General features: G+C 46.7%; 2 protein-coding genes and 3 non-coding genes across 11 annotated transcripts in view; 1 reads left to right on the forward strand and 4 right to left on the reverse strand.

Moving 5' to 3' along the window:
• Positions 1 to 9,792: 9,792 nt before the first annotated feature.
• On the reverse strand, positions 9,793 to 200,684 carry LOC142563541 (spondin-1-like). 4 transcript variants are annotated; one of them, XM_075674089.1, is made up of 16 exons: positions 199,955 to 200,684; positions 54,211 to 54,332; positions 52,269 to 52,402; positions 49,512 to 49,585; positions 48,313 to 48,438; positions 42,339 to 42,490; positions 41,393 to 41,650; positions 39,268 to 39,490; positions 33,193 to 33,358; positions 29,990 to 30,176; positions 28,419 to 28,620; positions 26,316 to 26,489; positions 20,763 to 20,855; positions 18,283 to 18,528; positions 14,938 to 15,177; positions 9,793 to 14,173 (listed from the first exon to the last, which is right to left on the reverse strand). In XM_075674089.1, the coding sequence occupies exons 1-15, from the start codon at positions 200,667 to 200,669 to the stop codon at positions 14,993 to 14,995; spliced, it is 3,057 nt and encodes a 1,018-aa protein (XP_075530204.1). In that variant the 5' UTR covers positions 200,670 to 200,684; the 3' UTR covers positions 9,793 to 14,173; positions 14,938 to 14,992. The 4 variants fall into 4 exon arrangements, with proteins under 4 accessions (XP_075530204.1, XP_075530207.1, XP_075530205.1 ...); XM_075674093.1 differs by lacking the exons at positions 9,793 to 14,173; positions 14,938 to 15,177 and adding exons at positions 16,392 to 16,441; positions 16,517 to 16,540; XM_075674092.1 differs by lacking the exon at positions 20,763 to 20,855.
• A 77,619-nt stretch (positions 200,685 to 278,303) lies between these two features.
• TRNAV-CAC (transfer RNA valine (anticodon CAC)) lies at positions 278,304 to 278,376 on the reverse strand. Its single transcript has one exon. It is a non-coding gene; the product is annotated as a tRNA-Val (tRNA).
• Positions 278,377 to 279,819: 1,443 nt separating this feature from the next.
• On the reverse strand, positions 279,820 to 279,892 carry TRNAV-CAC (transfer RNA valine (anticodon CAC)). Its single transcript has one exon. It is a non-coding gene; the product is annotated as a tRNA-Val (tRNA).
• A 1,587-nt stretch (positions 279,893 to 281,479) lies between these two features.
• TRNAV-CAC (transfer RNA valine (anticodon CAC)) lies at positions 281,480 to 281,552 on the reverse strand. The gene has a single exon. It is a non-coding gene; the product is annotated as a tRNA-Val (tRNA).
• Positions 281,553 to 282,447: 895 nt separating this feature from the next.
• The window catches only part of LOC142564035 (glutamate [NMDA] receptor subunit 1-like), a 142,122-nt gene continuing 136,211 nt past the window's right edge, over positions 282,448 to 288,358 (forward strand). For all 4 annotated transcript variants that reach the window (XR_012824470.1, XM_075674853.1, XM_075674850.1 and 1 more), the window contains exon 1: positions 282,448 to 282,534. The gene's annotated coding sequence lies outside the window, so the exon portion shown is untranslated. The remainder of the gene's footprint in view (positions 282,535 to 288,358) is intronic.

Genomic DNA, 288,358 nt, shown 5'->3' on the forward strand with positions numbered 1-288,358 from the left:
ACATATCGAATTTGTCCGCTTTGAATGATCTAATGGAGGCCGTTTACCGAACCGCGCTATCTGTTTTTGATGCCGAGCTATTAATTTGTAAACTTCGTGCTTCTATTGTTTTCAAACTTTTGAATTTTTGAATATCTCTTTAACAAAACTCAGGCATTAAATTGAAATTCCGCTTAACACAGTCACTAGAATTTAACTTTCTCTCTCAAATGCAACAAATTTCATTAAAATCAGTTCAGGGATTATCTCAGAAAAACGTTTTTGCGTTTTACATGTATTTGAATAGGCCGCGTCGGAGTTGGGCCTGAGCTCAAGCTTCCTCTTAACGTTGATTGTTAGAAGCGTGAAGGAAGGTCAACGCTCCATTTTTGAAAAATTTTACGCCGAAACTCCTGTGCTGGTAGGTCTGTGGGAGGTCATGGATTTTGAAACATTTTCTCGTATTTTAGCCGTTGTTCCTTAGTAAGATTTCTTAAACCTTGCAAAGTTAGGTCTTGGGCTTTTTTGAGAATGCAGCATAGTTCATATTTGTTTATATAAAAGAATAACTACGCCGAGCAGACGCGATCGAAATTCGTGTCGTGACAAGCTGGCGCGGGAGCTTCAAGATGGCGCCGCCGTATGTTTTTTATTTTGCATTTTTTCTAAAACCAAGAAACATCGCAAGGACTATCTTTCTGATGTTCGAATATATGGTCACATGACTGATAATAATTATCAATAATAAGCCTCTTCTCACGGTAAGAGCAGTTATTTTTTTTTAAACAAGGTCTTCTTTACCTAGTACACACGAGTTTTGCGTACCTTCGACCTGGGTATCTTGTAACCACATTCAGAAAAGGATAAGTAGCCTTATCCCGCCTCCAGAGCGTCGTAGCAGTCGCAAAATATACCAAAATGTAGGTCTCATTGACGCAAAAAGCTGAGAATTAGTCTGAGTTCGTAATATTAACGGTATTAAGGCCAATACAGTCGACAATTAACTGCATTGCACCATACACTTCGCCATCTCCGGGATTGGCACACCTGGCATCTTGGTCTAAAAAAAAGAAAAGGTCAACCAAGTATCTACGCTAAAGTGAAGGTCAGCGTAATTGCAACGAAACACGATACAAATAAGATACGAAATCTCTGCTTCGATTATAGCCTATCTCACTCTCTCTCTTTCGACATATCACATCTCTATTCGTGACCGCGTACGTTACACAGGCTCGATGGGAAAATGCGGAAATGGCTCGTTCTTCTGCGCCACGTCCGGGATTTGCATCTGGGAAGGCTTCATATGCGACCGAGTCGCCAACTGTCTGGACCACGACGACGAGCACTGGTTCTACGGAAGCACATGCGGTATAAGCGGAGAGAGCAACTCACTCTAGTGGCATATTCGAGTGGTCGTTCTTGAGCGCTCCTGCAGCGCTCCGGAGTTTGTGTGAGACGTCAACTGAAGCTTCAATGCAAGCATACAAAGTGGATTTATACGGTGATAATGTGGCCTGAATGCTAATGCTTATACTTATGTAGCTTTTATTGTTTGTTTAAATGTTGCTTTTTGTTTACTTTGTGTAACTTTTTCCTTTTTATTACTATGTATACTGTCGTTTGGTGCGCCTAGTATCCGAACGCCCGAATGAACTGACATTTACCTATTGGATCCCATCTAGCCTATGACTAGGGATCTAGATACACTAAAGGTAATTTTGTCCTTGGTAATAATATAAATAAATATGATGACGATGAATAACGCTGTTGGACCGGCTTAATATCAAAATGGAACTTTAAACCTACTTTGCATCCTTAGTAACAATGCCATAGCGATCCAAAACTGCCACTAGAATATGTTGCAAGAGCTGTTAGCACCCTTTGGGGTTCATATTGCCCCCCCCCCCCCTACAAAACTGTGATTCATGTATCTTTCCCGCTTTTCTCTTCTTTAACGATGCCTGCCCTGCAGCAATCTCAGTTCACGGACGGTATGCGTATATGTTCGTGACATTGCGTTTTTTGGTAGAAAGTGAGCGCCGAGTGTTAAAGAAAACCGCTTATGTAACACCCCCAACCCCAGGGGCCTTTAAGGTAATGAAGTGAAGTGAAGTGAAAAGAAACGCGCGCAAGCAGATGATTATTGTCGGGGCCCACACTTCAGAATGTTGTTAAACTGGAGTTATACGTATAATGGCAAATAATAAAGGTGTGGATTATACAGCGAACGACGCATACAGGATCGCATGATTTGTGTTTACGTCTTAAGACACGAGTTCATTTTGTCTACGTCTCTCCGAAGTTTTTGAGCGACCATAGCTTTTTTTTATATCTTCATGATCGATAGTTTTGTTCCTTTGCGTAGTTTTTGAGTGGTTTCAGAATATAACATTATTTCTCAGTCAACTTGGTAAAGTGCTTGTCTTCCCTCTACATTGGATAGCATGTGCTCCTTTTAAAGATGTTGTCTATCAATATTGCTCACCCCTAAATAATTGACCTAACTGAAATGAATGAATGAATGAATTAATGAAAGCCCCATATTTTATCATAACTGCGCAGTAATGCCAATGCTGGCGCTCGAGCTCATCATCTTCGGCCTGGGAATGCTTTTCGTGACCATGCTGGCGTTTTGCGCGCTTCTTCGGGACATCATGAAGGACTACAAGCTGGTAAATTCCCTCCGTTCTATTCGTTTCCTCTTATGTCCGCTGTGGCCTAGTTTCATAGCGAGCTTTACATTCAGCAGTGGCGCCAACTACTGGTGACTAGTATCGCTGGCCACCAGCTCCACGCATGCCACAATCTACGTATGCCGCAGAACATTTGCCATCGCGTTTCATGCTGCTCGTGTAATGCTACTGATTCGGAGATGTTTTCTTTTCGAAAATTGTGCAAAAGCCATCGGCGTTGATTTTCAATGTAATAAATGCAAATAGCCCGAACGAACGGACGAACGAGCGAATGAGTGAGCGAAAGTTTTCCTTGCCGAGTGCTTCACTTACCGCATCTAAACGTTCAGGCGGGCGCATCGAAACTCGTGCGCAATAGCATGTGCGCATGAAAAAAGCCATAAAGTTGGCGTTCCGCGTGGAACGTGCCCAGCAACTTGGTTGCGCAAGAGGATGCACCCTTTCCACCGGCGCCTGATCGCAAGTCCGACCACCGACTGTAGACCACAAACCACCGACCGTAGACCACAAACCACCGACCGTAGACCACAAACCATCGACCGTAGGCCACAAACCACCGACCGTAGACCACAAACCACCTACCGTAGACCACAAACCACCTACCGTCGACCTCAAACCACCTACCGTAGACCACAAACCACCGACCGTAGACCACAAACCACCGACCGTAGACCACAAACCATCGACCGTAGGCCACAAACCACCGACCGTAGACCACAAACCACCTACCGTAGACCACAAACCACCTACCGTAGACCACAAACCACCGACCGTAGACCTCAAACCACCTACCGTAGACCACAAACCACCTACCGTAGACCACAAACCACCCGCCGTAGACCTCAAACCACCCACCGTAGACCACAAACCACCGACCGTAGACCACAAACCACCGACCGTAGGCCACAAACCACCGACCGTAGACCACAAACCACCGACCGTAGACCACAAACCATCGACCGTAGGCCACAAACCACCGACCGTAGACCACAAACCACCTACCGTAGACCACAAACCACCTACCGTAGACCTCAAACCACCTACCGTAGACCACAAACCACCGACCGTAGACCACAAACCACCGACCGTAGACCACAAACCATCGACCGTAGGCCACAAACCACCGACCGTAGACCACAAACCACCTACCGTAGACCACAAACCACCTACCGTAGACCTCAAACCACCTACCGTAGATCACAAACCACCGACCGTAGACCACAAGCCACCGACCGTAGGCCACAAACCACCGACCGTAGGCCACGAACCACCGACCGTAGACCACAAACCACCGACCGTAGTCCACAAACCACCGACCAACGACCACCGGCCACCGCAAATCACGAGAACGAGCGAAAGATGCAAAGAAAGCTATTCGCTTTAGAACGATTCGGCAATAGCCCATGATGCTGCCAGCTTGGTGGCTGTGAGGAGTCTAAATGAATTTGAGAGGGTGGCATGCAACAATGCGATAGTCGCAGCACTCGCCGAAGCCGCCTGTAAGGTTGCCTTTGACAACCACAAAGCGTACGGCAACGTCAACCATACGAGCTGCGAACGTCAGTACTTCAAAGGCAGGAGAAGAAGAAAGGTGATGGTATGGTGCGGCGTAAGGGTTGTCGTCGTTTTACTGTAGTTTACCGAAGAAATCAATTTTATAGGCAAAACAATTTCAAGAAAAAAAAACACCTCTTACGTCGCCTTGATGCACATGAGTGACTTTAAGGCCATAGCGCTGTAGCCACCGGTCATTAAGTGACTGAATAATTAAGTTATTACTAAGTAGCGAAAAAATGAAATCAACGCGCTTTTTGCGTAATACGAGCGAGTGCAATCGTAACCATGAGTTGTCACTGCGAATCTAATTGTGGAAATTCAGAATAAATAAAACTGAACCGCTGTGTCTGTATTCTTTGAAGTTTTTTTTAAACGTTTGGTTTAGTATAGGGACTCCAGACTACACATGAATAATAAACTTAAGGCCGAATACATGACGCGTAGCGGAAACGTTTGACACTAGGTGAGGCGTTTCGTATATTGTGTCTGAGTAAGCAGAGTTTAAGAAAGGCGGGTAAGTTATCAATGCGAATGTTCCAAGATAGATTATTAGTAATTGTAACTCTCATATATTTATATTTTGTAACATTTTGCAACGGCGACGATCCTAGCTTATAAGCGTTATTTACAGTTAGCGATCCTAGTTACAGTAGACAAAGCACCCTATTGGGGATATTATTATATTTGTTTTTAGGTTAATATCATTACTCCTCAACAACATTTGGCGAAGCTGTGCAGACCCTTTTATCCCCCCTGTGGCAGCAGCGTCTTCATCAACCCGGAAAATTTCAGGTCGTGCATATTTTAGTCAAACTTAAGCTAGCCAAAGAAAGAAGAGCATTTTGACCCATGAGATGCTGTATGCACAGGTCCTTGATGTGTTCAAATACAAGGAACGTATCCCATGCGTCGAACTGTACGCAGCTTTCTTGTGGTGCCTAATGCTCAGCAAAATTCACTTGTCAATCATTATAACTGTCTAGCAGAACTAGTGCGATCTGGAGTATTATATATATTCGTAGGCTGCTGTAACTTGCGTTGTTCCAGAAGGCTTAACCAGAAGTCTCTCGGGAGCTGTTTGTAAACGTAAAAAAGCAATCATTTCGTGCAGGCCTCTGTGCACATGGAACGGGACCCCGTGTCTAAGCGCGACCTCATGCAAGCCAAGCGACTCGAGGCGGCCCAATTCGACCTGTTGGCGTCAGACGAAGTGGACCGCGCGTCCTCTGCGACGACAACACTGAAACCCAGAGGTCCATCAAGCGCTGCCTCTTCGATGGGGACGCCCAGTCCCGCTCGTGCCAACGTCAGCTTTGCCGGAGGCGGCGATAAGTGCCCGGGCGAAGACACCGAGCTCGACAGGCGCTCGCTGTCTAAGTGCAAGCGTAGATTCTCCGTTGTCGCCAGGTTGTCGCACGCGTCCGTCGCCGATGATTAACGGAATTGAGGGATAGAAAACTGCGTAGTAGGTGTACGGACGACCTCAGTGGGTCAAGAGAACTCGTCGGTGGGATGTGGAATATGCTACGGTTTTGTTTGGTGATGGAGAAAGAATACAGTTCGCAGGTGCAAAGTTCTAAGCAGTGACAGGCTCGGGAAACACTGTGGAGGTTCGCCCCCCTGTGAGTTTTGTTTTTCGAAACAGCTCAAGCAAGCGACACTAAGTTTGTGCTTATCTTTCGCGATGTTTTATCCTGTCACCATGCTAACTAGCCCGGATGTTCATACTCGTCGTGCGTTTCGATAAAGCGAGTGCTTGGGCGAGTGTGCATGAGTAGGGTCCTTGTACCTGTATGTCCTTGACATGCCAGGACACAGTCTACAAACACTCACACTGAATGAAAAAGAGAGAGAAAGAAAACGATGCTTGGCGTCCTTCACACTTGTGCGAAAACGTGAATGCGGTACTTGTGTGTCCTTTACAGAAGGATGTCCTTGTGTGAAGGACGCACCAGGACCGTATTCACACCTTGACAGCGTTCACACAAGTGTGAAGGTCACACAAGCGGCGGGCCATTTATTCTGTCCTTAAGTCTTCCTGGGTCTTTGTGCGCTGGCTGGATGTGTTGTGAACATCGCCTTCATACACTGCGTTCATTTTTTGGCCTCCACAAAGCTTAGTTCACTTCTTGTTTATGTTATAGCTATAGGGTTTGTGCGAACTAATATTTCAATTTCGAGTATAAATAAAATAGGGCTTGGTTTTCGTTTCGATAATTCTTCATTCGATATTCCGAAATATTGGCGTCTGTGGACTTAACGGATAACAAAACACTTACTCGAGTGCATAGGCAGAAAGAACTACACAAGTGGCGACTGCTGGAGGAAAGCTGCACTTGTTGAGCTAAGGCAGCACTTCCTGAGCAAACGAACGACGCAGCAAACCCTTTTTTTTTCTTTCAACAATGCCCAATCATACAGGAAGAACGTCTCGCCCTTAGGCAGCCTACAAATTTGTTTTCTAAATTCAGGCATAGTTATTTTAGAGCGCAGCACTTAGGCGCCCGTTTTGCATTGAGCGCTGACGTCCCTCGGCGTGACCGAGCGAACGCGAGAGCGCGAGGAGGAAACTGGAAGAACAGCGAAAGCGTGAGAAGAAAAGCGTAGTGCCGCGCCAGACATGTTGCGCGCCGTCGTCCCTTCACCGATGGCATGCGGCAGGTGCGTCCACCGATACCATATATGGAAACAAAGCGCTGCATGAAGCGGAAGTCTGTGTGCGGCGACTGATGTGAATCGCGCCCACGCGTCACCCACGCGCTGCCTCTCGCGGTCTCCCGATTAGGGCCGATTTACGGTCGAGCCGCCCATCGCCGCAAGCCGCACCGCACGCGTGCGGTCGCGCGAAAGGTTGCGCGTATCAAACACTTGTGCACAAATTTCGGTTTACAATGTGTAAGGTATACAATGTGCACACAGTGTAAATGGTAATTTCTGCACAAGTGCTGGATACGTGCAATTTTTCGCGCGACCGCAAGCGTGCGGTGGGGCTTGCGGCGATGGTAGCGAGGCAGTGGCGCCGCATTTCCCTCCGTTCGCAACGTGCCACACGAGATGATTGTGCGCGCCAGTCAATATATCGCGATATGAAAACACGTATAGAGCTGGGCTCGAATTTCGCGTTAGGAGTGTCATAATCGTCGATGAATTTTCGTTTTCTTTTCCCAATTAACAAGTTTGTAACCTCTTTAACCAGAGTGCGGTGCTGTAGTTATCACACATAGCTCGTTCAACCAATACAACACACTACGTGCTGTTGCTTTGACATATCGCTGTTATTTCCACGCTGCACCAGATAAGGCCACTTTCAGTTCATAATTTATAAGCTTCTCAGCGGTGGGAACGTACGGTTGTCGTAATACTTTTTAACCAAACGGACCACAAGCAACTTTTGTATCCTACTTCCATTTGGAACTAAAAAGAAATACGCGATATTGAATTCGCTTTCGAAGTGGATTTTTCTATATATTCGTCTCAGACTGGAGTCGGGAAACTCACAGACTTCGGGATGGGTCCACACACACACACAAAGAGAGAGAGAGAGTTCATGGCACATCGCTCCTGCCGACATCATGTCGCCGCATGCGCGTTTCGTTTGGTTGATAGAGTATAATGACTCAAAACAACCCGGCGATTACAAAGAAGGCCGTCGTGAAGGGCTACGGATTAATTTTAACAACGTGAGCGTGTTTACCGAGCACTCAAACCGTAACAAATGTGCATTTAATTTTTTTGATCAGCCTCCGCTGGAACGCGGCCGCTGTGGGCGGGAGTCGAACCATCGACCTCGTTCTCAGGAGCCGAACGCCAAGGTCACTTAGCTATTGCGACGGGTGGTGCGCTGGCCCGTCTGATACTTAACGCTCGCAAGGCTCAGCAAAGTCGACAGCTGGGCGAGATGGTGAACAATCATCTTAGAATGTGGGAATCGGTGCACTAATTTGTTTAAGAGGCGTTGACGGTACACGACACAAAAGGAGAAGAAACTGGCACGACAGGCACAGCGGTGTGCCATGTCCGTTTGTCCTCCCTTTGCGTAGTCTACTGTGAGCTGCCTGCCACGCTCCAAGATGGTTGGCAAGGATTCCTGTCTTTATTGGTGGTGTGGTTTTGCCCCAGTGCCGGTGACGACAAATATCGCCTGAGCGGTGGCGAGGAAGACGTTTAGAGGGTGCGTGAGGGGGAGGATAAAGATAAGGTTCCTATAGATAAAACATGTATTTTTATATCTAGTGTAATGAAGAGAGAAACGGCACTTGGGCGTAGTCGCTCGCACGGCGGGCGCAAGAAGACGTGAGAAGAAAGCAGGCGATCGCAGGGACACCCTCTTGTCTGCTTCTCTCGCTTACAATGGCGCATTCGACAGGATTCGGAGCAGTGTGGGGATGTATGGGCCGCAGGGGATGTAAAGTCTATATCTAGAGACCTTAAAGAAGGACAGTCTCCGGTTCCTTTACATATCTCTATCGCGTCGTTTTCGCTACGTCGTGGTTTCACGCGGCGAAAAGACTTTCACGCTACATATTAAAGAGCAATGACGATGTCGCGTCCGTCGACTGTTTGAAAGATGCTTTCCTGGAAACTATACCACCACAAGCCGGATATCTGCCTGCTGCGTTTAGTCCATTTCTTCCTCTTTACATTATTGTGTGCTGCTTCATCTGATCTTAGACTCGAGTTATACAGGCAGAGAGGGCGAGAGAGATAAAGAGAGAGAAACAAAAGAGGGAAAGGTAAGGAGGTTAACCAAGGACGTGCCATCTCCCCCTGCCTGTTCAACTCAGTCCTATAGGAGCAGATGAAGCCGTTGCGTTTCCAACGGCACCCTTCGCCAGCGTCTTGAAAACGCGTCCAATGGTAAGACTCCGTCTTTATAGGCAGAGTACCTGTGGTGGCGCCACAGTGCTATTGATGACCAGTACTGTCTGAGCGCTGGCGAGGATGAAGTTTAGAGAGTGTGCGCGCGCGCGCGCGGTGAGGAGAATAACGACAGTCACTCTGCCTTGCACATCGCGTGGTTCTCACTGCAGTTCCGAACGCCTACTCTTCGTATCCGTCGTAAGTCACGTGCTACCACTACTAATGCACCCTAATGACTCCTTGGTAATTAACTCCTAATGGAGTGGAAGGTGTAGGTAAATGCACATTGCTTACCGTGATGGTGGTTCTCCAGTACATCCGCTACACTTACCGCCATGCAAACTGCAGACACGCATTAGAAAGAAATCCCTTTTAAGGGTTGTGAATGCATAAAATGACTTGATTTTATTTGAGGATGATATGTTGATTGTGGAACGCCAGGACATTAAGGCATATAAGCATCGGTATTGAGGCTCGGTGTTGGAGATCGGTGGCAGGAGACCCAGAAATGTGGACTTAAAGGCGATATATCGCGGTGCGTGCTGTGTGGGTGATACGGTTGCAAAAAAAAATTATCGAGTGCTACACGTAGTATCCGCAACTCTTCAATAAATAAGCAAACGAAGCAAGTCTCACGAGTTGGAACGCTAGTGAGCGTTACAAACTCGCTTTCCAGACCAGCGGTGCAAAAAAGTCATCACACTTTCTTTCCTCGAGAGAAATTTTATTTTATGAAATATTGCATCTGATTAACAATGATCTAACTGTACAGTCGCTCTGGCTAGGCATAGACAGGACGACAAGAAACAACGTAAGAAAAAAATTGGCACAACCACCAGTGTCAAGCGCTTGTGGCAACAGAAACTTCGGCATACTCGCAGTGTAACCCTGAGGTGATTTTTTTTTTCGAGTGACAAGTTAGTCATTATTTCTTTTGTGGGGCTGGTGCTTGTTTTTCTTCGAAAGTTTTTGCTAACGTAAGAAAGATGACATCGAGAGGAGGATTACTTCAGTTGAACGTATTGAATCACAATTTCTGAAATTTTGTTCTGTGAATGACAAATCGCGTCTGAGTTCCCGAAAATGTGATCTTGCAATGAACACAAGTTGAGTGGAGACATGGCATCTCAACAAAAAAATTGCACATATGTAAGTATGCATCGTAAACCACGCTAGTCGGCGGTGTTATTTTTATGTTATTTTGTCACTCACCTCTCCTAGATCATGTTTGCAGGCAAATTTTACGCTGTGCCTCAATTCTACGCATGCTTCTGTGTTTCGGGCACCGTCTCGAGAAAACCGTTAGGACTCGGAAAAAAATAACAAGACAAGAAGTTGCGCCTCATAGCGTCCGATGTCGTCGACAGTTGTGCGACAGGATATACAAGCTTCGAGCGCTGGGCAAACAGACAGGAAAATAATCATTTTGCTTCACAACAGGAGAACAGTGACACCACTTCGAAAGCTATGCGAAACGACGACACTCACCTGCTACAATCGTTCTGACTAAAGTTATTAAACACCACACACAGAAAAAACAAGGCCTTCGCAGCAACCACAAGAACCTCGGGAGATCGATTTGAAGGAACGTGAGAGGCTACTGGAGTGGAGGCAATGTTCAACTTTGCCGATAAAGAATGCGCTTCAGCGTCGACATAAGATGTCGAAGAACATGAAACATAGTGTTAACAAAACTATACATAAGATATTTTCAACCTAAATAAGTGCTCTCAATTTTTGACACATATCCATAAAGCGTAATGCATTGAAAGCCTCGGAGGAACGAAGTAAAGTCGTTGTATCCCGATTTAACGAAGTTTCCTGGGAAAATATGGCTTATATGGTCATAAGTGACCTGTTCTGTCAAATACCTCAAGATTTTGTTCACGTATTGTTACAGTAAGCACATCATCTTGACAGCATGAGGCGGATTGCTTTTCTTTCACGATACCAGAAAGCCTGTTGATGTGTCTTAGCACGGCAAGATTAACGCCGGCTCCACCGGATGGCGCCAGCTGCTCTGCCGAAGTTTAGCTGAAAAGTGATTTACCTTCCCAGTGCAGCCTTAGTCTGCACTTAGTCCCACAAAGCTCACGCAGTCGAAAATTACATCTCCTTCTCACTCTTCAATAAACTATCTTATTCTTACGAATGTTTCAAGTGTTGCCAATTTAACGATACAGTTCTGGCGTTTCGTCCACTTCGTTATCTTGAACGCGGGCTGGGTGTAGCGCAGACGAAGCTGACATTTGCCGTTGATAAAAGCTTTTTGTTTTTGTCAACTACTCCGCAAACGAAAGACACTTGCGCGTGCAAAATAATTATCTTAATTTCGAGGATTCTTTTTTTTTTCTGGCTGTGTCAAGCGATCTCCGTTGATTCTTTGCTTGATGCGAAGCACCTTAGTGTATGCAGTTCGCTGTGCCCTCAGCTTGGAGGCCAAGTTGCACGATAGCTTTTCGCGCAGCATAGCATCCCTGAGCGTCAAAAATCTGTCCAACCTTCATAGTTCTGAGACGCAATTGCGCGCAACTTCGACAACCCCTCAAAAGGGAAGAGAAAAGAAATTGAGGAACTGAAACGGGGCAACGAGGATGCGAATGATATTTTTTTTTTTCTCGTTTTCATAAAGGCACCACCTATGTTTAGTTCAGTTGCGTTTACAGGATAAACATGTATACACACAGAAAGAGATAGATAAATGCTGAGATGCGAAAGCCGCTTGAAAAAGAAGCCTTCTTTTCTTAGCTGCCTCTGACCAACTCGAAAACAGCCGTGGTCACCTTCGAAGGCGCGTTCGGAAGACGTGGAAATGGCAATGACCGGGCAAAGCGGCCGATGTTCTTTTGGCTTGAGACATCCCAGGGTCATGCCATGAACGACGGGACTTAGAATACAGAGAACACCGGGATACAGTGGGAGGACCTTTGCAGTGCTGCAAGTTCTACGACGCGTACGTCAGAGACAAAGGCTACTGGCACGAAGCTTAGATGTGGTCTGCGAAGCGTCCGACAGCGTCTCGTGAATTACGAATGAGCCGCAGGACGCATGTTTTTGAAAGTAATGCGGCACACCGACGGATAACCATGCGGCAATTAAGTTCTTGCTTTCAGCCTCGTCGTTTTTGAATTGAGGCGCACGATACAAGCTTTCGATGAAAACGTTTCCGCTGGAGCTCTTGGGAAGTCACGCACAAGCGTGTTATCCCGTACGGGTCGTCAATTTTTTCCCCCTTCGCATTCTTTTCATGGCGAAAAGTTGAACACTGAGAAAATCGTTAATGATGTCCCATGTCCCAGTGTGCTACAATTTGTTGAGAGGTCCTATAGTAAGACGTCGACCGAAACGTAAATATTTTTTCGGAAGGCAGTAGTGGGATCCCAAGATTTGAATTCATTCATAATTTGCAATATAAAATGTATAGAATCGATTTGTCTAATGGCCGGTAACACCAGATCATGAGCTCCAAGTAAGATAAGGATGTGAACCCGTATCTCGCGCCTCCGGAGATTTGCTACACGTGTCTCCAGAAACCGCAAAAAAAAAAAAAAATCATTTTGACTACTGGCTCATTGAAGCCCAGTTGTTATTAGATGATCGCAAAGTACTTTGACTTCAGCACGCCTGTATATTCCGCAGAGGCCTTCTCGTAGGAAGCGGGAAAACCTAAAGTCCTGAGCGCAGTGGCTAACAGGTTTGTGAAATGATCTTAGTCTTTCTTAACCATTCACCAGCGTGAGAATTCTCATGAAACATGAACAGTTGTGACGCGACCGGAGAGAATTTCTCCAGAAAAAGCTGGACGCGCGAACCTCGTGCGAAAGAGCATATGTAGTTTTGTGTCGAAGGCGCTTATAATAGCTGAATATAGTGAAAATTTGCATGTACAAAGGGTTCCTGCTTTATTTAGATGCTTCAAGAAGTAAGCCGTAAATATGTGCTGTCATGTCGACAGTGCTAACGACCAGATATCTATGTGACCAGTCCATCATAAACACTGAGCCTTGCGGTACCGCAACATGCCGAGGTCATTCTTCTTTCTCGAAGCATTGGTGCAGTAGTTTAGGAAATATGCAGAAATTAGGGTAGACGTTTCTTCGCGCCTTACTTTCTTCAACGGGAAGCTCACGTGACATACGCTTGTCGAGGAACTTATATCGGCCGTCAGCTTGTAACGATCTCGTTTTCAGACCAGCAAATTGGTGCAAGAAATATTTACAACGCACGCTCGAAGAGCTCAGAAAGCCTAACGACATAACGCATGAGCTATTAGTAATCACACGAGTAGGTTTCTTAATGATCATAACACGTAACTTCACCGGGGCTCTCTTTGTACAACTGCGTACACTCTTTTATACGAACACTGGATTATTACTAACAATTACTTCGAACAAGAGCGAGCAGCGGCAGCAGTACTGCTCGCTTACTATTGTTCTGGCCTCAGTTTTTGAGGCAACTGCCGGGCTTTCGCTGAGCCTCGCATGTACATGGAAGCTCGTCGTTCTGTTCACACGTACACTCGACGTCGTTCTTTGGTAGACGCATTCCACGATCAGTGAAACGCGATTGTGCCCTAAAAAGCAGCCTTACGTCTATCTACAGCGTCGCGCCGACCTTGGCATAAAGATAAAAGGAACAGCAAAATCAGCGAACGCGCGGAGCAGGAGTCACGTGGTGCGGTGACCTTGTGCAACGTAGATGAGTAGCAGCAGCAGTAGTGTAGTAGTGTTAAGTCGGCGAGAAGGAGCTTGATGCCATGGAGCAGGTTTCTTTGTTTTTCTCAGCACCGTTTTCTTCTTCGTTAGCTATCTTAGAAACAGCAAAACAGCGCTAACCAGCGTTGAGAGATGCATCTTCAAGGGAACAACTGAATTCGAGTAAGCCTACAGAGCTCTGCGGTCTAAGAGCAGCGTTCTATAGCAGCACTACGCAGCAGCGTGACAGCAGAAGCGGTAGTCGATTCGTGAAGTGTGCGTGGTGGTCGAAAGAGAGACTGGATAGAGGTCGAAGGCCCGGGCGATATGTGTGCAGTCGTGTCGGGTGGCGTCTTGAAGTACTCGTACCAGGTAACTTTCGGTTTGGCACTGCGGACAAAGACAAAGACACCGATGACAGAGGGTCCAATCAACCGCTTTCACAGATTCCTCAACGTTCAACTTTGACGTAAATGGGCCTAATAAAACGTCACCCTGAAAACTACACATGTCTTCATGCTACTCATGAACGACTCTTATTGGGGGAACCGGTGGATACGGTAACTGTGTATACAATGCTATGACAGTATTTAAAACAGTATACATGTTAAGCGATGCAAAGGACGACACCCAACCCGACAATTCAGGATGGCCGGGGGATCAAGCATCCTCCTTTGATTCTTACGTTGCCTCTCCGCGCTCTGTACATGTGCATACGCAGAGCACAACAACTAACGCCCTCTGAACGCAACGAAGGGAAACCGCCATCTGCTGCTCAAGCTGTCGAAGACGCGGCGATTTTCATGGCCTAATTCCAAGGCTTAGTCGTGTCTCATGACACCATTTGTGTGCATAAACCGTTTTCAGATACATTAGGACTGTTTACTTTCCTTCTGTGTATATTTGGAGTTGCGGTCCTTTTGTAAGACACATGGTGCTTGCGAGTTGCGACATGATTGCATAGAACAACAGAAAGCTGAGCTAGTTGGTAAGAATTCATAATGCAAAGAAGGGTTCAAGCGTGCAGACACGGACACAAGAGGAGAGAAGTAGTGGACAGCACGAACGCCAAATATCAACTGAAGACTATCTCTTGTGTCCGTGTCTAGCACGCCTTACCCCTTCTTCGCACTATGGGACATGATTGCACTGACCATGTTAGTGCGCCGTCCCGCTGCGGGGGGGAAGGCCCAGCGGCCTTCCCGGTGGCTAGCGTTGGCGGTAGTCGCACGGTGGGAGCGTGCAGTAGCGCCGTTCGAAAGTGGCGTCACAGCTGGATCCGCCGTTCTTCGGGTGCCGCTTGATGGTGCGATGTCGCTCCTGCACTGCACCTGGCCCACAAGTCTTAGAGCAGGGACGCCACTCGCTCCACGGCGTCAGCATGCAGTCCACCGCTGGAAGTTGTGAACAGAAAGTGGGGCCAAGAGTCAGTTCACGAACGAGTCAGTTCCTCAACGCAGCGAAAAAAGAAATGTCGCAGTTTCGCCCGAAATGCGAAGCATCGGTTACGATAGCAAGTTAGTGGACAGCTATACGAAGTAGTTATGGTAGCTTTATCGACCGTATCGGTGTCAACATAGGCATGCTAACTGAATTAACAAGCATGGTGCCATGTCCGCACAAGCCAACATGAGCACATCTCACTCGATAACCGCGGAACCTCGCTGTCAAAACGCTGAAGTGAGGTAACGCGGCAGCAGCAGCGAGCGAATTGACCTTCGTGCTGCCGCTCGCATCAACGCGAACTAAGCCGCGAAAACACAACGCAGCGTGAACTCTGTACCCGTCGCAGACCACTTTCAAGATATACAGCGGTCCGGCCGAATGCACCTGGGCGCACGGGCTGCCCGGAGTAGAAGGCGCCCTCCCCTCCCTTCGCACCCTCCCACCGAAGCCTTGCGCGCGACGGAAGGCGGCGCGCTTCCTCCCCGCTTTTCTCCGTTGCGTGCGTGAGATTAAGCCGCGATCGCCGGCTCATCCTCGCACGCTTTCACTCGCACGTACAGCATACGGCGCGCGGCGACGATTTTATTGCCCTTGGACTTTATACGAAACCTGACGGCGACGCCGATGGCATAAATGCGCCTGGAGTGTCCATATAATTGTTATCGCAATGAAAAGGCATTGCGAAGGTAACTGTTTCTCACGGTCGGATAAAATCCAAATAAATTTAAGCGATTCAGAAGAATGATCAATGATTAGAGATGTACCACACATAGTTGAGAAAGTGACTAAATGTCGCACCTTAGAGATTATAGTCTCTTTTTCTTTCCTGTTAGAGAGAGTGCCGAGACGTAATGGTTGTATGTATTCTTGAAAATGGCCAATAGATTTCGTGTTGGAGAATTCTGCTCATAGAACTTTCTGTTTCAATGCGTGACCAAATGTAATTACCAACTGAATAACGCGCATCCCGCGTTCTTTCTTATCTGAACACCTTTTGCGCTCGTCACTTTCAATGCATTCCGGTGGCGACGAATAAAAGCAGGACATCCAAATACGGACCAACCGTAATTGCAACCCTTGTGTGACACCGTTATAAGCAACGCTTAGGCGAGCGCAACTTAGCAGTGAAACGCGACAAAAGTAGTCTGTGCAACAGGGATCTGTGGAAGGGCAGCTTCTAAAGGGGCTCACCTTTGTTGCGGTCTTTCTTCCCTGAAGGCATGTCGGATAAATCGGCATTATAACAGAGAATAAGCTCTGGACACCACATCGACCACACAGGCATACCTTTTCTCGGTTCCTTTGTTTCCGCTGAGGCAGCGATGGAATTGAAATAAAAAGAGCATTCACTCAGTTATGTTTTCGAGAATGCAGAAAGAAAAGTCAGTCTTACTTTGATTTTCGGATCGTTAAGCTAGAAAACGGGCATAAAAATTAGAGAGGGATGACAACGCCACATTCAATTTCTTGCACTAAAATGACGACATGGAGTATTCAACTGTGCCTCGGTTGCACTGGAAAATAACCAGGCAATCGACGTAGGAAATTTCGAAGAAATTTCGCGCACCTAAACTTCCCCAAGAGAGCGAACAGATTTGGAAGTTTGTGAAGTCCGTACCAACGCTGCGTTTCTGGCAAGACATTGAAGACGGACACACTTTGGCCTTTGTTTCCTGCGCTATAGCAAGCAAGTTCTTCAGGTTTAATAAGTGAAAAAGGAGGTACTTGAGCTGCTCTTTGAAGAAAATTGATTAAGAAGGGCGTAGGATTGGGCTTGTTGGTAAAGCATGCTTTAAAGTTTGTATAACAGCTCAAGGAAATCAGAAGGGATACAAGAGAGAACAGAGCGCCCTGTTCTCTCTCCTGTCCGCTCTGCTGCCCTTGAGCTGTTATTCAAACTTTAAAGTGTGTCCTTGAAATTGTTCTTGAAAGAATGGCCCACTACTAATCTTTGCCTAAGGGGCTGTACAGTGTTTGCACACAATTTGTATTAACTTTCCTGAAGTAAGTTTCACCACCAAGGTATGATGAATAAACTTGAAACTGAAAAAAAAAATATTTGGTGCCACTTTGTATTGTCCCTTTAGGAATCCCGGTAAGAACGAGTTTATAGGCGTGTTAACGGAAACGAAAGGCAACGGTGTACAATATTGCTGCAGACCATAATTAACTGAAAACATCAATGGATGCAACTAAAAAAAAATGTGTCGACCAATGTCGACGCGAAAGAAGGGCTGGTATAACGTCAAACTATTCCAATCAGTTTTTATTTGAAATCGGCCATTAGCCTTCTATGATAGGTCAGAATGGTTCGAGTCCAGCCCATATGGGCGGGCGCTACGCCCAAATGGAGAGTACGAGCAATACGTTATACCGGCCAAGGTTAACGTACATGGTATATGTAGGTACTTAAATAGGGGCAACAAAGGCGATGCAATTCTGCACAATTGCGCGATAATTTGGAATTATTCACATTAATTTCTCCGTTCTATTGTCAGATCTCCCATTTAAAATGTTTTCCCCCGGAACCTCTATTTCCGTTACTCATGTCGGGTTTGTTTCATTCGGTTTCTTCATCTTTTTTAGGAGCATGTACGTCGAAATTGTCTTCTTCTGCGTCGACTTTGGTCGACACACCTTTCTTTTTTTTTACCAATAGATGCGACGGGTTGATCGCGGAGATAGCGCAGCCTACGATGTAACGTGGGTAATTTTTCACTGTAGTGACGCTAACTACGGCCGTGCGGTTAATTTCACCTTCTTCGCTATAATTGTCGCTTGTTGTCTCATTGAGACCTACATTTTGATATATTTTTCAGGTTTGTACGGCACGCTACATTAACGAAATCGACCGCTTTGTTAACAGGTCACAAGATAGCCAGATCCCAGATACGCCAAATTCACGTGAAGTCAGCAAAGAAGACCCTGCCTTCAGAAAGAAAGCTCCACGTCAGCGTTGAGTCTCCCTAGGGGTAGCTCAACTCATTTGTGTCGAGAAAAGCGTCTTTCGGCGGTGAATAATCGGGCGAGCAATTAACGAACGCAGTGCTTACGGCACGGCGGGTTCTCCTTGCACTTTCGTCTCTGGACCAGTCGCTTGGGACACGCCTTGCCCCCGTTCTGCGGGTTCAGCTTGATCATGCGCCGTCGCTCCCTACGGCCGTTGCCGCACGTCTTGGAGCAGGGCCCCCACTGAGACCACGGCGTCAGCACGCAGTCGATGACCGGCGACGTCGGCTCGTCGCTCGTCGTCGGCAGCACGTTGACCGGCGCCATGCCGTTGAGCTTGCCGATGGGTGCTGCGTTGGCCGCGGGGGCAAAATGGCGACCAGTGAGCATGACAGTGCCGGACGGTGGCGGCAGTGAGAGAGAGAGAGACAGAAAGCGAGCGATAGGCGGAGATATCAGATGTGTAGAGGTATACGAAGGAAGGCTTGGGCAAAGCGAGATATAGTTAGATAGGGCAGATAGATATATAGATGTATGACGTTGGCCGCAGGGGCAAATGGGCGACCAGTGAGCATGACAGTGCCGGACGGTGGCGGTGGTGACAGGGAGAGAGAGGAAGAAAGCGAGAAATAGGCAGAGATATCAGATGTGTAGAGATATAAGAAGGAAGGCTCTTATATATATATATATATATATATATATATATATATATATATATATATATATATATATATATATATATATATATATAGTGGCGTTTCACTCTTTCTTGCTTAGCACCCAGTCCCTGTATATATGTTTCATATATTTTAAAGGTGACCGTTATTGCCTGTTGGTTAAGGTACTCCCGACCCTTTGTAATAACTAGTTACTTAATGCTCTAGGCTATTTTAGGCTGACAATGCAACCCAACGCTACTAAGTGCCTACCTGCGTAGCTTTCTTGTCATAAATTGTGCAACCGTTGACATCCTACCCCTTGCTGTATGTAATACAGAGTTATCTGAGGGTTTTCATGGGTATACTTGAATAATTGAATAGCTGATTTAAGCTGCGACGAGAACAAAGAAAGGAAGGGTCTTTAAGAGCATCGCAACATGGAGTGGTTGGTGCAGGCATTTTGGAAACAGAACAAGCAGAGCGCAAAAGCACAAAACACAGTAGCGAAAGCGATACAAATCGCTGATGCACGCACGTGTCCCTTAACTCTTTCCTGCGTTTTTCCGCTGCATCATGAAGTAGCTAACGACAAAACTATTTTTAGAAATTTGAATGTGAGCAACAATAACTGCGTAATTTGTCGACACCGTGCCGCAGATAAATGCGACTCTCCCTGATATTTCACAAAATGTCCATGCGTCGCATCCCGCTGAGGTTAGGCCTTTGTGCTGTAGCTTTTGTATAGCCTGCTGCCTAATGCATGTAACCTACCTTGAGTGACACGAAAATATTTTTTCAAATCTTCTGGGGCCACATTTCGCACCATTATGATCGTGCATTTCGAAGTCTTAAGAACCACATGCTGCTTACAACACCTTGAGTTGTTGGCAGTTCACGAGAAAAAACATTCGATTCATTGCCAAAACCTCCAGGAATAATTTTATTTTTCCTTTATTTTTTTCCTGTAGAAATTATATATTATGCGCACTTGATCGACAAAGTTCAGATTCCCATACAAAATTTTTCGGTCATTAGGTAATAAACTTATACCAGAAAGGATTAATAAGCAATCTTTCTCCGTAAAATAAATGAAAGAATACGTAGAAGAATACTACGCCAGAGCAACCTGTTTTGGTGCTGCTATTTAGTACTCATTTAAGTATCTCCTTGTGTCTGCCTTCCGTGCGTTTGAGCACGTGCTCAAGCGTCAAGCGCGCGCCCAAGCGTCAAGCGTGCTCTAAGCACGATGTGCAAAAAAAAAAAAATGTGTCAGTCACTTTAGTATCCTTACGTGATTTGAATGCGAAAGCATTATGACTTCTCTAATTAGTTGGTTACGTCTACGATACGTGACGTCGTACAATGCCACGTGTCGTTCACAGCTCCACCTGAATCCATCTTGCTCTATTTTGTACAAACCTTAATCCACCTTAATCCACTTTAATGCACCTTAGCCCGCCTTAACCCACCTTAATTCACTTTGGTCTAATTTGTTCCAACCTTAATCCGCTTCAATCCATCTTGCTGTAATCTGTATTACCCTTAACCTACCTTGATCCACCTTCATTCACTTTACTTCACCTTAATTCACTGAACTCCACCTCAAGTCCACCTTGCTCTAACTTGTTCTCACTTTAATTCTGTATTACTACTGACGTCATACAAGACGCTGATGTCGTCCCTGACGATGACTCTGTAGTACCACTCATTGCCTACAACGCCGGCTTTTCTGCTCTAACTTGTTCTCACTTTAATTCTGTATTACTACTGACGTCATACAAGACGCTGATGTCGTCCCTGACGACGACTCTTTAGTACCACTCGTTGCCTGCAACGCCGGCTTTTCTGCCTCGCGGGGTCGTATAATGCTTTCGCATGAAAAGCAACAAGCGGCGGCCGCGAGCGACATAGGCGAGCAGACAGACCACAGACAAGGCCCTTTTCCACGTGCAGCGTAGTGTCTTTCATGGCGTAGCTTTGGCCCAGTGCCGAAGGCGACAGGAGTCCTTGCGTTATCTCTGCGACAGAGGCAGACGCGCACAAGAGGCAAGCGACAGACAATGAAAACAGCACGCGACAGGGCACAAAGGAGGTGGCGACAGAGCGAGAAGCAACAGGTGGCAAACAACGTTGACAAGAGATAAGATAAAAAATATGATAAGCAGCGCAGCAGGCGGCGGAGCGCATTAACTGCAAGCCGTGTATAAGAAACGGGCGAGCACATTGAAAACGCTTTGTGAGCGAAAAAGAAAAATAGAGCACGTGAAACTGCGGTCGAGATAAGTTTCTACTTTGTAGCGACCCATTTCATTTTATATTAATTTTTACCATTCGCTATGGGCCCGGACTGTATCATTGAAGTCGTTTAATATAATCGTTCATTTCCTCTATTATTTGGCCTTTGTCATCGGCTTGGGCGCCCCCAGTGATTCGGAGCAGTATTTTGTAGCCATTAACTTTATTTATTATTATTGTCACCCATTCTCCACTAGCTTAATCGAGTGCCACCGTTATCGCTAGCGTCGGTCGCTCAGCGCAACGGATGGCCATGAGAGAGGAAAATGAGATGGATCGCTACAAATGGAGGCCCCGGAGCGCTATACACGCATTCGGAGTAGAGAACTGGTCAAGCTGGCGAAACGGCCGGTTTTTCTCCTCGTTTTCTCTTGATGTATACTTTCAAACGAGCATGAAATTTTCCTATTCACTCAATGAAAACTCAACACTTCCTATAGCCTCTGCAAGAAACCACGTGTTTAGATAGCTATAGGAATTGGGCAGCGACTATACCTTCAGAATGCAGAGCGCATTGTACGAAGTGGAACCGGCGCAGCACACAGGAGCATGCATCCGATAGAGGAGAGTATACAGAAGTGCTAAGCTATGATGTAGTAAAGCGTCTGAAAGTAGCTCGGCTATACAGTGAAGCACTTGCATAAGATACGATTAAGTGTTTGCAAAACCTTAGAAGGACGTGCGCTTCATGAGATCAATTTTTGTTCATAATGAAGCTAACTGGATGAACCTTGAACAGAATGTAGAGTTCAATCCCATGTTTTAAATATGTTTCTCGCCTATCACTATCTTATCGGGACAGCGGTAAAAGTTCGGTCACTTGTGCAAGCCTGGGGCTTCACGTTAGGCCTAAGAAAGTGTTATAAACAAAACCGAAATCGCTCCTTATAAATGATTCCAATGCAAGCAAGATAAAAAATATTCTCTTCTTGCTTGATTAGTTGAAAAAATATGGGTGATCTCGGTTTATTTATTGAGGACATTTACGAATAGTTTATTATTCGTGGTAGCCACGTCGTGTTTCCTGCTCCCATAGATTCTAGCGCTTCAGCGTCGTCGTCGCGGATGACGACGTGAATGACGGCCCTTCCGTATCCGACGCGGCCGGTGTGTTGACCGTCATGAGGGCGTTCGAACAGATGTGGGGCCTGATGGAGACATTGGCTCGCGGCTTTGCTGAGTTTGAGGGTGCCGTCATCGCTTGCTGCGGCAAGTGAATGTCCCAGATATTTTTTTTTTTTTGCTGCCTGCTGGCAAATGAAATGCGTCTGCGTGTGAGTTTAACTGAGAATTAACAGGTTACTTTCTTTTTTTCTCGACTGGTAAGTCTATAGCCGCTCATCTGCCATTGCCCGTTATATATACTACATCGCTCGGCGCGTACACTTGATCCACGTACCCCGCCAACAACGTTATAGCGAGGTTTCGCTGTAGCGGGGGTGCTGTTTCTGCCGCGTAGCCGCGGTAGCCTCGCGTGCCGACTGCTTCACGCCATCTTGTCGCTCCGAGGAACTGTTAGAGCGCCGTCCAATGAGATTCAGCGAGTGTTAAGCCCTTGCTTTCGCTTTTAATGGTTTGGCGGTGAAACGTACGTATTTGCTGTTGGTTCAGTGGGAGCACATGTAGATCCTTGGAAGTACCGGCACCTACCCACTCCGGTCATTGGCCAAGAACCGGCTAGGTAAATGCAAAGTGCAAAATAACAGGACAAAGTTTTATAATAGGTAACTTGGAACCGAAAGCTAGAGCACCCTGCGTGTTAATTTTCCGCTCTACCACCTTTGTAACAGCCACGGCGGAGCCGAGAGTACTAATAAATGAAAATGTGTGGAATGTGAATTCTCTGTGGCAGAGTGTGAGTGAGAGATGGCGCTTGTGATGAGAGATGGCGCTTCTGTGTACGGCACTAAGCAGTGTTTTACATAAACGGTGGACATTTGAGTCCATTCAACTCACAGAGGCAGGCCTTTGTGAGTGAACTTTCGAAAGCTATCTTAAACACGACGTTCGACAAATGTTCTGCGCACCGTTTCACCTGATGCTTCTGGAAGCGATGGCGCATGGCAAATGTAACACTGGCGCTTCGTCCGGCAGCACAACTAAGCAGGGTGCAGTTCGTGATTTGACATTTTAACGCCGGCGTTGGAATGATCATTTTGAAGTTTCGTACGTGCGCGGGAAGGACGCTGAAGTACATTGATTACTAACGCGCAGAGAAGCCCGTTTATGTGAAAAAAAAAGTTTCGGTTCGCGGTGTGAGTTTTTTTTTTACGCAAATAGATTTACGCGGCCACATCATACGATATTAGTTGTGGCACAAGAGCATTCTTGAAAGCCCGCACAGAGAGTGCCACAGTCTGCTTCACTTACATGCATGTTCTGTTTATTACTTTGCCCTTAAGTGCGTACTGTGTCATGTTATAAACCTGTATGCTCGCGTGGTTTGACATTTTTTATGCATATTTTCTCATATTTTTGTACTTTGTCGTTATCGGCGAGATACTGTTTGTTTACTAGAGGATTTCTTTGTTCTGTCTCTTTATCTGAACAACTGCGTCGAAGAATGTAACGTATTTTTGCGGTAGACACGCCACTACGGTTCTTGGTTATGGGTTCTAACAGATTCTTGCACATTTGTGAGAAAAATTGTATTATTAAAGCAAATAAACTTGAAACTTGAATCTTGGTGCCTTGACCACTGCGTCACAGTCGAAAATATTTAAATAAACAAAGAAGAGAAAAGAGTATCTGCTTTACGCCGCATAAGTAATGATGGAACAATACGTCGACTAGAGAATATGAAAAGAACGTACAGAATAGGAGAAAAAAGTGGAATTGCTTTGGTTAATGCTACGTGACCAGATCTCAAGAGCTGCGAGCGAGATTTTTCGGCTAAATCACCGCTAGTGTATTCTTGTTGCGCCTGCTCTCCGAAATATTCTTTGTGACGTCGCCCAATGCCCTCCCGCTTGGGGGTGTTCGTCTGTCACGCAGACGGCGCGCCTTCTGCCGGCGCTCTGAATGAAGGCGACTGTCGCATGAAAAAAGAGCAGACGACTGTCGCATGAATTAAGAGCAGACGAAAAAAAAAAGGAGAAGAAACAGAAAAAAAAATTAAGTGAGAGGACAGGAGCAACGGCAAGAAAACAAAACAAAAAAGGGATATCTGGGTCACGTGACCATAGACTTACGAGCATGAGCTTTGTCCGAAGAGATTGTAGTCATGCACAAAGGCACCTGCGTGAACACTTAGAACGCTATGCTTCTCACATTTTCCCCATCTTTTTAACACACCGAGCAGAAAGACCTCCCTTTCTTCTGCAGCAACAAAGCCCAAAATGGATCTTTAAAACGCCGCTGGGTGCATCGTACGAGTCTTTTTCTTGAGATACATTTCATTTCTTACCCCAAATCTTTGCTTCAAGTGTTCCTTAATGTTAACACCTTACGGGCATCGCCACTGTATGGAGGCTTATAAAATTACACACACTGCACATGGCCTTGAGACATATCGCGTTAGACTGGCGCTTTTAGAGCTCTGAACAACAGGAGACTAAATGGAGCAGCTTGCGCAGAGTCGGTGCGGCGTTGGCTGAGAAAAGGTTTTCAGCGAGTTAACAATGTAGCTTTTTCTATGTGTTAGCTGATATCTGACAGCTGGACTAGTGTCGCAATCTTAGCCATCAAAACCAAACATAGAGAACAGGTGGAATGTAGGTGTATATCGTAAATGAAGCTGCGAAGGGATTTATGAACTTTCCCAATGCTACAAGCTCCATTATATATAGGGTGTCCTATAACACAGTGCGGGATACGATTTCAAGACCTTAGGTGTTCAATTGTCGTAACGCTGACGACCGAGCATCGTAGCTCTCATAATTGTATCTTGCACCGTGTGTTCTAAATCTTCTTTTGTTCGTTGAGCAGCTCGGCTGTAAGGTTAGCTGGGACACACGGTAAAGTATTATTGATTCCCCTATACGCCCGCTCGGCTAAGTCAGGGTGTACTTAAACTAAGCTGTGTTGACATTTGGAAATGTCAGTTCAGGTTGCGCGTTCACTGTCGTTAGTAAGAGTTTATTTTGGCACACAGATAAAGCAAACTGATATAGCTAACCCTGATACGGTGCTTGATTTCTTTTGCACACTTGTAGCCACATATAGCAGTAGATGCGTTTTTGTTCGTATTGAAACACTGGAAACTATAGTATCTCGAGTCAATGGCAGACGACGAAGTGCTGTCATTTGTTGCTATACTATTGCCTTCTTAAACGCAGTAAGCGAGTGCTTCTGGTTCCTTCGTAATTAGTCGGTTTTTTTTTTTGCAAGTGTGACTAGTAATACCTACTGTAGACAGCAGAGGCAAGCAGAAAAAAATAATTATCTAGGATGACAGATTACCACGAACTTCGCAACGTTTGCTTTCGGCCAAGAGATGGCTTACCTGCAGATAAGATGGAGGCTCAAGGGGCCGCACGTACTTTTGACAATTCAAACCACTCGCGATCGACCAGTATCTGACGTAGCGGCGCTGTTGGTATCGGAGGCCATATCTGCGATACTCCGATATCTGATAATATCTGCAGAGCGTTACACTGCTTGCCCCGAGTCAGAAGTGACCACGAACGGGGCGCTCCCATCGGTTTGAACGTGTTCTTTGAAGATGCTGTCTGAACACACCTTGTCAACATCCAGTGTACAGTGTCCGTGATGGGGAACGAGCACCGCAACATTTGTTGACTCAAGATGTTAAAATACTTCAAATACTACACAGTTCTTTAAAATTATTTGTTTAGGTGGCGCCTGTCACAGGGAAGCGCACTTTTTCATGCAGTTGATCCTTGTTCACAATCAGTGAAAGAGAATGCTACGAGAAAGGCGTGATATATGGGAAAACACGTACGGTCCGTGGACATGAATCGAGTTGTGCTAAAACGTAGTATTAAATTCGCGCTGTTAAAACGTGTGAAACTAGACGGGGGGGAGGGGTATAAACAGAGAACGTACGAAGCAGGATTTGCTAATTATTAGCAAAATGTACATGCCGGTGAACACATTAAACTTATCAGCTGCTAAACTGTAATCCAAAAGGAGGCAGAGACACAGAAAGAGAGAGAGAGCGAAGGGAGAGAAAAAAGCGAACGACAGAGTGGCGAAAAGGTGTTGTGCATGTGAGCGCTCACGTGATATTGTGACCTCGCACATTTTGTTGCACTCAGCATATCGCTCGAATCGGTTCCTGTTGCCGCGGCATCCTCCGTATACAAACTGCAGGCACATCCGCTTGGTGGAGTCGTAGTACCAGCGCGGAAAGTAGCCCCTGCACGGTCCGATGTCCTTGGGCAGCAGGCAGATTTCTGCGAGGGACATGGCCAGCTTTACAGCAGCAGTAATGTAGTAGACAAAGGCTCACAGGCACTCCGCAGAGAACGTACCACCTCACGTTTGAAGTAGCAAAGGCAAGGCGCAGAAGACCAGGACTCAGGAAGAAGAGCACAAACGACAGGACCGGCGCCAGTCTGGTCTTCTGCGCCTTGCCTTTACTACTTCAAGCATGAACCAACTAGCCCAAGCAAGAGTTTTACTTGAGCATAACACCTCACAGCCACCCTACAGCGTGTCGCCATTGTGAAACGTTTGCCAGCGTAGTTGAGCGTATAGTATCTGTATACCGAAAAAAGAAGGGCCTCAGCTGGGACGGGTCGTCTACTGAGGCCGAAGGTGTACTACACGTGTCTGAGGTCTACGGCCTTGTGTCCGGTTAAGCAGTGCTAGTAACATGTTTCACAGCAAAATATCAACCAACAAGAAAAAAAACAAGTAAAGGCTCCAAGCACAGAAAAAAAGTCTGTTCTGTTGTTTATTAGATGTGGCAGTATGAGAAGTTTGGCTTCAGAAATGCCCGCTCTACCAGAATCGTAGTTAAAGGCAAACAAAAAGCACTAAACGAAAGAACAATTTACATGGAAAAGTGTAGAAATAATTAAAACATTTCAGAATTGCTTAGAGCAAAGGAAACCCGAACTGCAAAGGTGGTAAGGGATTGACAAAGTTGCAGACAGTTTTACGTAATTGCAGGTAATTCAGAGACAGCGAAACGCGGTTCTGTTATCCTTTGGCGCCCTTACGTTTATGTTGCTACTGGAAACTAGTTGCTTACTATGCACCAACTATAGAAACAACACCCGTTACTAAACATTCTTCACATTTAGAACAACCAACTAGCCCATCTAAGCATGGCCGAAGAAGAACGCAACTTTACAAGGATGATCAAAATAAAACGAGCATTCGCATATGGTTGCAAGACGCAAAACATTTAATTTAGACTCTGCAGGCGTAAGCACGACAAAGAAGCGCCTGTCTTCAAGTCTTCTCTTTGTGTTATTATGTATCCAGCCGACAACATGCGCGATAATCGGGAAGTGGGGTAATCTTTCCCGGGATATACAAACCCGAACTCAGCGCAACCATACACCTAACCCATAATTAGTCTGACCCTCTCGCGTTGCTCTTCACTCTGAACTAGGGACCCGTAGCAGCTCCAAAGCGCCAATGATATGTTTTGATTCCGTAAACCTTAGGCTGCTGCTCTTGCCATGTTCGTCATGCACCGCCTTCGCCAGACTGGCTTACTGTAGAACGTTAGAAATATTTACAAATACTAAGGAAGAACATCATCTTCGGTGCGTGCTTACTTCTTTCTTCGTATTTGTCACACAGGGCACATTCGATCGCGATCGAGCCCGAGCTGGATTGAATTCCTTATCGCGATTGACTCCCTTCCTCAGCCTGCGCAGAGGAGTCAATCAGGCTCTATCGCGATCGAAAGTGCACCCTATGACACCGGTGTAAAGTTGACGCTGCTCTTGCTTATACGCATCTGTGCCAGTTCGTGCAAACCTCAGTTCTCTCATGCCTGTCTGAGGGCAGTGATCCTAGCCCGACACAACTCGTGTTAAAATCCCTTTAACTTCGTAAAGTAGCGACACTCTCCTCCTCCGCCTTCACTCCTCCTCGTTTCTCCTTTCTTTCACGCTCCCTCCTCGGCCGTGGCGCCACCTACAATGCTCGAGCGTAGCAAAGGCGCCTACATTCGCTACTCGCCGCTCCGTGGACGCTTCTCGAGCAAAAATGGCCCTGAAGCAAGGCGCGAGGGGCCACGTGATGCCATTAGGCCAATAGCGACGCGGCGTCGGCCTCGGCCAGAGTGCGCGAGGAGGAGCCGACATTCTTCAAATCGTGGCGCTACTTTACGACGTTTAAGGGGCTTTAACTCTTACACGTACCGTGCGCCTCCTGGCTGTCGATCTTGCAGTCAGCGTTCTCGGCCATGCAGGGGGCCTTCTGAATCTGCTCCACGTTGCACATGGCCATGGCGGCCGCCATGGCGTTCAGGTAGGCCCGCGTGCGAACCTTGATTCCCTTGCCGCAGGTGGCCGTGCACGGAGACCACTCCGCCCACTGGGTCACCGCGCAGTTTGGGTCCAGCTGCGAGTGTTGGTGCGCGGACAGAAAAGGAACAAGTTGGGGAGTTGCACCTCAGCGGGAACGTGTTGGCGTCACCGATTCCTGCGTATTCGGGCTGAGCTCCGAGAGCATCATCTGTCGTCAACGATATATACGCAGCAGCGCGGTATACCATAGATGAATGGCGATTTATCGTTGTTGACTGGTGAACGTGGCAATGCTCTGCTCACATGAATTAGAGGTTAAGAATCGTTTGAAAAGAACCCTGCATGACCTTACGAGTGACGAAGTGATGTACTTCTTATGTTTCCCTAGCTTGAAGTGAGATACATATATATTGAATTATAACGTGGGACATACAGCCATGTTTGTACGCAAGTTTTGCGTACTTTGGGAGGAGGGATGTGCCACCGCAGGAAGATATTGAGGCTGTTCATTCTGTGTTCGTAGAATGTGATTCCTGAGCGTTATCTGTCTTCAAACGATTTATACACATCAATAGTCATCTGTGGATAAATTGTGACTTCGTAATCTCTCCATTTAGTAGAGTGATCGTGACAATGGTCTGGCTCGCACGAGGTGGGGATAGTATTGGTTTGAAGTATCCCGGGTCATCTTGTGAACATCGAAATGTAACAGTTAATTCTCCGATCGATTCAAATTCGTAGGTATCTATGATAAAGTAGTATATACGGGCTGTGTTAGGACTCCTTCTGCCCGTTCAAGCTGCGTTTGTAAAGTGTTAAACTAGGGTTGTACAGTAAATTTTTGTTATTGCACACAGGTGGGTGCCTCTGCGCATTGAAGTTTGGCGTAGCAAAATGGACGTGATTCATTAAATTTTTTCAGGCAGAACATGTGTTTTCACAAGGTATAAGCAGCAGAACAGACATCGCACAGTTTCACTCCGTCCGTCTCATTCTGAAAGAGAACGCTTGGCTAGCGTCTCAGGCTATAGTAAGATAATCTGACTCTGTCCTAAACCCAAAAGAAAAATTATAAACCCCATGTCTAATGATCCTACATAAAAATTTTACCGTCTCATATGTTCGCTACCCGGACGAAGGACAAAAGGAAGTGGACATCCACTTCCTTTTGTCCTTCATCCGGGTTGTGCTGCCCACCGCTGGAAACATGTTCAGTCACCAACTCGCCCAGCTTGCTGTGTTAATACGAGGTAAGTTACATATGACCTCCATAAGAACATTATGGAGGTCCCATTAAACGAAAAATACGTATACGTATTTTTAATCGAATAGAAAAAACATGTTCTTATGCGGGGCCCAGCATGTTCACTTGCAGTGAATATATACGGGGACCATGTTTGCTATTTCTTTCCGATACGGTGTGAACGTGCTGCGACAGCAGCGAGCGGCCAAGACACACGCACCACTTCGGGCGCGTCCTTGCAGGTTGGCATGTCGGCGACGCACATCTCCTTCTCCATGAGATCGAGCGTGCAGCGCTTCCTGGCCATGTGCTGCTTGTACTTTCGCTGCCGGATGCGCACGCCTTTGCCGCAGGTGACGCTGCACTCGCTCCACTCACTCCACGGCGTCGTCTCGCAGCTCACGCCCCTGGCAAGTCACGTGAGAGTGTGCACCGGTCACGTGAGAGTGTGCGCTCGCCGCACGAAAGGGGGTGCTCCCCGTCTATGCACGCCCATGTATTTATTTATTTAGTTTCAAAAAGGCCCCGAAAGGCATTACATAGGGGGGGGGGGGCATACAATTCACACATGATATGTCAACGCAGTAAAAACGACTGAAGACAACAATCAAGCACAGATTTCGGTAAAAGGTACAGTTTGTAAAAAGAAAGAAGAAAAAGAACGGGAAGAATTTAGGGTGAGAGTACAGGGTACAATTCACATTTGCTATACATGGCACGCTGACCACTCTCCACATCCACTCTGACCACGATTATCTTTGTAAAGCTTCAGTGTCACATTCATCATCATCATCATCATCATCATGCTATTCGTATGCCTACTGGCAGGACGAAGACCTCGCCCTGCGATCTCTAATTAACCCTGTCTTCCGCTAGCTGATTCCAGCTTGAGCCTGCAAATGTCCTAATTTCATCACCCAACCTTTCTTCCTGGGGTCCTCGAATGCGCTTTCCTTCCCTTGGTTCCCATTCTGTAAATCTAATGGTCCGCCGGTTATCTACCCTACGCGGTAGATGGCCTGCCCAGCTCCACTTTTTTTCTTCTTAATTTCAAATGGAATATCGGCTATTCCCGTTTGTTCCATGATCCACACCGCTCTCTTCCTGTCTCTTAACGTTACCCCTAATATTTTTCGTTCCATCGCTCTTTGCGCGATAGTAAACTTCTCGAGCTTCTTTGTCAGTCTCCAAGTTTGTGTCTCATATGTTAGCACGAGGAGAGTGCAATGAATGTGCGCTTTTCAACCACAGTGGTGCGCTCCCAGTGAGAGTTTGGTAAGGCCTGCCGTATGAATTCCAATCCGCTTTTATGCTCATGTAAGGGTCCCCTCTGAGTAATCGTGGCAGATTACTGGACAGTAACTTTAAGTAGAAGTTACTTGCACGTTAAAATAATTTCTACATTAAGTAACTCTTTGGTCCTAAATGAAAATCATTTTTAATTAGAGTGAATGCTATATAGAAGCTGCTTTTATGTAAAAAGCGGCAGTTTCGAATATCGCATTTTTTTTCTTCTTCTTTTGCCCTGTCAAATGGTTGCATCGCAGTTGGAGCGAGTCCCTCACGTAACTCTAAATTTTAGACGCACAGAAACGTGGAACTAGCTTGTAAATAACAAATTTTGTAATAAAACATTTGGCAAATAATACAATGCTGGGAGGCATAGAGGGCCGTGCAAATGACACGAAGCCAGCGCATGCCATTTGTGACGTCACATGCAACTTGTCAAAGCCCGCATAACGGTAAACCACGGAACAACGCAAGCTTAATTCAGCACATGTGGCGTTCGGACCTTCCAGCTAGCTATTTGTCACACTGACAGTCATGTGGGGCGATGAGCGAAACGAGAACAAGGTAAAAACGGCAGCCAACGTTTCGACAAGTGGACTGTCAACTGGGCCTTGAAAAAGACAAATCTACTTCTCGAAACGTTGGCTCCCGCTTTTACCTTGTTCTCGTTTTGCTCCCCGTCTTGAATTTCCATCTCCCGCCTTCCCCGTGGTTTCCCCGACAGTCATGTAACACACTTATGCACCCCTGATTGTTTTGGCCAAGCCTTCTGCTCGCTGCTGTGCCAAGCGTTTCTTTTCACTGACATACTTCGAGTTTTTGACTGCAACGATGTGTTTCCACTGGCGGAACAGTATTTCGGTGAACACTACCATTGGACAGTGTCTTACTTCTTGTTTCGTGGAAGCTTAGAATCGTGGAATAATCAAGTCAATGTTGTTCTATCAGCACATATTGACGGAATGCAGAGGCTCGAAAAAAAAAAGAGAAAAAGTGAGTCTATCCTCTTGAGAAACTTCGAGCTGCCATTTATGTGGCAGACAGTGAATTCAGGGAATCAGGGACCATATTCACGAAATGTTCTTACGCTAGTAAAGCTCGTAAGAACAAAAATAATCGAATACGGACAGCCAATATATTCTTAGTGACGGCTGCCGACCAATCAGAAAAAGTTCTCACAAACAAAAGTCTTTGTGAATACGGCCCCAGACTACTACATTTTCACACACGTCTGCAATAATAAAACATATGCGTCCACAATAAAATGATACCGTGTTTCTATATATACATTTGCAGTAATAAGCCCAACTCTTATGTACAATTAGTATCATGTGACATTGTAGCGTAGTTCTTTCGCGCGTGAAAAGCAACATTATCTCTCGCCACAGTCACAATTTCAGTTTGCCAGAATTTTCAGAATAAGAAGAAAAAGACAAAGCTTGCTAATTAGAGAGCAATGCTACTTTTCGAGAGCGTCACTGTACGAGAACTCGGGTGTACGTTATTTCAGTGGGTGGCTGTATAGTCACGTTAGATTAGCCCGCGTGGTTACGAGGAAGCCAACAGACTCACCAGGAATGTGCGGAACAGAGAAACTCATTATGCCATGCCACATTTAAGGTTATATATTGGCAAGGTTTTAGAACAATTACGCATTTCACACTTTACTATGGACAAGTTCTTCAATAGGGAAGCAATCCTTGCGGTATAGAGCCGATCACGTTTAAGTAATTCCTGCCGAAATGAAAGCAAGGCAGTAGCCGAAACATTTCGTGCCTCAATCTCTGCACATGAACTAGTTTATGACAGAACAGAACAGTGGCATGTTTGGGACGTTGCGAAGGGACGCGAACAACGTAATTTTTAGAAGTCTTGATGGAGCAAGGTTATAACAGTGCGTTTTGAGGACAGGACACAGAAAGAATACACACAGGACAGTCGCCGGCGACTGTCCGGCGAATGTCCCGCGTGCATTCTTTCTGCGTCCTGACCACAAAACGCGCCGTTATACAACAATGTTCCATCAAGCCAGCAACCAAATATCCCGTCTAAGTCTGTTAATCGCTTTGGGAAGTCGCGGTGCGAAGGGGCGTACGTCCGATAACGTCCGATAACGCAGGCCACTATACTCACCCGGCGCAGTCCATCTCGCACACCTCCCGGTCGACCAGTTGCGTCTTGCAGTTGAACATGAACGCCTTGTCGCGCATGATGAAGTTGCGCGTCCGCGTCCTGACGCCCTGTCCGCAAGTCACGCTGCAAGGCCCGAAGCTGGACCACTCGGTGACGGCACACTCGGCTGTGCACCGTGACAATAGAAAAACAAAGAAATGAGAGCGTGCACGCCTGCTCGCTGGTTGTCTGGGTGGCCACTGTTGAGCTCATCCTTATCGCACCGCAAATTGCGCCCCGTATACGTCTATACTGAGAAAGTGCGCTACGCACTGGGCGGAGGATACAGCTAGCTCTGGCACTCACAAACGTGCACGTTCTTCCTCGACGTCTTAGTGATGATTATTATTATAGTGGTAATGATATCACCGTGCTATCGCGCGGATACCATGGATTGGAAAGGGTTCCTGCTACATGCTCCTCACAGGCATAGTGCCTATGAGGCAGAGAATTTCCTACTATAGTAACTCTATAGTATAGTAAGTATAGTACTATAGTAACTCTATAGTATAGTTCCCTCTATAGTAACTCTATAGAGTTACTATAGAGGGAACTCTGGCGCGGCGATCGTTCCGCTAACCGTGGCAATTGTGGCTAGGACACGGATTTGCCTGATCTTCGTGCTTGTGGCTTCGGACGTTCTTGCGGCTTTGTTATTTTTGCTTTATCTGCCGTTACGTAGCAATCCGATCCAATTTCGAAGCAATCCCATCTTCAAGACTAAACGCAAAAGGCAGTGAGGCGCCGCGCACATGCGTAATCGCTGCCAAATCGTAGCTTTTATAACGCAACATTTTGCCGAAACAAAGCCAGTTTTCAAAGTCACAAAGCCCTTTGAAGCCCGAAGGACTAAGTTTAGACAAATCCACGTACTATAACCATCATTCCCACGCCGGCCGAGCCGCCAAGCTTCCAGATCCCGTAGACAGTGGCCACCAGAGTTCCATCTAGTGATTTGTCTAGGAAACTCTACGCCCACAGGAGCGTATACAGGAACGCCGGCTGATCCATGCTAAAGCCCCTTAAACTTCGTAAAGCAGTGACACTCTCCGCCTCCGCCTTCACTCCCCCTCGTTTCTCCTCTCTTTCACGCTCCCTTCTCGACAATGGCGACGCCTACACTGCTCGAGCGTAGCAACGGCGCCAACACGAGCTCCTCGCCACTCCGTAGACCCCGTAGACGCTTCGCGAGCAATAATGGCGTTGATGCACGGCGCGAGGGCCCACGTGATGCCACAGGCCAATAGCGACGCGGCGTCGGCCTCGGCCAGAGCGCACGAGGAGGAGGCGGCATTCTTCAAAGCGTGGCACTACTTTACGAAGTTTAAAGGGCTTTAATTCATGCTGTCACGCAGCGCGATCTGGCGGTGGCCGCATGCGAACATGCGCGACAGCAAGGGTAGCCGGCAGCAGGTACTCGGAAGCAGGGTGCCTGTAACCCAGTGATGGCCGACACGTATCGAGCTTGTGGCTTCATCTAAAATGTGCATGTCACCGCGAGTTTGTCAGGCATTGATTGTCAGCGGCGATTGGCCATATTTGTCGCCTGGTAACTAAACCGAAGAACGCCGCTTCCGATAAGCGACTGACTAAATATTAGGCCCTGCAGTATCGAGCATGCTGTGAGGTGAGCAACTGCTATGGAGAGGTCACGGCATACGCGCGCAGCTATGATGACCACAGGCTGCGATTCACTCATAGTGCTTCTGCCTGCGCAAATATGGGCCGCGAATGTGCCTCCTCGCCGGCCAATTGGGCCGCATTCATAGCTTTTCCTTCGTTGATATGCAGTCTAATAAAATTAGCATCATTGGCAAACTGTCTAATAACATTAGCATCATTAGTATATTGTATAACAACATTACCATAATTAGCACGCTGTTTAGTAACATGCTAATGACATCAGCATCATCACAATTGGCCATGACATTCGCTCGTAACCTTTTTGTGAGTACGGTTCCCGAATGGGGGGGGGGGGGGGCTATGTATAGCTCTTTCGCAAGCGCAGTGCAAAAAACAAAAACAAAGATATCTCACATAACAGTGAAAAGTTGCCCGGTCATTCTGTCAGGTCCTACAGGAGTAATGATAACACTTGACTCAAGCACATTCAGAAAAGCTGACGGGATATCGTCATGCTAATCGCTGAACCCTCGTTCGGCCGCGTACAATGTTACAAAAGTGTCAAGGAAAAGCCCTAATCGCAAGGTTGGAGCTGACAGCAGAGTATTGAGGGGATCATAACAAGACCGAGAAAAATACTGTGCTCGTAAACGGTATAAAGAAAGGACGGGGAGAAAAAAGAAAAGGAAGGTGGATTCTTTTACAATTTGCTATGCTTGCTCGCAATTACGATATTACCACCTATCCGGGCATGCTCGCCGACGTATATAGGCTCTGCGATGAATGGCGCGAAGCGTTCGCGGTACGCACTGCGTCTTTCTCTGCCGGGAGCGCAAAATTTATGCGCGAGAATTAATCAACTCGAGGGAAAGAGATCAGGTACCCTACAATCCACGTCAGCCAAGAAGAAAAAAAAATGTCAGACTAATGATATTCGTCGCTGTGCATCGAGAGGGACGTTCTGGATTGCGCTGTATAGGGGCGCTTGAACGCAAGCAATTATCCGGGGGATTACGGCAGGGATTAAGGGGACGTGTTCGCGCACCTGAGGCGACAGCTGTGTTCCTCCCTAATCCCGTCTTTGTTGCGGTAGCCTAGAGACAACTCGCCGGCCCCCCGTGTATAATATAACGCGAGTCCCAACTTTCGGTGATTGGGGAACGCTGTAAGCTGAGCCTAAGCCAAGTGTTTCGTTTATTCGTTTGTTCGTTTCGTATGTCGCTCTGTTAGCGAATGTGGGAATGAGACGAAAGGCATTACTCTGTTTCTTTTTTTCTTCCATCTCTGTGATTGGGTCGAAATGTGTTACAATCTTTCGTCCCGTTCCATTATAGACCTCTTTAAATCTGCGGTATACATTATTTGCGCAGTACGAAAGAAAGGGAGAACTTAAGCGTTTGCCTGCTATTGCCTGCTGTTAATGATCAAACAGTGACGCTTGTTAGCACTGCTATTTGTTTGGTAGTATGACTTTCTAATTTCGATCAAACTGCTGGTAAAAGGGTTGATCAGGGGAAGACGCGAAGCCATGTGAACGTATTAAAGCAATGAGGTAGGTTACATAACACGTGCGGTGTACTTAAACGAATAAATAATACAAACAAAGGACCATAAAACACATAAGCACCATGCTGCAGCGCGGCTGAGAGAAAAAGTCACCAACGGCATCACCAAAGGTTTTTGAGCCGTACTGTTCACAACCGTTATAGAGGAGTGCTTTACTGTCGGAATGCTCTCATGTCGTCTTTGATTATCACCGTTTGATCACGGCACAGTTCTGCGCAAGCGGGTTATCCGGTGACACCATGATTGCCAACATTTGGTATTTCATACGAATAAACGATTCGAAGAACTTTAGCTTCCAAACGCCCAATTATATCAGTATATGTGCTTGAAGAATTCGTACGCCGAATATTCTTAGAGAAAACTTAATCCGTGTTTCGCATACTAACGACCAGGCTAAATATACCGGTGTCGGCTGTGATATGGTCAAGTCTGTGTGGTCGCTTAGTTCTTTCGGGCAGGTTATCTCAGAACCTCGGCATGCCTTGCTACATACACGCAAGCGTATACTTAGCAAACACTAATTCAGTCAGCTGTTTAGTTTTTTTTTATTTTGCTTTCTGGCGTGGAATATCGACCTACGGTAACATTATCCCCCCCCCTTCCTCCCCCATTAAAGAAATGTATATAGAGCGATACACGCAAGTTTATTTTTCAAGTGTTTCCATTCAAGAAACTTTTTTGAAACACGTCTTTAAACGTCCGCTACACACACCGATGTATTTTTTTCCTAAAAAGTGTTGACCGATGAATACCAGCTCGATTCGAGCTTTACGTTATCCATGATGTCAACATTGCTCAGTTTATTGCCAAAGTTTTCACAAAAGAAAATACACAGGCCAGCACTCAGTAATGCAGAAATTAAAAAAGTGGTCAGAAATTCGTTGTCTTTTTCTTACCAGATATATTTTCCAAGGTAGCTTGAAAGAACACACATAGAGGAAAGTCAACACCAGAATGCACATTTTATAAACAAAACAACACAGACAACGCTTCTGTACATACTCTATATTGCGATTCAGTGGAGCACAATAGATCGATATGATTGATGCGGCGCTCAGTACTACAATGGTCCATAATAGGGCCAACGGTAGCGCGACTTGTTCTTCTTTTTCCATCGCAGTTTTTGGGTTTTAATTTTTTTTCTTCAGGTCGAACACGTAGCTAGCCTTTAACAGTGACAACCTTTTTAATGAACTAAGTCGAAGTTTACCGCAATTATTTTGTTTTAATTTTTTGGGCACGTTTCTCGTTGTTGGACGGAATCACCATAGCAGTAAGCATGGCGCAATCGCGTTCTCTGTACACAGTGGCCGAGGCCGGGAATGTGAGGAAACTTATACTGGGGTCACGTGTGAGCGAAGGTCACTTCTTTCCGTCCCAAAAATGCTCTTACCTCGCTTCGAGATGCGAGCCCAGCTCGGCGCCGCGCATTACTGGAATATATTCCTTTAAAAGGGAAAAATCATCCCTAGAACACTCAACGGAGTAGAACTGCCACAGTATTCCTCCACAACTCTCACTGTGCCCATTTCGCACCCCGTGAAAGGCTTGATGATTACTTATTACACTACAGCGCGCACAAATGACTAAGGGGGCAGGCAAGTTAGCAAGCAAGCTGTAATATAGTACATTAAAATGAATTATGCTCTTAAAAGTGAATAAAGGTGCAAATCTGTCTATAACTGACACTCTTACACCCAAAAATGTGCAACGGGGTTACTTATAACATGAGTTACACCCTTATTCACATTTAAGGGTGCAAATTATTTTGCACTGTCGCGGAGAAAATAAAGGGCGGATAATTATCCGTTCACCTTTGAATTGTTAGCCAAGAGCTCAACACCGCCGTAGATGTCCCTTTGACGTCATGGATCACAAGGCATCTTTCTCGTGCCTGTTTTAGTTTTTAGTTCTTTTTTTAAATTCAGCGTAGTCCTTCTTTGTCAACAAACGAGCAGAACTAAACCCATGTAGACGCTCTCGAACTACGTGACGTCACGGAAATCGCCTGCGAGAACTTCATATCTCGCACGCATCGAGAGAATGCAACGACATTCACAGGCGTAAAAAAAGGGGGAAAAGAAAGAAAGCCAGCGAGAATCACGCGTATGGCCACAAATGGCCGCACTACTAATGCTAGGTTTATAGTACACAAAAGAGAAGACCTAAAAAAAGTTAACAAGGATGTCGTGAGCGGCGCTGCCTAACAGACCCAGGGCTCCAATCAAGTACATAGATTTTCTCCACAGGGGCTATGCACTGACGTCATCGAAGCCGCCATAATGTTGCACAGCCAGCCCGGCGCAAAGCTGAGCTTTGGCTCCATGCGCTTGTTTCCAGCAGCACGGTGAAGGCTGTGAATAGGACAACAAAATGGCATTCGGTGACGTCACGTGCCTACTGCCTGTTATTTGCTTGGCATCACTGCTGGCTTCGTGTGGTTTGTTACAAAAAAAAAAAGGAGTAATTCGATTGGCTGTTCTCGCCTAAGTGTGACTTTGATTAGTCATCAAACCCATCTTGACAGTTTTTTAAAGCGCAGCGAAAGGGCGAGACCCAGAGAAACGACAGACAGCACCAGGCGCCTATACGTGTTGCACAATATTGTTATGGAAGGATGAAAAAAGAGAGAGGAAGAAGAAGGATTACGGGACGCCGGCTGCTGCGTGTTGTTGTTAGTCAGCCATCTTAACCCCATTGACTCTGCTTGTATATACATTTTGAATGCAGTCTGTCTATACTCCCAACATCCCCGTCACAACATATACGAAACCCTGTCAAGGGAGGCTTTCCGTGGCCGCATAGCAGTTGGAGCCTATTGCGCGCGACAGCGCTGATATCACTCACGCCTCAGGTCGACGGGAGAGGGCGTCTCAAGCGGCGCTGGCGTGTTTGGCTCGACGTCTTCGTCGCACGACTTCTCGTAGATACGCTGCCTCGTGACCGTCAATCGGGCCACGGGCTTCATCGGGGCCCCGGTGGGGTCGTAGAAAGGTGAGTCCGGGTGGTGCGGGTGGCTCGACGAGATCTTCTGGATCCGCTGCTGGGGTGATGTGGCTTCGCGCTGACCCTGGAAGGCGCGTGGGTATACAGTCAAGGAGCGTTACCGCGTCGAATCGGACGAGCAAGAACTATCCGCGAATTATCTACCGCCGCCAACTTTGATTGTACTTGGTAAAGGAAAGGTATGTTCTACTGTGATGAAATGTATACACGGTAGTTACGCCTGACCTGTCAGCTTCTCTCGCGCAATAAATCTCTCTCTCTCTCTCTCTCTCTCTCTCTCTCTCTCTCTCTCTGTGTGTGTGTGTGTGTGTGGAGCTGACGAAGCAGTAGGGCTTTGTGTTGGGCGTGTGGGTAAAAGCGAGCTTGGACAGCATCTTATCGCCAGCATCTGCACATCGCAACTATTTATTTATTTATTATACGTAATTCCGGCCCGTCGTCACTACAGAAAGGAGTGGTAAGAAGGCAAGAAATGTGCACAAAAGCAAATTAAAATTTGTGTGTTTTTTTTTTAGGAGATAGCGCAGTATGTTGCGTGCGCAGCTCTACCTGCTACTCCCAACATCAACTAGGAATACATAACGCTGTCTTGCAGGTTCGCAATTGACCTGGTGTGCTGCATAAGCCTAAATGTCGCGAGAGTGTCCCCCCGTAAAGGCCAAACTACATGTGCGCCTTCCGGCACGCGAAAGCTCGCGTCCGCGCGCCTTGCGTTTGCCGCGCCTCGCGAGCAATGGCGGATTCAACCTACAAGACGCGCGCCAGCGCGCGCCCACTTCACTCACTGCCTTTGCGTTGGTAGACAACGTTCCGTACTTTTTGTGCGGCAGCCGGAACACCGATATTTGTCAGGAGAAGTTGTCCGTGCTCGCGACGCGCTTCGACGCGTACGGTCTGTCCCGCTCCATCTGCGTATGCATAGGTAGGGGTGCTGGCCCGAGCTTTCCCGCGTCGACAGGCGGACGTGTAGTTTGGCCGTAAGAGTGTAATGAGGAAGAGGCTCGACTGGGATGGTTAGACAGGCTTGGGACTTCGTATCAAAGTGATCCCGTCACAAGTGATCTCCCGAATTACCGAATCTGTCATTTGGGTCATGTTACGATTTAGTGCCGCGTTGGAAAGCATAAGTCCTGCTCACTTTAGGTAGAAACCAGTTCAACTGACAGTTCCACAAACGGTTCGACAAAACAGTTCAACTGGCAGTCAACCCGGGTATTATTAGTATTTCGAACTGTCGCTCATTGTATCATTCGTGCTTGAGCCACTACTGCCAACGATACTACTACAGCTACCACCATAGCGCTAGATCTGTCACCACGACTACAATAACAACTGCTATAGTACCACCAGTATTGTTATACAGCCAGTTAGATACTTAAATTCATGAATTTCTTGTTTTCTGTCGTTCCCTGCCATCTGTTTAACCTCCTTATTCCGCTCTCTTGCAGGGCAGCAAACCGGAAATTACCGTCTGTTTATCCAACTCCACCTAAATATCACAAGACCTGTGCAATCTGCTTTATGACGTCATGCAACTAGGACCAAAATTTCCGTTGCTAGGCCCGGCGTGACGAAATAGGTGACTTCAAAAACACCACGGCTTATCCGACAGCATTCTCAGTAGATTCTATGGCAGTCGGCCCTAGTAGCATGGCGTCACAAAGCAGAGTCGACAGACGTCGTGCCACGTAAGTGATATTGATTTACCTCATTTATTTTATTTCTCTCTCTCTTCAACTTCTATAATAGAGGCGGCGGCGACTACGACCGCAATACTAAGCATCAACACTGCTGACTTTCACTTGTTAGCATTCTCGCAACTATATTATTGCTAACAGTGCTATACTAAACAGTCACAAGAGAGCGCGGCGACCGCTGAGTTCGGTTAAGTAGGGTAACTTCCGGTAACGGGACATGCAATGATACTCGCGACTGCAGATAGCACTGCAGCGCCACCTATACTCACAATGACGTATGTGACGCCCTCGCTGGTCCCTGCGTCCCATGGGTAGAGGTTCATGGTCTTCTCGGTGATCCAGGAGCAGTTCTTGAGGCATAGCTCGAGCGAGCTGACGCCCACGATCCAGTCCGGGCTCGGGCCCAGCATGGAGAGTACGGACATCACGTGGTGCTTCTTGTCCACGCGGAACACGGCGAACGTCTTCCCGTTCACGTTGGGGTACCACAGACCGCGGGCCTTGACGATGGTCCTGATCTTGCCCGACTGCGTGACGTCATGAAGCGACGGAACGAGGCAGATTAAAGCTTGCAAAGGACACTTGGCTCGAATGATTGGTTGATTGATTACGTTGTTCGAGATGTTGGGAATGAATATACATGTGGCTGGTTTCAACGACGTTAAATTGTTGTATGAGTAAATGATGATAGTTAAGTTAAACCCGTGGAAGTATTTAGCAGGTTGCAAGAACAAATGCGAGGCAGTCATCCGTGATAAAAAAAGTGGCACAGAAGATCAAATATAGCACTTTTCACATTGCCAGAAACAGTTACAGAAGAAAGTCTTCTAGCGTTTACAAATGCTTTCACAGGCATTTCACGGACAGTCACTTTCAAGAAGTCTTTCGATACTGCGGGAAGAATCCATTTAAGTGCTAACTAGCACAATACTTTATGCAGTCAAGTTCCTCTACAACGAAATGACATGCATAACGAATGATTTCGGAGGTCCCAAGCATTTCGTTATAAAGGCGTTGGACTGTATCTTTATTTTTTTTTGTTTAGTGTTGTTTGAATCTTACCGTAGGCGTCACTAAACATACAACGAACACACGACGAGAAATACTTTTCTGTGTTTTATCCCAATGAAGAAAGAAACACAAAGCAATCACGCCATCGGCAATACGCTTAGGTGAGACTACAAAGGACCCCCTCTCGTCCCGGCTGCGCCTCACCTCGGCCTTGAGCTCCGACTCGAGCTTCTTGGTGGCGCCGTGCTCGGCGACGCTCTTGACTCCCTCCGAGGCGAATCCCTCGTACTCCCACATCTTGAAGTCAGCCGCGTGCGAGGCACCGATTATGTCCGAAAAATGGGTCAGCCACTCGTCTGTAAGGACGCGAGGGGAACAGGAGAGAGAGAGAGAGAAGGAAAGATACAACACATGCCAGGAGTGACAGCCTATAGCTCCCCCCCATCGCTGGCGAGGTGGTGGCTTCGTTATTAATGACGCGCACGTGGCCTAGAGACAGACCGAGGGATACAGGCGCAGACATCGACGCACTCACAGAGCGCATTTGCGAAACCATGTCGCTCTCCTGCGCAGCTCATTAAACACCGAGTGACGGATGGTTTTTAGAGCATCGTCCCCCCTTCTTCCCCTGCACCCTCCCTCGAACCCTTTGACGAAACCTCGAATAGCTCGAGAAGGAGTGGAAGTGGACTGGCGGTGGGCGGGAGTAGGCGGAGGAGGGAGAGGGGTGGAAGCATTTGGAACCTGGCGTGTGTGCTCCCGGGAGCAACGCGGGGATGGCACGGTGTTTTCCCTACCGACTCGCACGCAATGGCCGCTCTCGTTACTGGATAGATAACTACGGGCTCCAGGCGGCGCCGCCAGCCTAGGGACTGCATCTGGCGTCAGTATATTACGCTCGCCGCTCGTGGACTGCTGCGGCAGAGTAGGGAGCGGGTGCTACGGCAGGCCGGATCGAGCTTTCGCAATTAAACCCGATTGCCAGCGAACTTTTGCGGCGAGAATATGAGAAAATATAACAGCGCACGTAGGTTGGCGCGCGCGAATGAAATGCGGTTGAATGGGAACACAACACTTCGCCGTCCCGATAGTCGTGCTTTGATCTGTTCTTATTGTGGCTGCAGTAAGAAAGCTTTTTAGGAAATGAAGGAGCATACTGAAAGGATCAGCGAATGGATTAATGAAGGAATACGGAAACGACTCCTGCGGAAATAATCTGGGTGGAGCGAGTTTATTGAAAGTTAAAAGTAGGCATCTAATTATAGAGCAGCACGAAGATAGAGAGGAAGACCGTACGAGTTCTATTACCAGAAACCTTCGCCGTTGAAGAAAAGTTCGTAAGAAAAATTATTCGACAATTTGCGTACACTTATATTTTCATGTATTGCAATCTTATGGCCCTCTGATGTACCATGCCACAAAACAACCTTGTATATACAAAGAACTAGGCTACCCGGAATGCACTATACTAGTCGGCAATACCTTTGTGTCGGCGAGGACTGAATTCTAGAACTTGCTGCAATCTTCTGTTGGCGCACCTACCGTGTATTTCCCGAAATTTGTTCTAAGTTTCTTAAATAGAGAAGCTGAGGTAATTAGATGAGTTTCTCGGGGTTAAGTTTGCTCCAGATGAACACAATAGAAACTAATTCGACGTACTAATTAGGCAAGCAATTATACAAGTTCAATTAATTTCTGAAGAACAATAGGTCATGCAATTGACCCTATTGAAAGACCTGAAGTGTGCCATCCGAGCTCACACCCGTTTCCAGAAATGAAAGAAGGAAAAGTTGACGCTGTACAGCGTAATCTTTTTCGGCCAATTTCAAGCAGGAAAACGAAACTGAACAGCAGAAGATCGCTTGAATTGAAGGACGCTCGCTTTATGCTCGCCCGAGGGTGAGGCCAGGCGATCACGTGAGCGAACGTCCACAAAGGGCGTGACAGTTTCGCTCTTTTGGTTGTCCACTTCGCCTTTTCTGTGCTGAACTAGCCGGAATTAATTACGCTGCAATAATTACCAATGTCATTTTTTTTTAATTTCTGGAAACAGTTCTGAGCTCCTCGGATGGCGCGCTTCAAGTTTTCCAGTGCGACAATTGCACGGCTCATTTGTTTAGAATGTTAATTAATCTAGTTGGTATACTCACTACATCGTATAATTCTCACTGCGCGATAAATGTAATTCAGCGGAAATTGTTTAGTTATTTCAGCGTCTCTAACATTATGAAATTTAGAACGAATTTTGTGAGAAACACGATTCACTCTAGTAAATGACGGGTCTGGCTTACTGAATATATATATATATATATATATATCCGGACAGGCCGCCATTGGAATCTGAACCTGGCAACGTTTAACGTTAGAACGCTATCTAGTGAGGCGAGTCTAGCAGTGTTATTGGAGGAATTAGAGGGTAGTAAATGGGATATAATAGGGCTCAGTGAGGTTAGGAGGACAAAAGAAGCATATACAGTGCTAAAAAGCGGGCATGTACTGTGTTACAGGGGCTTAGCGGAGAGACGAGAACTAGGAGTCGGATTCCTGATTAATAAGGAAATAGCTGGTAACATACAGGAATTCTATAGCATTAACGAGAGGGTGGCAGGTCTTGTTGTGAAACTTAATAAGAGGTACAAATTGAAGGTGGTACAAGTCTATGCCCCTACATGCAGTCATGATGACCAGGAAGTCGAAAGCTTTTATGAAGACGTGGAATCGGCGATGGGTAAAGTCAAAACCAAATACACTATACTGATGGGCGACTTCAATGCCAGGGTAGGCAAGAAGCAGGCTGGAGACAAGTCAGTGGGGGAATATGGCATAGGCTCTAGGAATAGCAGAGGAGAATTATTAGTAGAGTTTGCAGAACAGAATAATATGCGGATAATGAACACCTTTTTCCGCAAGCGGGTTAGTCGAAAGTGGACGTGGAGGAGCCCGAATGGTGAGACTAGAAATGAAATCGACTTCATACTCTGCGCGAACCCTGGCATCATACAAGATGTAGACGTACTCGGCAAGGTACGCTGCAGTGACCATAGGATGGTAAGAACTCGAATTAGCCTAGACTTGAGGAGGGAACGGAAGAAACTGGTACACAAGAAGCCAATCAATGAGTTAGCGGTAAGAGGGAAACTAGAGGAATTCCGGATCACGCTACAGAACAGGTATTCGGCTTTAACTCAGGAAGAGGACCTTAGTGTTGAAGCAATGAACGACTATCTCATGGGAACCATTAAGGAGTGCGCAATAGAAGTCGGTGGTAACTCCGTTAGACAGGAAACCAGTAAGCTATCGCAGGAGACGAAAGATCTGATCAAGAAACGCCAATGTATGAAAGCCTCTAACCCTACAGCTAGAATAGAACTGGCAGAACTTTCTAAGTTAATCAACAAGCGTAAGACAGCGGACATCAGGAACTATAATATGCATAGAATTGAACAGGCTCTCAGGAACGGAGGAAGCCTAAAAACAGTGAAGAAGAAACTAGGAATAGGCAAGAATCAGATGTGTGCGTTAAGAGACAAAGCCGGCAATATCGTTACTAATATGGATGAGATAGTTCAAGTGGCTGAGGAGTTCTATAGAGATTTATACAGTACCAGTGGCACCCACGACGATAGTGGAAGAGAGAATAGCCTAGAGGAATTCGAAATCCCACAGGTAACGCCAGAAGAAGTAAAGAAAGCCTTAGGAGCTATGCAAAGGGGGAAGGCAGCTGGGGAGGATCAGGTAACAGCAGATTTGTTGAAGGATGGTGGTCAGATTGTTCTAGAGAAACTGGCCACCCTGTATACGCAATGCCTCATAACCTCGAGCGTACCGGAATCTTGGAAGAACGCTAACATAATCCTAATCCATAAGAAAGGGGACGCCAAAGACTTGAAAAACTATAGACCGATCAGCTTACTGTCCGTTGCCTACAAAGTATTTACTAAGGTAATCGCAAATAGGATCAGGAACGCCTTAGACTTCTGTCAACCAAAGGACCAGGCAGGATTCCGTAAAGGCTACTCAACAATAGACCATATTCACACTATCAATCAAGTGATAGAGAAATGTGCAGAATATAACCAACCCTTATATATAGCTTTCATTGATTACGAGAAAGCGTTTGATTCAGTCGAAACCTCAGCAGTCATGGAGGCATTACGGAATCAGGGTGTAGATGAGCCATATGTAAAGATACTGGAAGATATCTATAGCGGCTCCACAGCCACCGTAGTCCTCCACAAAGAAAGCAACAAAATCCCTATAAAGAAAGGCGTCAGACAGGGAGATACGATATCTCCAATGCTATTCACAGCATGTTTACAGGAGGTATTCAGAGGCCTGGAGTGGGAAGAATTGGGGATAAAAGTTGATGGAGAATACCTTAGCAACTTGCGATTCGCTGATGATATTGCCTTGCTTAGTAACTCAGGAGACCAATTGCAATGCATGCTCACTGACCTGGAGAGGCAAAGCAGAAGGGTGGGTCTGAAAATTAATCTGCAGAAAACTAAAGTAATGTTTAACAGGCTCGGAAGAGAACAGCAGTTTACGATAGGTAGCGAAGCACTGGAAGGGGTAAGGGACTACATCTACTTAGGGCAGGTAGTGACCACGGATCCGGATCATGAGACTGAAATAACCAGAAGAATAAGAATGGGCTGGGGTGCGTTTGGCAGGCATTCTCAAATCATGAACAGCAGGATGCCACTATCCCTCAAAAGGAAAGTGTATAACAGCTGTGTGTTACCAGTACTCACATATGGGGCAGAAACCTGGAGACTTACGAAAAGGGTTCTGCTGAAATTGAGGACGACGCAACGAGCTTTGGAAAGAAGAATGATGGGTGTGACATTAAGGGATAAGAAAAGAGCAGATTGGGTGAGGCAACAAACGCGGGTAAACGACATCTTAGTTGAAATCAAGAAAAAGAAATGGGCATGGGCCGGACATGTACTGCGGAGGGAAGATAACCGATGGTCACTAAGGGTTACGGACTGGATTCCAAAGGAAGGGATGCGTAGCAGGGGGCGGCAGAAAGTTAGGTGGGCGGATGACATTAAGACGTTTGCAGGGACAACATGGCCACAATTAGTACATGACCGGGGTAGTTGGAGAAGTATGGGAGAGGCCTTTGCCCTGCAGTGGGCGTAAATAGGCTGATGATGATGATGATGATGATATATGTGCGTGCGTGTGTGTGTGTGTGTGTGTGTGTGTGTGTGTGTGTGTGTGTGTGTGTGTGTGTGTGTGTGTGTGCGTGTGTGTGATCAAGACTACAGACAACCAACAAACTACCTGTGGACTGATGGTCTTATACTTCATGTCGACTTATCTGAGTGCAGTATATCGAAACAAACCGCCCGGTAATCTATGGACCCCTATATATAGTATTGCGGAAAAAAAACATTCTTCTTGACGACTCTTGAAGTCTAACCATACACTGAAGGAAGAAGACCTGCTAGGTCCTGTCGCCAAATTGCTTATATACATTAAAAAACCCAGAGGTCAAGTCTGCAAGAAGCCAGTTTCACGTCATTTATCTTATATTTTAAAAGCTTTCATTACTTGCTGGGCAAACTGTACCTGTTGCGCTCAACACACTAACACGAACTTTCTCTTAAGCACGCTCCTACTTTACTTTAATTGTTTCGTTAAGGTTATTTTGGCAGGCCTGTCTTTGAATTTGTATTAGTCGGCTAAACGTGAAGCAGCCGAAATCACTACAGTTTCTCCTACACACACAATAATAGCAGAAATCACCCGCCGTGGTTGCTCAGTGGCTATGGTGTTAGGCTGCTGAGCACGAGGTCGCGGGATCGAATCCCGGCCCCGGCGGCCGCATTTCGATGGGGGCGAAATGCGAAAAAACCCGTGTACTTAGATTTAGGTGCACGTTTACGAACCCCAGGTGGTGTAAAGTTCCGGAGTCCTCCACTACGGCGTGCCTCATAATCAGACAGTGGTTTTGGCTCGTAAAACACCATAACTAAAGAAAAAACAGAAATCGATCTGCAAGAAAACTAAAACGAGAGAAAATCTGTAGGTACTCATACTATTAAAAATTATTTTTCTTGAAGTTTGTGTGACTTATTTCTACATTTAGGTTGGTGCCAACTCCACCCCCTTTCGATAGTGAACGGATAGGTCAAACGGTGGACCTCGTCGAGGCCCGTGCACTTACTGTCCGGGAATCCCTTGGGGTGCGTGTATCTCGACCAGAGTCCCTCGAAGGTCATCTCGTACTTGGCTTCGTCGCAGGCGCAACATTCGTCAAGCACTTCTGGTTGCTCGTCGTCGTTCTGCTGCTCTGTGCAGAGGCCCCGCGAAACAGACAGGGGTCCCCTTTCACTCTGGCCGTCCGTTGACGGCTCACTATATGCATTTTGAACCTCAGCCTTTGCCAAAAGTTTCCAAGCCATTCTATGTACGAACGACGACACCTGCCGCAATCTGTCGTCTGTGACGTGATACCATCATTTCACGTCACAAGGATCTCGTGATCGTTTAGTGTCTCAAGATGTCACGTGATGTCATGCTATGTGCGATGATGACATATGTCATCACGACTTGCACACCTGAGGTGCGAGGAGCAATTTCCGAGGCTTTGGAGCAAGTTTTTAAGCTGCGAGGAGCAATCTCAAAGGCTTTGAAGATAGGTTTTAAGCTGTGCGGAGCAATCTCCCAGAATTCGGGGCAAGTTATTAAGCTGTGTGGCGCAATCATCGAGGCTTCGAAGCAAGTTTTTTAAGCTGTGAGGCGCAATCCTGAGAAGCCACCTGACCAATCTCGAAGGCTATATAGCCACGAAACTTCGATAGGGACAATTTTTCGGGTGCCGATTGCAGGCCCGGTCACGAAGACAGTGGCTCTAAAACTTTTTGGCAAAGCAGGTTATCGCATGTACACTCTGCGCCAGTATGAAAGGGGCCAGCTTAAGCTGCATTAAGGTATTTCTGAAACTTGCTTTCTCGTTCGCCTTGAAAAACACAGTTGTTTCAGTTTCAAAGGAGTATTGAGCGTTGGAAGATGTGTTAAGCCGCAGTGCACTGTGCCTTCTTCGTGCTTTGTGCTTAACGCTGTTTAACGATATTAAATCACGCTAACTAAGCCTGCACTTCATGTCACTATGCCTCTAATATGCATTCAGGATGATGGTGTATCCGGCAATTGGTGTCAAAGCTTGCGAGACGTCAAGCTGAGTGTAAGACTTCTTGACGCGACTAATGCTTGACTAAGCCACCTGAAACTTCGGGAGCTCTACTAGGTGAAGCTTATCACCTCTCTTCCCTATCGTAAATGAACTTCAAAATACTGTAAAGATACAATATCAGCCCAAAACAACATCGGACAGAAAAAGAAAGAAGCACAACTGGACCTTACCTTCTTGGCATAGCTCCTTAGTTAATTCTCCTTCGTCCATATACCATGCGTCGCGATTTTCCACTACTGTAGCTCTGAAAACGTCAACGTAATTAGTACAGCACACTTCATGAACAGAGATCTCGGAAACCGCGGTACAGTCAAATGATTTGGGCTAAATGTGTAGTACTTCGTTACTGCCCGGCTTGGATTGCACAATAGCTATACGTGTGCACCTACGTGAATAATGGGAGATGAAAGGTAGTGTAATTCTGTTAATTATGGAAATGAATAATTCGACTTGATATGCTAGGAATCTCCGGAATCTAAAGCAATGTAATTTGCTTAGACAGGCTGATTGAACATCTTGAAGGGGCAGCGCACGATGACGAAGACAAAAGGCAGGAAACGCACAGGACAGCGCTGAACTCACAACTAAATTTATTAAAAGGTATACACAAACTTATGTACTACAAACCATACTCACGTGATCTCCCATCGATGGCGTCATTATCAGTGCACAGGAAAAAACGCAAAACCCTGTTATATAATGTTACACTATGAGGCGGTTTAAAAATTCAAATCCACTGTCATAGTAATTTAGTGATGACATACTTACACAACGCGATCCTTTTTTCCTAATATAGTGGGTCTCAATAATCTCTCTCGTAGTCCGATTGTTTTGCGCGGAAAGGATTGTGGTGTCTTCATAAATTGGAGTGTACCCATAACGGGCAATACCTACTCACATGTCGCGCGGCATTGCTCTGAGCATGGGTGCACTCCATTCTATGAAGACGCTACATTACTTTCCGGGCATAGCAATCAGACTACGAGGAGAGATCATTGAGGCCTACTATATCGGGAAAAAAGGATCACGTTGTGTAAGCATGTCTTCATTAAATTTTTGTGACAGTGAATTTGAATTTTCAAACCGCCTCATAGTGTAGCGTTAGATTACAGGGTTGTGCGTTTTTGTCTGTGCACTGATAATGACGCCATCGATGGGAGAGCACATGGGTGTGGGTTGTAGTACAGGCGCCCAAATCTTTAACTGGCGTGCGCGAGCGGCGACTTTTCCATGCGTCAGCGCCGTATGACGGGGCGAGGCTGGAAACAGCTTAGCAGACGATGGGCCCAGCTGAGCGCGCTTTGTACGTATGCACTTAGCCTCAGACTCTTTGCAGCCGCGCCCCGTCATACGGCGCTGACGCACGGAAAAGTCGCCGCTCGCGCGCGCCAGTTAAAGATTTGGGCGCCTGTACATAAGTTTGTGTATGGGCCTTCTAATAAAGTTAGTTGTGAGTTCAGCGCTGTCCTGTGTGTTTCCTGCCTTTTGCCTTCGTCATCTTGCGCTCCTCCTTCAAGATGTTCAACCAGCACTAACTCGCCCAAGTGTCGATTCTTGTATAGACAGGCTGGATTGCACAGTTTATCAAAGGGGAAATTGAAAGAAAGTGTTCTTAATGTCAAGAGAGAGAGAGAGAGAGACATGTGATATATATATATATATATATCGAAAGAGGGAGAGGGGTGGGGGTGGGGGGGGGCGTGTGCTTCAGGCGCGTCATCAACGCCTCGCTCCAGAACAGAGCTCGCACTCGGCACCTGACACTCGATCAACAGACCTGCCTGTGTATCGTTCTGGCTTGTTAGTTAAACCGCGTTACAATATAACTGTTTCAGAGAAAGGCTTTTTGAAAGACCTACTACACTGAATAAGTCTTTTAGGTTATATCAATTACGAAAAGAAGAGTGGTACGACAACCAGCTGTTACAAAACATAACTGAACAAACGATAGCCATAGGAAACGTCCAGCTGCTGAAATAATCACTTCCTACACGAAGGATAAATGCTACTAGTAACGAGTGTTTCAAAACACGGCTACAATGAATAACTCTTACATAGAATAGCAATTACGGTAAAAAGTTAACTGATGCAAAGGACTGTTACACAGAAATGTCAAAACAGCTTTATGAGAATCTAGTTGTGCACATGGAAGTAGATAGTAATTCTTTCTTTCATTCTTTGTTGCTTTGTATTTGTGATTTGCTTATTGTCGTGCTTTTCGCAGACGTGATTATACGTTCGTGCTCACTTTAGCTGCGAAATTTTCTTTGTTAGTTATACGTAGCTGCGTAGACATGCCTAAAGCCATTAGGGTCGGTACAACTTTATACTTCAGTAGGACTGACTTTCAGGTTACTCATACGCGTTACACAATGAGAACCTCTTCATTATGGCATTCTGAGAATTTGACATCTTCCTCACACAAATTATTCCTTTTTCTTATTTTTTTTTAGTGATCACCATGTTCTGTGCTGCCGTGCATATGCAAGAGTGGCGTAGCCAGAAATGTTTTTCGGGAGGGGCATGCACTTGACAGCTGACAAGGAGAGAGAGAGAGAGAGAGAGAGAGAGAGAGAGAGAGAGAGAGAGAGAGAGGTGGGGGGAGGGTGAAGGGGCTTTGCAAGCCGCATACCAACACAGAAATTTCAGGAGGGGCACGAGCCGGGGAGGGAGAGAGAGAGAGGGGTGTGGGAGGAGAGGGAACGGGCTTTGCAGGCCGCATTCAAACAGAAATTTTGGGAGGGGCACGAGCCCGTGTGCCATCACTTTCGCTACGCTATACTGCTGTGCTCATGCCCCTCCTGCCTGAAGGTCTCGCAATAAGCTGAGCAGTATCGTTATAAATAAATGAACAAATAAAGTGCTACAATAGACCCGTCGGCCGGGCGCGTTTATTATGTGCATATATATACACATATAATACGTACTTGAATAGCACGCATCCTGAGCCCGCCGGCGGTGCGACCCAGAGCACGCTGACCTCGGCCTTGTGCACGAGGGAAGTCTGCACCACCGCGTGCGGGCAGTCTTCTGAAAATTTAGACAACGCATCGCCGAATAACTAGAAGGGAAAAAAAAGAAGAAGAGAAAAGGGAACGAAGGGTCAATCACAGTTCTGCGCACCGTCGCTGTACACTACGGCGTGCACAAACACACACACAACCCGCGAAGTTAAAGCGTACTCTGTGATCGGCGGCAACTTATAAGAATGCAGTACTAGTTTCCCCGGCGAAATCCGCTGTGCGTGCTTCAAAAAGATAGTTCCCAAGAGAGGCCCGATATGCAAAGGAGCCGCGCCTCCGTCATGACGTCACGGAAATGAGCGAACGTAAATGGCTGGTGCCAATTACGAAGTGCCTTTTCGTGAGACAGCAGCGTGTTTGTTTTCTAAACTTGTCACCGACAATCCAACACATTACACTACAACATCCGCCCTTACACAAAAAAAGAATCTACAGTTCATGGATTGTCTACGGACTTCTTATTCAAATTGCATTCCCCCTTCCTATTTTTTTTACCAACGTGTATCTTATACCTTATAAAGTCCTTGTGAATATACAGTGCTCGCGTTGTTTCTTTTTTATATTATGAAGTGATTAATTAAACATCGCATAGAGCACATAGAGCCGGATTCGGTCTGCTCTGGTGGGTTACCTGAACTTACTTGCACAAGTAGCGATGCCCAACTAACTAACCAAACTGATTCAATAATCGACATTCTTATTTTTCCACATTAGGATACACGGTGAAGTAGCGATAATGAATCTGAGTGATTGTGAAGTCGCGCATATTAAGAAGATATTCTATATATCACCGCTGTCGAGATGTGCCCCTAAAATCTGCTAAAAGATGCGTAATAAAATTCCAGTTAACAGTGCCCTAAAAAGGCCTGCCTCTACAGTTTGAGATGTTGCTAACTGCACCGCCTATGACATTTGATAAATTTTGGGGACGGATATCTTAACAGTAGTGCTATAGTCTCAGTATATCTGCTCATGATGTCTCCCTTTACTACTGCCTGGCTTCAATTTCACAAGGTGAACATGTCTGCCAAAATGAAAATTATACGGTAATTAGAGAATCTTCTCAAGTGGCCGCACGTTGCAATTTCTCGTGCAGGTAATTTCTGCCGCTACCAGTAGTTCATCTGAAATGTACTAACAGCGCTATATCTCACATGTCCCATTTCTAAACACCGGTTCGAATTACAAAGAACAAGAATATGCATGGTTTATAGACAAATGCCATCAACAGCTCTTTCTTTTCAGCCCTATTGTTCTCACAGACTCCTGATGTGAATGTTATCGCAAAATTTATTGACCTTACTCGACCAAAAAAGTAAGGCCACAAGTTCACAGTTTTAGATTTTTTTTCGGAGAGGTGGTACCGAGGGACCTCCCTCGCACTGACCACCAATATATTTAATAGTTTGGGCAACTTCAACACATTTTTCTTCTTTGATGCTCAGACCGCAGAGCTCGGCTATAATCACTTACGATATCTATTCCATAGCATTTAGCATTTTCTTCCTCGGAAAGAGCTTGTCACTACAGCCACTTCGCACTGCCTCAAGAGACATTCAATAACCGATCAAGTTGCGCTGCGCAGGAAGTTTGTATATCGAGACTGTTCTTCGACTCTAACACCATTTTCCTTTCTTTCTTTCTTTCTTTCTTTCTTTCTTTCTTTCTTTCTTTCTTTCTTTCTTTCTTTCTTTCTTTCTTTCTTTCTTTCTTTCTTTCTTTCTTTCTTTCTTTCTTTTCTCTTTCTTTCTTTCTTTCTTTTCAAGAAGGGTGCCACATCAGCATAGTGCCAGACAACGGAATACTGCTTGACAGTGTTTCTGTCGGGAAAGGGAGTAGTACTCACCTGAAAACTTCCCACGTCTTGGGTGATTCTATTTTGATCCTGGGATTCAACTACTAGCATGAATCCTATAAACTTCTGCGACGTGGCTCCTCCAAGCGCCTCTTTGCGCCCTTGTATAGACACTGAAAACAGAGAGAGGGAGAGGAAAAGAAAAAGCAAGATAAACAGCTGATTATGGACAGAGAAGATTGAAGGACATCGAGAAAAGAAGAAACCTCATATCGGCTAAGTTATGGCAGAAGTACAGCGCATTCTTTAAGTGCCGCAGCCTAGACCGATAAAAATGTTGTTATTCAGTGATCGTCGCTTCTGATAATCTTTTCCTCAGTTGTATCGCTTGCGGGGCTTTTTTTTTTTTAGAACGTACAACGCATGCCAACGCTCTGTTTTCACTTCTACTCAATCAAAAAGTCACCCGGGCCGTACAACGTGAACTTAGCGCCGATTTACACTGATCAAAAAGTTCACCAACGGTGCCCAAGACTGTACGATAAACACTTTAGGCGGCCCTCTCAGACTTCATGACCACAAATTCTGGCACATACACGTTGCTGGCGACTTGAGCAACCGTATCGCAACACTCTGTCATGTCAAAACAAATAATAAAACTGTGTTGCGCAACACCCTCGATGCCGGAATGCACAACTGTAACAACATTTTAAACGTCGAAAAAAAAAGAAGGTTTCGAATTAAAACGTTCGTTGAGAACAGCATGAACATTGCAACCTCTATTCAATTAATTATCGAAATCCATCGGAAATCCATCGAAATATGAGCAACCTGCGTACTCAAGCCCAACTTCAGAGAAAAGCCACAAATTACGTTACGAGACACTTTGAGAATTGGTTATACCAACAACGCGTTCAAACTATGGGAAACAATGCCTTAAATACAAAATACTACACTGTTAAATTACTGTAATTAGCTCCGATTTGATCTTTTTACGTCATCATCCAAGGAACTGAAACTAATGTATACGGCTTCGTTGTAATATCTGTTAGCGTTATGTATCTGTGTTTTTGCATTTGTTTCTTGACATGAAGCAAAGCGTGAGTGAGAAACATGTCAGTGAAGTTATGTATACAGCTATATATATGTATGTATATGTATGTGCGCATGCGTTATGCAGCCTCCCTGCGGAAACAGGGATTGTAGACACGTCAAGCTGTTGAAGGATAGCTTTCTTTTTCTACATAGTCCCTCCATCTGTAAATGTACGGGATGGCGAACAAAAAATTTCAAATTTCAAATACAAAATCGATCAGTGCTTTCAAAAGCAAGATTCGAGTGATGCGCAGCTCTCCGTTGCGAAGCGATCCGCCGTTCCGCTTCCAACGTCAGTCAGTCCACGCTATGGGTGCTATCCAAGAATACGGCAACATTTGCGTCGCATGTCGCTTCTTTGGCACGGAGAACGCCAAGAACATGGCCTTCGGGACGGCGAGGCGCAGCGTTAGTGTGATAACGGAATACATGAACTTACGAGGTCATGCAAAGATTCACGCGTTTTCAGAACTTTGTCCCAGTATTATGAATTAAGACAACACTTCATAAAAAGGTATAATGATTAGCTGTCACTTGATTTATACAACCGCGAGGAAATCATGGCGCGAGCGCACGGCCGTTGCCGCGTTTGCTTTGATTATTGCGATAGCTATTGCGCGGAAATTCCAAGCGCATTTGTGCCGTCGCCGTGAGGTTTCGCATAAAGTTCAAGGGCGATGAAATCGTCGCCGCGCACCGTATGCTCTATGCGAAAGTGAAAGCGTGTGAAGGTGAGCCTGCGATCGCGGCTCAATCTGCGCGCGAGGCTCCGGGAGGAGGGTATGGAGGGGGAGGGCGTTCTACTGCGGGCGGCCCGGGCGGCCACGCCCGCACGCCCATGCCGCTGTATCTTGCAAGCCATCTGCGACGCGAACACACTCCGCGGCGCGCTGTTTTCGCGGCTTCGCGCTGATGCGAGACTCAGCACGAAGGTCACTTCGCTCGCTGCTGCTGCCGCGCTTCCTCACCCCAGCGTTTTGAGAGCGAGTTTCCGCGGTCATCGAGTGAAATGTGGTCGTGTTTGGTCGTGCGCGCGTGACGCCATGCTTGTTAATTTAGTCAGTACGCCTATGTTTACAAGTTTGTACGGCCGATAAAACTGCTATCCTTACTTCGTAGAGCTGTCCACTAATTTGCTATCGCAATCGATCCTTCGCATTTCGCGTGAAACTGCACCTTTTTTATTTCACGATTGCTCCTTTCGATCTTACGCGGCATTAGTTTCGGTTGCCCCGAGACAGTCACCCACAGTGACCAATAAAACTCTTGTTTGGGCTAATTGGTTCGTGCTAGAATTAGAAAAGGCAAGGCGCAGAAGACCAGGACGCAATATGAAACACAAACACGCCGGTCCTGTCGTTTGTGTTTCATCTGGAGTCCTGGTCTTCTGCGCCTTGCCTTTTCTAATTCCACCCACAGTGGTAGGGGGGGGGGGGGAGGGCGAATGTAGTAAGAGGTGCGATGCGCACGCCTCCTTTACTATACTAGCATATCAGTTCGCGCCTGAGCCCGAGCGACGTTTCAAAGCGCTGTCGTGAGAACGTCGAAGCCGCAGGACGCAGCCGTCATAACGGGGTGACCGGCGGGTAAAACTCCTTGGTTTTCAATTCCGAGTAAAATAGAAGAGAAAGAGAGGGAGAGTGGAGAGGGGGGGGGGGCACGGAGCTGTCCAAGTCTTCACGCAGAAACCGCGTTTGAATGCGAGGTCGGGTTTGCGCGACGTTAGCCACACGAGAGACCCAGAGGATCGAGATCGTCGCATCACGTGAGCGGAGGTTCAAGGTAGCGTGGGCAAACGCGCAGGAGACATTCCACACTCGAATGGCACCCCCTGTGCATACGTTATATAGCACTGCTCACTCTAACGGCATTTTTTTTTCTCTACGTTATGCCATTTTGGCGCGAGAAAGTGCGCATAGGCGTTTCCCGGCACCGGCCGCGCAGTGGTGGCGCGGGCGGGCACCGAAAGCCTGCCTAAGATATTCCGCCGCGCCGCCTAGTCGAGGCGCTAGCGGACTGGAAGTATAGGGCTAAGCCGAGCGAGCGAATACGAATTCCATCCCGAGTTGGCCGAGCGCGACTCCGGAGACACCTCTTCTTCCGCCAGCAGGTCGGCGCAGGGTTCAGGAGCGGTGCTTGTTCGGGTGCCTGCGTGCGTGCGTGCGTGCGTGCGTGCGTGCGTGCGCGTGCGTGCGCGTGCGTGTGTGTGAGCTCGCCTGTTTTTACGTGCGGGCTCCCGCACTTGTATGTGCGTGAATGCGTGCGTGCGTGCGTGCGTGCGGAAGGGTACAACGGGGGCATGCGACGGTACCGCTGCAACGGGGCTCTCTCTATGGCTGCTCGGGGAGGCGAGATCCGTGGTGTCCACGTTATACCTCTTTTTTCCAGTCCCCCCATTTCGCCGAGCCTTCTATTGCATCGATTGGCACGCTCACTCGAGCGCACGAACACACGCACGCACGCACTGGCAGGGTGGGGCGGGGGGGCAGCAGTGGCTGCAGAAGTGGGAAGCGTACGGCGGGGCGAAATATTCAATAGTGATATGCAAATAACCGAGGCCTCCGCAGCGGCTCGTGGCTCTGGAGCTGTAGTCTGGAGGCAGCGATCCCTTACCGTTTCTCCGGACGAGAGCCGCCTTATATATATATATGGACGCGCGCGGTTCTTCGATAGCCTCGTACGTTCGTCGTATAGGTGGCGGCGGCGTTTATGCATGCGTCGTCCCGGATCTCTGTTTCGCGCCGATTTTCTACCGCCGCAGTATGGGTATTCCATGCGGGGCGGGGGTCTTCGGGCAGCGGTGCTGTTCTGGTTAGTTTAGTCGCGGGGCGCAGGCTGGCATTTGTATACGTTGATTATTCTCACGGAGAAACGCGAACGGTCCTCCTTCACGGTAACTTTTTCGAACAGAGTCGGACTTCTCAAAAGTAAACGAAATTATGGGATCTTTCAGTAACGTGGAAAGTTGGGCTAGTTGGTGAGTGATCATAGTACCTTGCTGGTGAAGCAGCGCACAAACACGGACACAGTGGAGACAAGTGGACACAGTGGACACAGTGGAGTCTCCACTGTGTCAGTGTTTGTGCGCTGCTTCACCAGCAAGGTACTATGATTATGGGATCTTACGTGCCAGAACCGCGTTCTGGACCCGAGGCACGCCGTTGTGGAGGGCATCGGAATAATTCCCACCATGTGGCGTTCTGCAGTGTGCGCGAGCGTTTTTGCGTTTCGCCGTGTATCGGGATGCAGCCGCCGCGACCGGGTTCCAACCCATGACCTTGCGTGCTCAGCATCGCATTTCTCCGTATAACCACTGAGCGACCGCGCGCGCAGGTATAAGTAACAGCGCTGTACCAGTGTTTTTGCAACTCGTTCGCGAAGCGTTTTGTCTGAAGCCTGTTATGGTGTCATATGTAGCTCCGAGATGGGTAGTCGCGCAATGCCTTGCTCCTGGTAGCCATCTATGGACCAGAATCTTCAGTGCTCATAGGCAGGAGCATTTTTTGACGGGGACTACCGGTACTGGCAAAAAATAAAGCCGCGGTAGCGGTGCGATCTTGCTTTTTTTTTGTGCAAGCTCGTCATGGATCTGGCGTCAGCTACCCCTTTATCAAATCCTAATTCTCTGGACAGGCTGCGCCCACAGACAGCCATAGGCGTCGACATTATCGGGGCACAAAGAGGAAAAATATTTTAACCGTATTAATATACCGGAATACTAAAAAGCCATTTTTTTTTCGTGAGAGAAGGCTTGGTGACATCCCCGAAAAGACGTAAACACGAAAGGTGGGCGGCGAAGCTGCTCTGAATGCCACACGGCTCCGCATGACGTCACGAATTTCGACAGCGTTTGCTCGGGTTAGGTAACTTATCGATAAATGTGCATGGAGCGCGCTGTATTCTGAAAGAGCCGAGGACTGACACTAGCAAGTTTCAACAACATTTACTGACGCACAGAGGCCAAATTACACACACACACCCCCAAAAAAACAAAGGAAAAAATAAAAATTTAAAATCGCTTACGTGCTGGCGCTGGGGTTTAGGCGAGAAGTGTATTTGTCAGAAAGATGTATATCTATTTGTGAAAAAATGAGCTAGATAAGCTTGTTCTTTAACTTTCGTTCCTTGCCTGTCCATCATATTAGAATGAAAATAAATATTTCATTATTGCAAAATAAAATATTGGAATCTTCACCTCGTAGTTCTCTTCTAATATTCAAAATATTCCCACAAAAGCTCGCGTAAACGAAGTTTGGAAAGAATAGTTTAAACTGGTTCAGTGTTTCTCTTTAGCGTCAATTTAAGTGCGCTTGCTGTAAAGGCGGCTGTTCAATTAAAATATTCTGGTCTGCACCTATTACTGCACCAGTGCCGGTCCAGGTTGTCTCTGAGCTCTCTTGTGTGCACTCGCGCGCCTAATAATAATAAAAGAAGAATTACGTAAATGAAAGAAAGCGTACAAAACGCAGGAAAACACACAGCGGTTCGCGCGTGAAGCATTCCAATCTGTCAATCGCCGAGTTCATCGTACAGATGGCGCCCCACTAGCCACCCGAGAACATTTAGCCGGGCTCCCCACCCGCTATCAGGAAACATCTAATAACCATCACAATCATCAGCTATACAACACCAACGGCGCTATGAAGGGTAGTAAGTTTTTTTTAAATGTTTTCTCGAATTTTTCTCTTTCTTTGTCCTTTACGTTAGTTTTATCTAGTTTCGCAATATTGCTTACTGCTGACATATTGTTGTCTATTAATTACTTTATTTACTTATATCTGTGTTTCATTATTTATCATTACTGTAATTGTACCGATTCAACTACTGTTTGTTGCCGACGCGCTTATATGTTAACCATGAACAAGAGGCCCCAATTCATGTTTTGGGACCTCCTTCTGTATACCTCTGTCTGCACAGTATTTATATGTAATAATAAAAATTGATCGCTTTATTGAATACAAAAGCAGGAGGGGTGGCAAACGCAATGTAGAAACCCGATCGTGATGATTACAACGCGTACAGAAATACGGGCAAGTAAAAGGGTATTTTACGAAACAGCACGCAATAAAAAAAGTACACTACGTTTTTTTGTTTTTTTTTTTTTACAAACGCCTATAACTCTCTGTGGGAGCAGGACGCCTCTTTCCGTGAGTGGCTGCACACGCGGTGGCCCGGTAATCGCCGCTTATGCAATAAAAAATAACTATGGGGTCTTACGTGCCAAAACCACTATCTGATTATGAGGCACGCCGTTGTGGAGGACTCCAGAAATTTCGACCACCTGGGGATCTTTATCTTGCACCTAAATCTAAGCACACGAGTGTTTTCGCATTTCGCTCCCATCGAAATGCGGCCGCCATGGCCGGGATTCGATCCCACGACGTCGTGCTCAGCAGCCCAACACCATAGCCACTGAGCAACCATGGCGGGTCACCGTTTGTGTGTGTGTGTGTATATATATATATATATATATATATATAAGAGAACAAATGCTGCAGGCACTCGCTTTCTGCTCGCCACGAAAACCTTCGAGTCAAACGAAAAGCCCCTTTATTTTAGGGCAAAAACGATTCCATAACCAAATCGCGCTCTTAGACGAAGCACTGAAGTCGTATACCCGAGTACACGATTTGCATAATCATCACTGACGTCGCCCACGCACTCGCCGTGCCTTCTCCTTCAGCGAGCGGCGGCGCAGGAAGACATTGCCGCTCGCACTACGGGGAGCAATCGGGCCGGCGACACAACCGTGAGCGCATTTGCGGAGCAGCGTCGGAGACGTCTCCTGGTGGCACGCGGCCCCTAGGGTGTACACATGTAGAGTTGCTTGCAGACGCCCAGAGGCGATCAAAGCGGCTGAGCAGTGAGGTACCCGAAGGTTTTCCCGACCTTAATGGAACGTGGGATGGCTATGTGCCGCTCCATTAGTTTGGCTCGGTGCAACTACCACCACGACGAACTCGACGAATACGCGCTCAGAGACGGCAACAGAGAGTTTTAGGATGTCTGGTATTTTACTTATTTTTATTTATTTATTTTTTAATACTGCAGGCCAGAAGGCCCACGCAGGAGGGGCTAGAATTCAGAAGTACGGTAGCGGGTTCAACATTTCGAAGTGCCGGAAATACAAAAAGAAAGCGCAAAACACAAATTAAGAAAGTAAAAAGATAGAAAGACGATGTACAACCACACACAAAGCTGTCAGATAAACAACAGTCAGGTGACATAGGTGCTGATTTATTCTCAAGACATTACGCTACGTCCGGGCAAGATGTCTCACACGGATTTTGCGCGGGCATAGAATCATTGCTTGAGCAAGTTTGCCCTAGAGAAATATGACGTTAAGGAACGAAAATGTGTGTGACGGGTTTTTGGAGATACAAGGTTCGGTTACGGTTTGGGTTCGAGGGTACGGTTTGGGTCCGAGGGTTTGGGTACGGGCTCGAGTTGGCATTCCATTGGAAACTTCACTTACAGCGCGTGCACAGACAAAGGGACCGAAAGAACGACGAAGACAAGCGCTGACTTCCAACTGAATTTTTATTTTGAATAATAAGCATATACACGACGACAAAAGCACCACTTCCAAAGCACGAAGCCGAAGCATGACTCCGCATTCAAAACTCAAACGAACCACGACCGCCTCCTTAAGACGAACGAACGCTCATGTGCGATCTCAAAAAACAACTTCTTTATCTCTTAATGCAGTCGACGGCTTACTAACCCAGTCACCCTCACCGATCGCCGCTGCTTGAATGATAAGCCTAGTGTTTTCATTAGGATACCTAGCAAGATGCTGGTCATTTCAAATAACGGAATGGACACCTAGAAACCCTTCTCGCCCTTTTCGCGCTTTATTTCTATGTCCTTACAGCCTAACATTTAGGTATCTACCTGTCTGCTCCATATAAGAATGACCGCATTCCAGGGGTATCTTGTAAACTACAGATTTGGAACAATATGTATACTTTGTTTTTCTGTGATTGATGCTGCAAGAACTACGTTCCTCAGCAACATGATTAGTTCTAACGGAAAGCTGTGCAAGTTTTCTAGGAGCACGGAAAACCACATCGACACTTGTTCTTTCTCCTATTTTCTTAAGTTTGTGAGAGGTGCCATGAATGTACGGGAAATTTTCTAGGCGCACTGAAAACTGCATCGACACTTGCTCTTTGTCCCATTTTCTTAAGTTTGTGAGAGATCCCACGAATGTACGGGAGAACAGCTGTGTTGTTACTTCGATCATGCACCTGAGGCTCAATGCTTAACCTACTATGCAACTTCTCCGAGACTGAGACAAGAAGGTTGCTAGGCTGCCTAGCCACCCGTAGCCGTGCAGCCTGCAAACTTAAACTATAGGGTGGTGTCAAATGATATCAGGACTTTGTAAGAGCATTATGCAAGCCAGCATGAACGATACCTCTCTTAATCGGTTTTGAATGGGCGGAAGCATAGGATAATAGAGGCTTACTGGCAGGCGGCTCATACATGCAACATACATGCTGCCGAGCGAAGGATAGCTTCAGATCTAAAAACCTAAGGGATCCATTCTTCGAAAGTTCATGTGTGCGTGAGAGCGGAGATAGGCATTCTTCAAACAGAACCAACGTCTGCCGAGCAGAGGCCGCGACAGAGCTGTCCCCACATTTAAACAAAGTCAAAATATCATTCACAAAATGAAAGGCTTTGGCTATTTTTGTATCGTCCAACCGTGGCTGGACGTTCCTGTCTAGGTAAGCCAAAAATATATCGCTCAACAAGGGAGTGATACAAGACCTTATACATATCCCGATTTTTGAAGGAAAAAGGTCCCTTTCTTCTACAAGCGAAGGTCGAAGAAAGGTAAAGCTGAAGCAATTTCATAAATTCTGAAACAGACACGCCACATTCATTTTGAAACGCAACAGCACCAAAACTAAAAAAAAAACTAATAATGGCTTCTTCGATCCCAACCAAGAATCCCTTATGCGGAATAGAATAAAACAAGTCTTTATATCTATTGACTATTATCTATTGACTATTATCTATTATATCTATTTATATCTATTGTGTGAGGGGAGAGTGCATTGCCGCGACTCCACGTCACCATGGATGTCGCTTTCACAAGCCTGTGTTATGCGCACGTTCCCTGTCCGCGCCAGCTCTCGCCTGCGTTCTAGCTACGCCTCGGTAAGGCCCGATGAAAACGCGCCAAGCGTCTCAACCTGCTGGCCTGCCCGCAAGGAGTTGATAACTGGAAGGACGCTCAGCAGCGTTCAAATGGATAATTGTGCCACCTCAAATATAAAGTTCGCGCACACCCAAAGTAGATCCACCCCCAAATTTACAGTTCGCCCAAGTCTACATTTCAGTTGTGCCAACCAAAATTTCAAGTTGGCCTACCCCCAAACTTAAGTTGCCCCCCCCCCCCACTATGTTCAAGTGCACCCACCCCGAAGTTTAAGTTGTCTTACATGCAATTTTCAGGTCATTTCGCCCTCAAATTTCATGTTGGTCCACTCCCAAATTGAACTTTGCCCACTTGCGCATTCCAACTTCGCCCACCCCCAAGTTTCATTCTGCCCACCTCCAAAGTTTCATTTGCCTGCCCCAAATGTATGTTTGCCCACGTGAAAATTTCGAGTTGACCCGCCCTCAAATTTAACTTGGCTCACGGCTAAATTTAAATTACGATCGTCCTGTCTGGTGTTTCTTTGCTCTGCCCGCGCGTTTTCTGCGCTGCATGCCCACCGCCAAATTTCAAGTTGGCCTACCCCCAAATTTCATTTGGCCTACCCCTACTACAACCTTCCCAACGTATTTTCAATGGAACCCTATGTATCTCTATGGGTATACTCTTTCTCGTTTTTAGTTGTTTAACATATTCCTTATCGCTTATAAAGCAACCAATCATCTAAGTTTACGTTATTATAACGATTAAATGTCTTAACTGTGTAAAATACGTATTTTTGTGCAGAAAAGAGGCATTACACCTGTCGCGTGAGAGGCGTAGGGATCTGGCCAAAGAATGCTTACGCATTATAAAGCATCGCCTGGCCTAGTCACCCACGGCCACACAGCTCGTTCTCACTCACACCTATTTTCCGGTGAGCGTGATTTGACGTGAGTGTCAAGGGGGGGGAGGGGGGGCGCCAATGACCAGGACAAAGAATTTTGGTGCGGGGGTGCGTCTAATTACATCGCCGACCAATGTAATTGAAATGTATACATCTGAAATCATCCCCCTTTCTCAGCAGAACAGCGGCAGCTGTCCATTAGAAGACACTGCGCGCAACTCCTTCCACGAGGCGCGCCTCTCCCACGAGAGTTCGCTATAGCTGCAGGGACGCTAAATGCGTGCACACAGTCTCCCTCTTTTCTCCGCTTTGAGCGCCCAGCCTATAGCTGCCGCCTCTATCGAAGGGTAAGCACCATAGCCCGCGGGGAGGCAACCAAGTCGAGTGCTCTCGTATACAGTCGACCGCCCGCTCAATGCCCCGCCGTCTAGAGACTCCCAACCCATCGTCGACAGCCCTTTTGCAAGCGTTTGCTTGCGCATGGATTCGCCGGAGGTGTACATGGGCGGCGTCATTGATGTCGGCGCGTCTGGGAGCCTGTACTAAGCACCGAGAAAGGACGTCGCGACGTCGCATGGGGTCGTTAACCCCGGGTACGTGCTTTATTCTTTTCGCCACTCGTCTACACTTGTACGCTTGAACAAAGCTCTAAAGAGTCGGACGATATATACGCACGGACGGTTAGAATTTGCCAGCTTCTTCTGTGTGGCTTGTCCACAACTTGGTCTCACTAGATCGATGCAGTGCAATCAATACTAAGGTTCGTGGTAGTCAATCAGTAAACGAGAACCGACTGCGTGTTGCTGAGAAAGGGATGAGGAATCAGCCCATTGTACGCTGCTAAGCCTTTTTTGTTGTTAATTTTGATGTGAAGTTAAAGAGAGGTTGGCACGTTTAGTGTATCCGGCAACTCTACGTTGCAGGGTAAGCAACTAAGAATAAGTGAATAAAATAAAATCACTGAGACGCACTGAATCTCCTCTAAGACACGAACACTTGCATTAATAACAAACTATAAAGGAAGACACAGAACTGGTCCGGCTACAAGAACACTCCGAAGCTTGGTTTACATGAAGTTGACGCGAACGGGTCTAGTCGGAAATGGAGCTGACCAAGGCCAACCGGACTGCGTTTGCATGCATCCTGCCATGTGGTTTCAACGAGTCAACCCACGCGTTGCAGGCAGGTTGACAGAGCATCGCCCCGACGTTCGCTCAACGCGACCAGCTAGCGTTTACACGAACCTGCGACGGCAGGATTTCGGCCCTACGAACCGACTAGATCCGACTTCATGGGGTTCACGTAAACGTAAGTCGTCAAACAAAATTTCGTGAATAAGAGAAAGTACGTAAAAGAGTCCTAGAACACCAATAGACGGTCGCATTTTCGCACACGCTAAGCATAACGTATCCACGTTTAACTGCATAACACAGCACGTAACTGCGTATCTTCGTACAACAAAATCCAATTGTACACGACACATATATCAATGAGGCTTCGATTCAGTCGGGGTCGCACAACATGTGCGACCAAAAGGTGGCGATGGAAGTAACACTTATTTTTTTTCTATTCGGCTGACCCAACCCCTATAGCTTTTGCTTCACTGCACGTATTCGGTCATACGCAGTACAGTAGTTACATGTGGCTCCGGCGTTGTTCGCCAAATTATAGACGCTGCCTCATCGAAGCTCCGAATAAATGAGCTGTGGGCTTGAGCGCCAAGTTACCTTCTGAAAGTAGAAATGTGAAGTACGCAAGGTAAAACGTCCGTTTCACCGGGGACGTTGGCGGCAGCGTGCATGATCAAGTATGCGAAGCTCCGCGGCAGCTTCAAAGAAGAGAGGCCCCCTTGTAATTCGGCCGTACAGCGCGTCCGTCGCTTATGTTAACCCAAGCTCTTCTGCGAGCGCGGACTAAGAAGTGCATCTTTTCTTGTAACTAAGTTGAAGAGTCCGCGGAGGGTGAGTATTGCTTAGCAAGTGTGTCCTCCAGGATGTTTAATTAAACACGAAAGAGTCAAGGGTAAAAAAAAGAGAAATGAAAAAAAATTGACAGTCTAGTAAGGAACAAAACGAACGAACAAAGGAACAAGCAAACGATGTAATTAGTTTTGGGAAGTTCTGCGCGCAAAGTGGCAAGCGCAAGTGTTCCCACTTTTCTTGTGTGCGTCGGGTGAAATGCTGGTAGCAGCAGATCATAGCGGAATTATTGGAAGGACATAACAGTAATAAGTTCCGCAGAAACCATCTCACGATGTCTGTCGACGACAAAGAATTCAGCACTGAATCAATATTGCGAAGCAACGTATTGCGACCGTCGAGTTATACACGAGGCATGCACTGTAGCGGCACTCCTCTTTCGCGCTTCGGTAGAACACTCGGCGCCATCTAGCGACGCCGCATCGAAGCCTGCACGTTGCCTCCGAAATGCACGGTGCGCCGGGGCGGGCAAGCGCCGAGAAATTCGTCACGCGGCAACCGGGCTCTTTTCTCACGCTTCTTTCTGGACGGGCTGCGCTATCTAGTGGCGCTGCCTAGGAGTTCTAGCGTGGCCTCCGAGATGAGAAGCGTGGCGCGCCGGTGCCTCCAAACGCTGATGATTGTTCTCTCGATTGCCTCTTATTCAGTGGAACATACTGAGTGACCCTTCTTGGTGAGAGGTCCTTTGAAGAGCGGCACAGAATCCGTCCATTCATGGCGCAGCTCGCTAAAGCGTTAGCCTGAAAGGCGTTCATTGAAAAGTGGCACATAGCCAGTGAAATTGTGGTGCAGCCTGCTAAAAGGTCGGGCTGCTGCATGTCCTTCAGGAACCTCAGTGACGTGAGTTTCATTCCGCTAAGCATGGAATAGATTTAACGGATCGTTTTCGTCACTGTAGAGCTGCACTTTCCCAGAGGCACGTATACCTAGTCACCTAAGTTGGCTTCAAATATGTTCATTGAAGAGCTGCACACAACTACTGGCCCTAGTGGTTAATTGAAGACCAGCACCGACCGAGTGCCAGAAACCAGGTGCTCCAAGTCGGTGTGCATTATAAATTATGCGGTTCGGATACTTGTTTTGAGCTTCTTCTTTATTGAAACGTATGCAGTTCTGTATGTTAGTACATCTATGTAGTACAACGTCTAGCTTGTACATACGGCATAGATAAATGTATAAAATACACACACATAAATATATGCGGAACATCACGGTAACGGCGAAACTTTGCTTGGAGTGTCCATATAATTGCTTGCGCAAAAAAAAACAAAAAAAAAAACAGGGCCGCTACATTAAGAAAGTTCGCAAGCGCGACTGTATAGGTAGGGCTCAATACATTTTTCCCACCTTGAGCATAACGCAACACTCATTTCTACAGTGACCGCAGCATTTAGCAATTAAATGTCGAATGGTTCCCGAAGGGATACAACAACAACAAAAAATCGCATTCTTCGTAGCCTCGGAAGAGAACGGAGGTGCATGGGGGGGGGGGGGGGAGGGGGGAGTGTGCTTTAATATACTCCAACTTCACGGGCACCTAAACGTCTAGAGTTTGCAATGTTATCTTGGCGAAGCATTTTCCGCCAGAGTTCGCTTTCAGAGCGGCCGCCGAGATAACAATGGGCGCCAAGGCATGCGAGGGAAGAATGCCATTCTTCGAGGCACTTTCGCGAGCACCGCGTTGCAGTGTTGCTACTCCTTTCTCTCTCTCTCTCTATCTCTCTCTCTCTCATTCTCCTACTTGTTCTATTTCGTTCGAGCCTTTGTGCGAGCCTCCTGCATTCAACGGAACTGTAAGTTTGTCGAGTAACGTAAAGAAATGCAGACGCACGGAATTAAAAAGAAAAAAAGAAGACGAGTGCGCGAAGGGCTGCTCTTCAGGGCGAGCCCAACTTTGTCTGCAAGCAGGATTCCACTGCGGCTGCAGTCCCCTGCTACGTTTACATCGGGGCAGCTGTGAAAGTCCCCTTTCACAGTTCGTGTGTATTCGTCGCTTTGTCTGAGTCCCTCACAATTTTTTTTTTTCTTGAGCTTCCCGGGAAACTGACGAAGAGAAGAGCGGTGAAGGATATCGCCCGCCCCCACCCCTCCCCATCCCATCACTGTTTTGATGGAGCCTCCAGCAAGTCCAGCTTTCCCGTTCTTGCATTAATTTCTTACTGTGGTGACCTTTATTGATTATTGCGTTCTCCTTTCCTTTCTATCTTTCCTTATTTTCGTAGAATATTCAATCCAAATCTATTTCTTCTCTTCTTGGTCCTACTTCGTAAGTATATTCAACTTTACCTATATTTTCTGAACTGCATTATGTCATTGTCATTTACATTATTTATACCGCTTCGCGCATTGTCTCATTCCATTTTCCTTCGTTTTAAATTCAGTTGTTTCTTATCGTTTATTTCCTTCTAAGGGCTCGTGTGTCTCGATTCCTTGTCTCCCTGCCTCCCGTCGATTCACGTTGCCAGTCTTACGTCACGAACAAACACCAGCTAGGCCTTCCTTTGTCTTCCTTGTTTCGTTCTGTATTGTTCCACTGTCCCTATTCGTTATCGCCCAATCAATAGACTTAATTGTTAACATTTCTTTCTCTTTTTCTTTCTTTCCGTCTTTCTTTACTTCATCATTTACATTTCTATTTCAGGTACTTCTTTTTTCCATTCTTTTCCTATCCCAAGTTTACCTAATAATCTTTTACTATAATTATCGTTCACACGGCATCATCCTACATTCTTCCCCCGTTTTTTTTGAAAAACTCTAGTCGTTCTTATCGTTCCAACGCAATCTTCGAACCAATGGTACAGGGCATGAAGGTCTCGGTCTTCTTGCGTTTATATGAAGACATTCTTTTTTTTTTTTCAGCAAGCAACCTTGTTGCGTGTGGTCGTCTGCCAAGAGGCATTCACGGTCCGTTAACCCGTTACGAGTGGTGATAAGCAAGGGTATAGCATTAACGAAAGTAGAGAACGTGTGAGTGCACCGACGAAAAAAAGAAAAGGTAACCTGCCGAGGCGTCAAGAACGCGACGCGTCGACGCTGTTGATCCAACTGAAACTCTTCCTTGCACTTTCGCTTGCTTACATTAGGAACAGGTGGGGCGGGGGGGGGGGGGGGGGGTTGCGTACGTGGGTACATGCCAGCCCGAACACTGCGGTACAGCGATAAGTGCTCATTAGATGTGAGAAGCGAAGTATCATTTTTCTCAAGCGCTTATTCTGCGTACTTATTTCGTAAGTGTTCAATGTTTCCTTTCCTTTATTTTTCTTTTTGTGTATGTTTCACAGATGCGCGTATACACGCCTCGTTAACGCACCATGGAGAAGAGAATCGGGGGCCGTATTCACAAAGCTTCTCTTTCGTAAGTTCTTTTTTTTTTGCCATTGACCAACCGCCTTCGCTAATGATAGGTCCAGCATTAAGACTAGTTATAATTTGCTCTTAGTAACAATTATAGCTCAGCACCTCATTGTGAATGCGGCTCCAGAGGCTGAATTCACGAAGGTTTTTTTTTTTTTTTTCGTGAGAACTTTTTCTCATTTGTAGGCGGCCTTAGTTAATATGTTCGCTTACACTAGAATATGTATTTTTTTTTTGTTTCTACGAACTTTACTAGCGTAAGAACGTTTTTCGAACACTGGCCCACGGGGAATCGAGGGATCTCCGATTGTTCTCATTCGTCGCATAACGACAATCTATAAACTTTAAAAGAGCATGCATGCAAGGGCTTATTGACTACGGTTCCCGCTCCCGAGTTCACGTACTGCATGATGCGCGTGTTTAAATTCGGACGTGGCCTCCGAGATTGCGACGGCGTGCGCCTTGCAATCTCGGAGGCCGTGAACGGATGTTCCACATCCGCCGCGGCGTCCACGTGTGGCGCTGGCTAACATTCCCACCTCTAATCTATTACGCATACACAAATATACGCAAGGAAATGGACGGGGGGACAGCCGCCACCATCGGTCCATTGGTCGAGCATCGCGCGTGTAAGGTGAAGGACCTGGGCTTGGCACTCAATTGCGGGAATTTTCCTTTTCTGCCACATTTAAACTACCTTTCCTTAATTACAGTTGCTGATTTCAAATCAGAATGGTACCCTGTAATTTCCCTGTCTGCGTTTTGTGAAGCCCTCTAAACCTCGTTTTAGTTACGAAAGAAGTAAGAGATTCGAAGGCCAACTTACGTGGTCCCTATACTTTCTGACAAAGACTACCGCCCAAAGAAAGGATAGTAAATAATCTTTCGTCATACATGACGACGATATCGCCACCAATAGTATGTAACAAGCTCTTGAATACTTCACTCTTCAGCTTCCAGATTAGACACTATTTGCTTTTTCTGGCATCATCCTTCCTGCCCCCCCCTCCCCTCATACATTTCTCTCTGTAGAATCATTAGTAGACCTTTTCTTCATTGCCAGCTTTATTTAGATGTTATTTATTTTTTTATATATCAACCTTATTCAAAAACACTTGCTATGATGGGTAAATGTCAGATGCACAGATTGCATAAAGCGGCTAAGGAGAAGGGGTGCAAAACAGCACGAGCAGAAGGAATGCCAGAATTCCGTATAAACATATAAACTACACGATATAAAGAGCCTGAGGAAAACAGACGCATGCGAGAAGCAAATGACGTGTAATAGAATCGCAGTATTTAAGCTCCGTAAAAGAAAAAGAAGAAGAAAAAGATAGAAGCATCAGTACCTGAAAGGCTTCGTATTTATTAATTTTAATAAGTTCAATTGCAAAACTAGAAAGTAAACTCTTATTTCCTGCTTGGTAGTGTGTCATTCTCGGTGCGAAGCAAAGAGACTTTGAATATGGGCGTGTTCACATGCATACATATATGGTTAAGAAATTGATACCGATGGTTATATCCGCTAACAGCACTTCCAAAGTCGGACTTTGCAAGCGTAAGGATTCTACACTTCAAGGACACGCTATACCTTATGCGCAAGTACCTCTCCCTCGAGTGGCAGACGAAAATTTTTAACGTCAGACCAGGTGAAAAATCCACAGCTGCAGATTTGATCGAAATGATGCATCGTCTGCAATTTTACGCCCTCAAAGGCGCACACACACTTTATTCTTCCCCGCTTCTTTTCACGCTCTAATATTCACAAACTCTTCGAGACATGGAAATCGACGACGAAAAAAAAAAGTCGGCAAAGAAACTTAAGCCGAACTTTAGCTGCGTTGGCATGAAAGCGTCGACGAAACGAGCTGCGATATCGATTGGAAACATTTTCTTACTTTTTGTTAAGAATCTGCAAAGCCGGAAGGAAACGTTTCCTCCTCCCCATCACCTCCATTCCGCCTTCACATGGCCAACTCCTTTTTTTTTTTCATTCCCGTTCGAAAAATCCCATCGTTCACATATAATTCATCTCCCAACGGGTATTGCAGCCACCGGCTTGCACGTTTCTCAGCGTATCGCTCTGTGGATTCGAACTCCGAGCTCCGAGAAATAGGGCCAGCAGGCGTACCTTCGACATATTTCGTATCAATTCACCGTCGCCGTGCGGGTGGCCCACCCTTACCCCGAAACTTCGCCCCAGGGCTATCGTCCTTTTATCTCTCTCTTTCGCGCTGCGGCAATGGTTCTTGCATGACTGAACATGTATTCACGGTTCGCGTTCTGCCTCCTGGCAATCTTTTTTCATTTCGTTCTTCAACGTCCTAGATCGCTCATCTTTACGCCGAAAAGTGTGTACGGAATTCAGCATTCCGTTTGAGCGCCTAGAACCATACACGTGTGTGTGTCCGCAGGGTATAATAGCGCGAGCATGTGCTTGCTGTACCTGAATAATTCCAGTTCCGTAATTATGGGTCTCTTGCTTTGTGGGTATAATTCACCATTCCGTCTAAATGCTTGGGAACGGTGTACGCATGACTGCGTGGCAGTGGGAAATCCAAAAGCAACGTAAATGGCAAGAATGCAACGCCTTGAAGAAAAATGTGGAGCACGCTTAAGCTTCGCCTTTAAGAGTGGAACGCGACAGCATTCAAAGATCCCGAGCGCTTCTCACGCTTCCCGGCAACTACAGCTTATGTAAGCGTAATGTTTAACGGGAAGCGCTGGAGGCGAACGCTATGCACGAGGGCGAGCTTTCTAGTAGAAACGCGGCTTCTGCGTCGGAGGCGAGCGCCATCTGAAGGTGTTGCAAGGAACTAGGCGCGCCGCTTTATGGCCTTTGAGATTTGCGCGCGCAAACTTGGGAGGCAATGGCCGCTCTATGTATGGTATTAAAGCCGCAAAAATGGTTAGTGTCATTTTTTCTTAGTTTTCGCGTAACAGAATTGTGTTTTCTCGCATATTGAAAATACAATCTGATGCCATCATATCTGTAGGTTGTGTGTGAGTCGTACTTTACCATTTTGAACGGATTTTACAATGAGAAATTCGATGAGTTCAATAAGTTCCTTGCACCACATGGAGGGCTTGCGTGGTTGGGTGAGCGTGATTCCAAATTATTTTTGCCGAAGCGATGTCCAACGCTGGACGCGGGTATTAGTTTGTCTTAGTTCCTTCTTCTGGTCGGGCAGTACAGAACTGGCCTGTCGAGTGGCACTTGGGGCAACCACGCTCTCGTGGTGGGTTCGCGTTCCCATCTGTGTCTGTCCGCTGCTGGCTGCTTGCTCTGCGATTTATGCTCCGCCTGTTACAGCGTGATCAGTGTCCCGCATGTGTACTCGCCTGCTATTTCCTTGGCACAAAAAATTGTTACATGCTACCGGGCAAACCCTTCAATCGTAGACCACAAGTGTTAAAGGCACATGTATTTTACTCTACGGCCGTTATCGCCACGTACAACAGGTATGTCCTGATCTAGACGTTCTCGAAAACCGTGCTGCGAGCACAACGTCAGCCTTATCCTACTTCCTCTAGTTGCCCCAGCGTGCCGCGCACGCTCCAATAATGTGTCGTGGGGTCCGACAACTGCGTCATTTCTGCCTGGCCACCTAGTCGACTTCATGTGGTGTCTATGGCAAGTGCTCCCAACGCGTGACAGACTATAGAGCGACGGGGTACAGTCCCATCTTCGCTGATGGGACTGTGTTGATGATGAAGACGATTACGATTTTTTATATTGCCCCCCCCCCCTCTTCGAAATGGACTGGTAGCAAATGGGCCCTTACTTGAGCCAATAAGGTTTTGCTACACCTATTACAGTCTAGCATTTCGTCTATCATTTCCTTTTTTCCCCTCGTTATTACTTTAAAAATATATCTGATGATCCTGTTTATTGGCATCCCCTTTGAAAGGGGACGGCGACAAATATTCCCGTACTCTGCTTGATTTAATAATGTTTTACAACAGCCATCGCTATCTAGTCTATTATTTATCCCGTCTCGATCTTGACTTTCGTATTTCAAAACTCTACACTATGTTTAGCACTACCTACGATTGCAATGACTCCAGTTCTATTAATATCTTATCTGCTGTCTTTACACCAATACCGTAATCGTTTTCTACTTACCTCGACCGCTGCAACTTCTCGAGAGTACTAAAGCGCCATCGGTCAATGACAAATATAACTATTATGGCGATAAAATTCACGTTATAGAAAACAAGAAGCTTCTTTTTGAGCATCTCGTGAAAACCATTCGTGTTATTTCTTATATTGTTTCAAATTGTGTGTGCGTTTTTTTTCTTTTACTTGTGTATGGTCCGGTATGTAAAGACTATTCTATATTCACACATTGAAGCGAGCATATTTGCAACAACAGCAAACATGTGTATGGGCCTCTGCTGAACCTCCACCTCAGCCAAAAAAAGAAGAGAGTGAGAAGATTTACCTGGAGCAATTATAAACGTTCTTATTGTTTCCATGTAGATGAAAATGCACACTTACAGAGGACCTACCTATACGCTCTAGCGAGTGCAAATTTTAGTGGACAGCTCATGGGCGACGCGGGTGGTCTCGTGACGCTTTTGTGCTTAAAGATGAAACACATGCGTGCACTTCGATCAGTCTCATTCGATGTCTGTAAGCACTATCCTGTGCGGCTATACCGGGTGACCGTTTCTTTTTAATGTGGGAGCAACTTCAAAAATCAACACACAAGCACTCTGTACAGATGGTTAACCAGGGAAACTGAAACGTGTGAGCCCGGTGTTTATCACTGGCTAAATTGCTACGGTCCACTAAGCAACGGCTCGGTAGGCTGCTGGGTCCTCGGTACAGTTGCTGCTTGCGCTCGAATCGACGAGCCTGTTCTTGTGCCCGGGCTGCAACATCGGCACAGCGTAGACGAGCTCGTTCCCGGTTCTGCTCGCGGCGTTGCTGATCGAAAGCTGCCTGCTCCTCAGGAGTACGTATGACGCGTGACCTGCCCATTTAAGAGCCGGAGAGAAACTGCTGCGTGCGCGTTCGGCTGCAACGGAGAGCAACGACGTCACTACTGGTGCAGCTAATCCAACACCGCCTATATGGCGCAACGCCTTTTCACTCCGATCCATGACGTCACGTTACCTGGCCCGACTGCCGTAGAATCTAATGGGGATGCTCCCGAGTAGACAGCAGTGATTTTGACGTCACCGCTTTCATCACGCGAGCCTTTTCAATGAAAATTTCGGACCAGGTAGCGTGACATCGTGGATTGGAGTAAACAGGCCTTCGGCTAAGTGGGGTTGGCTAATCGCGCGCCTCTCTTTCTCTCTCTCTCTCTTTTTTTGCGCATGCGCATGGGGTTGCGCCGTAGGAGTTTTCGGCGTACAGGTGACCGACAGACGGACACACGGATGGACGGACGAATCGACTAGCCACATACAGCTTCGCTGTTATGAGAATCTGCGGCACGCTTGTAAAGACGTGGAGGGAGAACAAGTGTAGAACGTCCCAAGTCTCGAGCGCCTTGTCGTACCTTATATGTGTATCGGTTGTCCGGTATATTGAAACTGTTTGCGCCTGATACGACGCCAGTGTCGCTTTTTTTTCTTTTCTTCCCCGCGCAAGTTTTCTGCCGTCTGCACGCGTACTCGCAGCGGGGTTGAGGGTGCAGTCGTTACGGTAACCTGCACGGTCAGATACAAGTCTCCATTCGTGCCACGTACGACACGCACGTAACGAGCGTCATTTTTTTGTTACTGTTTAAGACTATGGAGAATCCTTGAAATAAATGTCGGTGACAGCACCATACGAGCGGTAACGTGGCAAAACCATTGAGCTAGTTAACTCAAAAAGACGAGCACAGCTTGCACGGGAAATCACTCGCGTTAGGCTAATGACGAAAATTGAGAACACCGATGCAGAAAAAAAAAAGGAGAGAACTTTTTCGTAAGAAATTATAAGACGTTTCGGTTCCCGCATGGGAATCCTGTTCGCAATCCTTTGTGAACGTCCTTTAAGTTCCCACTACAACTTTTCTTCTTGGGCGGTGTTCTCTTTTTTTGGTCAGCCTTTTCCCGACCAGACGGGATTACGTCAAATCCTCGATTTCATAATAGACTAATGAACAAAAGTTTTTTAACTAGGTGTTGAACCAACTTCTTTTCGGCGCGTACTGCAAATTACAAATAGTAGCGGGCGATCTGCATGGTAAGGTGTAATCAGTCGGAACTACGTAGTTCTCAGGATGATAGCAATAGTGACAGCAAGCCGGTTTCGTGTAACCAGAGAATTGAAAAGCTCGCGGGCTCCTTGGCAGCGTGCCCGACAACTCCTTCCATTTCTATTTCGTTTTATTCTTTCGTATTATCTTCTGTCGTTGAATACGCAGAAAACGATTACTAGACCGATAACTTTCACTACATTCAGAAAATATAGGCAAGGCATACAAAGAATGCCACAAGCTAGAATTGTGCATACTATCTCTGAGTAAAACGAAAAAGAAGTGAAACTTCGTAAACATTATTTCCATGTGCGACAAGCGTTCTTTTAATTACAATGAATCGCTAATCTGCACAACGTGAGCGAATCCCAGTCTCTGGTGGTACGAAATAAAACTGAACGAATAATGAACTAAATTATGAGTACTCACGTGGCAAAATCATGACCTGATTATGAGGCATGCCGTAGTGGGACACTTAGGACTAATTTTGACCACCTAGGTATCCCACGCGTCTCTGGTTCCGTGCCACGACCTCGCGCTTAGCATCGCAACACCATAGCCGCTAAGCCACCACTGCGGGTAATCGAGCAAATATGACACTACACATAATTATTACATTACGAAACTTACGGCGCATTCACAATGCGATGAGAAAAGTGGATGCCTCTATTCAGTCGTCGACGCTAGCACGAGGACCAATCAGAGGTGGATAATGAAGGAACCATACTTCTTGTTTGTCTCTTCTGATTGGCTGGCGGGCGCGACCAATAGCTCTCGCTGTACTGCACGGACTGAGTGAGACCCGAGTGAGAGGCCTAAGCCTCGGTTTTAAAATCCCCGGCTGCAAAGCCTGCTTGGACTATTCCGGAACCGAATGCATTAGGGCTGCAGCTGTTTGTCAGAACACCGCAGACACACACCGGCGGGTTAAGTAAGCGAGCAGTTAAGTGGCATCCGCGGATTCTTGAGCCCAAGCAAAGTCCAAGTGCCAGGCGGAGAACCCGTAATGAGCGTGTGTGCGTGAAGCGGGGGCGGGGAGGGGGGGAAATCTCTGCGGACCCGTGAAAAAAATTGGATGGAGCTCGCATGCACTTCTGAAGTCGAGCGCGCTGCCGGGATGTCAGCGAAAAAATGCATATATATGTACGTGCACCAGTTAGCTTCAGAAGCGAGCGAAGCTAATTGGCCAATTTCGGGAATGACCTTGGAAGATGCAGTGCGTTAGGCCTAGCGCCAAGCTGCGCGTGGGCGTCGTAAGCTTACCGCGTCTGCACCGGTACAGGCGCGCTTCCTGCGTCGTGTGAGTTGCGTTGCACTTTTGGCAGACGGCTATTCTTACCAATTACGCACTTGAATTAAAACGGCTTCTTTAGGCCATTAGGCCTAAAGAAGTAGAAATAAGTTCAGCAGATAGGGGGGGTGGGGTGAAAGTCTGTCGATAAAGAAGAGCACGTCTGCGGTCGGCCGTCTGCAGTCTCCTGCGTATACATTCCGAGCTTCCTCAAAAGTAAGACCATACTCTATTTTTTTTTTCGTCAATCAAAGTGCCTGCAAAAGAGCACGGTAGGAATGACTTAAGAAATACGAAGTATGGCCGCGTTGGTTTTTGAGAGCTTCTTCTTTTATGTGCAATAGAAATGTCTTAGCGTTTTAGCCTTTAAAGGTGCTATGATGTAACAATATAGTTATCGTTGATGTGTTAATTATCTAACTGTAGTTAGCAATAGCCTAAACAGCTATTTCGGGCCACGTGAGGAAACCATACAGCGGGAAAGTGAAGCAGTTGCACTGCACGACTACGTCAACATGTATTAATATTGGGTTTCTGCCGCGTCTCAGAGAGACTTATTATTATTATTATTATTATTATTATTATTATTATTATTATTATTATTATTATTGCTTGTGTTGTTTTGTATATTGTGTGGCAATAAACATTATTATTATTATTTTTATTATTATTATTATTTACGACGGGGACTTGTTTCGGCCCCTGTAACTGAGTCCTGACTCGCGGGCTAAATCTACTTTTCGGGAGTTAATCTAAGTGAGTTGTGTTTGTTGATATATTTCTTTGTAAAAAACCATGCAAGAGTGAACATTTAAAATGTATTTATTAGCAAAGAACAGTGCCGCATGGCATACATGAATCACAGCAGTGCCTGTGTTTGGCTTAATAGGATAAGATGACCTCACGGAAGTGATTTTTAACGTGAAAGGTATTGCGGCAAAGTAGGAAGATGGGACGCCCAACAAATGTGTCACCACTTTATTCTTCTGGCGGCCATATGAAAGACAAAACCCTTAAACCATACTCATTTCACTTTCGATAAGAATAGCTCTCCAGCAATAGGACAACAAACGTAGCCCGAATGAGCGTCAACTCTAAGTGACTTGTCTACTACAAAAGTGATGCGAAAGTGGCGCCATTATAGTCTTCCTTCTGTTGCCGGTCACAAATGGCATGTCTCCCGTGTGGTAAAGCGCAGTCGAATTGACGTGGATTTTGAATTTTCAAATTTCTTTGCGAATGGCTGCAGCTTTCGGTAATAATAAGTCCATCGTCATGACTGGTTGATGCCTTCTATTTTGAACAGCCTTAGCGTAAGAAGCCTTTTTTAACGCGGTAGTCGAGAGTCTACCCCATGTCGCAGAACCGGCGTCGTCGTCCGCAGCCGTCGGCGTTATCCGTCACAAAATATCACCCCGAACCACAACCACGCAGGCCCTCAGCGTGGCGCAGAAGCGTTGCTGAGTTAATTGAATTTCTCAAAGTAAAATGCCTAAGAAAATTCCTTGAGTCCGAATTAAACACAACCTAGAGACATGACGACGTCGGATTGTAATTTGAATACACGAGAAAGTAATTTGAATATACGAGAAAAACATAATTCTGTAACGCGGAAACTCAAGCCCAAACCCCTTTTTCCTTGCTTACGGAGGTAGGAACCATTGATGACTCACTTCTTGTAGCCTCTTCCTAATGGGGGCACGAGCAGTCACTCTGCCCTGCACTGGCGCCGGGATCGGCGCACCATTGTTTTTTATTGGGCGCTGTGTCGCAGAAAATCTGTTGCTGGCGTCGGCGTCAACGGCGCCCGATAACGCTGTCGCGTTCCATTCTTATAGGCGAAAGCTTAAGCGTTTTCTATATTGTTTTATCATGGAGCGTGACCTGGTGTGCGTGAGAATTTGTGTTATCGTCGCCGTCCTTTCTTTTTTTGCTTTTGCACTCATTCTATTAACGGATAGCGCGATCCAAACTATATATATAGTCTCATCTTGCTGTAATACTACAATCACCTCGTACAACGCTATCTGCTACGCAGCATAGAACAGTGCGCGCACTTTGCGAATCGCATCGACGTGCACCGTGTGCGCTTCGATGCGCAGTGGTTCGACAACATACCTCACTGAGGCCGGACACTGCGAGCATTTCCCCAAAGAGACCGCGGTCCCCTTTGTGAGCAGTATAGTAGGTCGAGAAACTCTCGGTCGTCTGGGCTCTCATACAAAGCGGCTGCGGCCAACACGACCCTTCAAACTTCGTACTAAAGCATCCTCCAAAAACCATCAACGAAGGAATGAAAAACAAACAAACAAAGAAAGACTTTGGAACTCTCGGAACTGCTGGTCTGCGCGGCACGGCAAGGTTTGCCTCTCGCTTCACTGAAACCGTGCCGTCGCATGCGTGTGCTTGCGCGGGAGCGATAAGAGCCTGGCCAACCCTATGAAAGGTAGCCGCGTCGCTCTAATTGGCTGAGTTGACACCGCGCTGGTGGCGGCGCCTTGCGGCGGCGCTCCGCGCCTGGAAAGGGGTCCTCCGGGGATCAAGTACGGGATCGGGTCTCGAATAGCGGCAGCCATGCGTGCGAAAGCCGGTGTGCAGCGAGCTCGCGACCTCGCGCCGCCGAAGTTGCAGCGCGTTGGCGCTTGACGCGCTTTCACCGCTCGGTTAAGTTAGTGGTCCCGGCGGGAGAAGATGAAAGACGGCATGCTCTTTGATGGCCGCCTTCCCTTTTCCTGTAGCGCTGGCGTTGGTCCTCGCGCTCTCGACACATTTTGAAGCCTTTATCGCATGCTACTCAGTAGACGATGCGTTTAGTAACGACTGTCATTCACAAATAGCGAAAGGGAGAGGAAACCTGCAGAGAGACGCGTGGCACTGTGATATAACACAGTGGGGGTAACGTACCTCCGGTTTTTTTTTTCAGTACGTATTGGTTTTATTTCATGGTGAGACAAAAGAAATATTGTCGTTTGACGACCCGGTTTTGCCGCTTGTGTGTAGATGTGTCTCGAGCAGGGCAACATACACACGCGCACACACGCGAACGCACGTAACAACTAAAAGCGTTAGTCGCTATGCTCACGTAACCATCACACCACAGGCGTGCATTTTAACCTCTCAAGTAGCGAAGGGGCGCTAAGAGAAAAGTTACGGAAATTCTTTTAAATACCGGTCCAGAAAGCACGTGAACCTGCAGAGACCTTCGCGGACAGAAATAACGAGATCAGAACAAAAAAAGAAATAACGATTTCATACATAATTGATGTGTACATAGGTCATAAGTGATAAGTGATGCAGGTAATAGAAAAGCCTCTTTTTTTCTCACCTCCCCCTCTCCTCACTGCGCGATAATATGCTCGAAGACCCGGCGTTGCCACCACTCTTAAGCCGCTCGGCGCTAGTCCCTGCGAAAATTTCGTTTCCATTGTGCCTAATTTATCACACGCCTGCGTAGATTGCATCTTCTTTCCCTTTGTTGTCGGCGCCACGAACGCCCACGAACGGAACCGTGCGCAGGCGCTCCGAAGTAAAGAAAGGAACGGTCGGGCCTAGGGCGATAAATAATTAGCCGCACTGAGCGGCCTGTCATTTGCCCGTACTTTGTTGCCCGTTAGACACGTGGCTTGCATTATTATCAGCGCCATACTCGCATTTTTGTCTTCTGTTCATGTACGGCGAAGACAGTGGCGAGGCACAGCAATTTCCCCTCGCCACTGCTCCTTATGAACCCTATGCACGGGGGCCGTGGAAATTTGAGGAAACTCACTTAGCAACTCCGTGATGGTGGCGACATTGCGCGGAGGCGTCCTAGTCTTCTGATTTCTCCGTAGAAGGTTGCATTCGTAGAGTTACAACGCCGCAGCCTGCCCCGCTCTGGCAGCTCCCTTATAAAAATTTCTAGCAACATTTTTTAGACAGTCTATAGACTTTTGTTACTAGAACCTACCAACAGTCAATTGAAATCCTACCAGCTGTCTTTATACATCTTAACAACACTCTAGTAACACCCTAGAAACAATTGGCCACCAACTTTCAATAGAAACATGTTCATAGGATGTCTTTAAACTTCCTACCAATTTCCTATGAACATTTGTCTTTATACACCCTAGTAACATTCTTTCAAAAGAGAAATGTTCATATATTTTCTGTTAACTTCCTACCAACACCCTATTAACAAGCTTTCTTTATACACCGTATTAACATTCTTTCAAAAGAAAAATGTTCATATATTTTCTGTTGACTTCCTACCAATCCCCTATTAACAAGCTTTCTTTATACACCGTATTAACATTCTTTCAAAAGAAAAATGTTCATATATTTTCTGTTGACTTTCTACCAATCCCCTATTAACATTTGTCTTTATACACCCTAGTAAGATCCTATCAAGAATTGGATCCTATCAAGAATTGGCTACCGTACTTCAACTGAAGCATGTTCATAGATTGTCTGTAAACATTCTACTAACCGTCAACCAACAGAAGTCTTTAGGCTCTTTAGTAACACTCTGGCAAAATTTTACTTACATGTGCTTATGTACTTGCTATTGACGTCTTACTATTCCCCTAGTAACATTTGTCCCACATACGACCTAGTAGCATAGTGTAAACATTTGTCAGTATGTGTGAACATGTTGGTAAACGGCAGTATGCAACCTAGAAGGTGCACGAAAATGGAAAACAAATGCAAGTTTGCACTGAAAGAAGTTTATTCACACGAAAATATTTACACAGAATTGTGAGAGAAGTAGTAGAGAAATGAACAAAAATGAATAATGACTTAGTTGATTACGGCATGGCAGCTGTCGCATAATCTCTAGCAAGCATCGATTATGCAAGCTGATGTCTCAGAATGCTTGCAGAATGAACCAACCCTGCACAGAAACAAGATGGTCAGTGTTAACATCATGTTCAGGTTAGCATATCACATACATAGAACAGCTTTTTAAGGTTCACATGAATGCAAAAATTGAGACCGTCATCCCTGTTTACTTGCAGAGGAGATGGCAATGATGGGGCACATTATTCAATGCATATCCTTTGCTGCGTTGTATTTACTACGTGTTATTAAAATTAGGAAAGTCTACAAAATGGGTTTCTCTACCAATTACCTGCATAAATGAGTTACTCACTAAAAAGTTAATTACATGGTTTATTCATGGTGAAATTTGTAGCACGCACAATAGACACGGACGCGAAGAAGGTGGACACGCGAGCGCTTACTCAAAGCTGGTTATTTTTGGAAGGAATGAACGTAACAGCGCCAGCTAGCTAGCTGCACCGAGCATGTGCAAAACGTGTCATCCATTTTTATATAAACAGATGACAGAGCTTGAAGCAGTATTCAAGAATACAAATGCTTTGTCAGTGATAGCAACCAATGGCTGACTGATGCATTTTTAAGCACACATTATATGGAACGCTTGTGTAATTTGACGTGTTCGTTTATTTTTACTCGAAAACAAAATATCAGTGTCAAAAAATATCGGTTCACAATGACATAGGTTGCAGTGGTTAAACAGGTGCGAATGATTTCTTTCACATTCGCACTTGTCTATCCAGTGCAACCTATGTCATTGTGAACCGGTTCGCTCAAAAATATATAATTGTGAACCGTGAAGCTATACGCTCAATATTTTACTGTTTCTCATCCTGTGCACCCAGAGTAGGAAAGAGCAAAGAATGAGTTCATGATCAGACAATATTTGCCAGACCTTAGGTCATTACGAACGCTGTGAAAACGAAGTATTTGTACGCTTCGTGTTTATAGCAACTTCAAGCGAACCCCATGACGCGGGGCAGCTGAAAAAGGTAAGAAAATCGTTCTTAGAACATTTCACGTCGTTACAGTTCGCGCTATAATAACCTGCCAAAATGCAGCATTAGAAACTGACATAAAATAACATCAAAATAATATGTTTATGAAAAATGATGGAAAAGAACATACCTTTTATTATAATTTGGAGATAGAGAAAACTTCGGCGCATAGCAGTCTTGAGGAACAGCTGTTCGCTATTTGTGCAGTTTAAAACACGGACAGTGCCAATATTAAATCACTTCACACGACACTGCATCGCAGCTGGCAGAGAAGTTCCAGAAACGCTCACATCACGGAACGAAGAAAGCACCGTGGGCTTCGCAAACACCTTGCTGGTTGGCTTGCATCGATGATTCATGGTTATATTGCGCTCAGTTTTACACAGACGATATTAAGGAAGGACAGGACGTGGACGGACGTAGCGCGAACTACCAACTGTTTAATACTGTTAAAGAACGCGCGTATATACAAGGAGATATGGCGCGGGGGGGGGGGGGTATAAAAGATATGACAAGTTCGCGAAATGTGATCATAGTTCGGGTCAGGAACGTTCACCAACTAGCCCCCTTCATTGCTTTACTAAATTGCATCGATGAATTAGCCACAACACAGCATAAGCATAAATAGCAGCAAAAATAGCTAGATTGCTGCTACAATACGCCACGAAACACCTACATCGCTCCGACCGTACCATGCCGGCGTCGCAAAGGAACTGATGGCGATTGCGATGGTCTTCCTCTTTGCCTCGACTCGGCCAACTGTCAAATTTGTGCGCATGCGCGGGAGAGGCATGTGACATTCTTTCCATCCACCTGCTTCGCCTTGACCGCCGCGGAACTAAAGCCCCTCTTTAAGCCGAAACATGCACCCCCCCCTCCCCCGCTACCTTGCGATGGTTGACTCACACCTAGACATTCCTCGCCTCTTGGTGAAAGCTGTGGCCGGCCTTTGTGTACGCACCCCTTTCTGGGAACTGCACTTAGAGGGAGGAATGTACCTCATGGCCGAGGTTGAAAAAAAAAAAAACTGAGAAGGCAGCCGGCTCAATTTTGTTGGGCATTTAGGGGCTGTATAGTTTTATCTTTCGAGACAATTATTCTTCTGAAAACCGAGTATTTTCTCGAAATGTAATAAACATAGAACAATAAAATCATATTCGGTAAATTATGCGGTTATTCTATTTTGCTGCTTTCAAAGACAAAACTTTGCTCCCTGGCGCCCAGCGGTGAAGCACATTGTAGTACTATTTTTATAGTCAAATATATGTCCGAAGCATGGCGGCTATGACGTTAGCAGTTTTCAGACCCCCGAAGCACGGCAAAAGCATGGCCTTTGATATCCTGGCTGTTGGTATACGGAATGCCATTATTACGGATGTCATGACCCCTTGTCGGAGCTCAAAATTTTGTCGTCGTGTTGTGAAGCAAGATCACTGAATGTTAAGAGTGCATAATTATTTCTTTTCGATCTGTTTTCACACACAGCAAGCTACCATCGCCATAAAGCACATCAGTTGACATAGTTACTTTGCCTTCACTTTGATGCAAGGTCCTATTTCCTTTAATATGCAGAAGCCGTCGGTAGGAGGCAGGGACGAAAGCGTGCGAATATGAACGCGTAGAAAGCTACATTTTTTTATACTGTAAGGGTAATTTAATTATTTTTTCACAGAAAAGTGTTGCTTGCACAGAGTTCAGCTTTTCTTTCTATTCGACCTGTGCGCTTCTCAGGTCAATACACGCTCTCACTCAGCAGTAGTTGTATTTTGCAGCCTTTTGGACATTTGAGCGGCAACGTTCCAGCGCCGTGTTACCCTGAGTTTCGGTTCTTTTTCTTCTTTTTAACAAATATCGTGACGCTACTATGCTGACACGTTCCAGCTTAGGGCGTACTATTTATATCGCAGAATGCACTGACCTAATTATCTCGTTGCAAAGCTAATTGGTGGCATTGCAATAGCAGTGCGTGGTAAGGGCAAATTTACGCTCGAGCCTTACACCACACCACCCGCCTGCCCGCACGCATGTGGTCGGGTGAAAATTTGCACATTTTGTAGACTGGTACACACATCTCGGTTTATACACTGCATGTGCGAGCCCAGTGTATGCCAAAATTTGTGAACCAGTGGGCGAAATGTACAGTTTTCTGCACGACCGCATGCGTCACGGCTCAAGCGTAAATCGGCCTTAAATTAACCAGCCCCAAGGTCGGGATAAAGCTCTGCAACTGGTGCGCGGCCTACACAGTAGTCCGCTATCACACCGGTCAGGTGGTGTAGCGCAAGCAAATTTTCTCGGAGTGTGCTGACGTCACCGCACTCTCACGTAGTCCAGTAGATCCTCTAAAAGATTAGTTCTAAGAATTTACGAACATATTTCTTTAAACATTTTAAGAGCACTCCGTCAACAATTGGCTACCGACTTGGACTGGGACTATGATTTAAAACAATGAGCTTGACTCCTGAGTATGTCATATATCGGCATTGATGTGTGTTAGAAAAATTTATCAGAAACTCTCAGGTTACTTCCCATTCTAAATATTTTTTGGCAAACAGTACGAGCTGTGGACGTACTGAGGATACATGTCCTTCAAACAAAAAAATATAGTTCGATGATGTATAGTACAACACTCTTTACACAAAAGTAACTAGCCTTCTGACGCAGTACTGAAGTGGTTATAGAGATAAAAGTTAGAAAAATACATGTTGATGGGGACCTTAAAATATTCTGTGTGCAAAAGTAAGAAGGAAGTAAGAAGTAAGAAGGCCACACTTGGCCCTTGCGCCAATAAACACTACATATCATCATCAGTCTTCACGGTGTATTAAATATATTCTTTATACAAAAGTAAGAAGGAAGTCTATTAACGGTGTATTGAAAATATTCTTTATACAAAAGTAAGAAGAAAGTCTGTTAACAGTGTATTGAAAATATTCTTTATACAAAAGTAAGAAGGAAGTCTTTTAACGGTGTATTTAAAACATTCTTTATACAAAAGTAATAAGAAAGTCTGTTAACAGTGTATTGAAAATATTCTTTATACAAAAGTAAGAAGGAAGTCTTTTAACGGTGTATTTAAAACATTCTTTATACAAAAGTAATAAGAAAGTCTGTTAACAGTGTATTGAAAATATTCTTTATAGAAAAGTAAGAAGAAAGTCTGTTAACGGTGTATTGAAAATATTCTTTACACAAAAGTAAGAAGGAAGTCTTTTGACTGTGTATGAACAAATGTTACTAGAATGTAAATGTTAATAGACTGTCAATAAAGTAAATAGAAAGTTGGTAGGAGTTCTAAAGAATGTTAACGTTCATTTTTATAAGGGCTGTAGGCGCTGTCGTAGGCGAACTTTGAGCCCAGTTCACTGCTGCTTGATTGCCGCAAAAGTATAGCGCTTTTCCCTTTCTTTCCTTTCTGTCCTTCCTCCTTTGTGACGCTAGTGCTGCACTGTACTTAACTAAATGTGCCGCTACTCCAAATAGCCAAAACATATGTTTCGTTAAAGCACACGTCTTCGCTGCACTGAAAAAAAAAACTATGACGTAATAGCAATCTTTCCGGAACTGAACTCGCTTTGGCGGCATTCACACTGGCGAGACGCAAAGGTCGCGCGACCAAGCATAGCTCGAAGGGACCAATTTTGTCGAGTCGCTCGTTGTACGATAAAACAGCGGCGCGACTGGCAACGCAATGTCGGTGAACCAATAGGCGCAGCGTTGCGAGAGCACGCGCGAAAGGCACCAATCGAGAGACGTTTTGGTGTCGCGACGCGCAGGTCGTCTTCGCCGGTGTGAAAGCCAATCGACGATGTGAACGCCGCCTTACCAACACTATGATGATGATGATGATGGTGGTGGTGGTGGTTCTCTGTTTAATGGCACAGACCCATTGCGGAAGTTAAAGCAAGAACTAAGGGCACCAGGTTCCACCAGCTTCTGAATACCTTACTATTCCCCATGGGCAACAAGTCGTCATCATCTACTATAATATTACGTTCTAAGGCCTGCGAAATGCGCGAACGTGCACCGCCACTCTCGGAGGCTGCGTGTTGCACAACACCCTGAACAATTCGTCAAATCAGAGAAACATTGTTGGTGCGTCTGGTTCGAAAGTGCCCATTGCTGCAAGGTCATTAGTCCGAACGCCACGAGGAAGGCCCGGTGTGGTGAAATGCAGCAAAAGAAACAAAAACAACAAAAAAGATTGGCTTACTCTTCCGAAGTGTGAGCGTGGAAGGTATTACTTTGCGCAAAGATCTTTTAACAAGAGCCTTGTTTGAGCAAGGAAAACTAGCGTCTGGACCGGACATTGCGAAAAGAAAGAAGCCAATATTTTAAGTTAACTGTGTTCGTGGAAGCTGTATACGTCCGGCGTCGGCAGTAGGCTTTCGTTACTGTGTAACTCAGAATAGCGAACGAGCGGCTATAGCGTTCAACTGCTGTATTTCGCGTTGATCCTCATTTGTCCGACAGTCAGAGACGTTAACAGCCATGTTTCTTTTTACAATTTTCTATCTGGGACGCCGCGCTCTATATTATGCCTGCAGAGGTCATCAACAGTGGCTGTAGCAAATGTTTATATTCATTGTTGGTTGCATAGGGTGACGTACTTAACCCTAACTAGCATATTCATTCATTCTGCAAAAAGAAAAGCAAAATGAAGAAAGCTAGGACGGAAAGATGAAAGAACCCAACTGCGGCGCAAGCTCACATAAACAAGAGTAACTCGTTTTTCTGGGTTTCATTCCTCTTGCACATTGTGCAGTGTCCGGCGCAAAACCGACGTGGTAATACAGTTTGCATCTTGCCCATAGTTCGCCATGGCTTCTATAAACATTCAGATTGGACCCTCATTTATTTTGTGCATTTGGCGTTTATTTCCGTATTCGAGCATGCGCAGGCCAGTCGAGCTTAACGAGACTGACGCCTGCTGGCGGCGTGCTACATCCGGGCTAGCCGGGCTTCCGGTCAATGAGCGAACTAATTTGGAGAGCCGTTATTCGAAACCAGCGTTCAAAGCAAACCCGGTGAAATATTACACTGAAAATAGGCAAGCGGTAATTGGTTGAAGGACGAACGAACGGGGTCCCTCGTTCGCAGGAAGCCAGTAAGATTTTTGTTACTCGCCACCCTTCGTGAAAATCACGCATATTGTTCCGTTGAATCTCAAGGAGGTGTCTATTGAAGCCAATGGAAAAGCAACACGAAAGCTATTTTCTGCAGCGCCTTTTTTCTATCGGTCTGCCTCTTATTGAAATGAAACTAAACGAAAGGGAATTGTGCCACCGTCTAATTGCAGCGGCTATTCCTTTTCACGTAAAATGAACGATACGAATAGAATGCTGCAAGGTGGGAAAAAGACGTCACAGGTTCGGATAATCGGAAGCGGAGTTAGTTAAAAGGTGTAAATAAAGACCGCATATATAGTCCTGGGAGCACTGATACATACACAGGCAAAAGGCGAAGACCAGTTGTACCGTACGTTGTACTGACTTACGAACACTTAAATGAGGCCGTGGCGCGGTCCAAGATGAACAGGCTTACGCAGATAAAGAAAATGCAGAGATAACATAACACCCGCACAAAGACGCAAGTAAAAAAGTGGACTTCGTAACAAAATTCGCACAAAGGGAGTTATGACACACACACAGCGGGCAACAAGCGCGCACATATAAAATGGTAGAGCTGGGTGTCTAGTTTCGTCGATCAGATTTCACTAATTCTGCGAGCGGAAGTAGTTCGGCATCGCAGCGTATTACTCGGTGACGTTGATGGGAATGTGAAGGTAATGTTAATAAATAAGGAAAACAGTCCGACTGTACTCAACACCGGCGGAATATTATGCGGAAGAAGGCAAAACAAGCTCAACAATTGAAAGATGCATAAAATCTTGCAGAAAAGTAAATGGCAGTGCCGCGTGGAAGCGTTCTTTGGGGCCTGCTAGCATAAGCCATGGCGTTGTATTGCAAAAATAAATAATAAAGGAAATATACGATGAGTTTTAATACTACAAAGCAAAGTCACTGCACATTAGGGACGCAGGAAATAATAGGAAGTGAAATCTCTAATCCATGCCTGATAAGTAACCAGATATATAAGGTTGGAATGCAAGCTATCTGATGTCATCCCTATATAGTCGCAAAACTTTCCAAATACGAAGTAATCATTCTGCGTCCATTGTTATGTTCTCTCTGAGCCTTTTGTATGGGTAGGTATAATACGCCAGGCCGCGACATTCATTGGTGTAGTAGGTGTAATAGATAACCCGCACTCGTCGGGTCCCGGTAAAGTTTCACTTTCCGCTTGCGATTCGCACCAAACTTTTCACGGCCTCATTAACCCATGCCAGAAAGACTGAATGTTGCTTGCAAACATAACCATCGCTCCTCTTTGAACACGTGCGCAGTTTAATTACCCGCATCTAACTTTCTGGTCGCGCTTTTCCCCAAAACAGCTCGCGTGCGAGTTCCATTTGTTTTTAATTTTAACCGACGGAAACGCATATCATTTTCCAGCCACACTCATTTCGTATAGCGGACTCAGGGCAGACGAAGCCACTGGAAAAAATAATATTACAGGATCAGACAATATACAACAGAAACGCAACAAAGTGTGTGCTTTTTGAGTTCAGACGTAACGCGCGAACAAGTTCCTCTTTGCAAACTTTATTTAAAGCCGTGGCTGCAGGAGTAAGGGGTACGCAATGGCTTTGGGTCAGGTCATTACAGGAAGACCGGCGCGACAGGCTATATAGCCCCGGGTGCCATACTTCATGCTGGAAAGAAGATAGGGCATCGTCGTCACATCCGGTGTGGTGTAGCAGACGGCGTATACTGGGGGAAAGCGATCGGCCACTACGGAGAGTAAACAAAAAAAAAGAAGGTGCAGACGAAAAGTCTGCGCTATAGAGAAATGTGAGAGGTGGCATCATGGGGCTGCAATGAATGCCCGACAGTTTTGATTTTATATACGTTCTTGCTGGAATGTGCTAGCGTACTGTGTGGTGCCAGAGATGTCGCGACCGGCAGGCATTCCAATGGCCTTATCGACACAGTCGCAAGTATTGCGTTGCATGTAATGTGTACAGTTGGAAAGAGAGGCGCTTAAATGTTGCGTGGATAGCTCCTACTGCAATGGCGCAGTGTGTATGAAACAGTTTTACTTGCGTAATGCATCCTAAAGTACGGCAGAAAAGGATCGTTTGCAGCATATGCACGATGACCTTGCGATAGGATTTCAAAGCCAGCTTTGGCTTATCCAGTGGAAGAAAAAAGCGTGTGGCTTCAGTAAGCCTTTTTGCAATTTTTGCGAAGGAGGCAATTAGCTCTCCACATTCTTCATAGCCTAAAGTTTTTGGTGCCGGATACGCACGTCACAGCAGTCATCGTTTTGTATGCTGTGCATACAAAACGATGACCTTAGCCTCCTCAACTTAGCCTAACTAAGTTAGGCTAAGTTGAGAAATTATTATTTCCCTAGACTCAGTGTCTGATGGGAGAAATGAGATTATAGAATCTACTAGAAAATGTAGATAGAGCATTTCTCTAATAAAAGACGCTACTGCAGAACCCAAAAAGAGAATGCAGGCAAAGACGTATACGTAGAATATATATAAAAAAATTACGTACAATTTCCATTAGGCGGAAACTTGTAGACTCTGCACAGTGCCACAAACAACCTCTTCGGATGCGTACGGGTGACAAACACAGCAAAAGGGAAAAATTTCCGCACATTTTTTGTAAGCCGACATTTTTGTAAATACTATTGTGATCATTGCTAATAATATCATTATAAAAGACAAAATACACGTGGCAACGTAATTACGCGTACGCGAGGCCTTAATCAGACAGTAAAATAAATGTTTATATGCACTTCCACAACTATGCGTCTCCACAGCGACTCTGATGTCGTAAGAGTGAGTACGTTTCCCTGTGGTGTAGAAAGGGAGTTAGAAATAACAAGCTGATACTCCCACCAAAAGGAATTTGCAGCACTCTACTTGAAAGTGAGTAGACTTCATCGCGGAGTAAAAATATAAGAGTTAAGGAGGGCTGGTGCAGATACTGCCAACAAAGCAGTTTGGAACATTTCCTTTATTAGCAAATACCCTTCATCGCGGAGTAAAAAGGGAGTTAAGAGAAGGGGCATGCAGATGATTTTCTCGCAAGGAGTTTGCAATGCTCTTTTTCAGAGTAAATAGACTTCATCGCACAGTAAAAATAGAATAAAAGGTGGTGCATGGAAATACAGCCTCCAAAATGAGCTGTCAGCACTCCCTTTGAGAGTGACCACACTCCGTCATGGGGCCAAAGATGGCGTTATAGACGACGCGAACGCTTACTCTCGTCCAAAGGAGTTGTCAGCATCGCGTTCAAGTGTGAGTGCAATTCATCGCGCACTAAGAACATCTCATGAAAAATTTCGCTTTAATAGCATTAAAAATTACGTGAGGGCAGCGACATTTTGGGCGTTATTAACGTGTGCAAAAGACATAGTTTATAAGATCGTTCTTCATTTTTAACTGTCGGTGTGTACGATATGTTATAATATTGTGATTTACGTTGTTGCTTCGCTTGTTTCCAATGCCGCTGTGTTAAGTGAGGTTGTTGTTCACATTGATCACATGACAGTTTATTTGTAATCTCACGGTGCTGCTTCGACTGCAATGTGATGACGTCGCTGTGTTTACATTAACTGTTTCGCTTTCGCCTGCGAAACGACGCCGAAAAAAACGAAAATCTGTACATATAATTCTAGCAGGTGTTCAAGAGCCAAGGAGTAGCCGGTGCCGTATTGGCGCGATAACATCTCCTTCTGTCATTGCGATGGGGAGACAAAGATGCCAAATACAATTACCACAGCTGGAAAAAAACTCTCAACACTCCCATTGAGAGTGGATACACCCAATAGACCTCTCCTGGGGTGCCTCACATTGCTCCGGCGACGTAACAGCGTGACGTCACTGGCGCCCGTACAGTGATCCTGGCTGGCAAAACACAGCCACCACCGGCTTTCTGCGTGGTACAGTCGCACAGTGCTCGGTGTAGGTGGGCGCCATGTGGACGCGTTTTCCTTTTTTTTTAGGTGAACCTGCACAACTTTTAGTCAGTCAGAATAGCAGTTTTGCTTGCCGGAGAACATCGGTGTGTGGTAAGCAGTGCAATGAAAATATAGTGACGCTCACTTTTTCTTACTTGGGAGCGTGATGGATTGTGCATTGAGGAATATCGCCTTCTACATGGAAGTGTGCCACGTTTGTTGTGATGAGGTTAGGTGTGCGGCAAAAAGCGGTGACGTTTTGCGTTCCTGTGTGTGTATGTGTGTGTGCTTGTGTGTGTCAGGCGCTGACAGAACTTCACAACCCGTAATTCTTGAGCAGGTGAGAATGAATGTGACGCGATCATTAATGGAGGCATGCATCTCAGTGCTATGTGCGTGTGTGCAGCAAAAAATAAATAAATAAAAGAAATAAACTCTCGTTTGAGCATACTCTACCGACCGGGAGGTATGACTATAAATGAGCTGTTAGCATGTTTTGACCACTCCTGAAGCTGCGTCTATACATTTCACCACGGCGAATGCACAAAAGGCAAATCACTGTAATTATCGCGTTTTAACGCAGATTTCGGATGTCTTAAGCAAACCTGAACTTTCCTTTTTCTTTGTTGTTATACTTATTTTACGACACCAACTTCATGCTGTGATGGTGCAAATGTCGAGAGCAGTAAAGAAAGGCAGCAGACACTTTGGAGGTATCAGGTACAGCGAAGTTACCGCGCAACGGAACATGTATCTATCTAAGCTTTTCCTTTGTACGTTCACATGACCATGACTAATAAGTAAAATAAATTATAGTGTTTAACACTCCTGAGCTGGACAGTGGGGGATGCTGTATAAGGAAAAGCTGGCCCCGGTTCAGTTTGGACAACTGGGCTTTCTTACCGTGCTCCTAAAGCATGGTAACAAGTGTTTTTGCATTCCTCCTCCCTTGCCCCAGCCTAGGGTAGACAACCAGACTCTTGTCTGGTTAACATCCACGCCTTCCTCATATCCCTCTCTCTCCCTCATCTGAACTCGGGCGCCGCCATTGTGTACGGCTCCACTAAGCCGCCGTGATGGCTGCAGGCGAAGTACATCTTGTATGTCGAAGACCAGTCATTTAAGCGAAGTATCATTTGGGCACCATCAAAGTGTCCATCTTCTGTGATAAATTGTTTGCTCTCGAAGAGTAAAAAATACACGCAGAAACTCCTTTGGGAGTTGTCTGAGTATGCGCAAGCATTGTGCCACTTGCTCATATCCATGCCGCCCGGTGTCATCAATGTCATGAAACTTGGTCCGACCAGTCTAAAGCTTATCAATCCTTAGCAATGAAACTTGGTCAGACCAGTCTAAAGGTTATCAATCCTTAGCAATCGTTATCAACCTTATCGGACTATATCCGACCTTTATCAACCGTTATCGGTTGTTATCAACCTTATCGGACTTGCCTCGGCCTTTATAAACCGTTATCAGTCCTTATTACATTATAATAATTGATCCGACCATTATAATCCCTCATCGCTCTGTAGTACTTTATCCATCCGCGCCGAACCGTTATCAACCGTGATGAGGCCAATATAACCCCTCATCGCTCCTTATCATTCTTATCAAGTCATTGACTGCTTACCTGTCTGTACTACACGGCGTCAAGCGCATGAGCCTTCATATATCGGTGGCGTTTAGGTCGGCGAAGGAACGCCTCAACGGAAGGAGCATCCCGCGACCCCCGAAACGCTACGGGGATCTCGCTTGTTTGGGAATAAATTTTCGCAAAATCGGAATTCTCCTGATGTCCACAATTCACCAAGTTGGCTCTACATGTGCTTCTAGAGATGGCTTTTATTCCACCATCACCAAATGTTCAACAATGCCTTAACTGAAACTGTTGTTTGATACATTATTATATGGATGGTGATTCGTCTTACGTGACGGAAAGGTTTCCTTGTTGGGTAAGCATAGAAATGCTAACGCCTTTACAAAATTTTTGTGACGGTTTGATCTAGGGAATAGGCACATTCTTGCGAAATCCCTACATGCTGACTGACATAAGGGAGCCATGCACTCGGCAACAACGCTACATTGTTGTGCCGTCAAAACGGGGGCGATTATACTTTCCAAGCACAGTTCGCAGATGCTGTCACAAAAAAAAAATACCAAGATGCCGGAATTACGACCGCGACAGTTCATGTACGCAAGCAGCGCTCCTACACAAAGTGAATAGGGTGCGCGTAAACTTTTTTTTTTCGAAGGTGTGACAGATGGGAGGGGCACTCGCAGTGACGCCACCCTGTTTGCAAACATGGAGGGGTCTACTGTGCAGTAAAATTGGAGTTAGCAATGGCACATGCTCTTAATGCCGAGGTGGTGTCGCCGCTCTAGTTGAGATTGAATACACTTCCTTGAGTAGTAAAAATGGACTAAAAGACGGAACGTGCGGTTACTGCCGCCAAGAGGAGTTTCAACCGCTCAATTTGAAGGTGGAATACACTCCACCACGAGGTAAAAATAAAGTCGAGCATGGGACATGCAATTACTCCCCTCCAAATTAAGTTGCCAGCACTGCCTTTGTTTTTACGCTGTGCCCGGCCCGGTTTTAGCTGTGGTTAAAAAGCTGCCGCGCAAGACTCCCTCTTAATAACATTTGTAAGAAATTCCATGAGCCAGTGCAAGCGCCCCGCGCGCGTCTAATCTCGGCGCGTGGGAGCTCCCACACGCACAACGCTCCATGTAGTTAGGGCTTATTGTGCCGCTTTAAGATTGCGTCGTGAGAAGAATAGACTGGGCGGGCCCGCCGCAATGTATAGAACGCCTCCGTCCGTCCGAACAATGGTTTTAGGGCGCGACACGCTGAGGTAAGCTTCCCTGCATACGCCAAGTCTGGTCAGCGAGTTCTGAAATGTTGAAGAGATGGTGCGCTGACGTCGCATCGCGGAGATAGGGCGCCACGCGGTATATTCCAAACTAGAATCCCCGATGTCGCGACCATGCGTGACCGGAGAATAAGTATCCCGCGATATCGCCCTAAAAGCTAAAAACATTGTAATCCCAAAGACCGGTAATTTGCAACACAACTATAGTAGCAATATTAGTGTGCTTGTCTCCTCTCTCGAACGCACTTTTCTGTCAGGAATGTCATGTATATCATATCTCCTACACCGTTACCGCTAAGCATGGCTCACTGTGGAGTGAATCACACTTAGCCCAATTTCACTTCCCCGTACCCATTTCTCTAAGCGTTGAGCTATCACTTAAATATAATAATCTCTATTTAACGTGAACGCACCGTTAAAGGAAGGAAATACACAGCTGATTGATATCAGTAGTGGCATGCGGCCCGAGTAAGACTCGAAAGTGGCGCAGAACTTTACGACTGTAATACGAGAGTTCGCCTAGCGTTCCTTAGAGCTGTCTCTCCTTGTCGAATAACGGCTTTAGCACGCGGCGCGTCAATCAGCCCTGCCCACCATTGACGAGGCGACGAAAACGGGAACGGAGAGAGCGAATTCGGACGCCACGCAGGGGTCGACACTGGTACGACGCAAAATAATCGCACTCGAACAAGAACCCACCATGTGACGAGGACGGCGATGCGCCCTGGCACATTTAAGCGTTGTCGTCAATGGCCTTGTCTCGCCGGCAAGGGCGGTTTCGTTAAGCCGCCGCGACGGGCGCAAATAGCTGGCGTCGTGCCCCTTCGCCCTCGCCTACCCTTTACAATTGTCCGCGGCAGGGAGAGGGTAGGGAACGGTGCGAGGGGAGCTAAACGAGTTGCGCGCTAAATGGCTCGATCCACTTCATTAGGCGCGCTCTCATCGGAGGGCGCAGGGTTGTAATGGGGTAAGATGGAACAACAGGGCGAGGAGGTGTGTGGCAGGGAGAGACGAGAGCGAGCGGCGAGTGAAGACGGGGCACCACTAGGCGGCGCTGTAGAGCTCTCCGCTTCAGCCCTTGGAATTTGAAGACGTCGGGGGCAAGGTATACATATAGGGATTTGCAGTTGCGACCAGTAAGAGTCGGGTGGGAGATTGGGGACGAAAAGAAAGAACAAAAAGGGGGGCGGGGAACGCACAGTAAAGAATACTCTACGTTTCATGCTGATTTGTCTTCGTGCGTTTCAGACGCTCTTGAATATGCGGTCGTTCTTTGCAATGATCAACAGACGTGAAGCATCAGGTGAAGGCTCAAGGGAAATACAAAAGTAATCAGCTTGCTAGCGTTTGCTACCACCCTTCCTAAAGATGTTCATGCCACCTATAATCACTCACTCACTAACTCGCATATTTACACATACATACACGCATGCATACATACATACACATATACAATTTCCAGCGCAAACCACTTGCGTTCATATCACGCTGCTGTGGTATTCCCGGTCACCGTATGCGACCTATAGTTTAATTCTTATCAATGGCAGTTTATACAACTTGAGCTTCACAAAATAGAAAATAAGTTGTTTGCGCTGTAGATAAATAGCTTGTTGACGTTTGCCATAGCATCTACAGAGCGTCTAAAGAACGCCTGCGGACTTATGGACTTATGACCTCACACTTCTCGGTGACTGTTATCAACAGACGGTGGCTAACAGATCCCTTTACAGACCAGGGATAACAGCGGAATAAACCAAATATTCTTGTTAACCAATTACACCGATAGACACACCGCGTATGCCTTCTCTAGACAAAAATATAAGTTTATAAGAAGGCATAGCAGTCTGCTTGAAGCATATGCTGAGAATATATAGACTGTCTAAATTCCCTATGTCCATCCCGTAAACCGAACACCATCTGTCTTGCGGCATGTTCCGGTCTCAGTGGAAAAGCCATCGGCTAACACAAGACTGCCGAAGAGGAGCAGGGCACTCGACAAGAGATGAACAAATGTTGAGTTCAGAGGATGCACTCACTGAAGAGAATATTTTTCTTCAGCCTCCGGGTGGCGAGAAGGCAGAGTGAGGTTATTAAAATGTCCCGAGGTTGAATGCAACGGCCGGAAGAAAAGTGAATAAGAGATAAGTCGAGGGGCTGGAAGGGGGAGGGGGCAGGGTCTAGAGAAAGAGAATCGCTCTTCCATAATTGGATTTTCGGAGCTCCTTCTTCTCGGAACAACCGCACGGCATAAGAAATCAGAACGAGAAGCAGAGATAGCGTGGAGCGAGATCTGTATAGTACAGTTCCGGAGAATACTTCACCAGTGCTGCTGGCTCTATGGCCGGGACCTCATGTACAGTGTCACGGTTGAAAATTAAAATCCCTTCCACCCGTACTTTGTCTGAGTCGTGCGACTTCTCCGTGGCTTTGTTTCTGACTTTGCATAAAGGAACATTCGCTTATCTTTTTTTTCTCGTCTGTGCGTTTGCTCTTCGTGTCTACGCGAGCGGTTGTTTCAGAAGAGCAGGCGTATTGTTATAATGGAAGCGCCAGGAATGTTAAGTGCTGACTCTGAGAACGTGTGTAATTTTTATGTAGAGTCGACACTCAATTTTACCGCTGTGGTGAACTTTCCTTTTGTCTCTTTTTTTTTGCCGACCCGCCGGAATCGTGTCGGGTTATAGGAGTCTGGCTGTACATTTGCGTTGTGTATTAGTCGCAGAGCTTGAAAGACGACAGGCTTATGTGACAAGCTGCGACCACAAACCAAACTTAAACCCCCCGCCATTCTTTCTTTCTTTCTTTCTTTCTTTCTTTCTTTCTTTCTTTCTTTCTTTCTTTCTTTCTTTCTTTCTTTCTTTCTTTCTTTCTTTCGCTATTTCTTTTGGTGTTACTTCATCCATGTGCGGCAGAAAATGAATTGTTTCTCCAGGTAAATTGCTGCCCTGAATGACAGTGGCAAACCTCCACGGAAGATTATCGGCTAAAAATCACGCGGTTAAGAGATACGGACGAAGACGAGTTGAATCAATGGTTGCGAAGTTATCGCAAAATTCGTTTAGACGCTGAACAGAGATCCTCAGTCAAGACAGTTTTCGTGAGCGCATATCTGGCTATAGTCTTTAAATATATCTGCAATGCTTTCTCTTGTTCTTTTGTTGTTTTGTTAACCTCGTCATACAGCATCTCCCGTTCAGCGAACAGCGAGTTCAGCATAATCTCACAATCTGTCATTCTTACCCCGAAAACTACGTTTTATCATTTTGGCACCTGAAATATGATTGGATGGATTTTGCCGATTTAGGTGCAAGAATGCATCAAAGAAGCACCTACATCGTAAACTGCTTTGCATCATTAAGAGTTCTCAAGGGTGCAAGTCGGTCTAGAACTCACACCCTTCCACCCGTGGACAAAAAAAAAACACCCTTAAGGATGCAAATAAGTTTACAGCGTAAGAACTACTTTTCGCACAGCTTTGTTACATGCAGGTGACACGTTTAGTCCTACAGAAGGAACGGAGCTACATGAGCCTAGCAGTTGCGGCCTGCTATGTAAACTTCTGGCCGGTCCCTAAACCGCACTGAAGCTCACGGAGTACCAGAGCACCACGGTTTGGACGGAATCAGCAACGTTGGTAGCGCCACCTTGTGACAGACCGCAGCACATTAGAAATGTTATTGTGTTGAGTCAGTGATCTCGCAAGAACGGCATAATACGGAAGAGAATATAAATGTTCCATTCCTTAGCGGCTAGAGCTTTATTTTTGATGATTCTGAGAGCGGGCCATTCAGGGGCTTGTCTGTCTTCGGTCGAATCATATTATAAACATCAACAATCTACTGTGCCCTAATGAATGTTGCTGCCGTCACCTTCGCACCAACAGATGTGTAGAATGCAAATGTGAGCTAGTTGGTGTGCGATAATTAAAAAAAAAGCAGGGGGAAAATTAAAAAAGGAGTCAGAGGACGCCCTTGTAACCTCTCACTAAAGAAAATAGATGTCAGGCCGAAAGATCTTTTTGTTTTATTTTCCCCCTTTCTTGTTTTCATTGTCAAATAATTGTATTTTTTTCCTGATACTGGCTCTCCCCATTTTACCTACCCTTTACCCTTTTCCTCTTTGTCGGGGCTTGTTTTGTTTGTTTTATTGCTCTCCTCGTGCTTGGTATATTGACTTCAGCGCAATAAACACAACAATGCACACCGGCGCCGCGTCCGCAGCCTCACAATTTTCCTGTTTGTCGCGATTTTTTTTATTTACCCACCGAGAACACGTTGCAATTATAGGTCTGCATACTCTAGTTGACGTCAGCGCGCCAGCGCCCTCTAGTGACCATCAGTCAGCGCCCTCTAGTGACCATCAGCGCTGCTACGCGCGTCCGCGCCTCCGGTGCTTCCGTATTTCGTGGACTGTCATGCAGTTAGCTAAAAGCCACCTAATGCCGTCCGCCACGGCCTACCGCGATTTGAGCGGGAAAATAACCAAACCGCACTGCCAACGCCAGCCGCTTGCGCAAGAACTGACACAGAAATAAATTTAAGCATGAAAAGGGGAGGAAGCTTACAAGGAGAGAACTTACGGTACTTGGATGTAGAAGCGCGAAAAGGCAGCTAAGGCAGCTAAGGGCAAAATAGCTTTGTCACCAAGAGTGGCACGTGGAAAGCCTTCGTATCAGGTTCGGACTGCGCCAATAGCAAGGCGTCTTCTTCTTCCTCTACTTCGTTGAATGCTACGGCATGCGCTGCACTGGTGCGAGAGGAATGGAGTGCAAGCGTTGTATTTACGTGCCGAGTGAGGCATACCCAGTGAAAGAACGCAAGAGAAGAAGGAAGAAAGCAAAAAGGAAGCGTCGGCGGACCTGGAGTATACCATGCGTTATAGACGACGAAACGCTCAGCGCATCCGATTTCGCCAGGTCCATTCGAAAAAGCGGTGACGGTGTGTGTACGGCTTTCAGCCGAATTGCTTGGGTGTCCAGGGCGCCGGGAAAGTTATTGGAACAAAGATGGCTGCACCCGCAAGAAAAATAAAAAGGAAAGAAGAACTCGTGAAAAAAAAAAAGCGAACTAGACAGCGAACGTATGGAGAATAAATAGAAGGCAGTAAACTGACTGAGAAGCTGCTCCGCAGATTTCGTAGAATCAGTCTTTTGGTTTTCCATTACTTTGTCTCACTTCTGCGTCTTGCGCGTATACGTTTGCCGAAGGCATCGGTAAAAGAACGGCAACGGCATAACGATGGAAAGTAAGAGGAGTTCGTAACGGACGACAACGTGACTTCTCTCTGTCTCCCCTTTTTTCCCCTTCATCTCCGCGTGAAACGCGAAGTGAGAAATGCTTCGCGAAAAGAAGGTCACGGATGCCAAGGGGCCACCCGGTGGATCGGAGTGCCGAAGTGTACGCGTATGTAAGACATACGTTCCCGAAAAAAAAAAAAGAAAGCGCCCCAACTTGCGACTCTCCGCTGGCTCCTTGATCTTCGACAAATGAATCCAATAAAGTCCCCTTCGCGCGCCATCTAGCGTCTCTTCTTTGTCTGTCGGTGCGAACAGGAGAGATCTGTGCGACCCACATATACACAGACAGCGCAGAATCGGGAGGCAGGTGAGCTATTGGGGACAGCCCGGCAAGAGAATCCCCGCGTGCCAGAGGTTCGAGCGCACTGTGTATACCTCTCCCGCGATTCGAGACTCTCGGAGTGTGCAGTGATGTAGTTGCAGCACAGCGGGACTGGAGCTTTCAGGGAATTGGGGAAGAGGGTCGAGTGAGATCCGGTGGCTTGGGGAATCGGTCTTGCGTCCTTTTTTTTTACGACGTCCTGCTGGAATGTTTCACTTATCGGAGTGGCCATAAGCCCCCCGGCATAGCGATAGTCGCTTCTCTGTCACGCCGCACTTCGGACATTGAAAAGGCTATAGCCAAGAGGGCGTTTCGCTGTCGCAAGAAAGTCTTCCCGAAAACGTAGGGAAGCATGGACGTTAGGGAGTGGGGCGTCCGTTAACCGAGGAAAGGGAACACATAGGTTACAATCTCGGGCTCCCCACTAGCTACGCCTGCAAATTGAACTTCGCGGTTTCGGTTAGTTAGGTGGTGAGTTTTCTGGGTTGATACGACGAAGTGGAGGTCACCGGGTCAATATGGGTTAGTTGTACTTTTCTTAATTATCTCTTATTTGCCTTTCTTCTTTATAATTTTTTAGGAGCACAAGTTTGGTGCGGGCTTATCGTTTTGGCCTCAAGTACTAAAGGAAGCACAGGGAGAGACTGCAAAAATGCTTCCAGCGCTGTGCTCACTTTCCCGGCAAGACTTCCCCCGAAAGCCGTTATTTTGCAAGGATCTTCAGTGAAAATAGGAGCGCAGGAGCACAAGAGGTCAGTTGCAAAGGTAACGATGTGACACGAAGGCGCAAGGTGGAATCAGTAAATGTTGCGATCTATCAACAACGTTTACCTACGCTTTCGTTTGCTTTACTCTGTTGCTTTTGATGGATCGCGAAACATCAGTAAATATTGTGAACTATGAGCAGCGCTTATCTTTGCTTTGCTGTGCAGCTTCGGATCAACCCCAACAAAGGCACAACACGGCACGAAGCTTTCGTTGCCATCGCATACCTTGTTGGGTCTTAGAAAACGTCGTATCGAAGAGGCAACCCGTATCGGATCAAGCGTGGTTCCCCACTCACTCACTCACTCACTCACTCACTCACTCACTCACTCACTCACTCACTCACTCACTCACTCACTCACTCACTCACTCACTCACTCACTCACTCACTCACTCGCTCACTCACTCACTCACTCACTCACTCACTCACTCACTCACTCACTCACTCACTCACTCACTCACTCACTCACTCACTCACTCATCGTTACGCATGCACGCAAACATGAAGGAAGCAGACAGATACTTTCGCTGCGCTTGTATGTGTTCGTTCCTGATCTGCTCATTGGCTGAAGCCAAAAACTTGCCCCAGAGCAAAATTTGCTTGAATTAAATGGCATGCGCTGAGCGAGCGCAGACTATGAGATGTGTTAACTGTGTTCAATCATATAAATGCTGATGTTGGAAGCAGAAATACATGCTGGAGTGGACGCGGACACATGTGTCCGAGGAACTAAAGGTGACACTTCAGTCGGACCTCTCCGAAGACTTTGTCACCGCTATGTTGGCCGCTTCCGACTACGTTCGCGACTTCGTGCAAGGCGTCCAAGTTCTCTCACGATTCTATCGCGTCCTCACACAATGGGCGATCGACAGCCAAACTACTCCGCAAAAGTTTTTCGCAGTGCGGGAAAAAACGGTAATGCCATATTGAAACTGAAAATGTTGGACCAACAAACAGGCGGCCTTTTGCGTAGTAATTTGGTTATCCACCTTGGTTATTTACTTCGTATTAACGAGCTACGGAACCATTTTTCTACCACGAACAAGTAATGCCCCTTTCTACGTTTTCTCTGCCTTTGTACCGCCGTGTGCGGATGGATGGATGCTATGAGCGTCCCCTTTGTATCGGGGTGGTGGGATGCGACACCAAGCTCTCGTTATTATATTTCCAAATGTCCTACCTATGTTAAAAAAGAAAAAAAGGAGAGACAAACATTATGAATTCCCACTACCAAACTTTCTGAACCCTACTGTGAACTTTGTTTTTGCACGCGTCCGTTGTTTGTCGTTTTCCTACTTTTATTCGCCGCTTGCCGCTTACTGTTCTGTTCTGCAGCGCCATCTTGAGACCTTGTGGACGCCTGACAGTCTAAAAAAGATGAAAAAAATCCAAAATAAAGAACACATTTATATGCATAACAGTGCCGCACGTTGACTGATTATATACTTTGCCCTATAACATGTCTATGCTTTTCAAGATGGTCCTCGCACCGGCGCGAATATTCCAAGCTTCAATGAACCCAAACGGCACTACTTTTTTCGATTGGCACAGCCTTCAGTACTCTAACCCGTTGTCCATATAAGCGACGGTGTGCATATCATAGAGTTTGCTTACTGATACTCGGCTGTGGTAATGATGTTTTGTATCGTACAAAACTGGTGCGAAACAACCTTGCGAGGTTCTTGAGCAGCATGGAAAAGCTTATACTTGCGGTAATAGACTCGTACACTGCCCACCACTGTCGAATCTGTTTAGCAAGCCAGGTCGAGTCAGAATCTTAGTGATTCTTTGAGACGCTTGGTGGCGGCCTTTTCACGAGTTGTACAGAAGATGTGCGACAACAAAAAAAGTTGAATATGGATACTTTACTGGTTCTACACGCTTGCTGTACTGCACAAGTGGAAGAGAGAAAATTTGAACGAAATTTCACGCTACAGGCTTAGCTGTGGCAGGTCGTGCCGATTCCAATTAGCAGCGCCCGGTAGGGCAGTGCAGACAACGTGTGCGAGTGTTCGGAGTCTACATGCTGCAGCCGACGTTGATTGATTGCCTCCGTTCAACGTCCGCAGTCAACACACATATGCTACGAGAGACGCCGTACTGAGGTTGTCTGGGTCAATTTCGTCCACTCGGGGTTTTTTAGTGGTCAGACACTGATAGTTCGGCATACGTACGAGTGCTCCTTTTTTTTTCTTTGCATTTCCCCACACCGAAGCGTGGCTTGAAAGCGAAGCCATGACCCCGTGCCCAAGAGCAGAACACCATAGATGCCGAGCGGCTGCGTCAGGGGGCGGTACAGTTCACGTCGCGATCACAGCGTTGCCAATTTTCCAATTTCGTAATATAACCACGAGGTCACCGAAAGTAGGCGGTAAAGTAGCTGGCCTAGAGGTTCGATTATGACAACTCAAATTTGGCCGTACTGTCGCACTTACCACAATGTCTGCTCCGATTGGCTCTCACGGGGGCGGCTACGGCTTCTCTGATCGGTTCAAAACACGAAGGTTGCAGAATTCGACAACATTAACTGCGTCCCGAATAGCGACGCTGATTGCAAACAACAAAGTTGGTCAAGTAATTTGCTGAGCAGTGAGCAAATCATCCCAGAAGTTAGGCGCTGATCTACCCAGCTGTCCTCTCTCTGCGCTAGCCAATGTAGGTGCGATAGAGAACTTACGGGCATCGAATCAAATCTATTCTAATGTATACAGATGAGCCCTAAATGTTTAGTATGTACGCTTAAGTCATAATACTACTACTGCGAAAAAATGTCCGCTCATTCAAGAACTACTGCATCGGAAGCTCCCATACGCTCCAATAAACATACGGGGATCATAACCTATACGTTTTCGTATATGATATAGGACATACTATCGGAAAAGAAAAAGAAGCATATGCCCCATAATCCCCATTTTTAACACACTGCGATCGCTATGTGCGCAGTTGATAGCCGTCATCTGTATATACTTGTCATGGTTCCTTGTCCTGCCTGTTTCTTCGGGACTTTCTCGGGTGACTGCTCTAAAATGTAAAGCACTCAGTTGGCTCAGAACTCAGAAGTCTTACAATATGAACATATGGGGACCTTTCACGAGAATCTCTCTCAAAAAACCGTATTTTCCCATATGCTACCGCATGGGGACTACGGCTTTGTCCCATTGCGCCTATGGGAGCATATCGGCGCATACCATGAGGCCGTGTACTATATGAGCATGCCCCGTGCAGTATATGGGAACGTACGGGTCCTGATATGAAATCCCCATGGCGTTCATATACTGGGTACGAGAAGTTACGGGGAAAATATCTTTTTTTTTCCGAAAGCGTGACCCATATGATATTCGAGAACATACGGGTTCTTGTAGGGAGTCCTCGTATGATAAATTAAGGTTACTGAATATGCGGCAAATTCTTTTTTATACAGGGCAGACGTACTGCTAATATTGTGAGCGCTGTGTGTGCGTTTCAGCTTCCTCGTCTGTACATACTCATCATCCTCTCTCGGGGCCGTAATAGTGAGAGGCCCACTCGCTGAAATAAAAGGAAGACCTGCGGCCTAACCGTTGCCTCATAAGTGCATAGTGGAGGTGCTCGGTAGGGGCAAGGGTTCGGACCTTTGCGGACACGCCGCTGAAAAGTAGTTCTTCCTTCACGAAGTTAAGCAGGCCGCCACCAGGAGGCGTTGTGTGGACGTTAAAAGGTTTAGTTGAAAGCACTCGACGAAGCTTGTGCCCGCCATTTCTCGCGAATGATGGTTACCGATCAGTGCACAGAGGTCGTTGTCGTTGGTGGCCCTATGGTAAGACACGTCCTGTTGCAAGCGGGTTGAGTGAAGTTCGTCGAGGCGCTGGCACGTGGCGATGATGTCGGCTACAGTAGTGGAGCTCTTCTCGACAAGGGAGTTGAATGCAACTGTCCCAATGCGTTTTGGTAAATTCAGCACACGCGGTCATTGTGATGCCATTGGGCTGTGCACACGGCGGCAAAGGGCGAGGACGTCGGCTATGTATGACGTGTACACGACTCACCGTTGTGCTGGACGCGCTCGGCAAGCTTCATTGTTTCGCGACATCTGAGGGGACTGCGGGGACGACTAACATTTGTCACAGTTCCTGTTTAAAAGAGATCTATCTACAAAGTAATGTTCATGGTTGAGAAACCAAGTTTTCGCGACGTTGGTCAGATAGAAGGCTAGAAGGCTAAATGAGTTAGCTTCGCGGAACTGAATCAGCCATAAGGTACTCAAGCAGTGCAGAACCAACTGTTATTACCTTATGCAGCTAAGCTTTCCCAAAAGGGGCCCTTCTGGCGCACCACCCGCGGTTTCTCAGTGGCTTTGGCGTCGCCCTGCTATGCAGGATGTCGCGCGATCAAATCCCTACCGCGGAGGCCGCATTTCGATGAGGGAGAAATGCAAGAACGCCCGCACACCGTGTATTTGGGGCACACTAAAGAACTCCAGGTAGCCAAATTAATTCAGGGTCGCCCCTACGGCGCGCGCCTCCTTGATCAGATCGTGGTTTTATCACGTAAAACTCCAGAATTAAAAAAAAGCTAGAGCCTTTCTAGTGCAAAGTCGTTAAACTTTGGCATCCACGGCTACGAAGCGGCGGCAGGTTCGCGCGAAACAAAATCGCTTCTCTCCGGAGAGAGCATGTTGCCACATCGCACTTCGCACCCGCGCGACCGGTGCCGGAGCTGCATCGAGCCCAGAAACGGGCCTACATAAACGAATTTCGTCGAAACGCTGCTCTCGACACAAAGGCGCTATGTGGACACGTTCTGAGTAGTTCGAGAGGTGTTCGTTGTGCTGGACGTATATAGTATGCCAAGGGTTTCTTATCGCAAAGTTTTTGACGACAACAACAAAGATAAAGAAGAAGAAGAAGAACAAGGGGTGGCCCATACTACACGATGAAAAGAGAAAGGACAGCAACAACGAACGGTGCGGTGTTCTTTTTTTTTCTTCCCTCAGGTTCCACTCGGCGAATGCGAAAGGTGAGATAAGGGCTGTAAATACGGCGTTGCGGCGAGTTCCTCGCTGTGTCACATTGTTGTCCCGCCCCATTTTGGTAAAATTTTGTTGTCGTTGCAGCGAACGCTATGCCTCGTCTGACTGCAACGGGGCGCCCCACATTTTTCTCGCCGCTTCGCTCGGTTCTCGCGGCAACGCCAGCGCGCACCTTCACCACCACCTCTTGGAGGTTGCGCAGAAAGAAAAAAAAAGAAAGAATGAAAGAAAGAAAGAAAGAGAAAGAAGGAAAGAGAGAGAGAGAAACAAAAAGATAGGAAGAAAGAAAGCATGAAAGAAAGAGAAAGAAAAGAAGGAAATAAAAAGAAAGACGGAACGAAAGACAGAAAGAATGAAAGGAAGAAAGAAAGAAAGAAAGACAGAAAGAAAGAAAGAAAGAGGAGACGCAGAAAATACACAGATTTATCGACATGAGTTTTAGAGCAGTCGCGTTAGCCTCTCTCATGAGCCACGTCGATGTTCAGCTACACGATACCCAACGGTATGAAAACTTGGCTTTTAGCACCATCCAGGTTTAAAAATGAGACAACGGCTGGGATTAGCATGCATGTTTCTTTCAGTGTCTCTCTCTGAGAAAGTTCTTAAGCGGCAGTTTACTATACGTCTTTCGTCATTCCACTGGTTTGCGTGTGCAGTGCCGGTTCCGTGATTCCGCAGATGAATTACTAAGTATAAGCAATACTGATGATCAGTGATGCTGGTAATCAACGTTATATAAACAGTGTTAGATACTGTCAATCAGTGAGAACTAAGCATTTGCTAGGCTTCCGTCGAGGGGAATGTGAAAAATTTGTATGTATGCACGCGGTTACGTGTGTTCATGCGTTGGTTAAATATTTTCTTAGATGTAATCGTACTGAAGTAACAGTTGATTAGTGCATCATTCTCAGTGCGGCAAACATTGTGATATTGTATCTATGGACTATTGGTGGCTGCTTATACCAACGATATATCTGGTAAACTCACTGCCAACAGTCAATGCGTACGGAATTGCAATAGCGTGCGCTTTGCGAATGGGATAGTAGTTTAACATTAGTCAAGAGAAACCAAACAGAACGTTGTTGCGTGGCGAGATCCTGTTGGAGCTTGGTGTTTGCGGCCTATAGGATCATTTGACACGTTACAAGGCAATTGTAAGAGTCTTAGGTGCAGAGTCAGCACTCTTTACCAGTGCAAAATACACCCAGTGCAAAATACACATTGGTGTGCATATGGTAGAGTTCGCAAAACATGACATACACGTACTGGGTCCCTTTGTTTTTTGGCCACGTAGAAATTTTTGAAGTCGGTAGTAATCGACAGCATAATTGTCGTCTTTGAGCTCGATTGTTCGATGCCGCGGTTACTCGAAAGAGAAGTGGAAATGCATAATAGAATTATTGAAAAATCACTCATTAACCTTTTTATTAATTACCTTACGGCACATAAGCAGGTTACGAATTGTAGTCGGCGAGTTGGGCCTGTCCGCGTGGAACAACTTTCTAAAGATCGCACGGGTTTCAATATACGCGTCGTGAAACTTCAGGTGAATAATGCACCATTGTTTTACTTACTTTTTCCAACAAACCGCCGTTTTATGCCTTGAAGCACAAAATTGACTCCAACACCCTTGAGTTCAGTCGCCTAATTCGGGAAAGAATATCTCTAAACGGATGCAATCCGTCAAATTCGTTCCATATGGATACTCTTTGCGAACTCGCCGGCTTTACTGCAATGCGCAGTAAAGTGAATAATAAAAAGTTACTTATTAATTTTTCTTAGTTACTCGATTATGCATTTAGATTTCTCATGTAAATGGCGTCCACCTCTTTGAGTAATCCAGCTCAATGGCTTGAATTTGACAAAGAAATAGTCCCTCTATGCAAAATAAAAGCGGCACAAGAACAGATACACAGAAGCATACAAAACAAGCTACTGTGTCAGAAATCAACAGATGAATGCTGCAGTGTATAGGCTCAAGAGATATTCATGTGACCTCCCGGACGTCCACGGCCTTAAATTTTGGAATTGCCCCTGCAGCGATCTGTCAAACTTCACTGCAATGCACTGGCAACATTATAAAAACGTTATTTCAGAAGGTCGCCAGTTTCGACACCTTTCACTCAGCAAAGTCGAAATGGTGCACCCTTCTATTAATACGCGTATGTGCACTTACGGCACATAGACATCACTTTTCTGCTCCATTATGGCCGCGTTTTAATGCTAATCGAGGAACTGCTATAACGCAGCAAAGCCTTAGGACCAATTGCCGTAAATACGAATTTTAATAAAAGCGCGTACCCTCTCGACGGGGCTAAGTGAAACTTGTTGAAATTCGGGCGCCTTTCTGTAATATCACCTTTTTTTTTTAAAAATCACGCCCATTCACTTAGGCTGGTGCACTGCGGTGAAGTTCGGCAGATAGCCGAAGGGACAGTGACCAAAATTCTGCGACGCGATACGGACGTTTTCGTACGTTTACTACATATAGCTACGCTGTATATAGTATGGTTGCATATATGTATGCAGATGATTTTATGCACGCTGCAATTCTAAGAATAAACAAAGGAGAAAAAAAATGGTGACCTTCACGACATATGCGCATATCCATTACCGCATCGGCATTCGATAGAAAAAAATAATAATTTATTCTAATTCAACCCCTAGCTTGAGCAGGGTGGGATAAAGATAAGGATAAATGAACGGCACGGAGTTTAACCAGGACTGGGGCTGGTTGGCTGACCTGCATTGGGGTAAGGAGACAGTGGACCAAAGTTTAAGAAAAGGAGTCAAAGTCCAGTGTTGATGTCGCCAATGTAATGAAAGTTCACAGCTCTGTATATCACAGACGATCGCTCAATCCGATAATATATACAAATCGCAGCAAAATCTTTCGCGTTCTTTTGCAGCTGTGATATGCGATACCACGACCCCAAGATTTTTTTTTTTTTTTGCCGATCGAGAAAGGTCATCCGTCTTGTTGGATTATAGCTGTGCGGAGGTCAAGCCTTTCATATTCAAAGAACGGGCAGCAGCACAGACGGTGTAATCATAGTTTCTGCACAGCCACATGCATTGCATTCACGTTATCGGCCATTACAATCAGGAATGAGTGCATTGGCGAATGCAATGCATCCCAGGCGTAAGTGACACGGTACTATATTCTTTTTCAACTCAACAAAGACCATGCCGCACGCGCAGTTGCACAGAATGGCCGAGTAAAATGCAACCAACAGCGAGCGCACTCACGTCTGTGCCACTCATTCAATGTCAAACCATGCGCTAGTTCGCTTTAAAGGTCTTGGGCTGCATCGGTTCTCGATAAAGGGGTGTAGCAACAAACGTTCTTACTTTAAATGCTTATATATATATGTGTGTGTGTGTGTGTGTGTGTGTGTGTGTGTGTGTGTGTGTGTGTGTGTGTGTGTGTGTGTGTGTGTGTGTGTGTGTGTGTGTGTGTGTGTGTGTGTGTGTGTGTGTGTGTGTGTGTGTGTGTGTGTGTGTGTGTGTGTGTGTGTGTGTGTGTGTGTGTGTGTGTGTGTGTGTGTTTGTGTGTGTGTGTGTGTGTGTAAAGAAAGAGAAACGGAGAAGGAAAGGTAGGGACATTGCCGGTTGGCTTCCTTATACTTCGAAAGGGCGAAAGACGCTTTTCACATTGTCTGGGGTTTCTCTTGATAACGTGATTGGGTGACAGTGGGCATGGTGTCAAGGCGTCACGTGATCACACCGCTTCCCGACGTCACGAGGCTCATCGAACTCTGCTTGCTTTTTTAATAGAAACTCGCTTGGTTTCCCGTTTGTCGGAGGCTTTGCGTGGGACAAATTTTTTGCTACTTTTTCTTTTTGTACATTTGTGCATAATTTTCTAGTTAGTACGGCCTGCGTGTACGTTCTGTTCCTACTCTGAGCACTGCATTCTTTGTCGTTTAGTCCTTATGGCCCGTCATCCTGCCATTTCTTTAACTTCCCTCCTACTTATGTTCAACTTCCTTCTCCATCCCTTCCTTTCTAAAGAGTAGGCAGGCTTCGAGTCCCTCTCGGTGGCCGCTGCCAGCCCACTCCTTCATTATTTCCATCTCTGCGTACATTTTATGTGTGCTTTCATATCAAAATAACACTGATAATATAGTCACACGTGAACAATGTCAGACTGTGTGACAGCGTCCACACTGATAAACTTGCCTAGTTCTTCCTTCCCTTCTTTCTTTTTTTATTGTTTTCTCATGCTGACCACCCATTTCCCCTTTCCCAGTTCAGGCTAGCCAACCGGTGATGTCCTGTGCTTAACTTCACTCGCTCTCTTTCTTTTACTTTTATATCTCTCTCTTGCTCTTTCGTATTGCTGGATGCCAGGTCTCGCCAAGCGCATTACGGACATGTCGAGCAAGAGCCTGGCGCTCTGACTGAGGACATTCGTAACGTAGGCTGCTTAGCGCTTAGGCACAGCCTGGCCTCTCGCTGAACACTCGCTATATTACGGTGCCAGCGAAAGACAAAAAGAAATTAAGGAATAAGAAAACCATGCCTACGGCATCCGTAGTGATGCGTTGATATTCTCACGCGTGCTTGCAACTTTCCCGCAATTCATTCTTCAAAAAATAAAAAAACAAAAAAAAAAACAGGAGCGGTGCTCAATTATTTCTTTATGATGTCCTGCGTAGTGCAAGCCTGTTTAGAGAAGAGCTGACCCAAACGGGGAGGCGGCTATATTTTTGAACCAGACGTTTTATCACTTCTCATTCTTCATTCACAACTTCAAACCAACAGGATGCCGTTCAGGATGCCCGTGGCCCAAATACGAAAACGGGCGCTGAGTTTTTTTGTTAATGTTTATTTTTCAGCCTGCGTTTCGCCCAAAAATTTCGAGCAGCACAGGGGAAAGAAGGCGCGTCGAATGATGCTCCTGCTTTCCTGTTCTACTAAAAGCGAAGGGGCATGCTTTCCGATCATAACTGCGCTGCACACCTTAACTTTTTTCTTAATTTTTTAAAGCTTTACTTCTGCAGTGGTTAACAGCTCGAACATCGGCGCGCTGTATCCGCTTCCACTTCCTTATTCATTGCGTTACCCTCAACATACGTGTATATATATATATATATATATATATATAGTTTTACCTACCACAACCACCGGGCATTAAACTCATAGGCCTGCGATTACGCGAAGTAGGCAGTCGGAAACACAAAGCAGGCAGCTGTGGCACTTTTCTTTCCTTAATACATGGAAAACAGACGCAAATAAATAGAAATAAGAAAAGAAGAGAATTATGGGTACACAAGCTGTCTGACGAAAAAGCTCAGCGAATCCAACGTTTGAGGAGAAGTAAGGGGTTGTCCCCGTCGCATAGATTCACAGACTGAATCGATGCTAAACTGTCGGGCAGGTTTGACGCTATAGACGAGTTGCATGGCGTACGTCACGCAGGCTCCGAGACCAGTGGCTACGTGCGCAAATCTCGGAAGTCACAGCAGACAACACTTCAGCATACGAAGACGAAGTTGTTACCTTAGCAAAAAATGCTATTCCTAAAAAAAAATATGTGCTAGGATCAGTTGGTAACGCCTTCTGCTATTGCGGTGGATGAGCATAGTGCCTGATGACTAGCAAAAATATGTATGGTACTTCTTTCTTTCTTTCTTTCTTTCTTTCTTTCTTTCTTTCTTTCTTTCTTTCTTACAAATTGACGAACAGAATGATCATGGTAACTAATTACGCCTTATGTGATGACTTTGGTCAATATACGATACCTTAATGTATATGAAATCAATGCTGATTGAAGCTGCTGCACAATACTCACTCATCCACCTCCTTAAATATTAAGATTGCTGTACAAAGTGTTAAACTTAACCTCCTTTCCCTCGGAACGCCCTTCCCCGCGAAACCACTGGCGCTTTTGTTGAGCGTGTCACTGCGACATGCGACAACGGTGTCGAGAAGAAACTAAAACTACCTAATCTAGACGCCGCGAGCTTTTGGGCTGTGGCAACGTCCGGCCAAGGCATGTGTCAATCGTTAGCCAAAAAAAAAAGTTAGATCGTGCATGCGCTTGAAGCCGGTGATTCAATACTTGTTATGGGGAATGAAAAACGTGACATCACTGAATATACATAAAATTGAAATTTACCTTTCTTTTTTTTCCCGTGAAGTTACAAGGACTCGGTAGAATATGCACAAGTAACCATCTTACCATGTTGACTTTCAGAGGAGCGTGCATTCACTGGGGATGAAATTGCGCGAAGTTTCAAATACTTATCGACAGGCCATCATAATTAGTTACGGATGGGGACATGCTTTTGTTTTGAAAGGAGTAACCCACTTGGAAGTTAGCGCTGTCCTTGCCAGATTTCGATCTCAAACTCTAACCTTCACCGCTACACAGTAATAGTTACAATAAACCCGCTTGTGTCGGTGCGCGTGAGCTGCGGTGTTGCAAAAGGCTCAGGCAGATTTTGAGGCTTACTACGGAAGACGCAATGGTACGTCGTGGTCCGTTAAGGTTTTCACGGCCATAACTTCCGTTGCGTTAAGAAATTACACATCAACCGCCGGCAGAATTTCGTTTTTTTCCCCAGCTTTTGAGAGTGTTGCACGAAACAACCGCGGCGACGACGGGAGAGGGAGGGTGGTGCGGTCGGGTAGACGTGGGCGCAGTAGAAACTCCCCGTCAGACGCGACTGCGCGCCAAAGAAAACAGCCCTATTTATGCCTGTAGGCAGGAGAGGCACCACGTTGAATTTCACTTCTCCGAGAAAAAAGCCGGCACCGCATACGCGCTGGCCCGCTCGCCGTGTGCAAACAAACATTTCCGGAGATGGAGACCCCCGCGCCTCCCGGTTTTCTCAACCCACGGTTTGTTTCCATGTTTATGCGAGCTTCTGACTCCTTCCAACAGATGGCAGTGCTTGAAAGTAGTGACTCCGGTCGAGCGAGCCACATAGCTCCGTGTTTTGACTTCGCCAGACCGTGCCGGCGCATGGCTTTTAGGGTTTTTGAATTTGGGAAAGAGCGCTCACAGAACGCCCCCTTGTCTCCGGTGGGTCTGGGGAAGCAAAAGCGGGAAAGACCCAAAGTACCGCGAGCGCACGGAAGCTCCACGGAGAAATGGCGGTAGGATCTTGTTTACCTTCGAGACCGTGTATAGCTCTAAAAACACCGAAACCCGCTGCGCCGGCCTTGTCGCTATACTTGGCTGCCGCAAGCACTTTTTCTCTGGTGTTGCAGAGGAAAACCTCGTTATAGCGGCTCCGGGTGCAGTAGTTTACTCGTTATAACGAACAACGGCGGGCACCGTTCCCCGGTTGAGTTCTTGCGATGCATCCTGTAGAGAGGAAACTGCAATCGTTATAAGCGTGATTTTGACTATACGGGACGAAGGCGTCTTCCGGCGATTTCCAATTGCGTACCCGGCCTTGAGTAACTGACTCAATTCGTTGCCTGCAAATTGTCCTCCTTTCGTCACATCGCCCCTTTCTCGGCCATCGTTGGCTGCCCTTGCTCTGGCATCCATGATGGTATTGTAACACAGCGCTAGTTACCTGCTTTACGCTTTAAAACGGCCTGCCGTACTCCGCTTGGAATATTGTCGATAGAATATTGGCTACGTTCAATTCATTCTGATAATCCATACCACTGCCTTCTCTTTATGTTATGACAACTACTTTTCGTTTCATAGCTTCTTGCGCTAACTTTAGATTATTCTCAAGCTTCGTAGTTACCTTCTATGTTTCTGCCCCTTAGGTAGAACGTAATGATATTCCAATCCTCATTCGAAAGACAACGGCACGCTGATGGTTATAACTTGCAAGCGCCCGCCATAATTTGGCATAGTAAAACGCAAAAAAAAAAAAATAAAGAGAGACATTCGCTGGACTTGGCGACCGTCTTTACAGCCAAGGCACATCTTCCTGGAGTGACCACCGGGCTACAATTCAAACTACACGCGTGCTCTACGGAAACACCACTTCGTTCAATAGGCGTTTCAGGTTTCACGGTCTGTTTTTTTTTCTGAATAACAAACAATGCAAGTTCCCAAAAGCTTGCGCTACTTGGCGTACCGACGCTTAATTGCGCGTGTTATTATATTTTTTTAATGTGCACAGGAGTTGTACGCGTTCTCGGGAGCCTGTTCAAAGCCACTAAAACCAATGATAATGAAAGGAGCAATAAGAAAGACAGCACGTTCATCATCTCATTTGTTGTCGATACAACATTTCTTGCTTCAACGATATTATGCACTGTTTCGATGATCATGATGAAGATTTCTGTTGGCTTTCTTTGCGAAACCGGGCGGTGACAAATAGTTTCCTACAGCCTGCATGAGCTAATGAGGTATTATTACATGCTTAACAGTGTAGCATTTTGTCTATCAACACTTGATCTTTCCTCTGTTCATTAAAGCCTCTGTCTACCGGCCGCGGTAGCTTAGCAACTATGGCGTTTCGCGCTGCTAACCACGAGGACGAGGGTTCGACTTCCGGCGGCCGCGGCCGCATTTCGATGCGAGTGAAAAGCAAAAAAAAAAAAAAACGCCCGCGTACTTAGATTTAGGCGCACCTTACAGAACCGCAGGTGGTCAAGCTTAATACGGAGTTCTGCACTACGGCTTGCGCTTCATAACCGTATCGTGCTTTTCGCACCTAAAACCCTAGAATTTAATTAAAACTAACTTATATCTCTATATTATACACTTACCTATGCCTGAACGATTCCGTCTTTTTATGAGTCGCTTCCCTGCTTTCTTTTTCCCCAGCAATATTCTAAAGCTATCTTGCTTATCTCGTCTGCTGACCCGCTGACTCATCCCATCGCTTTGATTGTCAGCGCTTCTGGAATGTCGATGTTCCCTACGTGTCTTTGCTGGCTCAGTATGTTAGCATGGTATGTACTAAGTAGATTCTGGACTCTTACTTACAGCAGCCTGTCACGAAATATTTTTAAAAAGCAAATATTTGATAAAATATTTGACAATGCGGATGATAAAATATTTGATAACATATTTGATAACGAATATTTGAGAAAGAAGCAACAAAAACGCCGTCTTGGGATTTCGAGCAGGACTTTCAACAACGCGCATTTCGTGGTTGTCTCGGGCAGGGCTTTAAATCCATTAATTATGCCCACCAGTCGGGAACGAAGTGCGCTTTCTTGGCAGCAAATATTTACACGTCGTTAATGCGGCAGTCGTGTGATCGCGGTCATTCGTTCAGGTAATCGAAAGAAAGCTCCAATATGTAAAGGATGGGGCCGCTTATAGTTAACGTTGGTCCTTTATGGGCATTACGCCCGTTCGGCCACTGCTCGGAGAGATTACCACCAGCCCGGTCCGCGGCGCAACAGTGGCTTCGTTTAAGCTGTGGCCGGGCTGTGCAATCAAACGCCAGTATTGGATGCTACCTACGTTTGATACAAATAGTACACCTTGGGAAAGTAAGTCGGTTATTTTGGCAAAGCGCCGCACTTATCCAGAGCGTCGGTCCTACTGAAACAAAAGAAACAATGCAGCAAGCGTTGATTGACGTTGTTAAGGGGGATCGTTATCGCGCTAAGATGTGTATACTAGGGAAAGTTCTTACGCGGCAACAACAAGAGGAATGCCACTTTGAGCGCTGGCATTAAAAAAAAAAACGGAGGGGGTGGCATCAAGTATGTATGTCCATATAACAATATGTACGAGAGAGAAGCCGTAAGCTTTGCTTACGTGAATGATGCGGTGTAAATTGTGTGGCGTAATTTTTATCATAATGGAACGGGAGTGTCACTTTTCCGGGTTCGTTAGGAATTACTTCATTGAATTGTCCTGCAGGCTTTTGCCGACCCGGGTCAGGTCTGCCACGAGGGGAAGTCGAACTCTTGTTACAGCGCCACCCGACGGGCCTGCTGGACGGCCCAGGGTTAGTCGCCGAGGTTGCAGCTGCGCGGAGCGGCGGTCCACCTTTCAGTGCCCTAAAATGTAAGTTGAACGAAGTAGCAAAGGCTACTCCACGCACAGAGATCGATTGAACAGACTGTCGGTGACCGCGATGGACGTTAAGTGACCAAAAGGGGCGTACCGTTTTTCAGAAAAAGAAAATTCAATGAAAATGCGGTCGACACACATGTGAATGCGATATGGGACCAGAGGCAGCATTTTACGCATCGCTGGCATTTTTTTTTTTTCTGTTCGTTTAGGACCAATGAAGAAACACGATGCAGAGGGCGAGGCTGATAGTGTGACGAAGGACGGAGATAAAATGCGTACTGCCTCAGGTCCCTTATCACATTTGCACGTGGGGGCTGCATTTTCTCTGAAGAATTATTATTATTTTTTTAGCACAGTACACCCTTTTGTTACCTAACGTCCATCGCGGTCCCCGAAAGCCTGTTCAATCGATCTCTGTGCGCGGAGCCAGCCTGTACTAATTCGTTCAACGTACATTTGAGGGCACTAAAAGTACAGCGAGTTAGCCGGCAGTCACGTGGTGTTTCTTAAATTTCGCACAATTTAAAGAAAGCCTGAAGATAAAAACTTGGATACATAGCGTAAATACAATAATCTGATGTTTCTGAACAAACGCTACAAATTTTGTACTGAAAGTTTTTCTCTATATTTACTATTTAAAATGCTAATTAAGCAATCTTTGTTAATTAACCAGCTCGGCGGATTAAAAAATAATAATATGACGCGCTCCATACGGCCCAGAACACTACGACGCCCCTTCCACACGCGTAGCGCCTGCTTCTTTAATTCTTGGCCCAAGTTAGCTGAAACAACCTCTGTAAAAATCTGCCATCTGTCAGTTCAAGCAATATTGTCTGTCACCATCTGGAATCCCGCCAAAACAAATCTTCAAGAACAGATCCAACGGCCTGGTTCCACACGCACCAATAATCCCCGAAATGAGCAGCACCGCGCTAGTCGCTCGTGCTCGCCTTGCCTTTACACTGCTGTCAATTGCGCACTGGTGCAAGATGAACCAACTCCGTTAATTTTAAAGGTTAGCGAGACGATAAGGCGACTAAAAGTCACTCCCGACGGAAAGCACAGAGTACAGCTGCTTTGCGGCAAGATATGTCGCGCACCGTCAAGGTAAGCGCCAGAGGCATGCAGGTCGCGAAGCCCAGCAGCGTTACAAGCGAAAGCATCCGAAAAAGTGCTACGGCCGGGACCCGCTTCGAGAACGCAATAAAACCAATCTCAGAGCGGCCTTAAACAATGGGACTTGCTCCTTCTTACCTCGCCGTAAGTGTAAGTGCAGTCATCAAAATCAACGGAAGCAAGAAGAAGAAGAAAGAAGAAGAAGAAGAATAGACGAAAATGCGAAAGGGGATCACTACGACACCTAAATATCTTACATCGGAGGAAAAGAAGGCAGGCTTATACAGTAGGTGACCGGCGTCGTGCCATGGCGCTAAGTGCTGTCGACGACGTCGCGGACGCGTGTGCGAGGGTGCTAGTAACGAAAACGGAAACCCCTGTCTTATTATAAATGAAGGCAGAGTGGCGATCGATGTGATTTTCCCCTCTACTGGCTTATGTTCATTTGTCATAGTGTCCATGTCGCATTTCTGCGAACAATAACGAAGACGTATTGGTGCGACATCTTAAATTTGTTATAGCGCGGGCACGACGACGTGGACGCAGAATGCATCTGAGACGCCACACAGGGTCACCTGTTGTTGGAAGTTAGCGCTATGCGGCTGTGTGTCTTGCCATAATTGTAACGAAGCAAAAGAATAACGTACAGCCACAGGAATATAAGAAATGTGAGCTAATCATACTGGTAGTTATAAAACGATAACTTTGGGAATTCCCGGTTAATTGCTTTTGAGCGCGGTCTCGTGTCGTGTGTATGCACACGTTCATCATTGATCTTGGTTTCTTTAGTTGTTGAAATGAAACGCGTTGCTCATATATCTGTGACCCTTGAGAAGACCCCCTAGCCTGGACGCCTCTACACTTAAGTTTCTTCTAAACTCAACTTTCTCCTCAGTAGGTCAGTCGTAGAATGCACGATTTGTATAGACCCTGCAGAGCACATGGTTGTCGCTTGATCGTGTCATATAAGCCTATCGATATCCTCTGCACGCGTTCCTTGCGCTTCTGTTGTAACACGTGCCTGCAGACGACGTGTTCTTATCGCGCTTTGCGATTCTCGAAAACGCTCTGTCGCTTCCACTGCTGCAAGTGGCAAAGCTGTTGGGCACGTTGGCGCATTTAAATCCGAAACCCTTAGAGGCGCCACATGCAACCCAGGGTCGACGGGGCATACTTCCTCCCCCGCTTCCAACTTTGGGACCCTTAAATGTTTCCGGCGGAAAGTCACGTCCACGTTCCGGCCGACCGTTGTCCAGATACACACTAGCTGGACCTTTTTTATTTTTTTACCACGATCGAGAGGCAAGGCGAAAGAGGCACGGTGAATGGTCCTTTGCGGACTCGTTAGAAGACATGGAATAAGTTCTCCCGAACCGCAGTGAAATGCAGAACCATATGCCTCCAATAAGGGATCTCTTGAGGTGACCTCCACTGGACTTGGTTTCCGTACGTGCGTTTTTTAACGGACACTTGCCTCGTCGGCACGTATTTTCCTATTGGTTGTGCGTGTGTCCTTAGGAGGAAGACGAGAGTAGCGATCTGCGTTCTTTTTTTTTTTCGTAACAACATTAAAAGATGATTTTGCGCGTATCGCTTCTTATGTCTTCCTCGGATTCCGATCACATTTTTGGTTCCTATCATTCGCTGTCAGACCTTGTATTTTTGCTTGCTTCTCGATTCGTTCGAGTGAAAAGAATATAATCGGTGGATTTCACACAGGCATGAGAATTGGTGTTGTATGCGAAGTTTTATGTGATGTCAAAGCAAATGATGTGTAAACGGGACACTAATGGCGCAAATGCAATACAATCTTTATGCAGGTGTAATCTGATGGCACGAATGAAAGTGAGTTGTACGCGACTAGAAATGAGAAGCGTTGCTCTCTCAACGTCGCCACTCATTGTCGGTTCGCTTCACGTCTGTGCGCAAGAGAGAAACGAAAAGGGAAAGGTAGGGAGGTTAACAAAGGACGTGCCCGGTTGGCTACCCTACACTTGGGAAGTGGAAAGGGGATGAATAGATAAGGAGAGAGAAGAAAAATAACGGTCAGTCATTCTCAGTCAGTCGGAAGGTACTCGTCACCGCCTGCGGCCGCAACGCGTTGTTATTCCGCTTCGCGCTTCTAAATTTGATGCTCGCGACGTATTCGTCGCGTACCAAGCGTTGCGGTTTTCGATTCTTGCCCGGTCTGTCTCTGCTGTTTCACGTGTTGTTCGGCTTCGTGCTCACGAGCCACGTGCGCTCGTGTTTTGTACGACTCTCGATCTACCACGTAACAGAGACGTTCCTGTACCGCCTCGTGCTTCTGACTTCGACGCCCTCGACGTTTTTTTCCCTCGAATAGCACGCTGTGCGGTGTCCGATCGTCGCCCAATCTATAGCTGCCGTTTCTCGCGTTCCTTCTCGTTTACGAGTCAACATCCACTCCCGTCCTGCACCATGCTTTGCCGTGTAACGAAGACGCCCGTGTTCCGCTATCACGCTTCTGACTGCGATGCTCGGGACGTATATAACAGCAGCGGCGCAATCATCTAGGTGTCCTATTCTCGCCCAACCTGCCTCTGTTGTTTCTTGTCCCGCTCGTCTTCGCATGTCACGAGTCAGACATACGCTCGGAGTCTACACTGCGCTTCGCAGTGTAACGAAGACGTCCGTGTTCCGCTTCGCAACTTCTGACTTCGGCGCTCGCCACGTACTTGTCGCGTAGCAAACGTTTAGGTGTCCGATTCTTGCCTGGCCTGTTTCTGCTGTCACTCGCGTCGCCCACATTTGCGTTTACGAGCCAGTACGCGCTAACAATCTGCACCACCCTCAGCGACGTGAAGGAGACGTTGTCATTCCGGCCAACGTTTCTGAAGGGGGTCCGTCACTTTACACTGAGTGCGCGATTTGGTCCCATTTTGTATTTGATGTGTTGCGAGTGGCCACCAGCCTCTTTCTGTGTTCGACGTCAATTCATTCTTCAGTTTGCATCACACCGTGAGAAATTCTAAAAGCCGCGACGTCATTGTGGCGCCATCTACGGGCGTCTGGCGTCGCAGACTAGTGCAGTGGTCTTGGGTATACCAAGACTATTGTAATGGTCTCTTGGGTAGTGTAGGGTGCACTGTTAATATAGGGCGGTGGTGAGTGTGCAATAGGCTTATGCATACTCAACAAGACAGCATCCGGTAGCCAGTAGCTGCAAAAGTGGCAGGAAGAGGGAGAGAAATCTTCACCTTAAAATTAACATTTCCATTTCAATACCTCGCTATCGGAAAAGAGAGTAGGGAGTTTTAGAATAGGGGCCCCAATAGTTTGGGGCCCCAAAGAGCTTTGCGGGTGTTAGCGTTGGGGCACGTAGGAGTGAAGAGTTTTAGAATAGGGTTTGACGTTTGCGGATAGCGTCTTGCGCGGACAGCGCCACTACGGCGTCAAAGAAAAGCTATTAGAAATAATTAAATAAAATATACCATTTTATGATAGGAATAATAATCTTGACTTGCGTGTATTCGCGTTTAATTACAATTTAGAGGTTATTCTGTAAGCAGCAAACAATTAGTTGCATTTAGTTTTGAGCAAACCAACTTTACTAGCCTTCACCAGCCAAGCTTAGCCGCGTTAGGCCTACGAGCCATAAAATCCACAATCGAATTCAAAATCAGCGGCGTCTAATGAGTCAATCTTTATAACACACGCTAGTTGAGAGAAAGCGATAACCCCAGTCACTTCTCCTAGCTTGCGAACCTCACGCGTTACCGCGAATCGAACCCAGTTTCGTGCTAGGTTAGAGCCGTCGCTTCGATGGGTGCCGCCATGTTTGCCGACGCAAAGCTTTTGGGACCGCTATTTGGGTTCCCGCTAAATCAGTGAAATAGCGTTCCCAACGCAAAACCCAAACGGAGTTTGCGTCTTGCGCATGCGCAGTGGCTTCGACGCTATTTCTTTGGGGCCCCAAAACGTTTGGGGCCCCTATTCTAAAACTCTCTAGTTACTGCAAGCACGTGGATTTATTTTTGCTATCCCCGCTGCGATGAGACCATTGACCACCTATTGTGCCACTGTCCTCAGTTTGAAGCACAAATACAATCATGACCAACACATTCGGGAAACTATATGATGGTCTGCTGAGTGAACAGGCAATATTAGAACACCGTCCCTACCGATCATCGGCTCAGAAGGCACTAAAGGCACTTCTGTGTTTTCTGAGAACGTCTGGCTTGTGCGAACACCTGTGACTCTGTGGTGCTGTTCGTGGGCGTCTCTCTACCCCCATCTCTCTCTTTCTCCCCCTTCTTTCTATTCCCTCACTCCCTTCCCACCAGCGCAGGGTAGCCAAGCGAACTGTTGACTGGTTAACATCCCTGCCTTCATTTTACCTCTCCCTCCCTCTCTCCCTAAATAAATATACAGGAAATCAGGGAAAGGAAAAAAATGCCTTGTGTTTAGTTGAACGTTGCGGGAAAATAACGCAATAATGTTGAACAATCTGAGTGACAAAAACAAAGTGGTAAGCGTGGAATCTCCCTTTGATGTTATTTAAGGATCAGAACGCAGCTATTAAATCCCAAGAGTGTCATGAAACAGGGCCCTTACAATCGCATGACTATCACTCTTCAAACCTCTCACACAGCATGGCAGATCCAAGTTTACAAAGTGAACCTGAGCGACGTAAGCGCCGCGACGGCACCCGCGGCCATAGTCGTGCCCTTTCTTATACGACGCCTTGTTTTGAGTACGCCATTACCGCTTGCATCGAAATTGGCCAGTACAAGCTTCCTCGACAATCGCGACTGCCAGAAGGTAAAAAAAAAAAACTAAGTCAAGAAAAAAACGTTAGCGCGTAGCGCGACCCCTAGCGGCACCTCGCCGCACCATGCTGCACACTCCGCGTCTGGGGCACACCCGACGAGCCTGCGCAAAACTTTTCCCTCAGCACTGCGGCGCATACGGCGCAGTTTTAGCGTACGACCCTCGTACAGCGGAACCCACTTGAGCGACACCCAGCCTACGGTACCGCGACGCGCATCCTAATGGGCCCCGCGTATCCCAGTTAATCGAATTATCGGGATACGACGCCTCTGGCTTCGGATCCGACCGGCTTCGGCTCGGAGCACAGCCGTCTTGCACCGAGAATGCTCGCTGCGCGTCTGTCCGTCTGTTCCTGCGTGCGGGAACAGACGGGAGAGGAAAAAGGGGTGGTGGGTTGAAGGAGCTAGGCTCTGGCTTCGGCTTGAGAAGGCCTGTGCGCCTTAGGAGATGGGGATCTTATAGTAGAGCCTCACTCTCGCGCTCGTTGTTCTCTGTGTACATCTATGCGGTGGCGCGTTTTATGCTTGTTGTGGCTTGGAAGGGCTACCGCGGTTTGGTTCGCTTGTGCTTAGGGAGGCCGTAATCCCGTCCTTATTTTAGCCGCTTCTTCTTGTTCCAGGGCCGTTTGTGAGGCAAAGCACCCCTCAAGTTGCCTCGGACTTAGCCGAGTAATTAACGGTGCCTATCGGAACCGATCGCGGTCGCCTTGCGTAGAAGAGGGCCTTTTTCGGCATACTCAAGGCAGCCGGAGGTTTTGCTTTAATCATGGCCGATGAGAATTCATGTGACAGAGAAAAAAAGAGAGAGAGAGAGAAGATAAAGATTAGCAAAACTAGCTGGGTACAGACGAATAGAAACAAGAAATTTAAACTAAGGATATCATAGCTGGCCCTCCAGCTTGGAGCGGCAGCAGGTCAATCCTATCAAGAAAGGGCATTTGGAGTCCAGAGAAACCAAATGCTGTCTCGAATGGAGATAAAAGAAAGGTCGATTGCGACCACTGCATAAAGAAAATGAGCGAGGATAATCTTATGGGCTTATTTTTTTAACGTGCAGACGTCTGCAGAAAAGCATAAATGCTTTTACGAACAAGAGTGGGTGAGCGCTTCCGTATAGTAGCTTAAACGATGGTATGCTGGTATTTAGATCAATATACGGGAAGGCAATGGTAACGGAAAAATTTATATAATGTATACTCATGCAAAGCAAAAATAACGCCATTGGAAGAGCGCCTCAAAAAAAGAGACGGTTGTTTCTGACAGTGTCGACCACTGTACGATCCGTGAGATCGCGTGACCACGTTACAGTTCATAGTGATTGATGCAGGGCATAGGAAAACTCTACATGCGTCCTGGTTACACCATCTGGCTTATTCGTGCTGGTAAGTTTGATTACATGGGTGGACCTCCCGTCTTTGAAAGCAACTCAGAGCGACATTGCACGACATCGTAACTATGATGTCGTGACGTTCTTACCTATATCATATCGTGTCAAAGAGTTTAGCGTTATCAATCGAAATGCAGATAGCAGACAAAAGTTGAGGTGGGGGAATAGAAAGTCATTTTCTAGAAAAATATCTTCTGTTTGATCAGACGATTCGTCGTGCCTGAAAACAAGAATTTTAATTTCAAGTTAACGTTCACGTCTAAAGGATGAAACCGATCATGCACCCAATTGCTAAGTAGAATATAAGGCAACCTTTCGGTAACCCAAACGCACTATTAATTGAATTTTTTTGCCACAGTGTTTAATGACTACATGGAGGCGATCAAGAGAATACTCATAGTATCAAAAGTAAAAGGCGACACGCTTTATTTATGTGTCAGTGAATAAATTACGGTGACATTGTCGATGCCATGATATCGTTGAAACAAGCTGAATAGTTCACAAACAAAAACATAATAAAAGTATGCAGCGATGCTCCCGAAAAGATGCAAAAAGTCTTAAAATTGCAGTTGCATGGGCAATAAACGGAAGTGTCTGCCTTAAGCGGTCGCCTTGACGCACAGTGCCCTTGAAACGAACTCTCACTCCGCGGCCGTACGACGCACTAACCACAAGAGACCGCATGCAAAAAGCAAACAACGCGCAGCAATGCGCGCACTCTCAAGTTCGCCTGGCGTGGCAAGAGTGTTTCTGGTAACCCGAAACGCATGGGAAATTACCCGCGCGCCATCTCGCGGCGGCGACGCAACCAACGCGCTTACCCCGTGCGCGTCTAAACGTGCCGCGCTGCCACAAGACTGTCGCGGGGCCGCCCTCTCCGTCAAACGGGTCGTCAAGGCGCGCCCCGAGAGAGACATTTTCCCTTCCAAGGCGCCCTATAAATCGTCGTGGGGGTCTCGTCTTCTCACGGCCATTAGAGCAAACAAGGCGCAACATTGTGTCGGCGTATAGCTGTTTACTTTTGCCGCTCGTCGTTCCGTTCTCGTGCCGTTCCTCCTCACCACGCTCGCTCTCGACTTGTCAGTTTTCGTCTGCTAGCGCGGCCGTCTTCGCCGCCGGCGTCTGGCCTGGACCCCGCGAAGCAGACGTGTCTGCTCTTGACGTAACGGGAAACAAGACGTATGCTGCCACCGACAAGATAAATAGTCGACGGCGCGCCCTCTGGGGGCAAAGTATGCATGTAGACAAGGGTGAAGACAGGCCCGTTAAGCCTCGTCAGGCTTGGAAGCCGTGGGCGCGCTGTAGCCGCCTCCGACGCATGTCTTCACCATTTGTTCGCGTTGCTCGCGTAGTGGTGGGGAGTTGGGTATGCGCAGTTTCGAATGTCACGTAAGCAGAGAGAGGGAAATGAAATTTTTAATAATTTTGAAAATGAAATAGAAACCATATTTTGCTCTTATATACTATCAACCTCGATCTATAGGTCTTTCGCCGATTCGCATGCAGCATCACGACAAGTACATTTTCGTTATTTTACTCGTAAAGAGCCTCTGAACGGCGAGTTATGTCCATATTCAGGAAAGCTGCCGAAAGATAGACACTCGTAAATGCCAGAGCACACAGCGCTACAATATCGATTGGAGACATGACTCGCAGAAAATCTGAACAAAGGCACGGTGGGATTTGCACCTTGGCGTGTACCCCGTCAAGATCACGTTGGAAGGAGCAAATAAAGAAACAAAACGAAAATGTCTGCGAACAGGACAAGCAGCAAGCGTGTTGCTCGTGCTATACGTGAAACCAAGCGTAAGTAAGCGTCGCCGGATCTCGCAACAAGTTTGCTCCTCACGAAACAACGAAATCTCTTTACAACGAAGGGTGAGCTTGCAGCGGTCCTGGCGGGTCGGCTTTGCACGTCGATAAGAACTAGAAAGAAAAAAAAAAGAAAATGGCTCAAGGGGGAAGGCTAAAGAAACTTTCTGCAGTGCTCCCGTGTGCCCGGCCTTGTCAGCCTGCGCAAGGGCTACGTGTCTTGTACTTAGCTTTTGCGAAGTAAATACGATCACGGCTACGTACAGCGTCTCGGCGAAAGAGGCAACAGGGAGCGCAAACTGATGCACTTCGAAAGTGCAACTGACAGTTTTTTGAGATGGGGCTCACATAAGACTCGGAATGACAGCATTGGAAACAAGTGGAAAGCAGAAGAGCAGCAAATAAGGAAACAGAACGGCAACGAAATTTCGGGCAAACGCCACTCGCCCACGGCGCACCAGTGGCATCCTGCAGCCGTAAACGCAAAGCCGCACGCTGTTTTATAGGTTAGAACAGCGGCGCTGCGAAGAAGGCGGGACGGACCATCACTGCCACTCGCCGTTCTGTCTCGCAGGAAAAGCGTACAGCGTCGTGTGGGAGCAGGAAACCCGAGCTTGGGATAGTGCGGACGCACGGTTGTGTATATCGCGCTCGTTCGAAGATCTCGAGTTTCTTCAAATATGTCTTCAATATTTCAAAGTCTGCGAGAACACGGCATTCTTACGAGCGCACGCTTGTCGAGTTAACGCATTCATTGTGAATGGGGCCCTGAACTCTAATATTAGGGACGCGGGGTATTGACTCTTAGGTTAAACTGTATTATACAACAGAACGGTCACGCTCCCGGTGACAGAACTGGCTCGGCACTGCAGCAATCGCGCATTATATCTATCGTCAAGGAAGGACCGCATCAAAAGTGCAGACGTACAAAGCCGAATGAGCTTAAAACTTTATTGGGGACTACGAGAACTCTCGAAAAGAGAGCCAAACGAGAAACGCTTTGGCATTTATTCTTTCAAGATTATTTACTAGCACACCTTTCGTCCTTAGAAGTGTAGATAAAGCGCTCGTTACAACATAAAGTGTACATATAATTCTAATTTCAGTGCAGCAATATAGTATCGGCAAAAATAGGAACTATGAGTACACTGACTCTACTCTTTCTGCTCACTATTTGATCGCCTTTAAACGTATACTGATTATACTTGGTCAGAAAACTTCTGGAAGCTTGCTAGGCCTCGAGAGCCCTCCAAAATGGATTAAAATTTATAGTCGAATTAGAGTCATTGCTTGGGGCGTACAAGAGATCTCGTAAAAGGAGCCAAATTAAGAGCAAGCATTTACTCCTTAAGGAGCAATTTTCTGTCCTTAGAGTGCAGGCAAAAGGGAGGGTTACAATGCGTAGTGTTAATGAGCTAACGCGGGGTGGGGGAGGGGGTGGGTGTAGTAGGGTTGTGGGAGAAAACAGAATCGATTAATACGCCGTCTTTCCTCTTAATTTTGCTTCTCACAGTCCCATCGGCTCGATACATATGGTTGGTTAGGAAACTTATGGAAAGTTGGCAGGCCTTGAAAACTCTCGAAAATGAAGCTAAAGTCATAAACTGATGAGTTGGGGTGCATAAGAAATCGTGAAAGGGGAGTGAAATAAAGGAGAAGCATTTAGTTCCTAGCGGACGTGCCACTATTTCTTTTTTTCTTAGAGTGTAGAGAAACGTGGACGCTGCTGTGGGGAACCTCCTAGCCAAGGTGTATCAGGGATGCAACAAAAAAGTGCACAATAATTAACTGACGCCTTCCTAACTTTTTATTTTACCGCCTTGGAACATATGCTTGGGTAGAGAACTCGAAATTGTTTTCTCAACGTGCGTGGGGACTTGTACTTCTAGAAAACTCGACCAGGTAAATATAGTCCCGAGTTTTGTTAATTATGCATGCCGGTTAGTGAGGCGAGAAAAAAATTAATGGACCATTGCAACTGCCTACACCAAAACTGACGGAAGCGCCGTTAGACGTTCTCGACATCCAGTTATTGGATTCTTTATTCGAATGCAATACTCATAAGAAATCAAGGTATTCTACAGAGAGTCGACACACATCGTATGCACTACTTCTTGTAGATTTGTTGTGCTTTATTGAGACATGACCTAAAGAACCGTAAATGTTCTGCAAGCCGTGGTTATAAAAAAAATGCAAGACCGCTAGTTCATTGTCTGATTTCACACTCAACGGTCAGAAATGCATACGGTCCAAACACCGTGTCTATAGACAACAGTACTTTTATGGCGAAATAAGGGTTCGCCGAAAAATATTTTTGCAAGCTATTCGCAGTTATGTGGCAGTTGGTTGTCGATTCGATGACCGTATTGGTTTATCAGAGCAAACAGCAGTTACCGTAAGGAGGCGTTTTCAGTCCGACTAGCTTCGCGAAATTTGTTCCGGTGGAGCATGCAGAAGGGACCTGCGTACTTCGACAACGCTGCACAGCACTATCGAAGAGCGAAGTGCGCACACGTTTCCACGTTCCCTGTACCTTGGCTTGGCTCGGATTTGCCATACAAGCCGGAACGACTTGTCATCGACATAAACTTTCGCGCAATTTCCACTCGAAGCGTAGGTGTAGCTGGAGGCTTCGCATGGCCATAGCGCCTGGGCGTACATTAAATATAAAAGTAATCTCCTGCTCCCTAGCGGCTGATGTGTACCATGAAGAAGAGAAGAAAATGAATAGTGAGAATATTAAAAGTAAAGGTATGGAGGACTGCTGGAAAGTACGTCCGGGCTGGGTCATTTATCTACGGCAAGCCACCGGGAAGAAAACGCGCTCTACCAACGCGCTCTAGATATATATACTCATTCCGCTACCGCCAAATCAGAGGAACAGAATTTTGTAAAGAAAAAAAAATGTCGGGAACGACTTGTCAGTTTTTAGTGGTGATGTATGCGCAGAAGCCTCGTACACCGCAGATACGGAAGTGCATCTTTTATATGCGCGGGAAATAAATGTTCAACCGGTGTTCGGCGGTGTCACGGATTTCCCGTTACCATGGAAACGTGGTTATTCGTCAAGGACCCGCTTGGGAAGCAAGCTGAAAGGCCGGAAGTGTCTCGATGGCCGTCTGAGACACGTTAGGCAAATAAGACACTATAGCTTTTGAACACTTGCTTGAGCGCTACCTCTGCAATAGCCAGTGTGTTCTGTGGCGTGCACAATAAAAGACTTGGGCCGGCGTTCACACACACACAATACCCGCCGTGGTTGCTCAGTGGCTATGGTGTTGGGCTGCTGAGCACGAGGTCGCGGGATCGAATCCCGGCCACGGCGGCCGCATTTCGATGGGGGCGAAATGCGAAAACACCCGTGTGCTTAGATTTAGGTGCACGTTAAAGAACCCCAGGTGGTCAAAATTTCCGGAGTCCTCCACTACGGCGTGCCTCATAATCAGAAAGTGGTTTTGGCACGTAAAACCCCAAATATTGTATTACACACACACAAACACACACACGAAAGATGCAAATTTTGCAGCCAATCATGACGCTGGAGGCTACAACCTTAGCGATTGTTGTCTGTCCATGGAAAGCAGCCCTTGAAACAGAATAGCTTTGCGGGTTGGGCTCCTGATATGCAAGGTTTCATAAGAGTTTGAGCATGCACTAGCGAAATCAAGCCCATAGCCACTCCGAGAAGAAATTTAATCATTTGCGAGATAGCCACCTCCAACTCTGGAAATATTATTAGGCAACCTTGCAACAGACATTCCTGCCGTTTCGTAAAAGTGCCCCGCGGACACGCATATCAGCTAAGAAGAAAAAAAAAAGAAGGAGAAGAAAAAGTCTTTCGTGCGAATATTAAGCCGTAACTTTATTTAACCGAGTCCATCAAGTAATACGCGTTAACGGTAACGTATCTCTTAGTGAAATTCTGAAGGGTATATTTGCCGCTTCCCTATAGATACCGAAACAGCTCGCTTATTTTAATTAGGCGATAATGTGCCTTGTTGGGAATTTGACAGAATCGTTCAGTACCTCAGAGCGCCAACTTTGTATTCACGAAACGAAAGGTAATAGCATTTCACCTCGTAAAAAAAAAAAGCGCGTTTCATGTTTCGTTTACGGGGCCCAGCACACAAAGCTTCAGAAATGAGTTTGTTTTTCACCCTATACTTCGCAGCAACTTCGTTTGTGTTATTTGTGATGTACTTCTTCTTCTAAACTTCTCGCTATCTTTTATTTCTACTGATTTAATGGCCTGCCAGGTACACTTAAGCGCGCGACTTATGCAGATTAAAAGCTCGTCAGGCACAAACCATTTGCGAAACACTTCATTTATTACGTCACGCCAGAGAAAGCAGTTTCATATTCAGCCGGCCGGGGGGGGGGGGGGCGAAGACTAAATTCAATTTCTGCGCCGCGCTTTTCGGGCGACAAGTGTGCGACGCGGCACGTTCAGGCTCTTTTATTTTCCGCCTTTTGTTCGGCGTGATAGATTCGTTTTGCGCACGCACTGCTGAAACATTAAAAGCGTTTCTTAAGTCCTTAGAATATTAAAAACGCTCGTACATGACACCATCCCCTCCCCCGATCCCCCCACCCCTCTCTCTTATTGCTCAGACTCGCTTTCCTGGTGCTTTTGCACCGCCGCGGAGAAGTCATCTCATTACCATTGTTTCCATAGCTACGCGCGCGAGAGGTTCCCCGATTTGACGATGTGTTTCCGGGAGTTTTTATGCCGCGATTCCGTGAGTTATGCCGCCTCATTATGGAGATTCGACATCTCCTTCTTACGTTTGGTGTCGACTGACTCCCGACTTGTATTTGCATCGGTAAAATCCGAGCCAATCCCAGTCTCCGTGTTAATCGGTTACGAGTTTTAAGCTGCCGCCGAAGATCTGCGCGCGGCGAGCGATGTATATGCTTGATTGCATGATTGCATTATATGCATGATTGCAGCGGAAATGGTAAATGCGTCAGGTATGCCTCTACGAACGCTAAAGAGTGGCTCGGGCAGTGACGCTGCGAACGAACGAACGAACGAACGAAGGAGCGAACGAGCGAACGAGCGAACGAACGAACGAACGAACGAACGAACGAACGAACGAACGAGCGAGCGAGCGAACGAACGAACGAACGAACGAACGAGCGAGCGAGCGAGCGAGCGAGCGAACGAACGAACGAGCTAATGAACAAACGAACAAACGTTTTCATTGCAGAGTCCGACCAACGAACATCCGCCACTCACCATAGACCATCCACCAACCGCGTAAACGCGCGAAACAGGCAAAGAAGTCTATTCGCTTTAAAAGTGCGGAGGCTTCATTCGCATGCCTACGCCTTGTGCATGATCGCGTGTGTATGAAAGCTCATTAGGAAAAAAAGAAAAGGACTAGGAGAAAGCAGGACGTCACAAAGCTAGCGTCGGCAAACGAGCTTCCCTACACGTCTACCCTCCTTTCCTTCGGTGCCCATCTGGGCGTTGACTCCTCGGCATAAAGCCCTCCTTGGTGGCCGCAGCTTCCGAGGCGACTACGTAGTTTTGGTTTACAGTATCATTTACTGACACTCTCGTCAAGGTTGACCGTCGTCGCCCCTTCTCTACTATGTTCTACTTACCGTCATCCTCTCCGCGCGCTCGTTGACTTACGAACAAAAGTTACCGAGCGTATACTTTACTCGAATAGACAACTTGTTTGCGCGGCTCTTTTTAGCATTATGTCTATCCCGTGGTGAAGGCCTACTTCCCACGAGCCTTTCTTTTGCGTGTTTGCGATGAATAGGATTCAAAATTTTACCGCGACGCTCCCTCCCACCTTTTTAATTCCTCCGTGGCAGTTACGCTGGCTGCTATTTTGGAATACGGGCACTTCTCGTGGGCCCACTGTCCTCTGTGGCAGCCATCAAGTAAAGCTGCTCGGTGCCGCCCAACTCCTTCGCCCGAGTTCCTCCATATCCAAGCTAGGTTTCACAGCCAAGGTGTTGACGGGACCTCAACAATCGTTCTCGCGCGACATCCTCGCGCCAAAAGCCGGCAACACAACATGCATCAAAGTGCCGAATTTTTAATTTGAAAGGGTATATCCGTGACTAAAGAACAGAAGTTAGCGAGCGTATACCTCACTCGAATAGACAACTTGTTTGCGCGGTTCTTTTTAGCCTGTAATCTATAATTTTTTTCTCACGCCGCATTTCCCCGGCTCTACGTTGGAGGTCAACCATAGCTGATTTTACAGCCGCGGTGATTTGAGGTGATGGCGTCATTTAGCAACGCAAACTGCGAAGGAGCCACGAAGGGGCTGTATAACGGCGTCGGCCGACAGACGACTACTGCTTCTGACAAAGGGTTTGAGAACTCGCTTATACAGCTTCGCTATCTTAGGTGTATCATATGCCAAGGTTGCCATTTGTAGCGGACTGTACGGCTGCGGTGGTTAGAAGTGACGGCGTGGTCCAGCAAAGCAGCCTGTATGGGAGACACGAAGAGGCTCTAGAACGGCTTCAGCAAACAGACCACTACTACTTCTGAAGAAAAGTCTAAAACTCACCCACGTAGCTTCGCTGTCTTAGGTATATCAGTTACTAAGGTTGCCTTACATCTGCGAAAGTCATTTTGTGTCTGTGCTTTTCCTTATACTATAACTGTACGCGCACCTCCTCATAATTAGCTTGACCCTCATCATGTACGTTCAGTGCCTACAGAAACTGCTCCTTCGGTGTGTTAAAAAAAAACTACAATGTGTGGGGTCTGCGGGTCTCACAGGACTACCGACCAACGCGGGTTCGAGCTTAGCGAGCCACAGGGCCGCCTCAGCCTCTAGAGCTGCTGCGCGCGAACTCAGGCCGCAAGGGGCTACCGAGCGACGCACGCTAGAACACTGTATTGCCATGAGCTGATGGAAACCGCTTACTGCATCCGGCGGCACCCACCACAGCACACGCGTCCGGTCCCGGGGCGGCGAGGAACCAAAGGCGTCCCGCACCGGGGACGAGAAATAGAGTCAGGGGCACCTGTAGCACGTCGCTGCGAGAGCACAGGCTCCCCCCAAGCTGGGACACGCCGCGAGAAAAAGTCGCGGCGGCTATACTACTTGCTCTCGCGAGAGCTCGGGCAATCTCCTTCGTCATGGGCCTCCGATGAGTGCAGCTCGGCGTAGTACGACTTCGCGCGAGCACCAAGTACCCGTTCTTCGGCTTAGCGTCCGGACAGGATCAACACGAGGTACGCGCTCCCCGCACGGGCAAAGGCACCGTGCGTGAGTTCAAGTCCTAGTCACAAAGTTGTCGGCGGACGAGAGGAAGCATGTACGTACTCGGCGCAGTCTCAAGGGAGAAGAGACACGCTACCGCTACGAGAGTAGCCGCCAGCGGCCACCTCGTGACGTCAGCGCCTCGCCCTCACCGCGAACCATCGCGAGTGGAGCGCCACCGCTGACGCACAACCGGTTCGGAGTGAGAAGGGCGTGAGGCGTAGGGATGGCAGAACAGGTGAATGGCGTCCGCGCAACGGCGCGTCGAATTCGCCCAATCCCCACAAATGCCAGATTAAGTGTGCTATGTGCTCTAGTACATTGCACGCAGGGCACAGTGGTGATCCTGCCCGCTCGATTTTCGAGAAAAAAAAAATATATTTTGTATCGGCAACGTTCAGCCGAGTTCATTGCACACAAGCACGATCACTTGTTAAGGACACACGGTATGCGGAACGGGCGCATCGGGTAGTACATGTGGGAGGAAGGCGTGGAAAAAAGAGAAAGGCGTCGCGGGTTACTCCCAAGAGTTGCTGCGAACTGAACCAGTCGCGGCACATCGTGCACACAACGTGCCGGTTACACAACAAGTAATACCAAAGAACACTGCTTAATTTCACGCACAACACTGGTCTCACAACATACATATAGCAGACACCTTACGTTATGCCTTAGGGCAAGTCTTAATCGTAATAGAAAAAAAAAAACGAGTATGAAAGTGAGACCGGCAATGTAACAAGCCATCTCCGTTTCTCAACTACAACTAAAAAATAAAAATAATTTCATGGGCGAAGAAAAAAACTCCTTTCCCCTTGTATGGTGCTTGAAGTTAGGCTCATTTCAGTCTTATCCTGCCGCTACATGGCTTACCGTTTCATTATTTCTTAAACTTACTTTACTACGCTGACTTTTCAAGAGCATAACATTTCAATGGTGCACGAAGTGCTAGCATATATACGCCTTCACTCACGCGCCGCTCTCGACCCCCCTCCCCATTTTTTTTTTTTGAGCGTAGGTTGCGTAGGTTCCGGTCGGCTTCTTCTTCCCAATCGCAGCCCAGCCGCTTGCACACGGCGCGCACGGAAAAGCGCGCCAATCGACCGTGACGTCCTCCCGAGCGTCGAAGTGCTTACGCGCGTTGCTGCTTGTGTTCTTCGCGGATTTAAGCGCGCCGCCGTTTGCAGTCGTCGCTCCCCCTGATGGACTCCGAAGCGCCGCCAGGCGCTCAAATTTGAGCCCCTTGGCCCATTTTCTCGTTCGGCGCCATTTGACGGCATTCAATGTGCAGTTATTTTCAGCTAGAATAAAGCGTCGTGTTCATCTTTTCCTTCTTTTTTACCCGTCTATGTAGTACAGAGAGCATCGGCCCCATTGTCTCCTTCTGCGGATGTCTTGCACCTACCCTCTCCCGTTCCTCACGCTTCCGTTGTCATCGAAAAGGATACAAAAAACGATAAACGAGACGACTTGCAACATCGACCAACGCGGTATACATGGTGGCACGGTGCGTGAGAGCGGTTATATATAACTGTAAATATGGGTCCTTGCTGTAATGTGCTTGTGACGATGCGGGTAGGCTCGGTATTGGGCCATTCTGCAAATCTCCAGCGCCTATTCTGTGCTGCGGATGTCGCGTAGTTGTGTGCAGTGTTTCGGAATGTGGCGCGTGTTGAATCGTAATCGACGGCCGACAACCAGTAAAAATGTAAAACAAAAAAACAAACAAACAAACAAACAAACAAACAAACAAACAAATGCTTCGGCCTTATACAGAGGAGACGTCGCTCGCAGGTCACTTTCTTTTGCACCCACAGTATAAACGTTGTTCAGGGCTTCGGCGGACACTGTAGGGACCAATACACGCCATGCAGGTCTAAACCGTATTGAGTGACGTACCTAGCTGTTAGAGTTAATGGGAAAAAATGGATTGGAAGTACGTTGCGAAAGTTTCGTAGGCTATGCCTACACTCGGAAGAAAGCTGTACGTGCTTTGTATTTTGCGCCTTAAGCAAATCTGTGAACCTATATAGCAACCAGCAGATCGATAACGAAGTTTCGTCAATTACGCCGGATGCACTTGTAGTGTGAACTCTGCGCTATCAACATAACACGCTAAGCCTTAAAGGGGTGTAACATCTCGAGCTATGGGCTTATCCCATTAGATACAATGGTAGGTGGGTCAGGTAGCACGACATCGTGGATCGGAGTGGACGGACCTCACGCCATCTAAGAGCCTTTTGAGTCGCGGATACTGATGGATTTGCGTTGCTTGGTGATGCGGGTTGTTTCAAGCACGTGTACAGCGTTGCGGTGGCTTCGCGTAGCTTACTGGTAAACACAGAAGCCCCTATCTTCTGCGATAGGGGCTTCGAACAGCATTCGCGCACTACTACGGTATCCTAGCATGCAGGTAAATTAGTGGCCAAGGTAGGGAGCGACGCCGCGGACATTTGCACCCATCCTACCCTTGCGCTGGAAGATGCAGGTGGACGCCTCAATAGTTGTATTGGCAAATTTGTTGTCGTGGTCTTCGCTGCAGAAGCGTTAACTATACACACGGAATTTCTCTATACGCGCTATATTACCGAAAAGTTTTTGTTTTAGGAGAAATGAGTTCTGTGTGCCTTAGGAATGAGGTGTTACAAATTGCTCACCGTTGTATTTCTTTTTTCAAAATTCCACTGCTATAGGTTTAATAAATCTGGACCACGGTACTCAAGCAAAATGAAAAAATAAAGGCCGTAATATAAAAGGCAGTCCTTGCGTTCGTAGAGTGGTTGGCAGAACGCGTGTGGAATATATTGGAATGTTGAATAATGAGTCTTCGTGGTACTTTTAAAATTTCTGAGCCTGCTTGTTATGAGTTGTTGTGGGAGCCACTGATATTTAAACGCCGCCCTCTGCGAGCAAAACGAGCTTTGTGAACATTATCGAAGAATTCCTGCCATTTTAACGTATTCGCAGAACCAATATGACGAGTTATATTCAAGGGCCAACTAACCAAGCTGTTGATTTGAAGCCATTTGATAAAGTATTTTTTCTCGCTCGTCATGGAAAGCACACCTAGCCGTTTAGCGTTGAAAAAGCTAATGTGAATTCACGTGCATATTTCACTTTGGTCATAGCTTGTTGCTCAGTGCACCAGATGGTGTGTTCACAGTTGATTTAGCCCCACGCACACTGACACTTTCGACGCCTTGTTTTCGAACAACACACACACACACACACACACACACACACACACACATATATATATATATATATATATATATATATATATATATATATATATATATATATATATATATATATATATATATAGAGAGAGAGAGAGAGAGAGAGAGAGAGAGAGAGAGAGAGATAAAAGGTGGCACAAGCCAGTGTTACGCACAATATGACACATGTTTCAGTATTTCAGCATGAAAAGATGTTACTGCTGGCGAAAATTTTAGGGTTGGAAAATTTTAATTAAGCAAGACAATTGGGGGAGGGGGGTAAGGGGGCAGAACATTATCAGATTTTCTCTTGTTTTTTTTTTATTTAGCGTGCAAGCTTGCGATTGTACGTTACGCTGTTCGCGGCAAACCTCAAACAAAAATTACCTGCTGTTGCATCGGTGGCAATAGCAATCATAATACATGAGACCTCATTATAACGCTATGGTGCTGCGTAAAATTTGCCGTCACGGAAAGACCTGCAAAGCATCATAATAGAACAAGGCACCTTCAACGGAAAACAGGGATTTAAGGCCGTAAATTTTGAGCAAAAGAAAATGGTTGATTTTTGCGGTAGACTGGGAGGAGAAGGAAGAGGAATAGTAGGAAAGGCAGGGGACGCTCTAGTGTTCAAATCTAATTTTGCTTTAATTCTAAACATACGGGAAGCCGCCTGCTTCTTGGCCAGTTCCCCATAGTGGGTATGTGCAAGTGCTTGGGAGACAAGAAAGGACAAAACTTCAGCCAGGCGCAAGTCCGGTTTGCTGCTTTACGTAGGGAAAAGGGTGTTAAGCAATTAAGAGAGAGGAGACGGAACGGCATACTAACAAAACGAAACACGTGGGATGCGCGTCACGCATACAATAAACCTCTGAGAGCAGGAAATTTCGCAATATGTAGCAATGCCCGTGTCATATTGTAAGCCTGCGATGCGTGGCACGATGATTGAAGTACCCCTGTCTCTGAATATGGGTGTACGATCTTGTTGGGGTAACACACTCCACGGGAGTCTGTAAATAGAGCCAATCCAGTACTGTTAAAACACATAATGACAGCTTAGCATGAAAGAAGTTGGCAGGAAGGTGGAGACATGTCATTAACAGCGCAAGCTCGCACAAGGAACGCAGCCGGAGCGAATGTTTCAACAAGGCGACTCACATTGGTCAGATCAGGCAAGCCTGCTTCCTTGTTCGACCACTGTCGATACCTAGCAACATTTTTGGGGGGACGCTTTCGGTATAGTGTAATTATTAGGGGAAGAATTAATAAACTGACGTAGCCGTCAACAGTAAAGCTTTACAGGAACAAGTTTTCAGCCGCATATGCAGCGGATGCTCGCCAACTGTCCAGGGACAAAGGTTACACGAGACAAAGTGCTTAGAGATGCCTGGATACGGACAAGCCAGCCTTCATAGATTACAAACGGTCAATGACGAAATATAAGGACTACCCACTTATGCAGCTTCTTTACGACGAAGAATTTCACGAATTTATTTGAAAGTATGCCGTACGGCGAAACAATGCAATTAAACAAAGAAGCTGAAATTGACGCTATAATTTTTTTAAAAACAAAAGGAAATGTTTTACAGCGTGGTTTGTGCCATGACGCCGATCCCGGAGGCATGTTACGAAAGGCGCGAGTGCGCCGATCTCGGTAACGCTGTCGCATTATCGCATTACAGACGCGCAGGAGTGGAGTGAAGACCTGTGAGTTCTTTTTATTTTTATTTTATTCCAACCACTCGGGATCGCCACCGCCCAAGCAATAAGCAGCCGGGCATCGAACCTGCAACCTCGTCTGCAGTAGTATACCAACACAGCCGTAAAATCAACCTACGGGGTTGCTTAGTGCATGGGTTTAGTGTACGTAAGGCTCTCATTCACCGCGGAAACAGCGCGGCGCGGTACTCCTGAGCGGGCGCCAAGGATGAGGTGAGCGGAGAAAACGTCCTTCCAGGGGATTTCAGCTTCGCCACGCCAGCCCTGCGCGCCAGACCTGATAAATGGACCCGCACCGACCCCCCACCGAAAAACCAAGACGTGAACGTTTTAGAAAGCGTTTGCGAGGTAAGGAGAGCAAGGGGACGTGGAGTTGCGGGTGGTCGGGGCCGGGTTTCTGGATCTTGAGGGTTGAGTGGGTTAAAGCGCTCCGAGCCGGAGGCGAACGAACGAGACGGCGGCCGTTTTGTTCCTGCCGAACGAAAGACGGGCTCGGTCAGGACCGGAAATCCTGCATCATCCTTTTGGGATCTCTTCCCGAGATGGAGAGAGCTGGAGTCGCACACCGGCTCTCGCCAACCTCTGTGCAGTGCAAAGTATGCTAGGGCTCGCGTTCGCCTGTCAGAAACGAGAGCCGGCTGCATGTTTCAGAAAAGGGGAGGGCTCGCCCATTCCGAGGTAATCCTGCACTATTACCCGCGTTCCGCATGCGTTCCGTTTGGTAGGTGGAACATATTTGAAAACTGTTCCATTTACTAAATCTACTCCTGCTTGGAACAGACTTCGTTTGGCGTTGTCTTTATCTCCGATGGAGCTCTTTGCCTTTGCTATTATATATCATTCCTAACGTTCTACATAGGTTCCTGTAAGTGGAACATACTTGGAGAACTGTTCCGTTTTCTAAACCAAACCTATGGGTAACAAATGTCCTTGAGCATCGGATCTCCTTTCGGTGGAGCTTTTCGGTTCTGCTACTGTTTGTCATTCTTAATCCCATCCCACACGCTGTGCTAAGCGTAACACATTTGCATATATGTTCCACTTAGCGTGAACCGAACGCAACGAGATCAAGAGCGTATCCTGACGCTTCCGTTCATTCGACATCGCTCCTGCAAAGGACGATCGGAGACGGACAATGGGGAAGCCCTGCTTCTAGGGGTTCTCTGCAGGACTCGTGGGGTTTCTCTGCGGCGCACGGAACTGGCGCGATGCAGAGAAGAAGAGGTCAGAGGGGAGTCTGGAGTGTCGGCTTGTTGGCGCAACGCCTTCCCCCGTTTGGTTGGAAAGACAGCCAGCTGCGAGGCCCAAGTGCTTCAACGCTGATAGCGGCGACCGCGCAGTTAAGACAGCCCCCGCGGCGGATTGGAGCTCTGTTCGATTGGGAGCGAGATGGATCGGATGCGGTTCCCTTAGACGTGTTTTTTTTCCTTTATGCCTTTTCTTTTATGAGGGCTTGTGCGATAGTCCGTGGAGCCACCAAAAAGCACACTCTCTCAGCCAACCGTGTTTTGTTTATTAAATGAAGTGCAGTTCATCTGTACGGTGGTGTCAAATCGATGACGACGAAGTTGTCGCCTGGAGGATGTCCATAGCAAAAATAATGCACAATATTAAAGCGCATTCACAACAAAAGTCTATCGAATGCTAGGTAGTTTCTATAGCGACATTGTAGGAGTCGGTGCAGGCTACACTTGTCGCATGAATCATGATCTCTTCTTTCCCAGCATGAGTGACGAGTGTATCAGCAGACTGTATAGAAGTGTTATCTTTTGATGATCGAGTTTAACCTGGTAATACTACTAACTGAGATAGGTAGCCTCTTGTCTTTAATATTTCTTTTCTGCTTCCCTCTGTTTAGAGAATGAGTAAAAGCAAGACGGTGGAACGGAGGACTAGTTTGCTTACTCGCGCATTGAAATGAAACGGCGCCAACACGGTTTCCTTTTCCGCCTTGGTGCCTAATTCTTTCATGCTGTTTCCATTCCAGTATGCACATGTTCATTGAAAGGACTCATTGATGATGTTGGAGCTGATGCCAACTTTCGGAGACTGTTTTTCGACAGCGTATGACTGTTACGGGAGGAGATAGATGCGCACACGTCCACGTATCCTGAGCACATGGACGTGCGCGGCCCCACCCCTACTCCTTTTAAATCCGCCTCTGGGTGGAACATCTTTGAAAACATAAACAAAAAGTTGATCCCCCCGCGCAACCTGCGCATATATAAATGATACTAAAGGATATTAAAAGAAACTGCGTCTCAGCTGCCACTCTTGCGTACTCCGTGGCGCTGACGGAAGTGCTATACCGTAAATCTGAAAACAGGTCGAGTTGGTATGTGTTGTACATGTTGAGAAACATTATCAGACGCAAGAATGGGAAACCACAGGACAAGTGCCAAGAACAGTACATTGATTAAAAAAAACCACGCCTTATAAAGTCAGTGGAACACGTATGCAGACAGCCGTAAATAGCTATTTTCGCCGGCATGTTCTAAAAGGCTCAGAGAAATATTTATAACATCATGATATGCAAGGTACTGTATGATGAACATCATGGTTGGTTAAGCAAAAAAAGCTACTTTATTTTTCAAAAAGTGTGAAAGTGTTGACCTTTATAGATAGCTCTCATGTGAACGTCACGGAGGCAGGTCTCACCACGCTAGTACCTAAACATGGCGGCTACGATGACGTCACTGCACCGTATTATCACGCGCACACGGTGTTGCTTTTTGACGCCCACTGCTTTTTCGCCGGATTATTACTGTTACCGGTTTGACGTTCGATGCAACTAAGACGCAGCTGTCGTGCTGTCATGGTGTCCCGTTTCTTACTTTCGCCGCTACTCGACCTGCTAGTACCCAAAGGTGGCGTGCGCGGTGACGTCTGTGCGAACTATGTATAATGCACGCTTTTCAAATAATTCTGCAGTTCGTTAGTGCTCGCTCTGTTTGTTCCTCTTCCAGCGACTGCTGCTGTTCGGGCGGTTTGTTACCACGTAATTGCTGTTGCCCGTCAATCGCCGCATTTTTGGGCGCACACTGACGAACATGCGCTTAGGTGGCGCATATACTATATGTGCACCTTGATGAAGCATCCATATTTGCTTCGGAGGCGCTGTATTCGGGCATCACCTGTCATGCTCTTCCCGAATGGTGGCTCTTGGCATCGAGACTTCTTCGCGTAACTTGGCGTTTTTTTTTCGCGTCTGTGTTCACGTGACCACACATATGACACACCAGAGGCTTCAAATAACCTGACACGATTCAGCTCGAGACTTTGGGTATACCTCTTTTTCGCAAGTAAAATGTTTTTGCGTGATTACGGGTCTCTGAGGCACATATGAAACATCAGCCGCTTCACGCAAAGACATTACGAAGCCGTGCAAAATAGAAGTATAACCATCTGTTATCGCTAGTAAACAGTAGGGAAGACACAAAGAATGTTACCGAACTGCCAGCATTAGTTTCTTCCGAGTCCGACCAGTCGGAGAAGCAAGGACGGCTATATATTTCTGCGGGCCTTTTAATTGCTGGTCCCAACATTACCGGGACGGCCTTCTCCATGCTCCTACGGCTGAATGGGCATGGCTAGTAATCACGGTTAGACCAATGCCCTCTTTCCCCTCTTGATCGGCGCTTGGGGTCGCTTCTATCGTGGTTCACGAAAGCGTAAGTGTCCAGCTATTGGGAACATTTGTCAGGTTAGGCTTAGCGAAAGCAGCTATTTCTGATATTAGGCAAGTTTGCGGCAATTTCTCTCTTTCACGACTTCTCCGACATATCACATTGCAGGTAACTTGTTGCCGCTGCGTCCGCGCGACTTGCTCAATAATAAAGAAAGATAGCGAATACATATTGTAAGCCATCCAGCATAACAACGCAGTTAGAAAATCCATTTTACGAAAGGTCTTTTTTGTGTGAGCGCGAGTTGATCTGAACACTTTCTGGCTCTGAAAGAAGTGTTAGTCTAAAGGGTGCTTGCAGTCCCAGTTCTTTCTATTATAAAAAGGAGCGAGACATGCAGAAATTGTTTCTGGCAGATTTTCTTGTTTTTTGCAAGGATATGAAACAAAAGAGAATAGTCTTCTGATCTTGCGAACGGTGAAAAAGAGAAAGAACTAAAAAAAAAGCGCGCTACATTGTTCGGAAGAATGTTGCCACGTGAAGAAAAGTTTTCATTGGCATGTTTACCAAAGAAATGACTAAAGGCCGGTTTAAGAGCATCTTTTATGCACTGCGTACGATAAGGGCTCTGCCGTGTGGCATTGACAGACTGGCAGATCTCTTTGCTAACGTTTGTGTGAGCATGCGAACAATTTAGTGCGTATGGATAACGAAGGCTTCTTTTTTCTTCGTTTTTTTAGGTTGCATTCTCGCGCGTTTGGCTGCGTTACTTTTCAGCGACCTATGTACACCAATTTGTGGACACGGGGACCGCTGTACTCGCCTAGTCACAGCAGAAGACCAAAAACAGCGCACGCATGAAAAAAGCCGTCCACAGCCCCGTTGTGAGTTCACTAAGGTGACTGTTTGGGCATGTCGGTAGGACATGAATGCAGCATTTTGCGCACAAGACGAGGACGAAGAAGAGTCTGAGACAAACGAGCGCCGACTTACAACATAGTTTTATTTTGAAGCAAATGACCGGATTCTGAAGCAAGTGACAGATTTTGCTATATATGTGGTCACTTGCTTCAAAATAAAACAATATTGTAAATCTGTGCTCGTGTGTCTCCGCCCAAAAAGCTGCATTCCTGTCGTAAGAAAGAGCTGTCTTTGCTGGGAGGCACCACACGACGGCACCATAATCATATTCATAATCATTATCGTCATCATTTGCTTTACCTTTAAGTGCCCGTTACAGGGTATTGCATAAAGGGGGGACGAGTAATAACTAAAAAAAATACATGTAATAGAACACAGTAGCCAGTAAAAGTACGCATAGGGAAACACTAACATGAAGAAAAACAAGATGACATGGGATGATATTTCATTTTAGTTAATTATTAGGGGGGAAGAACCGTAAAGTTGCACGTTGTTTTTCTTCCTGTGTGTGCTTTCGTGCGCGTCCTAGTAGCGGCAATTATGTCCGACAGCAAACATCAACTATGGCACGAACAAATTCTTTTGAATTCTTTTTTGCAGGAACCTTTCGGTTGAATTGTCTTTTGGAACGTTTCGTTTGATTGCCGTTTCGCCTGACTATAAATTCTGCGCATTATTATTAAAACATCGAACGAAAGACAACCCTGCGCTCGCCTTCGTCTCGTATTTGTTCCAGTCCGCATTTTAGAATATTCATTCACTCATTCGTCAAAAAAATTTCGGAAGGGTGTCAGTCCTGCAGGTTCTCACGTCACATTCCACACGGCCATTGTTGTTTAAGCGCGAAGAAACTCCTTAATTCCCTCAGGAAAAAAAATCACGCATCATATTCTATAGCACTTCAACAGAAAGTATGTTGAACGCATCGAGCAGTCAATAATAACGCAGCTAAATTTTCCTAAAAACGAATTTTGCGAGTGCGCTTACAGATTGATCAAGGCCTGTCGCTGAGCTGTAAAGGCGATGTCAGTGAAGCCTCCGGCATTAACAAAACACAACACCACAAAAATAGACCCAACGCATACTTGTTGGAGCCTACATTAAGCAAAGCTTCCTCGAATCGATTTCAACAAAATGCCACGCAAACGGACACTTGATGCGCGCAATCGCGCCTTCTTTTCAAGTTCAGTAATTGTTGAACCGCACCGAAAAAAAAGTGTTCGGCAAAGCTACTCAAAGACTTTAAATAAAATGTGGCGTGAAACACCGTCACAAGTTTTCAGACGCTGCTGAGTTTCGCGATGCCGAGATACTTCGCCGGCGGCTTTCCCTGCGGTCCAAGGCTTTCCTTCGCGGCGTAAATTAGAGAGAGAGAGAGAGAAAAGAAAAGAAAGAACAGAATCGGGCAACTTCTTGGAAAGCCAACGCATGCAGCACCGGAGCCGCATATTTCTCCGACGTTCTACGGTGTTCGCATATCTATAATCTCGTCGACAGGTGCTCGCCTGCGGGGTGCGATTCTCGGCCGAGAGCCCAAGCCCGAAACCCAGCTCGGGTGGCGGCGCCGTGGTTCTCGGGGACGCGGGGAAAATTAATGACGTCTTCTCCGCCGATTTTCGGCCCCGACGACGGAGGCAAAGGCGCGTCTGCGGCTGGCAGCGGCGTTCGCCGACGACAGCAGCGGCGGCTGAACGCGCTAGCGCTTGCGGAAGCGAGACTTTGTCAACCGTAAACCTAACGTCTTCCGACATCGCCACCTACCGCCGCCGCCGTTGCCGCCGCCGCAGCAGCAGCGCCCCCCACTTTCAATACCCGGAGTCCAGATTAATGGGTAGTCTTCCCTGCACACACTGATCAGCGGCTTCATCGCCGGAGGCTGGTTACGCCGTCGAGCTTTGTCGTGAGACGGCGAAAGCCGCTCTACAGGCGGTGGACCACGAAAAAAATGAAGGCGGGGAAGTCTCGGAAAAAAGGCTCGTGCCGGGCGTTGTTAAGATTAGCTTGCGATCGCGGAAGGAAGGCTCCTATTTTGACAGAGTGTGCGACCCGCTGTCGCGAAGCGGGAGAGAGGACAGCGACGCGAAAACAGCCGAACAAGACGGCGTCGTGTTGTGGACACGGTGCCCACGTGACACCTGAGCAAACCGCTTCGCTGGGAAGGAAAGCTCGCGCACAAACGAAGGCTCAAGGCCGAAGAACCGCTCCCGCGCGAAGTCATCATATCATGTCAAACTTGTGCAGGAGTGCGTCGACTTTGGAAGGGACGCAGTTCAACTGTGTGAAGGATTCTCGCGTTATGTGTTGAAGCGTGCTCGTGTGTTGCACGTTCTTTACGATTGAGGACGAGGAGGAGGAGGAGGCGTGTTGCTTGCTGCAGGTGAACCTAGCCTTGCAAAAGTTGGCGGCATTTGCTCTGCCTGAACGCCACCTATAAACCGCGACATGGTACACCACGTATCAAAAAGAAGTTGACACGGAGCCCAATACCTTGTGCGCTTTTTCCAACCACAACGACCCATACTGTTCACCGTTCAGTTGCCAACCCTGTATCATGGAGGAACTTTAGGAAGAGCCGAAGGACCTCTCTCCTAAATATCCAACATCCAGAAGCGATCAAAATACCGCTTGCATTTGAGTGTGCCGTCGTGTAGCGCTAGAGTTGATCTTTTAATGTCTTAAGTTCTGCTTCAACTTCAGGATACTTTAGTATGCAATGTTCAATGTCACTAAGAGCCTTGAAATGCGCACACGATGGTGATGCGCCAAGTCCTGTCTTGCGCTGCCAAGCTAGAGTTTGCGCTGGCCCCCTTGGTTGCGTTCTCCACCGCGTGAACCTTTTGTGATTAAATGACTAAACAGAACTGATGTTCTGCTATATCATAACGTTTGATGTTGCTGAAAACTTTCAGGCTTCTCATGCGATAAAGCACTGCCATGAAGTGGGGAATTAGAAAGAGAAATGGGTACAGATCTGAATAGACTGTTTTGATGCTTAAAAGTACACAGACGTATGCAAAATCATTTTTTTTACTATATGGTTATTATTTACTTCCGACTGGCGCGCGTGCAGAACTTCTTTCAACCACAAGAAAATAACTGCAAACGCGTGCCCTAGCTGCCACATATATTAAAGAGCGACGCGCTTTGCGGTCGAGAAAATTAATGCACGGGCTCCTTCATCAAGAAATTACGATTTTTTTTTATTCCGCAGAGTTCAGTCACCGCATTTTCGCCGCGCTCCTTTCACCCGTCCGTTTCTGAACCTTCCGAGATACTTAAACTGTCGTTAAACAAAGAGAACAGCGCCACAAATACAAGCGAAGGAGATACACCACGTACAAAAAAAAAAGAAAAAGAAAGAAAGAAACGTTTGTAAATAGTTCCTGTTATCGTGGTACATGTGCAGGTTTTATTATTTATCGCTTTAGCAACCGTCGCAAGCATTGTTTCGTCCCTTATCAAATCGTGCTTCACAGCTTCCCTACGTGGCTGCAGGATTATCTTCCCATCTCTCCTCAATTTTCTTATCTCTCCTCCCGCATTACCCAACCTGCTTCCCTAGGAAGCCTCGCGAATCAGGGCAGCGGCAGAGGGCAGCACCGGAGCTGCACGCTTGACCGCACTCTGCACACCGGTGTGCCCAACGTGGCGAAAAGAAAAAAAGAATACTCTATTTTATCTTTTTCTTTCTTGGGTCAGCTCGGCATACTTAGCAGGCCACTAACGACCCTCCAGCCGGACCGAGGTCTGCCTACTTGTTTATGCACAGTTTGGCGTAACCTCGCTATAGCCTCACCTCTGGCACTTCCGCTTTCGCTGACCGCGGTCTGTGTGATCTGCTCCAGCTCACGGGCTGAACTAAGCGTCCTTCGCAGTGTCGCACGAGAATACGAAGTTGGACAAGACAAGGAACAAATGCAGATTACATGCGCAGACTGTCAATCTTTGGTCTCCTTCAGAATGACGCGGAACGTAAAACGTTGTGGTATCAGAGAAGAACTCCGCACAAAACAAGTGCTCGCAGAAAGATCCAGAGATGAGATAATCAGCATCGGGGTTGAAAAAGGGATGTTCTCAAGTTGGACTCCGCCTCCAACATGAGACGTCAGTTCTTTCGTCGTTTTCCACAAGAACTATTAGGGATAAATGTGGCGTTGGTATCTTGTAAGAATGAATCAACCAACGCTTTTCTGGCTCCAGTAAATTACTCCTGTTGACATAACGTGTAGGCCTCATACTCATTGATGTCTCACTTCAGCATGAATTATTGCAAATTACGATCATTTAAAGCATTAGTTAGAGGGAGAAATGACAGTTATATATAAAAATGTTAAAGTGTGCACCTTTCTAAAGGTTACCATGTTTCAGAGTGCACGAGCTTACGAGGGCGGTGTTATGCGATGGCGAACGCTGGAATCAATCGCCGAGGAAACCCTCCCGTTCCATTTTTGAACGCCGACCCGCACCTGCTGTGAACGGCGTTAAATACGTGACGTCGGCGCTTTCCCATTTTCGCTTGACTTATCCGCCGCTTAAATAACGACGGCCAGATCAGCATGCCTCGCGGCCAACATAGCGGGCTGCGCAGTGCCGTGAAACACAGTGCAGTTATTAAGCGAAGCCGTAAGAAGCGCGCATATAAAAAGAAAACGAAAACGAGAAAAGTTCTGTAGCACGCGAGAAACTCATCGTGCTTTTCCCTGGCGTCAGTCTGCGCGCTTGAGAAATTAGGGAGCGCCCGCAGTGCGGCATCTGGACGAACCGAAATATGCGATGCGCCTGCGGTTACGTGCGCGCCAGCTGGCCGACGCGGCTAATCAAAGATGCAGGGGCGCTCTAAGCCTTTCCGTTGTTAAATCTCGAAAGAAAGCAACGTGTGAGCGATACTTTCTGTTCTAGCGTAGAAAAGGAGCCCAGTAAACAGACGTCTTCAAAATAAAGAAGGGGAGGGAAAATCAGAGAGAGTAGAAAAGATATATAGGTGTGCAGAAACAGGCAGACAGACAGACAGACAGACAGACAGACAGACAGACAGACAGACAGACAGACAGACATAGACAGACAGACATAGACAGACAGACAGACAGACAGACAGACAGACAGACAGACAGACAGACAGACAGACAGACAGACAGACAGACAGACAGACAGACAGACAGACCGACAGACATAGACAGACAGACATAGACAGACAGACAGACAGACAGACAGACAGACAGACAGACAGACAGACAGACAGACAGACAGACAGACAGACAAAAGGTGATGTTCTAAGGGAAAGGCACGGAAGAATACCGAGGCAGGTATTTGTTGGCTAATCTGGATGGGGAAAAGGGAAAAGATTGGCAATGAAGAGACCAGCAAGTTTCCTTCAGATCAGAACCCATTTACTGCGTTAGCAGCCAGTTCTTGCAGACGTCATCAGAGCCTATTTATAACTACTTTGCGATAAACACAACACCGTTTTCGTCTGCTACTAGTGCGTATTACCTGCTCTAGCCTCCGAAATACGAGCACAGACGGCCGCCAATCTCAGAGTCAACGTGCTACACATAAAACCCCGCACAATTTCCCATGCTGCAGATCTATACGACGTCGCAGTGGTCAGGGCACCAGGATCCCAAATGCGCATTGTTGCCGGGGGCAGGAGTAAGAGGGTAATATTCGGTTCATCTGAATTCACTTTTCTTAGAGACTCCTTTAAAGATCCCCTGCAAGGGTACTACACGAATATTAGGATCCTCGGCTCTGGGGATAAAGCATATTTCACAAAAATTGATAAAAAATGACGGTAAACAATACAAAGCAATTGATGCACAAACAAAATGGTTATACAAAATGGTTACTAACACATGGTCAGAAACGGGCTGCTGATGCCCAAGACTTCATAGGGAAGGCCGTTCCAGTCCTCAGCTATTCGAAAAAAAGTCGCAGGTTTTCCCGAAAGGCAAAGCTTCGACTGCGATAGCAAATTAGTGAACAGGTATACTAAGTAAGGATAATAGTTTTATCGGCCCTATAAACTTGCAAACATAGACATACCAATTAACAAATATAGTGTCCCGCGATCACAAGCAAACATGGACACATCCCACTCGATCACCGTGGACACTCGCTGTCGAAACGCTGGAGTGAGGAAGTACGGCAGCAGCAGCGAGCGAATTCACCTTCGTGCTGCATCTCGCATCAACATGAACTAAGCCGCGAAAACACAACGTGGGGCAGACAATGTCGCTATCGCAGATGGCTTTCAAGATTCAGCGGCCTGGGCGGGCGCACGGCCGCATTATTCTTTAAGAGTTATTATTTAAGACTAATAACTAGCGAGAATGAAAGCTTTGTGATTAGACAAGGTGGTATCCTCAGCAAGAAAACCCTCGCGCACCTAGGAATGTCTGCCTACAGACTGCCGTTAATAGTTCGATAAGGTATACTTGTTGAACTTTTGCGAGTGAAAAGTTGTAATGTATAGAACGACAGGAAGCTGAGCTAGTTGGTAAGGATTTATTATGCAAAAAAGGTGAGGCATGCAGACAGGACTCAAGAGTAGAGAAGTAGACAACACAGAAGTGAACAACACGTGTTGTTTTCTTCTCTACTCTTGTATCCTGTCTGCACGCCTCACCTTTTTTGCATAATGAAATGTATAGTTTGTTCAACTCTCCACGCATGCTCGAGCAGTATTACTGATTACAAAGCAGTCACAGCCACTCTTATACGACCAGCACCGCTCTGCGAAGGCATAACTGCGCCGACGTCACAGGGCGTTACCTTCAAGCCTTTTAGTGGTTTTCTTGTTGCCCGGATAGAAACAGTCCCCGCTGACAACCCTATACGACAACGCAAGCCGGAGAACACTCTCGGCGTCGATAGAATAAGGACAACATACAAATGTGCAAGCACTTAAGTGGCTTGTAACTGAGTGAGATCGCTGGTGACACCATCACGTTGTTAAGGAAGCCAACGCTTTGCCAGCTATTTTCTTTATTGATTCATATATACGGCTTGCTTTCGAAGGCATTCCGTCTTCCTATAGAGACACCGTCAAAGAACAGACCTAAGCTAAAAAAAAGCAGAAACAATAAAAGGAACAGAAAGTGGGGATCGAGCCGGCGTGTCTGAACGTAGAGTTCGACGAACGAACCTCTAGTTCGCGGATGCGCCGCCAGAGGCATTCCTTGCCCTTCTACTTGGCGGCCGCCTTCTAGCACATTAAAAGAGTGCAGCGATGCTGGTGTCGCGAGACGGGCTGAAGCGGACGTTCTGTCGGAGCGGGAAAGTAGTGCTTTGTGACAACAGCGCTCGCCACTGATGATTCGTGCTTCGTCAACGTTATGCGCGCTATTGCACCTCACCGAGAGCGTCATATAGGCGTTCTGTATTTTTCTCTCCTTCTTTCGGCCGAATAGCACAACCCAACTCTACGCGCACACACAGAAACGTCTGGTTTGGCTTGCGAAAGCATACACCTCTGAAAGCATTAAGTGTTTCGCGCGTATGAGTGCAGCGTAGCGTTAATAAGGATGAAGTCGTTATCGCAACTTCACGTGTAAATCAGAGCACTCTTACGCTTCCTAAAACTAATCCGAGTGTGCACGTGTGAAAGTGCGGAAACTGCACACAATGCCGCGGAAGTTTGGACTCAGCACCCTTGTAACACCGGCGGCGTTGGCGATCTCGGCGCTGCAGCCTTGGTATATGGCGGATTCCTCCTATAGGAAAAATGCGCCAGTATATTGAAGCTCCGCAAACTAACAAAGAAATTTCCCTATAGTAACGCAGACCTCCTTTTCTGTTTGTTTCAACGTTTGTTTTGATTGGTGAGTTGAAACGCCTTCGATAATTCGGACCAAGTTGCCTCCACGCAAATCGTGCCCATGTCTGCACAGGCCCCCACTAACAAAGGTTAGTCGACACCGGCTAGTTTAAATCTTCCTACGTCAACACTCGTTTGGTGTAAAATTAGTAAACCTTTAATTCCACACGAGACGGGATTGGTAAGCGTCTTCTGTTGCAGTCAAGCTTCCGCTATTCCCAACATTAGGCTCAGTGGCTATGGTGTTGGGCTGCTGAGCACGAGGTCGCGGGATCGAATCCCGGCCACGGCGGCCACATTTCGATGGGGGCGAAATGCGAAAACACCCGTGTGCTTAGATTTAGGTGCACGTTAAAGAACCCCAGGTGGTCAAAATTTCCGGAGTCCTCCACTACGGCGTGCCTCATAATCAGAAAGTGGTTTTGGCACGTAAAACCCCAAATATTATTATTATTACCTACTCGAGCGGTTCATTACACAGCCCTGACCTACTTTATTGCTCCTGCGGCTAGTTAATATAGGTTAGCTTACTTCCTGCGACACTGCAGGTGCTACTGACAGGTGCCTTAATATATCGTCCTCTTTTGTGTCGCATGCTTTCCAACAAGGCGCACGAACTAGCCTACCAGCTAGTGCTATAACACGCCTAGAATGAACATGCCCTTTCTCGTCAGATCAGTGTGACTGTCCTACAACGAAATAGTTCGAGCATCCACAATGAGCGCAACATTAGTTGCACTGACTGAGGCAGATGGAGCGATTGCCATCCGCGGACTGTTAGCTAACTCCGTTCTGCCGGCTTCGCTAGGGCTCGCTTGACTCGTAAGATTAAACTCAGAACAGGTAATGAAGTTATTGAGAGACATACGCCGAGCCTTCTACAAAGCCCGTTGATCACGTGATTGTGTTTGCCCGCGAGTGCCATCTGCAGCATTTACGGTCACGTGGCTCGGGCGCAAACAGATAAATGAGACAGGCGCATAAACACGCAGCGTGTGTCTTAGAGGCATAGTAAAAGCGGGTGTGCCTCATAATCATGTCGTGGTTCTGGCACGTAACGCCCGAGAATTTCATTTTGATATTAAGGGCGAGAACAGCAGACGGAATTTCACGCCATTAAAGCTTAAACACTTTTTTTTTTTGTTCTTTGGCTGCAGTGGACGAGGCGATGACAGCGCCACCACAGTCTTCGTGACTTCAGGCTCAACAGATTTCAAAAAAAAAAAAAAAAATTAGCGCGAAATAAAGCTGACAAGAATAATATGATCGAACCACTTCCATACACTTCGGCAAGCGTCGATCAGGCTTCATATGCGGGATGAATATTTTTTACTATAGTCGCGCTTTCTGGTTGAATGAAATGATTCCGATTGACGACAACGCGCGAAACGTTCTACAAGGGGCCACAGGAGGTTCGGTTAGGCAGTCCTACACAGGCTTCGCGGCAGTGCACTCATTTAGTGAGGCGCGCGGCGCGCGAGCGGGGCCACGTCGATCGTCATCGCCTTCGGCTTCAAAAGGCGGCGACCAACGGAGATAAATGAAAATCCTGGCGACGGGGAGCCCGACCCGCGCCGATAAAAGCTATCGACCAATAAAGGAGAGCGAACTTGTTCCTTTTCGGCATCGCGGGGTGAAGAGGGGGACGGGGGGGGGGGGGAGGATGCTGTGTCCGGACGCATGTCGCGAAGTTCATCGTCCACCACGTCTGGACGAAAAAAAAATGGCGAGGAAAGTGGTGTGTCGACGACAGAGTCGGGCGCTGCGGCTATATCTCGAGGGGCAACTGTTGAAAGCGGTTCGGCTGTGGAACGTTACTTCTCGCCGTCGTATTGAGAAGCGAGATTGAGAAAGAGAGGAAAGAGCGAGGAGAAGCGATGAAAGGAGGGAATGGGCACATAGAAGCGGGACGTTCTGCTCTTGTTCAACGTTCCCGCTGAGCTTCGAACTCGTCGGCTTTTATAGCGTCCAGTCAAAGCAGTCGGAACTTCTTCGTGAGGCCTATACCTGCAAACTGCATTCGGAGCTGTAGCGAGCAAAGAATTTGGCGCAGTAAACAAACCTCTTCAACAAAGCGCATGATTAGTGACCGTAGAGGTCCAATACGGTTATAGAATAGATCTGGTCAGCATCTCCTCAAGCCTTAACCTGCTCCCTCCTTGTCCGATATGACCACAGAAGGGGTCGTCATTGCGGTCTCTCTGGACGCCGAACTAGTCTGACCTAATATAGTGAAGCCTCGACGAAACATGTTATTTGTAAACCTATTTCGGCGCTCTAACGGTCTGGTCTGGTTCGGCTTGGTCGCGAATGTGTCCTACATAGACCTGCTTGGGTGCAGAGCTTGTCTGTTATGACCACATATGGCCGCCACCACGTTTTTCACGAGGACTCCTTTGCAAGCCGAACTGGTTTGGTCCGGTAGGGTATGGAAGTAAGGCGGTGCTATGTGGATATGCTACGTCGCATAGTCTGGTCTGGTACGACCACAATAGTGGCCTATATGTTTATCTGTGTCGCATTGATCTGGTCTGGGCCAGTATAGGCTCAAACACGTACTTTACAAATCATTTTGGTGGTCGTACGGGACCTGCTAGAAATAAAAAAAAAAAGATGCGCTCCACCCGCACCGCTGGTATATATTAAGATTAGTATTCTGCGCGACCACGCATATCACCGGCATCTACGACACACACAATAGGCTTAATAAAGGGAAAATCAGACATTCACCCGTTCGTAGCAATTGCTACAAAGGAACCCCATACGGGTTCCGCGAAAGAAAAGCCTCGCAGTTGAAGAAAAATTCGTCCTGGTCCTCTGTAGCAATTGCTGCGAACGGGTGGATGTCTGATTTTCCCTTTAATGATTACTTCTCTCCACCTTCCGGGTTTCCACAGAACTATTACGTGAAAGTCTTGCCTTTGCTTTGAGTTGTTGATGAATTCGATTTTGCCCTCCCATCTGCTAGCCGCCTGGTTAGCTCGGAAGGTAGAGCGGCTGCCCCGGAAAGGTGATGGTCCCGGGTTCGAGTCCCGGACCAGGACGAATTTTTTTTCAACTGCGAGGCTTTTCTTTCGAGGAACCCGTATGGGTTTCCTTTGTAGCAATTGCTACGAACGGGTGGATATCTGATTTTCCCTTTATTAATTCTCTCAACTTTGCGGGTTTCCGCAGAACTATTACGCCAAACACAATAGGCTTTAGACAAAATGCCTCCCAAACCAACGTGAACACTAAGTATATAGTACAAGGTCTTGGAAGATTACTTTTAAAAGTGCCTGCGCTCTTTGCTCAGAGCAACGTTTTTTGGACGGTAAATGTGTTTTCCATTGGGAAAATATATTCTATAAAGTATGCCTGACAATGCAGACATTGAAACCTGCGAACGTTCACAACCTAGATTCCGACAGCCTATATATCTTTCCGTTTAATGTTGAATATGGTGGTGCTTATTAAGAAGCTCGTGCATGCATAGAACACAATGAATTTCGCGAGAAAAATCGGCATCAGAGCTGAAAAAGCCACCCCTTAAGCTGGAGAAACCACTGACCCTCTCCAGGAGACGGACATAGGCGAACTGCACCTCACTTTCTCGCGCGTCGATTTCTCAGTGATTTCATTGCTGCACACGCGGTTTACTAGCCTTGTTGCTTTTATATTTGCCTTTATTATGTTTTTTTTAATATATGCTGGCTTTTTGTGTCACCATGAGAATTAGCCTCCCTGCCCCTTTTCTCAGATCCTTAGCAGTTTGTTGCTCCTTGCAAGGCACTCCCATTTAGGCCCGATGTGGCTTTGGTAGGCCTGATACTTCTAGCTTTTTTTATTGAATGCGTGAAATTATATATATATGTATATATATATATATATATATATATATATATATATATATATATATATATATATATATATATATATATATATATATATATATATATATATATATATATTATTCTTACTACTATGTGACTTCTTGCCTAGTCCTACGTGTTTACGAATAAGGTATACTTATGGTAACGTTTTTATTGTTCACGCGCTCTACTAATAGTTGAAGCAATCAAAGTGACCGCATGCCGCCGTACTGTCGAAGTAACAGGCACGAAAAGGCATAGACGAAGCAGTTGTACTTTTTGCCTTGTAGGATCAAGGTGACGGGAAGAAGGGGCAGGGGGGGGGAGGGTTAGGTGGCGTGCGCGAGCGAGGAGAGCGAACGTAACAATACAGGAAATGCGGGGTTCACCTTTTGTGAACTTCAGTGCTGATGGCGCGCTGGAACCGAGCGTACGCTATGCAACATTTTAGCGACACCCTTTTGGATGTATTCTATACACGCAAGCGGTAATAGTGACTGCGCTGTTGAGTTTCGCTCGGGAAAGGTCATCTCGGCTCTCCGGCACCCGGTGGCCATTTGCAAACGTTGAAGGAAATCCCCCGAGAATTGCGCCTTGAGAGTGTTTTTCTTTTATTTTGCGCCCTCTTTTCCTTTCCCCCTTAACGAGCAAAGCGACCACAGAAATGCTCCGCATGGTATTCTCGAGATGTTTTACTGCCAAAATAATGTTAAATGGTGGTGATACTGTTCACAAATATTTTGCAAAAGCTCTGTAAGTGTGTCACAGAGCCAACCACAGCGCTCCCTTCACGTGTGGAACGAAAGCATCGAAACGTCCGTTTTCTCATTGCATGTAGCGAAAGAAAGAACAATCACGCGCAGGAACTTGCAAAGCAAACAAGCTTGATTCGATACCTTCAGTTATCGCATTTCTCAGACCCTCACCCCGCTTCTTTGATGTGTTATATACATCTGCGAATTATTACGCGGCATATCGCAGGGAAGCTGTTAGCCTCTATAGTTGGTCGGGAGTCGTCTTTTTTTTTTTGCGGCGCACCTCCACGGAAAAAAAATACCTGCAGCGATTGAAGCGAAAAGTGCTTACATTCTTGGTACCACGCATACAACATACGTCACAGCATTCGTTTCAATAAACAGCACCATAACAAGCATTCAAACCACATAATTGATGATAAGGCGCTCCTGATAACAATGGGAAGGACGTAGCGCTCCCCGCATACGTAAAGATTACAGCTGCGCAAGCTGCCGCGGCGACGGCAGCTTGCGACGTGGGGGAGCGGACGCCACTAGCCTTTCATATACAAAAATAACCGGCCTAACAGTTAATTTTAGTGTCGTTGCAGCACCGCTATGGGTAGGCAACGCCGAGTTAGGATTCCCGAGGAGCAGCGGGAGTACGATGAGCGCCAAATGGAAAAAGAAACGGCAATACGACTAGTGGCGGCGTGCTGTCAACATTACCATTACTCCCGTTAATACCGTTGCTATAAAGCAATAAAGCATTGCATACCTTCCTAAGAAGCTATAGTGGTAGTTTTCAACAGCTTCGCCGGACATCCACTTTCGCCGGGCCGGGACAGCGAGTCAATTTCTTTTTAGCTCCTTTTGTACATATAGTCCACATCATGGCTACGTCTACATAACCTCTCGCATACTTCTTGCTGCTTCAATGCTCTTGACGAATTCATCCATAAGCGCGAACTCCAAAAGCTGTTTGTTGCGCGCGCACGGCTGCAATGCGACTACTTGGGTCACTGTCCTCCAAAAGTCCATCCACGTTCAAGGTCACACAAATAGAGCGATAAAAGGATAACTCCAAGCCCTGTTCAGAACGCTGTTTTGCCCTTAGATCTGCGAAGCCGCGAAGCTGCGTCTCCGTCTGTGCGCGTGCGTGACTATTCGAGCCTTGCTCAAACGGTCTAGCCTCTGCAGTGACCGGCAAGCTCACTTCAGCAGATGGATTCATAATTACTCTCAAGGTTACTGAAATTCCGGTGCAGTGCGGGGTTACAGCCACATAATATAAGTCCTGTTTACTACTATGCCTTAAAGTACGCCACCTCGCATTAAAAAGAAGAAAAGAACACTACGGGACTACGGGTCCATGCCCAAGTCAGGTCTCGCCAATTCGATTTTCCACGGAGCAGTGACTGAATACCGGCTGGAAAGCCTGCTTTGCATTTGAAAAGTTTTGCACAACCCCATCCCCCTCTCGCCCATCTTCCCCGCCCTCTCCCATTTTTTGTTTTTTTACAAGTGAAAACTTCGTTTACAGATAGGAGGCTAAATATCGAAAGACTCTCGGCTCCGTGAGAGCATTAGCTGTGAAGCACCCGGGCGAAGGCCTGTAGCTTTTGAAATAGCGTCAAGAGGGGTGTCGAAAGAAAACATGGAGTGGTGGGTGGTTGGAAGTGAGGAGGGGGGCGTCGCAGCGACTTTCACATTAACCAAAGTGAATTTTCAGTGCTAAGAGTGCGACCGGTGCTCCCTTGTGGTCTTTCTCTGTCGACGTGGTGCACTCTGAGTCTAATTGGACGAAATGCTTCTCCGAACTCACTAGTCACTGGCGAGGATCGATTTTATTTTATTTTGCTTAAGGCGAATGCATGTCACCGTGAATAATCTGCACTAATCTCCCTATTTGATTTTCGTTGGGTTTGACTTTCTGACCCATTATATTCTCTTCCCTATGAAGACTTTTCTTTCGATTCTCTCGAGAGACCTAGAATCTTTGTGGCTTATTTAGCGAAAGAAGTGTCCTGAAAGTGCGGTGACAAAAAGTTTCCACGACTGTCTACTTAATTTTGTTATTGCGCTTATTTAGCCATATCATACCGTAAAATACTATATATAACATGACGACGCCTAAAACACATGGTGACTTCGTCATGCAAGGCCTCTCCTCCTTACTTGAAATGAAAAAATAAGTTAGAAAGAAACGTTGCTAGAAGATTTTCTCCCCCCCCCCCCCCCCCCCGCTTGCATAAAGAAAGAAAGACAGATTCAGTAGCTTGTGGCAATACTATGCCTAGCAGTTCCATTGCAATGTACCCCTTCGCATGACCTCTCCAGTCACCGTGTGCCATACGTACATCTCTGTAGTATATAGACCGTTTTTTCGTAGGCGCCGCCATATTGTGAGCGCAGTGGCGCCGCCTATGAGCAGCGCCATACTGGCTTGGGTGAAAGCGGTCCTTTGCATGGCAGGTATACGCTCGGCGGTAGGTTCTGGCGTTTGTTTTCGCGGTCGTGCGCTCTGTTTATTATGACATGCGTCTTCTACGTGGTAAACGGTTCAGTGAGACGTACTGAAGTGGTTTAAGGCGTCATGGCCGGAATTTCTGCTGGTGTTGAAGGGGATGGAACACGCAGCGCGATGTGTGCGCGCATATTCGAGTCTACAATCAGCCTCAGAGATCAATTGTGTATTTCTGAATGTTACAATCACTAATGTGACCTTATTGCAGTATTATCCTCTATTTCTAAGCTGCTGTTTAGGATCCATGAAACATACGCGACGATCGCAACAGCGTGAGCGTGGGTACCGTTCTGCTACAATAGGAGCTGTGATGTTATGCTTTGACAAGCGTTCAAACTGTTCGCTGCAGGTTACATTGCGTGACTACTTGGTTCGATGGATGAGGTTTCCGCCCCTGAATAAAATAGTTTTGGCAAGTAATAGCAGCATACCTTACAGTCTGAATTAAGCTTGTCCAGCAAAGGGACTGTTTACGAACTGCGCGAGCGTCCTAGGCAGTGGTAGGTGCTGGATTACATTTATCTTTGTTCTATATACTGCATGGTCCAAGCATACGGCATCAGCGGTTATATATTTATAAACTTTGGGCGGCGTGACTATGCAAGGCCCTATTGCGGCGTTAGCCCGTTTTCTCTTGCTTTTTCGAGAAAGAGGATGATAACCGAATTTTTTTTTCGGTTGTGTTCGTTCCGTTCTCTACGAGGCACTCACACATATTACAGAAATGTTGTCCTCAAAAATAGGCATCGCATTCTTTTTATGCGATCTCTTATATATTATCACTGTATGCAGACCAAAAAGGCAATGCCGAAGCGTACAGCTTACATATGTACCGTGCTGGTTCACCAACCGCAATTATCGCGTTGTTGAGCAGCGCCATCGGCATCATGAAGGAAGGCTAGCGCAGACATATGGTAATTTGAATCCTACTAGACTTGAAATGGGCGAGAACGATGCCGGTGCATCACAAATATTTGATAGCGCCTGCCGCTTAGATGTTCGTAGTTGCCGTGCACGAGGATTCCCTCTTATGCTTCATGTTTTACTCCCTACGCCAAGCGATCAGATATTGAGCAGATTTACCATTTCATGCTGCTAATACAGAAACACTTGTTTTTTTTTTGTTGAATTAAAAGCGATATAAGCAAAATAGTTCACCACACATACACACACAGCGACTGATAATGTGCGTACACCGCGGCTGATAAAACGCGTCACATTTTTGCGCCCCCAAGTGATTTCCGCCTACTGTAGTTACCGATGCACCGAAAGGCTTCCCTGATGACCTTATATGAACGGGCATGGCGTAAATGTCACAAAGTACCATCTAAAAGATCTCGAAATCGTTCCGCAGCACGCGACAGCGATACTTTCAAGCCGCGCCGCGCCGGATCACCCAAGCCAGAGAGGAGGAAAGGCTCTCCGCGCGCCCTATCCTCCTCGCCCGATGAAACGGTCTATAGTCCAGAGATATTCCTGTCGATATTACTTGACTTCCATTATTGTTGCAAGAACGTCCACAGAATGCCCCTAATACTGCGCAGCCCCAACACAGTTTCCAGATCACTGAAAATTAGTACAGTTAGTTCACTTTTATAAGTTATTAATAATAATTAGTTCGCTTTTATAGCTACATTGATCTATCCTTTGTGTCAACGTCTTTTATTCAAAGGTTTAGCTGGTGCACAGACTTCGAGACAGGGAGCAGTGACCACTGCCCGATTCTGATACAGGCTTCTGGTTTACAAATGCCTTCACTAAAATAAACATGAAATGCACAGACTGGGACGCTTTTAGAGATACCTATAGCCGAGGTATTGCGGCTGCAATTTGAAACGGCGAACTCGTGCTGAGAATAGCCCATTGTCTGAACAAAACATCGCATTCCGGCACTCTGACACGCCTGCTAATGATGAAGTGTATGAGAACCTTCGCGCTATTTGAAGGCGCACAGAGCGAAAAGCCTTGCGCAGTAAGGATCTTGAAGGTCTGCGTGCTTCTAGACGAGCAAAGCGTCGAATAAGGCGCTCTCTAAAGAAACTGTGTTGACAACCGTGGAGAGATTTCTGTGCGATGCTGGATGCACGTAAACCGGTGGCTATTATCTGGCGTGTCATCAGACGATTGCGGATGCCAGCCTACCAGTTGTACCTTTTCATCGCGCTCTCATTACGCGAAGGACTAACCGTGAAACAAAGTGGATAAGAATACTGTAGACTTATTTTTGGATCTGGGCATCACGGTACACGCAGCGTGTCTTCGGCTGACGGACAACCTCCGCGAACGTCCGTGGAAGAACCTTCGGCCGCTATAGCTGGTACCTACAAAAAAGTTTTCTCCCGGCCTCGACGAAGTAAGCTATCAAGCTATAGCGCATCATTCCCGGCACTGCCGTCTCCTACTCCTGGAGATGTACGATACTTCGTGGACAAGTAGTACAGTGTCTGCCGAATGGAAACTCGCCAACATTGTACCTATGATCGAACCTCGGAAACAGCCGAGCAGCTACGCATCTTTCAGACATATCGCCGTGCTCAGCTGTGTTGGGAAACTAATGGAAGACATGATTCATAGGTGAATAACATGTTTCCTTGAAACGCGAGGCATCTATCACGAAGATATGAATGGCTTTCGGCAGAATAAATCAGCACTGGACAATACAATATCCCTGATTTCCTCCGTAAATGAGCACCTAACCACTGGTCATATTTCAATCGTCATCTTCCTTGACCACAAAGCCGCCTTCGATTCTGTTTTACATCACTCAATTCTTGAGGCCCTTGAAGCTGTAGGCCTTGGAGGACGCCTCTATACAGGGCTATAGAACTATATCGAAGGACGGCAGCATTATATGGTAACTCCAGAAGGCTTTACATCTCGCTATGCTGTTGAAGAAGGAGTTCCACAAGGGGCAGTCCTTAGCCCTTTACTATTCAACATCACTCTCGTTTACTTGAAAAAGAGCCTACCAACTGGGGTACATATCACGCTGTACGCTGATGACATCTGTATATGGAGTGCGTCACGATCTCGTCGGATAACTCAGCGGCGACTACAGGGAATGCTTTTCGACATGTCATCGTATCGTACATCGCGGGGGCTACACCTATCACCAGGGAAGAGCGTTGCTGTGGTCTTTACTCGCAAGCGCATGGATGGCTGCCCGCTGATACTTGGTGGTCGAGCCCTTCCGTATGTACGGACACATCGCTTCCTCGGTGTAGTGATTGATCGTAACCTACCGGAAGTGAAAAATGTTACGGGGGAGAATCTTAAAAAAATATTAGTTTAATGCAGGACCCCAACGGGGTAGCGACTGCCGGTCGATGCTGATGCTTCATAATGCTTATGTTGACGGCCTCCAGCGCTATGGCTTTCCTGTCCTGCAGCGACTGTCCCCAAATAATAAGAAAAGCTTGAAAGTGGCGCGTAACAATAGCCTGCGTGTTTGTTTCGGTCTTCCGAAGGGGTCTTCTTGTATAGGGACAGTAGCTGAGGCCCATTGTTCAAGGTCTTGATCTGTTACGAATTCAGGAAACCACCCCCATACATTAAGGCACGGGCGTAAAACAAGAATAATTTCTGAAGTAATGTCAAAACGCAAAACAATTGCCCATTCGGGCATGCTGTTGGCGAAATTCGACTCACTATCCCCAAACAGGTATCACAGATCGTGCCACTACAATTCCTGCCATGGATGCTGTCTCCTCTACATATTCGAAAGTACATCCATGGAATACAGTCCAAGAACAGCATGCCTCAAGCCACTATTTTACACACAGCAGCGGCCTACATGAGCATGAAGTAGTCCACTACGAAGCACATATTTACTCATAGCTCGTATACGCCACATAGCTCTCCCTGCCTGTCGTATTTTCGTTCCTTCCACAGACCGGACATTATCATGTTGTTTAGAGAGAGTAACGTCATCAACATTGTCTGAGCTGTGCGCGATGAAACAGGCGCTAAAACACGTACTACGGGAACTTCAACGACAATGGACAATCTTCTCAGACTCGAAAGCGGCATTTAAAAGTCTTTGGAGGAAAATCACTAAATAAAGCTGTTACATTTTGATCCAGGACATAGCACACCTACGTCACTTGGCATCTAACGCTGGACATCTGATAGCATTTCAGTGGCTTGCAAGACATTGCCGTACAATAGGTAATGAAAAGTCGGATGAAGCAGCCGGCAAAGGACATGATCACATAAAACTTATAAAAGTGTTTTTCTCTAAAAGTGACCGGCGTAGAAGATGGCCTTCACCTTCAGGCAATTACAAGTTTTTATTCAACATCCACCGACAACTACAAACAAGGCTACCACAATGTCCACCACGGCATGTGGAGACCCTCTATCACCGGCTTCGACTGAAAGTTGCGAACACGAACAATCTTCTTTTCCTCAATGGCCCGACCACAAATCCATCTGGTGATAACTGTAGCGCGGTATAATCTCCAGAGCACATTTTGCTCGAGTGCCCAGCTTACAGAGACGAGCGACATCAAAATAAGATGAACATGGAAAATCTCGACCAAGGCCCCTTGACACTGAGCTGGGTTCCTGGCCTTGCCCATCAAAACAGCGCAAATCCCTGGACTTCTTTTTATTATATATTGAGTCAATTGGTTTGCGGTCTAAACTGTCACTCACGCACTTCGTCTCACCAAGACTGCGATTGTATATTATTTTGCATTTACCGTCTACATGCGTCGCATCGGACAGTTACCCTACTACTGATAACATAACACGACGAATTTTTTTTTAAATTTTATTTTCCTTTTTATTGCTGCCCACCTTCTTTGAGGGACTTTCTTCTCCTTCATTCCATTCTCTGCAGAGTAGCATGTAGGCAAAAACACGCTGGCTAAACACTCTGCATTTTCAATAAAGAGCTTTCTTTCTCTCTATAAAAGTGTAAATTTTTTTACGTTGCAGCAACATAAGATTGATTACACGCAAATATTTAAGCGCAAAACTTTACCGCTGCCTCAAATTCTGCCTGCATCCTTGTTAGAGTAAAAATAACATTGCCCTAAACAGCCGAGGTGAGACATCTTGGCATTATCGACCAAAAGCGGCATAGAACATTCTCCACGCCCCCTAATTTGCGTCTTTCACGAAATACACGTTTACGGTCACGTAATTAAAAAGGCCGAGTTGTTTCGCCCAGCATAGCAACATCATGCACGGTCGCCGCTGTAGATTTACGCCTACGTCAAGCCCAGAGATGTGGAGTCAGATATGGCGTCATTGACGTTTCGCCACTCACCGCACAGCAGCGTTCCGTTAACGCCCCCATCAGCGCAATAAGCGTCCATGCGTGTCACCCTCAGAGACGTTAAGCAGACGACGGCATATTAGCTGTGCAAAGAATGCAGAATCCAGACGAAAATGCAAAAAAGCAAACAAAAAAAACTAAGTAAGCAGACGACCTACGACGATCCCGCTATAGTGCGCAAGAACGTGATCCAAACCACGAATTGGCTAAGCGAATGCCACCTATCTGCATAGTTCCAAGCGTTTTAATGGCATTTATGCCACTACAGCAAGCTGTGATGGAAGCGCGGGTGCCGATGGCGTTGCGCTGTAAGTATAAGCGGATTGTTCCCGTGGAACCGTTGTGTAGGGACGAGGGTATGCGGCAAAACAATTCACCACCGGATCCGAACGCCTTCCATTTGGCGAGCCGTCTCTTTCACGTTTTTATATTATTTCTTCATCCTCTCATCCATATTTATGAAAGAAAGAACGACGCGTGTCTGGAACCTAGGACCAGGGCCCGGGCTTCCATATTGAAATGTTGCAGACGACCAACCAATATGCTTCCGTCTGCTCGGTGACTGCGCAAAGCCGCACGGGTGTGTTCGCAGAGGACACAGTGGGAGAAGCAGAAGTATAAATGATAAAAAACTATCCTGCCTCTGCGCCGCACCGTTTCTGCATTCCCCGTCCCTTTTGTCCCCAATGTTTTGTCTCAAGCTGCTCCCCCTAGCGGAATTGGAGGGGAGTCGCCGACGGGCGTTTATGAAGCCTTGTGACAAACACCAGCCGCGTACAGCCTGTTCCTGTGTGCCCATTGTGTCCAACCCTTTGTTTTTGTTTCGCGAAACGAGCAACTTGTCAGCAGTTTGTTTCGAAGCACGTGGCTTGTCAGTTCTTTATTTTTTGTCCCCTACTGTTTGCGATGTCGCTGGAAGCGCTTTCCCGGTGCGGTGAGACCACCGCTGCCAGAAGCCGCGAAAGGATCTTTTGTTGCCCGACTTTGTTAAGGTTATTTGTATCGCCATTTTAAATCGTACTGCGGTTTTCACTCTCTCGCTTCGCAGGGGAAAAACGCGTGCGCCTCTTGGTTTATTCTGTCCAGTGCGTTGAAGCAATTGTCTGGCATTTCTCGAATGCCTTGTGCTAATAGAAATACAACTAATTGCACCAGCTTGTGAAGATAAGTGCATCGAAGTGGTAGTTTACGCATTGTCCAAAAATGTTTTCTTGAACTTTCGTTTGACGATTCAGACAAACACATCCGTTCGTCCACCCGTTCGCCGACTACCCACCAACCGGCCGACTAGACTGACTTTAGTGCACCTGACTGACTGGATGATTGAGAGCTAGACAGTCGGGGGGACTGCGTCGCGTGAAACCTACACACAAGAGACTGCGAGGCTGCAACTATCAACCTAGCCGGTCTTAGCACTCACAAGAATAATTTTCGTTGAATGCGTCAGTGTTCTGTGGGATCAGATGAAAGGCTTGTTCTTGCCGCACCTCTCACTCACGGCTACACCCTTCCTTTCTAAGCCAAAGCGTAGAAAGGAAGGGCATAGAACTGGGCCGAATATGACACGCACTATCTTCTTATTATGGGACTTCTCCATCTGACTAGTAGATCATAGCTGTATGTACAAGCTGCATTGATACTCTACTCCTAGTTTCTTTCTGTGGGGAGCGAAATGTCTTATGTCGAAATGTCGAAAAGGTATCCTGTTCGTGCCATTAGCCAATGACACTCGTCGTGTTCGCAGTCCACGCGCTGTCGTAAAAGCTTCCAGGCAAATACGGTTGTGGAACACTCTGTAAAATTACAGAGCCTTGGCTAACCTTTAAACAGCACAGGATAGGATAGTTAGGACAGGATAGATAGGACAGGATAGTTTGCAGCTGGAAGCTTACGTAATAGATAACTACAACACTAGATACGCCCGCAACAACACCACTTGCAGCGCAATCTTGAGACGCTTTCTTCAGTTCCAAAACGTTCAAAATGCTTTTGCAATGCACAACTGTTGTTGTGCAAGCGAAAAAAAAAACATTTTTTTTTTCAACCAGTCAACGCCTCCGCATCACCAGACTGTTTGAACGCGGTCGTTGCAATTACGATTATGTGCGTTGTACAGTTGACTCCCGCGTCACGAGGTGACGCCACCACTGCTCCTGCGCGTATTGGTATTCTAATATCATGGCATTAGAATATAATTGTATTACAAGATGATCACTCTGTAAGACCCGTAATAAACGTCCACATTCCAGAACCACGGCATTCAAATGGGACGAATGTGTTAACTGTTCATCAGTCGGGACACCCAAGAGATGTTTAGAGCACTGGTGGAATGAAAACATGAAAGAGATGAATATAACCGGAGTCGTTACAGGCACAGGGACTGTGCAATATTGAGATTTTACCGAACAGACAAAAATATCAAGGACAGGTAGGAGATATGCTAGACTGCTATGTATGTATATAATAGTGATTAGTTCAAACAGGCAAGGAGATTATTGGTCGCCACCCCGTATCGAAAGGAATTCTAATAATAATAATAATAATAATAATAATAATAATAATAATAATAATAATAATAATAATAATAATAATAATAATAATATAATTTATTTTTATTATTTTTACATTACCTTTATTGTCATATTATATATTTATATTATTACGTTTACATAACAGCGTATGCCCTGCACCTCCATAGAGCTAACAGAGACACTAACGTCACCTACCCTCGCCTGTAGATACAACAAACGGATGTTCTTTTACTCCACAAGTTATAACATGGAAAAATCTGCTCCTCGCACTCGCTTTCTAATGCGCGCTTCTACATTCCACAGAAAGGCGCAAGGAAATAGCGTGGCTTTCAGTATTCCGATTTTTGTGACCCCATATCTAGAGTGCCGGCGACATATAACGCCCGTTCAAAGTGTCTGGATATCTTCACGCCTAATTTTGATATTTTCCTGAAAGGAGTTGCAGAGGAATTTCAGTAACTGAACAAAAACTCTCATATCTGTTTTGTGTTCCGTCATTCTGTAATCCTTTTTCCCTGTCTCCACTTGTGCTTTGTATTCTCTTCGTGTACACATTTTATGCTCTGTTTGTATTCGCGAAATCAATGTTGGTGTTCCGGTATTCCCTACCCTGTAATACATTTAAAGAGATTGATAAAATATATCAGTAAAAAATGAATATCATCGTCTGGAAGCGCGGCTGTTGTCAGGAGCTGGACTATAGTTAGAACGCGTAAATACCTCCAAGCGTTTTGCACTAACCACACAAACACGCATAAATCACTTCTTCAAACTATGTCCACGCTATTTGCAAGCGCTCTTGCCTTTAGAACTTTTGCGACAGATTGTGGCGAACCACGGAACACCAATTTGGAGACGTATTCACTGGACTCCCTTTACTGAATACATATAGCAGGCTTAGGATGGCACTGTTAATTTCTGTAATTCCGGCACTAGATTTATAAGTAATCAGGTTGTTGCCAGACATAGCACAACTACTTAAGCAGAGCAGTTAATGTGTGTAAAACTGTTTCTCTTTTTCCCTTTTACAGTACTTCCCAAACAAATCAAATGCACCGGCTTCTATGAGAACCTGTAAAGAGCGCTTGCAAATTTTGCGATGTTATCTAATACAACGTGACATTTCGGATATTATGTGATAATATGTGATGTCCACATCACTCATGTGAAAAGGAGTAGGCGGCACCATATGTTGGAGCCAACATCTCCTTATTTAGAGATGTCACCTAAAAGAGAAGAAAAATACATCAAATATTAATGTCGGCTGAAGCGCTCCAGACAGATTCTCGATCGGATGAAATCCAATTAAACGGTGTTTACTCATAAGGGGCAGTTTACAGAGTTAACATACTGAGGCGAGCAAACAATGTCCACGGCGTTCCGTCCCTCTAGTGCTCACGCTACTCGCAATTAGAGCTTCCCCGCATCTCGCTCGCTCACTTTGGTCTGTCGTTCAAATATTTGCGCCACTCGCCACATCATCGTTTTGCCCAGCTCTAAAAAACTGAGGACTTGAACTGGGTATTATTTCTTGTTCTTGCTCTATAGACATATAGGTCCTGAGTTCTTTACAAGTTCACGTCTTCGAGCAAACAAATAGAAAGAAATAGAACAAGAGTAGAAAAACGAGTGAACGCAGCTTAAGCGATTGTTTGACAAGTCGTTCCGAGCAGAGAAAGCGTTTTCCTTACGCGAAAAGACGACTTCGTTTTTTTTTACAGCGGGTTTACTTTCCTCGCCATACTAGTATGAACAAAGTATAGCATCTTGCAAACGCGTTCCAGCCTTTTATCTCTCTCTCTCTCTCTCTCTCTCTCTCTCTATATATATATATATATATATATATATATATATATATATATATATATATATATATATATATATATATATATATATATGTGTGTGTGTGTGTGTGTGTGTGTGTGTGTGTGTGTGTGTGTGTGTGTGTGTGTGTGTGTGTGTGTGTGTGTCGGGACCTAACACGTTTTCCTCGGAAGCCAATCAATAAACCGGGGTGTGCTTACAAAGAGAGCCCTTCGCGTCGCCTCAGGAGCTGCAAGGCTCGGGAGTGAATCGTGGCCAGATAGGCAGGCGGCAATGGAGCCGATACGTAGTCGCTTCAAGGCGCACACTACGCCGACCGGAAGTGGAAAATCATTTCCGGAACTCACGACGTCGGCTAGCGGACGGCTTGATAATGACGTATAGTAGACATCATTGAGAAGAAGAAAGGCGGCTCATGGCCGGCCATGGATGCATCAATATTGAATCTGCGGACGGCCGCTTCAAGGCTAGGGTGTCTTCCATAACTTGCTGCTTTCGGACTTTTTTTTTTTTTTGTACCGTCGCACTTCTTTAGATTGACCGCACTGCTCTCATTTCTGTTACTGGTCTTTTTTTACCCTTGTTTTTCGCTAATAAACCCTGTAATGTCCCGGTATCAGCTTCTCAGAGCGTTCCAGTCATTTTTCTCATAATGCACGGGCACGTTATCTCTGTCTTGGAAAGCAAGCATTGCTAAAGCAAGGCATAACGATTGTCGTGTTTTGGGGGGAAAATTGCCCATTTTGGGCACTTGCTTCAGTTTGTCGATATTCAACAGTGATATTCTCAAGTTCATTTTTTTTGTTGCCAAGCGCGCTTGATTGTATCTTCGCGCTAAGTTTCAGCAGTAACGATTTGTAGCTGGATCTTTACTTTCTTCACTCGTCCTGTTGCACTTGCCTGCAGCAGCCTGGAGCGGAGCGAATGACTCGAGAATTCCCCGCAATATGCTGAGCGCTGGACACGGTCTCCGGCAATTCGCCGATCAAACGCCGCTCGGGAGTCGTGACGTAAACGTCACGTGCGCTGTCGGCTCCAATGCGGAAGAAGGTAGGAAAGGTGTGTCACTTGCGCGCGCTTGGTCGAGGCAATGGGAGCGAGTCCCCCTTGCGTGGAAGAGTGTTCTGCTTCCCGCACCATGGTCTTTCAACAATTCGCATGCGTATGTGTGTGTTACAGCTCAAGCCTTAAAAATATTCTTGCGGTAGAACGGTCCATGGACGGTGCTTCACCCTCGTCATAGCCTACAAAATTTTCATGACCGAAAACCTCTGAAAGCCTGTTGTTATCGTCAAACCATCTTTTACCAATCTAAAACAAAAAGAAAAGCTTCTTTGATTGCATGATGCGGCCACATTGGCACCTGTTTACGTCTGGACAAAGAGTACATTTCGTGAGGTCTTTTTTTTTTTTTTTGCCTGGTAAAAGCGCTTTTGTTTGCATAGCCAAATGAATACAGGTTTAGCGTCACATGGCGGTTCCTCTTTGCACTGTACATACTGTGCTGCACATATTATAAAATAAATTCTGGGCGCTTTTTGCTTGCCACAACAACGATATGATTATGAGGCACGCCGTAGTAGGGGACTCCAGAAATTTTGACCAGCTGGGGATCTTTAACTTGCGCCCAATGCACGGCATACGGGGTGTTTGCTGTGTTATGTGCTATCTCTCTCTCTCTCTCTCTCTCCTCCTCCCATCTTTCGTCCCCCCATCCCGTTCCCATGTGTAGGGGAGCAAACCGGTTAGGCTACACTGGTTATCCTCCCTGCCTTCCTTCTCCACTTTTTCCTTCCTTCCTTTCTTTTCGTGGTTGGTGACAACCCACCGTCTCACGCGATGCATAACACAATTCTCGAAAACCGGCAGCAACAAAATTATTGCACGCTTCACATTCGGCGTTGCCAGCACCCAGCTTTTACGTTCCAACAGAACAATTTATCTCGTTATTTATGGTTTATATCTTAAAAGAATGACGCCCACGGATGTGGCCACAGGGACTGAGGAGGTTGCGACTTCAAGTGTATAAACAAGATTTACGACATGGCCCGGTTAAGGAGTGGGGGCTGGAGCAGGGGGACTCCTTAAACGGAGGTTAAGCGTTTCCTTTTTCCCCATTGGCGCAATCTGTATATACCCGTTTCGGAATGCGCGTTTAGTTACAGTGCGATGAAAAACGAAACAAACGACCGAGTCGCGCCCCCGTTACCGGCATTCGCGGGAACTCATCACGACGGCAGCGTTCGCCAGCTCAGACCCGTGGTGCAAGAGGGCAATTCCCCTGGAGCCATTCATCGGGACGCAGAAACGCTTCGCGCCCGGAGTCGGAGGGAAGTGTAACCCCGCAGAGTCCCCGAGAAGCCGAGCCCTGGGCTTGGTATCTGCTGCCAGCAAGCGCCCCGTTTGCTGCTGCGGAGGGTTCGGGCGCGCGAGAGAGTTGCGGACCAAGACGCGCTGTTCGGCGAAGCGAAAACAAACGGTCCAATAGCAAAAGCTCGAGCGGAGAGAACACACACACGCACATACACACACACATAAAAAAAAAAGAGAGAGAACGTAACGTAGTCGCAGACTGAGAAATCCTCGGGACCGTGAAATATATGCGAGCTGCGACGCCCTGATAAATCTCAGCCACCGTTGGTGAGAACGGCTTTGTTATTCCGTCATTTTTGGACTCCTTTGCTCGGATCGCAAGCGCTCGACTATATACGACCCGCTTTTAAGTCCGCAAAAGGCAGCGTTGCAGCTTCCTTAGTGGCACTCATTCCTGCACCGCTTCTTTTTTCACATGCCTGTTTAGCCCTTTTCTCTAAACTGCATCAAAACGTTGTCTCTCTCTCTCTTCTTCTTTTTTTTTTGCCACGTGGCTTAATATTGTTCTCGCTTTTTGAAGCGCCGCCTCTCTCCTGGCGATTAAAAAATGTGCGCCGAGGCGTATATAGTGCGAGCCTGGAGTTTCGTATAACAAATAAACCTCGGATAAGCACCCACGGCGGCCTGAAACATAATTCAAGTCGCTACGCGCCCTTTCCATGCGTGTGCGCACATTCTAGAGATGCACGCGTCGAAAGAACGTCCTGCCGGCAATGAAGAGCACAACACAGCCCGGAGCAGTGGTTGGAGTTTTCATTGCGACGTCGTGCGTTGGCACAGTGCGGCCGCGAGGTTCGTGTTCGTAACTTGAGCTTGATAAATATGGGTTTAGGCGTCCGCCGACGGTCCCGCCTGTGTCGAGGGAGGTAAGCGAGACGAGGCAATTGTCCGTAAGCGCCATCATTCTTTCATAAAACTCAGCAGTGGCCATTGTAGTGTAGCAAACAGGGGGCGTTATGAGATTGTGAGTTTACACGTTAAACTGTCACATGGGGCGAGTAAGCAAGCCCTAATAGTTTCTTATGGGCAGTATGAAAGCAAGAAGAAGAAAACAAAACGACAAGAGAGAGAGAGAGGGACTTTTATTAGAAAAACAGAGAATTTTGCCGGCGCGTATATAGCCGCTGGCGTGCTACTCTGTATAGGGATGGGGAATGGGATTAAAAGATTCTAGAGGAGAGTGAGAGAAAAAGAGAATGAAAATAAATATGGAATGTCCAAGGGGACCTGATACTAGTATCTACAGGTGACATAGCGGGTAAATTTAGGCTTTTGTATATGAAGTGTGCAATCTTTAAAGCTTTCCTATTAGACGAATTTCTGACAGGTATTTGAACAATAAATCCAACACCCGCCGCTGTTCTGAAGGGCCGGGCCAAAAGAACAAAGCGCCAACACGCTCTATTCTAGGTATAAAATTGCTTCCTTATTGCCTTCATCAAACACAAAAAGTGCTCCTCGGGAAAAGCTCGACGGCTTATTTATATCACTTTGTGTTTCAAGAACACAGTCAGTAGCTGGTTCTGCCTAGCAATTACTCCGAGGTTATTGGACCTTTGTGTGTCTGGTAGTTTAGCTTGTCTGGTAGGCTCTAGCGCGCTGCTTACGTGTAGAGGTGACTGGACTACCAACATTATAAAATATTCACAATGCGATTTTTTTTACGGCAAGGAATGCCATCACGCAGACCCCAGCTGTGTACCCAGTGAGGACATTCTGCAATGTCAAGTATCCTTGTGTATTCATGACCACGTGAGCCACAGCATATAGTTTTTTTTTACTCAGTTAATATACTGCTCTTGTAAAAGCATTTAGGTGGAATGGCTCTGCAGAAAACAAATATTCTTGTTGGCCCTATGGGTTAGCTTAGATAAAGTAGGTTGCTGACATTTTTTGAACGAAGTAAAGGAGTTACAAATTGCATTCATGAATCTTAATAATTCTTCGTCCACGTGAGGATGCTCCGGCGTTATTACATGCCACGCTAGAATGACCGGGACATTGTCGAAAAGAAATAGGATAAAAATCGATAGGTTTCAGCATCAAAAAAGCTTGTAAAGTCCTTTCCAGGCTAAGAAAAGTCAAGAGCAGCACTTTCTAGCGCGGAGCTTAGGTAAGCATGCCAAAACTATACATCCGGCCTCCCTGACGGGGAGGTCGGATGTATGTATGTATGTATGTATGTATGTATGTATGTATGTATGTATGTATGTATGTATGTATGTATGTATGTATGTATGTATGTATGTATGTATGTATGTATGTATGTATGTATGTATGTATGTATGTATGTATGTATGTATGTATGTATGTATGTATGTATGTATGTCGATGGACAATGGCGAGAGCCTTCCGATGTGATTCCTGGCACTCGCTTGAGCTCCACTTTACCATTCTTGTTTCGTGAAGGTAAAAACAATGAAGCGGCAGTCAGCGTTCGCAGAGCCAAAGTAGCTCGCAATCTTTTCGAGATGAAAAAAGAAAAAAAGTGCTTTCTTCAACATCTCCCTGATGCTTTCAGCACTGACGAAGCCCCCCGTAAAACTGTTGACTGAGTCTGTCACACGCAATTTGGCGCGTGAAGCTAACAATAACCTTCTTTCTTTAGCATTCAGGTCGTGAATCTGGCACGCGAAATTTTATTGCCACCTGATTACTTAAATATTCAGCCAGGTATATTTGGTGGTGGTAACAACTTTATTGACACTCTGCTCAGTTATGACCTGGCAGGCCCGAGTCCTAGAATGGCCCCTCACGAGGAGCGACCCTTTCGGCCCAGGCAACGAGGGCTTTTTGTACTTTTTCTTCCGGCGTTCTGAGCAGCTCTTCCCACGTCTGTTGTGAGGGAGCTAGCAGGAGCGACCTGGGAGGGGGTAAGCCCTCGCACCCCCAAAGAATGTGATTTTGGGTAGCCAATGTTTGATTTGTGCAATTTTGACATATTGGGTTCCATTGCCCGTTGGTAATTATGGATAGCCAATGTGGGTTGGGGAACGATTTAGTTTGGATTCGACGCAGGATCGAGGCTTGCGCTCGCGTGAGGCTTGCGTTTGGAGGCGGGTAAATTCGCCTTTTTTGCTTGTAATAGTTTGTTATTTCCTGGTATGTCGTCGGTGCCTCATCCATGGGATCCGAGTCTGAGGGGCACATCTCCCGGTTGATTAGACCTCGGGCTACCCAGTGCGCCTCCTCATTCCCTTGATTCCCCGAATGGGCAGGGACCCATACGAGTTCAACAGTGTTTTCATTATTAAAGTCCCGTAGGACTCGCGCTGCACATACGCCTATGCTGCCTCTCGAAAAGTTGACTATTGCCCTTTTGGAGTCGCTTATGATTGTTTGCACGGAGGGATTCATGATGGCCAAAGCAATGGTAGTCTCTTCCGCTTCCACGGTGGACGCTGTTTTTATGGTCGCGGCGTTGAGGATACTTCCCTCTCCGGTCACGACGCTCACTACGTAAGTTTGGTGATTTTGCTTTGCTGCATCGACATAAGCGGTGTGCTGGTTGTTTTGGTACCTTTCCTGAAGGGCCTTGGCTCTGGCAGACCGCCTCTTGTCGTGTCTCCCAGAGAGCATGTTCTTGGGTAATGGTTTTATAACCAAACGGCTTTTGACCGCACCGAGTAATGTTGTTCTTCCTGCTGAATTCATAACGGGATTCAGCCCGAGTTTACTTAGAATAACTCTGCCAGTTGCGGTGCGGGAGAGTCGTTCACGTTGGGCTGTTTTATGGGCCTCCACGAGTTCGTCTAGGGTATTGTATATACCTAGCTCAAGTAATCGTTCAGTGTTCGCATACCTCGGGAGACCAAGGGCAGCTTTATGAGCTGTGCGAATGACGCTGTTAACCTTTTCCTTGTCAGAAAGGCGTAGGTGGTAGTAAGGGAAGGAATACACGACGCGACTGGTCAGGAAAGCCTGCGTCAAATGGCAGATATCAGCCTCCTTCATACCGCGGTGTCGTGTGGCTACTCGTCTGATTAGGCCACATATTTGGCGGGCTGTCGTCCGTAATCGGACAATCGCCTCAGAATTATGGGTATATTTGAGATGCCAAACGATGACGTAGACGATGCGTACGAGACCTGTTAAATTGTTCCATGGTTCTTGCACGAGCGAAACAGTGCATGTACAGGGACACGACAATGAAGAAGCGAGACTGTACCAGTGAAGTGTAGGTACGGGAAATAAATGTCCACTCTGCATGAAAAATGAGCTAGCTCGTAGTTCTTCTAGAGCCGGCAGGCGTTGTGCCCCTCCTGGTGGCAGTTGCCAGCTAGCGGTCTTCCTCTTCTACGTGGTTCTTCTTTTATGAATGAAAAGCAAATAAAAAGATATAAAACGTTCCATCGTGGTCGAGTTCCATCATGGCCTATGTAGGTGGCTGACTTGACGGTGAACAATAGAACGTCTCGACTCTGTGCCTAATATCTTCAGTAATTTGAGAGGAAGCCTAAAATTTGTCAAGGGACAATCACTCCAACGTCAAATGATAGGCGTGACGTTAAGAGAGAGGAAGACAGTGGGGTGAAACGGTTGCATCCGATATTCTGGTTGATATTAAGAGATTAAGAAGAAGGGTCGGAGCTGGACAGGCCATGCAGTGCGCAGGACAGATGACCGGTGTTCTACTAAAATTACAGAATAGGCTTCGGGAGAAAGGAAGCGTAGACGGGGACGGCAGAGAAGTAGGCAGTGTGATGAAAATATGAAATGAGGAAATATTCCCGCATAAGTTGGCGTCAACTGGCACGAGTGAGCTGTAAGCCCGCTGTTAGAGGCCTTTGTCCTGAAGGGGGCACACGTAGACAGGCAGCTGATCATGATGGCGACTCTTAAAGTGCAGACTCGAACCTGAAACGTGAATAACCTACCGGGATCTGACTGGTTCGCCTGGTCGAACTCTTTTATGCTCGGCACATATTTTGAGTCATTATGTCCTCCTAAATGCGAGTTGGAGTGTCTCGCATCATAATAGGTATCGGCAAGCACGTCCCGGCAGCTTTGGCTCAGTAACAAGGGGGAACTAACGATCGAATAAAATTAGCCTTCATTACGCAAAAATAAAATGCCCCAACCTTCGTCGTGCCTCAAGCGGGGGAGCATCAAGCGCGGGTCTCAAATATACAATGCAGTCAAACTGCGACGAAGTCCTTACTGAGAGAACCAGCTGCCAGACACTCGCAGACGCGGGCTGGGAACGCGTCCCGGGAAACCCGCGAGACAAGAATGAGGTGATTTTCTCTCCGCATATTATCAATTTTTTTCCACTTGATTTTCTCTTCAACTGGTACAAGATGTCTGCAAGCTTTCGTTCAGATTTTCTCTTTTCTCTCAATTTCAGCTTACATTTTAAGAGTTTCGCGAAACTTCTGCAAGACGTCCAGTAGCTGCGCAAGAGGCAGGAACAGAAAGTGAAGGCCGCGCGTCTTGACAAGTCATATATCGCCAAATTCGTGTTGCGTGTAAGTGTGGTTCCTTGCCAACGTCTCTTCTTACGATCCCGCTGGGGATGCCAGCCGAGGATTCACCACAAGTAGAGCGACGCCGAAGGACGTAGACCTCCCTTTTCTTTTTTTTTCTGTATATCCCCTTCTCTCCTCTTTTCAGGCGTCTCGTAAGAGCTTCTTCCCATAAGCTTGCTTTCAGGAGCCCAAAACCCATCGGGGCATTGATCGGCTTCCTGGATTGCCCCGGATTGTGTCGACTGCAAATCCCGAGCGTAGAAGGAGACAAGCACGAAGTGGGAGTAGGACGTAAACTCGGCTTTACGCTAGCCGCATTGTTCACTGCTGCCAGCGTCAGAAGCGCCGGCCTATTTGTTGCTTACTGTTGTTGGTATTGGTTCCTGTGAGTGTGTGTGTGTTTTTGCGTGTGTGGGCCTTTGAATGCCCGCTTCAAAAACGTATATCTGGCGCGCTCCACGCCTGGGAAACGTCTGTGCACTCAGCTAAGAGAGGCCGTTTGTATGAGCTTCTCTCGGTAATTTTTCATCCTCGACTGGTTGTTCGTTTTCATGCTTTGCGTCTCCAATTTTTCGCATGGACTGCACGTGATTTCCTGAGTGTACCAGTATAAAAGCGCATACTCATTCCCTTTCTTTTTTTGTGTGTGTGTGTGCGTGTGTTTGTTTCGCATCTGTGCTCCTTCGGCTGACGGCACAGAAGCAGTTTATGCCTTTTCTTTTTTTTTATGCGAATAGCTTTCTTTGCCTCGTTCTCCCGTTTTCGCGGTTGGCTGTCAGTAGCCGGACTTACACCGACGGCACAAAGGCGCCGATGAGAACGGTCCGTACTTTCACGCAAACTTTGCGTAAATTTTGCTTGTAAACCAAGTTTCCATGCATGGTTCGCCTAGGTTAGGTTAGCAGCCCACATTCACTTCAGCCCACAAAAGCGAGATGCGGGGGTGCGTTTTGTCATCGAACGCAAGCTAACCCTACGAGACGTACGTGCGTGCTGCCTCACGTGTGCTTTGTGGAGTGGAGCGCTGTGGAAGCACAATCCTTCTCTCGTATCCCGGCGTCCTCTCCCCCTTTCGCGCCAGCTGCAGAAGAGGGCTGCAGCGAGAGAGGAGGACGCCAGTCGCCTTCTGCGCAGTCGCTAACGAGCAGAACTCGTTGCTACCCTCCGGCGGCAGGAACTCCCTATACCTCCACAACTGCGCACCTGATTTTCCCCGCCCGCCTCCACAGTAATGTTTTCAAGGCAGTCCTCGACTTTCTGGACGCCTGCCTCAGTGTTCAGCAGACTCTAGGTTTCTGCTGCCGCCCTCTGCCAGTCTGGCGATGGCACGCCACCTTCGCGTTCTAATCCTTCTCTCAATCTTTTATCCTCCTTCTTCACACTTCTCCCTCCCTAAAGGCACTGAGCTGTGCTACCGTTAGGGCTGCAGAAATATGTGTCAATTTTATAGCTGGACGCGTGCCCCCCTCCCCGCTGAAGACAACACGCATATATGTTTAATCGGCTTATACAGAGAGCCAGCTATGCAACCGCCACAAATGTGTTCATTGCTCTCTACGAAATTATGCAATGAAACAACAGGTGATACCTGAATACCCTCATTGTAACAAATATAGGCCATCGTGCGCATCATTCTTTTATTAAAGAGAATAGCATTCTAGGAGCGTTATAGGCTCAGGCTTACATTAACAATCACTGTTGATGGTTTCTGAACACGAGTGTTAAATGAACAGGAATGTTTGAAATGTTATTCTAAACTGTGCCTAGAGTTTTAAAGTCTGTCTCACTGGTAAGATTATTAGCAGAGTCTCTCTATAGTTGGAATTATTTTACGGGTTAAGCCAGCTATCGTGAAAGATTATCTTCCTTCTAAACCTCCATTTCTGGCGTTGTTTCGCAAGCACACGCTCCGAGATTGTTTTTTCATTTATACCTCGAGCGTGCCAGCAAAATCAAAAAGCGCTTTGTGTGAGGCCTCCCTAAGTTACGCTAGATTGTTCAGCGAACTTTTCGCGTCAAACGCCTGGCCTTCCTTTGTAGTCCTTGCCGGAGTTGAGGCACGTCGTGGCAAGGAGCTGGGTGTATTTCATAAAGCAATCGTGTGTTGCTGTGTTGTAAAATTCACGAAATCAATTGCCAAAATAATTTTATTGCAATAGCAAGCAACAGTTTGTTTAACGTTGGAGTCCCCCCCCCCCGCCCCAATGCGGGGTGAGAGAGAGAGAGAGAGAGAACAACTTTAGTAAATATGCCTGCAGAGTCGGTTAGGCTCCCTCCACGCAGGGAGGACAAGCTTTTACCGCGACGCAAAGTTCGTTCCGCAAACGAACTTTGCCGAAATCGAGTTCTAGTGCAGTGCGACAGCGTACTTTACGTCTGGTACGATATTCAAACTACGTTTACATTTGTCATACATAGTACACGTAAGTGATTTTGTCGATTCGCGAATCTTTTTGTGCGCCTCCGAAAAGTGCGAGAGGGAACCGAAACATGACATCCGGTAGAGCGTTGTACTTGTACCTTCCATGTCTGCCGATCCGCAGCGAAATCGCAGGCCTCCCGCACCTTCGCTTCCGAGATTACCCAATCTCAGAGGCCATATGCCATCGTACGTAACTACCGACTTGGCCAATAGGTGGCGCTGTCATCCCGGAATTTCTACAGTTACTGTATGTGCTACCGCAGGTATATGCTACCTACGGTAGCATATACAGTAACTCTAGGAATTTCCTAATGGAAAGCGAAAGTATTCACCCAATGAGACCTGTCGGCAACGTACGTCAACAGCAAAAGTTTACGGGATACGGTTTCCTCTGGAAATATGAATTACTGCACTGTTAACGCCTGGCACTTCTAATTTAATGAATCACTCTATAGGTGACGAAGGCTACTGCATGCTGGAATATTTAATTTGAGGCTGTGCGACAACACTTCGCCAGAATCTAGCTTCTTGACAGACCATACATCCCGTTAACTTGTGCTGTTCACGGCACACCTTTCACAAGTACTTGGATTTAAAGTGTACTTACGCATCAACTGGTCAGAAATGGTCACACGCAGAGACGTTTGGAGTATAAGAGGAAGAAAGAAGCAGGGAAAAGATTGATACGACCGGATCCATCACAGGAATAAGTAGCGGTAGAAAGTTGGCAGAGAAGTTTTGAGGAAGCGACAAAAGATTAAGGAGATGCATGCAAAAAAAATTGTAGAATAACAAGTATGCGTACCATATACCTGGTAACTCAAGCAGGCTGAGTGAGTATTTGTTACCGCTCCGTTTCAAAGGGGATGCGAACAGGTCATCATCGTCTTCTCCTCCTTCTCTCCTTAGGCCTCGACGCGTACGAAATTAGAAGCGATCTCGAAAACTACACAAGGTTACTCATCCTCATAGATAAGAAAAAAGCAATATTTTTAACAAACAAGAATTTTTGTGCTCGGATTCGGAACGGTGAAGTGTATAAACACAAACGTTGCGAGAAATTAAAGTTGCGAACGCTGCGATGCATAAACGTTTACACGGTGCGTAGAGGACAATAGAGTCTATTGTACGCATGTCATTTACTTGTTATATAGCGTTAGGTAAACTCTTCAAGCATCCCACAAATTCCAGCATGTGCGTTGGGTGTGCACAATTTTTATCGGTACAGCAATTATTGTCAACTTGTGCTCAAAGAGCAACATATTTTACTCTGCAGCGAATTCCCTTGAAGAACAAAAAATATATTTGTCACGCTAATAAGGCAGCACGTACGTCACCAAGCGCCAATCTCCTTCAGCAATCCGGGATTATGAGCGTACGTAATCTATATGAATAGTGATTAGCGTTAAAAATTTAAACCAAAGACGCAACAAAAGTATGTAATCTGACCACTCTAACGCACTTACAACAAAATATATCCTGTTACTCAAGAATACATGGGAGCCTTTGGTTGTACGTAAACCTCACCAAGCAGCCAGACCAACCGGAGCACCTGCCCTCTTTGATGCATCTCTGTATGCCTACTGGACTCCGCCGAAGAGAGGCCACTCTGCTTTATCGCTTATAGCTAGGGGTGGCCTTCACGATATCTTACTCATTTCGCATTGGAATGGCCGACAACGCTCTCTGCAATGCCTGTCTTTGCGAGGAGACGCTAGAACACATTCTGTGCGACTGTCCTTAATATAATGTTCAGAGACAGTTCCTTGCGTCCGTTCTAGCGCACCTTGACGATAGACCATTGTAAGTTGAAAGGATTTTCACATCTGGCCGACAGAGGACATCGCAGCTGAAGGCGACGACGGGACTACTTCAGTTTATGAAAAAGTCGGGCTTGGACGGGACTGTGACAGTGATGTCACGTACAATGCAAGAGTGACAGACTGTAACTGACGGTGTGTTTGCTGTGTTATGTGATCTCTCTCTCTCTCCTCCCCATCTTTCATCCACCCATCCCGGTCCCATGTGTAGGGTAGCAAACCGGTTGAGCTAAACTGGTTAACCTCCCCGCATTTTCTTCTCCACTTTTTCCTTCCTTTCTTCACCTGAACTACAACAAATACTGTCTATTCCTCACATTGCCTTCTCTTCTTGGCAGATTTCATATTATCCAAGTTGCTATTTTTGTTTGTAAATATTGCACGCTATAAAAAATGCGCACGGCACCTTAATTATTACTTGCTAATACAGACAGTTTAGGCACGATTTTCATATTTTGACAAGTGTTCTTGCTTGCAAAAGCAAGCGTCAACTGTAGTTTTCTGCTGCGAAAATATATTTCAATGGGGCTACGGCCTTGGCAAGCGGCATAAATGCAGGTTTTATCTTCAGCGCCTCTATGTGTTTATGCTGTACATGATGGCTCAGCAAAGACATTTCATCCTAAATTGAGTCTCCATTTACCTAGTAATGAAGCTTTGTTGCTGCTTTTCGTCGCCTAATTACCACTGTCGGGAACCTCTAAAACAACTAGTCGAAGCTGCTATTAGTTTCATATTAGCTTCGTCACATCTTATTAAGTATTCTTTATTATTCGACCAATTCAGCGCATATAGGCATTCAAGTTAAGGCACGGCTAAGCGAAGGCCTCGCAGGCAGAAAGAATGCATATTTCTATACGCAGTGCAGGCCAAGAAACATGCTATCTTAGACTGCCTCCCTTTTTCTCTAGGGAATCCGGCGCTCTTTATATCTCTTCCATCTGCCAGCCGTCTGCCGGGCGACATCTCCGTCTTTGATGACGCAAGCCTCGCCAGGCCGCAGCCCTGTCCCACGCATCAGGCGGTTGGGGTGGCGGTCGGCAAATATATGGGTCGTGACCCTGGACGGCCGCAGAGAAATTGTGTCACAGCCGCGCGCACCACATGTGAGCCTGGCAGTGACACAATTTCTCCGATTAAGGAACGCGGCTGCCGCAGCAGCGCGGGCGATATGCCCGCACAACGGGGATAAGGCCTGCAGTTACAGTTTACGAGAAGGTTAGTGTGCGAACGCGCAGATAAGCAAGAAGGACCTGGAGGACTGAATAGGCTTGTTAGCGAAAGCAGCGTGTTGGCACAAATTTCCCGTAATGGCCAAATGACACCTGTCACAAGCTTGAGACAAAGGAGATCTATCTATCTATCTATCTATCTATCTATCTATCTATCTATCTATCTATCTATCTATCTATCTATCTATCTATCTATCTATCTATCTATCTATCTATCTATCTATCTATCTATCTATCTATCTATCTGTCTATCTATCTATCTATCTGTCTGTCTGTCTGTCTGTCTGTCTGTCTGTCTGTCTGTCTGTCTGTCTGTCTGTCTGTCTGTCGGTCTATCTATCTATCTATCTATCTATCTATCTATCTATCTATCTATCTATCTATCTATCTATCTATCTATCTATCTATCTATCTATCTATCTATCTATCTATCTATCTATCTATCTATCTATCTATCTATCTATCTATCTATCTATCTATCTATCTATCTATCTATCTATCTATCTATCTATCTATCTATCTATCTATCTATCTATCTATTGTAGTGAAGACGACGAACACACCAGAGTGAGTCATACGGTTGCCACTTGAATTGGAACTTTGTCCATCCGTCCCTCCATCCGTCACAGCGAATAAGTTAATGCACCTTCGAATTCGTGCGGGAAGGCTGTGATTGTCGAGCTATGATTCCGTTATAGCGAGTATTTCGCTTTTCCTCTATGGTGCTAAAGTCGACACGCGCTTCTCCAGAGACGCCTCAGAAATGCTTCACGAGAGGCGCAGTTATCATTTCACTCGAGCAACAGCGCTGATGTCCACTATAACATTCTCCACTGCTATAAAATAGGGAAGAAAATTGATAAACAAGGAAGCGTTCTACGACAGCTTGGGGGGGGTGGTGGGGGCAGTGCACTTCGGTTTGAAGCTACGGCAGACTGTTTCAGAACGGGAAATTAGAAAATGAGATTCACACGAAAGGATTGCTTTTGCGTAGCATGGAAGAACACTACAGAAACACATAATTTGCACGAATACCGAAGTGTACACAAAGAAGGAGACAGAAATGTGGCCCGTCCCTATAAAGCCTTGAGGTTCAAAGACAGCAATGAACAGTTCAGTGCACTTAGGAGGAAGATTTAGCTCGGGTGCTCCTATGTAAATATATCATAAATCCCTCCGTGCAAACTATCATAAGCGACTCAAAAAGGGCAATAGTCAACTTTCCGAGAGGCAGCATAGGCGTCTGTGCAGCGCGAGTCCTACGGGACTTTACAAATGAAAATACTGTAGAACTCGTATGGGTCCCTGCCCATTCGGGGAATCAAGGGAATGAGGAGGCGCACTGGGTAGCCCGAGGTCTAATCAACCGGGAGGTGTGCCCCTCAGACTCGGATCCCATGGATGAGGCACCGGCGACATACCACGAGATAACAAACTACTACAAGCAAAAAAGGCGAATCTACCCGCCTCCAAACGCAAGCCTCACGCGAGCGCAAGCCTCAATCCTGCGTCGAATCCAAACTAAGTCGTTCCCCAGCCCACATTGGCTGGCCATAATTACCAACGGGCAATGGAACCCAATATGTCAAAACTGCACAAATCAAACATTGGCTACCCAAAATCACATTCTTTGGGGCGTGCGAGGGCTTACCCCCTCCCAGGTCGCTCCTGCCAGCTCACTCACATCAGACGTGGGAGGAGCTGCTCAGAACACCGGATGAAAAAGTACAAAAAGCCCTCGTTGCCTGGGCCGAAAGGGTCGCTCCTCGTGAGGGGCCATCCTAGGACTCGGGCCTGCCAGATAACTGAGCAGAATCTCAATAAAGTTGTTACCACCACCATAATCACGCAGAAATAGTTTTACTCGACAACCACTGCACTGAATGTGAGCAGTATTGCTAAAGTTAAAATCGAGTAAATGTCGGAAGCGTATATTTATTTGGGCCGCCGACTTTTTATACATATTGTTGAAAATTTTTAAATGTAAAAAGAAAACAGAACTGAATTTTACACGTTTGTAAGACAGCAATGAAAAAAAATAAGAGTTCTAAAAGCTGCACCTAATAATAGATCTAAGGTGGACAAAATTTACGTATTACTTATCCCCCTGAAGTGCACCAGTAAATTGTGATTAACAATTTTCAAAACCTTTGTAAACATTCTAACACGTTCATCTAAGCTGTAACTTCATATATCAAATTTGACCACGCGGCGGCCGCATTTCAATGGGGGCGAAATGCGAAAACACCCGTGTACTTAGATTTAGGTGCACGTTAAAAAACCCCAGGTTGTCAAAGTTTTCGGAGTCCTCCACTACGGCGTGCCTCATAATCAGAAAGTGGTTTTGGCACGTAAAACCCCATAATTCTTTTTTCATATAACAAATTTGTCCGCTTCAGATGCTTTATTGGATGCTGTTTACAGAACTGCGAAGTATATTTTTGGTTGCAGAGTTACAGATCTGTAAATTCGTGCTTGTGCATCTTCTTTCTACTTACTGGTTTTCAGAAATTAAGAAAAGAAATCTCAAGGCTTAAACCAAAAGTCGGCTCGCTGGTCACTAGAGTTTAATTTTTTTTTCTGTCTAATGCAACAGATTTTATTCAAACTTGGTCCCCTGGTTGTCTGATAAAACCATTTCTGCATTTTACATGTATTTGAATAGGCGGCATCTGGTTTGACTCCGAGCTTTCTTTTGAGCAAGAGAAGTTCGGTTGATTGCATGGCGTCACATAAGTGGCGCCGAAACAGAGTGACGTCGAATGAAATTTGGCACAAGGCCGCACTATGGTGCAACCTAGCGTTTAATGTAGACGCATAACTTCTCGAATTACAAGATGGGGTGCGGTGGCACGTGTTATTGCCATGTTTTCAAGAGGAATCCACTCATCATCATTACACTGGTGTTACTCGCCAACATGACACTAAAGTGAGATGCGACTAGGTCACTTTCCCCCTCGTAAATGACACCGTACGCCTGCTAGCACTGTAAAACGGGTCCCGACCGACGGGCAATATATGGCTAGACCGTGGAGCACATTTTGCATGGCGAAGGCGAATTAAGCCCTCATTGCTGGCATTTCGCATGGGACGTGATCTGATAAATGGTGCATCTGTAGGTAAGTCTATACGGGTGATGAGGAGGAGGGGGTGCTCATCCATTGTCGTATGTCATGCATGCGAATAGCCCTCTGCAAAAACCCAATAAAAAGGGAAAAAGAAAGGATTGAAAGAAACAAAGCAGATGAAATTTGGCAGAAAGGTTGGTCACGCGCAATACGTGGACGTGTATTAAGGCACCGTCTGTATCGTAAGAGAATTTGAAGTGTTCCGTCAAAACTACTTACATAGACTGGTTTATGACTTGTTGATTTGTCCTTCGGGCTTGATTGAGCCCGTTTTTTGCTTTTCGAATGATCTCGCTTCGTACTATCTTTTTTTTTACTCTCGACATTTGTAACAGCTAATTATTCAACAGCTTAGGTAACATAGGCAGCTGCCCTCTCCTACAGGCACCAATATTAATTTTTCATAGAAATATCGTAGAAAGAGTACAGGCTGTTTATTACGCCTGTTCAGATTTTCAGTTTCAGTTTATTATTGCACAAAAATAAGATTACAAATGTGAATTATACAAATATACAGAGAGAGGTCCCAGAGTGAACGGAGTGTAGAGGTGACCTCGCTTCAGCAGTAACTGGAAAAGCTAAATACACACAGCGAATATACACGCCTATGAAAAGAAACACCATACTGCTGATGTCACTAGCTAACACACACAAAGAAGAACATATTTCAGTGACAAAAAGAACAATTGTCGAAAACAGCAATCCGTACAATACTAAAACAGTTAAGATAATACTTAAGGCGTTCGCCACGCAACATCCGTCCGTGCAATATGCAATATCTCTGACACACAAGCCGTTACGCTGTGGCCACGATTGTTCTGGTGAATTTCAGAAAGCAGCAATTAGTCTTTGGAAGTCTTTCGCGAGGAATCCTACGCTGTCCGCGAAGCCAGTGAAGCGCGCCAGCGTGTGCGTGCATCAAATACGGCGCGGCGATGGCCAGATGGGGCGCCGAAACAGGAAATGGCCTCCGATTAGATTGACGGTCGCCGACGCTGCGGCCACGTCAGGCCAAGCCCGCTGCTGCGTGAAGGCGAAGAAAAAAAATGGAGCCTGCGACATCCCAGACGCCGCCACCCCCCTCCTTTCCCTCAACTTCTTGTCTCGCCGATTTTATGCAACCTACACATGAAGGAGGAGGTGGGTGAGGCTGGGAATCGAGATAGGAACTGCAAGTAGACCAGAAAGCGAGTCCAGCTCACCCCCCTCCCCCCGCTCTGCTAATGCGTCTGGTCTGCTCACGAGATTCGGGAGTTTCGTCAACAAGTGTTTGTATACCCTTCTGGAGGTCCAACGTGTCGTAGAAACGCTTGGCGTCCTTATGGTCAGACTCCGCGATCATGTGCCACTATAACTTTAGAGGCCACTATCCTCGAGGATGCAAGGTCACGCAAGAAAAGGGTGTCCCGTCAAAATATATAGTGCTTGGCAATAGAGTCCGGACGACTGGCTCGTCGTGTGCGGTCCAGAGAGTTTTTGTAAACAAGTATTCACTACGCTGCCTTGCTGGAGCTTATAGGCTTGCTAGGCTAATAAGTCGTGATTATGTGTGTCAACACAAGGGGGACCCCTACATGATCAAGGGCCTCTCTAAGCAAGTGAAATATATGAACTTGGACACCAGCCATGCATCCATCTGCATGGTCGCCTGCTGTTTGCAAGCTTTGGCAACACGGCATCGCTATGGAAGAGGATAGCTTTCCTTCTTGTGGAGCTGTTTCATGTCGTCAGGTTTATTTGTAGTGAACATACGTTATTATGACTTGCTTTCGATGTTGGGAGGGGGGAGCTCTTACAAGATTCCCGGAGTTTCCAGTAGTTTATAATGGGACACTACAACACTCTTCAAAGTTTTCCTGACTGACGTTAGAGGCTCTCTCATGATTACGTGCGAATGTGTAAACCTTTATCCTTAGAACATCATAATGCGCATGTTTATTTCAGAACCACACGAAACAAGTGGATTCTGGAGCTGAAGCTCATGTGCCTACTCTAGTGGTGTGGCCAGTTTCGTGAGTAAGCCTTCGCCCGGAGAAATCTAATTCCTTTCAAACTTATTTTCTTATGCGTGCCATAGCAAGTTTCCCGATGCCAAAGACCACAGCGCAGAAGTGTGCGACAACACTTTCAAGGATCAGTGGATGAATAGACCGATGCGTAATCGATGAACAAACAAGAATTTAGGAACTTCGTGTTCTCCACACTAAGTACGAATGCGAGGATAATTCGTGAGAGCCCACATGCACACGTATGAACGTTTAAGCTGGTACGAATACTTTCAATAAGCTAAATGTCAGTACTACTCAGCATAACGCAGTATGATAGAGGGTGCCACAATACTCAGAAACGCGCGATCATTTGCGAATTAACGCAGGCTTCGTCCCATCCTGAGCTATACAAGTGTATTCTGCTATTGTTCGCAACAATACTCAGCAATTTGTGCATTACAACAATATTATTAGGGTAAGATTTTGGGCCATTTGGGAATTCTTCGTTATGACGAGCAGCATAGTGATAACTCGAAGATTCGGCGTTGCAAATAAGCTGGGCTCTAAAGAGCACAGCGTAGCGGTGAGCTTGTAAGTGTTTCAGTACGAATCATGGGTAGGATGTTAACCCTCTTTGGGACAAACGTAAATAAATTGTTATTTACTACCTGAACAATCTTCTTCTAAACCAAAGGAAACGAACACTCAAGGGCACCCCTTTGATGTAGGGAGAATTCTTGTGCCTTAAAAAATTAATTTACTGCGCAGCAAGAGCACACATACGACGTTTTGCAGGCTCTTCGAAGGTGCTGACAAATAGCTTATCATATGTGCGGAATCAGAATATCTGGCAACTCCGAGAACATGCAGCTAATCGGAATGTACCTTTCTAATACAGCCACGCCTTTCCCATGTGTCTCATCTTTTTCTCTGAAGAATTTCACTGTTTCATTGAAGACACATGTTCTGTGTGTTTTTTTATAGCACGAAAGCGTTTGAGCAGAGCGGCCTTGTATCACAGGAGTTCTTTGCCTTCATTCTGATTTGTCTGAGGGCTATGTAAGATCCAAACTGTCGCTCAGAAGTTCTCGTCCTGGCCGCCTTTGTGGCAAAGGCGTTATGGCCCTTTTGCTGCAGAGCACAAGGTCAATGGCTTCAATCCCTGGAGGCTGCAGCAGCAATCTGAAGTTGATGGAATGCCTAAAAACTCGTGCACCATGCTTTGGGAGCCCCAAGTTGTCAAATCTATCAGTAGCCCTTCATTACAGAGTCTGGCATAGCCCGCATCTTGCTTTGTGAACTTTAAACCTCATCAATCGAGGGTGAAATGCCCCGCTAGCTTAGGAATCAGACCCCCCAATTCAAGGCTACCGATTCAAAAGCAAATGTGTAGTACGTGGTGGCCAGCTACGGTGCGAAATATTTTCGGCCACCACACAATTTACCGTTACTGAGTGGACACGCGCAATAACGGTACGTCAGGAGCGTTTTGGGCAAGAAAATTTTGGTGGTCGACACATGCCTCCACTGTTTATTTATGGGCTCCAGAACGTGCGTTACTGGACTGTCCTAGATGCTGTACGCCTTCTTGGTGTTTTTCGAAGAGGTGTTCATGCGCGCTTGCAACGGTCTGGCATCGGTTACGCCGGTGTCCAAGCAATTCTCGTTGAAACGGCTCATACAAGTGAAAAAAAAAACAACCCGACAATTTATCTTTCAACAACGCACGGCGGTTACGACCCAAGGTGGACAGTTCAAGTGACGGCCTTCAGCAACTAATCTTTCGATCGACGTGACCAAGCAGGCCCGAAAGCTCCACTGAGCAAATCTGCTAATCCTTGCTCACCAAACTCGTGTCGTAGGACGCGCTAGTAATAGATCCACATAGCATTTCCAGACCGCCGTCCGACACAGCGAAAGCGCGACGTTTGACTTGACAACTCGAGCCCCGTAAGCAAGCAATGTGAGCCCCGCTAACTAGCGCCAGCCATATCGCATTTGTCGTGGGCGTAAATGCAAGGACAAGGTCGTGTGCCTCAGTGCCAAAGTCGCGAAGCCTTCAGCGGCAGAAGGACCGTGTCAGAGGGCTCGCTCCAGCCACATCTAAGACCATCCACCCTGCGCATCCTACAGTCGACAACTTCTAACATAAAATAAACCTCAAAAATGAATCTCGCTTACAAGAAAGGGCATGTGTTTGAATGTTCAGAAAAAGAACTATTTCACGAAAATGACGATGCAAACGTTGCGATGGTCCACAGTGTATGCCAAGGGGTTATTTGAGGCTTCTTTCTCGGGTCAAGACTGTAATGGGTTTTCGTGCCTCGTCAAAATTAAACCAGATACTCTACTAAATCGTCTCTCATAACCCACTCTTCAGCTTCACCAAGTTGATCGGTTAGCTGACTGGTTGGTTTGCATTTATGAATGGCTCATAACCGCTAAGGGAGATTTGCCAGGAATCGGATGAGTTATGAAGATAACTTTCAAATTAAAAAAAATAACATTAATAAGAAAATTGGCTGAAGCAAGTTAAGCTTATTTCTCTTTTTCAGTGCACCTTCGTTCAGTGCTTGATATAGAACTGCTTGATATTTTTGTTGAATGGGCAAGAGTGTTTATTAACAAACTCATATTGTATAAACATCTGGCTGCGGAAAGAAAGCATGTTCTATGCTGTGTCTGATTCAATTCTGTGATTGACGATGTCTGAACACTGCAGAAGGGTCCATTTCATCCCAGTTCGTGTGAGAGGGTGTTTGTTAAGTGTAATGGGAAGTCAATTTCATGTACTAAAATAAACGTTCCAGACTTCGAAAAGTTATCGTATGGAAGACACATATTTAAAAATGATGTCAGTTTTCATGGAAAGATGGTAACATGGGCAAAAATTAAGGCCACAATCTGCACTCTGCAAACCCACAATCCAAAGATAAGTCTAAGCTTTTAGCATTCGTAATCCGCGACAGTTCCCGGTTTAGCCATTCATTTTTGGATTTGATGTCCAGGCTAGATACAAGTCAAGCTCGATGTGCAAACCCATGATTGCTTGCGTAAGCAGAGATCCGGAGACCCGATGCGTAACACTGTCACGGTTGTTCCTGCTCTTTTGACCCCGCTCCCATAGCCCACGTGACTTCATCGAGCATATAAAATTGCTTTGCGTTTTATAAACCTCTGGTTTCCGAGTCCAGCGCACATGCCGTGATTCTTTCGTTTTTATATGTGTCATTTTAGTGCTGTGTTGCGTAGGACAAAGCTCAGCTAGTTCGCCCAAATGTCAGTTCTGTTAAGGTTGACGCCGGCGCGCTAATGGTGACACCGGCTGCCTTTGGCATAATGAGCACATGAGGAGGCAGCGCTGCACACATGTATTTTTCCACGCATGTACACCCAGCCACAAAATATTATGGACCATAAAATTTGAGAAAAAGCTGAATATCTCCGCAACTTCACAACGCAAGCTGGTATTTGCATTTCGGGCATCGACTAGAATATGTTAACAACACAGTCGTATACAGTTCTACTGGCTACTGCTACAGACTGCTTGGAAATTCAACGTTTTCTACAATTCCCTGGTCCGTAAACTTTTGTGGCCGGGTGTACGTGTCCCTTCTAAGCGAAACGAGTTCTTGGCTGTAGATCCACACATAACGGCACTACATCACAATCCAACTCGGTGTCGAAAGAATTTTCTCAGAGCACGGCTTGCCTACTTCGCATTCCGAGAGGTTTGTTGGTGGCTAAATTTCAAATGTCATTTGAAGACATCGAAGCGCGTGAGAAAAAAGAAAAAAAAAAGATGAAAGGTTTTTTTTTGAGAATTGCGGAGAACTGAGGGACGAACAATAATAAAAACAAAATATGGAGCTTCGGTGACGTAACTTTTGCTGGAACGCCGGAACGTTGTACCCACATACGTAACGACAAAAGTACAACCTACTCTCGTGAATAACTTCCAAATCGTATTAAATAACGTTAACGTGTGGCCAGAAGGTCTATCTTTTTTTCTTGCTCTCAAAGTCTTGCTCTGTTCGTAATGCTAACCGGTGAATTGGAAGTGAACACAACAAAAAGAATGGGGGCACCTGAACTGTCTTTAAGGCTTTTCCGTCCTGTGCTACTGCGCAAGCCAGGCAGCGCTAGAATCGATGTTTTGAACATTCGAGAAAGCGAAGCAAACAAAATCGCATAGTTTGGCCACACCGGCTGGAAAGGGCCGCGGTAAACAAAATACATTGCTCAGTAGTTTTCGCGTTAGGGTAGAACCAGTCCGGTTCCGTGCGCATCTCGAATTCCGGAATGCATTAATGCAGCAAGATCACGCGATTGAAGCATCGACGAGAGACGATTTGCACTTCCACACCTTTGACTTTTCATTCGCAAGCATGGTGTTGTTTTTTTCCGAGCGGTTGCACCGCCGAAAGTACTTCCCTGCAGACCGCGCCTTCTCGTGTGAAATGCATTAGCTAACGCGGACTCTGCCGCTTTGAGCAGCAAAGCAAATGTTCTTGTGTATGCCTACAGGTCCTCAGCTTTGAGCCTGAAGCGGATTTCATAAACGTGGTGTGTCTCGTACTTACTGGTACGTGTGTGCCTTAAGCGTGAGTTTTAGCGTTATTTACTATAGTACCTCCGAATGCACTGCATTCGTGCATCGTTTAGTCGTTCGGTCAATGGAGCCGGGCAGACGTCCAATGCAGAGTCTTCAGCCCATCTCGCTGTGCATTACATCGCCTCCGCGATTTGTTGGCAGTTCATTTGGGCAAGTTTAATGAAGTCGCTGGTGTGAATGAATCAATAAAAGAAGAAAAAATAAACTTCTTTAACATAACAGAGTCTGCGTCCACGCGATGAAGCATCGACGAAAACAATACTCAAATCGCGCAGAGAACTATATATATATATATATATATATATATATATATATATATATATATATATATATATATATATATATATATATATAAACGAGAAGACGGGGGTTTGCACAGGGGCCGGATTTTTATTAGTCATCATAAGAAGCCAACAAACACTGACACCCAGGACAACATAGGGGAAATTAATGGTGCTTCATAAGTGAAATAAAGAAACGATAAATTAATGGAAATTAAAGTGGATGAAAGGCAACATGCGGCAGGTGGGAACCGGACCCACCGAACCGAATGCGAAGGTTGTGAGTTCGGTTCCCACCTGCGGCAAGTTGCTTTTTCATCCACTTATATTTCCATTAATTTATCGTTTCTTTATTTCATTTATTAAGCACAATTAATTTCCCCTATGTTGTCCTTGGTGTCAGTGTTTTTTGGCTTCTTATGACTATATATATATGAGGAAGACAGGGATGTTAACCAGGTAAGAGCCAATCTTACGCGCTAGTGACTGCGCAGTTTATTTATTACGTAGTTAAGCGCGCAGTTCGTTTAGCACGGTGGTTATTCTCTAGACCTAAGATAGGAGAGCCTTGACGTATATTTTATTATTTTATTCATTTGCGAAGCACTTTTAATTGCCTCTGAGCTTCCCAGTTAAGGCACTGCCATTGTGTTTCATGTCTGTGGGGGCAACTACACCGACGTCCAACAATGCTGCGGAAGTTCGTCAACTTGTTCTATATTTTCAGCAGCACATACAATAGGCTGTCTGCGGTGACGCACGCATTGTTCGACGACAGCCAGTGCCTTTGTGATATCTCCCATACTATATGCACCTAATATATTCGACTAGTACATATATTTTACAATTGTTAATTTCTTTGCGAACACACCTAACCTCTAGAATTTGTCCTCACGTTTGCGTAACTTTATGTCCGTAATGGGTAGCGTTTGTACAGTTCTGTAACTGCTATTCGGCAATTCAAGTTTATGTTTAAGTCCATGCCCTACAATTTGGGTTGCTGAGAGACGGATACTAATCTTGAATTGCCTGCACTACAGTTGTTTTCTTAATAGTTGAGGTGCCTTAGGTGAAGACTTGTAGGCAACATAGGACTGTTCTTTTTTTTTTTTTGATAAGCCGCTCAAATTTTACCAGCAGGCCAGCATACAATAGACAATCTCTTAGCCTTATCTCCCTTTATTATCTTCCCTTTTAGACCACAAGCAACAAAATCCATAACTAATACAGTTGCTTATCAAGTCAAGAATATTCCTTAATGTTAATTAATCGAATATTGTTAAAACGTCGCCCCCCCCCCCCCCCCTTGTCGATGTCGTTCTTCCTTCCTTCTGTAAACGCGCATATTCTTATTTACGCGTGTTTTAGCGTACTCCCGTGTTTTCCTGGCTCAAATGTTCGTGTTTGTGAGTGTAGTGTTGTGAAAGTGGCCTTCAGGGACGGACCTGATTCGCGGGTGCCGAGGAACGTCTGTATTTTGAGTATAGTCAAGAAATACATTTTTGTTACGCTAAAAAATAGGTCACCCACTCTTTTTTTTTACTTTTACACGTAACGTTTTCATCGTTTTCTACAGGACAACTACCAAGTCAGAGAATAGCATTGACCGGCTCCGCGTACAGACGTGAACAACTCCTTACTCAGAGTTAACACTACGAAATAATGATAAAAAGAAAGTTGCCTCAACTAGCCGGCATCGCACGACGAGCGAGACCACCTAATTCGCATTTAAAACACTTCCGGCGACCTTTCCGTTCGTATTAACGACAAGTCTTTCACAGCTCTCCTTATAACGATATCAAATTACATCGCCACTAATTATGCGTTTCTTTCGGGCTGCTACTTAAAACACGATGCGCGCAATTGCGTGCAAACGTCACCTGTACCATTCCTATACCGGCACGAAAAAACTCTCGTCGGCTGTGTCGCACATTACCTGCGATGAAATCGGTTGCCAGGCGACACAAATACCGTTGTATACCAATTCAACCATCCCGTTTTCCCTTCGGCACACGGCCGCTCTTTTGCTTCTGCGTAATAAAGCTTACAACACCTGAAAAACGCAGGTATACGCATGGGCCTCCAGGGAACCAGAATCTATCGTAACACCTGGACATGACCATTTCTCCTTCTTAGCGTCGCCGTCTCGTTCGCGAAACGTTCATTTTCTTCCTTTCCCGTTTCATTTATATTTTTTTATCTACGCCTTGGATTTGTTTGTCGCCAACGGTCAAGACGCCAGTGTTCGCTTTGATCGTCTGCAGCACTGACAGTTTCGGTCTTCTGCTGCTTATATGGCTTCATTCTACGGAAGCAGTTACTCGCGTTGACGCTCTCCACGAGCAGATAGTCTTTGCGCTCTGCTTGGCTAGCGAGTTGGCTTGACTTGGCATTCTCGAGCGCACAGGTAAGGCTGGCCCGGTCGGCGGGTTATATTAAAAAAAATAATAAGTTAACAAACTCGGGAAAACCCGTACGACAGCCCTTGGAATTGAGGGATGCGGGATATCCCATTACCTAGGCCTTCTTTCTTTTTTCATTTTCGTTTTACGGTTTATCCTTAGCGCGAGCCAGATCCTCGAGGAACACACACACACATACACAAACACCATTTTACACGCGGCGCCTTCATTTTCCGATCCGACAGCTACCGAAAGCCTTGGGGGCCCATTACTGTTCCGGCTTCTACACGTCGTTCCCGTATTGCCGCTTGTTTGCTAGCGCGTCGTCCCGGCTGTTATTTGTCGAAGGTGCCGAGCTTATTACCGGAGCACAATGCTCCCAAAGCTGCAGATCGAGCAAAGTGCCAGCCGACTCGTCTTCCACGCAGCACCGTCGTTCGTAGATTGCGTTTTCACGGCCGAAGCGCGCGCCCGTCGCCGGAGCCGATCGCGTCGATGTTGCGCGGTGCTTGTTTGCGTCCTGTCTCGTGCCGGTGCCGACTTTATTCGTCGAATCGGGATCGAACTCACGATGCCTGTCTTCGCGATGCCCGTAAGCCAGAAGCGCTCGCAACGCCCCCGTGCGAGCAAAGCCCGCTCTAACAGAGTGCGTCTGGCGGACTCCTCCCTTTTGCGGGAAACGCGACTTGACGGGTGACTGCGTCGTCGCATCAACACCCTCGGGTCAGGCGTCAGATGTGCTGGGTGCCGTTTGTATGAGCGCGGATGAGCTTTCACGAGCTTTGTGATGAGCGTAGCGCCTTCCTAGGATCACGTGGCGAGACGCTTTGTTTCCCGCCCAAACTCACCAAAGCGACACCTCTGCACCGACTTCAACCCCGAGAGGGGACATATTCACTGTACACTCGGTATCGCACAAATAAGAGCGACAGGTGTGCGTAACTCTTCGGGTTAAACCGCTGCCTGATCTTCGCTGAATTTTCGCACAAAGGTACAACTTTGCTAGAAATTTAGGTTTACGCCACGTTTTAAAGTATTTCTTACCAGCTCAGTTCACAATACATCTGAAGTGGGTGTCGTCTGCGGCGACGCCACTCAAAACTTGTCGATTCCACTGCAAAAGAACGGTAACGCCATCTGTCAGGGACACGGGGAACACTGTTTTTGTCGTAGCCGTGAACATGCCGTGACCAACGGCGCTATACCGTTTCGTTGCAGCGGAACCAGCGTGTTGTGGGTGATGCCGACGCGGACGACACACACTTCAACTTTATGAATAATGAAACTGATAAATAGTGCCCCCATATGTAGCATACATTTGAACGAAGACATGTCAGTGATTGTCCAGGAACAATCACGTATACCTAGAGCTTCGATTTGTGCAACACTCCGTATAACATCAAGCAGAGGTTGTGTCAAAGCCGACAGAAAGCCGTCAACTGCTTTTGTGGTTGTTCTAGAAGTGTTGGCCAAGATGAATCAATTTTTATAGATGTTATAATGAAAATTACATTAAATTTGAAGGAAAGCAATCAAATGCTCTTTAAATGCCTCTGCACTAAGTTTTGACCATAACAATTATAGAATGTCTACAGAAATATCTGAAAGTTAGGCGAAAGCAACAAGTTCATTAGGACACCTCTACGTGAAGGTTCTTTTATAAAGAGCTTTTCTACCATGAGACTCTCTGAAACGTCAAAGAAGCCAATCAAGTTCTTTTGCGATACCTGCTGGAAGTCTCGGAAAAAATTAATACATTTTATAGATGCCTACCTATTGCTATCTGAAAGTTGAAAGAAGGCCACATACTGTCGTTCCTCCATACCTTGTTAGCAGGATGGATGTGTAACTTATTTATGTGCTTTTTCACTGGCATCACAGACAAGAGTACGCTTTCGTTTCTTGCTGTCCGAAAAACTGTCTGTCCGTCCGTCCTTCCGTCCGTTCGTCCCCCCCCCCCCCGACCAACGAAGACTACAACGGTACAATGACAACAACGACGACATGGCACATCATAATTTGAAGGATATGCAGGGGCATGCACAACTAAAGGTGCACGACGTTCCCCTAACAGCTGCACCAGTAAAAATACGGTGAAATTGCCTGCGTTACTTGTCAGGTACCTGCAGCAGGACTGCCATGCGACCCACCGCGATGGCTTATCGACTTTGGCGTTGCACTGGGAAGCACGAGACCGCGGCATTCGCCATTTCCATGGGGAACAAATATGCAAAAACGCTCGTGCACCGATGCATAGGGTGTACATTAATGAACACCGGGTGCTCGAAATTATTCTTGCGTCCCCACATTACGGCGTTCCTCGTAATCACATTGCTGTTTATACAGGTAAAGCCACTGAATATTAAAGGTAAAACCCCTGAGTTGTTCGTCTATAGGCTAAACAACCACATAGCTCTCGTGCGCTTTCCATGCCGCTAAGTAGCACCCGACAAGGCCCGCGCCTTCGGTTCGATAACGAGAGAGCCTCGTAGCTTTTTTGTACACTTGTCGCTGGGCGTAATCTCTCGAAAAGCAAGAATACTGCGTTAGTCGGTGCTGCCGTTCGGCTTTCACATCGATCGTACATATATATATATCGATGAGAAAACAAAAGCCGTAAGGGCATAACGTTGATTTGATCTCGCGGCGGTAGTCAGAAACGGTTTAATAACACCAGCGTCCCCGAAACCATTTCTGTGAGTAAGAACTGCGTTTTGCTGCTCATATTTTCCGCCCAGTAATATCCTGTTTGCAGCTGGCAAACATATATGGCATTCCCCCGTGGCTCTACGTAGAACGTTCGATGATTGCAACGCCTAACGCCGGTGCAGCCAGGGTATTGATTGCGTAACCTTTTTCTCGTTGCTCGACTCTACCTCGCTACCAACTAAACTTTTTTGGGGGGAGGTGGAAGTACCTCGCGTATGTGAAAGGAATGTGCGACAAATCAAATGTTTCGCTCAGACAGCAATGAAATCGCACACATAACAGAATTGTACTGTGTTAGTAAACTACTATCTAATATGTTCAAGAATTATTGGAATACCGGAAACGCAAAGGTGAGCAGCAGTGCTAGCGTTGCCGCCTTGTAACGCTCAGTTCGAAAAGACAAAAAAAAGAAAGCAGTAACTGCGCCACCACCGTTGTTCTACATTCTTTGTAATTTAAATGCATTGGTGGCAACTATTCTTAAGGTACACAGTGAATTTTTTTAGAATTACAGTGACGATTACAGTCGTGTTAGTTATGCGATCAGGTGCGCTCCCGTTGGACCACTTGTTGGCTTTTATACAATCCCACGAAGCATCAGACTCTATGTTTAAATAAGGACAATGTGATGGAGTTCCTTCTGCGCTCTAATGGGTGGCCCCGAATGTTCAACACAGCTTGTCTTCAAAACCTACGTAGTATGTAGTCGAAGAGTGAAAAAGCCATAAACCCCAGCTGTCTTACTTAAAGTTAATAGAAGAATTTCCATAAACGTCAACTAGGCCTTCCGGCCCTAAACCTTCTAGAGAAGATCGTTGCTAACATTAATGAAAAGAAACCGTTCGGAAGTGTAGAAAAATCAACAGGTCGAACAAAATAAGGTTGGTATCTAAACTTGCCTTCCACCAAGCCGTGTACTGGCTGCTATCAAACTAGCACGCCAGCAAGAATTCAAAGCGGTGTGCTTAATGTCTGCAGATAAATCAGTGGCCGTTTTAATTCTGATGGGGTCGCAATGAAAGAAAAAAATTCAATAAAATGTAGACGCTCGTGTAGCGAGTGAGCTTTCGGTGTACATTGAAGAAGCCTACGTGGCAAAAATTTATCGAGATCCTCGCCCTCCCTGCTACGACGCTCTGAAATCCGAATTGTGTTTTAAGGGCGCATGAAATCCTACAATCCAATTTGAGTTCTGTTTACTTGTTTGTACTAATAGCTCACAAAGAATTCACGGATATAAATATTGATTCATGTACTGCCAAATGCTCTGCAACAAGCTCTTGAACCAAACTTTGTTGCCGCGGATATCGACAGTATCTACTCCTTAAGTCAGGCGTAACCCAACGATTTATTCTTGGCATGCGTTCCCTTTGTCGCTAACCGTCGCGGTGACTTAGCGGCTATGGTGTTGCGCCGCTATGCGCGAGGTCGCTGGATCAAATCCCTGCCGCGGCGTGTTTCGATGGGGGCGAAATGCAATAACACCCGTGTTCCGTGCATTGAAGGGCACGTTAATTAATCCGGAGTCCCCCACTACGGCATGCCTCATAAACCGTAGTTATGGCACGTATAAATTCAAATTCCCCTTGTCACTGGCTACCTCCTGACAAAAAAAAAAAAAAAAAAGAACATATCGCTTTGTGGGTAGCAGCTGCCCATTCTTTACAAAAGCGCATCAATTTGCTTAAGCATGCCACTGACTCAATTCTTCGACGAGTGAAAAGTGACGTAAGATGTCAGTCTTAAGCGTTACATATCGTTTCACGTGACACATCGTTTTCGTGTATAACGTTGCTAATAACTTTTTTAATACTGTTTTCTGTGCTATACATGTGACACGTTCTAAAATATTGCTGGCAGAACCTTTCTAAATGTGAGAAATAAAAAGGACAATTACTGCACAGTGTGCTCGCTTGTAATTACGACCTTAAAGCTGTCGGTGCATCGCACTCACATAATAATAAAAAAACACATTGTACCACGGGGACTGACCCACGCGTACTGAGTGACCAAGCCAATTATAGTTTTGTTTTTGTTCTGTTCATGAGCCAAACACTGTATTCGCAAGGTAAACACCGTATTCGAAGGGCTAACACATGCTGACAGTATCTTTCCAAAAACCCAAGAAAATCCCAATGATGTATCGGCTTCTGAAGTCAATGATTATTATCATCTGGTATTTTACGAACGTGAATATTACATCGTTTACTCAAACACCGCTGATATATGAACAGAGCACCATATTTATGCGCGTGGACAAAGTGACCATCTCTTCTGTTTCGCGAGCTAAAAACAACTTTAGCTTAACTAAGCACACATGTCTGGACGCAATAGCATAGCGTGGATATATTGTATGTTGATGCCCCATCCTAAATTACAGCGTCACGTCGCGGAATTCGGAAGATACTTCACAGGTGCTTGTCTCCGTCCACAACCGTGCAATGCTCTCGCAGAAGTGATTCTCGATTCTCTCGAAAGCTTGTGGCAACAACATCCCCGCTACCAGCAATAAATGTTCCCGCATGCATGCATCATGCTTAAAATTCGTGGTGATCACCCTTCAGTTATGGCCTTTAATGTAAGTTCGATAAAAATTAAAGCCCACATGCATTCGAGTGCATCAAGTTGTCTCAGACGGAAGACACCAAATACTCGTAAAGGCAAAGTTGACCAAAAAAGTCGTTATTTTGTTGTTTAGACGGTTTACGCTTTCAAAGTAAACGATTCTCGGCGTTAGCACATCATTTAACAGACAGAAACTGCCCGAGTTCTTGAGAATCCGGCTCGAAGCAGCTCTTACAAGACGGCTAACATTTAGGTTTCGCGGCTTCGTTAAGGCCGGCGACAATGCCCATAGCCCGAGAACCGGGTTTTCTTTCAAATCAAACAGGCAGAAGTTACACAAGGAAATTTTATCTGAAGACCGGAAATTAACGTCGTGTAGTACACCGAACACTCTGTTCAAAAACGCATGTGGGTACCCTGTCACGTTGAAAACCGCTATGGAGTTGCGTAAATATTTATTGAGCGAGTTGTGAAGGGCTGTAATTGCAGAGCTAAAAAGAAAGCGGGAACGCTGAACAGGTAAATCGAGCAGCAAAGCAACGAAATGGCAACAAGTACGTCTAAGAACAAGCTCCTCGAAGAGCTCTCTCCAAGGGCACTTTCTTGGTATCGCCTGTTGCGTCAGAGGGGCCTCTGAACCAAAGCAGTAGGTGAAAGGCAGTGGTCGACTTGATTTTTCACAGAAGCTTGGATAGCGCGGTCAAAACTTCAACTTCTAGTCGAAGTGCCAGCGGTAAGTTGAACGAAGTGCAATTACGCGTTACCAAAAAGGCAAGCGAATGTAATGTTCAGTCAAAATAATTTTGCATCGGAAGCAGCAAAGTTACACGCCATTCTTTTGTTTATCTAGTCACATTTTGGGTTTATGACACCTTGTCGGCAACGCAAGGAAATTTGTTTGTATTCCCTCTGTTGATGGCTCATAGTGTTGTTATTGTTGTCGGGCGCATCTTTCTTTTCTTCACCTTGTGAGTGCTTGTAATATATTTTCTAGGCGTACTGCCTCTAGTTATCGTTTTGTAAACATTTATGGCACGTTTTCATTTTTCCATTGTCACAAGCAATGACCGGCGCAGTTATTTGGTACCGGCATAACTTTACGTAATCATGCGAAGTAGGATGTGCGATTACGACGTCTGAGTAAAACAATAGAAACACGATGTTCTCACTGAAGAAGAGCCGTTCTTCGATTATTGTGACTGCACTCGCGGCCTGATACGGGATGTATCAGTGGCGATATCTGGCAAGCGTGATTAAACTGCGGATCACCCAGCACACAACAAAAGTCGTCTGGCGCGTCTCTGCATATTTTATCTTTTAAATGGCAAAGCAATCTGCCCACGGTTATTGATGAAGACCAAGGCGTTCTGAGGTTCCTAGGTCCAGCATTCCTTGATCAAATACCACCATAACGCTGAGGTCTTATAGTACCGAGTCTGCAATTTAGACCATCTAGAACTTAATGGGAATAATACCGTGACTTAGGGCTTGTGTATACATTAAGAAGAAATTACTAGGACTTCTTGGCTTGTCCAGGAGCTTGGACACCACGCCGAAATAAGGAGCATAAGGACATTACCGCACGCCTAAATATATTTGAGACGAGAGTTTTTGTTCAAAAGCTGCTGCTTGCCAGAAGACGATATAATTCAAACTCCGTACTTTCCACGTCTCTTCCATTAACTTTCCCTTATAAAAGTCTACTTGGACTATCTACAAAAAGATGTACTCCGAACTGTATACTACTGACAAAAATAAGCCGCGGATTTAAGATCTCACATTTTTCGTGAAAAAAATATTTGTATACTTTGCACAAACACCTCCGGGAGCATGTGGGCCATAGCCTGACCATAGAAAATATGACTCGTAAAAACTCTTGTCTGGGGACAGTCTCAAAGCTTCACATGGCGGCGAGGCACAGATCAGTCTATGTGAAGTCTATAGATGATCTTTAGAACGAGTACCGGCAGTCTCCGTCAAAAACATGCGGGTTGCGCTGCTTGCGACCGCCATGCTTACCACAAGCTGTTTACCGGAGTTGCTGTGGCATGATAAATGTCCCGACGCCCTGGGGAAGAAAAAAAAAGCTAGCGCGTTTAGCACCCACAGGTCTGAAGTGTCAAGAGCGTCACGGGAACCACCGCAAATAACCGAACGTCATATATGCCTGAAGGCAAGGAGTATACAGCATACCTGGAAAAAAAAAACTAGCTGTTTTCTTAGGGTTCTAAGAAACACCTTCGTTGTCGTTGGACAAGAAAAAGAAACCTCGCTCCAACCACTTTTGACGGCCAGGTTCATCTGTTGAGGAAGTCATTCAGAGGACTTAAAAAGGCCGTGCCGCTCACCCGTGTACGCCTCTCCGGGCACGTACTTCTTCGGGTTGCCCGAGATGACGATGCTGAAGTTGTTGTAGCCCGGCGAGCGCTCAGTGACCACGCCGGGCGGCACCCGGTTGCAGGGTCCCAGGTATCGGGGTCGGTGCGGCGTGGGACCGACGACGTCGCCGGGCTCGGTTCCGGACTCGGGGTCCGGAGCCAGCGTCAGGGCCATCGAGGCCGAGGGCAGCGACAGGGCAGCCGCGAGTACCGCGGACGCCAGCGCGGTGCCCAGAGCCAGGGGTCCGAACACGCCGCGTCTCTGAGCCATGAGGATGCGGCGGCGGAGGCAGGCGTACTCGTGGGCGACGTCCTCGACACTGGTGAGGGGCCCGACCGCGTCGACGGTCGATGCGGGTCTGAGTGCGTCGCACGGCCGCGCCGGTATCGGGCCTCCGAGCGAAAACTCGGGGCTTGGGCGGCCGGCGAATGGGCCGCCGGTTGGGAGAGGGGGAGTGGAGCCGTTTGGGAGAGGATGTCTAGACGCGCCACTCTTGGTGGGCGAGGGCGTTACGGGAGTGTAAAATGGAGGAGGGCGCTGGTGGAGGGTAAGAAAGAAAAGAAGGTGGCTCTCAGCCGGACGTCGTCCGAGAGAGGACACCGGGAGAAGGTTTGACGGGAGGGCAAAACATGTGAGGTGACGAGATGGAGTGGAGGAGTGCGGCGGGAAAGAGAAGGGGTGCATCTTGGCCAGGGAGCTTTTCCGCCGGCTGCCCCTTTCGGCGTTGGGGGGCCCGCTCCGCGCTTGTAACCGCGGCGATGACGGACTCGAAGGGTCTATCGGCGTCCGCACAGCTGCACGAATCAGAGGATTTAGGGACCAGGTCATATTGTGCGCATTTTCGAGAGAAACAGTGATAAATAAGATAATGAATCATAACGTGAAGATGAGAGGAATCCATCAAATTCGAAGAAAACGGCTGCGGGAGGAAAAAGCAAGGCACCTCCTCACGAGAAGCGCCCCCCTCACGCAAATGGCCACGTAAGAGGATACACGAAAACCTTATGCATTTCCAGCGACCGGCAATAACACCGGGTGCTATCACTGTTTGCGAACGGATCGCGGTAGTTGCTACTGAGGTTTTAAGAGTTAAGCAAGTTTTTCTGTGAGCGAGTGCAGTTGATCACGCGCCCCAGCCAACTGCTCGGACTCCTCATGCGCAGAAATTGAGCCTCATATATTCCACCTGATCACGCCTGATATAACTCATAAGCTCACTATCGAAGGAGCCAAGAGGTTACGCTTTTCAAGACGGGCAGTTAGGTGTGGTAACAGCGGTTGTATTCCGTTATCTGGTAACATGTCAGTACCTACCTTGGTGGAGTTGCTTTGGCGTTGCGCTGTTGAACGCGAGCGCTTGGGATCGAATCCCGTCCCCGGCGAATGCATTTCTATGGGGCCGAAATGCAAAGACGCCGTTATACCGTCCATTGCGTACGCGTTAAAGAACCCCAGGTGGTCAAAATTAATCTAGAGTCCCCCAATACTGCATGCCTCATAAATCAGTAGGGGATTATTTTGTAGTGATTTATTTATGGTTTCATTGCCGGCCGATTCAAACGGAAATGCAGACTGAACATGAAATACGCTTATTTTCATTATATAGGGAAAACTATACTGCTGAAAAAATAAGCCTGGCACTTATACTACTATAATGTCATAACCTGTGTGGACTTCATAGCACACTAAATAGGTCTATTCCTATTACCTATCTCGTTCTTCGAGCAACGTTAGGCTAGATTCAATTAAGCGTGAAGTAATTCCAAGTTCAGATTAGCAATCACGTTTGAGATAGAATGATCATGCATTTTGTCGACGCTTAAACTATAAAAAAAAAGATCATGTTTCTTTTCTTTCTTTGAGGAATAAAATCTGCACAACACAATGGCCTTGAATGCCAAACATTTTGTGCACAAAATGAATGGTGATAATGCCACTATTAGTATTATTGTTCATCCCACTAAAGTACACTTCTCTTCATAGTCATAAACTTCAGAGCACAATGTCTAGCGTGTCATGACGGCGCCTTGAACATGTCAGCTGATAGGTGCCCAGCTTCTCCATTCTCGCGCCTTGAAGTCGACCTCTGCTGTGGAAACGATTCAATCGCCCACCCGCCGTGGTTGCTCAGTGGCTATGGTGTTGGGATGCTGAGCACGAGGTCGCGGGATCGAATCCCGGCCACGGCGGCCGCATTTCGATGGGGGCGAAATGCGAAAACACCCGTGTGCTTAGATTTAGGTGCACGTTAAAGAACCCCAGGTGGTCAAAATTTCCGGAGTCCTCCACTACGGCGTGCCTCATAATCAGAAAGTGGTTTTGGCACGTAAAACCCCAAATATTATTATTATTATTATTCAATCGCCCGGCAACAGTTGCATAATGCAGGTCAGCTCGTCTAACGGAACGCAGTGTAATTACGGCGCTTTCACGCGAATCGGACCTGACACGCCAATCATTTTCGGGACCGGAAGTGGATTACCTGGATCACCGCCAAATTGTGAACACACGGCCAACACCCTCGGTTACGTTATTAGTCAACACTCTCGATGCCAGGGTAGTCGAAGGGTTCGTGTAAATAAATATAGTATGAGTAGGTTCGAACGAAGCAAGCAATCTACGCGCCGACAACGAAGAAGAGGCTCAGCGGTTGTGAGTGCACGTCTAGCGCATGTAAGTATTACTCCTGGAGAATTTCATTTCAGTTATCCTAATCGGTTTTGAGAGAATGGGGAAAGCAAGACATGGGGGAAGGGGCGGGAGGTTAAACAAATGGACATATCCGGTTTGCTACCCCGTAATAAGGAAGAGAGGAAACGTGGAGAAACGAAAGTTAAAGCAAGAAAGCGAGTGCGCTGTAACTAGGGCGAGCATAACGCCGTCGTGAAGTTAAGCATGTTTACGACGAAGGCGCCAAAAGAAAACGGCGGATGACGGAAGACGATACGCGACACTACGCGCCTACGTGGTGTCACCATGTCACCACGCGACACCATGTAGGCGCGTGGTGTCGCCTACATGGTGTCGCGTGTCGTCTTCCTTCGTCCGTCGTTTTATTTGGCGCCTTCGTCGAAAACATGTATAACGAACTCACCAACCAGCACGTACGAAGTTAAAGACACGCAGAAGTGCTGTATCCGTTCAGAGAACCCAGTTGTTCAAAGGAAGCCCCCCATCTTTCCTGCTGACTGCTTTTGAGGATGTTGCGTGATGCCTAGCTTGTAGATCATTCGAGCGATGCCAGCACTTAGCTTAAAGGGAAGCTGAAGAGTCTGTCGAATTCAATAAGACGCTCACATACGGATGCGGGAACCTTATAAACCATGCAGGTAAAATTTTGGACGGGATTTTTCACTTAGGAGCGACGTAATCGCTGGTTAAAACTGCGCTGTTGCTGTCACCCTTGACGCAGGTTTCGTCGCAAACCGCCATTAATTTTTTATTCGCACGTGTGTTGTGGAACAGCCTACATGCAGCTACCATAACGCAGTACAAGTGCAATGTTTGCATGTGTTTCAAAGCCGGGGCACGCCAGGACGCTGCGTTCGACCTCGCGCACATAGAGAAATGGGCTGTCCCATGTCGCCGACGGAATTCACCGCATTTATGGCTCCGGTTACGAGTAGCGTGCGGATGGCGCGCTGATGAAGGTCACTACACGTGCTATAAGAGCCGGGAAGCTTTTCCCGCATGTAAACCGTCTGTGTAGATTGCCGGCAGCTTTGGGGCAGCGCACAAATGCCGACGATCGCATCCCTGCTTACGTTCCACGAGGAGGCATGCAGGAACATAACAGTACAGTTGTTTGCCCGGAAACGAACTCACTGCATCGCTGAATACAGTTTTGCAAAAAACGTGCTCACCAAAGAACATTTCTAACACGAGGAGATCCTAGCACTTCGCTTTCGTTCCCGTCGAAAGCACTGCTTGTTACCAGCATCTTTTGCTTCTTGGAGAAGCCGGCTACGTACATGTAGGGAGCAACGCCGAACTCCTCAGAGAAACGCAAGGTCTCTCAATTTACCATTACCGTCTCACCACACCACAGCGCCGAACCACCTTGCACCGTGCTTCATGTGTGGCGGCAGCGGTCGGTCCGGACGAACACCATTGTTGACGTCACGAGGCGCCAAACCAACCACAGGCGGTAACGAGGCGCGCGAGCGCCTCGTTACCGCTTTTCGTCGAAATAAAATCTGTTTGCGCTTTCTTTCGCTCAACTTCGATGCGATATTCGAATTCAGAGCGTTGAAAACCATTACGTACAGCTATTCACTCATTTCTTCTAGAAAACTCTTCAGCTTCCCTTTAATGTATCGAGTAAAATCATTGTGTTTTGACAACCCCTAATTAGTTGGCTGCTTAAAAGAAACGGATATCGTACAATTAAAGACTGTAGTACATATGTAACTCGCCTATCGGCAACTGGCACCTGATCGGTTTGAGTACTGCATACCAGTGCGTACGGACTGCACTCGGCGACAACGTCCTTTCTTTTATTGGTCGACAAAATTAGTAGTAGTAGTAAAGCGGGTCCTGGCGTATTTGTCATGAACGGTACGTCAGCGCCCATGCAGACAGAGATGCCACGCGTCAACTGCTAGAACTTGAAAAAAGAACTGCGAAATTCTAAACGGCGAAGTTGTTACTTGTTAAAAGGCAATGTTTTATCCAGTTCCAGAACTGCTTTAACTTCCCTTTAAGCACAAAGCAAGAAATCTACAGCGCCGAATGGCGAACCTTGTGAAGAACTAGCACAAACGCCTACTCTGTGAACGTAATGAAAAAAAAAAAACAAGAAAAGCCTGAAAAGTTATTTTGGTTACGGCAAGACATGTTTTTCTTTTTTTTTTACGTATCTCGTTGAAGGACGCCGCCTTGACGATTTGGTTACGCACATACTGTCATCCGCTCGGGACACTTCAACGGGGAAGCGAAAAATTCTGATATTTTATCTTTGTTTCTTTTAAGCATCGAAGCTTTCTATTCCAGAAAGACCAAGAAAGGCGCGAAATTTCTGTCCTGTTTTTTGGGGCCGCACGCCTTCACACTATATAACATCGATCCCTCCCTGTCTTCTTCGCGACGTACGTCGCAAAGCTGATTCCGTCGGCTTGCCTTTAATCCGGAGCACCCTTCGCAGCAGCTCTCTCTCTCTCTCTCTCTCTCTCTCTCTCTCTCTCTCTCTCTCCTCCCCGCATGCGGCTGCCACTGACGCCTTCGGACCGCCCCGACAACTCAGAACTCGGAATCGGTTTCATTTTCGAGCCTGTGCAAGACGCGGCAATTTTCTTGTTCCTCTTTAAGATGGCGCGCAAAACGGAAAACAGCAAGAAAAGCAAGCGCGCACAACGCGCTAAGTCCAAGTAATCTTTATTTTACTTCGGTTTACGAAAGTTCCTGCGAATGCGTTGTCACATTGTAGTGATCGCGAATAAAAAAAAAAGTGATACATAGCCGAAACAGCTAGTTAAGAATCTAACTCTTGATTGGGCGAACCCTGTGCAAACAAGAACAAGCCATACTCAACGCAGAACGCTAGCAGATGGGCAGATTCGTCGGTCGTCTATATACATGAACGCGCGATCAAGTACGTCCGCATGGTTGTACACATTGAGCGACCCATTTCAGAGTAATCGCTGGTTGCTCACGTGCATGAGGCAGTGCATACAACAGCATTTAAGTCGCGTGTGCAGTATAATTAGACACATCTATTTTGTCACAGCATCGGACACAATATTTTAAAAATTTTATGCCGTAGGCGCGTCTTTGTACCGAGCGATAAACTGATAACAATGATAATCCAGTGACGACCGTTCTCGCGCAATAAAAATAATTAAAAAAATAATACGTTGCTGGCATGACATTATTTTCCGCTACAGTATTTCACTGTAGGACCATGGTGTGTATCGAGACTCATTAGTGTTTTAATTTTCTTGTTCCAGCTTTTGCATTAGTATATGGCACACCACTACGGAGGCCTCTACCTTTTGTTACGTCGTTTCCTAAATGAATGAACCGACTAATGAATGAATTAATTAATTAGGGAAGGAAGGAAGGAAGGAAGAGAGAAAACGTTTACTTGTAATGAAATGGGGTGACTTCCACGTAGGGTGGAGCCCTTAGTTCAGGGCCTCATTGGCTCGCCCCACTCCGCGTGCCCGCCGGATCAGGAAGTAAGGAAGAAGGAATGAACGAATGACGGAAGCAAGGAACAGATGAACAAATAAATTAATTATGGAAAGATGAAAAAACCAACCAAGCGAACGTATGAATGGTTGAATCATTGAATGAATGAATGAATGAATTGTCCCATCACCCCGACTCTGCACCAGCTATCTTCAGCAAGGCAACGATTGCAAAACTCGGGAGGTGGAGGCGGGGGAGGGGGACGGCGGCGTGGACGCTCGAATGCGCCCGCTCACCAGCCCTTAAATTATACCGACGCCACAGCACAATGCATCACCAGTTACATCCATTAGGGCGAGGACGCTAACCTGTCGCAACCAGTTTCTTCTCGCACCAATCATAATACACGCTCGCAACCGGCCTTGATGGACGCTCTCCCATCGACCTCCTCCGTCGTCGACGTGGGGGAATCGGACGCGTAAACAAACAACCCTTGAAAACAGCAGAGCACGCCCAAAGCGCCCACAGATGCCACAACGCCCGCCGAGCCTATTTCGACGACGAAATGGTCTCCTTTACCCTCGACGCAGTGTCTGTGGGTGAACCCTCCAGCAACGGTCACTGGCGGTGAGGAGGGCACTGTGCGAAACATCCCTTTCCCTAATTACGCACGGTGGCCGCCGGCATCTCTGCCGCTGCTTATGTGTGTGCGTGTGTGCGTGAGTGCATCTGTGCCCGTGTGCTTATGGCTGAGTGCTAATAGCTGCAAGTTGTTCTCGTTCCTCACACATGCCGTCGAGAAAGATAAATATATATATACAATGCTAACTTCGCCCCCTTTTGTTTTCATTTATTTGTCATTTCTTTACTTCAATTAAGAAGTACAGGTAACTTCCCCTACGCAGTCCTTGGTATCGTTGTTTCTTGGGTTCTTATGATTATATCTATCTATCTATCTATCTATCTATCTATCTATCTATCTATCTATCTATCTATCTATCTATCTATCTATCTATCTATCTATCTATCTATCTATCTATCCATCCATCTATCTATCTATCTATCCATCTATCTATCTATCCATCTATCTATCCATCTATCTATCCATCTATCTATCCACCTATCTATCCATCTATCTATCTATCTATCCATCTATCTATCTATCTATCTATCTATCCATCTATCCATCTATCTATCTATCTATCTATCTATCTATCTATCTATCTATCTATCTATCTATCTATCTATCTATCCATCTATCTATCCACCTATCTATCCACCTATCTATCTATCTATCTATCTATCTATCTATCTATCTATCTATCTATCTATCTATCTATCTATCTATCTATCTATCTATCTATCTATCTATCTATGCCGGGTGTTTTAGCGAACACTCAGTTTTAATTTTTTTAAGATTGACTGCGGCAGTTAGCACAGTTGTGGTCCATTAGCTATGCGCATTTGCTACAAACAATTTTAATAATTAAACAAGAAATTGTACTTGGGGTTTAAGTCGACGGCATATATGCAACGCTAGTTTCTATAATAGTATTCTCCAGGTTATACAATATGAAGTACATTCAAGATAAATGACCTGCAATATTCGAAAAGAAAAACGACAGCAGATGAGTGTGACCTTGAAGAGCTACAACACGATTTCTGGCAAAGCTGTTTCCTTTCGAACAGTTGCAATAAAAGTTTCAGTTTCCTGTAATTATATCGCATAGACTAAAAAGTTGCCCTTATTTGACTGTTCCATTTGAAACCTTGTGCTCATGCATAATGCTTTGGAGCACTACTTGTTAGGAAATCTTAAAACGCCAGTAATTCATCAACACACACGTTACTTTGCCATAACATTTACCATAGTGTCCTTCACCCCCTTCCTCCAACTGAATACTGGTTTTCACAGTTCTCTCAGGGCAGCGCGATAAATTCTGCTTTGTTCATAAAATGCATTCATAAAGCCAAAGGTCGCTTGCATGCGTAATTTACCTGAAATGTTATAATCAATCCCCTGCCTTTGAAGTTAACGTATACATATTGCCTACCATGCGCCCCCCCCCTTTTTTTTTGCCAAATATAAGGAAAGTGTCTTGTTTAGTTCATCGAGGGCATCGCTGAAACCAAAACAAGACGGTCTTATGACGCATTTAATTATTAGGGAAAACGAGAGCTGAATAATTATGTGCAATGTATTAACAGGACTAGGAACGTAAAAATTTTGTCACACAATGCACTTGCCGCGACCCCCCCCCCCCCCTTTTCCATGAAACATAAACCTCTTTTAATCTACAGCTGTGTCGGAACACTTGGAAGCACAGTTGATAGCTGCCATATCAGACGCTCGTTCTTTTTTAACTTCCTTGTTTAATAAGATTTCTTTTTTACAAAGGCATTCTTTGGCACGACAGCATTTAACCTCGCATCGATAGTTTTTTTCCCTAACGTGCCGCCAATTTTCCCTACATTTGTTTTTGGTGGCTTTTATAGTTCTGCCAGGACAGCGGGCTCAATTATTCCCCGCATGTTAGATACGTTGTTAACACTCCAGAGTGCTCACGTAACATAATTTTAATGCGAAAGCATTATATGGTCCCATGAAGCAGAAAATCCGGCGTGATCGAGCGATGGTACCGAAAATGGCTGACGGCTCAAGGACTAAAAACAGGTCAGATATGCTCGGATTAACGGCACATTTTAATTCAGTACCCTCAAGGCACGGAAGGGCGTTAGAGAGAGGGTGGGTACATTGCGAAAAAAAAAATAGAAACAGGGACGTTCTTCTAAAGAAAGTAAGTTAATGCTTTAGAAAAGGGGGGGGGGGGGGATTCGTAAATTTCGGTCTCGGTGGTAATCGAGCCCGGACAACCGGGTAGCCTGACGAGCATGCTTCCTCGATGCAACGGTGGATCCACGGTTCAGGTTGACTAAAGGTGTGCCTGGTGCCTGCGTCATTGCATACGTCACGTCACAGCCATCTGGCTGAGTAAACGTGTGGCCTAGTGCGCGAGTCGTTGGTCACGTGACGGCGCAGTCAGTCGGGAGGAGGTGACGTCATCAGAGTTTTGTATCACCGCATTAGTAGTACAGATGACTGTAAATGGTATGGCAATAATTAGTAGATATGGGTAAATAGTAAATAGTAATAGTAATAGTAAATAGTAAATAGTAAATATGGGTAGTTAAAGTTAATAAAAGTGAATTAAGGTCAATTACGGTGAAGTAAAGTGAACGATGAATGAACGAACGTTTGATATTTAATGGCGCAATGACCAGGTATGGCCAAAGAGCGCCATGCTGTAGTAATGAGTTCGCAGTGTATATAGTTAGAGTACTATGAAGTTGATGTGACATAGCTGTAAAGGGGCCTTAAAATGGACGCTCTAAAGCGCGCAGTCTACGTGTAATAAGATTATGGCGATGACAAATGACGTGTACTATGAGCATTAAGTTGCATTGCGAAATAATGATACGATATGCAAAATATGTAAGATGCTAAAATTCACTAGGGCACCACTGCCTCGTTAGAGCCCTTGAGACAAAAGGCCCTGGAGGCATGTGCTATACAAAACAACTATCCCAGCGGCATCTTCTGGAAAGAGGGTTCGCTACTAATTTGATGGGCTTATAACATGTAGGACAGCATCATTTAAGAAATCTAGGACTGCTTTGGTGGTAAAAACGGTTCTTTACTAAGAAACATAACCGGGTGAAGAGAGACGCAATAATGGTATGCAAGAGGTAAATGTTTCTTTCTCTCAGATTCACTTTTTTGACACTGCAAGAGGACGTGGAGGACGGTAAGCCTCTCACCACATCGACCACAGGTTGGAGGTTCATTTCCAGTAAGCATAAAATTATGGCTGCCAAATCTGTACCCTGTTCTGAGACGACAGAATAGGACATCCGTTCGCCGTGATTTTGCTACGGAAGCCAAAAACCTAACTGTGGCTTTATAACGCGCAGTTTATTATTTATTTCTGCGTTCCACATGCATTGCCAATGGTTTCGCAGTTTCTTTCGTAATAAAGGCTTCAGATCTGTGACGGGGACAGCGGCCGTAGAAATAATAGCTAGTGATGTGATTGATGCAGCTATTTTATCAGCTAGTACATTGCCCTCGATGTCTCTACGGCCAGCACATTACTACATGTCTATGTGATAAATAAATGTTGCGTAAAAGTGAGTAAAGTTCAATGAAAACAGGATTTGCATGCTCTTGTAAAGAAATTAACGCTTTTACAAGACTTAACGAGTCTGTGAATATTATTGCTCTGTCGAGTTTTCATTTATTTATCTGTTTTATTGCAGGCAGTACTGCATAGGCTTCTGCAGTGAATATACTTGTTAGCGGAATCAATACGTCAGATTCAGAAAAAGAGCGACCAACAGCAGTATAAGGTACGCCCGCATGTGATTTTTATGCGTCTGTGTAGAATTCGGAAAACTGAATGATGGCGCATTAAAGTGGATTAGTCTGAATTAAGGTGGATTTGAATTTGCGCGTTCGAAACACGTAAGGACACTTAGGTGACTGACAATTTTTGCGAAAGCCTCAATTACCCATCTGTAATGAACTTTACCTACGCGTCACCCATGACCTTGCCCTTACAGTCGCAAGACAAACCAAGCTGCCTCTTTTAGTTCAGTGAGGGCACTAGGCGAACCTAATGTGTCACGCATAAAAAAGTGAAGAAAAAAAAGAATTGAGGGTTCAATAACTATTCGTGACGCTTCTAATTCTTCTGGGACATTGGGAAATCTAGCTAATTATAGCAGCGGGATCATTTCGAATACTTGCTTACAATTTTTTTTAAAGCTGTATTTTATCAACACGTATATACCGCGACACATAAACTTGGCCTATTGCTCCCCCTATGTTCGTAAAGTTTGACTTCAATTGTAGTTGTAATTATGACATCGAATCCCGGCTACGGCGGCCACATTTTGATGGGGGCGACATGCGAAATTTCCACCACCTGGGATTCTTTAACGTGCACCTAAATCTAAATACACGGGTATTTTCACATTTCTCCCCAGTCGAAATGCGGCCGCCGTGGCCGGGATTCGATCCCGCGACCTCGTGCTTAGCAGCCCAACACCACAGCCACTATACAACCGCGGCAGGTGAGGCGCGAAAGACAATCCTCGCTGTCCAAGCAGGGGATACGTATCAAAGAAAAAACATATATTTACGTGGTCATTCTATTAAGAAAGAAAATTGAGCTTCAGCTGTAGTTTTGTTCAACTTTTTGGCGTGCAGCCGAAAGTGGCACTTTCAAAAATGTGTTTGTGTGTGTGGGCGGGAAAGGGGGAACAAATCGCACACTTTACCCCCCCCCCACTTTTGACAGTGGGGGGCTAGAGACCCTCCCCCCGCTAAATACGCATAAGCTGTGCTCAGGAATAAACAAATCTAGCCAGGAAAGTCACCCTCTAGCACAGCTTTCGCGTCAGTGGTTTCACAGGAACATTTCTTTCGTGTCAGCATTGTCAGCACAAGAATCGATGAGCGCTGATGTGACGCGGTACATAAGCATACGTGCATGTGCTCTTGCCGAAGACTGTGAGCTTCATTAACCGAAGCTTCTATTGACAGAGATAAGTGACTGCCTAGACGTGGCTATTGAAGCGCATTGTTAAAATAAGAAAATGTTGTATTTCCTTTGCGCGAAGAACAAGAAACGGATATCCAAATGGGCAGTAACATCTCATACAGCGTCCAGGGTCGGCGGTTCATTTGACATCTTTTTAAGGTAAAATTAATACCAATCGTAAAATAAAATCAGTGTTGTGACAAAGACATATTATTCAATACGAACGAGTTTTCTTTTTCTTTTTGATAGGGCCGCAAGTGTCAGTCACGGGGCGGAAGCGCATCTACCATGTCTATGTGAAGCACCAACTAAAACTGCACGTGAGTGTCGATATGACAAGTTATTCACCGTTTACCATGTCCCGGCGTGGCATAATAGGAAAGTACCGGGTTTGAGATTTCAATGTAAGAGAAGAATCCTGGTGGCTGTAACTGTTTTTTTTTCTTCTTTGCAATAAATTCTCTCTCTCTCTCTCTCTCTCTCTATATATATATATATATATATATATATATATATATATATATATATAGAGAGAGAGAGAGAGAGAGAGAGAGAGAGAGAGAGAGAGAGAGAGAGAGAGAGAGCTCGTAACGCAGCTACACTCCGACTTTTGTAGTGCTTACAAGGCCACATTGATTGATGGATTTATTTATTTATTTATTTACTGACTGATCAATTTTGCATAAGTTGGAAATATTGGTGACACCTCTGTGACCGGCTTTGCTACGAACAGTACGTCCCTGAACAGTTACGGGAAATTGAATCACGAAGTTAAATGGCCACCACGGTAAGTCTATGGCTGCGGGGCCCAACCGCTGGGCATGACGTCCCGGGTTCGATACCTAGATTGCGGCGGCCGCATTTAGATGACGCCGGAACACTAACTACACTCTAGTTAGAAAAAGAAACAATATGCGGTGTGCTGATGCTATCACCATAATCATATAATGAATTAGCATTTGGACAATAGCATGCAAATCGGTGAACTCTCACCGGACATTCGGTTTGAATAAACTAGGTTCTCCACGCGATATACATAGAAACACCCTCGGCGAAATTCACAAAAACATTTCCTTCGGATTATTTTCGCCCATGCCCATTCCCAAGTCCGAGAAATCAGCCTCTGTTCTGAGCAATCTTTGGCGTGTATCCTTGACTTCCTGGGGCGAGAAGGTTTTAGAATAAATTGCATTGAGTCGCCCTGCAGCGTTTCACAACATTGCACCGCCTTGCTCGAATGGCCCACATGAATTCGATCGAGGCAGTAGCCGAGGCTGACAAGCACTCACACAAGTTCCCACGAAGAGCCACGATATCTGTTCGAAGCATCCCCTTGCTTCTTCATCTGCCAGTCCCCTCAGCCCCTCTTCCCTCTTTCCCTGCTCCGTAGGATTATCCTCTGACTGGGCACCTTGAGCTCCCGATAACGTGAATGCCAATCGCTCAGAGAGGCAACTGTCTTATGCAAGGCCGCATGAAGCAGGCATTTGCTGTGCTCCTCCCTATCAGCACGCTGTCCACATCGAGGCCGCCTTCAGTTGCGAAGCTTCAGCGATGGCGTACTCCACTGCCAACTCCTCCTGGCCGTCTGGCCTGCAACGACCCAGTAACGGTGGAACTGGCTGCGATATCCGCTGCATGCGACGCCGTCCTCAAGCCTCCTTTTACAGCCTTCACTCAGCACACTATTTGCACGCACTCACAGGCCTGCATGAAGGCCTACGTCCGGCTGGAATCGCGCGATGACCCTACAAACTCCATACACCGGGTGACACTCATCGACGACGAGGCTGGCCACACTGTCCTTCTCGGATGGACACCAGGTCACGCTGGGGTCTCGGCAACCAAAATGGCTGACTCTGGGAGAAGAGTTTCTTTCATGCCCATCGGAGACTCGCCCACGAGTGCCTGGCCCACCCAAGCCCCACCGACCCGGACACAGTCCTGGCGGACGCGATGGCGGCTCGAAAAGGCCGCACTCCAGCACCTACTCCGCGCAAGCTCTTGTCTGCGTTGTAACTTCGCCTCAGTAATCGCTGTAAACAAATTAATAGACCAAGAAGCACAATAAATTCGAAACTAGGAACGTTGATGGTAGTGATTTTCGAACCTAAGACCCCACGCTCTGAAGATGAGTGCCTTACACACTGGGCTAACTTGGCCCCAACGTCTCAACGCGCTCGCTCGCCCGCGGGCAGTTCACAACCCGGACTGCTCAGTGGCATTCAACTGGACATTAATGCTTTAGCATTCAAAACTCATGAGAAGTGCTTGAGTATGCTCGGAATTGTTTCTTCGACACTCAAAAATGGTCGACAATATATGACATTCCCCTTTATCATTCCGCCTCCTCCGCTCCCCTTCATTAAGCCGTGTCCTAAGGAGGAAACTTATTATTTTAATAAACGCCTTAAGAACAACAACAGGATTATTTCTGTACGAATATTATTTTATAGTAAGCTTTGAAACTAACAGTAAGCTTTCGGAGAGCCGTAGTCAATCACGCATACCGCAGAAGTGGCCAAAGCCGTTTCCCGCAAAACCGCTGCACTCCTACTACAGCCCCACAGGGCTGCACTTTGTATTAGTAGTATAATTATTATTAATAATAATAGTAATCAATGATTGAATAATTTACCAATCATTTATTTATTTACCGTGCTCAGGAACCACCCTAAGGTATGAGTCTTGCCTCCTTCCCCCAGACGGCTTACAATAATAAGCAAAAAACAAAAACAAACAAAAATGCTGCATGGCAATATAAGTAAAAAACGCAATCAATAAAAATAACAATTGTGAAAATAACAGTGCACATAAAACAAAGCGCACGGTAAATACACAAGAAAACGGCGGAGAAATGCAGTTGGACAATGCGGAAACCATGACGCCAGAGCGCAAAGCTGGGAAAAGAACAATGACAACAAGTTATGGAAAATATAGAGATCGTGAAAATAAGGGTTATAGAGCTTCAATATTTAGCGGACAACTGAGGGTTGGCGATGACAGGCAGGAACATGTAAAGGTCTATGTTCTATGGGCATATTGCGCGGAATACGAAACACGCTACAACTGAGGAGTTCGGGGCAGGTGAGAATACCGTGAAGGAGCTTGAAAAGACACAGGAGGTCAGCGCGCTTACTTCGGCAGTGAAATCAGGGGAATATCAATAATCCAACAGGGCTAGAACAAGTTCGAGTGTCTGCGAGAGCGAAGCTTCGCTGGTGTATGCCTAGAAACTTTTTCTGTACCCGATCCATAGTGTCACTTTGGATCTATAGATGCCATTGCAAACGACCGACCCGTATTCGAGTTGAGGAAGACAGATTGTTGTGTACGACATGCGGAACGCTGTTGGAGAATCAAATTCCCCCGATAGTCTGCAAACAAAGCCCAGAGAGTGCACAGCCCGCATTGCAACCCCTTTAGTGTGAGTAGGAAAGTGTAAGGTTCTATCGAAAAGTGCACAGAGATCACTGATTTCACAGACCTTACACATTGTCACAGAATCTACAGAATAAAATGAAAAAAATATAACAGACGACAGAATTCGTTCGCTACCCGCCGTGGTTGCTCAGTGGCTATGGTGTTGGGCTGCTGAGCACGAGGTCGCGGGATCGAATCCCGGCCACGGCGGCCGCATTTCGATGGGGGCGAAATGCGAAAACACCCGTGTGCTTAGATTTAGGTGCACGTTAAAGAACCCCAGGTGGTCAAAATTTCCGGAGTCCTCCACTACGGCGTGCCTCATAATCAGAAAGTGGTTTTGGCACGTAAAACCCCAAATATAAATTATTATTATTAGAATTCGTTCGCTGACGCGACGTGGGAAGTGTCATTGCAGGGAAGTTTGAATAACAACGCAAGGATAATAGAGGGGACAGAAGAGAGAACAGAGCGCTCCATATTGCTCTTCCTGCGATTTCAGTTCCTCCTCAGGGCTCGTAACGTATTAAGTCCAAAGTGTTCCACTTCCGAGTGTTCCAGTCCGGAGGGTCTTGATTCATTTCTGCTCTTGAAATTGTAAAATTAACATACCTTGCCAGGGAAGTAAATTAATGATCTCCTCTATAGAAAAAGATCCTGAGCCTGGCAATTAGTTCAACAACAAATCATATTAGAAGGTTGGGATGCGTTTTGTCAACCATACGAGGCTAACTCGTAGAACAATTCACTTACTGTCGACGTTTTCTATGTTGGCTGGACAATTTCACTCAACAGATCTAGCATTCTTATTATGAAGCCCTATGGTTTATTTATCGCCATCAACCATTGCCTAGTATTCTGAACTGCTGATGATCTGAGTCGCTTAGCTTTCAATAAAATTAAAAAAAATGTTAGACTTCCATTAAATCTTCTTGTCGACTTTCGCAAAACTCTCGATACTGTGGATGATATAGGTGCCACGCACGTTTACGATTTTTTTCTTAACTGTAAACGCAGTTATGTTGCATAGTTATGTATCTATAATCGGAACAGCCAGCATGTGTAGAGAAAGGAAAAGGGTTGTAAAATAAAGTAGGTAAGATAGCATGGTGTTTTTTTTTGTTACAACGCCCATACGTAGAAGCCGACACTACAGCCAGAAACCGCATAGGGGAAGTTAAATGTTACGTGCAATAGAAATGTAGAAGGCAAGGTCACTGAAAGTGAAAGCGGACGAAAATGCAATTTGCTGCCGGTGGATGCTGGACGTTCCCATCACGCATTACGCATTACGCATGCGGTGTAGTTAAAGGTGTCTTCGGAATCAGCCGCCATTACCGTGAGTAGGGCTGGCAATACTCGCAGGGCTGATTTTGCGCACACGAATACCAAAAAAAAAGCAGAAGCAAGCACGATGCACCACCGGGCGTTTAATTGGTAAAAAGACACCACCTGCGTAATGCGGAAGGCACGGGTTCGGTTCCCACCCTAGTGTCTCCATTCGCTATATTCAGCAGAGCCTCTAAAGCCAGTTCGTGGAGGCGCAACAAGTGTCCCAACTTGAGCGCCTATCCAAGACCGGCCCGGGCAGACACGTACTTGAAAATCTCGGCATCACATACCGCTCGCAACACGGCGTCAAAGTAGACATTCCAAGACCCATACGGGAGCAACTATACGTACCCCGATTGCCTCGCAACATGCACCCCCAACACCACACGGGGAGGCGTAAAGCCAGGGCACAACAAATGAACAAATGTTACACTAACGACAAGGAGGCGGTCTTCACCGACGCAGCCCGCTATCGAGACAGGAAGAGTTTCGTGGCGGCAGTTACTAGCCACCGAGGCAACCACCTCACGAGCGTCACCGTGAACACGGCACATGCCGAAGCGGCAGAGGAAGCGGCCATAGCACTGGCCCTCACACAAACCAAAGCTACATACGTGATCTGCGACTGGCAAACGGCAATGCGCAATTTTGCAAATGGGCGCATCTCGCAAGAGGCGTATCAGATACTCCAGCGACATCCCATACACTAGGGAGAGGCCGACGTTGATAACCGGAGGCATTTGCTATGGATCCCGGCACACACTGGAATGAGCAGCCCCAACAAAGCGGCTCACGGCGTTGCTCGAGGCCTGACTCACCGAGCAGCATCGGAGGAAGAGCCCCCGCGGGGTACTGCAAACGTCTGGGCGTGGAAGGATCGTATGACCAGTTTTCACGACATCACGGCACACTACCAATTACAAAGACGCATATACCCATTCCCTCACGCTAGGTTAGACAGGACGCAAGCAGTACACTTCAGACAATTACAAACAGACTCTTACAGAAACCCTAGACTCATGCACGCCATGTATCCAGACATGTACACTACAAACAGATGCACATCGTGTGGCGAGGTTGCCACACTAAATCACATGCTATGGGAGTGTCGGGACCTAACAAACAAGTCGGGCAGTGCCGACCCCTCCGTCTCTTTCACCGCCAGCCTCCAGTCACGCTGGATGACCGCACTGCTCAGCTCTGACCTGACAGCACAACTCTGGGCCGTCCAGCGAGCCGAGGAAGCCGCTTCGAGACAAGGTCTCGGAACCGCGTCCGCGGCGGGTGCCCAGACCCACTAAAAAGACGCCGGACTCAAATCTTGTTGATTTGAAATAAAAGTTTACGCTCTCTCTAAAGCCAGTTGGCAGCCATGTAGGGTAAATGTAGTTTCACATCCGCTACATCTAGCCGATTCTGCATACACAGTTGGCAACCATGTAGGAGCAATGGCGGGGTGCTGTAGCAGTGTCTAATTTTGTCCGCCGTATCAGTCAATCCTTACCTTTCAAGACCCGAAACACTCCTGCGGAGAGTTGTGTTATCGCCCGCCTTTATTCTCCTTTTACCTATTATTTCTGCATTTCATTTAAACGTAACAGGTAATTTCCCCAACGCTCTTTCTGGCCTCGTTACCTGTGTTATTTACAGGGAAAGAGACAGCACGAACGTATGTTGTCATGTCCACTCTTGATATCTTTCCACATAAGGAGGGAGCTTTAACACGAGTCCAACTCCGATGCCGATTATTCAAACGCATGAAAGACGCATAAACCCTCCTCTTAAATATCCTCTAGACAAATTTTAATGATTGCTTTTGCGTTCGAAAGAGAGATAAATTTTAGGTAGCGAAATTATCATTTATGGCTCGAATGTTTTTACAAGAAGTTTCCAAAAATGGGTAAGCTTTAAAAAACACAGAGAAATGAAGTTTACAAGTTTGCAGCTCTGTACCCAGAACGGATATCGCATTTTTGTAAACCGCATCCGCTAGAGCAACAAAAGCGCGAAATTTTCGTTTATTAAGTTACAGCTTATGTGGACATGTTATGATGTTTACAAAAGCTTTGCGAAAGTCGGGGGTGTACATAAAATAAAATAGAATGAATTTCTTCCGCACTACATGTTTCATTAAATGCAGTTTTGAGAATAGTGCCATCGTTTCACGGACCCAACAGAAATTTTAAAATGTACCAATTAATTTTAGCAGCATTAAAAAAGTGATTAAATGGCGAGCACTTGAAAGAAGATATATTTTTAACAACCATTTATAAAATCAAGACCATGGACGTACATGAATCTGTAATATGGCATGGCATCGAATATTAAATAGTGACTAACAATGTGGATACTGGGTTACACAGGGTGATGAGAAAAAAAAAGCAAACTGAAAATTATGACCGATTTAATTCTTTATGTTTTTCCCGAATGAGGGAAGCGTCGGAGCAGGCTTTACATTATTAGTAATGCTCTTCCAAATTATAGCTCCTGTGAATTCTTTACTTTGGCGACCATATTCAGCGTTTATGTTATGCATGTGATGTACACTCGTTCTCCCGTGTTGACTGGTAAAGGGACGTAATGATTAGGTTTAGATTACCATTAATTATTCTGCACATTATGGGAAGCATATAATAAGTAAATAGATTGTGTACATTTAGTGTACTGAAATCTCTGCAGGAACCCTCACTTCTCATATATATATTACTATGCGTTATTACGCCAAGGGCCCTTTCCTGGAGAGTAGGCACGTATGTGAGATGGTTTTACTAATCAAATAGAAGCGACCCATTTCCTCGATTGAGATCGCGGCGTTGATGGCTGGAGCATTCGAATAGTCGACGCACGATGTTTTAATATGCACGCACTTAGTCGTCTTGGAGCGCCACGCGAGGCTGCAAAGGAAAGCCCGCAGTTCCATCGATTAGCGGTCTGAAACATAACTTGCAGGGCTGTCAGACATACCTGAAATAACATACCGAAATGGTAACGCTTTCCACGTGTCACTCGTGCTGCGAAGAGTTGTCTTCAGATTAAAAGTGTCCGTGAGACATGCTTCGAACGCTGTAGAGGCGCGTCTTGCCTTTTAGAAGTTTACACACACACAAAAACACACACACACATGCACACATACATACCTACATACATACATACATACATACATACATACATACATACATACATACATACATACATACATACATACATACATACATACATACATACATACATACATACATACATACATACATACATACATACACGTATGTACGTATGTATGTATGTATGTATGTATGTACGAGGACCCCATTATGCCAGACGTTACTATTATGGCTGCTTATCATGTAGTCGTAACTGCTCAACAGGGTTCAAAGCCAACCGTCCGACCAACTTGAGTCACTGAGTATGTGGCAATGGGTGCGTATTCACCGCTCTTCAACGACGCTCCTTTCCACCAACGTGGGTCATTGTAGATGCGGGAATGGGTAGGCGCCAGTGTTCGAAGAAGCTCTTTGACGTCTATTCGGAGCATTGCGAATGTGCCCCTCGCTCTGTTCCGGCATTCAACGAAACTCTTTGATCCTGCCCACATCGCAAGGGTTCCTCAAGGACAGCATCCCGACGCTGTAGCAGGTTATGTGCCTTTTTTTCAACGAACGTCTTTCACGCCAACGCTTTAGTGAGCTACGACATGACTGCACTGGGTGCGTGCCGCTCCTACATTGAGTGCGTGCCACTTAGTGTGCGGTGTAATATTTGGCAGTCGCAGCTGTAGGAAGGAGCTTGACTCTTCGTCAGGACTTAGGAGAGCAGGATTTATTTACATGTTATTTACAGTTGAACATGAGATACATAGATAGTCTAGCGTGACTCCCAAATGGAGCCCGCAAGACGAGCATACAGCAAACAGCTTACGAGCACACAGCTCACGAGTACATTTCGAGCACGACAACGAGCACCCTCTAGCAGCCGACAATCGCTGCTTATAAGCACTCCGCTCGACGTCATAGTTCGACGTCATTGTAGATGACTCGCCCTTTTGGAGGAAGCGGGCTCTCGACTTGGAGGAGGACGTCTCACATACACGTGCCGCACACACACACACAGGTTTAGTTGTCCGGAGCCGACGTCAGAAGGGCTATGTCGAACTCTGAGCTGGCCCGGGTAGCGCGCCCGAGTAGAACATTGTCTTGCGTCTTGGTCGGCGCGCGGGAAGGAGCCCTCGTCGGCGTTCCCGCGGCAACTCCCCCACTCATGGCAGAACAGAGCGGCGTTGTCGTGTTGCGCACAAAGCCTGCTTCGTCGAACTCGGAGCCGTCCCGGGTGGCGCGTCTGGTGTCTCGAAAAGCGCATGGGGAGGTTCCGCCAATTACCTCCCCTCTAGAACTCCCCTGAGCTGACCCCTCGCCACGTGGCTGCCGGTTATCCGCAGTTCTCTGAAGTGCGCCACCGTCCCGGTTGGATCGGAACACGTGCAGCGGGCTCAAATAGCTGCAGGCCGATCCTAACAGCGGCAAGCGAGGGAGCAATTCGTAGCGTTCGCAGACACCGGCGCGCCGCGCTTCTAGTCTCGGAGACCACACGCGGACTTCTTGGCCGCGCCACTAGAAGGCACAGCGTGCCCAGAAAGGAAAGCGCGAAAGGAAACCGGTTGCAGCACGACGCGTTTCTCGGCGCTTACACGCACCGGCGTGCCGTGTATTTCGAAGGCCACGCCTAGGCTTTGCGGCGGCGGCGTTAGATAGGGCCAAGTGCTCTTAGGGAAGTGCGAAAGAGGAATCCCGCTTCAGTGCACGCCTCATACGCTGCTCGTTTCGACGGTGGCAATGCGTTGACGCTATAATGATTCATAGTCAAGTGTTCGATGAGAACATGTCTAGCGAGGAATCATTATAGGTGCCAAGAAAACGTGTACTCGCCAACAATAGAAGAAAAATACAGAACAGACGTTTCGAGCCCCGCGCCAAGCCAAGAAAACAGGCACTTGCCAAGAATAAAAGAAAAATAAAGAATACTTACCGTTATGGCACCTATATCGTTTCAATACTATATGTATGCGTTACCATCGACAATCATCGTCAGATGTGTTCTGCCTAATTTTTTATTTTTCGCAAACATACAGAAACCTATAACAAATATGTTCGCGCCTTCTAGGGATCCGTCAGTCCCAGCAATTGCGTCAGGCGCAAATGTAATAAATGAAGAAATCGACCTTTCGCTTGAAGGGTAAGGAAGGGAAGTTTGGTTATGGCTCACCACGCGTGGTCCACGCTGGGGCAACTTAAAGGTACGTGCAACGGCAAAACAGAGCTTCGAGCCAAACTCCACATATTGGAGCGTTCAAGGTTCCGATATTTCACCGGCGTCAGCAATAAAGCAAAAGTTAGTACAATTTACTGTGCGCAGCACTTACGGCCTAAAGTGGCACTCAAGTGACGTCACGAGCCCAGGCTTCGCTGCATCTGCATGCTTGGAACGAGTTGCATCTTTTATCCGAGCTGAGCGCGCCGCCTCGGAGTGCTCAACTCGGAACGTGATGTGTCTGCATTTCCGATACGGAATGCTTACTGCGACTCCTGTAACCAGCTAGAAAAGGGAAAGAAGAAAGGAACAGAGAGAGAAGGAGGGGGACAACATAAAATCTTCCTGGTATTCTCGTTCCCACACGGCGAGTGAGTCACGTACTCCGAGGCCGTTTTCGGACACTCGGGCCCGGGAAGTGAGTAAACAAAACTAGTTTTACGATGCAGTGCAGCCCACGGTTCCATCAGACACTCGCGGTAGTACCACGACGAGCTAGCTGCGTTAAGCGGTGGGAGTCAGCCCTATAGTTACAGTGAAACTTCAGGCTGGCCATGTTTATGCAATCATATACCCCCTCCACTCCCCCTCCTTGCTTCATCCCACCTTCTCTCCACTTACCATGACCACCAGGGGGCAGCCACCACCGCTCCCCTCGCTTCACGTCATCCCACACTTTTCGAATATAACTTCGCTATGTAGAACATTCTTTAGGATCGTGTGAAGCAAGTTTTACGCCTTTCGCGACGAGGGAGGGTCGGTGACCGCGACGGACCACTTCGTTAGAATGCATTTCTGTCGCCTCACCGTAGTAAAAGAAAGTTTTCGCCGAAGCAGTGAATCGTTGCTTCACTGGGAAGAGATGACGCCCTGTACGCGGCGGACACTGCCCGGAGAAATGCGTCTCCTTACGAGGCTCACAGAAGAAAACAGGCACATCTTGTCGTTCTCTCGCTTTATATGCAGGAGACTGCGATGAGCGGGGAGGAGAGGGAGGATCCGTTGCGTATCTATACTGCCTGTACTTCTAATCAATAAAACAAACAATCAAACGAGAACACCTTGGGACCCTCTGACTGGTTCGGTGCAGTACGTCTTCGCCCGCTATTTCAGCGCTTTCCGCCTTTCATGATGATCACCGTCGATATCGGATAATGACATACTCCTTCCTTGCCACATCGTCCATAAGCCCATCGAAGTTAGATGCTCATTTGCTTATGTATTATGATCACGATTAGATGAGGATCCTATTTCAAACGGGATGGTTGCCTACGTCACTGAGATGGTTATTTCTACAGTTTTATTGTGTACGATATTCCTTAAATGAACGACACTCAGCATCATCAATCTATTTTATGCTCACTGCAGGATAAAGACCTCTCCCAAATTGATACCATTACCCTTCTCTGCTTTTGAAGGAATTCAATTTACCTGACATCGAAGTACTGCGAAGGTAGGCGTAGTTGTGCGTTGAGAGGGCTTCGACACTATTAAGTGGAGTACTTATACTCTGTTTAGGGTATTACGAACGCTCTGTTTGGGGGAGTATTAGCATTACTTTTTCTTCGGGGCGACCAGGAGTACTAGTGCTCTCTTTGCAGAGGAGTAATAGCACTTTCTTTTGGTAAACTACTAAAGCCTACTAAAACCGTGTCGGGGCATTGTTATACTCCCTCACAACAGGAGTTCTTAAACTCTGGAAAAATATAGCAAAATGTCGGACAAACAAATACTCTCTCAAAAGGAGTTCCCTGCACTCCTCTTGTTGAATAGAACGTTCCGCTAGGAGACACCCATCTTAAGCCGGCAAATGTCCCACTTCCATCACACACCGCATAGGTCCTGCCTGTTCTCAACCACGCTTACCTTCCCTTGGCACCCATTTGGTTAATCTGATAAACGCTCGATTATCGACCCTACGCATTACAGGGCCTGCTAAAGTCCCCCCCCCCCCCCCATTCCTTCCTCTTATTCTCAACTAGAATATCGGCTACAGCCATTCGCTCTCTGGTCCACACAGCTCTCTTCCTGTCTTTAGCGTTACGCCTAACAATTTTCGTTCCATGGCTATCTGCGGTGGTGCTTAACTTGTTCTCGAGCTTCTGTGTCAACTTTCAAGATTTTTGCTTCATGTTAGTACCAGTAGATTGCAGTGATTGTGCCATTTTATCTTTAAGGATAGCGGTTAGGTACCGATCACAAGTTCGTAATACTTGCCCTATGTGCAACAGGCCAACTTTGTGTTTACAGCGAAGCTGTTGATGGTTAGGTTGTGGCCAATCTCGTCTCCGTGGACATAGACCAGCAACTTTTCATATGTGGGCCGATCCCGAAGTAGTGCAATGACCGGCCGACCCGCGGCGGAGGGGAAGCAGGCGTTAAGCACTCCCCATACGTGCGCTGATCCCAAAGCTAGTGTGATGCCGGGCCGACCCGCGCAGAGGTGAAGCAGGCGTTAAGCACTCCCCATACGTGGGCCGATCCCGAAGATAGTGCAGTACCGTGCCGACTAGTGGTTCGGAGGAGCAGTGGGCCATTAAGGCACTCGCATTCACAGCTTCTCTGGTCATCCTTTTTCACAGAGTAGAAATGCACTGAATTTTCTGTAGACTTCCCTCAAGATGCAGGTTCCCACTGTGAATAATAGGGCTACATTATATGTACTCTTTCACAAATTCTAGAGGCTGACTGCATGCCAATCACGAACTCTCTTGCTCGACTATTGAGCATTACCTTAGCCTTCTGGATATCAATATTCAGACCTACCGTTGCACTTTGTCGGCTAAGGTCCACAATCTCTTGAGCAAGTTACACTACACAATATAGAAATTTTGTTATATTGTATGTTTTCCTTTTCCTTGCGTTGTAAATTTTCTAGTCATCCTTTGTTAGTCTCCAACGGAGAATAAAAAATCTGTAGCTGCGCTATTTTCAACCTTTCGTGCTTGGAAACACGAATAAAACTGATTAAATTAATTAACATGCTACCTTGTTACTTTCTTACTTCTCCCCTTCCTTCATTCTTTCATTAATTCATGCGTTCATTCACTCTTGCGGAAGTATCCGCAGGAATTTCCGGGCGTTCTGAACGTTGCGATGCCACATCGGCTGTTGCACTTCAACCAATCCGCACACGCGTTTTGTTGGTACGGTTGCTCCATATATATAGTCCCGGGCTTTCACAAGTTCCATTTGACGCACTGAAAGGAACTTCAAAAGTTAATTAAGGGTTAAGCTGCATCAGTAAACTGAGCTTCCGCAATAGCTGAGCAGCTGCCTTTAGCGTGAGAGTCGGCTTTACATAGAAGATAGAAGATATGTACAAGATAAGATAGAAGATAAACATGGAAGCTATAGTCACAACTGATGGGCGGCGGCAACGCTGCACCGAAGTTCTAAAACTGGCCAGACGAAAGAACAGTGCGCCGACCTGCAACTGGTTGGAAGTCGGCGCTCTGTTCTTTCATCTCGCCGGATCGGCTTGTTTCTTCCTTTCTATGTGGCGCTGTAACAGCTTTAGAAGGCAATACCAACTCGCCCAATCCTCAACCCTATAGTGCACGGGAATTCTTGCACCTGCTTGCGAGGGCGCCACGCGCATTATAACCGAGCTTTCTCGTGTCATGTTTTGTTGGAAACTCGCTTTAGCGGAGGCAAGGAATACACGTTTTAGAAGCAGGTTGAGAACGGAGAGTCGACTGGCTTTATTCAAAAGTTAAAGCAGGTTTGCCGAGTGGCTGTGGTAGCGTCCCACTGGGGCAGCCAAATTGAACTAGCTGCTACATTGTGCTCTAATGAACCGAAAGACTCAACCCAATGGGTTTCGAAAACATTTTGCTGCACTGAACTCGCCCAAGTACGACAATATACTTTGAGACTCGTGATGTCACCCGAACGTCCCGGCGCTGATATTCTGGCGAGAAATATAAATGAGAGAAAAAATAACGTTTTTCAGGTATACTTCGCCACTTTTTTTTTTTGACCAATTATTGAAAACAGCACTTCAAGAGAAAGTTTTTTTGTTCTTAACCTAAGCTCACTTAAAGCTGATTGCTTAGTGCCACTTTAAGTTCCCCTTGCGACTGACCCAGTGCGGTGTCAACCTGAAGCTTTCATAGTCGGAAGCTAGAAAGCCAAGTACATAGCCTCTGCTTCTTTTCTTCCGTTCCTCCGATGGGAGTAGTAGTTCCCACGAAATATTTTATTATTCCAGGAACAAAATTTGCATTCTCCGATTTCTCAGAAAATAACATTCTATTCCCCGGAAAAATCGGCCCGGCACTGCACCTCAGACCACGATGCGTACGCGTACTGTCGCCTTCTGAGAAAACGTGGCGATTTACTAAGCGTAAGTAGAAGCTGCCTACAGTGCGAATACAGTTTTATCCTGAACTTTGCAGTACTGCCAAGTGGTTGCCAAAGTGTTCCGCACTACAGCTCGATAACTTTTCGCGAATCTATGCCCAAGTTCAATAAAGTTCGTTTTTTTTTCTTCTCTCCAGCATCTAAGTTTGCGTAACGTAGCCTGCGCTGCATGTCAATGTTGCCTGTGTCGCCAATGTCGCACACGCATGAGAGTGCGTGTGCTTCCACAGGCAGTCACCTTCTAAGTGAATCACTGTCTGAATAAGCAAGTCACGTTTCACTGGTTTATGGGGTAACGTAGAAAGAAATTCAAACAAGGCGTTTACTTAAGAGCATTACGTTTTCAATTTAGGCTGACAGGTGAGAAAAAAACGAATAACGGCCGCGTGAAAAATACGTCCCTGTGCGCGCTGAAATGACGTGAGACGGGCAGCGTGAGACAGGATGTGGAGCAGCAAGAGATCGGTGATATTGAATTTCGCTGCTGCGAGCGGGAGCCTTGCTGGGGCTCGTATGGTCATTTCGAGCGTCTGGCCTTTCGTATCGTTTCTAAGAAAGCTTGTGCTTCCGATCATAAGATCGAAGTTTGTGAAGAACGTGCAACATTTCATGCATTTAGCACATGTTGCCCACCGAGGCTGCGTTTCTTCTTGTCTTTCTCCTTGTAGTTTAGCTTTTTCTCAAGTTTCTTTTAGCATACCAGACCAGGTGTACTTCTGCTCAACACAAAATCGAAGGTGAAGTAAAAGGAACGAAAATTGTAGCGCCCATAATTTGATTCTTAATATGCTTTTGCCCTGCGCATAGCTTCACTGAGCGGGCAGACTGAACCGACAAGAAGCCAATAATTTTCATTTTACGGTCAAGTCTTTCCGTTATACGGTTGGTCTAAATTCGAACAAAAAAGTGCCGACCTCGTCATGAAATTCAAGTAAGTACCAAACGAAGCGGTTGGCCAGTGTCGTTACGATGGTCATTCTAACCAATATGTGAATTGACTGATTTCATAGTAGAGAAATCAAGTCTGTCGTTACATGCATTACAATTTGCGGAACGCTAGTAAACGTCTTCTAATAGTTTCTCCAACCATGACGCTTTAGTTCGTCGGAGTGGAAAAAAGAAATTCATTAAGCTCTTGATTGTTGCTCCCAGACTCGTTTGCGCCAGCAGACAGGTAGAACACGGTCATTACAGCTACAGTCCTGTGTGATTTGGCTGACGTCGTCATTACAAGATGACGCCACCCGCACAGCTTACTGCCGTCAGTTTTATGACGTTCCTTAAACTGAACGTATTCGAAATAAGGCTATGCTTTCATTAGCGCTCATTTATTCGCCGTGTGGTTCTCACGCGAGAACACGGACGTCATCGCTGGCGTATGCCGTCGATAACTGACGGAGGCGCTTGTTTATGCCTGCTGCACCGAATACATCGAGTCTTGCTTCCCTTGTGGCGTAGAGGTAAACAGCGTAGCTCCGGAATTAATAATAATAATATTTGGGGTTTTACGTTCCAAAACCACTTTCTGATTATGAGGCACGCCGTAGTGGAGGACTCCGGAAATTTTGACCACCTGGGGTTCCTTAACGTGCACCTAAATCTAAGCACACGGGTGTTTTCGCATTTCGCCCCCATCGAAATGCGGCCGCCGTGGCCGGGATTCGATCCCGCGACCTCGTGCTCAGCAGCCCAACACCATAGCCAGTAGCTCCGCAATTAAGAAATGCCGTCAGCGTAACAACGCGTACCCACGCACACCATTTACGTAGCGAATGCGACCGGCAGCCTCCGAAAGCGGTGACGTGTACTCATGTTGGTATACGGCGCTGTGCCACGTGCGAAGTGAAGAGCGGCTGATTTCAAATCGCCAAGGCTAGAGCTGAATTACGAAAGCAGCTTCCTTCGTCCTCCCTCGCTTACTTCTCAGTCATGATGCGTTGGTGGCGGGTGCACAAACTCGACGGCACGGCGAGATCTTTAACCTTCGCTGAACAGGGTAAATGATAGAGTGCTCTTAGCGACACACTGTGCTGGACAGTCGGCCAACGGTTGGCATCGGCGTCTTGCCGGTCTCGTACATCGCACCAGTGTTACCGCACCTTAAACGAGTACGTGAAGTCAGGCACCCGGTTGTCAGGGCCGACGCTGCAAGAAGGCTTCGCCAGCAACGGGCCGTTTTAGACAGTGCCGCCCCAGTGTAACGCAGAAGTTGCTCGATAAGTTTGCTAGCCATCAATGAAAGGAGGCTTCTACGCAGTTCACGGTGCAGTCCGGACAAAGCCCCGGCTGCTTTCTGTTTTAAAGGTTGAGTTGCAGCCGTATGTTGCACACGTTTTCACCATCGCACCGACGTAGAGCTACCGGTGGAGATGCAAAGCGGCACACGGCACCCAGTGTCGGCAGCAGAATGCATCCATGCGCTTTATTTTGTTGCGATAGTAATTACTCGCACACTCTAAGCGAATATCTCTCGGCGTCAACGGCGTCGGCATCGCCGTGAGGTTTCGTATATATTTAGGTGCACGTATGCCATATGTTATGCCATGCTATATGGCATGTGGTAGATTCGGGCCATATTGCCCTACCGTTCTATCGCTAAAGTTGCTCAAGCCAGGTCTTGCATTTCTGACATATTTATTGCCCAAAATTTTGAGAATGGCTGCCTACAAAGAAATGACATGAAACAAAAAAAAACTTACAGCTCATGCCTTTTATCTTAAACCCTCTCATACTCAAATATTACAAGTGCTAAACAATAACAGAGCTCAAACCTGAAAATGATGTAATTTTATTGGCGCCGTAGCGCACTGCCTTCGGCATCGGCCCAGGAAAAAGGCTTGAAACATATCTGACATGGAAAAGTGGCGGTGAAGTCGCTAATAAAGACGTTAAGTCGCTAAGAAAGACGTTGACTTTCATTAATAAACGTAAGCGAAATTGTCCGATGCCAGGTTTCAAAGAGAGCACCCCTAGCACAACAGCTCGTTTTTACTCATATGCAGTTTACGTTTACTTCAATTAATACTGCCACTACAGCTACCAGTCTTACATTTTGTGTAATATTCTAATGTTGTGCAATCCCATTCATTGCTTAGCCCTTATAGCGAAACTGTGGTATTTTTTTGGGGGGGAGGGGGGAGGAGGGGGCTTGCCTTCGAGATCGGGCACGTGCGCGACCCTTCCAAAACATTTCGCGACTAATCTGCTAGGACAAGAAGCACATGCGCTGAAGCGCCGTGAAAAAAAGGCGAATTGGCGAATTGGCGAAAAATGCGAAAAAGGCGAATAGTTGCACTAGAAGTATAGGGCGGGAAGGACGATGGACAAAGACTAGACAGGACAAGCGCTAAAGAGTAACAGTATTTCCTAGACTGTAACGCGTTCCTGTGTTCTGGAAACTGCGAGGCTAACGGTGTTCCTTAAACGGCAATGCGTTCCGGGGTTCCGTAAACTACAACGTGTAAAACATGCTGCATTAACGTGCCCGTATAGAAGGACACGCTATAGCTTTCCATTGGTACAAAACTACAGAAGCGATGTCTCATGTCTATTTTATCTTCAAATATTGCAGGCCCTACTCGGGTCCTTGAAGGGGTGCACTGTAAAATAATGTACAGCCATAAAAGTAAAAAAAGAAAGTGTAACTCGGTTTATAACTCACATCCTTACACTCTTTTGGGTGCAAAGATCGAAGTTATGTATCAATTTACACCCTTATTCACATTTAAAGGTGTAACTTCTTTACAGTGTGCAGAACGAGGCATCAAATTATACAGAATTGTTGCAGAAGATTTTTACGGCACTCCAGAAACATTTGCCAGCAAAGTCACAACGATAACGACTGCATGGAGATTCGCCCCCAGGAAAGCACTAGATTACAAGCGCAATTTACGAATGCATAAACAATACAGGTCACGTGTACAATCATTCATACACAACAGATGAAATACGCATGGTTCGACAAAACAGTTTGCTTCGATAACACTCCACACAGCGCATTTTACCAGAGAATACAGAATATCGGGGGCGGGGGAGAAATCATTTCCGCGTACAATCACCGCACTGTAATTTCCAAATTTCACGATCCGCATACACGTTCCGTAAGTCCTTCTCGCGCCCAACACTTATCAATAACGCACCGGCCTAAGACGAGGTCCTGCTACAACTCTCCCTCCTCCTCATACTCGCTTTCCCTCCTGAAGAAGGACATCCGCGCATATTGCTACGCTTTAATAACCGAGCAGTTCATCGACTCCGTTCTCGGCTGTTTGTCTAAGCGATTGTCGATTCATGTTCTTCAGACGCACCCACCCCCACTACCCACCCTTCCACTCTCAAACCACCTTATCGCGAGCGGGCTAATTCACCGCAAGACAAAATTTATTATCCGTACCTCGCAGCATTGAACGCTTCTCCTCTTCTTTTTTTTTTTCATAGCTTCGCCGTTCACACAAACTCGATTGTTCGCCCTGCGCCAGGGGGAAATATCTTCGTGTCCCCGCGAAACAAAGCCCGAGATTACGTGCTTCCCGTTTTTGCCCTCGCATTCGGGCGTTACGATTTTTCATTTCGCCGCTTCCGAGCATCCGCGCGCGGACGTCCAGACGTTAGCGTACTGCAAAAAATAATAATACTACTTAATATATGAAAAGGACGCACCGATGACTCCGGCTTCGAGGTTGGAAGTTTTTCTTTCTCCTTTATTTTGTCGAATCCCTTGCCCACTCTTCCCCATCTTCTTGTGTACATCTCTTTCGCTCAGTCATTTTTCTTCTTGTATAACTATAAGTATAAAGTACTGACTTAATTCCATCATGAAGATAGAAAAAAAAGAATGACTGAATTGAGTGAATGAATGAATGAATGAATGAATGAATCAATCAATCAATCAATCAATCAATCAATCAATCAATCAATCAATCAATCAATGCCTTCTGATACGCAGACATCGAGCACCTATTGTGTACCTGTCCTCGGTACGATGTACAACGCCTCTCTGTGCGGGCAACTTTACATCGACTGGACTCGAGAACGTTCACCGAATCAAAGATACTCGGACCGTGGCCACAGCCGTCACTGGCACCAAAAGCCATTCGTGCACTAGTACAATACTTGAAGTGCACCGGTTTAAGAGACCGTTTATAGTGTCCCTGTGTATATTGTCCCTCCCACATGCACTCAGTGCTTACTCTCTCCCTTTTTTCTCTTTCTATTCCCCTTTTCCCCCAGTGTAGGGTAGCAAATCGGGTGCTCTTCTGATTGACCTCCCTGCCTTTCCTGTCCTGGCTCTCTCTCTCTTTTCTGTTTGCTTCCATTTATAAATAAGCATTGTTGGCAGCAGCAGATGACGACGACTACCCCTTTTCACGTGGGTGACATGCAAATGCATCACAAAAATTCACAAAGCGAAAAATTACGACATAAATCATCTCACGATGACTTCACCCCGAAAGAGAAATTAGGAAAGAATGCAACGTGTGCGATGGCATCATTGACATCAGACACATGCTGGTTGGCTGTCCCGCGACTCTCGCCGATCCCGAAGAAAAATGGCTTTAGTGGCACAAGATGATATCAAGCTCTTCATATCAAGATAAACTACGGGCTGTCCAGAGGGTCCACGATGGCGCCATAAGGCTCGGACTGGCGGTGCCGACGTGGACGCTGCCCGCCTTGGTCTTAAAGACCGGGCTTCAGGACTCTAATAAAGTTTTGTGAATAAATAAATGAATGAATGAATGAATGAATGAATGAATGAATGAATGAATGAATGAATGAATGAATGAATATCGAAGGTAATACAAGTATCAATCGAGCAATGCAGCGACAGACCATATTCCTGAAGTCCCGCTCATTTAGCACGTGTAGTGGTAATTCTAAGACTTTCGTTGATTCGGTTATATGCTACGTATTCCGATATCGCCCCACTTTGCTACGACACTCGCTTGCCAAGGTCACCCATGAGCATGGAGGCATTGCGACGACTGTATGACGCCGACACAGTGATGATGGAATGAGAAAGAAGGCACGATATTGATGAAACAACGAATGTGTATAACGATGACGGCATGATAATTACGTGCCAATTCATAAATTACGACGATGGTATAACGACAGCAACGAGACGCCGACGACATGAAAACAATGAGGTGAATACGATGGTGTGATGACGACTGTACGTCGATAACCGGATGACGAAACGACAATGTCGTCGATGGCACGACCGAGGCGGCATGACGACTAAGGCATGAAAATGTATGCATGATAGCGTCTAAGTGGCGACGACGCAATGACGACGACGACATCACAACGATGGCATAATCACGATTGAATGACGTCAGCGTGATTACGATTGATTAACAAAAGAGGAATGACGTCGGTGGATTGACGATCGACGACATGTGACAACAACGGTATGATGACGAATGCATGACGACGACTGTATGACGACGAATGTATGATGACAATGGGGTGACGATGACTGTATTACGAAACCTATATGTTGATGATGGCTCGACGGCGGCATGACGAAAATTGGAGGACGTAGCTGCATGGACAATGACGGCACGACCACGACGGCATCGCGACGATGGTATGACAATAGAATATGCGAGAGAAGGACGATGGCGGCATGACAAGGATGCCATAATCACGATTGAATGGCGACAGTATTATTACAATACAGTGACGAAGAAGATTTGACGTCTATGGAATGATGAAGCTGGTATAACGACGATAACACAATGAGGATGGGATGCCGTTGCTGAAGTGATGACAATGATAAAACGAAAGCGTGATGAATGATGACATGATGATGATTGTGCGACGACGACGGCGTGATGTCGACGGAATGGCGAGAGTCGCATGATAGTGCAGAAATGACGATGATGCAGAGACCACGGCGGTAATAATATGGCGGTTTGACAATGAATGCGTGATGACTGTGTGACGACGATGTCGTGAAGACGATGACATGACGAGTGCCGAATCAAAACGTTGGAATGACGGCGATGCAACGGCCACGATGGCATCACGACCACGAGCTCATGCCTATTGGCCCATGCGGTTAGACAACTGGGTCGGGGTAGATGGCGTGACCGGACGAAGGCATGACAAGAGTATGATCAGGAGGCTGAAATGACGACAACACGACGGCCTGTCGACCAGGAGCACATACCTGGCGGCCCAAGCGGGTAAACACCTTGGGCCACTGGGTTGGCGTAAGATTAGATAGATAGATAGATAGATAGATAGATAGATAGATAGATAGATAGATAGATAGATAGATAGATAGATAGATAGATAGATAGATAGATAGATAGATAGATAGATAGATAGATAGATGTAGGCAAAGAATACTATTCCCCTTAAAAAGGCGTTATAAAATGACACATTATGTTTTCACAAAAGAGAGGGAGAGAGAGAGAGGGATAGAAAGAAGGGAGGAAATAAAGGCAGGGAAGTTAACCAGACTTTGTCAAATATGCTACCCTGCAAGTGGGGAGGGGTATGGGGGAGTGAAAGAAAGAAAGCGAGAGAATATGTGTGTCACAAACGCTACTTATGAAGTGCCGGTAGACAACTGCCACAAGAGAGAAAAGGGCACGATGAGACAACATAAATGTCGCGAACACAACAAGTGCAGTATGGATACGCAAAATGTCACATGAGTGAGTGAGTGAGTGAGTGAGTGAGTGAGTGAGTGAGTGAGTGAGTGAGTGAGTGAGTGAGTGAGTGAGTGAGTGAGTGAGTGAGTGAGTGAGTGAGTGAGTGAGTGAGCAAACTTTTAGTGGGTCCAGCAAATAATAAAATGCTCACCCGGCTAATCCCACGACGGGACCGACAGGTCTAGGCTGTCGACCCGATCGCGGGCGCGCTGGACGGCCAGGATTTGGTCTTCAAAGATGGGACTTCGCACGAGCGCGTCCCACTCTTCTTAAGTTAACTTCGTGACCAAGGACCCGCACTTCTAGACCATGTGAGACAAAGTAGCAATCTCACTACAGGCCACGCAAGGACAATCCGGATAAATGTCAGGATATGTGCTGTTAAGGGACGCCAGATTTGGGTAGGAGTTAGTTTGGAAGAGTCTGAGCGTGACCGCCTGTGGCCTGCCTAGCTAGGAATGAGGCTGCTGGAAAACCCTTCTAAGTAAAAACAAATATTAATTTTTTTGTGCGTGATAGGAGAGCCTCTGTGCCCAGGATGAGAGCCGCCCGATCCGAGGGCAGCGCGGTTGGTAAAGCCACGCGCAGCCTCGTGGGCAGACTCATTGAGGTTCAGAGGAACCATCTAAATTTCCCAGACGTGAGCAGGAAACCAAAGGATGGAGTGTGTGGAGCTGTCGCCGCGTTTGGCGCCTTCCAGAATTTGAACTGCCGGCTGGGCTACGGTACCATTCCGTAATGCCCTGACGGCTGCTTTCGAGTCGCTATACACCCTGTCTTTCCGACAGTCTTGCATGGCGAGTGCAATGGCCCCTTGATCGGCCACCTCTGGGTCCGTCGTCCGGACCGAGGCACAGTTGATGACCTTGCCCAGCGTGTCCACGACGGAAACCGCAAAAGCCTTGCCGTCTCTGTAAGCGGCGTCCTCCACGAAGCTTGCTTCGATCTTGTCCTTGTATATTTGCTTTAGTATCGTCGACGCTGTTGCCTTGCGACGACCTGCGTTCTGCACGGGATGAACGGTGTGGGGCACCGGGTTGACCACGATCTTCTCCCCTATTTCTTTGGAGATTTGGAAGTTGTTAGCCAAGTTCTTGGTGGGTGCGAGTCCGATCTTCTCGAGGACCCGCCTGCCCGCCAGCGTGGGGGACAGCCGAGTTAGCTGGGCCCGTTTCTGAGCCTTGGCTATCTCCTCCAAGGTATTGTGTATGCCGAGCCGAAGGAGGTCCTCGGTGTGCGTTCTGACGGGCATGCCGAGGGCTCACTTGACGTATTTTCTAATGAGGGCATTGAGGTTGTCCCGCTAGGCGCTGAGCCAGTTGTGCATGGCCACCGTGTAGGTAAAGTGACACAGCACAAAGGCGTTGACGAGCCGAAGCAGCTTGTCCTCCTTGAGGCCACGATGCCTATTCGTGACCCTTCGCACGACGCCAAAAGTGTTGTCGGTCTTCGCAATGATTTTGCGCAAAGCAGTGCCGTTGCCGCCACCCCATTCGATGAATATACCCAGAACTCTGATGATGTCGACCCTGGGTATCGGGTCGCCGCTCCGAGTGAATAGGTGAATGTCACTTTCTCAGGCCGGTTTCCAGCACTTGAGTGTGCCCCCTCATTCTTTTCTGTAAAGCACAAGCTCGGATTTGGTCGGGGAGCACCTTAGTCGGGTGGGTAGCAGGTGCTGCTCCGTGACGTCTACGGCCTCTTGTATGGCGCTTTCCACTTGCATTCAGCATCTACGTATATACATTACACATAAATGCAAGTTCTTTCAATCATTTGCAATAAACTTTAATTTTCAATATGGATGATTGAATGAGGGAAAGAAAGAAGTAAAAATTTCGGAAGAATCCATATTACGATGACAGTCGAGGTTAATGCTATCAGCATTCAAGCGACGTAGCCACTCGTCATATTGCTGAAGACGCCTGTATTTAGAATCTGTAGTAGGCACTGATTGAGATTTCCATTGGTTAAGCAATATGCGACGTACAGTGTCTCTGTGATCGGCCCACTTTGCTATTGTACTAGCTCACGAGGGCTGACCATAACACAGACAGCACGACGATGGAAAGACGAAAATGGCATGATGGACAATGCGGTGACAATTATGAGATGATGACAATGGTATAACAACGACACCATGACGATGACGGCATGGGTACAATGGGATTACGATGAGTGTATGACGACGTCTGTACGACGGCGACGACGAGCGTATGACGACGATGGTACGACGACGACGAGCGTATGACGACGTCTGCTGGACGATGACGCAATGACGATGATGGCATGGCAATGGCGACATAATTATTATTGAATTACGACAGCGTTATCACTGTGAATGAAAAAGAGGAAACGACACACATGGAAAGACGAAAACCGAATGAAGACGATGGCATACGACAATGGGAAGGCGTTTCTGAAACTATGGCGTTCGTGAGACGACAGCGTGAAGACGATGGTAATGGCATGATGACAGTCGGATGACGAAGTTGGAACGATGGCGATGGAACGATCCCGATGGCAGAGAACTTCAAGCCCTGGGTCGGCGTAAGGAGCTAGATAGATATATAGACAGACTCTAAGTGCCTGAAGTAGACAAAAATTGCTAATGGCAATAATAAATTAATTAACGAAGGAAGGAAAGAAGAATAGCCTAGAAGCACGGAAAAAGAAACAGAAGCAAAAGAAGGAAGAACAAGAAACAAGAACAAGCTAGAAAGGAAAGAATAATTGATGAATGAATGAATGAATGAATGAATGAATGAATGAATGAATGAATGAATGAATCCATGAATGAAGGGAGAAAGGAAGATAAGAAAAACAAGCTAGATGAAGTCAAAATGAACGAAAGAAATAAAGATGGAGAGAAGAACGAACTTAAAGAAAAGAGAGTGGAAATGAAAGAAAGAATGAAAGAAGAACGACCTAGGACGAAAGAAAGAATTATTAAATGAATGAACGAAACAAAACAAGAAAGAACAAGCTAAGGGAAAACAAAGAAAAATTGAATGAACGTAAGAAAGCTGAACAAGCTTCAAGGAAAGGAATACTGAATGAATGAACATGCTAGAAATAAATAAAGAGGACAAAAAAATAGAAGCGATAACGCTTTCACCTCTCCTTCATCAACTTTTCTGGTACATTTGCGAAGCGACCGCTCTCAGAAAGTTGAATATTTAATCCCGTGGTTTGGTCGTTACACACTCGACAGGTTAAAAAAAAGCAGCGCTTGCCGTCAGATTATCCAATTTGCCTTTTGGCCTGCACGTTCTATCTGAATAGGAAGAGACCGTCATAATCTCAGCGCTCGAAGCGACACGTGGCGGGCGATAGCGGAACGAAGCCCCGGCAATTGAAAGGCACGGCGGTTGCGTAATTTCCGTTGGAATTACTCGTTGCTTCGTAATTCAGACAAGTCTTTGCTTGTTTTTTTGGATCCTGCTCAGCTGCATTCTTTTCTTTTGAAATCTTTTTTTTTTCATTTTGCTTGGAATGTCGAACATAAGAAATCGCAGAAAAAGCAGGAGGCTTTTGAATTCCAGAATAAACGGGGCGGAGATTAAAGACAAAGGACAAAGCTTGAGTGAGTGAGATGCGGTGCGAGTTCGGTCGTCAAATAAAAAAAAAAGCAGAGAGAGAGAGAGAATGACGACCTGCGCATTTTCGGGGTAAACGCCGGGTCGGTCTCTAAATTGTCTTTGCTTCAATTTGTTTTCCAGCTAGGATTAACCCCGCTAAACTCATTATGAAGGAGAGACCGCGGTGGGAAGAACAGGAGCGGGGGGGGGGGGGGGATTACTGTCGGATTTAGCGAGTCGCTTTATATAGCAGGCGGTTAAAAACTCAGCGCGCTTTAGCGGTCAGGCCCATTTGCTGGATCTGATTCAAAAGAGCTGGAAAATTATGGCGGGCAACGTTCCGTGCACTTTGTACTCCTGCCGCACGGGCACTCCAAGGACCTGCACCTAGTCGCAAAGGCGTTCACGCGGGGTGTCACGCGACAAACTTTCGCCCTTTTCGGTGGAAGTCCGTTGCGGAAGGGGAGATATCTGGACTCCTCTATGGTGCCCACAGGCGTAACCTCCATGCGCAGCTCTTCAACAACGGAACGTTTTGCGAAGCGCATTGGCCAGTCGCTAATAATTTTAATGGTTGCAAAAACGATTTCATAGTTAACAGTAACGCAATTAAATCAGGCGCAAAGAAACATTTAACGCTTCGTCATTATTAGTTTAAAGAAGCAGCGTAACGTGCGTTGCTTACTGAAAACATACAAAGGAGACCACGCCGTGCCATGTGTCAGCGGCGATAGTCCTTTTGATCATGAGCGCTTCATTGTATAAGAGATGGTGTTACTTCAAAGGGTTTTAATCCACTCGATTGTTCGCCCGCGTTCATAGCAGTCCAAACAGCGATGCACAATGTGTGTGTGTATAGCCCAGTATATACGAGCGCAGAGAGATAGATGCCTCGTTCTTAATTTTGCAGTGGAGCTGTTAGAACATCGCTGGGTTCCGCTTGACGTTCGCAGCTTCGCCGAGTTGGTGGAGAAAGAGCTGAGAGAGTGAAAGCAGAGAATAAAAATAGCATCGTGCAGCATGGCGACGCGGTGACGGTAGGTGTAGCCTAGCGGGGGAGAAGGAGTGGCGCGGCGGGGACACAGGTGGTGTGACGTCATTGCTCGACGACGTCATTGCTCGCGCGCTCGCTTCGGCGGTTTTCAAGAAGCTAGCAGGTACACGGCGTCGAAGCTAGCGTGCATCAGAGCTAAACCAGACATACGCGTTGTAACGCGTCCGCACGCGCCGCGCTCACACGACGTCGCCTCGCGCCCGGCGGAGGAAGAGGGCGCGCACCCAAACGATGCACGAGTTGCCGCGCGTTTCGTCGCGGTGGCGCAGTGTTGCTAGGTTGCCATGTTCAAGGCAGCCTAGCCTTCGCTTAACGGTCACATTAAGCAATGTGTTGAAGGTGGCAATAAAACACCACAAGTTCTAACTTAAAATTTGTTCTTACACTTTAAAAAAAAAAGATATTGCAGGACTACTAGCGGTTCAGTCAGCTCAACTGCGACTCAATACGAGTATTGTGAACTCGGCGATGCTGCTATGCATAGCATAGCATCACTATGCATAGCATCACTATGCATAGTGATGCTATGCCGATGCTGCAGCAGCATTGGCATAGCATCACTCGCGTGCTATATGTGCCCCACACGTGCTACGCGCTGTGTCAGATCCCGAACTTCGGCGATGAACATTTCATTATTAATGCAGCCGTTACGGCTGAAGACTTCAGCGGCTGCCGTCATAAAATACCAAACCCCCGCGGAACTCCGATCACAACGCACGCAGCATGCCCGCCTGGGCTTGCCTGCACGCCACGCGAAGAATCTTTTCGGAAGTGACGTTGGTTCGCCTTGGTCGCATGAGGCGCGTCGGGCGGGTGACGCGGGCGGCAGCTTCCGGCGCAGGCGCAAAAGAACCCAGCAGTGCGAGGTCTCCACGCCGCCGCGCGTCGACACGCGAAGCAGCCTTCCCGCCTGACGTCGTACGCGCTCAGACGCGGTGTGGCGCGTTCGGCCGCGTGCTAGCGCGTACGTATGGTTGGGACGTTATGGCGCGGCGGTTGCCGCCGCGTCGCGTCTGGCACACGACACCGATGCATATTCCGTCTCAACAAATCGCTTCTGTTGCGGCGGGTGCCTCAAATGGCCCACCTTCACAACCGAAACCCCCACTGAGGAAGACGGCATGGATTTTTCTGAAGGCTTAACTGAAGCATGTGGCGCGGCTAAGATGTTATCGCCCTTGGACTCTATAGGAAACATCACGGCGACGGCGACGGCAGAAATGCTGCCGAAGTGTCCACGTAATTGCTATCGCAATAATCTTTTTTTAAAAATTGTCCATTACCAAAAATAGCACAATTCTAGTCCATGAGCTCGGTCTATTCGAAGAGGCGGACATAAATTGCAAAAAAAAATTGAAATGCAAATGCGTTTGTGGTTTACGAAGAGGCGCTCAGCCGGCCAGTGTGCGAGCAAGAAAAACATGAGGTGAAAAGATGACTTAAGTAGCGTAGCAGCAATGGGTCCTGTAATTTAGAAGATATTAAACTGGCCAGACGGAGTCTGGGGGCAATGGATAGAGTAGTTAGTAGGCAGCAGCTTGGTCTTTCAAGGGTCCTTATCCTCAGTAGTCCTGCGCAGGCGTCGTCACGGCGGTATACAGAAGTGGCACGACCATATACACAGAAGGCGCCGAAAAAGGTATCCTGGCGTCTGGGACTTTGGAATGTGTTGGCGTGGGTGCTTAAAAGAAAAAAAAGGAGGAAAATACCAGAGGGAAAGAAGAAAAGCGGAAGAACAAATAGGACTGCGACAGCAGAATAAGCGGGAGGGGGCAGGTGCACATGGGAAAAGTGCTCGTATGATTGACATGTGAGTAAAAGCATGGAAGAGAATAATAAGTTGAGTGTTAGCAGAGAGGCAGGGAAGAACTGGAAGTGGGGGAATACATGAGGTTGAGAATGGAGGCTAAAGCGGAGAGAAATACGCTTTCTTGAAACCCTATTCATTAGAAAGGTACGCTAAAGCGGCTTTAGCACCCTCTTTGATTCCTGTCTCAACACGAAAATAAAACAAAAAAAGAACAATTTGTCAAGCCTCTCCTTTCAACGGTAAACCAGTTGGTGTCCAATGCTCGTCATGTCTATTTCACGTTGAGCGTTTGTTTTCGGCGCTTTAGGTATGCCACACAAGGGAACCGACACAAACAACCCCACTTTCGGTTTAGTCGCATGGCTTTGAACACGTACAGACAGGAACACTGCACCTGAACAGAATCGCCGATGTGTCCAAAGTAACACAGATGCATATTAACAACGCTGCTAGCAACACACACGTGCATGTACGGACACTCGCACGCACGCACGCACGCACACACGCACGCACACACGCACGCACACACACAATGCCGTTATCCTGCATCAAAGCACGTCAAATGTTGTCTGGCAAACTCTGTAGCGCAGCCGTCATTATAGCTGTGCTCTGCACATAGCCGCGTCAGTGGCAACCACGTCTCTCGCCGCGAAGATGGACCTCTTCAGAGCTGACGCATGCGAATGAAGCCGCCACCGGCTAGTTGAAAGCCAACGCGAGATTGGGACTGATACGCCCCGGCGACGGGACCGCAAGCGTCGGCTCGGATTTCACAGGCCGCCTCCTACATCACGGACCGCTGTGCCCACACAGTCTGCCGCACTCCGCGCCACCCCACCCTCCCCTCCTTATTTCGAGCACGCAAGCCTTCTTGCATATGCGCACGTTGCAGCGTTTCCCGACCTCGTGTGGCCGCTATCCGTGTCTCGGTTTCGCCTAATTGCGAAAGTCACCGCCGGAAAAGGCGCTCTGCGACCGCGACATTAGTATGCATGCGTGATGCAGAAGGCCGAGCCGGAGTTGAGGATATTAATTGAGCTCTCTCCATTATTTTCGGGGTAGAAGGGCGCAAGCAGTAGTATCGTTCGCCGGATCGCCGAAACCGCATCCGAGGTTTGAGCGCCAAACGCGAGCGCGCTGAAGTGTCTGCGTTTCACGTTTCAGTTGCTTTCGGCCCTTCGTCCGAAGTGACGTCACAAATGAACAGACACGTATTTGGAAAACCTATATGTAGAAAGCCTATACGTGCCTATATGTATATAGCATACGTATTTAGTGCTGCACATAACCTGTATAGATAGCCTATGTGCCCATGGTTTGTCACTGTTCGTGTGTGGGATAGGTGATGGGAGGTGTATGTTTTGCGTAGGGGGCATTCCGAAGTGAATGAATCTGCCTGAATAAACTCTGCACTTCTGCGTGCAGCCGAACAGCCCCTTCAGAATAATACGAGCCCCTATTATTCATCAACTTCGCGTTTCGGAGGATGCGCTCTTCAGCGCATGGCGCGGACGAAGGATTAGGTACGATTTGGCGATAGTGCTCGTCGCTGCAGGCGTCAATCCTCCCGTTAATAACCTTACCCGGATCCCCTCTACTTTCCGCGATGCAAGGGATTTACGGGTGGTATATAAGTCGGCAAACACGGGAGAGCGAGGCGCACCAACGCCCGCATGGTGAGCACGCGCGCACTGCGCGCAATCTTCTCCAACTCTGTTCCCTTTGTGTGCGATGCCAATTATATGGACACTCTGGGCGCATTTCTGTCGCCAAGTGCGATAACATCAAAGGCCAAGTGCGATAACATCCTTGTCGCGTGCTGTATGCTGTATGTGCGAGTGAAAGCGTGCGAGGGTGAGCCGACGATGGCGGCTGAATCTCGGGTGCGCAAGGGAAGAAAACGGGGAGGAAGCGCGCCGTCTTGCGTCGCGCGCCAAGCAGCGGGGGCAAAGGCAGTACGTTCCACTCCGTCGGCCAATGCATGTGGTCCGGTTGCGCGCTGCCTATCTTGACAGCGATCTGCGATCCGGACAGAGAACACCGAGTGCTGATAGCTTCGTGTGCACTGTGTTTTCACAGCTTAGTTAGCTTTGAAGCGAGAGGCAACACGAAGGTCAGTTCGCTCGCTGCTGCTGCTGCGCTTCTTCACTCCAGAGTTTTGACAGCGAGTTTTCGCGCTCATCGAGTGAGATTTTTCATATTCGCTTGTGCGCGCGTGATACCATGCTTGTTAATTTAGTTAGTAAGCGAATGCTTACAAGTTTACACGACCGATAAACCTACTATCTTTACTTCGTTAAGCTGTCTTCTAATTTGATATCGCAATAGATGCTTCGCCTTTCAGGCGGAACTGCAACTTATTTCTTTTCTCGAAACGTCTTCTTCTTTTCAACTGGTTATTCGTGGATCCCTTGTTGGCCCAAGTTAGCCTGCAAGGGATTCCTTCGAGAGCGGCGCACATGTAGTGGCCGAATTCGCCATCAGGTTGAGTGAAGAGCGGCTCACACCAAGTAACACATACCCAGTGCCATGCACCCAGTGAACAAAGTTGTTCCGACGGTTAGCTTTGAACCCTGTCCCATCAGCACAACAGCCTGATGCTCTAGCGTTAAGAACATGGGCTGCCCACTCCCAGCAGCGCAGGTTGGCGTCAAACGGATTAACTGATGAGTGGCACATGTGCGACATCTGATACCCGTGACCCAAGTTAGCTTGTCCATTTGTTTCTAACTCATTTCCCTCATCACAGCAGCGCGATGCTCCAACCAGCAGACGATGGAGTGACTCAAGTCGACTGGAAACATGTCAGAGACCTCGCCAAACGGAAAGTCCCTAAACGCGCGTGAAGTACCACAGTAACGCTAACCGCATAAAAGAACACCACTGCCATCTAACCAACGCACGCTAGGCAAACATCGTTTCCAACGACGTGGCTCGGACACGAGGGCAGCGATTCTCGATACGTCGGGAAGATGTGACCGAGGCGTAAATTAAAGGAAAGAAAGTGCGGTATATAAAAACACGGCAGAGTCGCGGGTAAAGAAGTGCCGGGTAGCAGCAACAACCTTCGCAGTAGATACCGTTTGCGGGCACAAATGACACATGGCAGGCAAAAAAGGTACCGACGGGCGAATGGGGATAGGGCTGTGATAGATTATGGTGTATTTGCAGCAAAAGCAGCGGGTGCCTTTCGATAGAAAACGATGAGTTCCAACAATTCGGAAGCACGATCTCACGTGAAAGATGGATGGGGAAGCGAGAAGGGAAATGTAATGAGGGACGTGTACGGCGAGAAAGATGCGCTCAACATGCATGCAGGCTTTAGGGAGAAGGCTCGAAGAAGGAGCCTGGGCAAACGTGGAATACTTTCGGGAAAATAGGAGGCTATAGGTATAGGGCACTAGTGCTGGGCGAGCGTTTGGAGAGAGTTGTGGGAAGAGAAAAAAATGAGTGCGGGTGTGGGAACATAATGCAAGGAAAGGGCGACTAGGGAAAGGATTAAACGGGAAGACATTGCGCTTCGCTCTCGTTGCGTGGAGCAATGACCAGGCAACTAATGAACGAAAAGCACGGCAGCAAGGCATTCGTACGCGCCCGAGCACAGAGAATACGTTATGCGGCGAGGAGGTTTTTAGGGAAGGAGATTAGTGCCATGTCCCGAGTGAAGAGGAGCTTCCCCAGCGAGACGCCTCCGTTAGTAGTATAAGCAATTCTACCGCTTCCCCGCACCTCCCGGTCCTTTTTTCCCTCCTCGTCCCAGCCCCGGCTATAGTCTCCCCCTCGTTGGTACTCCCGCTACGCGGCGTATCCCACGCCTGCGCACTCTCCCTTCGAAAAACGCGCGGGCGCTTGTCTGCGCTTTTCGGCCGACGTGCTCGAGGAACGCGCGGCGCGCGCTGTTCCATTCCTTCAACGCGCGTACGACGCTGCTGTCCGCGCACCGAGGTGCTGTTGCACGCGCGCGTGGCTTTTCCTTCGCTCGCGCTGGCGCCGGCACACATATGTCCAGAGCTGTGGTGTGCGTACACGGTCGCCCAGCTCGGCGTGCATCCAGGCCGCAGAGTATAGCGAGCAACGCGTTCCTTTCCCGCTCTCCAGTTGCGCGCTGTTGTATGCGGGCAACGCACGCGTGTCGGCGACCCGAGTTGCTGGTTTCCTCAAAACCCCGTTTCCCTATTTTCGCGCCTTTCGCGCGTTATTTGTATTCGCCACTTTTTTTTTCTTCTCTAACTGGGCAGCGGTAAACCGACAGCGGGCGTTCTTTCGTTGAAGTGGCCGCTGAAATTCGGGAATCTTTCTAAAGTTTGTTTCTCCCTTCCCCTTTTCCTCGCGCTCCCCATTTCGGTGAGGCTTCGCCCCGGCGCGGCTCTTCCCTGCACGCTCATCAGCCGAGGGACGAGAGCAGCGCATGCATTCTCGAGGAAGCCCGGCACTGAAATATGCAACGTTGCTTCATCTCTCTCTGACGCGCGGTTGCGTGCGTCCTTCTGTGTGTGGGTGCGTGTGTGCGGGTTACATGCAATCAGTGCCGCAGCACGTGCATCAGATCGCAGCTTCTTGGGGCAACTGGGCTTGAAGGTTTACGGGAAGCACGTGTGTACTTCATGCGCTGTATCGCTGTTGCGGAACTTTCTGTGAATGAGTGCTGTGCGTGCGTTCATTTGCTTATGTGGTACACGTTTGTGTATGTGAATACGCGTACATCTGCTTCTATTTCTACGTTGTTTGTGTGTGTGTGTGTGTGTGTGTGGGTTCTTAAGTGAGTTGTTCAGATCGCATGAGCGTACGTGCGTGCGTGTCCGGCTGTGCACATACGCGCTTGCGATGTTTCAATGTGCGTGTGCGTGCGTGTGTGTGTGTGTGTGCGTGTGTGTGTGTGTGTGTGTGTGTGCGTGTGTGTGCGTGTGTGTGTGTGTGTGTGTGTGTGTGTGTGTGTGTGTGTGTGTGTGTGTGTGTGTGTGTGTGCGCGCGCGCCTGCGGATGTTTTTATGTGTTCTCTAATTTGTACTCCGAGTTGCGCCATTTGAAGTGACCGGCGCGGCATCGCATGCTTACGAGATGCGGGCCCTCGCTTGGTAGGGCGTGCTGGGTGTTGACCACTCGGAACATCTGTGCGAATTAATGAATAAAGAAAAAGCAGAAAATGATGCAAGGATCTCCGGCATATGTTCCTAACGCTATACCGAAGTCAGTAGGCGCAGGATTGGGATGCTTCCTAACTCGGAAACCAGGAAACCAGGAGGAGTGCTCGCGATTTTCAAATTATGAGCACTCTGCAATGTATAGCTGGAATTGGCGCTTTCATTGCCAAAAAGTGAACTACCAGAAACAAGGCTTATTTTGCGTGTGATCTTTCGTATATACTTTGGTTTACTTGCTTGTTATTGTATCCTCCTCGATAGCAACTTTAGTTCGCTGTTAAAAAAGTTTGGTAAAATATTTTCCTTAGCCAGGCAGGAACACTGGTCGCGCAAGCCACTATAGATAATAATAATATTTGGGGTTTTACGTGCCAAAACCACTTTCTGATTATGAGGCACGCCGTAGTGGAGGACTCCGGAAATTTTGACCACCTGGGGTTCTTTAACGTGCACCTAAATCTAAGCACACGGGTGTTTTCGCATTTCGCCCCCATCGAAATGCGGCCGCCGTGGCCGGGATTCGATCCCGCGACCTCGTGCTCAGCAGCCCAACACCATAGCAAGCCACTATAGAAGCAGTACTGGAAGGAGTACCTCAGTTTCACGGCTGAGCTCAGCGCCACGTGTATGGTCAGCTGCTGCTTACTCTGAGAGCGTAGGGCTGCTGCGCAAGGGGACATGGGTGAGAAATGGACCATCGGAGACAAGATACCTTTATTTATTGAGGGTCTACTCGGGGCGGGGACGGGGTTCAGACAGGCGACCACAAGCCAAACCCTGGGAAGGTAGGCAAGGAAATCGTCGCTTAAGATAACTCTTAGCATAAATCTGCGACTAAAGCATCACGTAAGATTTACACACGGCGCCGCTGACGACATACTCATACTTGCTCGTTGACGACACACAGCACCCTAGTGGCGCCCGCGTCTTCCTTGTCCGTGATTCATGTTTGCTTAAATTTGGCATGCTTGCGCGCTACGCTTGGGCTCCTCGACTGTCGTACTCTGGCGAATAAACCATTGGTTTCCTTGTTGCTATCTTGACTGGTAGTCGAGTAGTCTGCATATCCTACGACGCACCCTTCAGCTATAGGCTTCCACTTTGTTCTCCATACACGCTCGATTAAGTTCGTACACCTGGCAGCGCTTTGCCGAACCACAAACGATGCTCTACAGCCCGCTACCAGCAAAATGCTTCTCAAAACAACCAATAGATTCCCGCAGTGCTTGGAATCTGCGCGACATTTCTTTTTTGATGGCTGGATATATGACGCAAAAGAGGCTTCAGACAAGACGATACCGATCGATGCAGGAACAAGTATAACTTGCTATAGTAGCAAGTAAAATTACAAAGCACCGCCGAAGCAGAACCTTCGTTCCAGCGCTATAGCAGCGATAGCTAATCTGCTTCGCTTTCGCAACAACTCGGTTTTATTGATCGTAGCTATGACTTGTCGCTGTTATTACTTTGCAGCTTGAAGGGAAGCGGACAGAAAGCTTCCGTTGTCAACGTTGGCAGCGGGGCTGTGCCACGACAAGCCTTCATAAATTTTGTGTTTAGAAAAAGTTTATTTCGACAAGAGACGATACGAACACTGAGTCATAATCACGGCAGAATTCCACCGGTACGATAACATGTAAGAAACGAAACACAGCACGTTTTCAACGTAAGTAATGTCCGAGTCTTCACACACCAACATATAAACACGTATACCCACGGAAAGGCACAGTTACACATAAACTTTCAGACTGGCTTTACTGTGCAAGTTCCCCGTTAGTAAGTCTGCCCTTGTGCATTATCGTATAGTTACTGCAGTAAACTGTAGAATAGTCACATAGTTTACATGGATGAATGTGCACGTTCGCTTCAGTTAAAATATCGATATTGTGCTTTGATTAAGGCGTCTCCCGTTGGAGCTCCTTTAGGATTACGTATTGCTATTTAGGAATGGTAAAGCAGCGCGAAAAAACACAGACGAAAGGAAAATGCAAGACACGAACCTTTCGTCAATGCGTTCTCTGCTTTCACATTCCTGCTGTTGAGACAACGCGCGGAATCTTCCAACCTGGTGAACACATGTCTTGCGATATTGAGAATTGCCTCGAGGTAACGGTGCTGTTTAGTTTAAAAAAATACGAACGCAAAACGAGTCTTTTATTGTGTGTTTGTTAATGCGCTCGACTTTTATAAGACTCGAGGAAATATCCAGGCAAGCTGCATGTAAGAAACCAGAGCAACTGCAGATGTTATTTACGTTATCTAGTTTGGTACCAGGCAACGTTTAGCTCACACGCCGCTATAACCGCTTCCTGTACCAATCACTGTACATGGGCATATATTGATGCTGTCAACAATAAGTAACATAATAAGTAACAATGGCGAAAAAGAAGGACCAAACAAGAGTTTCTGCTGACGCCTATGCGTGCTCCACGCCAGGGACGTCCACCTCTCATGCCATGGCGCCTACAGCGTCGTGGACTCTCTCGAGGGCCGAAGTCTTCGATGTTGTTGTCCCTATACGAGAAATGGTCTCGAGACTGTCGTCGACCCGATGGCCTCAATGCTTGGCCTCTCTGAGGTCTGCTGCGTTCAGCACATGGGAGGCCTTAACTTCCAAGTCACCGTCAAAGGCATGGCTTCCATCACTTTAATCGTCGATGCTGGCTGCCTTGTCATCGGTGGCCTGCGTTGTCCTGTCGTTTCCGTCGGCCCGCAGGTCACCGACGTAACCTGCCTCTACTTGCCGTCCTTCATTCCGAACGAAGTCCTCGTCCAGGCACTATCACCATACAGCAAGGTTCTGTTTGTCAGCGCTGGTCTTATGAGCAGGCGACGTGGCGTTCTCACGCCATGTTCGCTGGCCTTCCAAGCAGCGATGGACACGCATGCTGGGGCCGATAGCGCCTGCACTTCAGCTGCTACCATCTGTCCTCCTGATCGCACCGAGGTTTTAAACATGGCTAAAACACCTGGCCCTGCGATTTCTACAGTCGATACACCCATGAAATCTGCTGTGGCTTAATCCTTCTCAATTGAGTCGCCTACAACGCCGCATCCGTTGCATCGGAATGAGCCCCTGGCTGCAGAAGTTGTCGGCGGTGATGAAATCAATCCCGCTGCCCTACCGCTACCGACATCATCGTCATCAGAAAACAGCTTCAGCCTCGGAGTTGACAGCAGCGTTGAACTCTCGCCAAGCCTGAATGGAGTCGACGTAGAATGGCGGCCTCACGAGACGTAAAGCGCGGCCATGCGTCAGCCTCTGGCTCGGATGGCACCCCGGATCACCGTGCCGATTTACAGCGGCCAAAAAAACCTCGGCCTTCTTCGAGAGGGTCGAACAAGTGACGTGTGTACTGCATGTGCCCTGTACTTATTCCCGCGACGCCGACTTGAACAACACGACCAGGTCAGTTTGGTGACACTTAAATTAAGTAAAGCTGACACCCTGAATATTATTTCATTAAACGCACAGGGGTTCCGAAATTCTATAAAACAGGTCGTAATTATCAGCGTGGCCCGCGCTGAATATTGTGACATTCTATGTTTGCAAGAAACTAATTTTTTCACCATTAGGCATGTTCTTGCTTTCAAACGCACTTTCAACCTAGACAGTTTTTTTTTTCTCTTTCGCGACATCACGCTCTAGTGGAGTCGGTATTATTATTTTCAACAGAGCTCTCTTGCGAGATCATCATGCTTTTTTTATGATGGGACAGGGCGCATATTGGCATTTGTGTGCTATCTTCATTTAGGTTACGCATTTTGTGCATATATATGTACACCCGCAAGCCCCTAAGTCCAATGATCTTTTTCTTCACCTGGACGTACATTTCCTGGACGGTCGTCACATGTTGCATGTCGGGGATTTTAATTTTGTTTTAGACACGCGAGCAGACGTGCAAAGCCTGGCCTGGGGTCGCCCTGATTGGAAAGCAAGGGAGTTGCGTCGCCTCGTCCAGCACTTTTCGTTGCTGGATACATATCGACTTTTTCATGGTTCTTCGCTCGTCTAGACCTGGTGACGCGGCGCATCGTCAAGCAGGTTAGACCGTGCCTATGTGCCAAGCAATTTAGCTCACTAGGTCTCCCAACCTGATGTGTTAACTTTGTCTTCATCTCCTGTCTATGTTACCGATCACAGACCAGTTATGCTTGAAGTTTGCTTCCCTGCTTCATCATCAGTAAAACCTTGGCGTCTTGACATCTGCGTTCTTCATGACGCGCGCTCGCGCTCTTGTTTGTCAAGAGTCTTGCGCGCCTCTCTTTCCAGATCTGACCCAGACTCATGGGACGTGCTCAAGTGCAGTGGCGTCTGCATTGTTCAGTTGAAGGACGTGCACTCAGACGACGTTTGTCAGAGCGACTGTCGGATGCTGCCACGAAGCTCCGTATTGCCCGTCGGGTCAGTCAACTGACTCCATCGATGCGGTCATGGCAGCGTGAGCTACGGAGGCCTTTCGAACGCCTCATCACGGCGTCGTCTTTGTCGGCTGCTACTTGTCGATGCAGACGTAATCCGTGTGCAGAACCCTGAAGTTCTGGGATTTGCAAGAAACTCTCTATTTAGACAGCCGAATTCATTCGGTTATGCGGCCCCAAGAGCACTTCCTGTCACGTCGCTTCCTGCGCGTGATTATTCGCTCTTCGTAACGAATTTTGCAAACATAGCGCATACGACAATGCAGATAGATCCTGGCCCTCGCGGATCTCGTACAACGCTTACTCGGCTGCCTCAGATAGCTGACCGTCTTTTTGCACGACCATCAGCTGATGGGGTGAAGGCAGCATTATCTTCCATGAAGTGTGGCTCTGCCCCAGGGCCGGACTGGTTACCCGTCTTTTGTCTAACGTTCTGGGAAGATATTGGTGCCACTTTCGTATTAACGCGATAGCGTTAAGGAGCTCGTGTCGCAGAAAAGCTGGTGTCGTCGGCGTCGGTGTCGGCGTCGGCGTCCGCGGCGTTGGCCGTGAGCGATAAATCACGGCAGGCACTTCATAAATAAAAAGCAACTTCCAAGATGGGCTGGGTGGGAATCGAACCAGGGTCTCCGGAGTGTGAGACGGAGACGTTACCACTGAGCCACGAGTTTTTTTTTTCTTTATTTAAAAAAAAAGAAATAATAAAAAAAAGCTGAGCCACGAGTTCGATGCTTCAAAGCGGTACAAAAGCGCCTCTAGTGAACGCGGTGTTGCCTTAGAAACGAGCTGTTTCTAAGGCTCAGGCGTGCGTCGCTTGCTCAGGCGCACATTTCGTTGTCGCGCCGAACGCTCCGTTGCTCGACGCTCACCGCGTCCGATGCGGGGCGCGTAGTCGCTGCGCCGTAGCCCATTGTCTTACACCCCTTGGCGGGTCGACGGGAACGCTGTCGCGTTCCACTCTTGAAGGCGAAGCTTAAGCGTCCTCCAATTTTTTTCTTATCAGCCGCTGCTTTGAGAACTTTGAATTCCCGGCTAGCTGTCGCGACGGTCGTATTGTGCTGGTACCAGTTTGTTCAGGGGAATGGAGGCCAATCACGCTTCTCAATGTTGACTGCAAGATTTTCACAGTTGTTATCACTCGACGCTTGGCAAGCCTCATGCCTTCATTAATATGACACCATCTGGCACACTCGGTTCCTGGCAGAGAGATACACAGTACCATATTTCCCAGAATTAAAGTATACGTTGCCCTGTATCTACCTTTTGAACGTCGCTATTGGTAAGGACAAATAAAACTTCAGTGCACTAGAAGTTACAGCTTGAGTGATATTGGAAACAAACATTAGGAGGAATTCGGAAGCAATATTTTTTGCAACTTGTTTAAGAGTAGCTAACATATTTAATGCGGTCCTGCACAAAGGGTAGGGGGATCTCGTTTTATTGTGGCAATCTCCCCGGATGTTCTCGTGTCTGTACCCGGATGACTGCTCTGGTTTTTGGCTCAAGGTCACTTTAATGTCACGGGAGCTGTGTCTGTGATATCCAGCCGCGATTGTCGCCTTCCCTCGCACATACAGCGTAGGGCCGCGCCGCGACGGTGTTATAGCCCTTGGACCTTATACGGAACTGCACGGCGACGCCCACGCAGACGATGGCGACGACGGCAGAAATGCGTTTGGATTGTCCATATAATTTATATCACAATAATAAAGTCACGAAGGTCATCTGCTCTGAGCTTCGTAGACAAGTTCACCCACTACAGGTCAGCCTAAGGATATACACTCGTGAATAGGGGGACGCAAGCCCACATACTCTTTTCGAACTCTCTGTCGTGAAACTTACAACGTCAGCGAATTCCTGTGAAAGAAGGTGGTTGCCCTCGCTCCCTCTGCGGGTCCTCTAAGCCAGCAGCAAAGAAGTATGCCTCCGTATCAAAGGTGAAGTGTTTTGCAAAATGCACCATACCCGAAACAGTCGAGGCAGTGTTGTAGTGTTGGCCAAATTTCGCCAATGAATCGAGAGCCAGTCCATTCTCCTTCGTCCAACTTTGCCTTTCACATTTCCAACGTTCTTCTCCTTACTAACAAACGATGAACGCAAAATTGTGAAACGCTGCACAAGGATGGCACTGGGGAAATAATAATAACGAAACTTAATTCACAACGACGATGGCAGGGATGCGGCGGCAGGAAACAGCGACTGTTACATCGTTACTGTCAGATTCACTCGAGCAGATTCGTTAGCAGCGCCTTAGGTTGTTACCGAGCGGTCAAGTTTCCCGCTCGAGTTTTCTTTCTTTTTTTTTTCAAAATCATTCGCGCCATCCTCGCCCTCCTGCGGTGTGAGAAGATGGCCAGCTGTTACCGCGACGCCCGGCATGGAGCCTGCAACATCTTTTATGCGTCGACTTTTGCTCAAACTCTTCAGAGACGGCCCGCATCGCAGGCATCTTCGCTCGCTGCTCTTATTACAAGCGGCGGCGCATCACCGCCGTCTACGCATTTGCGCTTGGCGACGGCGGCGTTTTCGCGGTTAATTATTTCCGCGACGAACGCCCTGACAGGCGACGGCCCTTGCCCGCCCCACGCCGCCATCACCGGCTCGCCGACGCGCCTTGCTCGAGACAGGCCTTGTCGCTGCAGCATCAAGAGCGACACCTCTGGTGTAATTCCGGTTCTCCGAGCAGACACGCACGCTTTGATACCTTGCTCCGCTAAATGGGTGCAGTAGCGTGTAAGGCAGCCGTCAGATCGAGCCAGTATCGGGTTAGCCATCGGAACGAGCTTAATGGCGACAGTATACATATTTCAACCTGCAGTGGCGCACGCAAATAAAATGACAGAACGAATGGTATGGAAAGTGACGGTTTTCGTCGGTGAATGTCAAATTAAGCTGCCGTTGTTGTTTCTTCTTTTCCGGTTCGCGATGAATTCCCTTGCTCGCTACAGATCGCGGGACCAAGGCCTATCCCAGCAATCTACAATCAACCCTTTCTTGCCCTAACTGACTGCATGGATCTATGTGTCTGCAAATGTCCTTGTTTCATACCCAACGAACAATTAACTAAACAGTTAGTTTTTAAATTTTTATTCCACTCGGAGCACAACCTTCTCAATGTTCCCCACCTTCCCATGCTACGTGGCTGCGTGTAGTCGCAGTAGTGCGTCCTCTGTGCTGAAAAACGGAATGCAAACGACCTAGAATCTCTATCTTTTTTTTTATTATTGAAATGAAAATAAAAGAAAGCGACGTAGTCACCTTATAATGGTGACGGCTACTCCTTTTCTCATAGCGGAAACAACAATATAAAAAATGCATTTAGGAAAATGAAATCACTCCATACAGTCAGAAATCCACAGCACAGTCCTATACGCCAATGAACATGCCAATATAGAAGTTAAATGTAAGTTTCACCACAATGAGTTCGTAAAGAAAGTCACAAACACATACAAACGCCCGTGATGTAGACTTCGATGAGCTTATAAACAGATGAAGAATTACACAGTGTTAAAATAATTCACGCGTAAATCTTAAATCTTAAATGCGGTGTAATAAGGTAGAGAGGCTTTTAAATGAAAGCTGCCGAGGATTGCTTTGGTGACACTTCCAGCGTGCTACCCCGTAATAGAACGATGACGCCGCACTTCCGCCGGCCTGGAGCGTACTTCGTGTCACGGATTTATGAAAAACCATTCGTACTGTACAGATTCCTATCGTGAAAACGTAATAAGGTACAACTTTTTTTGTGTTTCAAGTAATCGGGCATTTTACACAGTGATCTCCGACTATTTTACATTTTCACACGTGGCCTGTTTGCCACGTAGCAGGCGTGTTACATTCAAATACGCGTTTATTTGCGGTGGCGTAAAAAAAAGAAATTATTTATTTAACATACACGCTACAAGACGCTAAGACGTACAAGTCGCGCGACCAAGTTGGTCACGCCACATCTGCAGTTCACCGGGGCAAATGCCAGCTAAAGCTCCATCTAAGCCCCGTAATTATTGCCCATTGGTTTCTTCTACGCCAGATGTTTGTGTATGATCTGTGTATTGTTGGCAGTGGTAACAAATGCTCTAGCATAATTTAATAGAAGGAAAAGTACATGCCTAATAAATACATAATATACTTACCTTTGCGACCTACACCGCGAAGCACCCTGGCCACCTATGTCACCATTTCGAGAGTTCCTGTAAGGGACGAAACCACGGGATTTTGACGATACGGACTACATAGCGGCTGGCGTAAAAGCAGCTTCCAAAGACATCGCGTGAAAAAAGGAAAAAAAATTGTTATAACATTGTTTTATTGGTAGGCCAAAGGTGGTTAAAATAACACAAGAAATATAACACTGTCACGGAAAACACGAGCAATAAGCACCTACGCAAGCTACTCACTATATAAGCACCAAATTATGTGGCTCGCGATCGGCATCACTTGGTCTTAATTGGAAACGATCTTTACATCTGGCCACACTCAGCAACGGTTCCGTCAATTGCCGACCTCGTTTTCGGCCACAAAAACATAGGTCCCAGTAACACATGTCTTGCAGCATAGACTCGGTGAGAGATTTTCAGAGTGCTAGAATATGCCGCCGAACCACTGCACCGCTGCCACTTCGGCTTACTGCCAGCATTACACGTGCCAGCACTGCGCCAAACCACGCGTATTGTCTGGCGCGGCTTGTAGGTATTTACATATAGCTGTAAGGAAAGCTGGTAGACGGCAGAAACGGTAGGCGCCCGTCTACGGTCTGCCGAAAAACTCTCTCAAACGTGGCAGAAGCGAAGCGTTTGCTTAGCGTTGCCGCCCACCACCGTCAGAAAGCTTACTGCGCCTTAATTCTGTGCGCTGCCACTAACTATACGTCGCCGTGTCTTGCCGCTAGCACTAGGCTGCGCAGTTTTCGCATGCTCAGAAGTTACGAAAAAGAAAAGAAATGGAAGGGAAATGCGAAACTTTGACGCGCTAATTACGCCTCGAGCCCCGCCGCAACATGAGCAAACAAAAAAAAAAGCGGGAGGAACAATCAGGGTGTGCCGCAAGAGGGCGTGCAAAGAAAGGAGGGACGCGAGCATACTGTCGATGACAGTAAATGTAAAGCGAAGCCTTGCGATTCGCTTTTTCTTTCTTTCTTTCTTTCCTTCCTTGTTTCTTTCTTCCTTCCTTTCTTTCATTCTTTGTTGCTTTTGTTACACTGCTTAAGCCCACATGTTGCACGACGGCGGTGCGTTTATTCGCGAGAACAGCGCAATACGCTGCTGCTCCGCGAGCATTTGTTTGGTGCGGCATTATCGCGCTGACGCTCGCTTCTTCTGGCGGGAGTGGCTTGAGCACGTCACAGTGACGTTTCCCCGATTGCACTCGCCACCGTGCGGGACCGGGCTCTTTGTTTACCTCGTTTACCAGCCTGTGCACTCGCGTACCCCGTCACCAGGTGCGTGAAGTTGTCCTGTGGCGCTACCTCAGACGAACAAACACAACTCGGCGAACAAAGTACGGAGGAAGTAAAGCTCATTGTCAAGAAAGAACCGAACAGATAGATAGATAGATAGATAGATAGATAGATAGATAGATAGATAGATAGATAGATAGATAGATAGATAGATAGATAGATAGATAGATAGATAGATAGATAGATAGATAGATAGATAGTAAATGCAAAGTCAACATTTCCATTATCAGCAGTGGACCTTTCTTGAACCAGCCCGGCCTTATCTGGTGGTAGCTCCACGGCTCAGCGCTACTGTCAGTAGCGCTGAGCTTTCACACATCCACGGCTTGCGACCGACGAAGTGTGATTCGTTTTCTATGCAGTAAGGGACAAACGCCCATTGAAATCCAAAGGGAAATGCAGCCCATGTGTTGGGAAAGGTGTGTTGCTTTGAGAAGTGCGAGTTGGTGGTGTTGTGAGTTTGCAAAAGGCCGTAAGCTAAGACAGCAGTCCGACGGCAGTTCCACAGTCAGCCGGACGATTTCTACCACAGGGGCATCTCAAATTTAGTGCTGCGATGGGACAACTGGTCCGAACCGGTTTGGGGACTATGTAGAAAAATAGCGTAAGGTACGTAGAATAGTGCGTACATTTGTACGTGTATGTACCTTATTTTGGCTAATAAAAGATAGGGGCAAAGACTTTCTGATTCTCTCTCGTAGGTAGGTGAATGAATGAATGAGTGAAATTTCTGCAACAGTGGCGCGTTTCTGACGGGCGAAGGAAGTCAGCCGCCCTCTTAAATTGTGGGGCAAAAGCAACATGTGGTGCCGTGGCCTCAGACAAGAAAAATGCACTTTTCTCAGTGCATCGACGCGAAACGTAAAAGTTTTCTGGAGGTTTATAGCGCAGAGAAGCAAATTTTCCTTTTCTTTTTTATTGTGTGAATTCTTCTAGTCTTTTGTTCGAACTTGCCAATAGGTTGGAAGTAAAGGAACTTTCTTGATAAGATATAACTTTCTTTTTCACGCTTTTACATGCGAAACAAAGAAAAAGATTACCACCAGTGGACCTGTGAGAGGCTGATTTCAATGCAAGAATGTATCTAGGGTATTAAAGTTCCAGTGCATTGCCTTTCTTTTTCCATAGTCACTTGTGTCCCAGTGCGCGCAATTAAAACTTCATAACCCGGCGTAAGAAGCTGGACCACGCTACCAGGCCTGGCGTACGTTCAGTCGAGGAGCTCTACTAAAAATGGAAATATTGGATTTGATAACTAAGTATTTGCTTTTTCACCAGAAGGAGCGGAAACATGGGCGCACAATGCGCTCTTCAGAAACTTAATTTAGCGGAGCGTCGAGAGCGATGCGCGCGGGAACATGGTGAAGTGGTCGGGAACATCTTCTGAGAGCTTCTTGTCTCTTGTTCGCACTTTGATGCTTACGTACTTCTTCCCGCTGCCTTGGTGGGCTAATGCTGGCCAAATTACGCTTCCCCGATGAAGTATCGCATCCTCATTAAATAAAGACTGGGGGGTTTAACGTCCAGAAACTGGGCACACTAAAGGTTATGAAGGGCGCCGTATATGGCGCAGGCCTCCGGATAAATTTCGACCGCCTGTCGTTCTTTAACGTGCACTAAATGCACGCTGCAAAAGCGCCCCGCCCAGAAAACGAACCGGCGACCTTGTACTCAGTAGCGCAACGTCACAGCCGCGCACACTTACCACGGCAGGTCCGAACGTCCATTAGCGCAATTTTCATCGACACAGAAGCGTAGACGTATGTGTCACATGTGACACATACGTCTACGCTTCTGTGTCGGCGAAAATTGTGCTAATGGACGTTCGAACTGCATACGTGCATACACTACGCGTGTTGATTTGCGGGTTATCAGCTCCTTTGTTCATTTAATTCCAGCTTCACTTTCTATTACCTTTTTATTCCCCTTACCCCCCTTCCCCAACACAGGGTAGTCAGCCGGTCTGAGAAGTGGCTAACGTCCCCGTCTTTCCGTCTATTCCTGCTTCTTGCTTCTTGGCTTCATTTAAGCGGACGTACACGAAAGAAAATACACAAAGCAGGTCTATATTGTGAAGTTAAATAGGAGAACCACATAGCCCAGTTGTACCATGATGTGAAGCTTGGCAAAGCAGAAATAGCGCAAGAAGAAAACGCGGACGGTGCGTGGCACCACCTTCACATTAGTGCGCTTGTAGCAGCGCATGACGTCATAATTTTTTGAAAGCGTCTACTATGGGCCGCATAATCGGTGACAAATTGAGAGGATCGCGTATCAACAGTGAGAAGAGATTCACCCTAGCAGCTTTTTGTAATTTTTTTCCGCAGAAGTGGCCAAAATACGCAAAAGCACCATCAAGTCTGTAACGTCACAGCGACGTCATCGAAGTCGCAGTTTGAGCTCGACGCTAAAACACAGAAATTTGGATTTCATTTTCTGTGGTGATCAGTGACTTTTTTTCGCCAACGAAATGTAAAAAAAAAAGGGTTTAAGCAACATTCTTCCGTAGCCTAAAGCTGTCTGATGCTTCATACGATGCATACGCGGGACATACAAGACTATACGGTCACTAACGGAGGTTCAAGAATAAACATTCGAACGGTCTCGTAATTCATTCGTAAGGATTGATTGACCAACTTCAAAACTAAATAAACTAATTCCCCTAGGCTTAGACAAAGAGTTGAAGGCTTAATAGACCGATAGACGAATTGTAACGCTAAATAAAATAAAACGCAAGAGAGAGAGAGAGAGGCTCTTTGACAAAAACTGACAAAGTTTACCGCCTCGCATGGGCCCATGCGATTGAACAGTACCTACGGGAATCCACTTACATTGCCAACTGGATTTGCCTATTGTTTCATGAACGTCTGTAGATTGTTTACTTGCAATCTGTTTATCAATATTCAAATCTTTGTCAGTTGTCAATGCTGGTCAGTTGTAAATTGTCCAACAGTACCAACGTTTTGTCATTGTCTGTCTTTAAGTCATTCCACTTTGACTATTGACATGAAGCATGAAAGCAGTGTCAATTATAAGGCACTGGCAAGTACACAGGACCTAACTTCGTAGGGACTGCCAGTGGGGCTTGGTATGACCCTACGTGATTTCCTGGTGGACTATCACTGTAGAGACGTACAGTGGTCGGACGGATCGTTATAGCATTCCTACGGATTTACAGACATCACTGAAGGAAGTCTGCAGACGTCGTTTGTACCATCTAAATGTTGCTTTTTTTCAGTCGATGCCTATAGAAGAAGCTCTGATCTCTGCTGCTTGTCAACCACTGTTCACGCACATTGTACTGCAAACGACGAGAAAGCAATCAACGCGCCTTTCTTAGGCCCTGCTTAACTATCGCGGTATCCCAGTGGCCGTGACGCTGCCCTGTACAACACGAACTCGCGACTCCGACTTGGGGCAGCAGTGGCCGTGTTCGGATATGGGCGAAGTGCAAGAACAGTCCTGTACTCTGATTTAGTCGCTGCTTAAGCAACCGCGGGCTGAAAAAAAAATTCATTTCGGATCTCTCCAAGGCGGCTCATGCCTGCGAATGTAACTCGAAACTAAAGACTCCAGTTCAAACGTGGCATTGCGAAATTTCCAGTACACTCGTCAATATTTAGTTTACGCACGTTAATGAGGAAGAAATTTGGTTGTTGTTTTTTTCGGTAACCCTCTGGTCACGCTATATCGGTATACCGGTATACCGGCATACATACGCATACGGGCACCGTATAGACTCGGAAGCACGCGTTTACCTTTCAGCTCGTGTGCATAGCGAAGCGAAAGTGCGCCCCGACGACCACGCAGCTGCCGCGGATCCCACAAGCCACGTACGAGAGGCGATGACGCTGCGAGATAGCGAGGAAACAGGCGCCCGCGCAATATTGCAAGGTGTCAGCGGCGCTTCCATCAGACTAGCAGCGCGCGAGAGCGCAGCCCTCGGGGCCATCACGGCCTGGCAGGGTGTGCGCGCGCGTGTGGGCGACTTTATTAAAAAAATTTCCACTTTCCCTTGCCGTCTGTGAGTTCGGCTAAGCCTAACCAGTTCCCCTCGGCCCCCGCCTCCTCTTCCCCTGCTGCTGCCCCTATATACCTGCCGCTTCGCGCGTCAAAGAGGCGCGAGAATTAATACAGGTGGCGCTCCACTCTCACCTCCTATAGAGGCCGCGCTTGCGTGAGTATAATATGAGCCCGTCATTTATGTCGTAATCTAACACCCTAGAACGGGTGAAAAAGGGCTCTAAACGTACATCGTTCGTTGGCTGAATTGGAGTACACTTTCTAAAAGCCCCGAAACAATATAAGATAGCAATATGATCGCATCGATTTTTATTTCTCTGTGTTTACTGCTCATGGGTACGTTCGCGAGAAAGTGATCGCGGAAATTGCTGGGACGTTTCCGTATCACCTGGGGTCATCGTAATTTGATCATCGAAGAAATAATCGTTTCTAAAGAAGCTGCGGCGATGCAATAAATGTCAACGCTTCCAATTTCAGCCTAATAAATCAATCAATCGATTCATGCACAGGCGTGTTACTTCACACGGGCACGCTTGCTTACCTGCCGAGTATTGTGCCGTGAAATCATTCTACCTAATTCTGAAGCGCGCTTCGCACATTGCACATTTGGCATACTGACGGAGGCACGTGACATTCTTTTCATGAGTGCCACTGTGCTTGGGTCGTTGCTTCGTCACAGAAATGCACCTACCCCTCCGCCCCCCCCCCCCCCCGTACACATACACAGGTCAGCAATCTTCATCCCGTAAATCACACAAACTTCAGAAACATGCACTGCGCCTATTATTATGGAGGGTGTCTTTACGTTCCCGTTATCTTGGCGATATGCATTGCTGGGGCGCCAGCTTTGAGAGCAGGGGAGGAGGAGGAAGAGGAAATAAAGAGAGGAGGCAGGGAACGTTAACCAGAAATGCGTCTGGTTGGCTACCCTACTCGGGGGGACGGGAAAGAGGGAATAGAAAGATAAGAGAGAGATAGGGGGGAGGGGGAGGTAGGGAAGCCGCGGAGAGCTCGCGCACGCACGCGGAGGGAGGGTCTGATTGAGTCAAAGGTGTTCACATAGGCCAGTCACCCTCAAAAAAGACAAAAGCGCCTTCACAGCTTTGTGAGCCGACGAGGGATGGAGAGAACTGAAGCGAAGGAGGTGGGCGGGAAGGGTTATAAGCGGGAAGGGTAGTTACAACGCACTGCGCACGATTCTAGCGTTGTTGTTCGTATACCGCCATTAGTAGGACGTTCTTGAGGGCTAGTTGGTTCATACTTGAAGGTAGGTTAGAACTGCGCGAAAAACGAGGACAGCGAAAGAAACACACAACACACCATGAGCGCAGTGGTGTGTTGAGTGTTCTTTTCGCTGACCTCGTTTTTCGCGCAGCTTTAACCTTCTCGTATATCGCTTGACGTGCAAACTTCTGCTCACTGGCTACAAGTGGGAATGCGAATTTTTAATCAATAAGGTTTTGTTCCATGGGCAACGCACAATGATCGACCGCAAATCAATTGAGCTGTACAAGAAAGCCAGCTCTGCAACCCATGTTCGATCTTTTTATCAGCAGCTCTTGAGGCAAACCGAGGGTATATAGCTTTGGAAGCGATGCATGCACAAAGGCGGCTGTGCGAAAGGCAGGTATGTGGTCCCGACCTCTTCTTTCATTTAAGCTAACCCCACAGCTGCAATCAAGGACCAAGCGCTAAACACATGCGAGGAGGTTAATCAAAGACTGTTTAAGAAAACCTCGGTTTCGCGCACTTTGTCGGGTCGCTAACGTATTTCTAAGCCTGTATCACCTATTTAACTTCACATTAAAAGAGTTTTAAATTTCGCAGACATCACTCGTTGGTCCACGTCACATGAGCGAGGTATAAAAAGTTTAAGAACAGCAGTTATTTAAGTGTTATTATCTAGCCGCACTTAAGTCCGTAATATTACCAATGCACACGCCTCTAAGGCAGGAGTGATGCGGGAACACAGTCTCACAGTGGCCAAAAGAAATTGATTCTGTTTGCAAGCAGCGTTCAATAATAGGTTCAGTTTCGACACTGAACTTTCGAAGCACACCAGGGGCAATCTTGTTTGTTGCTTGTTAACTGGCGACAATACGGGAGTTTCGCTTGCTTTAGAGCCCGCTATTCACATACACACACGTACGCATACACTCAAGCATGCACGCACACACAAGCACAAGGGAAAAGAAAAACGCAATATGACAGAACAATGTGAACAGGGAATAAACACAGAAATAATAAAAAAAAAATCACCATCTCACGCATACGCTCAATCCTCACGGTCTTCCGCACGCCTTCCACACATATACGGACTTGCGGAGAACTGCACGTACCGTGCACAGTGGCACAAATTCTCGGTTTACGCGGCTCGTGCAGACCCGCTGACAGCCGAAGTTTGTGCAATTGCGCGAGACGTGGGCAGTTTTGAGTCAAACGCACTAGATACTCTGCAGACTTTTCCCATCATTCACATTAACATTTCTTCTTACCTTTCTTTGAGATGTCAGAGGACGTAAGATTATTGTTTGTATAATGTAAGAATTTCTTGGCGTAGGATGCTGTCGAATGAGAAGAGATGTAAAGGTTGCATAGCATGTACGACTTCACATAAGGACATTGGACTTACATGCACGTTGCCTTATACCTTTTTATATCGATTGTCATCCCCCCCCCCTATGTAAAGCCGAAGCTGGGTCTTTAGGGTAAATAAATAAATGAAAAAACTTACGCAGAACACTCTTCAAAAAATGTTCACCCTTTGGGGCTTATCTTGATCCACAACGATAATCGGCATCCAGCCTTACTCGTCTTTGCACTCCCGACCCGCACACGCCGTGGTTGCTCAATGGCTGGGGTGTTGGGCTACTGAGCACGAGGTCGCGGGATCGAATCCCGGCCACGGCGGCCGCATTTAGATGGGGGCGAAAACAAACGTGCAGTTAGATTAAGGTGCACGTTAAAGATCCCCAGGCGGTCAAAATTTCCGGAGTCCTCCACTACGGCGTGCCTCATAATCAGAAAATGGTTTTGGCACGTAAAATCCAATAATTTTTTTTTTGCGCTCCCGATACTGCGAGGCCACGAACGGCCCCAGCGTGACGTAGCATTCTCGATAGGAAACTATCGAGCGCATAGAGTATTCAAGAACGGAAACGCAAGCAAGGCATATATGACGATTACTGGTGCGCGACAAGCCCCAAAGGGTGCCAACTTGTTTGAGAGTGAGCTTGACATAAAGTTGCAAGGTTGTACAACCAATGCCTAACACATAGTCGGGGCGTGACCTGTGAAAAAGTGTAAGCAGTCTCTGCTCACCTTAAATTAGCTCTGTGCAAAAGCAAAACGCAAGACACAGCCCAACTGTCAGCAGTGTTCGCTAATTGGAGAGACCCGCCGCGTTGTAAGCTCAGTGGCTACGACGCTGCGCTGCTGAAATCGATGTCTGGCTTCGATCCCGAATGCGGGAGCCGCCCTTTTGTGGACGCGAAATGCAAAAGAAAAAAAACCTAAAAAAACGCTCCTGAATTTAAATTAGCTGCACGTTAAAGAACCACTGGTGGTCAAAATTGGTCCGGTGCCCGCCCCCCACCAATATGGCGTGCATCATAATAAAATCGTGGTTGTGCCACGCAAAACCCAAGAATGAATTCTTTCTTTTTTTTTTCATTTTATCTGGGACGTGCGAAACGTAGCGCAGACTCGCCGTTTGCCTCGTTTCAGCGTCAGAAAATGCAGCCTGTTTTTATGACGCATAAAACCAAGTCTTCAGTTGTAGCTTATTTATGTAACAACTATTTGGGTTCTCGACTTATATTCGCATTACTACAATTAAGCCACTAAAAAGAATAAAGTGACATAAGACAGTGCCGAAAAGACAGCCAAAGTCACTCACTCGGAATGTGCGTGATGTTCAGGAAGAAAGGAATTCAGAGGTACCGGCCCCGTAATACCGTCACGTTCTCCAGCTTTTCTTCTCGCCTGGGTCTAGTGATTTAAGTGCTGGGCTTAACGCTAGCTATCTTAAATCTAAACGCAATGAGTAATATTACAAAAAGGGGGTAAGACGTGCACATACTGGCGCAAGAGAAGTGGACAACACGAACGCCAACACGAATTAATATTAGTATCCCGAACTATATCACAAGGAATGCAATCGTTTGGATGGTAAGGAAAAAAATTCTGCGGTTTTATGCGTAAAAACCACAATCTGTTCCTGAAAAATACCGTGGAGGATAGTAACAAAGATTCGAAATAAACCAACAAGCAGATTATGCCGATCTTATAAATAAAAAAAAGATAAAAAGTACCGACGATTATTAAACGTCAAAAACGTCCTCAACAAGCAGGTTTAGACACCGAAAACGGTAAATAACGCTCTTATGCAAGAAAATATCCTGTCGATCCCATGTAAATATAGGAATCGGTCATAAGCGAAGTGAAATGTCTTCACTTTTCTTCGAAGGACCTCTACGCCACCCTCCCTACGCAACGAGACAGGGAGAGAGGATGGGCTAGGAAGAAAGAAACTACTTACATAAATCTATAGCATGGTGAAAAAAAAGAGAGAAACGTAGTCGCCGCTGCCGTGGATTCGAACCCGTGCCCTCGCGCTCAGCAGCAGAACGTCATTACCACAGAGTCAACGCGGCGAGTTCACGGAACTTTTTCAAGGGAACGCTTTACTGGCCACGAACTCGCGATTTCGCCGTGGCCGTACTCCGAGGAGGCGCATGACATCACACCGTGTTCCTTGTCGTTGCGTTCGCCTCCGCTCGTTTCGCCAGCTGCGTCGCATGCCTGATAACATGTCGGAGGATTGAAAAGGAGTGTTCGCGTGCGCCGCAACCACAGCTGAGGCGGCAATATGGACGGCGACAGTTCTGATAAGCAGGAGCAGGCCTGGAATCGACATCGGAACGAGATGATGAGGAAACGAATTGCCCAGGAAACAGACGAACAGCGCGTCGAACGACTGGCTATAGGCTGCAACATAGCTAGACAACCAGACTAACCTGGACTTGCAATCAAAATTAAGCAAGGCTAACGATGCTATGCCTTAGCTTTCGCTACGTATATCCTGGCATAGCCGAGCTAAGCCACTCCCAATTTTTTTTTCGGACATTGAGAAGTCGTCCCATCGCATATCACCGAGGCAGCCAGGTTAGTGCGCTCAAAAAAAAAAATTAACCGTACATCGGTGATCTTCTGACGGCTGCATGCCTGCTCTCCGCGTGCAACTCTCTTGGCACGTATACCCTTGTATCAACGACTCGAAATAAACCAACAAGCAAATTACGTCGACCTTATGAATTACATAAAATTTTCGAATACGCCTGTGACGCTGCGGTCTCGAAACAGGTTAGCGGTCGGGTTCAGCGGCACCGCGTGTCATGGCCCGTAGTGGTGAGCCCGGAGGGTTAGGTGAGCCGAGCGGTGAACTGTCGAGCAGCGAAGCTTACGCACGTCGATGCCCTCGACATTCCGACCTTGTAAATGGCTCCAATGAGACGGACGGCACATTGCTGAAGACAACCCCGTTCGTTTGTCGGTGTACGTTAGTTTGCACGCGTTCGTGTACCTATGTGCATTGGTGAGTGTCTGAATATATATATATATATATATATATATATATATATATATATATATATATATATATATATATATATGGGATGGGTGTATTTTTGCATGCGTGTCATTGTGTACATGTTTTCGCGAGTGTAGCACACGTGTGCATAAAAGACTTAGTGTGTGGAAAGATAGAGCGCCCGCTTTCAGAGCGCATATGTGCGTGTGCGTGCTCGCACGCTTATCGTGCGCGCTTATGTTTATTTGTATGTGTGTGCGGGCGTACGGGCGGGCGAGCGTGTTTATGAGTGAGTGAGTGAATAAACTTCTATTGGGTCCAGCAAAACGCGACACGTGCGTGTGTGTGTGTGTTCGCACGGCGTGTTTGTGTACATATTTATGTTCGTGTGTTTGTGTGTGCTTGCCTGCTCAAGTGCGCAAGCACCAAACAACAACAAAAAACGTTGCAGCTTTCTGCCCGCCGTCAAAGCCGAACGCCATCCAATCATGCCACCCGGTGGTAGAGCGCGCTGCGGAGAGAGCAGCAGATGCAGCCGTGATTGCGCGACGGTCGGACAAGAGAAGAATGCGCGTGAACATAACAGTTAACGGCGATCCTGTCCGGGGACTCTTGCAGTGCCACTTGGCCGCATTGAGAGGCTTTCAACCCCGGCAAATGATCTGGCTCTCAACGTGCCCCGAAAAGGAAACCCGAGATCATTGGCTTCCGCCGCCTTAGTGAGCTGCTCTGTTCCCACTGTGGTCGATGTACGGTAAACGAACCCATCAGAGGGCGCATTAAGCGGTATGGTCACAATAAAGAAAGATTTTTAGCAGTTTGGCGTGTTACTGTAAACCTTTGAGGTACAATATAGCTAGGAACAGTGTCGAGGCAGGAGTAAAAGAATCAGTTCAAAGCCTCAGTAACTGAGGGCACAATAGAGCTCAAGATAGATTCGCAGTTTGGTAGTAAAGTAAATAAAAGTGCTAAGCCGTCACGTCGTCCTGTGGAAAACTAGTCGCAGGAGAAGCACCTGTGTCGTTAACCAACATGTGTGGAGTGTCAACGTGAAACAAACAAGAAGAAGGGAAAAAAGGAGGGGGGTGGAGGAGCGCTGCGAATACACTCAAACGCGCTGTTATTGGCGCACGCTTTCGTCAACTACGGATATGTAACAATAGGTTTCCTTGAAGATTCATTTGTGATCAATAATTTTTATTCTGGGCGTAGACCTCATTTCGCCGGAGTTTAACTACACGTTGTGTACGGTTTGCTTTCAAAAACTGTTGTTTTCAATGTAGCAGAATACGCATTAGAAACGACAGGTTTATTTACAGACAGGACACCCTTACCCTATAGACAGGAGCCCGTGTCGCACAACATCGGGCGTCCGGCGTCGCTTCAGCAAAATATTTTTGAACCACCCATACCCAGGCCATATATACGTGATGCAAGGAATTCACTGAACTAATTAAATTTCTCAAGCTAAAATCCATGGAAAAATCGTAAACTACGACATACACACAACCTACAGACATGATAGCTCTCGGATTGTAAGTTGACCAAAGGAGAAAACATAATTCTGTGCCGCGAAAACTCAAATAAACCCCTTTTCCAGCGTTTCTACAATTCACAGACCGGCCGCGGCGTCCGCCATTTGCGCACGCCGGCGTGTGGGTGTCTCGGGGGCCACGGAGCGGCGTGCTCGGTTTCCTGCAATCGCGGCTCACGCAAGAGGCCGTACTTCTACGACAAAGCCTGTCTTCATGCATGGCGTTCGCGGCCAGTGTTTCCCGGTAAACATTAAGGTTACATACGCTCCAGTTGCCGCGAAGCGTGAGAAGCAGGCAGGGATCTTTGATTGGTATCCCGTGTCATTGTTAAAGGTGAAGTTTAAGCGTCCAGCGATGTTTTTCTGATGGGCGCCGCCATAGGATGGATGGGTGCTATGAGCGTCACCTTTGAACCGGGGCGGTGAGTTGTACCACCAAACTCTTCTTATTATTTTACCTGGTGTCGTACCTATCTTTAGGATATAACCGTACAAAGACTTCCCGGCATCAATCTCTGTGAACCCCTATTGGGGAACTTTGTTTCCGTACGCGTCCGTTGTTTGCGTCTCCCCTACTTTTCGGTCACAACACTTCCAATCGTCTCTTACTAATCACAGTTGCGGAAATGTTTACCTTCACTCGGCTATCGCTTAGCACAAAAGCTTCAAGGAGACGTACCAGAGGACCCTGAACTGACAGCTGGGCAGGTATCTTCACATCTGAATAAAATATGTTTCATCGTTTCCCTAACTTTACCGCAGCAAGCACACTTTTCTTCTTCCTTGTAATTTATAACTGCGCGTTCTAAGGCATCCTGATCTCGCTTAGAAAAGTAAGGATCGATCTTCCCTCTGAGTTACCATAAATAGTTTCTTTCCTGATTTCGTTTTTTTCTCTCAGGTAGTTACTCATAGCAGGTTCATTTCCATTGCCACTACCCTTGAGATTGTCCCAGCCTCTCTAACTTTGCGTTTGACGTTCTTCGTTGCCATTTTACTTGCAATACAGGTCGCATACTAGCGGGTCGCATGTTCTTCCTGTACAAATATGTGAACACTCTCGCAACCCATTTACTTTCTTCCATATTCCACAGTCCGTCTTCAACATCAGTTTTACTCTGAGTTTTGCTCACTTCGAAAATTGTCCATCCCATATCAACCGCTCAGCTTCGCTTGTAGTCTTCCCGTGAGCGCCCAATGTGAGTCGTGCCACTGACCTTTGGTTGTCGTCTAGTCTTGATTGTACCCCTGACTTCAAGCAAATAACCGCATTTCCCAATGTAAGTACAAGGAACCATTGCCCCTTTCCACATACCCCGGAGCACCTCGTACGTGTTGTATCCCCATAACACTTCGCGTTTCATTATGGTCACATTTCTCTTCCCCTTTGCTGTTAGTGTTTTTTCCAGTGTTTCCGTATATCTATTGCCTTCGTTTATCCATATACCAAGGTATTCGTATTCTTTTACCCGAGGTATATCCTGGCCCTGTAATGACACTGGGCCTCTTCGATTTTCGGTGTTCTGGCAGTCCGCTGGCAGCCAGCTAGTTCCGATTCTGACAGGAAGTCACGTGGGCTGGGGCCCCAAGACAACCCGAACCTGCCCGAAGTTTGCAAAATCGAACGCCGGTACAGCTGGCCAAATGTAAACCTGCTAACAGCATGGCAGCGCCCGGCGAGGCCGGCGCGCGTTCGGCGTAGTCGGCCCATTTATGCGTTACCAGCTTGAAAACATATAGTTGCATTCCGGGATACGATCACTTTCGCGCGATTTCGCGCGACTTGGAGCAGGACGCGTACTGGGCCAACCCCGCCTTGCGCAGCGCAACAGATGGCCTCCGACGCGGCAGATGACAAGACGCGAAATCGTGATTGTATGCTCGAAAGCGATAGCTGGAGGATCCCTGCTTGCAGCGATCACGTCGCCCACCGGCGACATTGATGAGTTGGTGTTGTGTCATCACAAGGCATGAAAAAGCAGGTTATCGGGTACATCTCATACGCATAAAATTTCGCGCCGGCCTGCTTGGGCCTCGATTCCAGAAAGTTTGTTGTGGCTGATGGTGCTTCTCATTTTCACCCTATGGAGCTGGGGACGCGGCTGGTCAGTAAAAATGCATGCCGTCTGTGACCAACGAAACGTACGTATCACACGAAAAACAACATTGGTCACGATCATGAGAGCAATAAGCCAATGTACGTGTCTAATGTACGTGTGCCTATTAATCAATGCATTCTTAGATCAACGGCCTGCAGTTCGAACACATATCGGTTTCGAGCTCCCACCTAAGCATACGACGGAGAGACGGAGCGAACACGGGCTAGCTGCAAAGCCTTCGCTAACTGCTGAGAAAGGAGAGATATACATACGCGAGATATGTGAAAAGGAACGCCACCAGAGAAAGACGAACCCAAAATGTACCGCAATGTGTGAATGAGCGTCCACAACTTGCGTGGAACACGATGCTGATAACATGCACGCATGAGAGCGCGGTGCGCTGTTCACCGCCGCGAAGAAGCAATCAGGGGACACACACACACATATACACACACAAAAGCTTCAAACGGTTCAGTACGGATCGCATCACACCGCTTCGCGATGCGGAACGGAGCGTTAGCATCTAAAAAGATTGCGCTATAAGTAAGGAAATCCGAAGATGACCGTAGACAGTTGGCTGAGCGAGGTAAATTGAAGTCCTCAAGCGCCCGCGTTGCAATCCGTGAAGTCCCCGCAAAGATGGCGGTGAGCGGCCATCGCCTCTTTTAGTCGTCTGCTAGCCAGAGAACTCCCAGAGAGCAGCCAGACGTCCTTACATAGCCTTCATCACACCATTGTCGTCATGCCATCATCATCACGCTGTCGTTTGGCCATCCTCAATAATTCAAAAGCGTCAACCCATTGCCGTGGTTCCGTCGTCATTATACTGCCTACGTTGTTCAACTGACGTCATTCCGTCTTCATCGTTCTATTGCAATCATCCTGTCGTTGTTTCCATGCCATCTTCATTATTGCCACCTCGTCAAACAGTAACTCTCATGCACCCGTTGTCGTACGAGTGTCTTCAATGCATCATGGTTATGCCGTCATGGTCCTTCCAGTTTTGTCATCCCGTGAAGGTAGGGAGGGGGGAAGGCGTTCTACTCCGGATGGCCCGGGCTGCCGCGCCCGCCCGCCTGCCCGAGCCACTGTATCTTGAAGGCCATCTGCGACGGGGACAGAGTCCGCCGTGCGCGTTGTTTTCGCTGCTTAGTTTGCGTTGATGCGAGAGGCAGCACAAAAGTCAATTCGCTCACTGCCGCTGCCGCGTTTCCTCACCCCAGCGTTTTGACAACGAGTTTCCGCGATGATCGAATGAGATGTGTCCATGTCTGCTTGTGCGCGCGTGACACCATGCTTGTTAATTTACTTAGTAAGCGAATGTTTACAAGTTTATACGGCAGATAAAACTACTATCCTTCCTTCGTATAGTTGTTTACTAAATTTCTACGGCAATAGACTCTTCTCCTTTCGGGCGAAACTGCTACTTCTTTCTACAAAAAATGAATGCTAACCTCGACACTGGATCACCTTCTTTCAATATGCCCCATTAGCGGCAAGCATTTGGCAGTATAGTTTCAAGTATATTTTCCTTGCATTTGGATGTGTTAGCATAAAGGACTTCGAGGAATCCTAAAGCGTTGCATCCCTGCATCTTTAAGTTAGAGATTGCCGTATTGCTAATTTGACATGTTGACAACACTTGCAAAAAAAACCAGAACAAGCGCGGAAGATTTTCAGGTTAGCACATAACAGCGCAGACATGCACTGTCTGTTTTTCCAAGTAGCGGTAATCCATCTCTCACACATTGCAATACCGTATTTGAATCAAATTTCTTTAAAGCGCACCTTTCTCAGGCTCTTCGTGCATTTTGGAGGTAAACTCTATAGCCGCTATCGACATCGCCAACGCCCACACTCGTTAGCCTGGTAACGTGCAATAAATAGATATATATTCTTGCAATTTTGTCCACCTATAAATTAGGTATATAGTAACCTTTATAAGTAACATGTTGTACGGGTAGTATGCGTACCCTTCTTTAATTTAGAGATATACCACACGCAGCCTTTTGTAGTGTACGCTTTCGTACAGGCATAGTCTTGCAAGTATTCACCCGCGCGTCCTTTTGCTCATGCCAGTGAATTTTGGACACTTCCATTTCGGTGATCCGTAAAAATTTACCGCGATGCACCAGCGTAAATTAATGAGCAGCATTTTAAAAAAACAGTATTTTATAAGGTCGCCCGAATTTCAGCAGTTGCAGTTAGCAAAGTCGCGAGGTTACACCCTGCCAATAGCACGCATATTTAGGAAACTTATTTGTAACATTCCTGCAGCGTTATATATAGCCCTGTTTTAATTCTGACCAAAACACTGCTATAACGCAGTAAAGACATTACGATTAATTCGAATGTTGCACACTGAACGTTGCTGAAATTCTGGCGGCCTTCCGATACATATATTCTAAAGTGGCGTCTAGTGAGTTACGCTGGTACACGTACACTGCGGTGAAATTGTACAGATAGTCGAAGGGGTAATTTTTGAAATTCCGGGACATGTAGTACAAGAGCTCATTCACAAGTATCTTCGCGTTTCATCGTCCCGGTGCTCTAAGCTTCCCAACAATGAAATAACGACTAGCCCAGCCACCCATCCTACTGTCCATCGTATGGAAGTATGTCAAAGCATACGGACATTTCCTGCACTTCTAGCAATACTAGAAGGTGAGCAGAAGAACACGATCCGCACAGCTTCCAAACATCACGAACAGCCAGGAACCCACACCTACACGTGCTCAGAAAAGTCCACAGGGCAGCGTCGTGACACCTAGAGTTGTCATCGTGAAGGTCGAGCCCTATGATGGGCCATGAAAGCTGACATTCGGCCCAAAATAAATATATATAGTGAGATCCAGCCTTCTGAATGTTATCGCAGCAAATCAATGGCTTGATGTGTGCGTGCGTGCGTGCGTGCGTGTGTGTGTGTGTGTGTGTGTGTGTGTGTGTATGTGTGTGTGTGTGCGTGCGTGTGTGTGTGTGTGTGTGTGTGTGTTTGTGTGTGTGTGTGTGTACGGGAGGGCGTCCTCAACAATATAAGCCATGCAGTGTGTCTTCAATTTGCTGGCACTGTCGCGGAGCCACTCTGCTTGTCACTGGCCAGAAATAGGGCGTGTGATTACGGACATCGGAAGCCTAATCCGAATCCTATAACTACGAACTGCAATCGAAACGCCTATAACGAACTCCGTTACCGTGACAATAAGTTCCAGCTTTAGTAATGACAGCACACTGTTACACACTGAAATGGTTCCCCAAAACCAGGCGAAAACGCTGACCGAACAAGGGGCGTCTCTGACAGGTAATAAAGAAGTAAAAAAAAGAACTTTCCAGAGCACTGTAGCTTGTCCCTGACCTAACGCCGCTACTCCGTTCAATATCACATGCTGACGGGAAGAGTTTTCATTATACGCGGATCACTTTTCTTCTCCGTCTCATTCACAGGATGCCAGGAAACGCTGCTGCCACGCCGACTTGATTCGGCTGCCACCACGCCAGCAGGGGCATCGTTCCGGCGGTAATTCCCCATCCAGATGGCGCTCTGCGTGAGGTCGCCGCGCCCCCTGGTTGAAGATTGAGACGTCAGTCAAAAGAAAAGTAGACGAAGGGAGAGACGCAGAGTGGCGCTGGGCGTAGTCACACCGCAGGTTGTTGCGATTGATTATATCGAACTGGCTGCGCTCTCGAGAGGCAGGCCGCCTTATCTCCGTATCGGAGTCGTCTTCCTCGGGCCCCTTTATGGCGCGAGCCGAGGGCGAACGATCTCGCCAAGCCGTTGTCGGCTTGCCCGAGAAAAGTAATTTGTGCCCTGGCCATGGGAGGCACACCGGGGCTTCTGATGAACGCGGTCTTTCATTTTCTGCCCGAGCCACCAGACTGCGCTACCCTCGCCCCCCTCTTGAACGAACCCTCCCCAACCGTCGCGCTAACCGTGCCCTCAACAGGAGCCGTTGTATCGGTCTCACTTGCCTTATTTAGGGACCCGGGCAGGATTTTTTGCGCTCGCCTACGATGCATCTGAACTTTTCCGCACTTCTTGCTTTATGTACGGGCGTCTATAGCTGGGCCATGTATGAAACGTCTTCTGACAGGGAGGGCCGGTATCGCCAGCTTGCCTCAAGGTTGCCCGGGCGGAGAGGACGATCGTTGAAGGCACAACTTGTTTTCTGGGACCGATGAGGACCTTCACTGCAGGCGCAGCTCCGGCTCGCCGAACCTTCTTTTCCTTCTTTCTTTTTTGCTTTTCTTCGCGAGTCATATTTATGTTTCTACGTACCTCCTGAAAAAAAAAATCACCGAATTGTGGTTACAGCTTCGGTCCGCAATTTTAGAGAGTCGCTTTGGCGCTGTCGAGTGCGCCTAACAGGCTATATAACTCAAAGAACGCTATATAGCTGGCTCTTGGCTTGAGGCAGGACTAGTCTTCCATGACACATTAGGCGGCTGCGGCGTCCCTGCGATTAAATGGTGGTGCTGGGAGCGATGAACTACTCTTCCCGTCTTATGTGGAGCTCGTTTTGTTGCCTATTCTTTCCGCATACGAATTACTAACACTTAACAGACATGCAAGCTGCGTAAAATTGAGTGTCATCAAGCCTTTACCTGTCGGTGAGCACCCACTCTTGTTTTTACCAATGTACGTCTGTTCTTTAAAGTTTATTTCTCTCTTTCAGTGCGTGTATATGTTTGTCTGTATGAAAGAGGCTAATTATGCTATTACGCGAGAGAGAGATTTATTATGGTAGAAAAGCTGAAAGGTCGGCCTGAGTCGAAGCTCTGAGCTGCTATTATGTTATTAAGAGTTCTTTATGAGGCTGTTGCCGCAAGAACCCTGCAGTAAAAGTAAGTGTGAGAGCTAACGAACAAAATACTAAAGGAGAGTGCTGTGCTTTAAATTGTGTTTACAATGCAGTTATATGCGTAGTTGTTAGTGCTTTATAATAGCCAACTCGTGTGTCGATCAAGCTCATATGATCCTACGCGAAAGCGTCATATGAAAGCGTCATGATTTCATCTCGTCATATATGACCCTATATTAACGAGCTTCTGACACAAATTTTCCAGGTTGTAGAATCTCTACAATACGCTTGTGGCACTTAGAAATGATAATACTTAGCAAGTACGAATGTTGAGTAACATTTATGAGATATGTGCTACATTACAACTGCTTCTTGGCCTATTTCGTTTATGGTGAAAGGCATATTTCCGGCTGGGAGGACACATACACAAATATATCAGTTGGAAGTGCTGCCAGTGCGTCGTTAGTGGCCTCCTTTTCTTTCGATGTCATCTTAGCGGCAAATGTGCCTTTCACTTATGAAATAATTTTATTTTAATAACAAAGTTGGTCTCAAGACGGCGAACTTCGCGCCATCGATATTATCATGACGTGATGGCGCAGAGCAAAATTTGGTTCTTCTCTTGATCAGGGTCCCCTGTGAGTAATTCGCTTAGATAAACGTATTCCTTCACAAGAGGCTGACTGACGATCCGGTGCTCTTGTTGATTTGCCAGGCTATTGATCATCGTCTTTGTTTTGTGCACATTAACATTCAACCCCACTCTTACACTCTCTCTGATAAGGTCCTCAATCATTTGTTTTAACTCGTCTCCAGTGTTGCTGAAGAGGACAATGTCATCTGCAAACCGGAGGTTGCTGAAATATTCGCCGTTGATCCTTACACCTAAGCCTTTCCAGTTTAATAGCTTGAATAATTCTTCCATGCACGCAGTGATTAGCATTGGAGAGATTGTGTCTCTCTGTCTGACACTTTCTTTATAGCTATCTTTATACTTTACTTATGGAGAATTAAGGTAGCTGTGGAATCTGTGTAGATACTATCCAAAGTATTTACGTAAGCCTCCTGCACTCCTTGATTACGTAATGCCTCTATGACTGCTGGTTTCTCGACTGAACCAAAAGGCTTTTCGTAATCTATGAAAACCATATATAGAGGCTGTTTGTATTCTGTGGATTTCTCGATTACCTGATTGATGACATGTATGTGATCCATTGTAGGGTATCCCTTCTTGAAGACAGGCTGTTCCCTTGGATGACTCAAATCCAGTTTTGCCCTTATTCTGTTGGAGGTTATCTTAGTTAATATTTTATATAATATTGGAAGTAAGCTAATGGGCTTATAGTTTTTAAATTCTTTAACATCTCCCTTTTTGTGGATTAGTATAATGTTGGCATCCTTTCAGTTCTCTGGGACTCTTAAAGTCGATAGACAGTTCGTAATAGGGCCGCTATTTTTTCAAGCATTATGTCTCCACCATCTTTGATTAAATCGACTGTTATTCAAACTTCTCCTACCGCTCTTCTTCGTTTCATGTCTTGCAAGGCCCTTCTGACCTCATCGCTAGTTCTAGGAGGAGTTTCTAAAACCTGTTCATTACTATTTTGAATGGAGGCATCGTGGCTACTTTGGTTACTGTACAGGTCAGTACAGAATTCTTTCGCTGCTTTTACTATACCTTCGACATTGCTGATGATATTACCCGGTCTATCTTTCAGTGCGTACATTTTGGTTTTTCCGATGCCTAGTTTCCTTCTCGCTGTTTTCAGGCTGCGAGCGTCTCTTACTGCTTCCTCAGTCTTCCTCACGTTATAATTTCGAATATCCCTTATTTTCTCCTTGTTGATTAGTTTTGACAGTTCCGCGAATTCTATCTGATCTCTTGAGTTGGACACTTTCATTTTTTGTCGTTTCTTTATTAGTTCCTTTGTTACTTGGGAGAGCCTACCTACTGGAATTGCCTTGGTGCAATGCCTCCCACTTCAATTGCTGCTCCTGAAGCCAGCCTAGTTACGGTTTCATTCATTGTCTCTATATCATCTTCATCTACTATATATTTTTTACATATACTGACACATGCGGAAGCTGCGCTCAGCAGTACATCACCGCAGCCCTAATTTCTGCAAGTGTAAGGACGTCCTTATCCTTGGTTACGGCCCCAGCGTCTTAGACAAGATGTGCGACAGCATCCTGAGGCAAGGCAGGAGAAGTGGAGCTTGAGGACGCCACCACCAGCGCGGTGCAGAGACCAAGGTCAGGGTCGTTCCTGTCGTTTGTCACCGTCTCCCCCTGAATGTCCTCAGTACAACACGGCGCCGTACGTCGCAGCAGACACTGCTAACACGAGAGACGCGGGGATACGGAAGCCAACAACTTGCGGCCAGTGCCGGGTTACAAATGACCCCCCCCCCTCCCCCCCCCGTTGATTGCCGCAACCTGTGCTGCCGGTGGTGCTTTTGTCTTGACGATGCCTCCCATCAATCCGTCTCTCAGCGACTTGCACGCTTTTTTTTCATTCCGTACACGGAAAGCGGCCACCGGCGTAGCTCCGGTTTAGCGGGCCGATACGAAAGGGTGTCCCAAGTAACTTGTGCAAAACTTTAAAAAAAAAACATGCGAGTGCCATATAGCTGCACGAAACCATGGTAATATTTGCCGTCGCTTGAAGCAAGCCAGACTATAGAGAGTTTTAGAATAGGGGCCCCAAACTTTTTGGGGCCCCAAAGAAATAGCATCGAAGCCACTGCGCATGCGCGAGACGCAAACTGCGTTTGGGCTTTGCGTTGGGCACGATATTTTGCCGATTTAGCTGGAGCTCAAATAGCGGACCCAAAAGCTTTGCGTCAGCAAAAATGGCGGCAACCATTGAAGCGACGGCTCTACACCTAGCACCAAACAGCTTAATTCGCGGTAACGCATGAAGTTCGCAAGCTAGGTGAAGTGGCTGCGGTTATCGCTTTCTCTCAACTAGCGTGTGTTACGAAGATTGATTCATTAGATGCCGCTGATTCCGAATTCGATTGTGGATATTATGGCTCGTAGGCCTAACACGGCTAAGCTTGGCTGGTGAAAGCACGTAAAGTTGGTTTGCTCAAAACTAATCGCAACTAATTGTTTGCTGCTTACAGAATAACCTCTAAATTGTAATTAAACGGGAATACGCGCAAGTCGAAATTACTATTCCTATCATAAAATGGTATATTTTATTTAATTATTTCTCGTAGCTTTTCCTTGACGCCGTTGGGGCGCTGTCAGCGCAAGACGCTAAGCAAGAGGCAAGAAGTAAGAGGCGATTGGAGGATTGGTGAAAGAAAAGTAGGGAAACGACAAAAGACGGAGACGTACAAAAGCACAGATCGCAATAGGGGATAAGAAAATTCGGGCGTGGTAGTTCATAGTGTTTTTTTTTTCTTTTTTCATTGTTTAACCTAGGTAAGACATTAGGCAGTATAATAGTAAGAGCTTGGTGACGCAACCCACCGCCCCGTTCCAAAGCGGACGCTCATAACATCCATCCATCCATCCGCTATCCGCAAACGTAAAACCCTCTTCTAAAGCTCTTCACTCCTGCGTGCCCTAACGCTAACACCCGCGAAGCTCTTTGGGGCCCCTATTCTAAATCTCTCTTATACTTTGGCGTGTGTTTTGCCTAATTACATAATTAGCTCTTATTATGTAGTTATCTTCTCAAGTATTAGAATCAGAGCAAAACTGTCAATCAGGAAATTGGAGATGGTCATGGAAAATTCCCGATCCGTCTTGATGTCGCTATACGTGCTATATAAAAGCTTTTATTACTTCTTTTTTTTAAACCTGAAAGAAGCCCGCTAAAGCACGTAAAAAGTGCATTTGTTTTTTATTTGGGAGCTATCCGTAACGCTTCAAAAAAGTTTTATGTGCCACGTATTAAGCAATAGAAAGATAGATCAGGATTTTTTCATGATGGCCTACAATTTTTATGATTTGCGTGCAAGCTTATAGTTTCGCAGTAACCTGGGTGGTGCAGGCTGAGGCAGCCCTTTTTTTCGTTTTTATTGTCAACAATAAGAGAAACAAACAATGGAAACGCATCGAGGTAAACCATACAAAAGTCCGGTTTGCTACCTTGCACCAATGAAACCGGATTGAAGGAGATAGGAAGGCAGAAACACTATTAACAGGGCGGTTTCCTGCAGGAGCGCAATCTGCTGGACAGATGCACCGTTTCATTTAAATAACTCCTCACTGCGAGAGCAGTTCTTGTCTGAGTAACACAAGGCTCCTTGTCCAAACATTTTCTGCAGTCTGACCCCGTCTTTTGGACCATTCCTCCACTCAACTATAGTGTCTAGAATATACTTCTAGGCACTGCAGCTCCACACTTGCCCATGACTCGATGACAATGATGTTTAATTGAGATCCCCTTTAAAACTGGGTGGAGACAGTCACCCAGCCTGCTTGATTTATTCGGGGCTTACTACATATGCCGCCATCCAGCCTTTTGTCGATTTGATCTCGATCTTTACTTTCGCATTTAAAACCATTGTCCCTAACAGAACCGTTACCTACGCTTGCAATCACTCTGGCATTGTGGGTCTTTTAATCGACAATTAAATGAAATAATTTTTTTCTTTTACACGTTTCTCTGTACAATACATTGCGCACATGAATCTCCGAATCTTATGCGAGTAGAAAAGTGACGCCATGGCCTCTGAGATTCGGCGACGCACGGTGCAGCTCGATCTCAGAGGCAATAATGGCGCTGTAAGAATTTGCGTCTATAGCCAAAAGAGGGCACCACATTACCGCTAGCAGCTGGCTCGGGAACATGAATGAAAATAAATGGGCAGCTAAAGAGCACAAGTATATGCAATTCAAAAGCGTGGCCACTGAATAGAGGAAGAAGGTCAAGAAAGTCAGCAAACAAGTACAGGGTAAGGCAGGTTATCCAATCAAGGTAGTGCACGATTGGCTAACCTACACATGGGGTTTCAGGAAAATATTAAAAAAAAACTGTTTCCGCCCGGGATCGAACCGGGGACCTTGCGCGTGTGAGGCGCACGTGATAACCACTACACCACGGAAACCGACTGTCCGAACGACGAGGTCTCGGCGAAGTCAGGACTAAGATCGACCTGGACCCTAAAAATGGGTCCAGGCGTCCTCGTCTGTAGTGAATTGCTTATTTTACGCACATCCAGTACTTGAGACGCGACAAGTGAGTAAACACAAAAATGTACAGTAGCGTTGAGTACTTCATTCAATCACATATGCTGGACCTTTCAATTCGTAACGGACCATCACCTTCCAAAATTTTTGTTGCTGTTGTTTTTACCGCCATTTTAATTTCTTTCGTCGACGCGATCTATGTCCCACTTGATGTCCCTCTGCACCCTCCCGCAACTAAACAAGTCTAATTAATTCTTTAATATTAAAATACGCCGACAGAAAATAACATGCACCGTTTTCGCAGAGAGGAAGGGGGAAGATTGCAAATGGAAGCTGTATGACAGCAACATCATCATCACCATCATCATTATCAGCCTATTTTAGTCTACTGCAGGACGAAGGGCTCTCCCTGCGATTTCCAATTACTCCTGTCCTGCACCAACAAATTCCAACTAGCGCATGCGAATTCCTAATTGCATCACTCTACCTAGTCTTCTGCCGTCCTCGACTGCGCATCCCTTCTCTTGGTACCCATTGTGTAACATTAATGGTGCAACGGTTATCTAATCTGCGCATTACATGAACTGCCCAGCTCCATTTCTTTCTCTTAATGTCAATTAGAATATCGGCTATACTCGTTTGCTCTCTGATCCAAACTGCTCTCTTTCTGTCTCTTACCGTTATGCCTAGGAGTCTTCGTTCCATCACTCTTTGCGCATTCCCATAACTTGTTCTCAAACTTCTTTCTCAGTCTCCAAGTCTCTGCCCCATTAGTCAGCACCGGTAAAATGCACTGATCGCACACCTTCCTTTTCAATGATAATCGTAAGCTTCCATTAAGGAGCTGACAATGACTGCCGTATGAGCTCCAACCCATTTTTATTCTTCTGTGGATTTCCTTCTCATGATCAGGGTTCCTCGTGATTAATTGACCCAGGTAAACGTACTCCTTCACAGACTTTAGAGGTTGTCTGGCGATCCTGAACTCTTGTTCCTTTGCTCGGCTATTGATGATTATCTTTGTCTTCTGCATATTAATCTTCAACCCCACTCTTACACTCTGTCTGTTGACGTCCTCAATCATTTGTTGTAACTCGTCTGCAGTGTTGCTATGTTATATTAGTATCGCTTTTGTCGTAAGCTGGTGGGAAGAATATAACCGAACTTCCTCAGGCAGGTGACTTTATATTCGAGAGAATTACGCAATCCCTCTCGAATTAGAAAGGGGTTTAGACCAATATGAGCAGTACATGGAACGTGATAGATAAAAGGGAAATGCGGGCAGGTTATCCAATTAAGGTGGTGCACGAGTGGCTACACATGGGGTTTCAGGAAAATACTTAAAAAATAAATTTAAAAAATGTTTCCGCCCGGGATCGAACCGGGGACCTTGCGCGTGTGAGGCGCACGTGATAACCGCTACACCACGGAAACCGGATGATAGACTGGGGGAGGTCTCGGCGAGGTCAGGACTAAGATCGACCCTGACCCTAGAGACGGGTCCAGTCGTCCTCGCCTGCAGTGAATTTCTTATTTTACGCACATCAGGTACTTGAGACGCGTCAAGCAAATGAGTAAGCAACAAAATGTGCAGTAGCGCTGAGTACTTCATTCAATAATATACGCTGGGCCATTCAAGTCATAACGTACCATCACCTTCTAGATTATTTGTTGTCGTTGTTGTTCTTGCCGCCATTCTGATTTCTTTCGTCGACGCGATATACGTCCCAGTTCATGTGCCTCTACACTCTCGTGCAACTAAACCAGCCTAATTAACTCTTTAAAGGTAAAATAAAAGCCGACAGAAAATAACATGCGCCCCGTTTTCGCAGAGAGAAAGGGGGGAAATTGCACATGTAAGCCGTATAACAACAACAGCAACAACATGATCATCATTATCAGCCTATATTATGTCCACTGCAGGATGAAGGACTCTCCCTGCGATCTCCAATTACCCCTGTCCTGCACCAACACATTCCAACTAGCGCCTTCTAATTTCTTAATTTCATCACCCCACCTAGTCTTCTGCCGTCCTCGACTGCGCTGCCGTTCTCTTGGCACCCATTCTAGCACATTTGATAAGGCAAGAAACTATGCAAAGAATGTGTTTGCGTGTGTGTTCGTTGGGGTGGGGTGGAAGCTAGGTGAGGGCAGTGGTGACTTCCCGTTCAATAAGTTCACAAAGACACAGGCTGGTGTGTCATATAGACACAGGCTGGTACACCAACGAGCAAGCGTGCATATATTTTTTTCATTCACCTCGAACAGAAGGCGTGAAACGACCTTTCGTTCGTTTCCTGCAAATTATTAAGCTCAAGCTGATTTCGTTGGGAGATGACACTACTGACGGCGATCAAAACATGAGAAAATGATTCATAATTTTGCTGTATACGTTACGCAGGTGATAAGCATATATAAAACATCGCAAATGCTGCGAAGGCTTCGCAGGAAGATCGGCTCCAACATATCAGGTACAACAGGTCCCTCAATTCTGCTGTGAACTTTACACGGAGAATGGTACAGTCTTTACTGAGGAGACCATTCTGAAGGCCTGTGAGGGGATCGGGTGAAAATATGGCCACACTCTTCGTTTCCAGTAATTCTTCCTTCTCAACGATTTCTTGAAACAGCTGTAATCTGTGCTTTATTGCGATTAATTTGCAGAGTCCAAATTGCACGAGCCAAATTGCATAATTAGCAATTTGCGTTGCAGTCTTTGACTTCGGAACCTCCCTCTGCATATAACATCCCGTAATCCTACTAATCGTCACAACAAAACCGATCCTGATTTTGAAACCAACCACTGGTGAGACATGCCTGCAGGCCGTTCTAGCAGCTGCAAGACTTCACAGAAGCTGCGAAAGCTAAAACGAGGCCTAATTTAAGAAATCTGTGCGTCCGGTTTATAGCGTGCTTCACCCATCCCGTCAGGGAATACGATCTTTATCAACTGTGCTTTTGTCTAAAACGCACTAATACAATCACAAATACAGAATAAAAATAAAGGAGAAAAAAAAAAACTGTTTCCGCCCGGGATCGAACCGGGGACCTTGCGCGTGTGAGGCGCACGTGATAACCACTACACCACGGAAACAGCTATGCAGACTGAGCTAAATAATACTATTTTATAATTTGTGCGCGTTGAAAACAACATGCTGTACTGTATTTTTGAAGTTTATGAGGGGAATCGCAGTAGTATGGTGTCTGAGATTCAACAAAATCACGCGCCGAAGCTCACTCAGCTTCAACGAAGGAAAACGGGAGAGGTGGGAAGAGAGAGAGAGAGAGCGAGAGAGAAAGAGAGAGAGCTTGTGCACCCATAGAAATAGGCGCTGGCTGTTTCCGCTGCGGTCCAGAATCTTCTGAAAAGTTGCTACCGTAAATGAAAGAGACGCAGGACATGTTTTTTAAAAGCGGTCGCATTAAACGAAGGCTAGCAGTAGCTCACCATTTCTACTAGAAAACACGACTAATTTCATGCGGGAACGAATTATGCAGAATATCAGAACTAAAGATGCGCTGACGTCACTAAACTTTGTCACAGCACTGGCGGTGTGCAATGGAGGAAATATTCCTGTTTTACTCTGCAAACTAGGCAAGAGCTGACGACGTTCTCATATTTTTTTTCCCCCCATCCGACAGGCACGTATGGCAGCGTTACGACGTGCACGTTATTTTAACGCAGGGCTCCAAAGAAGCCACGCGTTGCACTTCGTTTGCCTGTAAAGTTTCTCACAATCAGGGGCGGATACAGGGAGTAGCTGATGTCTCGTGAAATTTGTCAATGCGGCCTAAACACCATGCAAACACAAACTTCTGAACTTATTCCAGCTAAAAGGTACGTGGCGCCATCTATTGCACATAAATAAAAGACGCTTTGAATTGTAGTTTAGAGAAATGTCGCCACGCGGCGACACCTGCCAACAAATCGCGGCCGTTTCTTCCGCATCCTCCCGGATGCTCCGTCACGCCGCATCCCGGCGTCCGGAGTATCCCGGCGGAGAAAGTCAAAAAAGAACCACACAGCGCTCTCCCCGTGGACGTGGAAGATGTCCTGAGCGACGGCCGGCTGAAACGTGAGCGCATAGCACCTTTCTTTCTCTTTGCTTTTATCCTCTCGTCTTGCAGCTTCCTCCGGACTGGCTGTCCGCGGCATTTTGCGAAGAATATTCATGTCGCTGCGCGCGAGGCGGCATCGCGGGTATCTTCGACGAGAAGTTGTAGTTTGAAGAGGGGAGCAGCGATTAGGCAGGCGGTGCGGCCCCGGCGCTCTGAACAGCGGACGAAACGAGGTTGCAAGTGGGGCTCGGCGCCGTCGCCAATGGCTCGTTGCAGGCAGTTTCCGGCGCTATCACGGGTGCCTCCTCTTTGCAACGACTCTCGGCGCTCTGCTTCTGGAGGTTGCACGTGCGGTTAGTTACGCTCGCGCTAGCGCTAGTTACGGGTACGTTACGATTATTGTTCAAGGGTGGATTGAGGAGCACGTATACGCACTCTTGGATCTTTCTTCACCGTCTATATTGACGCCAACAAAACTCTACGGGACGCTGCTGTGAAAAAAGAAAGAAAAAGGAAAGAAAATATTTGTTATCTAGCCTAAGGAGTGCAACCTAGCTTTGACAGGTGCAGCTGCATACCCCCTTGTGTATGTGTTCACTGCACTGCATCGCTTGGATTCAGTAAAAATAAGCACTGAATCAACATTTGCTTGCAATGCGTGAAAAAATTCGGTTTGATTACAAATTTATTTAATCGTTTAGGATAGGATAGGGTAGGAATAAACTTTATTTGTGCAACGGTTATTGCTGTTGGTGCCCGGTGCTAGTATTCGCATTTCTTTCTCTTTCTCTTACATTGTGGAAAAGCGATTTGGAGCAGACTTTCCCTGAAGAAATCGAGTTGAGCAGCTTTGCAGAACCAGTTTTCATCAGTCGGTTCTCGGCATCCTTCGAATGTGTAAAGCCACTGCACGTACAAATTTTCTTTAAAATTTGGAAAGGCCCTTGTCAGCGGAGAGTACTTACTCTCAAAGAAGTAACTGATCCGCTATACAAAATACAGTATTACCTTCGATGTGTGCATGATCACCTCATGCTACAAACGCAATGCTCTCCACAAACGTTCCATCCTTGAGCCGGGCGTAATTGTGAATGTCATGTAATTGTGAAACGTCATTCATACTGCCGCTGCCGCTCCGCAACACCTTTTACCAACTATCTCAGCTTTCTTGCTTGGAGACCATGCATGGCACACGGATGGGTTTAGCCAATGCGCGAACGAATATACTGGTGCACTGAATTCGTAATTCAAGGCAACCGCCCTATTCTCTTTCCCTGAACATGATTTTCTATGGAAATAGCCATTGGCCATGTTACGATCTTGAATGACGCTTTAGTGCGGTATTCAAAGTCAAATGCTTCCACCTTGATATCTTAAGGTCGAATAAGAAGCATGATCGTAGCGTCCCCGAGAGAAATAAGTTATTTGCTTGCACTTGACGCGAGGAACGCAGGTCCGAGCAGGATGTGCTGCGTATGAGCACCTCGAATTTGGGGGAAAAATACGCTTTAAACGCAACAGAGATAACACTAAACATATATATTATCGTGCAGAAGTTATCCAAGCAGGCCGTTTTGTTATCTCAAGAAATGAATAAAGATGTATTATTCTGAGTGTAACAGCTGCTTCAAACAAGGATAGTAGTCGTCGGTTGTTCATTAAAACGAATAAATAAAGAAAAAATACTCCCTATTGCGAAATTTTAGCGCAGCTCTATGCGTGGTTTTATTTAGCGTGTCAATATTTTGCATTATGATTATATAGGCACACGGTTTATAATAGGAACAGAACGCTGCGAGTAGCGTAGCTGGCGTGGAAGATCTGTTTCGTGAGGCACATTGCAGACGGACCGAAGTGTGGCGCGTTGCCTCGCTAATCGGAATATCGCGAAAGGCAGCGCGTGGGTGAGGCGTGGGTGCGATTCATAGCAGCCTTCGCAGACAGACCTCCACTCATGCAGCGTTTTGTTTCCATACAGACGACGCGCGCTACTCCGGCGCAATGTCGTAGCCATCGTCGCCGCGCAGCCCGTCTTGCGCGGCGCTACGCTTTTCTTCTACCGCTCTCGTTCCAGCAACGAGAGCGGCCCTTCGTCGTGGGGAAATCCTGGTAGCTATGTCAGCGCCGCCAACACCCAAGGGGGCGTCATATCGAGCCTTACTCGTAGCCGCTCGCCATCGCCCCTTGCAGGAGCAGTTATCCCCGTCGCACATGCTGGTACCGTGCACTGACCTCGGCAGCTGACGCCGCGGACGAGCGTAGCCTTGCCCACCTGACGCCACACTGGCTCCTCCACAGAAGTGCAGATGAGGTCGCCCACGCGGCTCTTGATGCCACGGCTGCCGGCAACTCAGCGCATGCGCAGGTCCTCTCCTCTCCACTCCTCCTCCGCTTTCCGCCTCATGTGAGGGTCATACTTTCAGTGCAGCCACCTCCTCCACATTCCTTTTCGCCCGCTCTTCTTTCATCTTCCACTGCGTTCCGCGTTCGCTTAATTTCATCTTTCGCTGTGCTCGTTCGCTCGGCTACGAGGTACAACTAAGCCGAGGCAGCCGACACTCAACGCAGGAGCCGGCGCCTAAAAGCTGCGCTCTAAAACGAAGGCAATGATTTCTGGCCGTACTTTCATTGAACTCAGCTTCACAAGATGTCACCACCAGCGCTACTGCTCGCGTGTACGTCTCCGGTATCCCAGTATTCTTTAAACAGTAGTGTACGTATACGAACAAGAAAAAACTTTCTATTTCCGTTAGACAATCTAGAAGCACTGTTTTCTGCGTACTAGGAAACTATACCTATTCACCACATTCCGACGCACGTCATTCCTTCCATCAGTACGTCGACGACACGCTGAAGACAACAGCGAAAACTAGAACAAAAACAAAAAACGTAACGGCGTCAAAATTACCCATCAGCGCCCAGGGTGCTTTGAAAAGTGCAGTACCATTTTCATTTGTAAATAATCAAAGACAAAACACACAGTGTTCCTTGGTACGCCATTTTGCAAAGAAGGGTCCTGGAAAAACGACCGCATTGTAGTTTTTTGACAGCTGCATAATGTGTTTGATGTGTTCATCGCCAAACTCGGAAAAGTGCTGAACACAGCAGGTGCTGCTCTACATGCAGCTAGTTTATTTTTTTGTCAAGCATAGTATACGCTTCTCGAAGCTCAGGTTTCTGGGTAAGATTTAGTAAAGAAAGGTGTAAACGATGAAGGCATGACATTCCAACACAATACATATTTATACCGTCGCAAGAAAATAAATGCAGGTGTACTTTGCAAAGTAAGCTGGGCCTACGTGTATGCTAGAGGGCTGTGCTGGATCTCGAAGCACACACGATGGTTCTTTTACCTGTACTTCGTCGAAATATCTTTTGCTGGGTTCAAGAACTTCAGAGACTTTTGCAGAAAAGAAATACATTTAGAATTACATCACCATTGCTATTATTCCTCCTTGTTACTTCCTTGCTGCCGACGAAGATAAGGATGCTCTTGTCTTCTCAGTCAATAAAATAGCGAGCAGCGTTACAGTAAATTCAGATAAATAGAAACCATTTAACTATTATATGAAGAATATTTAAAAAGAAAGATGATTCATACATACTTTATTAGAAATTGGGAAATCAGTGCTAGGGAATAGAAAACAACAAAGTTTATGTATAGTCCTACGCCAATCTAGATGAGTTATGCGATAAAAGTAGGGCAATACAGATTGGCGAAGCAGACGCAGACCCCATCTCTTTAAATGACCAAAAATTCTAATGAAAATGGCACCTAGCAATGGTACAACAGGATTGTAATGCAAGAACCCGCCGTCATTGGAGATGTCACCAGTCTCTTGAATGTTTCAATTACCACTGAACCAAATGCTGAATGCTTATTTTTGAATGCCTTTTGAACGCCAATTGTCGCATCTAGATCTGCGTCAATAATAGCGAGCTTTAGTATGGGGCCCCAAAAAGATATCGTCGAAGCCACTGCGCGTGCTCGAATCGCTAACTGCGTTTAGGTTTTGCGTTGAGCACGCTATGTCACTGATTTAGTGGGAGCACCAAAAGCTGCTCCAAAAGATTTGCGCAAACAAACTTGGCGGCACCCATCGAAGCGACAGCTCTAACCTAGCACCAAACTGCGCTCGATTCGTGGTAACGCGTGAAGTTCGCAAGCTAGGACAAGTGACTGCGGTTATCGCTTTCTCTCAGCTAGCGTGTGTTATGAAGATTGATGCAATAGACGCCGCTGATTCCGAATTCCATTGTGGATTTCATGGCTCGTAGGCCTAACACGGCTTAGCTTGGCTGGCGAAGGCTTGTAAAGTTGGTTACTAGAACCAAGTGCAACTAATTGTTTGCTGCTAATAGAATAACCTCTAAATTGTGATTGAATGCTAAAATGCTAAAGTGAAAGCTACTATTCTTATCATAAAATGGTATACTTTATTTATTTATTTATTTCTAATATATTTTCTTTGACGCCTTAGTGGTGCTGTCAGCGCAAGACGCTATCAGCAAATGCAAAGCCCTATTCCAAAACTCTTCACTCCTGCGTGCCCGAATGCTAACACCCGTAAATGTCTTTGGGACCCCAAACTGTTCCCCCCCCCCTCATTCTAATACTCTAATATATTTGCGTTGCGCGCGCCTCTGAAAGCAACAGCAAAGCCCTTCCTTGTTACTGATGAAGTCATGTTACACACTTGATAAGTAAAAGCACCTCCATAACATACAATATTTCCCACTGAAATGCTAATTTTGCTACCAGAAGGTTATGCGGGCTCGCGCAAAACTTCGTTTGACTCTTCGCTGCAAGCCTTTTTGTTTTTGGAAGCTTCTAGATAAAGCATATATATTTCGTGACCTACATCAGGTTTTGCTCCCATGAAGGTCCAGCGTACTTTATAAAGTACACTATCGTAGCGTTTCAAGGAATAAAGCGCTACTCACAAAACTTGCGTAATTTATTTACAGTGTGAAAAGGTCGTCTGACACGAAAAACAAACAAAATGCAATTGATTGATTTTTCTTGGGACTTAATGGATTAACGACTGACATAAGAGATCACGTGACTCCGGAGAGCTGCAACGCTGAGCGGGGGAAAAAAACGCGAGACGCTTTGCTAAATTTACGTAAGCACTCATTTCATTGCACAACCACTGTGAAGATTGTGGAATTGCTAAGGCTGTGTCATCGCTTCAAAAATGTGCTGAAACGCTTGGCTCGGTGCAACATGCAGCTTATGTTTATTACAGCATGTTTCCTAAGATGCTGTTGCAGTAAACCAAATAGATCGAGCAGGGAAACACACACAGAGAGAGAGAGAGAGAGAGAGAGAGAGAGAGAGAGAGAGAGAAAAGGGAAGGAAGAAAGGCAGGGAGGTTAACTAGACTGAGTCCAGTTTGCTACCCTACACGTGGGAGGGAAACGCAGTATGACGCACCGTAGTTATTGGCGTTCGTTATGTTTGCCAGGAGGGTATGTTACTCAAGTTCAGTTTACGCTAAGCGCTCTTTGATCTCCGTCTCGTTATTCCGGACTCAAAAAGTTAGTCTGTCTCCCCTTAAGTCGCATGTGCGCCCACCATTCCAGAGTGTGAAGTAATTTACGGCTCCTCGCAGCTTCATACACGCTGCCCAGGATGTGATGCATCAGCTTTCATTATGGAGACGGCAGGAAACTCGTTTGGGAAGGGTCTCTGCCGTAGGCGTCATGCTAATTCACAAATCACTTATGCTACATGACAACCTCCCTGCGCAAGTGAGCCAGTCGTTAGCAGAGCGCACCTTATAGCCATACAGTTCCATCCCTCGCGCGTGAGAATGAGCAGCAATGAACAAAGTATAA

Source organism: Dermacentor variabilis, chromosome 11, assembly GCF_050947875.1.
Source record: "Dermacentor variabilis isolate Ectoservices chromosome 11, ASM5094787v1, whole genome shotgun sequence".
Classification (NCBI taxonomy): domain Eukaryota; kingdom Metazoa; phylum Arthropoda; class Arachnida; order Ixodida; family Ixodidae; genus Dermacentor; species Dermacentor variabilis.

What these genes read in the sequence shown, in the direction of transcription:
- LOC142563541 (XM_075674089.1), bottom strand. Translation starts at nt 200,669, where the DNA reads ATGCACCCCTTCTCTTTCCCGCCGCACTCCTCCACTCCATCTCGTCAC. An exon ending in TCAGGATGCGTGCTATTCAA is followed by an intron (nt 49,586 to 52,268) that starts GTACGTATTATA and finishes TGACGTTTTCAG; the next exon opens with AGCTACAGTAGTGGAAAATC. An exon ending in AGGGCGTCACATACGTCATT is followed by an intron (nt 39,491 to 41,392) that starts GTGAGTATAGGT and finishes CGCGCCTTCCAG; the next exon opens with GGTCAGCGCGAAGCCACATC.